Below are 246087 nucleotides of genomic sequence, written 5' to 3'. Positions count from 1 at the left end.
TTTATGAAATCACAAACAAATGCATCATAATGGTTTGAGGTCACAAAATAGTTACCTCCAAAGCATCCCGAATGTTGCTGGAGGACCAGGACACATAACTACAGCGCCACCTCTTGGTGATCCTTGTACATGAAGCGTTATAGGTGTCAATCAAATCATCATTGACTAGCTTTAATTGTTTTGTCTCTATACCAGTAAAGGACGTAAAATAAGGGCCCATCGTGGAATAATATTACCACAAGTGAGAGCATTTGGACAAGAAAGTAAAGAAAAAAAAAAGGCACAAGACTGCTTGAAAACACGACAAAGCAAAACAAAGAACAGCCTCGTGACCTGTCCTCCTCCACCATCCCTCCCTCGAACTGAGTGGAGAACAATCACTCTTGTGAAATCACAGCATGATAAAGTAAATGTTAAATAACACTGAATTGTGTGTGTGTGTGTGTGTGTGTGTGTGTGTGTTTTTTTTTGTGGTCATTCCGATCTTGTACGGTAAACTGCAAACACAGGGGTCGAGTTAGAGAGCAGGGGCAGGGGGGGTTGAATGAGTCAACATTTTTTTGTAGTCGACTATAATGTGATGAAATTTGAGTCGAAGGCGATTAATCTTTGATCTCATTGTTGTAATTAGTAGTAGTCCTGTAGCATGTTTCACTTCAACAAACTAGCTGGTCTCATCTTATGTTCCATTGCCTCGTGCGTTGCAAAATGGGACATTGTAGACAGGCTCTAAAAAAAATGGGCATTGCTGTTTCTATTTCACTTGTGCTTTTATTGTATTTGAGGACATACTTGCAATAGGACTCATTTTTGGTCAAATATATATACACACGCATGTAGCGTCCATACAGCCATACAGAATAACAGACATCTGTGTCCTAAACCATGTGTCGCAATGTTAGTGTGTGTTGTATCGTACAACTTGATGAATGATGATGAATAAAGTTCTCGTTAGCACAGAGTTGCTCTCTTATCAGACATAACATTTTTGATAACCAGATAGAGCTTCACTTTGCACCCCTGCCCTTGTTCTTCGCCACCAGTCCTGAGGTACTGGTGGTACTTGTTCTCACCACGGGCCACATCATTGTTATGGTTGCGAGGGGCGTAATAGTTCACCAAAAATTTCAGTTCGGTACGTACACTCAGGAGACAGCTAGCATAGCTAGGATAAAAAATGGGTGGATTGTGTCTGGAAGGGCATCCGGCGTAAAAACTGTGACAAACAAGTCACGGGAGTGACTTGCTGGGGCAACAAGACAAAAGTCAAAACAACAATAACAACGTACCTTGGTTTTAAGGTCGCGGTTCGGTTCACATCAGGTCCAGTAAGAAAACAACATTCAAAACAATCTTTTCATTTTTTGTTAACAAGGGAGCTTTCACGGACCACATAAAATCACTTCGAGGGCCAGATTTGGCGTGCGGACCTTTTGTTTGCACCCATGACCTACAAGTTTGTTGTCTTCCAAAATGTAGTTGCGTTATGGTAACAACTGTTAAAAAGGCACAGAAAATATTTGTGAGGGTGATTTCAATGTACAGTATATCACGGTTGGCGTGTGCGTGTGTTTGCATTTGCATGCATGTGCCGGTCTCCATCTTTGTTTTTGTCGTTACAGTTGCTCCGCCGAAACCATGTCGATCCTGCGTAAGGCATCCTAATGGGCCCAGGAAGAGCATCTGGTGCTTTGAGAAACCGAAATAAAAAGAAAAGATGGGAGAAAAAAAGGAACTCCCGCATTCGATATGCCACTCTTCCTCCTACTTGCTCTTCCCCCCCCCTACTAAGACCATTTTCACGTTTTTTTCTTCCCCAACGCCACGATCGACTGCGCAATCACAAAGGCCCAATTAGCCAAAGCAGGGAACGTGATTTCGGCTGGGAACGTCTGGCCAATGGCGTCGGGCGGCACAAGGCGAAGCCCCTGTGGCGTGGCGGCGTGGGTGGGTGGTACTGGGGCGAGCCGTTGTTTCTGGTCATTTGTGTCACCAAAGTTTTGATTGATGACTGTTGGGATGTTTTGGAGATTCACAGGTCTCTGAAGGAAAGGGGGGTCCACAGAGGGCCCTTGGCACGCCATCGTACAAACACGTCTACACACGCACATCTTTTGTTCAATTCGGATTCCCAGATGGCTGCTGCCCACACATCTGTATTGTGGGTCTCACACAGATGGTGTGTGCCTGTATATTTTACATGTTAACATGGACAAACGTAGCATTGCCCAGTGTCTAATACGATAGAGATCAAGACGAGAGGGGGGACTGGAGGAAATAAAACAGTTTCCAAAGGTAAATGCGTGAATGTGTGTGAGAAAAAAGCCCAAGGGACGCTAGGTGCGTGGGCGGCTAGAGAGACAAACAAAGGAGGCTGGGAAGAGAGACCGGGGACAGCGCATTGCCAGTGAGGAGCTGATTGGTTGGGTAGGAGTCGGTGGAGTACGGCTGCTGGTGGTGATGGTAGTGAGGGTGGGGGTGTTGTTGGGCGTTTGGAAAGGATCTTCCCTCAAAGCCTCCCTAAAATATTCCTGGAGTGATTTCAGCTTTCTCTTAGCTTGCAGTCCGACATGGGCTTCCATAACTGCAGGAGCTAAACATGTTTACAGCTTCATTCCCACCAAGCAGGACAGTATGTTTCACTTTGGAATGCTATACAATTTTAAAGGCAGGTGGTATGGAAATAGACAATCGCTACTTTACCGTGCCAATGCAGATAAAGATGGCAGCTCGACACACATTTGGTGGTTGATTAGTGGGAAGAGAATCATCATGTGCAATTTCGAAAAAGAAAATACTATAGAGAGGAATTTAAATATTTTTGCATTTGTTGTTAAAGTCAGCAGGCAGCACGGTGCCATATTGCGTTACTCTTTGTTGAAGTCACTGGCTGGTTTCACTTAGTACGTTTAGATCAGTTCAGTTTAGTCGAGCTAAGACATTAAATCAGATTATAGCACTTGAGTTGTCCCAAATAACAGTGAACCACTTTTCCATATGTGTTTGGGTGAATTTGTTGTGATCCAATTAAACCAATGTTGAACTTTATGGCCATAATTCCAAAAGGTGTGTTTGGCGAAAATACCACACTGCTCATCAACAAAAGAATGCCATAGCGACAGTGAACCATGGTGGTGGCAGCATCATGCTTTGGGATTGTTTTTCTTTAGCGTGTACTGGGGAATATAGAGGGAATTATGAATAGTTCCCAATATCAGTCATTGTTGGCACAAAACCTTCAGAAAGCAAAAAAAATAAAAATAAATAAAGAGGAAGAAAAAAAATTTCAGGAAAATCCTACTAGAACAATTGATCTTTATTCGGGGTTAGTCAGAGGCACTTTAAATGGTGACAGGTGTGTGTGACTGACTCCCATTTAATATGTGTTTGAATGTGATGGGTACATTTTGAACAAAACCACAGCCCAGATTTAAGAGGGTGTGCACACTTGTGCAAGCACATTATTTTAGTTATTTATTTTTGCTTTGCCTCTTGAAATTATTATTTTTAAAATTCAAATGAGTTGTTCTGGTAGTTCACATTAATGGTGGAAAAAGGTTTTTAAATAATTTTTTTTTCACAAAAACTGGCATTTGAAGAGGGGTGTGTAAACTTTTTATAGCCACTGTAAATGCATGGGAGGTTGGATGCACAGTTGTCACGACGGACACCCAACCTATCAGCCAATTATGTTCTACTAGCCACAGTGATACACCCCTTTGGCTTTGTTGATGATACAATCAGTGTCATGCAATAAGTGTCAGAGTGTCCAACAGTCATCTGTGCAAGACAATACAACGCTACCCCGTGAATCCACTCAGCTTTCCGTCTATGACCGGAAGCTCTGTCACATCAAGTTTGTGTGAGATTCCCTGTTCCTCCTCTTTTGAATCGTGCATGAAGACAATCGTGAAATCTGAGCATTTCCTGACCTGGTATCTTTGGATTACGAAACATTGCATCACTTTGGCCCGAGACAAATTCCCTCTCAAATCTTCCAAGCCTGACCCTCTCGAGAGTGACATGACTACTCTATATCCTGGCTTTGAACTGAACTATCGCTGAACTTGAATTGGTTATTCAAATCGTTTCCAACCTTTCTAGTAGTTCGGTGTTTTCACCACACCTGCCTGGTGTCAAGATTTGATAATCTGAGATCAAGTCAGTCTTTCATTTTGTGGAATGGTTAAAAACCAGGACAATTTGAAAAATGCGTTTATGTTTTTTGACAAAAAGTTGCATATTTTTGAGAAGAAAATTTCTTCGATTAATGTAGTCATTTTATGAGAACAGTCATAATTTTCAACAAAATAAGTCATATATTTGAGATGAATGTATATTTTCAAGGTAAAAAGTCATATATATTTTAGAAAAAATATATAGTACATTATTTCTGTGTGTGTGTGCGTGCATTTGTGTGTGCGTCTGTGTGCATGATTCCATAAACACGGAGTCAGAGTGAATAGATATTCTCTCCCATCTCCCTCCATCTGTTCAGCTGCCATTTCCGTCTTCCGAGGGAAACAACAGAGGGACAAAGCGCACAGTCAAGATAAACAGTCAAGTGAGGGGAAAACACTCTTAAGTCAAATGTGTAGATCTGTACATCTTAAGAACAAAAGTATGAGGACAGCTGGCATACCGGAAGTGAAAATTAAAGAAGATATGGAGTTGTTCCCTTTTTCAACTTCCACTCATCTGGAAGACTTTCAACATGATTTTGGAGTGTGCCTGTGTGACGTTTTGTCCATGTATGCAGACAAACATTTGTGAGGTCAGAGAGGTCACTGATGTTGGGCCACAATCTCTGGTTCAGGGTGTTGATCAAGTTCTTACATACAGTACCTAAGTAATTCAAGGATGCCTTCATGGACCTTGCTTTATACACTGAGGCACAGTTATGCTGGAACGAAAAAAGGCCTTCTCTAAATTGGAAACTAGACCACATTTTTCCTATTAAAGATGAAGAATTAGGACTAATTGACTGATCAGTGAAGTGTCCCTAGATTCAGTTAGGTTCACAACGGTCCTGTTTGGAACCATTAAGTTGGATCTGACTTGTTTCATTTTCACAATGTGGATGTTGACACGCAACTAATATGACATCCAAGGCAATTTTGCATATTGCAGTCCTCCAAAGAATTTAACCTAATACAAAAAAATCAATTACAGAACCTGCATGTTTTTTTTTTTTGTAGTAGTAGTTTGTTTTGGATTGTCGGAGGAAGCCGACCTGAAGCAGATATGGAGCATATATTGCCCATTAGTCAATAAATGCAAATGCCTCCGGGGGGTACCACTAAAATCAGGATTTAATTTTATTTATTTTTTTTACCTTCAATATACTATAAATATTTTAAACCCACTTAATACTAATAACTTTTAAAATGGAAAAGCTAACATAGATTTAAAGGTAAAGCGATGGCCAGTTAATAGAGGGAAAATCAACTCATTCAGTGTCCTCATTGGCCTAATTTATGCATTTATCATTATTTATTGTATGTATTGTATGCATATAAAAATAATTGTTATATTGTACGTGCATAGTAGACAACGTATTTATCTGTGTTTTCATTTTTATATTTTAAAAATTTTATTTTATATTTAAAATTCGGTGACATGTTATCATATAAATGAAAGATGATCGTAAAAACAAAGCTATTTGATATCTTTTCTAGGCATTGTAAATTGACAAATAATTTGATATAGACAATTATTATGAGGATATTTTTGGTCTGGGTCAAAATTGACCTGGAATATACTATGTGGGCATGAAAAATAAACAGTACATAAGGGTGAAGTTAGTCGACAGGAATAGACGGACTTCATTGGCATTCAGCGGAAGGAGCAAAAACCCACTTTGACTCAAAACAGCGATAAGTGAAAATTGATTTCTGTAGCTACACCTTTATCCAGATCCTCATCAAAATGGTATGGGTTACACACATATGGAAGCATACGCAACATATTGTAACTGTGCTGCTTATAGTGCAAACGGGCCTTTAGTGTATCTCTGAGACGATGTGTAAGAGTGGAGTTTGCGCTTGGCTTCCTGTGCTTCTGGGACTGTCTTTGCGGTGGTACAAGTGTGTGTGTATGTGTGTGTGTGTGTGAGGACTTTCATTGTTCCACTCCTCCTTATCTCGTGTCTTGGCGGAGAGCCTGGACCGTGTTCTCCCCTCAGCGATGTGACCCTGCTCCTCAGATAACAGACCACCCTAAAAATACCCCTCAGTGCTCCTCTCCATTGTTCCCCTCACCTCTCCTGGCATGAGGTACCCTCAGTAGTCTGCCAAGGTTTTACCAGATTAAAACACCTCAGGCCACCTTCTGATGTCACAGAATATACTGTACTGTATGCCCCTACACTAGAATTTTTCCTCTCTTCTCACTCTGTGTCTTGGCCTGGACAGCAGAGGTGCAACTCAGACCGTTACATCACAAGTTTTCTTATCATTTTTCCACAATAATTCCTCTTCACCCCCGCAGCTCCTGCACTCACCAACACTGTGGACACGCACTGCAGATGGGATGTAGGAGGAGATGGAGAGGACACAAGCTTCTGGGCTCACTAACAATCCCACATCAAGTTATTTACCATTACGCCCCCCCCCCCCCCCCACCCCTGAAAAGAACCCGCCAAAAGCAGTGAGGAGTACATTGTTTGGCTTGACGTACAGGTGTGACTGTCAGGAGGAATTTGCATAAATGGTTGATAGATGAAAAAGCATTTTTGAAAGCTTTGCAGCTTCTCTGTTGTGAAGCGCTACTACTATATACTGTATTTGTTGTAGTTTTCAGGATGTATCTTAGTGATTTTTTATGTTATAATTCCAAAATCTAAATCCACATTTCACATTTGTGGTTAGAGGGCTGTTGTTTTTCTTCTATTCGTGCGAGTTGTCATGCGGGTGTGCATGTCCACCCTTGCCTTTCTTTGGGCCCAAACCCACGCAGGTGACCAGAGGGGGCGTTATGTGGGTGGACAACTCAATGGTGATCCTTTCTCTTTTAACCTCACCCTCGCTCCCCCTAAAAAACAAAAAACAAAAAAAAAAAAAAAAAGAAAAAAAAAAACCAACCCCCACCCTGTGTTTGTCACCCACTGAGAAAAATAAATAACAAAATATAGGTCAGACTCACATTAAACAAGATTTCTCAAAAAGCTGCAGCTCAAGACCCAAATTAGAACCTAAACTTACAAAATATCATGTACCGGTATTGTAATTACTCAACTGTGTCTAAATTTTGAGTTAAGTTCATGTTTATCCAGTAAATAAGTAGCTGGAAATGCCAAAAGAAAGTGGCAAAAAACTGCATTGTTGTGACAAAAAGTTCCCATTATGTCCAAAATGTATTCATACTCACTCTCAGTACATGAACATCCAATGTTCTATACTATTCAATGTATACAGGAATTGATTAGACTCTAGTATGCTTATAGTTAGGAGGGTCCTTTGGAATGGAAATATCCCTAAAATATCATTAGCCTACCGGCATGATTGCCTAAGTCATTTTTTAAAGTGTTCGGAAAACAATTTATAAAAGAAACTAACAACAAAAACAAAAGTAATTAATTTGGTTTGATTCAACTTTGGATGATTAATAATCTAGACAGAAAAATATTTTTTTATTTAGCAAGCACATTGGTATTTGTTATTGATATTGCGAGAGTACGTTAAAAATGAATGAGGAAATGTTGCTATTAGGCTAACAATATACTTTTGTGATGTTCTTGTGTCATGTAAGCCATGCAAAGATACCCATTCAATTAATAAAAAGTCAATTTAACTTTGTCATGGATATACATTATTTTGTGCTTAATTCTATTGATAAAGGATAAAGAACTCAGCCATAAAAAAACAGACATTAATTTATAACAACAAAGTGTGCCTGCTTGATGATCAATAAAATACCTTACAGACGAATGTTGTGGTTGCCAACCCCATCACTGTTAATACATATGATTTGCAAAGTCAATAATTATTTGATCAACAATAAGCCCATTGGGATGGGAAGAGTCATTTTAAATAGAAACAGCAAGCAGGAAGATCACCTGAAGGTGTTTTTCTCAGGCGGACAAGCTGGTGAGAGGAGCTTGTGTTCAGAAAGCTTTGCGAGGATTAGGCTGTCAAAATCACATGTTGATCAAGTTACCTTTTCTTTTATCAGCAAACATGCATACACACATATATGCATACACAATAGCACAGGGGTGAAACTGAAGCCCCAAATTGCGCCGCATTTTGGAGAACACAACACGTGTGTGTGTGTGTGTGTGTGTGTGAGTGTGTGTGTGTATTTGTGTGTCAATTTATCTCATGGGCCCACCTCAGTGTTATGACACAGATGTTCATGTTTGCCATTTCCAACCTGGCTGGAGTGGATTGGCCCAGACAAGCAGCGCCCCCCATTGGGCAGAGGAGGCGAGCATCGTTGACGTCATCCGCAATGTGGCAGGAGATGGAGGAAGGTGCTAAATGTTGACGAGTGGGACTGTGGAAGGGCAGAGGAGGGCAGTAAGTCCGATGAGAACAACATGAGTCACCGCCTCTCATACAGTCATCAAGCCCGAAGTTAACTACATTCTTACTTGAACAGACTCGCTGAGTTCTAATGTCTATCACAGAAGATTAGTTTGGGATTTAAAAAATAATAATAAAAAACAACAACAACAACAATTTCTTTTCAATTTCTGGGAGCCTAAATTTTTAGATAATTTAGGGAATGTACACAATTTAAAATATACACTCACTGCCCATAATTGGTACACAATCGAGTGAGATTCATTATAATAGCTGTTTATTAATATTAACAATATTTTAAATGCCTTCTTGTATACTATTCAGTCTAATTGAAAAGAAAAAAATGTAATGCCACAATTTGGAATGCAAACAGATTTCAAGAAAAATACATTTCTAAACTGGTAAATAGATGTGATGTCAAGTAGGGATGAAACAATTAATTGAATAAGTCAATTACATAAAACGACAAAGCAAAATCTCTGCCTTAAAGCTTGGCAGTGATCATTTTTCCACACGGACTAATGTTACCACAGACTCACGCACCACTCCATGTAAAAATAAGTTGGCACAATGGCAGCATGCCAAGAGAAAAGAGTTTGTAAAAGACCGAAAATGTCCAAAGTTTGCGATCATTTCACACTTAAAAAAAGTAGATAACAAACATCAACTGCAATGCACAGCTAACACCGCACAAGCACATCCACGATCGCCAACCCACGGTATCGATGTTAGCATATTCAATAGGCGACCGCCGATAGTTAGAACTCATTGTTATGCCCCCTCAAGTGGTCAAGGTGCACTTCAATCATTTTATTGAACAAACGGTAACAAAATAAACGCATTCATACATGTGCTGCTACGACCGCAACTGATGCCTGGGGACTAAATGAGCAGACTGGCTAACAGTTAGCCAGTTAGCAGCCAGCCACTAAGCTGAGCTCACGACAGCCAACTCCACACTCGCTGACTCCCACGTCACTCACCAGGCCAGGCCCCACCTTTTACAGCCACACGCACTCAAAGTCACAGATATTACAGTGTGGAACGTGAGGATGGCGACCCCAAGTGGACGACAATAATACCTGCACCTTACATGCAGATTTTGTTATTTAATAATACAAACTCAATACAAAAATAACGAACGATAAATAAGATTGCTGATGAAGTAAAGCACCCAAACCTGCACTTCAACACACAGCATCAGATTGTGACAGTGGATATAAGTCTTGTCTTCCGCTGGGGAAAGTACGGGAAGACAAAGGCGATATTATGCGTAACAAATTACATTGCCGCAATTATGCAGGCATGTGATCTAAATATTCCATAAACTACAGTAGAGGAAGGGGAGGGGGAGGGTTCGGATACATTAAAAAACGAAGGGAGGAGCGCTGTGATGTAGCGCAGATGAAAATGTTCAGGGTGTGATTATGAACCCAGTAAGCATGCATAGCGATGAGAGCACTGGAAAATGAAATGAGCGGACCCAAAGCAACTCATCAGAGCGGACTCGTGCAAGCGATACTTTGAACGGCCCGCATGAACACACCTCACAGTTACACAATGGTCTAGCAGAGGCTAAATGTGTGAACTATGAATCTTTGGCTGTCATTGTGTGATCATTTCACTTCCTGAGTTCTGTATGCAGCTAAGTGTGAAAGTCCTTTGAATTCACATCATTTGTCAGTTGCACATGATAAAAATGTGTTACATTTTTTAACACATTATATATATATAGTATATTATCTGATTTTTTTTTCTTTTTTAGGAAAAAAGGGGAAAAATATGTCAGTTTACCACATTTTAATCATGTGCAACTGAAAATTAAGTACTGTACTGTATGAGTAAAATGGTTCTTAGGAGACTGTATTGTCAACATGGCTTTGAGAATTAAGATTTCAGCATTCAATGCAGGAAAATAACAGTACTATTTACAAACATAAAAAGTAATAAAAAATAATGTGTAATTATTGTACATGCTGTAGTATTCATTTATCGAACATATGGCTTTAAGAGGTGTGGCCTAGTGACATCAGGAGGTCGAGTCTGTGGCCGGTCAGTCTGCGCGGGAGCGTCTGGGCGTGAGTTGAGGCTTACAGCGGGTCCTTGCGAGTGTTTTCATTTTGCATTTACGTGTATGGCTGCTTGTCCCGTTCAACAAACGGCTGAAAGTGCTTCAGCGACTGTGGCTCTCCTTGCCCACATGTGATGGCATACATTGGCATTTTCTTTTCGCTTAACTTAATCGGCGGTATATCTGAAGCCTGATTGTAACAAATATTTCGACAACAAAGCAAAAAACCAAAAAATGGACCGAATGATGGCTCACAACTGAAAAACCTTGCACTTGTAACGATAAGTTAAGGTACCACTGCAACTAATTGGTATATCGAAGGAGCTTTGTCCTGAGCGCCACATAAACCTTTCAAAACAACACTCAAAGTTGTTATTAGCAACATTTGCGGTGCAATTAAAGAAATTGCCAGTTGGAGGTCATCAATCTGTTGCAATGCAATCATGCTAATAGTCACTCCCGTGGTCAATCCGTCAGCCTTAATGCTGAATAATTATGACTTTTAAGCTGAACATCTTTGCGATTAATGTAGATTGCATTCTCTAACACTGTGAACCTTTCTGCTGTTAAGTCTTGTCTACAAAGTGTGTGGCTCATCGCTCCGCAGAGTGACACCCGCCTGAAGTACAAAAAAAAGAAAATAAAAAAAAGATGCCACCTCATCTGGAGGGTGCCTTCAAATGTTAAATGAGGCGTCCTGCCTCCTCGCTCATGCAAATGCATGACGCGACTGTCAAGAAGGATGTCTGGTTCACTATTTCTGCCGCGGAAGCCACAGGCCTTGATGATGCTCCAGTCACGCAAGGTGACTTCGCCGCCAACGAGTCACTCGCTGCAGTAACTTCGACTCGCCACTAAGTGGCAAAAGAGATCCATACGCTAACCCTTGAACCTGTGACTCTCATAATAATACACCCAGCCAACCCTGCAGTGTTTTCCTCAGAAGGGTCGCGGGTGTGTTGGAGCTTTTCCCAGCTGACTTAACTCGCCAGTCGCAGGGCACAAAAAGAAATCATTGTGTGTCAACTTCCATGATTCCTCTTAAAATCTGTACCAAAATTTCAAATTGTCACATATCATAAATGATAACGCTGAGATAGTGCAAGCATTTTTGTGTTACCAAACATGAACAGTAGTTGAAAACCCATTGCCCTTGATTTCTGATTCCAAAACTAGTTCATAAATTTCGTGTGTAATAATATGATGAGGCGATGAAAGATTTGTATAGTTTCACAGTCATAACGGTCCTCCGAGGGAAACCATAACTACAATGTGGCCCGCAACAGAAAGGAGTTTGACAGCCCTGCGTCTAGGCAGCACAGTGACTTAGTGGTTAGCACGCCTGCCTCAGGTTTCCGAGCTTCGAATCTACAACAGGTTTAGGGCTTTGTGTGTGGAGATTGCATGTTTTCCCCACGCTTGTGTGGGTTTTGTGCAGGTACTCCAGTCTATTTCCACATCCCAAAAACATGCATGTTAGGTTCATTGAAGATTCAAAATTGCCCGCAGCTGTGAAAGTGAGTGTGAATGGTTGTTTGTCAATACATAATAAGTCAGCCTCCGTAGGCTTCAACTCACCTGCGAGTCTAATGAGGATAAGCACTGCAGAAAGTGGACCATGTCATTATTTTCCCTCCATCCATTTTCTTTCCCGCTTATCCTCACTAGCGTCGCAGGCATGCTATCCCAGCTATCTCCAGGCGGGAGGCGGGGTACACCCTGAACTGGTCGCCAGCCAATCGCAGGACATAAACAAACAACCATTCACACTTATGGGCAATTTAGAGTCTTCAATCAACCTAGCAAGCATGTTTTGGGGATGTGGGACGACACCGGAGTAAACCCACACAGCCACAGGGAGAACAAGCAAACACCACACAGGCTGGGCCGGGATTTGAACCCCAATCCTCAGAACTAACTGTGAGGTAGATGTGCTAACCATTCGGACACCGTCATTATTATTTCATCTCCAGACCAAAATTCTTTCTCGGCTGAGGCCTCACCCAAGAGTAAAATGTTGTTTTTTTGCCTAATCATGGCCAAAAATCAACATGATGGCGCTGCTTCTCTTTATTTAAAGACTCCATATACTGAATTCAAAGATTTGTTTCTGGAGACATTATACTTGTATGAAGAAAATTGCTGAAAACGTGCAAAGTGAGGTAAGAAAAAAAAAGAAAAAAATTCCAGTCCAATGTGACAGCCATCGTGTTGACAGGGGCTTCGCGCTGGTGGGATATATTGCAGCCAGTGAAGGCTTCAAGCGGAAATATTTTTTTAGAAATGTGCTAAATGAAGTAGCATTTACTTTTCAAGGTAATAGAAATGTGACTTGATTGACAGTTGAGCAGGGCGTGGGTTCAGTGCATTCAAAGGAAACGCCCACAGCCTTTCAAAGTTGAAACAAAGGCTTAATTTTTCACAAATTTGAAGCCTCATTTTAAATACTTGCTTTTCTTTAATCATTCAAATCTTACAACACTCTTCTCTGTGGTATGTCAAATTTACAAGACATCCAGGTACCTTGGTGGATGTAGTAATAACACGCACACACGAGGATTGTCACGAGGAAATGGTATTTTTATTCAGAGCAAACAACAGAACATTGGTGTCACCGTCACGTCTTCCATCGCTCCAATTAAAATATATTCATTCTGAACAGGATAAATATAAAGAATACAATAGGAGAAATGCATAAATAAAATGAGTGCCCATAAATATTAAATTAAAAACAGTGAGCATTTTAAATATTTGAAATTAATATATGGCAGTTGTGTTTGGCGCTGCGTGATGGTAAGAGGTTGTGTTCACTCTGGCTTTACGTGCTTCCCTGTAAAACACACAAACACACACTTAAGAGTTATGTGGCGTATATGAGAAATGTGCGAAAACACAGACTAATGGAAACAGTCAACAGAGTTTCAGAGGACAAAGGTCTACTCACTCGAGCTCCATGAGCTTCTTAATGGCCCACTCCTGTTTCCAGTGGCTGCACACTTCTCCATCAGCGGTCTCAAATCTAAGTGGCAGGTAAAACAAATCACTCAAAAATTGAATAAAGGATTTATCAGGTGTAAAGTTTGAAGGGTCGTGGTTTCTCACACGATAGCACGGATACAAGGAAGGTTCTTTCTCTGAATCCTGTAGCCAATGATAGGAGCGGTAATATGCCCCAAGGTGCTCTTAGTGCAGCATGTGGTAATCTTAATTCCTGTTCACGGGTTAAAAAACAACAACATATATTTCACTTTCAGAATCTTGGGAAGTATTGCAGGATCAGCAGAATTAGACGACTTACCAGGGCCTGCAGCAGCCAATGCCAGGTAGCCCATAAAAAGAGCCAAGCATGCCAGTCTTGCGGGGTACACTTGCATCATTGCTTCTTGAGGTGGTCCCAGATGGTCTTGGAGAAAGATGACTGTTTGATCTGGCGAGGAAAGAAGGATGATCCCTTCTGGTCAGACCGCTGGGTTTTATAGGAGAAAAAGAGGAACTCAACTGACCACAGGCAGCATCTTGTATCCTACAGCGTGTGTATGCTGGGAGGGGATGCAATTAGGTGACGCATTTCTTTCCCCAGATTTCATCATTGCAGTCAGACAGCTCAATCGAACATGTCCGCCCAGACTCGCGAAATGAGTTGAGTTCACTGCCACCATACAGCGCTCGTATCGGCAAAAAAGCGGCCGAATGACGGCTCGTATCTCGGAAAACTGAAGTCGTATCACACGTATCTCTAGGCACGACTGTATTGTCTTGTTGTACAATGTTGTTACAGTATTGACACGCCGACATGAAATGTTGTTATTACTGCTGTTGGCTGAATTCTCCTCAGTGCGCCAGAATGGAAACACACTTCATTCCATTATGCCTTCTTGCAAGTAACCTCATTTTAGCACAAATGGACAACAAACCTTGACATGATTATTTAATACATTTAAGTACAGCATTGTTCCATTTAAGATTGACATAAAAGTTTGCTTCACTTACAAAGAGTTGCATTTTGAATAAAGAACTGTTGTTATATGGTTTTCCTTGTCTTTTTTCTTCCCGATATGTCACTCATGGCACAATTGTTGCATTTCGGAAACTCCCTAAGATGCCACAAGATGGCAAGAGGAAAGTAGTAATTGGTGTCAAGGAAGTACTGTATGTTGAAATCATAGCTCTCGACTGTTCTAAGCTCTTTGTATGTCGCGGAGGAGGTAAGCTTACCTTAGTTGTAAACCGAAGTTAAAGAGTGCGCTACATGTGTATGTTTCTGCTCGGCTAAGTAGTTGTTAAAAAAAAGAGTAAGCATTTTTTTCTGAATCAAATGACCTCTAAGTCATTTATTGTTGTAAAATGAATTTGAAATTGTGTCAAATTGTTTGGGGATCATAGTTTGTGATATATTTAGAGTATAAACTATTACTATAGTTTTTTTTGTGTGATTAGGGGGGCATCAATAACTTATTTGTTGTTTTTTTACGCTATTCACGTTAGACCTATCCCCTGCGAATAGTGGGGGTGGTCACTGTATATTGTTGCAATGATTAGTTGGAAAAATATTGTGATTCAACCATCATAGTAAGTTACTCACCGTAGTATAGAGTAATATGTCATTCAGCTGAATAAGGTGACCGAAATAATAGAAACAGCTGTGAGAATGCAATGCAATTCTACACCACTGGAAACCAAAACCACAGTGGCGCCGTAAATTAGATGGTTTAAAAGAGTATACAATTTGGAATTCGCTTGTCATTTTTAACTTGACAATTTATTCAACGTGAATATAATTGTTGAATAGGGCAGGACAGTGTGGCATTAGAGGAATTTTCACCGTACAAATAAAGTGATCACGCTACAATCATGTCCTAACGTGTCTGGACAACAATCTCATTGTGAAATACAAATTGCACCCTTGAAGTAAAGTTAATATCCTGATGATTTCAGCAAAACCATACGTGCATGAGCTGATCACGTGTCAATGTGTCATACTTGATTTCTTTTGGAGCAAAAAGAAAAGGGGAAGGAAGGCGATCCTGAGGCTTCCACCACAAACATCCGCCTAACATTTGGTCATTGGTCAGACAAGCATTGTTACAAGTCTGAACTTGTTTGTGAAGCGCTTGTGGATTGGACCGAATACTCATCTATTCATTTTCTATATATCACCTGTCCTCATTGGGGTCGTGAGTGAGCTGGAGACTTTTGTAAAGAAGTGGAGTCGACCCTGGACTGGTCGCCACTCAATCACAGGGTACATACAGTTGAAACCAAAGGTTTACATACACGATATAAAAATACACTTTTATTTTCTCTCTCTGACATGAAAGACAATTTCCCCCCCCCCCCCCTGTTTTAGGATTATCTAAATAGTGTCTATTTGCTAAATGTGATAGATTGTCACATCATGAGAGATGGATTTAAATAATTTTTCATTACTTTCCTTAAAGTCAGAAATTTAAATACATTTCATTACTATTTGGTACCATTGCCTTTAAACTGTATGAGTTGGATCAGATGTTTTGGATGTCCTTACACAGGATTCTCACAGTATTTGTCAGAGATTTTGGCTCATTCTCCTGACAGTACTGGTGTAACTGAGCCAAATTTGTACGTCCGCCTTGCTCGCACGTACCTTTTCAGCTCTAGCCATGCATTTTCACTTGGACTGAGATCAGGGCTTTGTGATTAGGGCCACTCCAAAACCTTTATTTTGTTATCCTTAAGTCACTTTGTAACCAATTTGGCATTATACTATACTAAATACTATACATTTGGAAGACCCATTTGCGCCAACGGTTAAATTTCCTGGCTGAAATATTATTTCCACATAATGTTCCTGGCAGAGTGGCTTTTCACCCCATGTCGCTACAGTACTCGTTTCACTGTGGGTAATGACACTTACCAGCTTTAGCCAGCATCTTCACGGGGTCTTTTGGTTTTGTTCTTAGGTTCATAGACACATTTTGGACCAAAACACCTTCATCTCTGGGACACACAAGGAATTTGTCTCCGGTAGTTGGAGCCGCTCTAGTTCCTGAGCGGTATGACAGCTGGACATTTCCATGGTGTCAATACTTGCGTATCATTGTTTAAAGAGATGAATGTGCCAACTTCAGGCATCTGGAAATTGCACCCAAGGATGAAGCAGCCTTGTGCAAGACCACAATTACCTTCATGATATGTTGGCTGATTTCTATTGATTTTATTTTCATGATGTTACACAAAGAAGCAGTGTGTGCCTTCAAATACATCCACAGGTGTGTCTCTAATTAACTCAAATGTTTTCAATAAACCTATCAGAAGCTTCCAAAGACATTACATCATCATCTGGGCTTTCCCAAATTGTTTAAAGGCATAGTACTCGAACTGTATGTAAACCTTTGACTTTGAAAAAAGTAATGAAATATTTTCTAAAAAAAAATCCTTCTCTCAATATTCTGGCATTTAGCAAATATAAATCATTTTGGTAATCCTAATAGACCTAAAACAGGAAAGGTTTAGTCTGATTCATGTCAGACTGAGGGGGAAAAAAAGCACGTCTTTTTATATAGTGTATGTACAGTAAACTTCTTGTTTCAACTGTATAGACAGAGAACTATTCACACTCACACTACGCCAAACAATGTTATCAATTACGCAAATAAATGAAACAATGGAGACCGGATGACCTGATGAGGGCTCTATCATGTTTCCTGCCACAGTGACAAATGTCTACTATCATTTGTAGTCGCTGTGATCTAACATCAATCTTAAAGTTATGCCAAAGCGCGTCAATCCAGTACAATTGTGACTGTGAAAATGACACAGCCAACACTGTCCTGAAGTTTCTGAATGAACCACTGCAAATCCTTGCCAGTGAAAAGAAGAAGTGCGACCCGCATGGAGGAAGGAAGCGTTCACTAAAATCAAGGACACACTTCTGTGAATCACGTCATGTGATTTCAGAATTTTGAATGAATGAATAAAGACACTTTTCATTTTAAAGGGCCCTTAGAGACAGACAGACAGACAGACAGACTGTACATATAGATCTTGCCACAGAGACAAGATACGAGATCTGGTAAAAATTCATTAAATGACTCATGGGATTGCAGACTTCCGCAGAGCTAATGTAAACGGGAATATTACTGACTCATAATAATACAGTATCAGAATAGTCAATACCATTGTGGTCGCTACAGAGGTGGTCATATGGAAAAAGAGTCTGATGAGTTAGTATGGAAGAATCCCAAAACAAACTCTTTGTTAAAATCATTTTTGTTTTGTGTGCTTATTTTACTGTGTCATTTCTTCTCGTTCTTTTAAAAACAATAATAGATTGGAGACATTACAATACTGTATGTTAAACTGTGAAGCATTTTGGGACTTCTGATAAGTGGAAAAAGTATGGCTCACAGATGGGTTTTCTCAACAAATTATTATTTTTCTGGGGCAGCTACAGTCAGTGAATTGTAAAGTAGACGCCAGAGTTGAATCCAATTACTCGTCATGTTTTCCCAACACTGCGACTTTATTTGAATTTATATCTAACAAATGTGACATATGAGGGTCTGATGACCTCTGGAGAAGCCTTCAGAAAAACTGAAACTGTTTTCATTTTCTTTGTATTATTTGTTAATTATTATGCCCATGTATTTTTTATTGTTATATTATAGATCTAATTTTAATTTATTTCAAGTATTTAAGGGATAAAAGGTTGTCAAGCCTCTGAAATGCACAACTAGTAAGTCGTAGGGCTGCTCTAACTAATTATAATAAATTGGTTTTATATAGAGGTTTTCTAGATATGCAAAAAACAAAAAACTTTTTCCCTTATCAACTTTAACGGAAAGCTGTGAATTAGCTTTTTTAAATGACTATAATATATATATATAAACAAAAAACAAAACGATATACAAATAATTGCTTTCCGGTTTGCCTTTTAGCATGTTTGATTAATTAAAGGTGAAGAATGTCAAGGCGGCCTTTGGATCCCTCGATACTTCTATGTGCAGGCCTCGAAGGAAAAACCATGTGACTATATGTATTTCCTGTCATGAAGCAAAGACCAAGTGATGACAAGCTAGGGGACTTTCGGGGAACTTGTTTAGTACATCCGTTTACATACCACAAATAGTTCAGTGAACATCACTTTCTCTCTTCGAAAGAAAACCCACAGCCTATAGTTGATACTATATTTCACAACCTTTCAAGGACAGATAATTAAATACGCAGACGGCAATCATTTGCCCATAATAAAGTACTTGATTATCAATTAAAGGATTTCAAGAATTGGGGAAACGTGTTCCAATGCACTGAATGAACTGTAAGTGAAAAACGACATGAAATGCTTATCATGCTTCTCCAGCAAATCTTCATTCACATATTAGAAACACACCAATGAAGGGTATTCAAACAATACTTTCATCATGGAGGACAAGCAGTAGATGTGCTTGTGTGTCGTATTTCTTTACAAATTGACCTTACCGAACGACGAGCATGGCATTCATATTACTGTGTCCTTAAACTGTATTTGCAGCTGTATGCTTTGATAACATTGCCGTCTGAATGTGGAACTTTTAAAAACGCTCCCGATCTACTTGGTTGATTTCATGTAAACATCAGAGTGCTGAGTAAATAATAGATAATAAGGATCAAGTCTTAACATTCAAGTTTCATGTGTGTCCCAAGTTACTGTGGCAAAAATCAAGCTAGTCAAGTTGAATACCTACCAAATGTTAAGCAATTTAAGTCAAGTTATTACTTTGGTTAAGCAAGTTATAAGTCAAGTAATACAATCTTGCTCACTCACATGATTTGCAGTAAGTACCCGTGCTTGCATTTGTTTAGCTCTACTAAGACATTCACAATGACATCGTTTCTCAAGGCCCCCTGCACACCGAGTGATGCAGCTGAAAGCAACTGAAGTGGAAATTAAAAAAAAAAAAAAAAACGACTCTTCGATGCACATCAAGCGATTGAGCACCCCACATCTAAAACCGTGACCCTGTAAGGTTCAGAGGTTCCACATACAATATACTGTACAGTGCTGGATTGCTTTTTTTAAATCGAACCACAAAAACAATGGTGCGATTGTCAAGGAAGAAGCAGATTGCCGCAAAGAGAGGAAACAGGAAAGAATAAAGGGGAGAATGTGAAGTTGGCAATGATCGATGACCTCACTTTTTGACTGCACCCGTGCATTTCGGCGACACCATCCGCATTTTGTTTCCATGTTGCTCTGTGTGCGGCGGGCCTTAATTTCCTCTCTTTGTGGCAATCTGCTTCTTCCTTGACAATTGTGCCATGTTTTTGCGGTTCAATACAAAATAATATAGTACTGCATATTGTATGTTATTGTGGAGACTCAAAGCCTGATACAGGGTCGCAGTTTTTCCCATTGCAGCGTGCCGGTATGTGATGTGAGATGCGGTGCTCAATGGCTTGATGTGCGAAAAAGAGTCACCATTCGACAAGAATAATTTTCGATGTAAATCTGTGTACGCCACTCCTAATGGTCCCAAACCATAACCTACCTAATCTATTACTTTATCCATCTTCTCAATTAAACGCAAAACCAACATGAAGATTAGGTCATGTTTAACTTGCTTATACGGTAGGTTATGTTGCTTACCCGTCTGTGTATTTTTATTTTGGTAAGTTTGATGCCGTAGTTGTTGTGTCTCTTTTGTTTGAGTTCCATGTTGACCCCCCCACCCCCGGATTTTATCAAAAAATATAATCCTTGAATCCAAATGTAATAATCTTTGGAGCAACCTTTGTGGTGCTTGCTTCATGAAGTGGCCCCTGCACACCACGTCAGAGCCTAATGGTGGGCTGCAAACTTGCTACAGTCGGTTTATGCACACTACAAAAAAATATCCTTTCTTTCAAAAACAAAGGTGGTACACTATCTTGAAAATGCAGATTTTAAAATCTAAACAGGCACCCCATTTGTCAAGTCATGTCATTTCGTCAATGCCAACTCCAAGTCAAGTTGAGTCTTTCATGGGATTTGCTTGGCTAAATCCTAAGATTTTCGACCTAAGTCCGATTCAAGTCCAGCCATGTGTCGAGTCCATCAACTCTGGTATATGCACCCTAAAACACACAACTAAAAAGTGCATGTTATTCTCGTCATGTATGAAGTGTAGAAAATACATTGACCGTGAAGATCAAGATGACATATTGGCTATTTTAATAGGATGTATTGTGTTTGAAACACAATGAGCACTGACGTGCTAACCCTGCAACTGAAAAGTAGGCCACTGACACCCTCAGTCTTAAGTGAAAAGAGGCCAAAGGGCTGTGTCGGCTTTTTTTCTGTGGGAGGAAAAACTTTGATTATTTCCAGGTGTATGTGCAACTGTGGTTGCATCGTGTTTGACTTTCAAGTGACACAAATTCCCGCATTTGACGATGTTAGCAGGCTTTAAAAGGCCCGCAGGGCAAACATCCACTTCACAACTGATTACGTCCGACACGTGCGATGACAGCCCTTAACTTGGTCTCCATTTTTCTGGTTGCTGTCATGGTGCCCGCCACCTTAGCTCGAGGTAGGTGCTATGTCGAGTTTGTTATTTTATGTTATTTTATGATTTTTTTCTCCTGTGCCTTTTGTCAGGTGGATTAGCGAGTTGTTGTCGCAAAATTTCAGACACGCAAGTCCATCGAGACCTGCTGACCAAGTATTACACCCAACGACCTCCGTCTTGCCCTTTGCACGCTGTGGTGTAGGTTACATTTATTCTTTATTCAATGTTGCATCTGTGTGCATGCAGAACTTAAAATTATGTGAAAGGTGAGGCAAGATTTTACAGAGGTCTAAAAGCAGGGGTGTCCAAAGTCCAACCTCGGGGCCAATGTTTTATTGGTCTGCAGCATATTCTCAATATAAAATTTAAACAAAACTTGCATCAAAAAGTTAAAATGTTATAGATAGGAAAAAATAGGAAATGAAAGTAAAAAAGAGTGCACTTATATTGCGCTTTGTCTCCACCATGGGTAAAAAAAGCATGTTTCTCATGCATGCGAAAAACCATTTGGTACTCAAAAGAAAACTATTTGGTGCACACAAGAAATTATTTTTTTGCCCGTCCCTTTAGGGCAAGGGTGTCACTCATTTCTGTCACAGGCCACATTGGAGTTAGGACTTCCCTTGGAGAGCCGGTATGACTGTGAACACGTGCATGGTCCTGGTTCAGCCCCCGCAGAATCACCTAGTCACAGATGTTTTTGAAATATTTTCCCTTTTTTTTCCATTTAATAAAAAATAATTACAATTTATTTTTCCTTTTTTTTGTGATTTTTCTTTTTGCTTTTTCTTCTTTTGTGGGGAACCAATAATGATTGTTCGTGATTCATCCCCGTTTATTCTTTTTTTTTAAATTTTTTCATAATTTTTTTTTAAATGCAATTCTAACGGGCATCAACTTTACACGGATTTTTGCTGTTCATGGCCTGGCCCGACCCCCTGTGAATTATCGCCTCATATAATTATATATACACAACAAATTGATGGATAACTAATTTTGAAATCAGAAAACTATAAAAACCTGTTTTTTCACTATGATAACATTTCTTTCAAAAATATTTGATATTTTCACAAGCTTTCGCAGGCCACATAAAATCATGTGGCGGGCCGGATCTGGCCCCCGGGCCACGAGTTTGACACTGGTGCTTTAGGGGCCCCGTTGTTTGAAGAAAATGTATCACATGATGATTAAATTGTAAAAAAAAAAAGAAAAAAAAGTTCCGATATTTTGTATCACACCATTTTGAATTACAAATTTTGAATGTTTGAAGATGTCACACTATTTTGATTAGTTCAAAAGTCTTATAGCTTACCCTTGCTGTACAATATATTTACAATTTTTTTTTTTTTTGCCATTACATTTCTTTTCCAATATTTCTCAGTTTCATCACCTTACAAAGCAAGAGAATCTGCGCCGACCCTTACAAGTTGTGGACGCAGACAAGCATGGCGTACCTCGAGGGGAAGAACTGCCATCCCCGACAGCTTGGCAAACAAAGGAAGCAGACAATTTCTCATGAACGGCAGTAACATCTTCATATTTTCTCCATTAAAAACCTCCATAAACCCATTTGCATCCAAGCTGGAATGATATGGCCGACTGAGTTTGTATGAATCTCAATATGATGATATCTTTTCCAAAACAGTGGTTTTGCCATGCAGTGTTGTAGAAATCATCATTTGAAACACTTTCAGAGATTTACAGAAGGGCTGCATATTTATATTGATCAGTTTCTTACCTTGTTAAAACATTGTTGCTAATTAGTGTGAGAAATCATTCATGTCTTCATACAGATCACTGGTGTCAAACTGGTGGTTCGGGGCCCAGATCCGGCCCGCCACGTCATTTTTATGTGGCCCGCGAGAGTGTGCATCGACTTTGTGTTTCTTGCTAAAATACCAAAATTGCAAATTGGCTTCACTTTTAAAAATATTGAGATATTGCAAGCATTTTTCGTTACCAAAACCCCCTTTTTGAATTTGATTCATACTGTAGTTGAACAAACTGTTTTTACTGGCTTCTGATTTCAAAAGTAATTATCCATTAATTTGTGTATATGTAATAATATGAGGCAATCATATGGGATTGCAGCCATAACGGCCCTCCGAATGGAACCATAACTGACATGTGGCCCGCAACGAAAATTAGTTTGACACCCCTGATCCTAGATGAATATCATTCATTATTAATAATAACATATAATTCAAAATAATTTGATCTAATTGGTTATTTTGGAAGTGCGTATCCTTTAGCATTAATCAGTAGCCAAGAAGTAGCTCTCATTTTCTAAATGTGGTGACCATTAGAGAATAAAGAATAAGAATAATAATTTTGCTAAGTCAAAATGCAATTAAATAAATAACAAATAAATTGCAGCAATTAAAAAAAAAACGGTTTAGACTATAATTAAAAAATATACAATTTGAATTTGGAAATATGGCCAAAAAGAGAGCACTGGTATGCAAATTAAGAAATTGGGATTGGTTCTTTTACAAAGTGGGAAACATGCCAATGTCTGGAGGAGATCCTTAATTAAAGAAAGGATTTTGAAAGGCTTCTCTGGGAAGAAAATAAATAAAAGAGAGTCGACCAGCTGTCAAGTCTGAGATGCTGCCATTCTTTGAAGAGTTATTTAGACATGCAAGAACGTTACCTTCATCAGGCGGAATGATTGAAATACTCTCGGTCTTCGACCACAAATGACTCAGATGGTATTCAGATGTTTCCCACATCTCCCCATTTTTGGTATGTAGATGAGTTTGGGTGGGCTTCTGACTGCCCAGGTGGAAGTTTGGGGGGGCTTTCAAGTCCACTTTCCGTTACAATGATGACACAAGAAAAAGTTTGTTTACAATGCACAGGCAGAGAGGGAGGTTTAACCAGCGCTCTTTCTCAGTGGAGATTTGAGGAGGTGAGGAGATTATTTTTAGAGCGATGCATATGAGTCAATCACAATGATACAGAATACCCCCACCCACAATACACTGATTGTGAAACTATTCCATTAGATTTGTGGATGCAAAGTGTAATGTGTACGTAAAGTGTAATGAACAATAGATATGGATAGAATGACAATTTTCAGAGAAAGAAAAATAAATGTATTTTAAAGTATGCCATATTAAATTCACAGAACATTCCCCACTTTTGCTGAATTGAGAGCTAACTATTTATCATTAAAGGCCAACTTTTAAAAAGTAACAACAACTTTAAAACTCATGGAAGGGATTTGTGAAATTGGCTAAAAATCTGCTATCATTAACAAATCTTGTTTTCTTTAAAATTAAACATCTAGTGTGTTTAAAATGACTTTTTCTTTCTGTTGCACCTCCCTTGACATCCTGCATGCCAGACACTTTGAATACAACTAGTATAGTATAGTACAATATACTGCATAATAGTACAGCAGTCTTGTATAGTACACTGTAGTATAGCATAGAACAGCATAGTATATTACACTATAGTATCGTATGTATCATTACATTTTCTGGCAGTAGCTTTAACAGGGAAGCTCAGACTTCCCTCTCCCCAGCCACTTGCTCCAGCTCTTTCGAGGGGATCCCGAGGCGTTATCAGGCAAGCCGACAGATGTAGTCTCTCCAGCGTGTCCTGGGTCGTCCCCGGAACACCTCACCTCCCGGATGACCGAGCTTCTCCCCCTATCTCTAAGGGAGAGCTCGGAAACCCTGCAGTGGAAACTAATTTCAGCCGCTTGTATCCGGGATCTTGTTCTTCACCCACAGTTCGTGACCATAGGTAGCGTAGGAATGTAGATCGACTGGTACATAGAGAGCTTCGCCATTCCACTTAGCTCCTTCTTCACCACAACGGACCGATACAAAGTCTGCATCACTGCAGACGCTGCACCGATCCGCCTGTCAATTTCCCGTTCCATTCTTCCTTCACTCGTGAACAAGACCCCAAGATATTTGAACTCCTCCACTTAGGGCAGGATCTCATCCCCGACCTGGAGAGGGCACGCCACTCTTTTCCGACTGAGGACCATGGTCTCAGATTTGGAGGTGCTGATTCTAAATCCCAGCCGCTTCACACTTGGCTGCGAACCGCTCCAGTGAGAGTTGGAGATCACGGCTTGATGAAGCCAACAGAACCACATTATCTGCAAAAAGCAGAGATGCATTACTGAGGCCACCAAACAGGAGCCCATCTACACCTCTGCTGCACCTAGAAATTCTGTCCATAAAAGTTATGAACAGAATCGGTGACGAAGGGCAGCCTTGGCGTGGTCCAACCCTCATCGGAAAGTCCGACTTACTGCCAGGAATGCGGACCAAACTCTGACACTGGTCGTACAGGGAGCGAACAGCCCGTATCCACTCGCGAAGCACCCCCCACAGGACTCCCCGAGGGACATGGTCGAACACCTTCTCCAAAGTCCACAAAACTGGGCTGGTTGGGCGAACTCCCATGCACCCTTGAGGACCCTGCCGAGGGTGTAGAGCTGGTCCATTGTTCCACGGCCAGGACGAAAACCACACTGCTCCTCCTGAATCTGAGATTGGGCTTCCCGATGGACCCTCCTCTCCAGCACCCCTGAAAATACCTTACCAGGGCGGCTGAGGAGTGTGATCCCCCAGTAGTTGGAACACAATACGTTTGGGCCTGCCAGGTCGGACCGGCATCTTCCCCCACCATCGGAGCCAACTCACCACAAGGTGGTGATCAGTTGACAGCTCCAAGACATGCGGCCGCAAGTCCAATGACACGACCACAAAGTCGATCATCGAACTGGGACCTAGGGTGTCCTGGTGCCAAGTACACGTGTGGACACACTTATGCTTGAACATGGTGTTCGTTATGGACAATCCGTGGTGAGCACAGAAGTCCAATAACAGAACACCACTCGGTTTCTGATTGGGGGCCGTTCCGGCCAATCACGTGCTTCCAGGTCTCACTGTCATTGCCCACGTGAGTATTGAAGTCCCACATCAGAACGATGGAGTCCCCAGCGGGAGCGCTCTCTAGCACCTCCTCCAAGGACTCCAAAAAGGGTGGGTATTCTGAAATGCTGTTTGGTGCATAGGCACAAACCACAGTCAGGACCCATCCCCCCACCCGAAGGCGGAGGGAGGCTACCCTCCCAGGGGTGGGAAGCACCGGACAACTTAGCTCATACGATCATTGGGACACACAAACCCCTTCACCACGATAAGGTGACGGCTCAAGGAGGGGGGATTCGAATAGCTCAATAAATCTCGGTGGATGTGATACATATGAACTTTGAGTGCCACCCCCCACAAAATAAACAACACAAAACATTTTATTTTAATGTTACAAGAGCACCATAATCTTCAAATTTAGAATTATATAAAAATTAAAAACATAAACAAATAGAAATTGAATAGTCATTATTTATTTTCCAAAGTCACAGAGAGCCACAGCAGAAGGAAGAAAGAGCCACATGCGGCTCTGGAGCCGCAGTTTGCGGATCCCTGGTATAGAACAAAAATACACAGATCTTCTGTGACATCTTGCGCAACTCACAAAAATGACAAATTACAAAACATTGTTATCTCATTGTTATCAACATGAAGCAACTCTGACTTGTGTCTTTGTGTGTAATGTAAAAATATTGCCCCTCTTTATCCACTGATGTTTACGGTATTTACAAATTAATGTTCAATAGCCTTTACACATGAGGTACAATAAGTGGCAGCTTAGTTAATTATTGGGGAAAAAAAGTGTAACAAGTACATTTACATTTTTATTACATTGGATGATTAGTTCAATGTTTCTCAGTCCAGATATCGTGGAATATCAGACTTTTTATGCAAGACAGTTAAAGGCAAGCTCGTGGACACTTGGGCACATTTTATATTTAATTGGCTGTATAATTTAAAATTATAACACAAAAAGGCACAACAGAAACACACACAAAAATATCACAATAGAAATGTAACATACATTTTTTTATATACATACAGCAGTGAAATAATGGGTCATACATACAGATAAACCCATGTTACACCACATTTATTCAGGACATTTGTTTGAATTTGTCTACACCCTTTTCTTGCCTTTTTTGTTCCCTTGTGAATTTCTCAATGTGGCCACCGCCACGCCGCCACTTGCTGATTTGTCCTTACTTTGTTCCTTCTGCTGTGAAACTCCTCTATCCACTTTTAACATAGCTTTCTTTGTCCAAGGCATGTTGGGGTCGGCGCAAATCCTTTTGCGACCGTGAGTGTAAAACCTGCAATTGATGGTAAACTTTTAATGATTATACCGTGCAGTGTTTTTGTAACACAGTGCTGGGGAAATCATTAAGGTGTGTTTCATCCAAAATAACAGCTCAAAATGGATTCTAAATTTAGTTGTTTCATAAAATTTGACAAGAGCTGTCGCTGTCTGTTCCCTGAGCTACATAGTATATGAACATACACGACACACAAAATTTCACGGATATTTGGCTTTCAGGTATAATTCCACCTAAAATGCAAAAAGAAAACAAAAAACCTTTACAGGTTAACTTCAGTTCACTGTTTCATTATTTTTTTTGCACATCTTGCAGTTCTCTAACTAACAAGGAAATTGAACAGCATAATTCACAACAGATTTTTAATCCATGAATGGACCAATACAATTCCAGATTCGATTAGAACGTATATTCATACAGCCCTGACCCAAGAGAGACTAGAAGAGTCACAGAAAGGCCCAGACATGGAAATGTATGGGTTGATTCACCGATCAAACACCATGAAAGAGTCGGCATTTTATCCATTAATCGAACAATATATTTCCAAGGATGTCCACTCCTATGCCTTTCTGTGACTCTTCCAGTATCTCTGTTGCAACTGATTCTACTCATTCATCCATTATTACATTTCTGTATTTTACAGTTACCCAATATTTCCCGTTAATTCCCATCAATTCTTTTTAAATCCCGCGAAATGTGCTCAACTGAATATTTCAAGTTCTTTAACAGATTTTCCCATGGAAAGTTAACTTGAAATTGTCCTCTCCTTAGTTACTTTATTGATTACTTGAGTTTAAAAGTAACTTAGTTACTTTACTGATTACTTCAGTTCAAAAGTAATTAAGTTAGAAAAAAAGTAACGATTTAGTTACTTTCAGCAGCTGTCAAGTGGCAGGAATAACACTTATCCACAATACAAAAAAAGCATTAGGTTAACCATACCCGTGACTTGGTAATGTACGCCGCACAAGTTACAGTTACATCAACATGAACCAATAATTTAAATATTAGTGTAGTTTAAGCCACATTAAATCAGGAACTTAGTGCAGACTTGACATGCCAACACAATACTGTAACTACCTGAACGTAAAAACAAGAACGCCATTCTCAATACACTGCCGATGGTCTACGAAAGCAACTATGTGTGTGTGCGTGTATGTAAACGTGAAAGTAAGTGACACACACACACACACACACACACACAAACACACACACACCATTTGCTCCCACCACAGTAATTTTGATGCGAATAGCGAGAAAACCTTTTCTTACTACGTGACGTCAACCGTGCAACGCGTTCAACCAGCTCACAGACGATGTTGAGAGTTCTCACTTTTCATTGTAAATATTATTTAAGATAAGTATTGTAAGTCCTTCAGTGAGTCAGTGCTTACCCTCCATGACCAATTGATCGCGCACTCGCTATGAATAATTAACCCACAATGCATTGCGCCTTTAACACGCCAGTTAAACTGCATTCTTAATGTGTAAATAAAAAAGTAACAACAATGAAACTGCAAATAGTGTGGTACTACAGTCACTGTGCATTGTGTAATAAACAATCCCCTCCCAATCACTTTCTTTTATCTGTGGAAGAGAAAGGTGGTCTCAGTTAAATGTGGTTGCACAGCTGATTGATCTTTGTTTGAGTCACTAACTACAAATTAGTACTTAGTGAGAGACATTGATGATGCAAAAGTAACTACTGATGGTTTGAAGAAGTAACTGTAGTCTGGCTACTTTCTTGGGGAGCGTTACTTCGCTTGTTACTCAAAATGGTGGATTTTTGGAGCACTGGCCATCATACCTATACATAACCCTCTTTATAAACATTGAGTATGTATCTTTTATCTTGACAGTGATAGAATTACTTACACAATGGCTTTGAAGGAGCAGGCGCTCACAGTCTGTGTAACGTAACTTTTAATTTTTCGAAGTGCCACCCTGGTGTTGGACAAGCGAGGACAGCAGTTTGAACCGGGCCCGTGCGCTAAACAAGACAAATGCAAAAAGAACCATTATATGGACATACTTGGACACTCAGCTCAGATAATCCAATCAAATTGAAATTTATTACAGCACTCACTTGTGAGGACCAAGGTCATCCACAGGGTCAAGCAGAGAAGAATTAAGTTGAGTCTCATTTTTGGACCAGGAAGGACAGAGCTGCCGCCGATCTGAATTATGGCCTGGGTAGTTGTGAGCGCATTCAATTGATCAAGTTTAGGATAGCGGCTCTTATAGAATGTAGAACTCCCACCTCTTCCATGAAGTAGTTATGCTGTGTGGTTGTGCAGTACAGCAAATAGGGGGAGGGCGGATAGAAGTGAGAAGACCACTGACCACAGTTCTACCCACAATAGTTTTAACACACTCGCAGAACACTTCCCTTGGAAAAATCACACGTAGCTCTTCTGCCTTTTTAACCAAATATTTGCACTGTAGAGTATGTCAGTTTACGCTCTGTCGCATATTTCGCGTTACAATCAGAGAAGCGGACCACACACAGTCATGCAAAGAGCAATGGGACAATGATGCCACAAGTAAACAGTGCTGAGACCTTGAGCTGATCATTTGGTCACATATGGACATCTTTCGATAACAGCCACAATACAAATGTTTTTTTCCCTTTTTTTTGCCATCTATTCACCCCTAATTGTTGTTTATTTGCTCTACTTACTACAAGAACTAGTAGTACCATCGATGCGGTAATCATAAACATGGTCATTTGTATAATTTATTTATTTATTTATTTATTTTTGCCCTGCAAAGTGAATTAATAGATTTGTATCTAAATACATAATACATGTTTGAAGGTAATTCCTGGTATGAAACACTCAGTTGTGGAGATATAGCGTTATACTGTTTAATATTTTATATTTCTTTTCTTGATTTTTTTTGATACTGTATAAGAACTTGAGCGGCTTCATTCACATCAACATCAAGATGCAGTTAGATAGTTAGCTATGCCGACACTCCGAAAATGCATCTTCCCTTCGGCTAGTCCGCTGGCATGACTACTTGAGAGCGCCTCGGTGTCAGCCGTGAGTGAGCGCACATAGGCAGAGAGAAGGCAGAAGAATGAGAGAAAAAAAACAAAGTCCGATGTGGACCGGCTTTGGGCTGGCGTGGCCGAATTAGGACGCCTTGTTTACGCGGCGTGAAAAATATATATTCCGGCCACTGGAGGCTAGAAGTGGATATACTTTCAAACAAGTAGTCATATGTAGGCGTAAGAAAGAAACTTGACAAAGTAGCATCCATATTTTCAGTTCATAGCAGTGCTCTTTGATTGCCGTGAGTGGGGCGTGGTTTCAGTGCATTTAGCAGACACGCCCAGTGTCTAAAAGGAGAGAACGGCTTGATTTTTTACAATTTTGAAGCCTCATTTGGTGTACTTGTTTTTTTTAATCATTCAAATTTGTCAGGGTTTTTAACACTCTTCTCTGTTGTGTCTCAAAATTAGATTTTTTTGAAGCAAGCCTACACACTGACTAGACACAAGCACAAGGATAGAGCTGTCAGAGGTAAAGGGCTGAAATATCACTTTAAACCAGGGGCGTACAAACTTTTTTGTCCAAGGTCCGCATACAGAAAAATTGAAGGATGTAAACGGCACCTTGAAATTCTTAAATTTATTAAACAAGCTAAAATCAGTCTATGTCACAGCGTTCCGTTAAAGGTGATAAGGCTTTGAGTCTCATTTAGGATTTTATAAGATTTTGGGGTGGCCGGCGGCCCTGTATCCCCCTACTGTAGAATAGATCCGCCCCTGCACTGAGCAGCATCCGAATCCCATCTCCACATTAGGAACCAAAACAAGAGCAATCTGTATTAAGCTGACCATTGTTAAAGCAGTTTCATTTATGGGATGTGTTCAAATTGGACTTTGACATGGAGTAGCGAGTGGGGGGAAACCATTTTGCTTTGTTTGATTCACCAGTGCAATGAAGACAATTTTTGTGATTATCTGTGAAAAGTTTATCTACAAAAGCTTTACAGTACATCAAACCAATTTTCTTAGTACTCGTAGTAGTCCCAATCAACCAACCCAGCATGACACAGAGTGTGTCATGGGTGGGGGGGATGTGGTTGTGAGTGACACACGTTGATGTGGGTTGCAACACCCTCCGCATAAATGTTTTGTACACACACATTCTCACGCTGCGCACCTCCATTGTGGCCCCTTGTGTCAAATGTCGGTTTTGGTACATGCTGCGGGCCGCTGAAAAACGGATGGCGCGATACCCATGCTCTAAACCCAGCGTGCGTTGTAATTAATCGTAAAAGTCCATGTTTCCTAAATACCACTATCATTATGCCCACCTGAGCAGATTTCTGGTTGGAATCAGTGAAAAAAAAAAAAAAGAAAGTCATCATTTGGATTAGTGTCTTCACTCCTCCAAGAATCTCTGAGACCAAATGTTGAGATAGAGAGCACACACAGAGATTCCTGCCTTAAAGCCAACGACATTATGGGCTCAATTTGAAAGCTTAAAATAAGAATGAAAGTGGAGAAGGATTTAGTGAGAGAGCAGAAAAGAAATATTGAAAGAGATTAATAGGAACATGGTGGTGATTGAAAGGGAGGTATTAATAAAATATAAAGCAAGCTAGTGGAGCAGTGTGGTTCGACACTACTGCAAAGTACAACCACAATATTAATGTATTGTTGAAATAACTCTCCTTGGGTGATAGCTGAATTCATGGCATGGCAGCTCAGTGCGACAGTGGTTAACGTGTGCCTCATAGTCAAGAGATTTGGGTTTAAATTTCTGTTGGACATTTCTGTTGGACATTTCTGTGTGGAGTTTACATGTTCTCTTTGTACACCCTGAATGATTGTTTGCAAGGAGGGCAACATGATTGGTGTTCATCCAAGCACAAACACACACAATACAGTTTCAGTTTGTGGTACCTTTATATCAGGGATTCCCACGATTCCCACAGGGGGCCATTGAATTGCCGGTTATTATTGAGCTGTATGAACACCCTATGTGACATGAGAAGACAAAGCGTCCTTCCGTCAAGCTGTTTATTTGTCATTCGTAGTTGACGTTTACTGTAAAACTGTCACATAAACCAAAAGAGAATTAAACATGACAGTTTTCTTCTTCTTTTCCTTTCGGCTGGTCCCGTTAGGGGTCGCCACAGCGCGTCATCCTTTTCCATGTAAGCCAATCTCCTGCATCCTCCTCTCGAACACCAACTGCCCTCATGTCTTCCCTCACGACATCCATGAACCTTCTCTTTGGTCTTCCTCTAGCACTCTTGCCTGGCAGCTCCATCCTCATCTTCCTTCGACCAATATACTCACGATTTCTCCTCTGGACGTGTCCAAACCATTGAAGTCTGCTCTCTCTAACTTTGTCTCCAAAAAATCGAACCTCGGCTGTCCCTCTGATGAGCTCATTTCTAATTTTATCCAACCTGGTCACTCCGAGAGCGAACCTCAACATCTTCATTTCCGCCACCTCCAGCTCTGCTCTTCAGTGCCACTGTCTCTAATCCGTACATCATGGCTGGCCTCACCACTGTTTTATAAACTTTTCCCTTCATCCTAGCAGAGACTCTTCTGTCACATAACACACCTGACACCTTCCTCCACCCGTTCCAACCTGCTTGGACCCGTTTCTTCACTTCCTGACCACACTCACCATTGCTCTGGACGGTTGACCCCAAGTATTTAAAGTCCTCCACCCTTGCTATCTCTTCTCCCTGTAGTCTCACTCTTCCGCCACCACCCCTCTCATTCATGCACGTATATTCTGTCTAACTTCGGCTAATCTTCATTCCTCTTCTTTCCAGTGCATGCTTCCATCTTTCTAACTGTTCCTCCACCTGCTCCCTGCTTTCACTGCAGATCACAATGTCATCTGCAAACATCATGGTCCACGGGGATTCCAGTCTAACCTCATCTGTCAGCCTATCCATCACCACTGCAAAAAGGAAGGGGCTCAGGGCTGATCCCTGATGCAGTCCCACCTCCACCTTAAATTCGTCTGTCACACCTACAGCATACCTCACCAGTGTTCTGCTGCCCTCGTACATGTCCTGTATTATTCTAACATACTTCTCTGCCCCTCCTGACTTCCGCATGCAGTACCACAGTTCCTCTCTGGGTACTCTCGTCATAGGCTTTCTCTAGATCTACAAAGACACAATGTAGCTCCTTCTGATCTTCTCTGTACTTTCCCATCAATATCCTCAAGGCAAATAATGCATCTGTGGTACTCTTTCTAGGCATGAAACCAGACTGTTTCTCGCAAATACTCACTTCTGTCCTGAGTCTAGCCTCCACTACTCTTTCTACTACTTTATTGTGTGGCTCATCAACTTTATTCCTCTATAGTTCCCACAGCTCTGCACATCACTTTTGTTCTTAAAAATGGGCACCAGTACACTTTTCCTCCATTCCTCAAGCATCTTCTCACACACTAGAATTCTATTGAACAAGCTGGTCAAAAACTCCACAGCCACCTCTCCTAGATGCTTCCATACCTCCACAGGAATGTCATCAAGACCAACTGCCTTTCCATTTTTAATCCTCTTTAATGCCTTTCTCACTTCCCCCTTACTATTCATTGCCACTTCCTGGTCCACCACACTTGCCTCTTCTACTCTCCCATCTCTCTCATTTTCCTCATTCATCAACTCCTCTAAGTATTCTTTCCATCTAGCTAGCACACTGCTGGCACCAGTCAACATATTTCCATCTCTATCCTTAATCACCCTAACCTGCTGCACATCCTTCCATCTCTATCCCTCTGTCTGGCCAACCTGCACAGATCCTTTTCTCCTTCTTTAGTGTCCAACCTGGCATACATGTCATCATATGCCTCTTGTTTGGCCTTTGCCACCTCGACCTTTGCCCTGTGTCACATATCAATGTATTCCTTTCGCCTCTCCTCGGTCCTCTCAGTGTCCCACTTCTTCTTAGGTAACCTTTTTCCTTGTATGATTTCCTGTACTGTGAGGTTCCACCACCAAGTCTCCTTCTCTCCTTTCCTGCCAGAAGATACACCAAGTACTCTCCTGCCTGCCTCTCTGATCACCTTGGCTGCAGTGGTCCAGTCTTCTGGAAGCTCCTCCCGTCCACCGAGAGACTGTTTCACCTCTTCCCGAAAAGCTGCACAACACTCGTCCTGTCTCAGCTTCCACCACATGGTTCTCTTCTCTGCCTTTGTTTTCCTAATCTTCTTGAGTCATCTTACACACCACCATCCTATGCTGTCTAGGCACACTCTCCCCCTACCACTACCTTACAATCAGTAACCTCCTTCAGATTACATCATCTACACAAGATGTAATCCACCTGCGTGCTTCTACCTCCGCTCTTGTAGGTCACCCTATGTTCGGGCCTCTTCTGAAAAAAAGTGTTCACTACAGCCATGTGCATCCTTGTTGCAAAGTCTACCACCATCTGTCACTCCAAGTTCCTTTCCTGGATGCTGTACTTACCCATCACTTTTTCATCACCCCTATTACCTTCACCAACATGGCCATTACAATCTGCACCAATTACGACTCTCTCTCTGTCTGGGATGCTCAGAACTACTTCGCCTAGCTCCTTCCAGAATTTCTCTTTCACCTCTAGGTCACATCCTACCCGTGGGGCATAGCCACTAATCACATTACACATAACACCCTCAATTTCAAGTTTTAGCCTCGTCACTCGATCTGATAATCTTTTCACCTCCAAGACATTCTTAGCCATCTCTTCTTTTAAAATAACCCCGACTCCATTTCTCTTCCCATCTACACCATGGTAAAATAATTTAAACCCTGCCCCTAAACTTCTACCCTTACTGCCTTTCCACCTGGTCTCCTGGACACACAATATATTAACCTTTTTCCTAATCATCATGTCAACCAACTCCCGAGATTTTCCTGTCATAGTCCCAACATTCAAAGTCCCCACATTCAGTTCTAGGCTCTGTGCTTTCCTCTTCTCTTTCTGCCGAAGAACCCGCTTTCCACCTCTTCTTCTTCTTTGACTTCGACCCACAGTAGCTGCTTTTCCAACGGCGCCGTGCACGGTGACGGCGCCGGTGGCGGACGTTGTTAACCCGGGCCACGACCGATCCGGTATGGAATTCTTTGGATGAACGCTCATATTTGTTTGGCAAAGTTTTAAGCCGGATGCCCTTCCTGACGCAACCCTCTGCATTTATCCGGGCTTGGGACCGGCCTACAGTTTGCACTGAGTTGTGCCCCCCCATAGAGCTGCATTTAAACATGACAGTTTTAAACACCAAAATGTTGATCCAACCATGTAATTCTGTCGAACGACATTCCGGTAGCTTAATGCCAGCATCTAAGGACAAACACCTTTTTATTTGTTTTATTTTAAATTATGAACTTAAAAAAACAACTGCTACTTTAACACACATGGAGCAGCAATATACATACAAACAGATCATACAGCAATATTCACAAGCATATATTTTCTCTACTCTGTGGGAACAGGTAATTAATACGGCTAAACGTGGTACTGTTTTACACTAAAGAGGCATCTTCATCAACGGCATGGTGACAAAGTGGTTACGGGTTCGAATCCGAGCTCTGGCATTCCTTTGCATGTTCTCCCCATGCTTGTGAAGGTTTTCTGCAGGTACCCCGGATTTCTCCCACTTTCCAAAGCGTGTGAATGGTTTGTCTATCTCCAAATCCTCCACAACCACGAGGATAACAGGCAAAAAGAGAAGGAACTTTTTTTTGTTTTTTTAATTTTCATGGCAAAATACTCTTTACAGCAGTGTTTCCCAAACTAGACAGGAGACCCATACACAAGAATAATCACACGGCACACAACCAAACAAAAATACTGAACTAACAATGAAATCTAAATTTACTCTCAAATTGACGTACTCAGTATGAAATTTGGACCTGTTGAATTGAACACAAAGCTTATGTACTTGCAGGCACCCATGAACGGGTATTTATTGTACCCTCTACCATCTAATGGAAGAGCAATCACACTTCAAAGTATGTTTAACGTCTCTTTAAGTGAGAAAACTAACGCTTACTGTTGGCCGTAACCACAGCAAAATAACATCAAACGACGTCCGCTCAACCACACTTCCACGGCGGAAGGCAGAAGGGTGTTTTTGTATGAAGGCGAAAGTTTCCCCAACACACTCTCACTCTCTTAGTTAATCACAAGTCTACTGTATGTAATATAAGCTGTATTTTAAGGGTACAGCAATGTTTGAAGATTGTTTGTAAGTGTTTGAAATGCTATTGAATTTTTTGGGATCATCGTTTGTGGTATATATACGGTTTAAACTATTATAATACATTTTAGGGGACCGTCAATTAATCTCAGAAGTTCACTATTGGAGGTTGGGCTTGGTCAACTGTACACTTGAAGGTGTGCAACTCTATCTCTGGACTTGCCTGTATACTGTAAAAATGCATAAAAACAATTGCTTAAAATCTGCGATACATCGGAGACCACAAAAGATGGACCGCGATATAGCAGGTAGAACACTATTGTAGTTTTCCCGTTGGTTGGTCCCACTGTTCCCCCCCAAAAAATAGGGTAGGTTCACCTAATGCAATGCTATGTATGTGCTGCTGTGTTATACAGTATACATATACAGTATATAAGAAAGCACCAAGTTTTCCCACTGATCTACATAATTCTCCACTTGCAATATCCCATCTTTATCATTATCAGTGCCAGGCTGGATTATTCATTCCTCTCTAATTCATTAGCCTTCATCCCTGGCAGCAGCCGGGACTGTCGGCAGGACGACAGCATCGCCGATAGGAATTAGACTCTTGATAAAGCAAGCGAGTGGAATGTTGCATCGCAGGAAATTACAATCAATACTGACTCTCATATTCTCGCTGGATATCGACCGCCTGTAGGAACGAGAAGCACATTGTCAGGTATGGAGGCGAGGGGTACATCCTCACCTCGCGACGCATAGTAACCAGAACAAGGAAACCAGGAAGAACTTTTAAAAGGGCTTTTCATCACACACACTTACAGTGGACACAATTGTTGGGACACTTGGCCATGACACTTACAGTGACTTCAAATATGAAGCTTCTTCTTGTGAAAGCACTGAATCGTGCAAAAATTTTGATGAAAGATGAAAGATGAAAAAGGGAACTAAAGGCTTCTTTCCAACCTATGACTAAGTACCTACTTGACCTTAGAGAGATGGCAGTGAGACTGGTCCCAAGACGTTTATATTGTATACAGTGCCGCCCCTAAATTGAGGCACAATGCCGTTTTATTTTCACCTTTAAAACAACTGTAAAAATATGTCAAACACTGTTAAATCCCCACCACCCCCTGAAAAAAAAACATCACTTGAAATATTTGTTAAAATAGTCTTAACTTAATAGTAGTACATAACCATTATAATCTGTGGGGGGGGGGGGGGGGGGGGGGGGGAAATCTGCTGTCTTTGGTCCCATCTTGTGCCTCTAATTTGATGACTGAAACCATGCACAAGGAAAAACAACCAATCAGAGACAGAGGGCGTGATTTACGAGGTGTCGATCTTTTGTTAAACCTTGTTAAACCGGAAAAGAACCTTTTTCGTAATGGAGTGTTATTGTAACACGAAATGTTAATGGCTTGAAGTTTTATTTTTTGCAAGACCACGGGGGCGTTCCCGCGCTGACTGTGCCTGTAAGTGTATAAAAAAAGATTGACATGGTTTCTTGGACAGTGAAAATTGGCAAAAATTTTGATGCTCCGTTCAAATATATAACCAGATATTGGACTAGTTTTAAAGAACAGGACTGATGAACAAAATTAATAGCTTTTAATAGTATAATTTCCAGATATAAAACCTTGGGTTTCTTAGAGAAATACCAAACGCACCCATGAGTGCTGCAGAAATTACAAATGTTTGATGGCTAAATTTGGCTCTCTTTGTTGAATGAGGACTCCGCTGCAGACGTTTCAAGCTTTCATTTTATTCTTCTTGCTGCTATGAGAAAGTTTTTGATTCATCTAGGAAGATAAAGATGCGTAATTTTCTTCCTTTCCCTCACAATCAGACAGTCCTCCTACTTCTTCGTATCTTTTGTAAACACTCTGGGAAGTTCATCGGAAGTCATGAAAAATAATTGCCGGGAAACTTTTTTTTATCAAGGACGTTGCTGCTGTTGGAGGTTGAACTGTTTAAAGGCATGTGTCTTTCATGATGTTGTTCAGAAGAGCACAGATGAATTTGATATGTAAGAGTGGGCAGCAATCAATACACTGACCTTTATCAGCATGACCAGTGCGTCCGTTTGCAACAAAAGTCTATGCGCTAAACATGGACAGTGGCCAAATGATTCTGGCCGATGCAAATTGGGTTCCGGCGGCGCAAACATACTTTTATTAATATTTTTTATTGCCTCAAGGCACAAATTGTTGTTGTCGACCAATTTTTGTGGTCAACCTAGCCGAGTTAGCCGATTTTTTTTTCACAGCCTGAATCGTAACCCATTCCCAAAGGGCTTTTTGGATGTATATTCCTCCTACTCAATACCCCAGGATTAACACAAATCCCCGTTGAGAAATGTAATTTTCCTTCTAATTAATATTTCAATTAGTAAAGTCATTTCCTGAAGGCGGGAAGGTTGAAATGAAACTGACCTCCTGTCCCGGTATTCAGCTCATTGCTATTGACCCTTGCATACAAAGCTTCAAATGTGGCTCAAGCTGCCATTTAGGGCCGGCGTCAATGATTGACATTAAAGCAAGGCTTCAATTACCATAGGCATTAGCATAGACATTGCTCTCGTGGCTCGGAGGTGCTTTGGATGTCTTGTGAGAGTGACTGACCCACCCGGCGCCTCTGGCACACGGTCCAGAGGACACTAAAGTCTAATCAATATATACTTGAATTATAATGGTGCACAGCCTGCGGTTCTTCACGCTTGGGCGGTGTGCAATGCCACAGCTGATCCAGCGGGATCATTTCTGAGGCGCCGGCTTTTCACCGCCTCAGTAACTTGTCTCTTTTTTGCCAATGCCATTATAGACAGCAAATTGTCCTATCTTCTCCTTAGATTGGTAAAATGGGCCAATTAGTAGAGGTGGAGGGTACCTTTTTAATCTTTCTATAGCTTTTTTTGTGGTTCTGTCAGGGCACTGTGGCTCAAGTTGTCATTGTTTGCAGCATACTATAAGTGGAGGATAGCTGCTATAAAATGAATTCATAATCTAACTGATGCGTGGTAAAAATCTTAGAGGACTAGATTGTTTCATCAAGAAAAATAATCATAATGTGATGGGTGTCTAAGCTCATATTTAACGGTAGTAGGCTGACTTTACACTTCCTTGATTGAAAATGGGATAATTAAATAACTATTTAAAAAATATATTATTTTTAACGAGATGGGAGGCGCTCTCTGAATGAAGCACACCTTTCCATACCTGATGTCATCTCTTCTTTAGACCATAATTTAGTTGAGCGACAATCAACAATGCAAAATAATCCACTCGATTTTGCCTCAATTGCTACAAAAAACGATTAAGCAGCTTGAATTCTTAACGATCCATTTTTTAAATTATTTTGCCAATCCCTGCTACCCCATCTTTCCACACCAGGACAACCATAGGATTAGTGTCTGATGTGCCTGTTTAATTCCTTTCCCCCCAAATGAGAATGCTACAAATAACCCCCAAAAAACCATTCCATGTAAATGTGTTTGTGACACTGAACATCACTCCGTCCATTTGCACATCTGTCTAAGAAGAAAATTAATGTAGTCCATACCTCAGAGAATTCATAGCACAACTATCATGATGAACTCTTAAATGGATAGCGAGACACAAAGCCAGCATAGTGGTAAAGGATGGGGGAGGAAAGCAAATAATGCTAAGACTGACTATCGGACTCTTTAAAATTATGACAATTATAGGACTATTTCTTATTCTTATTTGTAAATTTGTAGAACAAAGAACAGTGGAATAAAAGTGTAAATACATAGAAGATTCTGCAAAGCAGATAATAATTTCTCAAATTCGGTCTCCTCATTGTGTCACACATTTTTGCTTGACTGCTTGTTGTGAGGCACAGAATCATTTATGCCCCATCGACCACTGAAAAAAACCTCATATGCCAGTCACGCCCACTTGGCAGTTTGAGTGGTGAACCGACAGGAACAGTAAGTGACACACACAAAGGAAATGACAGTACAGGACAGTCGTTCGTTGCCATATCGCGGTTCACTTTTTGCGGTCTCACTATATTGCGGATTAATTGTACATTAGAATCATCTTTATTTCGCCAAGTATGTCAAAAACACACAAGGAATTTGTCTCCGGTAGTTGGAGCCGCTCCAGTATGACAACAGACACTTAATTGACAGAGAATACGTTTGAGAAATAAAGACATTGAGAAAAACAGTCACTGAGCAATAAAAGGTTGCCAGTAATCTGGTAAAAATATTTTTTTTTAATGTTTTTTGACAATTGTGCAAAAAGATGCAGAGTTCTCTAGCAACGAGAGCAGTTTGAATGACGAATAGAGCAATAGTCCGGTGCAATGACCATTGTGCAAAGGGCGGCGAGACTTCAGAAATGTATGCAGTTTAAAGTGACTAGTAGTGCGATAATCTGGGACAATGTCGATTGTGCAAATGTTGCAGATACTACTCAGTCGATTGTGCAAATTGTGCAGCTGCTACTCAGGCACATGAGTGGCCAGTATTGACCGTGACCTATAGTAGATTTTTTGCTATAATCGTAGGATTTTGCTGTGATAATTTTTCCACACAGTGTTACTGCAGACACATGTAGCCATAAGTGTGAGTCGGGAGAGCACATGAAAAAGAAGAAGAAAAAAAACAGCACATAAAGAAACAGAGACTGTCCAAAGTTTGGGATCATTTCAAACTTAAAACAAAGATCTACTGCGATGTGTCTACCACAAAGCAGAACTAGGTTACACAACAGCACATCTACGCAAGAGTAAACATTGTTAGCTAATTTAATATAGCCTACCATCGCTAGTTAAAATGAAATGTAGTCCTTCCACAGGTGTTCAAGAATAGACCCAGCCGATGAGTCCCATGTCACTCATCAGGCCAGGTCCCACCTTTTACAGCCACATACATTCAAAGTCATAGATAGTACAGTGTGGAGCGTAAGGATGGCGACCCCAAGAGAAAAAAAATAATACCTGCACACCTCACATACAGATTTTATATCAGTATTATGAAGAAACTTCTAAAATATGTATAAATAATAAAATGACTTTTGGGTCCGTACTTCGCAGATTTTTGTCTATTGCGGAGGGTTCTGGAACGTAACCCTCACGATAAACGAGGGACTACTGTACTCTAAAAACAGCACTATAAGGATTATTTGAAAAGGTCACAACTGAATCAATGATCTGTATTAAAGCGTGACTGATGGTGTAACAGTCAGGTACACTTTGTTTGACTTTGCTGAAGGTGCTGTGGGACCAGTTCCCACTTGGTGACAGCGTGAAGGATCTTCTTTCTCTATACGCGCGCTGTGCTTGACTGGCGACCATTCCAGGATGTAGTCCACCTTTTGTCCAAAGTCAGCTGGGAAAGGCTCCTGGTCTCCATGACCCTCAACTGGACAACAACCCCAAATGGAGTTATTATTGCGTACAGCACATGTATTAGGATTTGGAAAATTTACGGACAGTAAGGTCGGCTGGAACCTGCATCATCACAACTTGTAGTGTGATCATTTTATGTCTTTACACTCATCAGAACTCCCTTTTCCACCAAATGTGTGAAAACACATTCTGTACAGACTTTCTTTTATTTGGCCACTAGATGGTGAGCTTCCCCTACTGTCCATGACAGAAAACCGGAGCTTGTCAGGCTCTGTGAGAGAGCGCCATCCAAATTTAGCCCAGTAGTTGACAGTGGTAAAAATCAAACCCTTAGAGCCTTGAGGCGATAGCTGAAATTATTCTGCTGTTCAGAGCACAAAAGTGAGTTGCAAGGCTAAAGAGAAAATGTCAGCTTGCCTTGAAGAATTTAGACTTCCTGCTCCTCGACACACAAATGCAGAGACGCCCTACTACTACTAGTATGATATTGTGCCTGAAGCGCTGAGAAAAATGTATTTCTGTAAGCAGGTAAGAAATCTGCCGATTGATGTTTTGTGTGGTCACTGGTCATTTATCTCCATTGTTTCTGTGAGGAGGCCTGAAAAGCAACATTAGAAGAGGATCAAAGCGCATGTGTCCCCTTTGAGAGCACCGCGCTCATTCATAATGACTCACTGCAGCAAGGTCTTATCATTGGTCTGCTTTGATCATATAGTCCATTTCGAAACCTCCAAATTCTTCTTTCTGCCGTTTTAGTAGGCAAGCAGGAGCTCTTTGTGGGTCAACCACATGCATGCTCCATGATCGGCCTTTTCATCCAAATACAGAGCACCACCACCGTCATTCCACACTGTCCTCTTCATTCCAATTTTCCTACAGCTCTTTTCCCCCCAGTGACACCCAGCTATTTGTTCCTCTCCTGGGTTAAACAGGGTCATATCAAAGCCTTAATCCCCAAGTGTGTGTGTGCTCCTGTTTGGGCTAGATTATTCTGAGTTCCTGACCCCTGGGTGATGAGTGGGGCCCATGTTTGGCAACACAGGCACTTGTCTTTGTCTCCCAGGCCCAGCAGGGGAGCTCGGCCGGGGGGCCTCTCTTGTCACACTAGTCCGCTAAAGCACACAGCCGGTTCGGGAGTACATCCTCTGATCCTTAGCACTATCTTAATATCAATATGGCGTGAACAGCAGCTGGTTGGGCACGACAACAGTCCCTAGTTGCGATGAGTTTGGCTTTAGAGCAAAAACATTGATCCTGAGTCCCCGCACGGAGAGTTCATCTGGCCCCGATAGTCATTCAAGTGTATCTGCTTTATCTGATGTTTGCCGATGAAAGCGATTCCTCTCAGGATGTGTGTACACATGTGCATAGGCGTGTTGTGGTATTGATTACTGAGCGACATGGAAGTATAGATCTGACGCAGCTGCTAAGATTTTAAATGAAGTGTGGAAATAGTATAATGTCCTGCAAATCAAACCAAATATTTATGCATTTTTCAGATTGTATTTTCACCCAAATGTCCCTCTATTACACTAAATGTACACTTTCAAGTAAAGAAATAACCACCTGAGATTGTATTTTCACTCAAATGTCCCTCTATTACAGAAAATCTACACTTTCAAGTAAAAAAAATAACCACTTGAAAATAAAAGTCTTACGATGCCCTACATTAGAGAATTACTGCAATCCAGTGAACCACCACCATAGTCTCGGCTCGGCCTTCGCAAGTTTACTTATTTGCAGATTTTTTGGGGAACCTATTCGCTGTTTTTGTGCTCAGGCCAAAACAGCAGTATTGTTTTTGCGTCATCGAGTGGCATCTTTGTGTCAAGAAGTATGTTGAAGTTAGTTGAGGAGTTTCTTTAACACATTTTTGCCACCATCTTGTGGCCTATAGGCAATTACAAACCTTTTTAGGGGCTGCGTCAGTTACTGGGAATTTGCGCTATTCGCTGTGAATAGCAGGGGCTCACTGTAATTAAATATTCTAAGTTACCATAACTGGCAAAGAGTAACTTCTCACCATCTTGAAAGACAAGACAGGTAGATAGAGTTATGGTACAGAAGCTATTGTTATCGGGTGCTGTCTAAAAACCATGGTAATCCATCACCTTCCAGATGTTTTCAAAAGAAGCACTCCTTTAATTGTGAAAATCTTCATAGAGAAAAAGGAAATAATCACTTTTCCCTCAGCATGTAGTCCCCCAAATGTTGCTAAAACTGCTTTCTTCCATCATGCATGATTTTGTGCCCTTCCTGGCTGTGCCCTAGCAAGTCAGAGCGGCACGTTCAGAGACCCAGAATGACAAAGTGTTTCTGATCTATCCCAGAAATATGGCCGCCACCGATCATAAAAAATCACCATGGGTGGGGCTTGTCAAGGAATTGTCCATAAATCAGGGAACGAAGGAGCAATCCTGATTAAATTCATTGGCGACATCTTGCACCATGTCTGGGCCATAAATGCCAAGCTTTGTGCACACATGCAAGGAATAGGAAATAAATAGTCGTACTTTCATCCAATGTCAACAATATTTATATTTATTAATTTGCTATATTAGCTTATCATTTATCATCTCAAAATCTGTAAGCTTGAAATTAATATTCATCCATCCATCCATGTTCAACACTGCTTATCCTGGTTAGGGTCGCGGGAGAAATTAATATGCATTTTCTTTTATTATGGACACATTTTTTGTTTGCTATATTTCAAACCGGCGGCACGGTGGTAGACTGGTTATCACATCTGCCTCACTGTTCTGAGGACTGGGGTTCAAATCAAGGCCCCAACTGTGTGGAGTTTACATGTTCTCCCCGTGTCCTCGTGTGTTTTCTCCGGGTGATCCGGTTTCCTCCCACATCCCAAAAACATGCATGGTAGGTTGATTGAAGGGTCTAAATTGCCCCTAGGTGTGAATGTGTGCGCGGATGGTTGTTTGTTTATATGTGCCCTGCGATTAGCTGGCGACCAGTTCCGGGTGTACCCTGCCTCTCGCCCGAAGAGAGCTGAGAGGTTTCAGCACGCCGCGACCCTAGTGAGGATAAGCGGTACAGAAAATGGATGGATGGATGGATGGATTTTTCAAACCACTTTATGATGCAAAACGATATAATGCTGGGCTAGTTTTAATAATAATATAATTACAATCACAAGATGTATATTTTTGTAATTGTACCTATTATACTCATTTACTAAGTGCATGCTGAACAGTAGTAGAAACCCAATTTCACTGCATGGATCAATAATATCTGATTTATAGAAGTGCAATAATAAATTGCCAGAGTGAGGCACTTTTCCATTAGACAAGTGTAATAAACGAAGTTTCGAATAATGATTAATATCCTTATTGCTACCTTTTTCACGGTTATTAATCATGACATTTATTTTCCAGTATGTCACAATGGATTAGATTCTATTCCGGTTCAATGGCAGGAGGGTACTGGATCAGAATATAAAGCTCGTACCTGTCATTTTCTTCATCGGATCGTCATAACACTGCAGATGTCTGTATTAAGAATTAATGTAACTGCTTGTGCTTATTAAAAAAATAAATAAAAAAATCTACAAAGAATTCTTGATTCCATTATAACCCAGACCTCGTTTTAAAATGTCAAGGTTTGCATCAAACTAAACAAGTCTGACTCCTTTAGAGTAGGGCGGCAGAGTGAAAAGAGAGGAGTTGGAAGACCCAATTAAAGGATGATCAGCGCGTGTGGGTATAAAAGTTGCAGATCTCAATGATTGCGCAACAAAATGAAGGAGTCCTCCAGAGGACATGACGACAAAGGTCATGTACACAAAATATGACACTGGTAGACACGTCAACTTCACTTAGAGAACTTGTCAGAATTATAACACAATTACAAAACTAACATATACGGCATAGTCAAATAAGATGAAGGGGACAGTTCAAAAACACATCCAGCTGTGTATACAGTATAAACTCGTCCGTGCTCATTGAAATTCAGTTGTCCCTGCGGGAATGGCTCGGGATGGTCCTCCATGTGGGACTAAACAATGAGCACAACTTTTCTTGGACTCCAGCCATTCCTTCCAAATTTAAAAAAAAAATTAGCCCCCCCCCATTTTTTTCCAATGTAAAATATGTACCTTGGCTCAATAAAGTTTGGGACAGAAAGTTGGCTTTCCTCTCAGCCCACTAGCAGAGATGAGAACAGGTAATGCATCCATGGCCCAGACAGACTGGTGAGTTTATATTATGGGATGGAGAGTAGCAGAAGGGGGAAAAACAAGAGGCGAGCGGGTGGGAGAAATGTATACAACAAGACGCCGCATCATGAGAAAGACGAAAAACGAGAATGATAAATGGTGGGAAAGAAAGAAGCAGACAAGACGAGGAGAGGGAGTTGGCCTGTCAATCCGATTATGAACCAATCATTTGCCAGAGAATTGCTTTGACCTGAAACCTGACGGATCACATTCTCTTCTAGACACGCACACACACACAATATCACACACATTCCCAGATGCACTCAGCATAACTTACACACAGTTGCCTCGAGATAAATGTGTCTCGCTTGCATCTAGTCTGGTGGTGTTAACTGTGTGTATGAGGGTGTATCAGCCTTGACGTGCGTGTGCGTGTGCGCGTGTGTAAGTAAGCGAATCAGTAATGAGTAAGAGATGGATGGATGATAATGCACATTTAGCCTCTCTCACAAGGGATTGGGTGTCTCGTCTGGCTGGCACACACTTACAAAACGGGGATTTAAAAAAAATGTTTCATATCGTAGTGGCGTGAAAAGGGTGGGGAGTGGGGGGTGGGGGTTGGGAGTGAGGGTGCAACTCTAACTTTTTCCACCACGAAATCCTATCGTCGCCCACACAAACTCATTATGGATGACCCCCCTCCACCACCACCACAATCTGGACATTTGAAGGCATAACATAATCTCCTCCCTGCTCATTTTCTCTACTTGTTTAGCTTTCGTTTAATCCATTTCCCGCTAGCACCCATATCTTAGACCTTTAAGTTGTCTCAATCCGTCTCTCTCACCCGTGCTGTCTGTCTCTTCGTAATGGAGCTAATTTGTTTAGCACACAAAGACTCTGTCCATTAGAGGAAGCATGTGTGTGCCTCGACAGATGGTGACGAATCACACCAACGTGTGTCTCTGTTGTACTGTATGTGTGGAGGAAAGTAGGCAGAGAAATGATGCAAATTCCTCAGCAGGCTTACTGTATTTGCAGTGAAGCTTTTTTATTATTGTGACAACTATGTGAAATAAAGGGCTTTTTTGGAGCATTGAGGCTCTTTAAAGATTCAAACAGGCAGAAAAGTGTTTACTGGCCTTCATCCTATTTCCAGTTCACTTTGTTCAATCATGCAGGTGCAGCTGCAAAGTCAGCTGCTCGTACATCTGAAAATGTAATTATTTTTCTGCGACCTTCTACTTTTTCAAGCTCCTGGCCTTCAGACAAAAGTGCAGTACACATAGTGGTCAAGCAAGAAGATTATTAATAAGTCTCAACGTTGGTTTCTTACGAAATCAGTCTTGTAACTTTGCTTGATTTTTTTCTCCAAGTCTCTAAACTTGTTGCATAGTCCATGGCAGCACTCCTTCCATTCACTGAAAGAAAACAAATGGAATCTCCTTTGATCAGATTGGTATGGACTGAGTAAACAAGACTAAACTTTATAAACACAAATCAATCTCAGTATCAGCAGAGGTTGAATTGAGGCAACTGGACAGTTGTTATTTGTTGAAGATGTTTCACCTTTGATTCAAAAGGCTTCTTCAGTTCTGAATTTTTGGGTGTGGAGTGTGTAGAGTGTGTCCCCTAGGGGTGGTCAACGATAGTTTAAAACTTTAGTTTAACTTTTAACCAAAATGCGGAATGCTAATCGGGTTTATCGGCTAGCGAAAGTTAGGGATATTATGACCAAAATTCTTCGCCTACGATGACAAAAACACTAAAAATAAAATCCACAGCAAATTAGCATAAGATTGCCAGCACTTACGATTTATTTACTACTCTGTATTTTATCACTGACTACTCGAGCTTTTACTAGCCTCCAAATGCAATCCAGCGAGATCTATGGAGCCGCAAAGTCGCTTAGCAGCAACAGGGGAGCTAGCGGAGGCGGTGTGAGCGTAGGCAGAAGCGTGGCTGCCTAAAATTTCATTCCTAATGTGTCTTTACCGTTATTGATCTAATCATATGAAAATGATCCTTATCTGTGTATTACAGTTTGATGTGATCCTGTTATTATTTTCCACTTTTGCCAACAAAAGTGGAAAATAATATATATTTTCCACTTATTATAATATATAATAATTTATTGATTTTTTTTTCAGTAAGTTATGCGTGCATCTTAGCTGCCAAAAATCAGATAGACATCCAGTTTGGTGCTGAACCAAATGAGAGCTAACTCCTGCACGGATAAAATAGATAAATGACGTGACAACAATTCTATGCAGTATGACAGTGAAGCTCATATTCCAGTTTATATTGTACAAATACAGTTCATCCATGCATGCTTCAGTTATTTTCTCTTTAATTCAAATTGATTGTTAAAATGTTGAATATCGGTTGAACTGTTTCCCTCATCTTCGGTGCTGACTGTACATGTTTTGTCTTGTTTGCTAATAAGTCAGCTCAGGAAGGAAAGTGATCCATGCAAGGTCGGTTCTTATTGATTGTTAAATAATATTTGAGGATGACACAAGTGAGAGACACAGAGCGCTCGACCCTTTCACACTTAACGGAAATTTCCTTTCTCTAGGCGGAAAGCAACTTTTGCCGGGCCAACCAATCGCGGTTCATGTGTCCGTCAGTGTGTGCACATGTAGCAAATGTTGGTGTCCAGCCTCCAGACTTTTTGGTGCTCTAAAAACAGTTCAAACGAAAATGAATCTTAAATTGTTACAAATTATTATGTCTGTATTGCTGGCCATTTTTAATGAGATACCTCTTCTTTCATGTGGGTGAAGCTGGCAGAAACAGACAAATTTTAACAGATTTTATTTTTTTGGTCTGAGTGGCTGTCGGTACTAGAGGTTTCTGGGGCTCCAGAGACGATGCTTGATCAATTTGGAGCACACTATCCATAAACTAACATTTTCTTCAATAATTCTGGTTGTGGCAGTTGCAACTTGAGCTTTGCCACTCTGGCGCAAGTGAAAATACTGTATGTGTAAGGCAATTTTGTATGATACATTTTCAGTTCTACTGTAGTCTTACACTGTACAGTCCATATACTGTATGAGTAACATGAACACTCTTAACTGTTACAAAAGTGTATAAATAAATTAACCACTGTTACTATTCTTAAAAAATAAGAACAATAATACACAATCTTAATTTGAAATTTTTAAAAAAATTTTTGAGGCAACGTTTTAATAAATAGAATAAATTGGTCCAACTCACAGGACCCGAGTGGGATTTAACTTAAGAGGGACCTCTGCACCTGCAAAGCCTTGTTTTCATTTTAGAACTGTTACAAACTGTTTGAGAAGGGTCGAAAAATAACATAACCATACTAGTGGCAGTTTTTGGTACCCTCTGCTGGTTTACTAACCACACTGGTAAGGTATAATGGTAGTCACTATCAATTGACATCTGAGGATGCTGACCATGATTTATTTAAGGTGCAGGTTTTATGTATTGTAGAAACCACTTTTTCTGGTTCTTGTTTTACCTAATGACTCGCGATGAATTGCCTCCCTCCCAACTTTTCCTTGATTAGGATTGTGCAAGGTGGGGGATGCTTCAAGTGTCAATGTGCCTGCAACCAAGACAGGAGGACAGACGGGGGCAGGGCGGGCTTTGTGCACCGGCCCTTTCCCACACTCCCTTTCACCTTTTGTTGTATGGGCACTCTGGGACTCTCTGACATGACGAATCGCTCTGCCTGCTTGCCTGAGACATGGTAGACGTAAAGTAAAAATGGAATGAAGTGATGAATGAAGGTGTGCATGCATGTCATGTGTGTGTGAAGCGCTTCAATCGCTGTACTTGAAAACGGTGCTGTTTCCCATCCAGCGCTCTGTGCCTGATGCTGGGAAATTAAAATCTCAAGGATTCAAGCTCTTGATGAGTCGGTCGACAAAAACCTGCATATGGACTCATGCCTCTGCCCAAATGCCAGCAGCAAGCTGTTGCCCATAAAGCATTTAGCCAGTCACAATGGAGACATTACCACATGAGTGAGTGGTTTTGAATGCCGCTAAGGGGTTGTGTGTATATAGAGTGTGGTGGATAACGGGGGAATGGGGGTAGTTCCTGACAAGGCAGACGACCCTATTATCACCTCCGACCCTTGTCAAACAAGCGCTCGCCGCCAATGGCGCATGCATGCGACACTCACACACACACACACAAACACACACACACACACACATACACACACACACGCACACACGCACACGAACTTCAGCGACGCTCCTGTGCTGTAGATTTAAATTTAAGATCTGTTCAAGGCACGTTTACATCAAGAGGTTCATTCAGTTTGGTTCGCCATGGTATGGTCTGGTATGGATATGATTGACTCAACAAAGAAGAGGAAGGCATATGGAGCGGTGTTGCATGTTGACATTATCACTACATGATGAGATGGTGAGATGAGTTTTCATAATTCACTGTATTCTTCAAAGTATACCTTTTTTTTTGACAACAGCATGTCTAGTTTCACCCAACACAAGCGGCCTACCCTGCACTACAACAGCTGGTAGCCCGAGGACAGGCGCTACAAAGTGGGATGAAATGCGTCAGACAATTTGAGATGTTTTGCAATGGAAATGCTGAAAGATTCATAACTGTATCGAGCTTTATTGCTCGGTGGAAATGAGTCTTAAGCATTACATAATTGTCACAATCAAAACAACAATGTCAGACCACAGCACATTGTAGCATTTACCGAAACATTGTTTTCGTACTTCAAACACAAAAGTAGCCGGCACAGTGAAAGACTGGTTAGCACATCTGCCTCACAGTTCTGGGGACCGGGGTTTAATTCCGGGCCCCGCCTGTGTGGAGTTTGCATGTTCTCCCTGTCCCTGGGTGGGTTTTCTCCAGGTTCCTCCCACATCCCAAAAACATGCGTGGTAGGTTGATTGAAGACTCTAAATTGCCCGTAGGTGTGAATGTGAGCGTGAATGGTTGTTTGTTTCTATGTGGCCTGCGATTGGCTGGCGACCGGTTCAGGGTGTACCCCGCCTCCTGCCTGAAGATAGCTGGGATAGTCTCCCTAGTGAGGATAAGCGGTTAAGAAAATGGATGGATGGGAAAAACAAAAGTATTGAAAATATACTGTACGTGAGGACAAACAGTCAATGACTACTCAGAAAAAGATACTAGGTTTTCAAATGAAATTTCAGCATGAACCTAAACCTTTAGATGGGCAATTAATTTGATCTCTAACCTTTTGATTGCACATTTCCACTTGTTCAATATTTGAATAATTTCTACTATAATTTCTAACTTTCTGCTCTCTAACAAGGAGCTGAATGGCAAAATTCACAACAAGTATTTTTTTTCAATGAATGGACCATTTATGGATGAGTAACCACTGATCTTAGAGTTTCATCTGCAGGTTGCAACAGAGAGACTGGAAGAGCATATGAGTGGACGTCCTTGGAAATGTATTGGCCGATTCATAGATAAAACACCTGTTGTGAATTTGCTGTTCAGCTACTTAGACAGGAAAACAGCAAGTTTTACAAAAACTACTGAAATATGTGCATTCAAAAGTCAAAACAAGGTCAAATTAAGTTCAGCTCAAAAGGTTATTGTGCATTTTAGGTTCATCCTGATATTTCACCCAGAAGTCGAATATCCCTAACTTTTTGTGAGGAGCATATGTGTAGTTTTCTATACAGTACAAAGTCAAGCACCGACTACTCACAGGGCATGCATATTACAGCATTTTTATTGTTTGTGCAGGTCTCTGTGAACAGAGGTCATTTATTTAATCTGAACGTGCCATTAATTTCCATTTTGTGTGCATCAGAGAGCAAATGAAAAAGATCAGCTGTGGACCAAATATTGAACGGCTGACCCAGTCAGGCCAAGCCGGTGAGGGGTGAGTCTGTCAAGGTTGACGGAGGAGGGATGAGATCACTTCCTTCCTTCCTAGAAATCATCCTCAGTCCAGACTGCGATTGTTTCCACAGGGAAATAAAGGACATACTTCAAATCTGTGACATAAGTGACGCTCACTCAACTATGACTGTGTTAATGTGTGTTGGCCTGAGGTGTTCATATGCACTAGTGGTGCTTTACACTACAAGATGACTCTGTACAAGCCATGTGAGTTAATATGTGTAGAGTGGAGGAACGTGTCACAGTGTTACTGCAGGGCTGTTAAGGCTTTTTTATACTTGCGCGGATAGCGACCGCGCTGACGTCACTGCGACTACCTGGCGCGTAGTTTACCTTTATACTCGGGCGCAACCCGCGTGCACAGTTTTGAAAACGTACTGCAGTTTACCTCCAAGTCGAGGGTGTCGCTACTGCTGGTATTGGGTAGCACACCACAGGGGGGAGTTTCCTCTGCATTTTTTTGGGCCATTTCCGGTAGCCGTTTTTACTTTCCTTTCAGTAACAAGGAACAAAGCAATAACAATGGCGACCGTGAAACAGTGTCTGCTAGAACAAATGGACCTAGATGACCAGATGATACGTTTAATGATGATACAAAAACGATCGAGAAGGCGACGGCGTAGATGGTATGTAGAACCAAGGGGCATGCTGAGTTCGTCATCACAGCATGTGACTAAAATGGACCAATCACGAGAGATGTTCGCCACCGCGTTTGACGCGCAGCAACTATTTTTGTCGTGTGTGCGGCAAGCTACGCAGAGGTGCTGCACGGGGCAATTCCTCGGTCACGTGACGCAATGTGTGTGCGACCCTGGGAGTATAAAGAGGCCTTAAGTAGGTGTCGTCACAACGACAAGGAATGCAGTGTCATGGCAGCAGAAGACGATGGAGGAGGGGGAAAAAGAGGACAGAAGCAGAGAGAGGAGAGAAGAGTAGGGAAAAAACACTTTTCTTTCACCCACACGCTCAATGGGAAATTAGGTCATCCTTGCAAAACCATTGTAGGTAACAAATCATCATCATCATAATTGGATCCTTAACCAATCTGAGGGTGCTTCAGACACACACAAACCACAAAAGCTGTCACACGTTTCTAGAGCCCCTCACACGACCACAGGAGGGAGTAAAACAGAATTCCAGCATAAATCTGAGCTTGTTTGACAGTTTTATACCTCATTCAGGAGCCTCGTTTGGAACAGGAGCATGATAGAGGAGCGTAATTTGTGCTATATGTAATTGTGGTCGCGATCTTTTCATAAATCACCATGTGCTTACAGCACACTCGCCTGATGCCTGTGAGGGAGGAAAAAAATAAAGAACTGAGTCGTCCATCAGATCATCCACAGGACCATTGTACTCAGCCATGATGGGCATTCTGAGCAAGAAAACGGCATTAGATTAAAAAAAGAAGAAAATAAAGTATTTCCATTAAATTAAGAAACATGAGTGATTTGATGTGCACTTGTAGAATTAATGATCTGAACCACATCATTGTGTATTAAAATATTTTCCCCCAGAAATGGATCACATACCTGAAATCAAACAATCAAACAATGAACAAATAAAAAAAAAAAAAACATCCAAAATCTTTTTTTTTTGACAGATTTGTTGCTGTCTTATTTAATTATTTTAACCTCACGCTTTAAATGATGAACATTATTTCATTTGCTATTTTTATCATCTTAATTCTTCGCAATTTCTATATAACTATGGTGAGTATCATCATACTCCGTTTTGCTTCACTGTGCAGTGATGATAAAGGAATTCAATTCAATGTCACGCTCTTAGCAGCCACAGCCGTAGCTGCACCTTTAATTGTCAATTTATTGAACTGATGAGAATCCCTTAAGGGGAAATTCAATTTACACTCCGCTGTATATTTTGTGTTGTACAGTAAACAGAAGCAGACCACACGCACGGAGGTATGCAAGAAGAGTGATGGGTAATGCAAACGGTGCTGCGAACCACAGGTGAGGTTGGGGGTGGTTTGGTGCCTTGCTCAAGTGTACCTCGACAGTAGTCAGGATGCAGAGTAGCATTCGTAATAACCATCCATCCATCCATTTTCTGAGCCGCTTCTCCTCACTAGGGTCACGGGCGTGCTGGAGCCTATCCCAGCTATCATCGGGCAGGAGGCGGGGTACACCCTGAACTGGTTGCCAGCCAATCGCAGGGCACATACAAACAAACAACCTTTCGCACCCACATTCACACCTACGGGCAATTTAGAGTCGTCAATTAACCTAGCATGCACGTTTTTGGGATGTGGGAGGAAACCGGAGTGCCCGGAGAAAATCCACGCAGGCACGGGGAGAACATGCAAACTCCACACAGATTAGATTGGGATTGAACCCCGGTCCTCAGAACTGTGAGGTAGACGCTCATAATAACTAGTTGCAATTTATTTATTTTATATTGTCTGCAGCAGGACTCGAAAACACTCTACCACCAGCACTGCTTTCAATCAATAATACTGTATGTTTACTATACTAGTTGAAGTATAGTATAGTGCCTTGGCTTATTTTTGAGATGCGAGCTGTTGCTTGGACAATTTTTTTTGTCTTGAGATAACGAGCAAAAATCGGACTTACACGTGCACTTCAGACCCTCACTAGATGGTGGGAGCAAACTTCACACCATCTGACCACCATCAATTCACATTGGTTTCGCAGCAGTGGAAGGACAATATCAGTTGGTGGCGGAAATGCGCCATTAAGATGGTTTTCCAACTGCAAATAAATCCCGCAGAAGAAGAACAAGGAAAGACAAAACATTAGGTACAGTCATGTTTTGTGCTTTCATTTCCATGATTGCAGGTTACATGTAGAGCAAATGTTATTGCTGTGTGTTTTGATATAGTACAATACTGTTGAGTACATCTTAATTACGAAAAAAAAAACTTAAAAAGAAATCATTTTTGTGTTTTGGGGGGCTGGAACAGATTAATTGCACCTCCATTCATTTCAATGGGGAAACATTATTTGAGATACGAGCGTGGTTATGGAAAAAATTCAACTCTCAAGACACAAGTGTATGAGAAACAATTTCCAGTATGATGCAATGCAATTCTATTATCAAATTACTATCTCTGACAATCAAACCCGTTTCCAGACCTCAGTCTTAAGGGGGGCACATGAAATGGATGGGAAGGCCTAACTATTATTAATATTAACCTACAAACAGTACTTACTTTGCTACCTATGAATGGCGCCTTGTGCGACCTGCAATATGACTGCACTGCACTGACAATATTTCCAGTATAAATGCTACAGACTCCGCCTTGAACACTGAATCATGCATAAGTAAATAACACTAGCTTTTCTTAACACAAAAATAGCTACTATGATAAAACCAAATAAAGATTTTAGAGATCCGTGCTGTAATTGGGGGGCGGGCACAAGCATCTTGGAAGGCAGGCAGGCACGGCCCCCTATGACCTGCCCATGGCGATGGGTGTGCTGACAATGTTGACCAAAAGTGAATGCTTTTGATTTTGTAAAGGTGGAATTTTTCTCGAGGTGTACCTAATGTTGGGGCCAGTGAGCGTGTGCAGAAGGAGTTGATAAGTTAAATCCTCTTAAACAGCATCTTCTTACATCTGGGCCAAAGGTTTAGCCACAGGAGACCTGTCAGCTGGCTATTGCATAAAGCGGTAAAAGACTGAGAGCTTGACCTCAGATCCTCGTCACACATTTTATATGAGGCTTCGCACATTATTTATTCATGTTTAAAGACAGTCGGTTGCTGGCATCCCAAGAGCTGCCAACACGCACACTCCCCCTGCATCTAAACTGGAATCAAAGATGTGTAATACGGGCTGAATACATTTTCATGTTTTACGAGAATACATTGCATGTGTCAGCCTCAGCTTATGTTTGTGACATTTGCAGGAACCCTGTCAACAACTGTGAGAATACATTGAGAGGAAACCCAGAGTTGACACTAATCCCCACAATAGCTTGTGCCCATGTTGCTTATCAAAATAATTGACAAGATTTTATACAGCAAGACACAAGCGTTTATCCTGTTCATACCCACACTGGCTATTGTGCATCTTAGCAACTGTGGCGCAGTAATGAGACGTCTGGAGTTGTTGCGGTGTCTTTGTGGTGGCGGTTACACGCATCCATTTACTTTACTCCATTGTAATATAACAATCTCACTGCATTTGGACACACTGTTAATGTTGGATGATGTTTACACTACTGTACGTCCGATAGCCCTGTTTGCCCGAAACGTAGTTTGACCATTTTTAAAAATTCATTTTCAAGTTTTCGCACAGTCTATCCGTGATGGGCCCTGGCGGCTGCTGAGTTGCATTAAAGCAACTTTCCAAACTTTCTGGTCTTTTTGTATCATTGTTTATTTCAGTTATGCAAGTATATACTGGCCAAGCGATCCTCTTCCTACCTTTTCAAACTTTTTAAACAAAAATAGATATGCTTTACTATATATCTTTTTTATACACTTGTGGTTTTAATTGCTAAATTTTTTACAATATAGAAGTTCGTCAACTTTTTTCTGGGAATCCCATTCAAGTCTTTCAAGAGGGTCTGGTCTCACAGGATTGGTCCCTTGTGCCCCCTAGTGGCCTGGCGCACTTCCAATTTGGCGGCTTGAACTTGAAGCATGTCTTGCAGTTGTCTTTGAGTTAGTGTGTTTTTGGTGTTCACGGCATTTTTCTTTTGCATTTGTTTTGTGATTTGTAAGTTTTTGCTTCTGCTTTGTTTCTGTGATTGCAGCATTTTTCTCTTGCAGCGTTTTTGTGTTGCATTTGTTTTATATTTTGTGTTTGCATCATTCCTGTGTTTGCAGCGTTTGGCCGTTTGCATGTCCATGTCGTCCATCGTACAATACTGTTGCATTTTATCTTTTCGAAATGTTTGTTTTCAAACATTTATATAGGTAAATTTGTTTGTGGTATTAGCTTTGCATATAGTGTAACATCACAATTACATTCTATCGCAAGTATTGCTATAAGTAACTTCCCATCCCAAGTCAGTAACATTTTTGCACCAGCCAAGACATCGTGCTAGAAGTGGAGGTGCATCTGGTACTGTTCAAAGTAATGTGTGCACTCCTCATACAAACGTTGCCACACACTAAATGGTTATTCCACAATGTCATAAAATTCCATAATGCATTTTTAGTTTTTTTTTTTACTGGGAATGTCTTTCCAGCTTCCTTTTGGCTGTGAGATGTCCAGTTGTGGGAGGTAACAAAGTCCTGGAATTTGTATTTTGTGAGTTTCCAACACTTTTTACTGGTGCTAAAGCGCTGGCTCCACCTGAAACAACGTGTTCCCTTAGCTTTGCTAATGTTGTAGAACTGAGTACCGTATTTTCACGACCATAAGGCGCACTTAAAAGTCGTAAATTTTCTCCAAAATCGACGGGGCGCCTTGTAATGCCTTATGTGTGCACCGAGTTCCAAGATCTATAAATGTTGCTGTGTGATGAGCGCTCCGCTTGACTGACTGGGAGCATTTCCTGCCGACACGCTGCTTATACAGAGGAAAAGCGGACATGACTGAGGACAGCATGCGGATGTAAAGGGGGAAGGGTGCGCGTGAAGGAGGACGCTAAAGGCACGCCCCCAGTAGGTATATTGCGTCGGTCAAGCCAGGCTCCACTCGTAAAGTAGCAATCAAGCCAGCCGCCCCTAATTTTGTTCATACTAGGCATTACCGTAACAAGTCGCCAACTCGCGGCGAAAGCCACCTTCAAAATAAAAGCTTCCCAATAATATGGACGTCAATGCTCTTCGGTTAAGGGATGCAATCAGAAAGGTTAATTTGAATCTTGAGATGCATTAAAACATTTTGCTTATTAGTTTTCGGAGACTTTTACTTTGAAATACAATATCAGATCTTCATCAAACCTCTTTTAGTGGAGTCCTTGGTGGTCTATCACAGAGATCTGGACTTGTCTTGCGATACCAATGGGATTATGTTGGGGTGGCTTTGGCTCAGTAGGTAGAACAGGTTCGAATCCCTGCTACGACTGTCCGAAGTGTCGAAGTGTCCTTGGGCAAGACACTGAACCCTAATTTGCTCCCAGTGGGCCTGGCAGCGCCTCGCATGGCAGCAGTCGCCCATTGGTTTATGAATGTGTGTGTGAAAGTGAGGCTTTGTAAAGCGCTTTGGGCACTGTGATGATGTAGATAAAGTGTACATGTATATAATATAAGTGCAAGAGACACGCTTACGAAGCACAGTTTAAACTGCAAGCTATCAGTTACGCGGAGGAACATGGGAATCGAGCAGCCGCGAGAGAATTCAAGAGCCTCGCGATTCAAGAGCAAACGAGCTTCGCCAAGTCAAGAAGATGAAGCTGAGTTTCCGTGGAAAAAAAAGAAAAACAAAACGCGGAAACAAGGCGAGGTGGCCCGAGTTGGAAGACCAACTCGAGCAATAGATTAATGAACTCCAACCGCTGGCGTTCTAAGTGATGTTGCGAGCGGCGTGGGAGCGATGGATGACAGATGGCGAACACAGCTTTACTAAGACATGGAGGCACCGCCGGGCAAGTTACGCCACAATTTGTGACTGGATTGTGGATGCTTGTGCTCACGCGTCTGCTTGCACTGTTGTTCGAGCCTTCGTGAAAGCCGGCATCATTGCTAAGGAGCCGCACGGCAACGAGACTGACTCGAACTTAGTGTGTTTGATGTAGAACTTGCCCAGCTGTTCATTTCGGATACAGAAGATAAGGACTTTGATGGATTTGTGGATGAGGATTGATCAAAAAATAACGTGAATACATTGTTAAATACTTCAATAAAGTACAACCGAACTCAGCTTTGGATGATGAATTGAAACTCCTGTTTTTTTTTTTAGCGTGCATGCATGCTACGGTATGTTTTAAGTTAGCGTATGTTTTACCATGCCTGCACCCAATAATATTTATGTATGTGTTAAATACAGAAATAGACCCCCATAACTGAGACTGCGGCTTTTAATACGGTGCACCCTATGGTTGTGAAAATACGGTAGCTAAAATGCTTTTACATAACAATCTGTACTTCTACTCTAAAAGACACGACTTCTGGACATTTCTCATTTGTCCTTACGTGTGCTTGAAACTGTTTCAATTCAAAGGAATAGGTTGGTGTTAATGTGGCACATTTGTTGTTCAACAGAGCAGAGACGATCCCTAGTGTCATAGTAAATAAGACTCGCTTTGCAGCAGTGTGCGTGAGAAATCACAGGCTCCCAAACAGCCAGGGGGCAGGCGGAAGATTGCAGAGGTGGAAAAAGTATGTACACTCTGTACTTAAGTTAGAAGCACAGATAATTGTGTAAAAAAAAAAAAAAAAAAAAAAGACTTTGGTAAAAGTAGAAGTATTGATTCAATTCAATTCAATTCAATTCAAAACAAAAAGTACAGATCCTGAATTGTGCTTAAGTACAAAAGTAAAAATGAATTTATACTGTCAATTATGTACAATACTAATTTGAACTTGTCACAAAGGGAAAAGAAACCATCTGCACACTAAATACTTTTTCTTTGATTAACTTGCATATATAGTTCTCATACTGAGAGGAGGGGGTAGGGCGGAATCACTGGACACTATCAAAACAATGCGTTCCCATAGCTTCGCTAACGTTGTGAACTTGACTGACAAGATATGCTAAATTAGCTGATGATTACAACAACAAAATACACCTTACTTGTAATTCCCAAACACCGTCTAACGTAAGTCCGCCAGCTTAATGCTAGCACACAATGAAAAATGCGGTAGATGGGCTAACAAAACTAGCATCGTTAGTTTTGCTGAGGATAACCCTTTAAGAACAGAAAATATAACAATACTCACAAACATATGTTCTTTATGTGATTGGATGTAAGAGTTGGCAGGTGGAGTCTGTGCAACCGGGGAAACTGAGTGAGTGAGTGAGTGAGTGAGTGAGTGAGCAAGCTTGTTTTTCCAAGTGCGCACAGTGAGTTGACGACTGATTGATTAGCTTACTGAGCAGTTGTGACCGTCTTCTCCATGTACTGTCGGTATGTTTGTATTATACTGCCCCCTGGTCGCCAAGGCATACACCAGAAGGAGCCGCACAATGAATGCATGAAATCATTATGCATAAATTGTTTAATTCTTGACATTCTATTTAACTATGTTGTTATTATATGTTTTATAAATATAAAGCACAATGCTGGTGTGTGCTTATTAAAAAAAAAAAATATATATATATATATATTTTTTTATGGGGGGACGGATTAAAGGCATTTCTGTTCATTTCAATGGGCAAAGATGATTTGAGACCTTTTGTTTTCAAATGTAACTAAGCCTACAGTAACTAAGTATTTGTATTTCGTTACTTCCCGTCACTGAAAATAAGCTTCACTACTTTGGAGCATTGCGCGCGGGCGTCCACAAGCTCCCAAACATCCAGGAGGCCAGGCGGATGATTGACAGGCTAGCGACCCTCCTTCCCGTGGTCCCCACCACCTCCTCCTCCTCCTCCTCCTCATCTCCCTCGCTCTCTCTCCCTTCAGCTCCCGGCTGCGCGCACACTCTCCACGCCGCCAACAGGGATGCATCGAGGGCGAAGCGCAGCCTGAAAAATGGCCCTGACTCCGCGCGTCTTGTGGATCTATCCTTCCCTTTTCCTGCTCACGTCCTCGGTGCTTTTTCACCTGTTGTCGCTGTGTGGAGCCTTAAGGAATTACCCAGACAATGAAGGTAAGTTGGAGTGGGGGCGGAGGGGGGAGGGTCACCGGAGATGTTGCAGAGGAAAGCCCCGTCTGGAGCGCCCGCTTGCCGGTGACGAGCGCCGGAGCTTCCCGATGAAGTGCTTCGTTCAGTTATGAATCATGCATAAAGAGCCACAAAAAGAGCAAGGGAGACGCAGGAGGGAAGTCACGTTTCTTCCCCCTTTTCTCGGGATTTTGGCATTAATTTTGCACGACGTGACGAAAGAAGGCTGATGCGGACGAAACACGTCAAAGTGGGAGAACTTATAACAATTGAGCCCCTCAAACAACACTAATCTCATCCAGTCACGTTCATTAAAACACGCTGAGGGATGATGTTTTTTTCCCCTTCTGTGGACTCAAGCCATCTGACTCAGTCTGCAAATGAGAGGGAGACTCTCTCTGTTATTATATTAACATCGATGTTGGCCAATACATTTAGTCGCTAACTACTCCTGACTGCTTCTCGGGCTGGAACATGTCAAATGGCTTGTTTACTGGCAAGTTGGAGGAAAGGAGAAAAAAAAAAAAAAAAAAAAAAAAGGACAACTAATCGCTCTGCATGGAGGCAGGCGGGGGGGGGGGGGGGATTCATGATGAGCACTTTATTAAGCAACTTATTGGCAAGGAGAAGCGATGATCCTGTCAGGCAGTGTCAGTGCTGCGTTTGTGCTTTGACTAACTCCAGAAGTTGACAAATGGTAGAAGAAGAAAAAAAGGCAGAAGAAGAAGAGCATGCCATAGCAATCCTGAGAAGCAGTATAGGAAAGGGGAATCAGAGCAATCTGATTTGATGCTCTTCTGGTGATGCCATGGCATCACTGTTTAATTGTGTGTCTGCTCTTATTATGGAAAACAAAGCCAATATTTTGGATTAGGGATAGGCAAGTTTCCTTGATTTGCTATGCAGAAAATCATCCATCCATCCATTTTCTTCACCGCTTCTCCTCACTAGAGTCGCGGGCTGCTGGAGCCTATCCCAGCTATCATCGGGCAGGAGGCGGGGTACACCCTCAATTGGTTGCCAGCCAATCGCAGGGCACATAAAGACAAACAACCATTCACACCTATGGGCAATTGAGAGTTGTCAATTAACCTACCATGCATGTTTTTGGGATGTGGGAGGAAACCGGAGTGCCCGTGGAAAACCCACGCAAGTACGGGGAGAACATGCAAACTCCACACAGGCAGGTGTATTGAACCCCGGTCCTCAGAACTGTGCAGTAAACTCTCTAACCAGTCGGCCACCCGGCCGCATGGAGAAAATCAATACATTGCTAGGTTAATATGAGTATGAATTTTTAGACCAAAAAATAATAATACTTAGCTCTTCAAGTACCACCATCATGACCAACCTTAAAATACACTAGCATGGTAGGCCTAGGTCCACACTAAAAACAAGATAGTGTTATTCCTAAAGTAAAGTATAATTAATTATTGTAAGACACTGTAACATGCACAGTATGAACAGCAACACCAGGCTTAACTATAGGGGGGGAAAACTATTTAAATAATGATTCAATAAAAATTTATTGCACAAAATATGTATCTAACAAACACTACAAAAAAAACAACAATAATAAAAATGTTTTTTTAAAAGACTATATGGCAATGTATTGCATTAGAAAGTTAAATACAACTGAATTGTATTCAGGCAGTGATTCCTTCATGTACCACTAGAGGCTGTCCGCATCCCACTAGTGGTACTAGTACCACACCATGAGAGTCACTGCTTTAGACTGCACAATAGACAAATTAATTCAACGGAATCAACAGTGTGTCTGCTGGTAGTGCACTCCATTTTGTCACCATTGCCTGAAGACTGATGATTAATCAACAATCAATTGAATACAATCAACAGAATGATTTACAATCATTCAAGTTATTCATGAAATTAAACACATTACACAGATAGAAATGGTAAAAAAGTGACATCTTATGTATTAGGTTATTTACTTTTTTACTACTTATATACTTTGGCAGTATTTCAAGGAGTGGCTTATAAACTGTTTAAAAAATATGAGGTGGAATAATAATAATAATTAAATGTGCTTGATGCTCAGGACTCACACAACAAATCAACTCAAACATGCACAACAAGCAGGCCACACCTCAGCCACCATGGACGGGACCTCCGATTTGAGTGTGTAAGTGCCATGCATAGGCACAATGCCGAATGTATGTCACAGCCCGGAGGAGTTCTTCTTGGCTTGGGAGGATAGACGGAAAAGAGGAGAGTCAGTCAGGGAGAAGTGTTTCAACAAGAGGAGACAATGCAGAATGCACGTGATGAAATATTCATAGAGGTGAATGCCGAATGAAGGATGATGAATTGAAACTCCTGTTGATTTAGATAAACGAGCTGCAGTGTTTGCGGCGTATACGGCCAGCTCCAGTCCATGCCCGCTTTAATTGATATGAATATGAACACTGACTGACTTTCCAAGATTTTGTTCTCTCACTGTGCGGCTCATCCTCTTGTGACCACGCTATCCTGCTGTTTCACACATACTCGCCTAATTTGCACCTCAAGTACCACTTCTGTGTGGTAAACACCTTCTCTTCATGGCCACATCATTAGGTACACCTGCTCAGGCAGTTCACTGTAAGATACTGAGAGGTGTTTCCAATATTTCGTCCCTCTCTAAGTTAAAAAACGAAAAACAATGCTAGAAATAGCTGTCAGTGTGATACAGTGCACCCCTATAGAACTGTAATCGAAATAAATATTGTTAAATTAATATCTTTTTGGCAGTGTCACTCCAAACTGAACATTAATATTTTTGTAATGCATATTTTTTGATCCACCTTTCGTGCTGGATTATTAGATTGTGTACTTCATGTTGTGGCTTATGCTTGTATAAAGTGACGCATGTGTGTGCTCTCATAAAACCATTCAGGTCATTTTGAGCAACTTTACCACTTTGCTTTTACCTTTCTAGCATCTAGTTTAGATATTGTTTGTCTTCAGTGTGTGTTTTTGTTTGTGTGTGAGATCGTGCACATTGTCGACCCACAGGACTCAGGGTGTCATAAAAACTGACGGTTCCCCGTTCAGCACCAATTAAAGACCAAAAGCCCTTGGATGGCGCTTTGATATTGTTAGCTAAAATCATGTTACAGTGTCAACAAGCTTTGTTTACTACGTGAGCTCATGCGGCATTTACAAGAAAAGCAGCTGCAAGAGTGGGCAAGCAGAAACAAAGTGCTAGAGGGGGAATTGATAAGATGGCTTGAAATTGGTGGTTACTGCAGGCAAGGCAACATGATCCATAGTGGAAATGACCTTTTTCACAAGTCGCTTTTTAAAGTCTTTGTCAGCAGCACTAAAGAGACGAAGAGGATTACCAGCAGAGGGAGCCCCACACACTCACTCAGCAAAGTGTGAACCCTGAGGGCAAACTGATGTAACATGAGGGTGGGTGCCCCCAGGTCTGCACATGTGTTTGCCTCCATCTTTACCATCTTTGCAGTTTAGAACCTCTTTTCCTCATTTCAGCATCTCTTACGTCTTTGTCTCCGCTGTTTTCTATTTTTGTGTTTTCAAATATGCAGGCCCCTCAATCCTAGAAAACAAACAACAAGGGCTTCCTTTTATGTTATGCTAATTAGAATATAGCATTTAAAGAATGATTCAACCAATACATTTGTGAGTTCAGGGCGTAATGAGACATTTTTGATAATTAAGAAGGGGGGAAGTATTCTGTATTCGATTGATAATTAAGAAGGGGGGAAGTATTCTGTATTCTATTCTACAGGTTTACGTTGGAGGTTTGGTAAGCACTTGGGCTAGGCAATTGGCCGACAATTCATGTCACGGTAACACTGTATATTGCAATATAAACGTGTACAAATTTTGTTTGTTACATACTCCTTTAGCAAAGCTAAAATGATAAATACAAGTTAAAAAAGATATAAACACATTTTGAGTGAAAGTATTGTGTAGATCTGGAAAGCCAAAACTCAGTACACTATGGTACAAAAATCGTGCAAACAAACACAAATAATGGCATTATAAATATTTCATATACTAAATATTAATATACTTTTAACCTTATGGGCTGCTCCTCCGTGCTGACGTACTGTATGTGGTCGTGTACTGACAGTGTTGTAGCTGAACAAGGTCAATGAACGAAAGTTCATGAACTAGTCCATATTCTTGGCGAACGAGAACTGAACTTAGTTCATTTCTGCCTCACGAACGTAATTGAGAAGGCACTCATTCTAGCGTGAAAGAACGTTTTCAAACGAAAGGTCATTTTCCTTCAAGAGTGCCAGTTTTTGTTAGGGACTTCCAAGACTAAACCTGTCTGAACACATTATATACGAGCCTTCATATGTCAGGGGATTAGCGCTGTATTTGGCAACCGATTCAGTGCGGCCGTCATTTATGTTTGCATGCGCAATGTGCGTTCAGGGACACGCATATGGGAGAGAATGTGTCCTTTTTTAGGAAAATTATTTTTGGTATCAGAATGCTTTAGTTAAAACACTGTATGATCACAGTGATTATATGGAATTATTTATTTTGTTTTGTAATATAAGAAGAGATACATTGTGTCCTTTTACTATCGTTCCTGTCATACAGTGTTGCGTGTTAGTGTTTGTACATTAAGGTCAAACGTGCTGTTTTTGTTTTAATTCCTCATTTAAAAAAAACACCATTCAAACAACATTTATTTTCCTCATTTTTGAGATTGTAGGGTGAAAGCTGCAGCTGACTACTAATGTGGACGGAATGGGTGGCAACAATGGGGAAAGGAAATGCCAGTATTTTAAGGGGAATAGCCCGTCAGCAACATCCATCCATCCATTTTCTGAGCCGCTTCTCACTAGGGTCACGGGCGTGCTGGAGCCTATCCCAGCTGTCATCGTGCAGGAGGCGGGGTACACCCTGAACTGGTTGCCAGCCAACATACAAACAAACAACCAGTCGCACTGACAGTCACACCTATGGGCAATTTAGAGTCTCCAATTGATGCATGTTTTTGGGATGTGGGAGGAAACCGGACTGCCCGGAGAAAACCCACGCAGGCACGGGGAGAACATGCAAACTCCACACAGGCGGGGCCGGGGATTGAACCCGGGTCCTCAGAACTGTGAGGCTGACCGTGCCGCCCGTCAGCAACATATTGAGAAAAACAAAAAAGAACTACGAACCAGTTCATTTTTGGAACTCAACACTGTGTACTGATTCATTCACGATTTCCAGATTTGTGTACGCTGTGTAGCTGTTGTATTATTTTCTCTCTAGACGTTAATAATTTGCCTGCTGATAGTTTGCTTTTCATAGTTAATACTCCCCCCCGTTGCAATGCGGTTTCAGCCAGACTTCTGTTAACACTTATTCTGGTGTTTCGCCCATCTACATCTCACGTTACGTTAGCTTAGCCATTAGCATGGCTTCTCCTCTTCTCCTGTTCCCTCATCTTGCTCGGTGTATCGCATGATTAGCTACTCCACCTCCTCTATTAGTGATACAAATACTTGTGAGAAGTGTATCTTATTTGCCACCATGGAGTGGCCTCGGACAATGTTTAGCCGCATTAGCAAGTTAGCTCAGTGCCTAGCATTCCCCCGTAGTTCCCGAGCAGCAAGGAAAGCACGTCGCGATTGGTCGGTAGAGTCCAAATCTCTGCCATTGGCCAAATTCATAGCATCTACTCCAGATACCGCGCACCCCTAGTAACCACAATTGACTTTGGTGGCGGAGCTGGAGGAAGGTGGTAGCACGTGTGGCTGTATTGCTTTGTAAGGTTAACAAGAGCAGTTATTGCAGAGACAAGCATATGTAAAACATGCCCTCTACTGACACACACGCGCCCACGCACGCACGCACCATCCTAATGATTCACACAAGATCCTGACTATATAATACAATGTAGGGTCAAAGAGCTCCTCTGCTTTAATTGCTTTAATCTATAAGGGTTGCTTGTAGTTATCGGCAGAGCCATAGCTCACAGTGAATGTGCCTTTGTGCGCTTGTGATGGCGGCGCCTCCGTGTAGAAACCATGACCTTGAACAGAAGAGGCTATAGATCGCTGTTGTCATAAGAGAGCAGTAAAAAAGAGAGGCACAAAAAGCACAACCATCCAGTTGTTTTGTTTTTTTGTCCTTTTCTACAAACTCCATTCCTCTTATGTGCCCTACTTTGCTTTATCTCTCTCTTGGATTGTTTTCCCTTCTGCTCTTAGTTCAGCTCTTTCTCATGCAATCCACCCGCCCCCTCCCTCAGTAACACTAATAGCACAGGAGCTCCCAGCACTTGGACTAAGGTGGAGCTACATATGTGTAATACATAGGCACATCGAGGTTAGTGCCCATGGATTGTGCACGCACGCCCACAGACACTCATTCCATCCTAATGTATGGTTAGGGGGCCGTTTGGTGGTCTTGGTCCAGCGAATAACGTCAGGTATTCCTGCGGCTGGCTGATAAATGAGGCTATAAATACAGCTCAGTGACAGGGAATGATTCTAGTGTGAAGGCTAGCTACATATACTGTGTGTGTGTGTGTGTGAGTTATTTTCAATAAAAAAAGCAAAAGAAAAAAAACTAATCCACACAAGTGAGGTGAAACAAAAGAAACAAAGAGGGACGTGTTGTGGCAACACACACTGATTGTAAAACCCAATGAGGCTTTGTCTTGTGTTAATAAATAAACCAAAGGAATCGGCTTTTATTTTTCGTTGTGTTTTTCATCTTCAGAAGGGAGCGGAACACTCATCGCATTGATCTTTGCTCTTTGTTGTATGTGTTTTATTTGATGAATGCATCGGCAGATTCTAGCCGAGAGTGAAATGAAAACACTCTTAGTATACGCGTATCCTAACCTCAATAGGAACGTAAACGAAACAGCTGAGTAGATTAGCTTGGCACAACGAGCGGCAGTGTCTTACTAGCACCATCTATCATCATTGACTAACACGTTATATGCACATTTATTTTTTATTCTTAGCTCCAACTATACTATCCCTTCACCATCCAATAAAAACGCTGACACATAAAGCATGCGTGCTGACAAAACTATATATTGACAAACTGAATATATTACCTACACTACACAGTTGTCTCAGGAGACACGTAGACGTAGACATGTTGTCAAGTTTACTGTAAAATAGCAACGGAATTTTCAGTTAGACACAATTTTTGGATGTTGGAAACTTTCCATGCATCCATGGAATGCAGTGGTACCTTGTCTAACAAGTGACCCGATTTGAGTTTATGGAGACATGAGCCGTTGCTTGGCAAATTTCTTTGACTTGCACACAAAAATTTGGGATACGAGCGCTACATGGTGGTAGTGAACTCAACTCAGCTCACTTGACAACAAGCAGCAGTTTGGCACATAGTGAAGTATTATCAATACGTATATATATAAATATTATATATATATATACATAATATTAAAAAAAAGTCTTCAAGCCTGTTTATTGCCACTCCCAGTTGAGGTTTACGGTCAAACTAAACATAAAATAAAGATAATTACACTTTCTGGGTTTAAAACAACCACAACACATTGAATGTCCGACAGCTTAATGGTAACACACAATGCAGAATGTCATAGAAAGGCTAACCAAGAGCATCTGTGTGGCGGTGTTATAACACATTAAGCAATGGGTATTTGAACACAAAAAGTGCAACAACACATTTAGACAGACAATGTAACAATACTCTCACGCAAGCTATCCTCAGGGGAAAATGACATATTGCTGCTGTTTACTGAGTCACTTAGTTGTAAAACGTTTCTTCCTTTGTGTCTGCATGACTGTATTATACTGCCCCTGGTGGCCAAGGCGTGACCACAAGCGGGAGCGTAAGGGGTATTTCCATTCATTTCAATAGGGAAAGATGATTTGTGATATGAGTTATTTTAGTTACAAGCGTGATCACAGAACAAATTCAACTTGGAAGTCAAGGCACTATATATGTGAATTAGGTGTACACTGTATTTGCAAACTTGCAGGTTAGGTGTTTCAAGATAAAAATAGTATAATCTTGGTTAAAACCACTTTTGTTTTGCAAGTTAAGTATAATTTCTGCTATGCACTTTGCCTCTCGGTCCCACGCACGCCAATAAAAAACAAACAACAACTTCCTGCTATTGAGGCTACTGAGCCCACACCCCCTGCATGCACTGTGAATTCTGCCCTCATTTGCATTAATCATTTCTAAAATCCTGCACGCTACAGCAAAGTATTGAGGCCACACTACTGCATCTGAATCACGAGGAACATGTTTTATTCAGTATTGATCTTTTTGCTATTCAATAAATGAACTTGTCCAGTTTGCAGGAAGTTTCTCTAAAGTGTATTGGAAACACTGCACCCGTTTGTAGCCAGAGTCATGAGGCTCTTCTGCAAGTTTCATATTTGATAGTTTGATCAGTTTCAATCTACATATGTGAGCCGAACCTACAGTTATTACATGTCATGCTTCGTGCTTTACAAGACAACTACACAGGTATTAAATCCATTCGATGGAACCAACTCTAACATAACAGTTCCAACACTAACTTGCATGTAAAAAGAAGAATAGCATCAAAAGTGTCTCTGTAATTTACAGTCTACATAATATAGGTAGACCAGCCGGGAAAAACGCTCCACTCATGTTGTATCACCACCGGCATCAGTGCAAATGTAAAAGACATAATGGTATAACAAAGTTTGGGTCACGAATACATTCAGTGGCTTGACTTCAATAGCTTTAAATGACGTTTTCTTTTTTTTTTTTGGTTCACAAATAAATGCTTACTCCTGTCAATTGTATTCACCTTGTCAGTTCGAGTGTGCATTTACGTTCCATTACTCTTGGGTGAGCCCTGGAGGGGAAATGTTATCAATTACTCCTTCTTGATTCGACATGAAGTCATTATTTGTGGCCAATCAAAAATTGAACTGCAGTGTTTTTTAGGCTTGAATGACTCATGTCAGGTGCAGAGGTCATTAAAGTCTTTCTGTTCTCATACGTGGTGTTTAGATAAGATGATCACTGGCCCTTCTCCTTTCTATAACCCCCACATTTATTCCCTCTCCTCAATATTCTTCCTCACTAACACCCATGTACAAGCCCCTACTCCCATTTTCCTGACCCCAAATGTGGCTTATTTTAATTAGTTTGCTTCCGGTCTCGCTGTAGTCCACTCTCTGTTTGCACTGCAGGCTTGACTCATGCGTGGTAGTGAAAGCGGGCATTAAGCATCTGGAAAAGCAAATACTCCAGGATTTACAGTGGGTCCAACATACAGTAGTTTTGGAATGTTTGCTGGCTGTTTTGTGTTCTGTAAGGATTAAGGTTCACAGCAGAATACCTGAGAGTTGAAGTTCCATAGCCAGTCGGTATAGTGGCCAGTGGTTCAATCCACAGGTAGACACCCAAGCATTGATTGTGTTGTCATAGAAAACTCTGATACACATAAATGCCAATCCTTAAAATTGTTTGGAATTGCCTATATTAATAGTTGAATCCATAAATATACCCCAAACTATGATCCCACAACAGTATATCTCTTCTTAAAACATTACTCTTAAAAATAGATGACTTAGATTATTTTGATTTAAAAAATAATGCACAGGAAACACGCTCGTATATGCACGTGACAAAAACTTTCCGAAGCTTCCACTAACAACCCAGGCTAAACTTAGCTCCTCCCTGACATACAAAGGATGCTAGTTCTCAGTTGAGATGTAGCATTTTGAAAATGCTTTATACCTTAACACCAATTATTACTTTCTTATTAGCAAGGGCTTTGGCACCACCTTGTGGCATATTTGGGCATTACAGAAGGAGCACAAAAATACGTTAATAGGTGAGTTTTTCAGCAAGTAACTGAGGAGAGTTTCAAAAAAACTGTGAATTTGTGAATCGCGACCTGCAAATAGGGGTTTCACTGTATGTCACATTTTCAAACATCATGCATGATCAGCAATTTTTTATTTTTTTGTTTAACAAAATTCCAAAATTTAAATTGTAGGAATATGCTGCAACAAGGCTTTTGGAGAGAAGTCCTTTGGATGTCTGGCAGTGACAGACATTGCCGTGTGTGTCTGTGTCTGTGTTTGCGCGCATCGGTAGTAACAACCTGTCTGCAATGTGATTTCCTCTCTGTGTCAGCTGCTAAGGCCCACTGCTCTAATTTCCCCTCCTGTGGCCAACAACTGTGTGACAGAAGTGTGAGTCCACAGGCTATCAGGACTGCTCTCATCAGGAGAAATGTCTAACACTGTAAAAGGTCAAGAAGAAATACACCAAAACAGCACCACAGACCTGAGCATGGCAATTTTAGTGGTGGAAACACATTGCATAGTCACAAAAGCTCATTTGGGAAAGTTCTCGTGATCAGTCATTCTTTTAATTACTTCATTTGATTCACCAAATGAATGCTGGGAGTGTTGTGTGTCATGATGATAGTTTGTACTCCAAGTTGTGAATCCTCAAGGTATCCTCTGCGTGTATGTGTGTATTGTGTGTATGTGACGGGATACATGCGTGTATGTGTCGCTCTTTGCCCTTGATGAGTTGTCGGCATCGCGTATTAAAGAAGAAACAAGTGTCTGACTCTGAGTAACAGTTCAACACAGCAAGCGCCCAACCAGCCGACAAACCCACGCGCACGCATGCACACATGTAAGCACACACTCTGGAGTGTCTTGCAGCAACAAACAAGGGCAACGCTCTTGTCATAGTATGTCAGAATGGCGGGTTTTTTTGTGCTACGTTAGTGCTGTCAGTGGACAGACAACATACTGTATGAAATAGCAGCTAATACATCTTCTGGAAGAAGGAAAGCAATATCGTCAGAATAATGTTATTGTTAGATGTGCTGATCACAGCCCATAAGGTGCCTCCGTGGGTTTTCTCCAGGCACTCCGGTTTCCTCCCACATCCCAAAAACATGCGTGGTAGGTTAATTGACAACTCTAAATTGCCCGTAGGTGTGAATGTGAGTCCGAATGGTTGTATGTTTGTATGTCCACTGCGATTGGCTGGCAACCAGTTCAGGGTGTACCCCGCCTCCTGCCCGATGATAGCTGGGATAGGCTCTAGCACGCCCGCGACCCTAGTGAGGAGAAACGGCTCAGAAAATGGATGGATGGACCCCGTAACTGAGACTGCCCCTTTTAATACGGTGCAGCTTAGGGTCATGAAAATACGGTAATCTTGTGGCAGTCTTTGCATCGTCGCATGAGGAAAACCAGTTTTGAAACAATCATGGAAAGTCACAAGGATACACACACACACACACACACGCACACACACACGCACACACACACACACACACACACACACAGCCTCCATTAAAGTGACATGACCGGAGGATGAGCGCGCAAAGAGATAACTAGGAGAAAAAGGAGTGCCAAGCCTGTGGTGGGTTCAGGATGAGTGGCGAGAGGACTGATGAAAAGACAGCAGTGAGTGGAGCGCTCCTGCTGCGAGGCTGCTTTATTCCTAAAGTTCATAGCTCAACTGTTTGCACTACTCAGTCCTGCTCTCCGTCGGCCCTTGTGTTGCCCTGACAACAACCTCGACCCTCAACTGTCAGGCGATAGGAAGCACAGTGAAGTATGTGAATGAAACGACCACAAGGACTCAGATATCACATGAACATGGCTATAAAAATACATTCAAAGTAGTGCCATAAAACAACAATGGGTACCACTCAACAATCATCTACAAAAATGATCACCCTCATGAAAGGTTTAAAATGTGTTATTTGTTTGTTAACACTTGACAGAAACTTAATTTATTTAATGATAACTGCGAGGGTTACCGGCTGCTTTCCAAATACGGTGGTACCTTGACGAGGTATCGCATTACGAGCTGTCACTTGGTACATTTATTTTTTTACCCTAACCATAACAATACAAAATGAGAAAACTTGCAAGGAGCTGCTTTAGGCTGCAACTCACCCCCAGAAGCTCACACTGAAATAATCAGTGTAGGAAAAAACCCACGCAAGTACAAATCTGTGCCATTGACACTAACATGATAAGAAAAACACACAAATAAATCAATTATCAATAATTTTGTTAAAAACAAACACACATTGGCACTACATGTAATTCACCGCTCATTTGCTTGTTACTCTAAGAGGATATTTGAGTTTTTTTGGTCTTATTTTTGTGTGTGTGTGTGGGGGGGGGCGAGGGGGGTTGTTTGTTGTGTGTGTGTTTTGAATTTCATTTTCTTACAGAAATACCTTGATTGGCAGGGAAGAAAAAAAACAAAACAAAAACAATCAGAGCTGCATGGACAAAGTAGTAACTTGTCCCCTGTAGCCATGTGTTTGTAATTCATTAAAAATAACCTAATTAACTATGTATGAAGTTATGTACTGTGCTTTGCATCTGTGGTGGGCTTATTTTCTTTTTGCATCATCTAACTATGTGCAGGCGTGTGTGTGTGTTTGTGTGCATGTGTATAAGCATCCTGGTTTCTTTGTGAGCCAGCCTGGCTGTTGGCATCGCTGCTTGAGTCTTGGCAGGTGCTGCCCAGCTCCACTAACGGATGCCCACAAGTGAGAGAGATAAACAGAGAGCGAGAGACATTATCAGACCGTGGAGCAAAGACAAAACATTTCTGCGGGGGACGCAAATGTGAGAGGAATCGTAGACAGACACAAAATAACAGACTGAAAAAATGTTATGTTACACAATAAAATGATATAAGTTAAGCATTTATTATATAGAACGGTACCACTGGAGGCAGCCCACTAGTGGTGCGCAAAAGAATCAATGCCTAAGTACAGTTCAGTTGTATTTAACTTTTTAGTACAGTACATTTAATCTTGAAAATGTGTTTGTTTTTTAAACTTTTATTCAGGTACAATTTCTTTTAAACTTTTACCTGCAATAGTCATATTTTAATTTCATTATTATTACAGTAGTTTGTATTCTGTTTCCTATATTTAGGCGCAGTGTTGAAGTTCAAAGTTTGTATAAATTTACAGTGGGTTACAATAATATTGCATAAAGCTTTCATGAATAAAACCTGTATGCTCCTGTATTTTCATATTGGTCATGATGGTTGTTCTTGGAGTATTCTTTAGGTGGCACATGGTGTAAAAAGTTTGAGAGCCTCCAGTAGAGAGGAATGTCTTATCTTCATTTAGACATGCTACCTTATCCCCATCTTCATTATCTTTCACGATACAAAATGTTAATTTTGTGGTAAATAGGTACTGCAATAATCAAGCTACATGCACTTGTGTCGGGATTAGTACTACAAAGCAAAACCTTTTAATCAAATCAATTGTAGCTCTTTTCATCATATACTGTAGTGCTAAAATATATTAATGACATGTTTAACAAGTCATTTGATCAATAGACTTCTTGAATAGTTCTCGCCTGCAAGCTGCAGACACACACAAGTCACAGAGAAACGTGTTATTGTAAAAGTACAGTACTGTGTTAGAGTTACTCAACGGGCTTGGACCCATAACGCAACGCTTATTAGCAGCAACTCGCATCCCCACTGCAGTTAAGAGCCTGGAATTCTGGCAAGTTGACATGTCAGTGGATGTAACTTTTCTAGAAAATATTTAGGGCTCGTGCAAGTAAGCGCATGAATGAAAAAGCAAGGCTGCAGAATTGTAAACAACCTATAGAAATATGTGCTCCAGTGGTTTTGCACTCAGCCTTCCTGTTGCATGCCACTTTATATGCTCGCCAGTTGTGTGGACAGTAAGTGTGTCAGGGAGATAAGGAGAAAAAAAACCAAGTACATTGGTTAATTTGCTTAAAAGGTAGCAAAAAACCCATATAATTTGTCAGTCAGGGCTCAATCAAAAGGCCATTGTGATGTGTTCATCGGTTGTTTTGTTGAAAAATAGAAAATGGCTGGAATGTGATGTCATATTTAGATTCTCATTAAAGCGGAAATGTTGTGTTTGTCAGAGGCCGAGACTGGTCATCAAACAATGTGAACCTGTCTTAGGCACACAGACACACGCACACTCCATTGAAGGTCCGAAGAGGCGGAGAGAGAATGGTAGAAATGGAGAGAATCGTGCCAAGGCAAATATAGACACGGATGCTTGCTGATTTTTGTTTAAGGAAGAGTTGCATTCCCTCTCTAATTCATTAGTTCTACCTCCAATCAACATAAGAGCTTGGCCATGAATTCTGTAGGCATGACGCTTGTGATTTTACAATGTTTGCTCAATGTAATAACTTTGCTTTGTTAAGGGTTCAAGAGCACATTTGATTGAAACGTTTCAACAAATGCTCCATGTTCATATTGAAGACTTGTACACAGAGAATTATAAGCGTTGACAAAATGCTTACTTTGGACTTTGGAAGTAATGCTACGTCAGCAGTCACGAAGGGAGCTACAGTAATACATAATTGACGAGTTCACCCGTTGATTATAAGTGATAAGTGGTATTGACAAGGTGTGTGAGGAGAAGCAGAAAAAGTGTTCATGTGCTGCTTAATGTGTGTCTCTGTTTTCCCAAAGGATTGTGAAATGGGTTCGGGAAATGTAAAACCTGTGTAGGTGATTGGGTGATCATTTGAGATACAAAGCAAGAACTGGTGCCTTTACAAACATAAATGTTCACATTTTTGATTGGCATTATGCTGTAAGGGGGGGCACTCCATTCCGAAAATATACATTACTACTTTTTGGGTCATTAAAAAAATTTGAATTCGACACAGGATGATGTTCATTTTGTAAACTGGACCCATTTATCTTAAATCGGATATAAAGCGCGTGGCTTACTTGTGAGTGGCAGCTTGCTTCCTCAACTTCATGTCAGCTTGGATAAAGGTGTGGAAAACAATTTCCTCATATAGTGGCTGGTGGGCATTTACTTACTCAACCGCAAAGACGATCAGGCACCAAATAGTATTATACATACCGAAGATTATTAATGGGATTAAATAAACTACATATATTACAATCAAGGTCAAGTGAAACTGGAGTACAATTCCGCCGCACACCGAGCAACGCGGCCAAACGCGACTGAAGTGGACAATCGTGATTGAGCGCCACATTCCGGACGCTGCCACAGAAAAACTCCAACCCTTTATTAGGTTTTGAGGTTACACATATACTGTAGTTTATTATTATAGTGTGTGGATATTTTGAGAGGCTGTTAGCATTGTCACATTCGCTGACTGCATTGGTGCATTTTGGCGATAGACTCTCTTCGAACTTTGCTTTCTAGCAAAGTTCGAAGAGAGTACATATGAAATTATAAATAGTTAAGTATAGTTAAGTATAGTTAAGTTAAGCATTATTGTAAAACACAATATATACAGTACATATATTTTATATACTGTCTACATGGCATTGGTGCGGCTTGGCAGCACGTTAGCGGTCGTTGGCTGGCTGGGAGTCGCTTAATGCTTCAAACCCGCAAACTTATTTTTTGGGGGTGAAAGCTCATGTGCATTTTTTTATTAGTTGTTACATCTGCGATGCTGCGACAACGTTCACTGGTGATTAAAATACTGAATCGCAGCAAAACCAGTGAACGATGGTCGGGCACTCGAGAAAACTAGATGCCAAAGCCCGCACACTGCGCGACAGTTCAGTCGGTTTTGGGCGTGTCGCTCGGTGAGCAGTTGGCCGAAAAGTACTGTAAATAAAAAAGCACTGTTATGGAGAAATGTTGAGAAATGGTAAGAACTGATGCAGACAGTATGAGGGCCAACTGATTCTGAAGGCACAACACTGTGGACGTTTGTTGGCTATTAGAAGTATGAAATACAGTACTCGAAATGCACGTGTTTGTTCCTATTTCTTCTATTTTATTTTGACAATTATTGGAGTAATTAACAATGGGTTTTTCACAAACCCTACTCATATGTAGATTTGATCTCTGCACTGAACTATGACTGTGTGTGATTCGATACAGGGCCTTGATCTCACATAATTATTTTATTAGCTTCTCATTCTCTTTATGGCACTTGACAGAGGGTGGCGGTTTAAATGGTCTTAATGTATGAGGCTGGAAGCTTCATGTGACCTTTTAACTGCTCAGCACCTCTCCTCCTCTGTTTTGTTGTCATTGCTCTCATTTCATCCAGCTTTCAAGCTACGTACACACACACACACACACACACATATACACACAAATATAGACACGATTACTGCATGGCATCTCTTTCTGGTGTCAGCGTGTGTTGAGCTGAGAAGTGCATGGATGTTAGGGAGATGTTGAAAAACGTGTATGATTGTCTCTTTGTTGCATAAATGAGCTTGTAAACAGGCTTATATGCCCTGTGTAGAAAATGTGACTACACAAGGTCTTTTTGGAACAGTTATGCAACAGAAGGATGCAATAGATGTAGTATAACATTCTGTAGTATAAGAAAATGCAAGGTAACAATGTGCCAAATCGCCAATTAGGTGATTTGCGTGCCACAACTGATCCCCCTGAAGTTTACAGCGTGCTACAGTATATAAAAGTTCCCCTAGGTACTAGCAGCCATACTGCAATCTGCATAACAGAGAACCTTGACATGATGGCTGTTGAGTGGCGAGAAGAAAGAGAGAAGCAGGCGTCTCTGCATATGGATGCCAATTAAATATTGATGATCAGCAGCACTGAAGGCTCGATGAGGACCTGACTGAAAGAAGTACAGCCATACACATTCAAATGCATCAACACCTGCACACATAGCTGAAGAAGCACGTTTTCATTATGCCTCCTGCTGGTCAAGCTGCCGTCTTCCTCTCATCACTTGTCATCGTCACCTTCTTCCATTCTCCCTACACTTTCTGCTATCACACCGAGATCTTAAACAGGATGCTTGCTGGCCTCTATGGACCCAAAACAGACTTCCATCATTTTCTATAGTACAGTGGTGCCTTTAGGTACGCGTGACCCAACCTAGGAATCTTTTAATACATGAGGCGTCATCGTATGGTGGCACTCAACTCACTTCACAACAAGCAGCAGCTGGGCAGATGTTGAACAATTCTTCAAGCTGTTTATTCCACTTCCAGGTGAAATGTACTGTCAAACTGAACATACAACAATGAGAATTACATGTTTTGTATTTAAAACAACCACTTTGCCTTTGGTAAATCCATTTAGCCTAATGCTAACAAACAATGGAAAACACCATCGACGGGCTAACAAAGAGCATCGGTGTAGCGGTGTTATAACCCTTTGAACAAACGGTACAGCAACACAGGCATATATTCTTTATCCTCTCCTACAACGACATAATTGCAACTTACCGATTGCTGTCTCCATGTTTATGTTTGTCTGTATTACCTCCCCCACATGGCCAAGGCACACACGCCAGAAGGAGCAGCACAGTGTCCATTGAGTTGAAGCAAGTTCTTTTTTTACTTCTTTACATTGTATTTAATTATGTCATTACTGTAATTTTTTAAAATAAAGTACAATATTATACAGTGCTATTGCAGTATATTACATAGGGCTGAAACGGATAAATGGTAGTTCAATTCTCTTTAATGGGAAAATATGATCTGCGATTCAAGTATTTTGAGTTATGAGCATGATGACGGAATGGATTAAACTTGTGTCTCAAGGCACTACTGTACGTGTAGCAATGGGAAGTATGAGTAGAGGACTGATTACACATACTCATGGATTGTTATATGTTTTTTATTATACTGTGTGCGTGACCAGTGTTACTTTAAAGGATGGTCGGAGGGTTGTGGGGGCGGGGGGTTCAGAAAACCAGTCAGTCTTGATCTGTATATATATATATATATATATATATATATATATATATATATATATATATATAAATCAGTGACCACATGTGCTTTTCTGGATGCATGGATAAAGAAAAATCCCACAGACACACTCCAACATCTTGTACAAAGTTTATAGAGCTTCACTCAAGTGTGAATTATGAAAAAAGCTTATACTCCATCTAAATTACAAAGTTGCTGCAGCCGTGTTCCACTGGTTGTGGTTGATATTGGAAAGAGCATCACTTCAGTGTTTAAACTCCAACTCTCGGCATCCTGAGCCACTTTCAGTCTCGCTGAGTGACTTTCTGTCCCCGTTAAAACCACCAGCAGCTGCAAGGCCCACCACACTGAACGCAACATTGAAATTCTACAAAAGCTCTACCTCAACTGTTTCCCAACACAACAAAAGCCTTCCAGACGCGTGAAAACCCGTCCATGAAACACTGAGCTGGTGCATCCAAGGATATGCAAACATCTTGAAAGAATGGCTTCACATGTTTGTTTTCTCTCTTGCAGTTACGTTGCTGGACTCCATGTCAGCCTTGGCCGACCTGGGCTGGGAGGCTTATCCTAATGAAGGGGTGAGTACGCACAGCACACATCACACACTCGCATATGCTCTCACAAACAAACATCACCCTTTCTTCATGCCTCCACCACATGTATAAGTTATGCACGTCATGTTTTATTTTAAGGGAATGAAGAAGACGGGACTTAGCAACCGCCGCAGTGCAGTGCGTGTTTGGAGAGAGCACTGAGTTCTTGAGCTCTCCTTGCTAAATCAGGAGTCTTCAGGGGGAATTTACAAATTATTTCCGCTGCGCTGAAAACTGTGCGCTGGAGCCACCATTCTTTTTTTTTTTAGGACAAGAGTAAAGAGATGGGTGGGAGGGGTAAATATTCTTATGTAAGCAAAAATGTAGATGTGTGTTGCTGTTTGCATGCATATATATGTGCGCACGAAAGGGTTGCATAATGCTCCTTTTGCAGGTAAAGGCAAAAGGCGAGTCCGGAGCGCCGTCACCTCACATCGGGGAGAAGTGAGAGGAAGCCTCGAGAGAACGAATGATGTCGTGGATTCTATATAGAAATAAGAACGAGTTTGTACTTCACGCAAGCAGAGAAGCCGTTGAATGGCACTGATTAGATTCTACTCGATTCCAACTTCCGCATCGCTATTCAGCACGGGCGGCTTGAATTGCAGGATGCCACACACGGTTTCATGGTTGCGAGCAGCAAAGAGGCAGCTGAAGTGAGCGGAGCTTAGAGAACTTGTTTTCTCAAGCAACCCGGGGTATCGGGTTCATGCGCTTGAAATGCATTGATTGTGTGGCCATATAGTTTATGTTTGTGTATGTTTTCTCTCAATGAGGTTCTCATAGAAGAAAGTAATGTGTTCCGTCTGTGACTCATTATGAACAAGTAAGAGCACACACTACACAGGTTATTTGTATTGACAATATGATTTGGTTTACATTGGCTTCCTGAAAGGCACCTTTGTTCTTACTTTACAATTACAAATTACTGACTGGAGAGTGAAATCCATCTTTTTTTAAAATCAACTATCTTTTAAGAAAGGATTAGGCATCACCCCCCTGAGTGGATATAGAGAGGAAATTACGTAAGTGGTTGAAACTGGTAGTCTGTTTTTCGAGATCTGTACCTTTACTCTTACATAAACAGAGTTGTTGCTTCTTATTTGTCTTGCCTTGGAACATTTTATAAAGCTACATTGTGTGGATGCCTCTATAATTTACTTGTCATTTATGTTTTGCCATACAATGCAAATCATGTTTTTTTTCCCCGGAAAGAGGATCAGCAGGTTTAAGGAAATAACAACAATATGTGTTCTTCATTTATGAATGCTATATAAATATGATGACCTAACAGCTTTGAAACTCTGATAAAATATAATAATATTCACTTAGTTAGTAGGACTGAGTCTAGTGAGGCAAGTGTGAGCTGGCGCTTCTTCCATGAATTTGGGCAAAAGGACGGGTCCACCCTGGACTGGTCCCCAGCCAATCAGAGAGCACATTTAGACAAACAACCGTTCATACTCACATTCACACCTTTGGACAATTTAGTGTCTTCTTCGATTGTTATTCCACTTAGGAAGGCCATTGCCGAGATTCAGTCAGAACGTCAAAACTGTGGGGCTGAAATGATAAATTTAATAATTCGTATACAAAAGAAAAGGTGAAGTATAATCTCTGCCTCAAAGCTTCACAGTGATCACTTTTCCACAACGGGCTAATGTCACTGTAGAATCACGCTCCATTCCATGTAGAAATAAGTTGCAACGAGGAAAGCGTACGCAACAATCAGAGAATGTCCAAAGTTTGGGATCATTTCGCACTTAAAGACTGCAAGGTGTCTACTGCAAAGCAGAACTAATGACCATACCGTGACAGCATGTCTCCGATTGGCTACACAAGGAATGTATGTTAGCTAATTTAATACAGCCTTGCACTGCTAATTAGAATGTATTGTCGTAGCCCCTCAAGGATAGACACAGCTACCAGTGCCACTTTCAATCACTAGATTCAGCAAACCGTAACAAAATAAACACGTAATATGCACATTCATGCATGACAGCCACAACTGACACCCAGGCATTTAAACCGCAGACTGGTTACGGTTAGCTAATTAACACCCAGTCGTTAACTTGAGTTCACATCAACCAACTCTACACTCTTATTCGTTGACTCCCATGTCACTCACCGGGCCTGGTCCCACCTCAAAGACACAGATACAGTACTTATAGTGTGGCCGTGAGGATGGTGACCCCAAGTGGACAGCAATCATAGCTGCACCACACACACACACACACAAAATCTATTTTTATGAATCAATGGGCGGGTGGTATTGGGTCCCTACGGACGGTTGTTGGGGCGCCTCGGTGGTGCCGGTGGACCGCCTTGGGTCCCTCGGTGTGGGACGTGTCCCGTTCGCCAAGGCTGTTCTTGGGTGGACTCCTGGGTGGGGTCCTGAGCCGCCGCGGTACAGGCACAGCAATTACAGGACACTTCTGTCAGTCATTGTGCATGCGAAACAGTGTCAATTCATTTGCATGTTTCCGCAGGCACACACCCCTGGGACTTTTTCGCTGGGTGTGGGGCCGCTCACTTATTGCGACAAATAACTAATGAATAAGCAAATTGTTTGGGTATGCCCTCACTCACACTCTCCGATAGACTTTTATAATTTACATAGCCACTCCCACCACACTTCAGTTGTACAGCCGGGTTCACGACCCTTGTCCTGCTTGATTCCTCTCCTGTCCTTGTCTTGTCCTATCTTGTCCTGTCCTTCCCTCACAGGGTTCAGCACTACTGCCTCATACAACACTCATATCTAATATGCCATTGTTCTAGATATATAATGATTTACTTTCCTCTTCTTGTTTACAGTTAGTGCTTTGTCTTTTCTTGTCTTCTTTTCTCACTCCCCTCTAGAAACATTGTTCTGTTCGACTCATTGATTCAATAAATATCCATTATAATACGAAGAAACCACAGTGGCAGCTTAAAAACTTCACTGTGACACAGTAAATTTGTTCCAGCATAAAAGGGACACAGATCCTACTTTCTGCTTGACCTAACAGCCGAATAGGACAAAAAAAATAAAAATAAAAAAATAAAAATCAATGGGCTAATTGGTAGAATTATCGATTCTAAAAATATTTGATAGCTGCACCCCTACAGATGTGCTAACCACAAGATCATCGTGCTGCCACAATCTCCTACTATTTCCATGATTTAATACAATCATGTTCCATATAATGATTGCACAGTTCCTCTCTCACCATGAAGTTGCAATTTTTTTCTTTCTTTCTTTCTTTCTTTTTTTTTACTTTGCTTATTGTACTCTATAAATCGACAGATTACAACACAAACCAATTCAGACTTCGGAAACAGGCCTGTGGTTTTGTAGTAATACATTATCTTGTCCTGTTTTGAAATCCATAAAAAAAATATATAAATATTTCCACTGATTACGGACGCATGTCCATCTGTATCTCTATTTACTGTATTAGTGGCTTGTTTGTGGAAACATTCAGTAAATGTCAAAATATAAGAAAGTGGCTGAGAACAGAGGGAAGACGGTGTGGTTGCACAAACGTCTTGTGTTTCATATAATGGGTATTATCAAGTTGACCTTCGACTCTTTAAAACCTCGAGATTGGTTTCAGCGAGAGCCAATCCCAACCAATCTGAGACCACTGTCTACCTGAATTAGTCCGAAAACCACACTTGGCCCCGCAGGTCAATTTTAATCCGAGCCGTGCGGGGCCGGACGTGGTCGAGACGGAGCGGAGCGACCCACTTCTGTCACCGTGCGGGTCGGCGGGGGTGCGCGTCGTAAGGGACACAAAACAGATATGTCATAATGATGTTTGAAAATGAGGGGCCCCATAACATCTCCCCACCGCCTGAGGCTCTTCACCCCGTTCTAATTTGGTATCCCTAAACTAAGCCAGAGCTTTTCCCAAACTTTGGGAACCAATTATGTGCTCGTAGGTGTACACATCAGATGATTGCAGCACCAGGGATATTATGGTAAGCCAGTGAATGGCTGAACTTCGACCCCGATCTGAGATCTCTGCTTGACTTCAAAGCAATCAAGAGAGCTCTGTGCTGATTGGCTGCGTTGGGTGAGGGCTCAGCAAGCTGGGAGAGTTATATTTTATTTATATTTTTTCTAAACGTCAATTAGCGTTCAGGCTGAACCCGCATTTCAACTCTGTGTGTGTGAGTTGGCGAGAACTCACAAACTATCCAAAATACAGTGGTGCCTTGAGATAGTGTACAAGTTTAATTTGTTCCGTGACCACGGTTGAATCTCAAATCATCTGTTGCCTCTGAAATGAATGGAAATGCCATGAATCCGTTCAAAAACAATCATTTTGGTGTTCATGTTTTTAATAAGGAAAAGTAGCACTTTACAATACTGCACTTTATAAAAACGTAGAGTATTAACATAATTGAAAAGAATGTGTGGAGTTTGTGCATTATGATTACATGCTACAATTCAATTCATTGTGCTGCTCCTTCTGTATGTTTGGCCTCCGGAAGGCAGTATAATAGAGTCATGCAGGCACAAACAAAGAAGAATAGTAGGCCTACTGCTAGTACTACTGTGACTCAGCAAGATACTTTAATATTTGTCATTTTCCATAGAGAATAAAGCATATATACCTTAGTATTATGATATTATCTGTCTACATTTGTTGCTCCACTGTTTGTGTTAAAATATGCGTTGCTTAAAGTGTCCTAAAACAGCGACTATCAATGCTGTTAGCATGTCAATGGCGTTTTCCATCATATGTTAGCATAAAGCTAAACGGACTCTCATAAGGCAAAGCTATAAGGTTGTTTTAAATACAAACCGGGGAATTCTCTTTTTATGTTTAGTTTGACAGTAAACTTCAACTGGCACTGGCATTAAACAGCTTGAAGACTCTTTTTTTGAGGAATTGTTCACTATTTGCTGAACTGCTGCTTATTGTGAAGTGAGGTGATTTGAGTTCATACTGTTATCTCAAGTTTACTTTGACAAGTCAAAGCAAAATCTTGACTGGACAGAGGCTCTTATCTTGAAAAAAAAAAGTTTAATCACTCTTATCTCAAGGCACCACTATTTTCCCAGTTGTACATTTTTTCCCCCCCCCTCTCTCTCTGAAGCGACAAGTGTATCATCAGCCATGCAATGAGAGGAGCGCAGGTTGCGTTCATGTTCGTAAATACACCTGTGCTCCGCAACTGGCAAAATAGTGATGATGAACAGACGTGCCAACTGGGGAAATAAGTTGCTCGTTTGGAAGTGGCAGTAATCCGGCCACTCCAAACTCTGCCTACAAAGAAATAAACACAGACATTATAAAGCCCTCTTTATCCCTCAATGGCTATTCCCATAAATGCTTTAATCACTACTCCCGGGGGAGTGTTGTGTGCATGTGTGTGTGTCCGTCCTGTGATGTCCGACTGGTCTCAGTGCTGCACAGATGGGTCTATTTAGCTGCCAAGCGCGCCCGTAATTTACCAACATTTATTCCCTGCTCGCTTTCCCCCCCGTCCCACCAGTCTTTAGTTTTGCACTTCTAATTGGATCGAGTGCATTTGATCAGAAGGGCTCGCAGACGTTTCGTAGCTACGTTGTCTGTCAGGAATCCGATGATGAACCCTTTGAGGGCAATGGGCTGAGCTTTTACTGGTTTTCAGTTGGCTGCAGTAGCTTCAACAATCTTTTTTTTCCTCTCTCACACACACGGTCTCCTCCCTTGCCTCTGTTTCTCTGGTTAAAGTTGGGAGAAGATCCAGAGAGAGCTGGTTGTGCTCCAATTCATACACACTAGACATCTCGGTGGTGATTAAAAGCAGCTGAGTGTGAGGAAGTCTGCGTGAGAATGCCTGTCTTTATCTGTTTTGGTGCTCAAAACCGAGGTGAATGGCGTCAAGGATTTTATTGCCGCATTGTCGGAACGTCACATCACATTAACTTCCAGAAGCAGAGAGTTCCGTTTTGTGTCTTTAAGGTTGTTACTAGAATGGCTTTTCTTTTATTTCCCCTCGCCTCGTTGTGTCTTTACCGAAAGCAGCAATCTACTTTCCCCTTGATTTCAGAGCAGTACGGCATGACAGGTGGACATTTGATCTGTCTGTGAGCATTTTATACAAAAAAAAGGAAGTTTTTAGTAAGTACTTAAGTCTGAAAAAGCTTGTATTTTAGTGTGTTCAGTTTGTTCATGATCTTTTTTTTCCCTTTATTTGTCACTATGCAGTAGTAGGTTTTCATTCACAAAATAATTTATTCTATGTAATTACTATAGTAGAAAGTAAATGTACAATTACATATGTTAATAGAATTTAATAGAATTCACACTAACAGTAACTTTTAAGTACCGTATACATCATTAGTATAAAAAGGGCACATTTTGGGGGAGATGCTTGAAAGGCTTCTTTTTTAGTATTTGTAATCAGTTTGTTTACTTTTTTTCCTTTCTTGACAATTTAGTAGGTTTTTATACTGTAAATCATTTATAGTAGGTAAATAGTCCAAAAATACCAGTTTACTGATGTAATACTTTCTTACAAAAAATAGCAGTATAATTATATAATACACTATACAATACTATTACGATGATTTTGTTTGACTTCACACGAAAGTACTGTGTTTTTTTGTATTTAAAAAAAATTAAAACAAGTCTTACTTTTTTTGCTTGTAATTAGCATGTGTTACACAACACGTTATCATCAGTACAAAGATACAACATTAATCAAAATCATTAGTAAAATATGCTTGTCATATTTGAGGTGCTTAAGGAGGCTATGTTATTTTTAATTATAATAAATACATTTTATGAAAATAATAATGCCAAACTTGAACCCACTAACTTCTGCTGTTTTAAAATTCAGGCAAAAATAAAATGTTTCCATGAAAAGAAATGTATCTAGAGGTGTGTGTCACGCCGGTGGAACAGCTGGACACTTAAGGATGTAATACAGTGTTAAAGATTCGTATGACTTTCTACTAAATTCATGTGATGTTGCACTGCACATTTCCATGGTTATTTGGTGATATATCATCATCATCATCATCATAACTGTGGAGCTAGAGGATCAGGATGATGACAGGAGTGCAGAACAAATATGGTGGTCTCCTCACGGCCCACAAACATTTCTTCCACCTCATGTGTATGTGTAAGTGTGTGTGTGTGTGTCCAGTTGGTTTCCCCTTCAATGGATCAGATATCCTTTAACACTGAAACCACATTGGTTTATTTTTCTTGTCTTTAAGGAATAGAAATGCTCTTTCTGTGCATGCCGACTGAACGTGTGTGTGCATGCGTGTGTTTGTGTGTGTGTAGATTGAAATGTTTTCCTGCTCATGCGAGAAGTGGTCTCAATTACTGCCTTCGTCACAAGTGGAAACAGATGGCAGAAAATGATGGGAGACAAAGTTGCTCTCTGTCTTACCTATACACACACACACACGCACTCCCATAATCCTTCGCCCGTAAGCACCTTCACTCGAGAACAATGCGCTTCCTACTTGCACATGTGCAGCACACACACAAGACAGTCCTTCAGTCATCCTGACACAGCTCATCACTCATAATCAGTCAGACTTCAAAACAGAACTTGTAGGTTGTGCTGCGCTGCACTTGATTGAACGTGAACCCAGTTCTCCAAAAAACAACTTTGAGGACTGATATCTCGTTTATCCATGGACTGAGCCATGAAATAAGACCATCTCGCAGCTGTGCGTTGATGCTGTCAAGTAAATGTGTGCTGCTTGCTATGTCTTTCAAAAAAGAGGCTTTCTTTCCTCCACTTACCTCAAGTATTTCCTGTTTCATTCCACTTCCCGTTTCTTTTTTACCTCTTCCTACCCTTTTCAACATCCATGCCATGATAGACAGCACTCATTTGGCCTCTTTCCATGCTTTTACTGTAAAATAATAAAAATGACATCAAGTTGTGCCCAAGCACAACACGGTAATCCGACTTTACAATGTCTCTTACGTTCAGTGGGAGGAGATCAGCGTGATGGATGAGCGGAACACCCCGATGAGGACGTACCAGGTTTGTAATGTCATGCAGGCTAATCAGAACAACTGGCTGCGGACGCGCCACATCAGCCGGGAAGGAGCGCAGCGCGTTTACATCGAGATCAAATTTACCCTGCGCGACTGCAACAGCCTGCCCGGCGTCCCCGGTACCTGCAAAGAGGTTTGTGTCAACTCACTTACACACACAAGCAACATACATGTGAACTTATCACTGGCTACAACAATTGCACAATCTAATGTGTTCCAATACAAGAGCTCCATCAAGTGTTTTGCATTTACAAATACCATAATGATAAGGTTTTGATCGGGGTGGGACAAAATATCAATACAGTCAAACCTCGGTTCACAAACAAATAATTTTTTTCCCATTTGAATTACTGGAAGTAGAATGAATCCGTACCAGAACCAAATTGTGTTGACCTTGTTTTATGGGTTTAGTTAACAACAAGTGCCCCAAATTACGTTTTACAAGTTAAGAGCCGTTGCTTGAGTGCAGTCGAAAAAAAAAAAGGAAAGTGATAGTTGCTGATGCACGTTCAATTGTTTCTATTTTAAAATGTTTTTATATTTACATATTATTCAGTTAAAAAAATGCATTGGGTGGTCTTTGGCGGTCTGGAATGTATTTGTGGCATTTAAATTATTTTCAATGAGGAAGATTCATTTGATATACAAGTAAATTGAGTTACAAGCTCTGTTACGGAACAAATTCAACTCGTAAGTCAAGGTACCACTGTAAAGAAAAAAATCACAACTCAGGAGAAATGACAAAAATAAGCACGTGAAAATTAGCCTTTTCCGATATTATAACCAGACAAACACCACCACCAACAATTTCTTTTTCCATTCATCCACACCAAAAATAAGTTTTCTACTTTTAGAATTTGAGGCTTTTTGTCACTCCTTTAGCCACATCAGCTACCTTCATTGCCTCTCTGTTCTTAAAAATAGTACAGATGATAGATTTCGCCAAACCAAACTGCGTAGTGAGATGAGAAACATGAACACCATTCTCATGCATAGCTATTATGTCCTTCAACAGTAATAATATTATTCAGTTTCCTAATAGCACCATCATTTGAACTAGGTGACGCATGGCGAACGATGTTTGCGGTCTGCGAGCGAAAGCACAGCTGAGCGTTCCACTTGGATGCTGTGACTGTTTGTGAACAGAGTCAAGTTTTAGTGGAAAATCTTGTTCCTCAACAGATTTGTTAATGAACAGGCTTGTTCCTGAACCTACACTAAACAAAAATATAAACGCAACACTTTTGGTTTTGATTTTTTTTAGTTAGGGTCATGAAAAATGGGAGCAAAACCAAAAACCTTTATATTTTTGCTCACTATAAGTTGGCAATATTAAATTAATAGGTTTATGACATTGTTAGTCGATTTTTGTCGCAGTGATATCTAACATTAGTGACCTTATTGAACTGCATTATAGGGGTAAAATTGTAAGCTAACATGCAGCACAATTTTCGAGCCAACTGCAACCACACGTCAACACGGCTAATTTGTTTAGATTTTTTTTCCTGGAGCTTCATGCATTTGATCATGCAGATGTACTTAATTTTGAGGATATTGAGTAGAGTAAATTAGTTCAGTGCTTACTGCAGCAGTAAAAAAAAAATTATTAAAAAAAACGTTTGAAAAAAAAAAAAGGCATTTTTCAATATTATTTCCCTCTTTATCTTTTCAATTCCAAAAACGTAAGAAACAATGTTCCAGAGACTCTTTCTGGAGCTCCTTGTATATTTTAATTCCTGATACCGGTATATATTTTTTCACAGGCCCCCATTCAGTTATATCTGTGATTTTACTGTTCATCTGTATTCACTTCACTCCAATTTGTATGTCTCCTGCACTCAGTCACTGACATAACATCTCTCGAATGAGTAGTGGAGAGATGATATGAGATTGCACAGAGCAGCCTTTTCAAAGAACTGCAGATAGTGTGTGACTGGTTATCGAGACAGATGGACTGACTTGAGAAGAGAGGGCGGCGAGCTTGTTAAAATTTCACATTGGGTGGACTGGTGTGTGCCCAAGTGTTCTCAAAATGTACAGTACTACATGTGTAGAAGTTGATGTAGGCGGTTTGTTTTGCAGACATTCAACATGTACTACTATGAGTCGAACAACGCCAACCTGTGGTTCATCAAGGAAAGTCAGTATGTCAAGATCGATACTATTGCTGCAGATGAAAGCTTCACGCAGGTATGGACATACATACGCGCACACAAACAAATAAATCAAAAATACAGCACTTGGGGAAAAACCCCACTAAAAAATATATTAATTCAGAAAGCAATTTACTGACCCTGTATTTAACAATACAGTGTTCCCTAGCTACATTGTGTTCCATTTTGGGTGAGGTCAAGTGTACACCCTGCAACTGGAGGGTCGTCGGTTCGTATCCCTGCCCGAGCGCATATCGATGCGTCCCTGGGCAAGACACTTAACACACATTGTCCATGTATGCATGCGGTTGGATGTTTGGTGGTGGTCGGAGGGGCCGTAGGCGCAGAATGGCAGCCACACTTCTGTCAGACTGCTCCAGGGCAGCTGTGGTTACACAATTAACTTACCACCATCAAGTGTGACTCTGGAGTGAAGGACGTTCTAGGAAAAGCGCTATATAAATCGAATGCATTATTATAATTATTGTTCACACCCCCGCTATAGCGCAGATTCTATCAGTCTGCCCAAGGAAATCCACGGTATTTCATGAAGGTATACAGTTTTTAGCCTTCACTTTTATGGGTGTTTACATAGACTTAGTTACTGTAATGCCCTCACATGTCAGAAAGTTGAAGATTGTTTTGAACTATGGGAAAACAGTAAAACACAGTGAGCACACTCATGCAGAAGCTGCTGTTGGCCACAGCTCACATCCAGATTTTTTTTTCAATACACTTCCATCCATCCATTTTCTGAACCGCTTATCCTCACTAGGGTCGCGGCGTGCTGGAGAATATCCCAGCTGACTTTTGGTGAGAGGCAGGGTACACCCTGAACTGGTCGCCAGCCAATCGCAGGGCACATATAGACAGACAACCACTCGTACTCACATTCACACCTATGGGCAATTTAGAGTTTTCAATTAACCTACCATGCATGTTTTTGGGATGTGGGAGGAAACCGAAGTACCTGGAGAAAACCCACACAGGCACGGGGATAAAATGCAAACTCCACACAGGTGAGGCCGGATTTGAACCCAGGTCCTCAGAACTGTGAGGCAGACGTGCTAACCAGTCATCCGACGTGCTAACCAGTCATCCACCGTGCTGCCTACAATACAATGAATGCTTTCTATTTTTAAAGTGCTCAAATACATTTACAATCAGTTTATATAAGTGTGTGTGTGTGTGTGTTTGTGTTTGTGTGTTTGTATACACTGAACTGGTTGCCAGCCAATCGCAGTATATATATAAGCGAAACGTAAGATAAATGAATGAATATATATCCATCCATCCATTGTCAACACAGCTTATCCTGGTTAGGGTCGCGGGGCGCTGGAGCCTATCCCAGCTGACTTCGGGCGAAAGGCGGACTACACCCTGAACTGGTCGCCAGTCAGTCACAGGGCACATATAGACACGGACAAACCATTCGCACTCACATTCACATTCACACCGTCACTGAGTGGGAACTGATCCCACGCTGCCCGCACCAAAGTCAGGCGAGTGCACCACTACACCATCAGTGACACCTGAATATATATACATATATATATATTTTGTGGATTGTTGCAAGAGTTTTATCAAGTCCAACTGTCTGTGAGACCATGAAGTGTCTGTGTGTTATTTGTGATTAGATAGGTTAATAGGTGGTCGGGGCGACTGGAAGGAGGAAGAAGAGCTTGCTGTGTGTTTGCGGGATGAAGGCTTGAGCTACATACGAGTTGTTGACGACATTAACCTTTCATTTTAACAATAAAGAGGTTATTGATCGACCACCGGTCGTTTGTTTTGTCATCTGATGCTACAGTATATTGTGTCATTTCACTACTACAAGAGGGTGTTTGGTGAATTTGCTTGATGGATGACATGAGGATTTAGGCCTTTTCGTCAGCTAGTGTTAGTGGATGCCTTTTTAGATGGCCGTTCATCATCGTACTTGTGCTTTTGTTACATTTAAGGATGGACTTGCCTATTTTGCAAGTGACCAAGCTATTTGTCTAATTTTTCAAATATTTCCACGCATGTGGCTCTACTTAGTATGCTGCACTGACTGACCACCTGTCGAATTCAGCGGGGCGTCCATGTTGTTAAAGCCAAAACACATGATTGGCAATTAATTTATTTCAAGATATAATTACCATTGCGAAGTGAAGTCAACGCCGCAACTAGTCATTTCAACCCCTACTGATGTCAAGATGTTCTTCTCTTGTATATTTGCTTGCGAAATGAGATGTACTGTATAGTAGTGTTTTTCTAATAATACAATATTTCCTTTCCATAGGTGGATGTTGGCGACCGTGTGATGAAGCTAAATACAGAAATGCGCGACATCAGCAACCTAAGTAAAAAAGGCTTCTACCTGGCCTTCCAGGACCTGGGCGCTTGCATCGCTCTGGTTTCGGTCAGGGTCTTCTACAAGAAGTGTCCACTCACTGTGCTTAATTTGGCCCAGTTCCCTGACACGATAACAGGGGGAGACACAGCCCTGGTCGAGGTGCACGGAGCATGTGTGAATGCCTCAGAGGAGTTTGAGGCTCCAAAAATGTACTGCAGCGCAGACGGAGGCTGGCTGGTTCCTATCGGGAGGTGTGTGTGTAAACCGGGCTTCGAGGAGAACAAGGACATCTGCCAATGTGAGTGGACTGTTTGTGTCTGAAATGTGTATGTGTTCTGGCTCTCTATTGTGACAGGATGGAATGGTGGTGCATTTTGGTAAGCAGTGCAATTTGTGTGCATATTTGTGCGATTTTGAGAGTGCGGTCCCTTCGAAAAGCCTCCCTCAACACAGACAGATCTTGCACAGAACTGTAAGAGTTGCTTTGAGGCATCTTCTCCTCTATTTAAGAGTTTCTGTTTGTCTTTGTCCCTCTTGAATATCTAATTTTCCCTGCTGAGCTGAGTAGAGCACAGTGAATGTGTTTGAGAAAGTGTTTATTGTTATGTATGTATGTGTGTCTGTGTTTGTGTTGAAAGAGGAAAAGGTATGCCTGAGGAAGACGGTTATTGAGTCGTAAAACTCCACAGATGGCATGTGCAATGTGCGCCGTGTTTGTGTGCCTGCTCTGCCTGCATGTATTTGGGAGAGCAAGCTCTATTAGATAGACGCCTTCTCACCGTGTCCCCACAGGCTCACTTTCCTCCAGGAAAGAAAAACAAAACCATCGATATTTATCCTCGCAAACTTGCAATCTGAGCACATAGTGCAATCTCAGTTGTTTTGGCGAAGCGGCCGCCAAGACACCTTGGCAGTGGGGCCTTAGAGACAAGCGAATAAGTACAAGCTGTACAATGCAGCCTGCACACTAGTAATGTGCACAGATTGTGTCGGAATGCTGGCTGGATCTCAATCGCAGTTGAGCTTCACGTCTGTCTGTTGCTTGTTTTTTGACGACCAAGTTGAGGGATTTAATTTCTTACTCTGTGCCGGACCCTTTCCCGATGTTACAATGTACACTCTACAGGCAGTCGTCTATTTATGACCTACGCAGCTTAGGTCTGTTCAACTTTACGACAGCGTTTACGGCTAGGCCGCCTCTCGCATACAGTCAGTTGCGCTACTTTTTTCCCCCTTTTAATGGCCACTATTTCACTAACCCAGTGATTCCAAACCATTGTGGCATTAGAGATCAACTCTCTCTCTCTCTCTCTCTCTCTCTCTCTCTCTCTCTCTCTCTCTCTCTCTCTCTCTCTCTCTCTCTCTCTCTCTCTCTATATATATATATATATATATATATATATATATAAAATAATATATAATAAATGCTCCAATACCACTTATGTAATTGGTCAGAGAAGGTTAACCCTTTGTCACCGACTCAGTTTATAACTTTTATGGACAGAATTTCGAGGCACAGCTGAGGCCTAGAGGGTGTCCAGTTTGGTGGCCTCAGTATTGCATCTCTGCTTCCTGGAGATGGTGTGGTTCTTTTGGCTTCATTGGGCCGTGATCTCCAACTCTCACTGAAGCGGTTCACACCCAAGTGTGAAGCGGCTGGGATGAGAATCAGCACCTCCAAATCTGAGACCATGATTCTCAGTCGGAAAAGGGCGGAGTGCCCTCTCCGGGTCGGGGATGAGATGCTGCCCCAAGTGGAGGAGTTCAAATATCTTGGGGTCTTGTTCACGAGTGAGGGAAGAATGGAATGGAAGATTGATAGGCGGATCCGTGCAGCGTCTGCAGTGTATCGGTCCGTTGTGGTGAAGAAGGAGCTAAGCCGAAAAGCGAAGCTCTCGATTTACCGGTCGATCTACGCTCCTACCCTCATATATGGTCATGAGCTGTGGGTCGTGACCGAAAGAACAGGATCCCGGATACAAGCGGCCGGAATGAGTTTCCTCCTCTCCCTTAGAGATAGGGTGAGAAGCTCCGCATTGAGAGGAGCGAGATGAGGTGGCTCGAGCATCTGATTAGGATGCCTCCCGGATGCCTCCCTGATGAGGTGTTCCGGGCACGTCCCACCGGGAGGAGACCCCGCGGAGACCCCGCGGACGACCCACGACACGCTGGAGAGACTACGTCTCTCGACTGGCCTGGGAACTCCTCGTGATCCCCTCAGAAGAGCTGGAGGAAGTGGCTGGGGAGAGGGACGTCTGGGCTTCCTTGCTGAGGCTGCTGCGCCCGCGACCTGACGTCGGGTAAGCGCAGGAAAATGGAAGGATGGAATTATTTATTTACTAAAAATAATGTGTATTGGGTCATCTATCTATGACAGCGACATACAGTCGCAGGCAAAACAATTCAAGGCTCTTCCATTAGTTGAGGATAAGAATAATAGAATAATAGTTTTGTGTTCAATTAAACAGGCCTGGATTTCACACTGAGTAAGTGAATTTGTCAGTAAATTGAGATATCATCATTATTTCATTATATAGTAGTACTTTACTGTTAGTACTATGACATTTGTGTTTGGTGGTGTGCTGGGTGATTTTTCTCAAGTAAAATATGGGCCTTGGCTCCAAAAAGGTTTTGAAACACTTCACTGACCTACAGTAAAGTGTGTCTGGCAAGAGACTGTCACTACTCTATCACTGAGTCCTGAAAAAGAAGGGAAAAAAGGCCATAGATCTCGACCAAGTTATTTGAAATGAGGCTCTCTGAAGGTAGGGAAGATGTCTTCCGACTGATGAATCCACAGGAAAATGGGGAAAAAATGTACCCCGTGCAGCAACAACAACTTCCACTCTTCTCGGAAGATGTTCTACAAGGTACAGTTATGCTCATAGGTTTACATGCCCTGGCAAAATTTGTCGGATGTGTGTACAATTATCCATCCATCCATCCATCCATCCATTTTCTCTTCCGCTTATCCTCACTACCGTCACGGGCTGCTGGAGCCTATCCCAGCTATCTTCGGGCGGGAGGCTGGGTACACCCTGAACCGGTCGGTAGCCAATCGCAGGGCACATAGAAACAAACAAACAAACAAACACTCACATTTACAACTAAGGGCAATTTAAGTCCACAATCAACCTACCACGCATGTTTTTGGGATGTGAGAGGAAACCGGAGTGCCCAGAGAAAACCCACCCAGGCATGGGGAGAACATGCAAACTCCACACAGGGGGGGGCGGGATTTGAACCCCGGTCTCCAGAACTGTGAGGGAGATGTGCTAACCAGTCTTTCACCGTGCCGAAGTGTGTACAAATATTTAAAGAAAATAATTTTATTTTTAATATTATTCAAATTAAATAAGTAAGTAAATGTAAGGCATTCCAGTACAGCACAATAATTAAGTAAAGCATAGCGATAAAGACAATAATAAGATGGTCCCTGTTCAGTCATCAGTCATATTTTGGCCAAACCTGCTAGTGTTTCACAAATTTTGCCAGGGTATTTAAACTTATGAGCAAAGATGTATGTGCATTTGTTGTTTATTCATCCAGAAAAACATTTGTGAGGTCTTAGGTAACTGATGTGGATGATGGAAGGGGAGTCGGTGCTGAGGTTTAGGTTCAGAGAGACTCCTCCAATTGCCTTTGTGCCCTGGTTAATACTGGAAAATGGTTAATACTTCCCGAAATTGTTTCCACAAAGTTGAAAACATAGAATAAGATTAGCTCTTGGAAAGAAGAAAAACTAATCGTGAAAAGTTCTAGTCCATCTAAGATTGAATGAAGTCCCAATCGTTTTGCCTTTGTGGTGTCTCTAACGGCGGAGCGATGTAGCAAAGCAGTTGACCTGTATGATCCCTATGACCTCATAGGCTTACTTGCCATGTTTTAGTAGACTGCAGAGAATATAACAAGCGACCTTCCACCTTTAACAAGCTGGCTTCAACTTAATAATAGTGCACTTGTGTATATGTGTGTGGGTGTGTATGTTGTTGTCACAACAATGAGGGAGTCTCATTGATAGACTAAGGTCATAGAGCAGGAATCATATGACCCTTGTGTTCTATAATAACTTATGGGGAGTGGATTATTGGTCAACAGGCTTTCGTTGTTGCCCATAAATGCTTTTTAGTTCGAGTTCAAGTGAAAGCATATTTGCTTATGTGGTGATTATTCTAGAAACAATCAACGGGTACTTGCCCAACAATTTCAGTTCCCTTGTGATGATTAGAAGTATATCGGCTGCAGGCTTTCCTTCACCACCTACTCAGTCTTAGCAAAGACTGAGTAGGTGTTTGGACATTGTATTTTGCACATGGAATCAACATCCAAAACATTATGACCACCTGCACAATCTAATGAGATCCAAATTGAAGAGATTGCAAAAAGCAAGAATAATAAGCCTCAGTTTTGATTGATTGTGTGTGTTAGCAGGATGGTGTCAAATCTTGTGAAATAAAATTTTTGGACGACTACAGCCTCCCGTAATTAATTTGGGTCAGCTAATTGTATGGGAGCACGACTAGGCAAATAATGGCACTTTTATTTTAACTTTGATCCAAATCAGTATTGTTTGACCTCAGTGGTGTGTGCCATTCGAATTGTATATGTAGTTCAGACTAATCAAAACATTATCATTACCCCTCTGACAGTGTCAATCAAAACATTACTTTCATGCATTACTCTCTTTGTGAAAGGGTCGATATCACTATAAAGTGCCGTTGGTGTCCTCATTAGAATCACTGAGTCATCATGGAAATGTAGCAGAATAAATTCTGAGGTCTAGTTCTAAGTGGTTCTAAGTTCTAAGATTTTCACACATACTATTAAAATGATAAGTCTCTTAAAATGTGCTTCCTTCATTTATAAAAAAAAATGTCCCCATAGGATGTACATGATTTCGGCACGTCCCATACATACTTGCATGATATTTACACTTAATTAATTTTCATCATATTATGTCTGTAGTTGGATGTTGCCAAGCTTAACATGTCCACACTGTCATAGTGAAATATCAAGTGATATAAAAAGCTTTCAGAAATTCAAATACATTTGTTAAACAGTACACAGTACATAGAAACAGAAACGTAACTTTTTGGGGGGTGTAATTGGGAAATCTCAAAGGCACCTTATGGTGATATTGACTCATAGGCATAATTTATCTGCACATATACATGTTTTCTCCCCTAAATTATAGCTAATTATAATACAGTTCTCAACATAATTGAGTGCACTTCAACAGATGTATTGGAAAACCTTGAGTTTCCTTTTTGTCTATATCACATAATAATACCAACTAATACCAACACAAATATTTGCTATCAATTGCAAATGGTATTTGCAAAGGTGCGCAGCCAAAAATGTCATTGTGATCACTGAGAAAGGGATAAATACATTATTTTTCAGAGGGGGTGCACTCATTGATGTTAAGCACTGTAGCTGCATCCATGCCCCATTTAAAAAAGACGTGAAAGGATGCATAGAAATGTGAGCTAGTGCGTTACGCTTTAATGCGTCCCACTGAGAGGCGGCCAGGCTCTGCCGCGTCCTCTCAGACCTCTGCGGTGGCTCTAAACAAAATGTTCCTGCCCTGACACATTCTGAAGGTACTCCACTGGGAACACACACACACTGCTAATGCATTTAAATCACCCTCTCGCGCTGGCTTTCACACAAAGAGTTGGGGGAGGAAATGGATGGGCATTTGTGACTCTCGTTGTGCAGGTGAACAAGTCTAGTAATGGCCACTTTGAGTTCCTTCTCTCTTGTTCCTTGTTGCCATTTAGCTGCTCTTACGCTCATTGTTTTTTTGTGCTAATGTTCTGTGTGGATCTCCTCCTTTTTGGCCCCTTGAGCGGCCTCATTTTGTCTCACTGTTTGTCTCTGACTCCCATCCGCTCTCCCCCATAGCTTCCCTCTTTGTGTCCCCATCTCTCTCTCTTTCTCTCTCAGTGTGGGGCGCTAATGGAACCATTACTAGCTTTTCTGCGTTAGACAAACAGCAGACACCTCCAATTACTGCCCCTTTTTTCCCTGCAACCCCCGTTTATTCTACATGTAACCTCGCTCTGGTGTCTCTCTGTAATAGGCCTAGTCTTCCCCTACAGTCCTCACCAGTTTCTTATTATATTGTCTTCTCTTTTCCACCTTGCTGTCTTTCACCCCTTTCGCTCTTTTTAAACATGTACAGATGTCTCCCGTGTCTTATTATCAAGTCTCATTCCTCACTAGTGAACCCGTAGCAAGGGTCATTATCCCCAGCTACATTAGACCTTTTGGTGCACTATACTCAATATAAATAAGTCATTTTTTTGCAAAGATATTGTAAAATTCATTCCATAGAGTGCACTGTTATATATAAGCTCCAGCCATTAAATACATTGAAAAAATATGAACTTTTTCCCTCCGAAGCCTCATCTCTAGACTATGATGAAATAAACAGTTGAAACAGCAGAAAACAACACAGAAGTAAAAATACTGCCAGTGTCACAGCAAAAACATGCACAACCAAAATAAGGTTAACAAACTTAAGATGCCATTTAGTCAACATCGTCCTGTTCACTGAATCCACTGAAATCTTCTTTGGTTACGTCGTAGGCATTACATCACGTTTTCGGCGTGATGAGCGTGTGCGCTTGAGTAGGCAGCTGTGAATACAGTTGAGCTGTGAAATACGAGTGACTCGACACTCACAATGAAGCTACACATAAAACAAAGAGAAATACATGTGTTTAAAACAACCACATAACTTTGCCTTCGTCTGTTAGCTTAGTGCAAACACAAAATGGGAAACGCCAAAGACAGGCTAACGCTGATCACCTACGTGTTCAGTGTTAGCCTGTTATAATCCTGTTAGCAACAGATATTTGAACACAAACGATGCAGAAAAACATATGACAGCAGAAAATATAACAATACTCCCAGGCATATATTCTGTATCTTCTGCAAAAATGTACTAATATTACAGCAGCTTATCGAGTCACTTACAGTAGTTGTTTATTGTACCTGCTCCTGGTGGCTTAAGGCCTTTTTATACTCGCGCGGGTGGCAACCACACTGCCGTCACTGCGGCTATCCCGCGCGCAGTTTGCCTTTATGCTTGAGCGCAACCCACGTTCACTGTTTTGAAAATGTTCTGTAGTTCTCCTCCAAGTCAGGGGTGTCGCTATGGGTGGTATTGGCTAGGACACCGCAGGGTGGAGTTTTCCTCTGGCCATTTCCGGTAGCCGTTTTTTCTTTCCTTTCTGGAACAAGGAACAAAGCAACAACAATGGCGACCGTGGAACAGTGTCTGCTAGAACAAATGGACCTAGATGACCAGATGATACGTTTAATTTTACTGCAAAAATAACCCTGAGTTCGTCATCACAGCATGTGACTAAAACGGACCAATCACGAGAGATACAGGGGCCGCACAGGGCCGCGTCGATCACGTGATGCAATGCGGGCGCTGTCGGCTGCGCGAGTGTGGGAGTATAAAGCCTTTAGTCGCACACACCACAAGGAGCCACAATGAATTAATCAATATGCACCAACTTTTAAATGCTTTACAATCTATTTTATGATGTTATTAGGATCAATTTTTATAAAGTACGATTTTACAGTGTGCCAGTTAGCTTTTTAAAAAAAAAAAAAAAACTACAAAAAAGTTTTTATTTTCAGCGGAGGATGGAATGCATTAATAACATTGCCATTCATTTCAATGGGGACAAAGGATTTGAGATAAGTGTTCTGAGATATGAATACAGTCAGAACTAATTACTCATCTCAAGTCACCACTGTATTGATCAAAATGCTTCTCTGTGTGCAGATTTCATTTTAAAACGTGAACAATTAATAGGCTATTTGAACATGGAGCTCAATGAGAAATTCATCAACAGTTAAATTGATTTTAGTGCATTAAAGAGAAGCTAAAAATAGACGAAAGTGTGGCGCTCCTGTGATCGGGGGAAAAAAAAAAAGATTGCAAATATACCGCATCTTTGTTCAAGCCGCAGGGGTTATAACTGGGAAAAATAGTTTATCGGTTTATAGTCTGAACTTTACTGGAGTATTATAGCTTAGACCTCAGCAACCTCATAGCTGGCTAGTATTAAACGACTTAAATAGGGCTGAGGGTGTATACTGTAAAGTGAGTAGAAGACAGTAAAGGAGGAAGAAAGGCACCCAACTGTGTCAAGTCGCCAGTTGCAAATCTGACTTTTAGAATTATGACCACGCATGACTGCTTCCACTATTACCTCCACATATGTTTTTACTTTTCAATGCTGCAACTTCACGTCGCCTCAGATGAAAGATCCTACTACATCAAAAGGTCGATAGATAGATAGATAGATAGATAGATAGATAGATAGATAGATAGATAGATAGATAGATAGATAGATAGATAGATAGATAGATAGATAGATAGAGCTTGTGTAATGCTGTTATGTCGGTGTTATATCACTCATGTGTGCCGTCCGTGAGCTGAGGCGTGTTAGCAAAACAACACTGTGGCTCTATCACATGAAATCATACTGATGCGCTTTGTCACTTCATGGGGACTTACACAATCTCTCGCTCACTCCCACTCAACCAACATTTGCACACTCCACGAGGTTATCACCGCTTTCAGACAAGCTTTTTTTGTTTTCTCTTACACGTTCTGTTCCCATCTGCCATTACTCCCTCCATTCTTGCTTTGCGCTCCTTCGCCGTCTCCTGCTTTCTCACAGCTGGAAGGAGGGATAGTAAAATCTCTTCTCAGACCTCTTTAAGTCCAAGAGATACATTTTGAAGGACAGGAGTGTGTGTATGTATGTGTGTTCTGTCCTTTTCTGTGTGTCTGACAGCACCAATTACTTCCTCAGATGGAGGAAAGAGGGGAGAGAAGGACTGACACCTGTCACCTCAACACAAGTCCTCACAAGACCTCCTCTAACTCTCTTTTCCTTAATATGCAGCAGTGCTAAAGCTCTGTGTGGCGCTCCTATTTGTTGCCTAGACCATTGTAGTTACCATCTTTTTCCTCATGCATTTGGCATCTGTTTGGTGCTAGAATAATGATATATAACAGCTAAATTTACAGGAGGAAAGTAAAAGACGCAATACACAGATTCTATTTCCCGTTCTGAAAAACTGAACTAAATGCAAACGTGAATGAGTGAGGAGTTCAAGGCTCGGGCACTGCTGATAAACTGAATATACAGTATGAATCTTAAAGATCTCCACTGAAATTATAAAATAGCACTCAGACCAAGAGCAGTGGACTTATGCCAATGCTTAATGTTTTTCATCTGAAAAACATCTAACATCTAAGAGCACAGAGGAGACAACGTTTCAACTGGATCCACAATTTCTTATGAATCAAGGGAATAAAGTGTTATATTATCCGATAAACGCACAGCAAATTACAATGTGATCTGATGAGGTTTGACAACAAATATACTGTATATTCAGGACCATAAGGGCCGCATTAAAAGGTGCAGTCTCAGTTACGGGGTCTATTTCTGTGTTTAACACATACGTAAGGCACAGCGTATTTTTGTGCGCAGGCATGGTAAAACATACGCTAGCTTAAAACATACGGTAGCATGCATGCACACTAAAACAATGTTTTTAAAAAGGCAGCAAGAGCAAAACTGAGTTCGGTTGTACTTTATTGAAGTATTTAACAATATATTCACGTTATTTTTTGATCAATCCTCATCCACAAATCTATCTGTATCCGAAATGAACAGCTGGGCAAGTTCTCAATCAAACACGCCAGGTTCCCACTCGTACTCGTCGGAGTCAGTCTCGTTGCCATGCGGCTCCTCAGAAATGATGGCGGCTTTTACGAAAGCTCGAACAACAGTGCAAGCATCCACAATCCATTCACAAATTGTGGCGTAACTCGCCCGGCGCTGCCTCCTAGTCTTAGTAAAGCTATGTTTGCCATCTGTCATCCATGGCTCCCACGCCGCTCACTTCACTTTGAATGCCCTGTTTACACGGATGTCCAGCGGTTCGTCAAGCCTCCCGGAATGATGGCGAACTTCCTCACTTGCTGCACATGGCAGAGTTATTGCACTCAGTCGAATGGTGACTTGAGACGCTTCTCCCGGCTGTTCTTTGCTCATGAATTCATTGCTCGAGTTGATCCAACTCGAGCCACCTCGCCTTGTTTCCGCGTTTTGTTTTTCTTTTTTTTCCGCGGAAACTCAGCTTCGTCTTCTTGACTTGGCGAAGCTCATTTTCCTGCATCCTCCACTTGCGAACCATGGATTCGTTGATCTTGAAATCTCTCCCGGGTGCTCGATTCCCATGTTCCTCTGCGTAGCTGATAGCTTGCAGTTTAAACTGTGCTTCGTAAGCGTGTCTCTTCTAGGTGCCATTTTCGGGGGTCCTTAGCCAAACTGATGTTGTTTTGCACAATTCACACCCTGGCGCTATACACCTACTGGGGGCGTGGCTTTAGCGTCCTCCTTCACACGCACCCTCCCCCCTTTACATCCGCATGCTGTCCTCCCGTAAGTAGCGGCCTCCATTCTGCTAGACTGCACTTTGGATTAGTTCCGTCCAGTCGAGGACTCTTGCTGTTTCTTATTTATATTATATTTATATTTGATTGAGAATAATTCCTTTTGCATTTATCAAAAGTGTTATATTGAAATGCATTCGTCAAAAAAAAGGTCTGCCCCCTAAAAATGTCTAACCCTTAAATGCTCCTATATAAGGATCATCTTTATCAGCCAAATATGTTAAAACACAAGGAATTTATCTCCAGCAGTTGGGGCCTCTCTAGTACTACAACAAACAAGACACAATCACAAAATATATAGTCATTAGGCAATCTAAAGTGTTCAGTAGTGCATTAATACCGATACCACAACAAATATGCAAATGATGCAGTCATGACGCAATATAACGTGTCCAGTAGTGCAGTAATACTGATCAGCAACAACTGAGAATGATACTAGATCGTGTAACAAAGCTACAAGGATGAATGAAGCAATATTGGCAATACAGATATATGCAAAATTGTCAGTCGCTATGAAATTATAAGTCAACCGTTTAAGAAGTTAATCGGAATGGGGAAAGAAACTATTGGAATGCCTGCTGGTTTTAGTGTAGACTGCTCGATAATATGTCTCTATATGAATAAATATTGGTTATAGGACAAAATACAAATGGCACAGTAAAATGTCACTAACAAATATAACTGTATGTTTATGGTAAAGTAACATTGTCACACTCAGGCTTAGGGTTGGACATCATTTGAATTTGACAGATTCCGGTCCCGATTTCGGTTCTTCATTTCGATTCCGGTTCCAAACGATGTCCAAATTTTAAACATCCATTTTCTTAGCAGCCCGCAGCATAAACTAAAATGAACATTTGACTCGGGGTTCTTTATAACCAGTATCAACATCAAACGTATGAACTAAAAGGCAATGTGTGTCGAACTAACCCAATTCACTTAATATTGATTAATTATTTTTCAACTAAAAATGAAATAAAGGCTTGTTAAAAGTTATTTGCAACTGTTTTATCACGTCAAATGGTTTATATGTGCAATTTTAAGGATTTGCCCTTTTGCTTTGAAGGATATGGAACTCAGCATTTTGGCACAAAAATAACACGACACCGGTAAAAACGAAAGTAAAACGAGACGCAAGAAAAAGAGTAATGAATGGAACCCACTGCTCTGTAAAATGACGTTTTTGTCAATTTTGTCCCAATTCATTGAGATGTAAAGTTGTTCGTTTGACCTTTGGTGAAGTTTTAGCTCAATGTTAAGCTTGTAATTCGATTGTCCATCCATCCATCCATTTTCTTCACCGCTTATAGGGTCGCGGGCTGCTGGAGCCAATCCCAGCTATCTTCGGGTGGGAGGCGGGGTACACCCTAAACCGGTCGCCAGCCAATCGCAGGCCACTTAGAAACAAACAACCATTTACACTCACATTCACACCTAAGGGCAATTTAGAGTCTTTAATCAACCTACCACGCATGTTTTTGGGATGTGGGAGGAAAACCGGAGTTCACGGAGAAAACCCACGCAGGCACAGGGAGAACATGCAAACTCCGCACAGGCGGGGCTGGGATTTGAAGCCCGGTCCTCAGAACTGTGGGGCAGATGTGCCAACCAGTCGGCAACCGTGCCGGCTAATTCGATTGTTTCTACTTTATTTCCAGTATGGTAAAGTAATTTTTATTTTATTTTGGTGTCTGCCGTCAGCTCTTACGTTGGTTTAAAGACTAGAATAAACGCTAAAAACGATCAGTACAAGACTGTAACCCATTGTTTAACTTGTTAGCTGCCTCAATGTTGGCATAGATGTATTTTATTGGTTCACTCACCCAAGTGACTTCACTGAATTTCCGTGCGGTGTAGGCTGAGGCTCGTAGCGAGAGGGAGCGCGTCAGACTTCTACACAGTGTAAGCCTCCTTTACACAATATAATCTTAATCCAAGTGTTGCAATGAGGTGACTGGTCATTTATTTAAACATTGTTAAGACACACTTTTGTTCGCCGCTGTTGGGCAGAACAATGTCTTCGTGCGCATTCGTTGGTTTTTACGACTTTCTTCTTTGGGGTAGGCATGGAAACTGAAAATGGAAATATTTTAATTTGAACGATTCCGGGAGAACCGGAGTGTTAGTCCCGGTTCCAATCAGTTCTCGATTCTCGATGCCCAACCCTAGTCAGGTGACCTTATATTACAGCATTATGGTTCAGATAAAACGCCACCTTGGTAGCCACACTGTTGAAGTAGGTGGACACAAGAACAGACCCCAGATGCTGCTCTAAATCATGCCCACTTGAGACATCACTATAAATTAACCATCTATAATTTATCGGTAATGTTTTTTGACTCTAAAACTTTCAAGGTTCCTCTTGGACACACACTTCACCCGTCCAACACACTTTCATTGAAAGTGACGGATAAACCAACTGCTGTGAAAACATATCCTCCTTGGCAGAGAACCCGTCTATTAAGGGCTGGCCATGTGCAAAAGTCAGGCAAACATCACTTTTACACACCATAAAGTCCACTTGGCTGCGGCTATGAGATCATAACTGCAGGGAGGCAACGCTAAAGTCTGCGCAATGTCATTTGCAGAAGAGTTTTGGAAAATGTTGCCCAAGCTGTGAGGGGACTTCGGCTTTCCGTTTGTTCAGTGACGGGCCGCGATCAAAGGGCTGCTTCTCAGCTGTTAGGACAATCAGACTTTGGTTATGACCGCAGACCCGAAGGAAAAGAAAACTGTTTATTCACAGTGAAAAAAGGCAACAAGCTAAGGGTTATAAGACATGGATTCAGGAAGGCTTTAATCAAGATATGCCCTTAGATGCACAAGATAAAAGATTTTGCACTTAAAAGGCCTGCGCGCACATGTACACACACGCACGCACGCACACCATCGTCATATGTCGTAAGAGGATTTCAGCCTCTGTTCACAATAAAAGGTTTTAGCAAAGAAAAGATGTAGACTAAGACTAATCTTTACACCTGTAAAAGAAATTGATCATTTTCAGGGAACTGCATGTATGTGTGTGTTTGTGTGTGTGTGGATGTAAAGCTCAGTGGGGAACCTGCTTCACTTCATTGCCTCTTCCACACAGAACCTGAACTCTGTCTCCATCCCACTCGCAGTGAGTGTGTGTTGTGTGCTCGGTAAAGTGAGCAATTTTGTGTTCACTGCGTACAGACGTTTGAAGGTCAATGCCCCTGCCCCGCACATCCAATTTTCCATGTTCAAACACATGCTGTTCTTTGGGTTCTGTGCTCCTCTCTTGGTGGCAGCTCAGGGGGCTTGAGAGAATAAAGGTGAGAGGAGGCGGGAGGGGGCGGCAACAAAAGGATTTAAACATCGAGTCAAGAAGCTCTTGTGAGTATGCACTAGATGTAATGTGACTAGATGTAAACTGACTGTGATATTTACTATAATTCCATATCGCTGGCAGAATCCTTGCATCTCCAAAACCGTCACTTTTAGGAAAACAAAAAAAGGCCATGTTTGTTGAGCCATTAACATTGCATCGTCAAAGAGAGCAAGCCATTTTCAACACTGGACTGGTCAGTAACTTGTAAAAATAAGATACACATGGGGATTGACCAATAGTGTAGATTTGTGGAAAAAAAATATGAAATTGACCAGAGGGTTCTGCCCAACATTGACGATATGTACCTGTGGCTAGAAAGCAAAGCGCGGAGAGTCTCTGCTTGCAAAATCCACAGATGCAGACAATGAATGGGGCAATCGATCATTGCCAGCAGCCTCTCAAAATATCCAAACTTCATTGTCACCCGTTCCCTCTCTTTGTGGCAATAGGCTTCTTCCTTGACAATCGCTCCATATGTTTGCAGTTCAATAAAAAAATAATACACTCAAGTATATTATATTTGGTGCCTTAAAACACAACGCAGGTCATAGTTTTTCTGTTGCACCTTGGCAAAGAGTTGGACTGTAAATTTTCCACAATGCTCCACTTTTGTTGGATGTGCGGTGGGACTAATGTCTGAAAGAGTCCATGGTTTAAAATCCCAGTAGTTCATCGCAAGATTTTAGCGGAACCTTTGATTGATTAATTAATTGATAAGCGGTATGCACCAAAACTGGAACAAGAAAAGGCTAGTTATCTCTACAGTATCATCTACCTGTCTATCCTCTCAACCCGCTTTATCTGTCTGGCAAGATTTTCCACAATACCGCACATAATTTTGCTTTTATCTCCTTTTTCTACGCGTCTAGCTGACCTCCACCCCCTTTTCATTCTCCCCTGTTCCCATTTCCCCTCCTTTGTGTTTGAAAAAATTACACACATCGTTACAAAAGCTTTTGCACTCACGGTATCCTCGCCACACAATAGTCGTCATCTACATATCCATGTGGCATTGATGCAGACAATGTCGAATTACACTGTGCCTAAAGGCTCACAGCCTCTTTTGGCACAGTGGATCACCTGCCACACTCAAGCGTGGTGTTGGTGGACTAAAAGCAGTGGTCATGGTGTAACCCAAAGGCATGAATGTGGCTCAGCTCATTCCGGAGCAGTGGGCTGATCTGTAAACGAACACAGTGAAAACGGAGAAAAGCGGGATAAGAACTGAGAAACCGTTAACACGTGTGTTTCCATCTCCTGGTGCCGTAATATAGCCCTATCCCCCACAGATAGGGGGGCTATGGAGGCACAGAGCGGAGAGTCCTCTGGGTACAGTCGCCATTAATTGGCTGTGATTCATATGCTGCTGAGTTCCATTTAGTTAAACAAGCGCACATTTCTGTAGTGTTGAGTCAGTTTTAGGTTTGCTCCATTTAAGATCTAAAGGCTTTTCAAGATGGCAGAGCTGGAGAGCCAGCAGGTCTGTCGAGCAGGAAGCACAGACACAGGAAGGCAGCCATTGACCCTTTACCCTTATTCCCCCTCCCTCTCTTTCTAGTTTATGGATGGTTTCCAGATGTACGATCAGTCTGTCAGAATGATAGGGCAAAACGTTAACCAGCAGCAAACATGACATGCAAATGTAGTAGAGGTCAAAGTCCAATTTGTTGAGGGTTTAGTTGGTTGAGTGGCTCACACCAACCAACTCTTTAGAACATGCTGATTGGTGGAATTTATTGATGAATGTGACGTTAAGTCAGCAGCCACCAAGACAACCGCAATGCATGGAATGACAGCACACAGTCAGCAGTGGAAGAAAAGGCTGAGAGCGCTGATAAGGGAACCACTACAGTCGACATATGAGGGTGAAGGTATCTTTTCTTGGCATGAGCGTTGTAGTATAGTTCCACAGCATTGAGACAAAGGGATTTTTGTGATGGAATTTTATTTTTCCTCAAATAATGAAAACACCTGCTGGCACAAGGTACACTTATAATAACTAATTGACTTTTGCGTTCCGAAATGCACTTTTCAGAAAAGCGAACAGGAAAGCCGTTGTTTGTTCTCTTTTCTAGCCGCTGATGAGAAAATCTCTCCAATTAGCTGCAATCGAAACGATTAAAAAAAAGGGGGAAAAAAAGAGCACAACTATTGTTGATGCACATCTGATTATTCCTGTATAAATACAGAACAAAAAGTTTGACTTCTTTCATAAATTGTGTCAATACTGAGAGAGAATTGAAAAGGTGATGAAAAAAAATGGAAACAACATTTGTAATGCGTCACAACATATTTATGAAATGACCATACATATTTCCCCAACTTTCCCCCATGAACAGTAATGACCAAATCATGTCACGAAGGATGTTGTGGAACAGCAACAACCCAAACTGTACATTGTGAACACTCCATCGCAGGTGATTACCTGAAAAACAGTGCTAAAGATCCCACAGTGTATCCCCCAACTAGTTTTTTTTAAATTAATTATTAAATCCTGTTCATCTTATCTTTCAAGTTCTTGCACAAAACGTTCAATATTTTAGAACGCATAAGGTTGAGAAAAGTAAAAATGTATCCATCCATCCATTTACTGGCGCTTATCCAAGGTCAGGTTGCGGGGACGGTAGCTGAAGCAGGGAAGCCCAGACTTTCCTCTCCCCAGCCACTTCGTCCAGCTCTTCAGGGGGGGATCTCGAGGCCTTCTCGAACCAGCCGGGAGACATAGTCGCTCCAGCATGTCCTGGGTTGGTCCCAGGGCCTCCTTCCGGTGGGACGTGCCCAGAATACCTCACCAAGGAGGCACCTTATCTGGCTCCTCTAAATGCAGAGGAGCAGCGGCTCATGTCTGAGCCCCTCCCAGATGTCCGAGCTTCTCACCCTCTCTCTAAAGGGGAGCCCAGACACCCTGCGGAGGAAACTAATTTTGACCACTTGTATCTGCAGTCTTGTTCTTTCGATCGTGATCCACAGCTCGTGACCATAGGTGACGGTAGGAACACAGATCGACCGGTAAATTGAGACCTTTACCTTTCAGCTCAGCTCCTTCTTTACCACAACATACCGATACAGAGTTCGAATCACTGTAGACGCTGCACTGAGCCGCCTGTCGATCTCTTGCTCCATTCTCCCCTAACTCGTGAACAAGACCCTGAGATACTTGAACTCCTCCACTTGGGGCAGGATCTCATCCCCGACCCGGAGAGGACATTTTTTCTGACTGAGTACCATGGTCTCAGATTTGCAGGTGGTGATTTTCATGACGTAGGAACAGTGACCGAATGGGGAGCACATCTGTCTCACAGTTCGAGGACCCGGGTTCAAATCCGGCCTCGCGTGTGTGGAGTTTGCATGTTCTCCCCTTGCCTGTGTGGTTTTGCTCTGGGTATTCCAGTGTCCTCCCACATCCCAAAAACATGCATGGTAGGTTAATTGAAGACTCCAAATTGGTTGTAGGTGTGAATGGTTGTGTTTTTTAAATTTTTTTATTTGTGCCCTGGGATTGGCTGACGACCAGTTCAGGCTGTAACCCCCCCCCCCTCTCGCCCAGAGTCAGCGGGAATAGGCTCCAGCATGTCTGTGACCCCAGTGAGGATAAGCGGTACAGAAAATGGATGGATGAATGAATGGATTTTCATCCAACCCTCTTCACACTCTGCTGCGAACCACTTCGGTGAGAGATGAAGATCGCGGCTTGATGCAGCCACAACAAATCATCTGCAAAACGTAGAGAAGTAATACTGACATTGCCAAACCGGACCACCTCAACGCCTCGGCTGCACCTGGAATTTCTGTCCATAACGGTAATGAACAGAATCGGAGACAAAGTGCAGCCTTGACAGAGTCCAAGCCTCACTGGAAATGTATTCAACTTACTCCTGACAATGTGGACCAAACTCTGGCACCGGTCATATAAGGACCGAACTGCCCGTATCAGGGGATCTGGTACCCCATACTCTTGGATCACCCTCCACAGGACTCCACGAGGGACATGGTCAAACGCATTCTCCAAGTCTACAAAACACATGTAGAACACATGTTGGGGGAACTCCCATGCACCCTCGAGGACACTGCTGTGTAGAGCTGGTCCATTGTTTCATGAACAGGACGAAAACCGCCCTCCTCTCCAGAACCCCTGAATAGACCTTACCAGGGAGGGTGAGGAGTGTGAGCCCCCTATAGTTTGAGCACACCCTCCGGTCACCCTTCTTCAAAGGGGGGACCACCACCCCAATCTGCCAATCCAGAGACACTCGCTCGAAAGTCCATGGGATGTTGCAGAGGCGAGTCAACCAGGACAGCCCTACAACATCCAGAGCCTTCAGGAACTTTGGGTCGATCTCATCCCCCCCTGGGGCCTTGCCACTTTTTGATTACCTCAGTGACTTCAACCCTACAGATAGGGAAACCCGCCTCAGAGTCCCCAGACTCTGCTTCCTCCTGTCGGTAGAATTGAGGACGTCTTCGAAGTATTCGGCCCCCCGACTCACAACGTCCCGAGTTGCGGTCAGCAGCTCCCCATCCCCACTAAACACACTGCTTCCCCCTCCTGAGATGCCAGATCTTGGACCAGAATTCCCTCAAAACCGTTCGGAATTCGTTTTCGATGGCCTCACCAAACTCCTCCCAGGCCTGGGTTTTTGCCTCAGCAACAACCAAAGCTGCGTTCCGCTTAGGCAGCCAGTACCCATCAGCTACCTCCGGAGTCCCACAGGCCTAAAAGGCCCGACAGGACTCCTTCTTAAGCTTGATGGCATCCCTTACCGCTGGTGTCCACCAACGGGTATGGTGATTGCCGCCACGACAGGCACCTACTACACTATGGTCACAGCTCCAGTCAGCCGCCTCAACAATGGCACGGAACATTGTCCACCCGGACTCAATGTCCCCCGCCTCCCCTGGGACGTGTGCAAAGTTCTGCCGGAGGTGGGAGTTGAAACTCCTTCTGATAGGAGACGTGCCCAACAGACCCTCACAATACGTTTGGGTCTGCCAGGTTGGAGTGGCGTCTTCCCCCGCCATCGGAGCCTATTCTCCACCAGGTGGTGATCGGTTGACAGCTCCACCCCTCTCTTCACCCAAGTCTCCAAGCCGTAAGTCCGATGACACGACCTTAGAAATCCTCCTTAGCTGAATGCTCGCACATGATGCAAAATGCCATACATGGGTTAACTAAAGTAGCATCAATGTCACAGTGGTATAACCCTTTAATCAACAGATATTTGAAAACAATCGGTGAAGCAACACATGTAGACAGACAATAACAAAAGTCCCATATTTGTATTATGTATTTTTACATACATATTACACGTTACATGATTTTGTGCAAAAAATGACCAATATTACTATTTTACAATTTAATGATTTAGCTGTAAATGTATTCTTCATGTGTGTCTCTGTTTCTATTATACTGCTCCTTAGTGGCCAAGGCACATACATCAGAAGGAACACATGAACTGGAACGGATGAATGGCATTTGCATTCATTTAAATGGGGACAGATGATTTGAGATGCAAGTGTTTTGAGTGGTCACAGAACAAATTAAATTCAAATTTAAATAAGACAAGGCACCACTGTAAAAGAAAAAAAATAAAATAATAAAAGTTAGATTTTGTTGCACAATAACATTTACCTGAATGCTCAGTGAGCTGTTTATGTTGTAATCCTTCAAGGCTGTAAACAGGGCTGATAGAAATTTAAATTGTTTGTATACGCTTACAGTATTTGTCGGTTGTGAAGCTCCCGTGGTCCTTGGTACCAAAATGGACACAAAGGAGCCACTCTCCACTTCCGGCGTGGTGCTAAATGAAAGCTTTGGTCGCAAAACCATTTCAACCATTTCCCTGTTGCTGCCATCAATATTACGTGCTCACCCACAGAGGAAAGCCAGCAAGAAGTTGGCCTTCCACTTGACAGGTGTGCACTTGTGGGTGTGTTTGCCATGTATGCGTGTTTCCGAGAATCAGACACGGGGCTGACGTTTAAACCTCTGCCTGAGAGAATGAATTATTGAGAGTGATGAACTGAAAATAACCACGGAAAAGAGAGCATGTGCACAGCTCCTCCCAGTTTCACTCAGCTGGTATGGATGACGTGGGCACTTTGCGAGGATGTATCATGGGAGTTTGTGCTCTCTGTGGGTTGAATTAAATGGAATATGTTTAAGCTACATGTGCGCCACGATGACGTGACTAAATAGGAAAAGGTATAGATGGGAGAATAAGCTATTCAGACTGTGAACCAAACTCCCACTAGACTCCTGTGGGCCTGTCAGGTTCTCTCTCTCGCTCTCCCTCTCTTTCGTTCTTTCTTTGGGCATCGCTCGCCCATGACCCCTCACACACGGACACGCACACACATGCATACACACCTGGCATGTATTTAATCTTTTTTTAGACTCCGGGATAATCACCTCGACTTGAAATTAGTGAGCCATCCGCTTGGATTACTGCCAGAAAGGCAAAAGTGTGTATGTATTGGTGTGTGTGTTTGCTATAATTGCACTGAAATTGAGCTTTCTGTGCGCGTGCGCGGGTGTGTGTGTCCCTGTCAGTGAGAGGGTAAATATTTGTGCAGGAGCTCTGGAGAAGGTCAGGGTCAACGTATGACAGACAATCCACTGGGAAATAAAAAACACACAAACACACGCACGACCCCACACACACACACGCACAAACAATGAAATGGGTGTCCAAAAAAAAGAACATGAAAAATAGACAGGAGGGCGAACAGAGACCTGCAGAGGGGAAAACACAGTAGCAGCATCATAGATGAAAGACAGCGATGGACAGAACAAGGAGGGAGACGACAAGCTTCATCCAGTGGTTCCCCTCCACCGCGCTCGGTAATTGGCCGGCTACACAGAGGACACACACGGCGTAATCCTGTGCTTCATGTGCTTGGACATCATGAACCGTTTCATATCCGGTCCTGAGTGTGCCAGTCTGAGAAGTCATATGAAGCCATAAACACTTGAGAGGGTGTGTGTGAGGAGGTGTCAGTCATAACGTTCTTTCCGGACACCACGCACACACACAAACCTCTTGCGGGTGTACCTAATTGATGCCATACATGCATCTCTGCGTTACACAATACCCCAATGGCCTACTTGGAGCACCTTTTTATGTGAATGAAATACAAAATTGGAGACTACAAAGGATACAGTTACAATATACAGACTTGAATACAGATGACATAATTATGTGTATTTTTGCCTCCCACATCTGGGATAATATTCTTTTACCCACATCAAACTTCGCAAACGCACATGCCCGTTGAAGTCTAAACATACCATCGGAACCGACGTTCATTTTCTCCATTTGCCATGTATTAATTTACTGTAGCTGTGCCACAAAAGTATATTTTCTTGCAACGCGGTAGGCACTATATCAATGTAAAGTCTTTTAGGGATAGTTTTCCTGCCGAGATCCACTTATTGATGGGGAATAATTAAAATAATTGATTCTAAAATGACTTCAACATAATATCAATGATTACAGTATTATGCAATATATTGTCTATATTTATATATACAGTATGTATCTGCTTCCCAGTCACAAATTCCCATGAAATAAATTCAATGATCCAACAATACATTATTCCCTTAATATCCTCATCATTAGGGACATCCGTACAATCATGATAGAATAGTTACTTCACTAAATGTACAGACATTATAATATATACACATTCCTCTGTCTTGCATGAGTAAAAAATAAAACAAAATAAATAAATAAATTAGCAGCTGTCTTTAGTAAAACAATCTATTTTGGATTCACCCTCAACTTTGAACTTACCCCTTCGGAGGCAAGTCATTGACTTTTTGACTTGATTGTCATACAAGAGTAAAAAGTTGTCCGCTGCCATTAATAACACTTTAAAATAATAGAACTCATCTTTAGCGGCGAGGTGACAAACTCTATTGCGCTAAGGCATCTATTTTACATGAAGAAAAATCTCTCAATTTACTCACTAATTGACTTGGTGTGAAATTTGGGTGTGTTTAATTGGACGCAAAGCTGATCAAACTCACAAGAAGCCACGATTTCTTCTGTTTTATGAATGGCAACAGGTGGATATGCAAGATTAATGAACCTTTTGCCATCTAATGGAAGTGCCTTTAATTGTTCTGCCTTTCACTATACGTCATTAGGATAAATTGATGAACATTATTTGTAGTAAATCATTTTCAGATTCAAATTAAGTGAAAATTGGATAATAATAACGTGCCTCAATTCTGAATTGTACGACCTCAAAAGAACCTACCCCACTGTCGACGATGCAACTTATGGAAAACTATCCCAAGAGAAGTTTAAAAACAACACTATTCCTTTAGGAAGAGAAATCTAATTGGTCCAAGGGAGCCAGCATTTTACAAGGCATTAGGGTGTTAAAAATAGGTATGAGCACTGGTCTCAGCAGAGCACTTGACATCGCTATTCCCCACACAAAGACGCTGTCATACACACGTCCGAACAGAGTCACCTCGCATATTCCTCTGTAACTTTTCACGAGCTAACAGGATTCCATGTTTTAATATCTGCAAATTGCTTCAAACCCTTTGTAATGATTACTCGTGAACACTACGCCATTCTGGAGTCAGTGTTAGGTGTTGTTAATGTGGGCCCTATGTTTGTTGAGCATGAGGACATGTCAATTCGAGTGTAAACATGTTTCACAGCTATATGCACTTGAGCACAAACACGCACAGAGATGCGACCCTAGTGGCAGCAACGGATGTCACATTTAATCTCATCACATTTCTCCACTGACGCTTGACATATCAATTTTTAAGTAGCTGGCCTCTGCTAACGCCTGGATCGCCTACACACACACACAAACACACACACCTACACACACTTTGGCTCAGGAGCTGTGACACTCAAGGGGTACTAGGGGGGTTCCAGCTTGAAAACCCGTTGCCATGGTGACCATTATGGAGCTCATCTCCTGGGGGCCACCGGGCTTTACACAACTTTCCTATCAAAAGAATACACGCACACACATACCCACATTTGCTCGCACACTCAAACCACCTCCCGCCCACCCAGAAACACACACACACTTTTCTCCCTTTTCAGTGCTTTGTGCCAAACCTGATGGCAAGCCAATGTTTGCCTTGAACCGATTGTCTCAGAGGGCCAGGAAAGGAGCAATTAACGGTCTAACTAGTGCAAGAGTCTGGAAGAAGACGAGAGCACACAGTCTCAGCAACCACCTGTTTAAATGTAATTATAAAGTATTGACTGGGAGATATTGGCTTTGTGATTGTGTGCATGTCTGCATTTGCTTATAAATATTCAGACAACCTTTAAAAAAACATGTCCTGGTTCGCAGAATGCGTACAACCCTAGTCATTTACTCAATCATTACGCTACCACTGTGTAAACATCCACATACATAAGCTTGAGTACCCCTTATTGTGGCCTATCACAGTAAAAGGACAATACATTAAGTACAGTGGTGCCTTGACTTTTGAGAGATACGAGCTGTCACTTGGCCAATTTTTTTACCGATAGTTGCAAGGAAAAATTTGCGTTATGAAAAACAACAAGCAGCGAATGATTCTCTGAAAGAGTGCAAGTGCTTGTTTCAAGCTATTAAGCGTGTTACTATACTGTAAGATAATATCAACATTTCCATCCATCCATCCATTTTCTGAGCCGCTTCTCCTCACAAGGGTCGCGGGCGTACTGGAGCCTATCCCAGCTATCGTCGGGCAGGAGGCGGGGTACACCCTGAACTGGTTGCCAGCCAATCGCAGGGCACATACAAACAAACATTCGCAGTCACATTCACACCGACGGGCAATTTAGTTGTCAATTAACCTACCATCCATGCTTTTGGGATGTTGGAGGAAACCGGAGTGCCCGGAGAAAACCCACGCAGGCACGGGGAGAACATGCAAACTCCACACAGGCTGGGCCGGGGATTGAACCCCGGTCCTCAGAACTGTGAGGCAGACGCTCTAACCAGTCTAACCAGATAGTGCCGCACTATCAACATTTCCATTAAACGTAATTAGAAATGTGCTGCCAACTCGTTTTTTTGATTTTGTTTGTCTGTTTATATTATGCTTATCCAAATTGCCATTTTGGAGGATTGAACATACTTTAGAATAAAGTCACGACATTTAGCAGGATGTTTATTAGTGTGGAAAATTTGTGAGGATCATGGACATAAACCCCCCAAATTAGCAAGGTAGCACCCTACAAAAAAATAAAATAAATCGGGAATAATTACTGCTTGTAAATTTAATGTGATAATGATCTTTTTTTGAGGTAGCAACAGTTTGTGTTTGAATAAATGGGAACAATGCTTTGCTATCCTGTTCATTTGTTATTCATTTTCAGGCACTAAATTGTTAATGTGTGCTCCCAAATAAACTGTTGTAATTATAAACACATTCATTTAATGTTGGGCTTGTGGTTTTCATTAAACCAAGAATAAATATGAATAACCGTGAACGATATTGAAAAGAAAATAATTAAAACGATCCAGTTTCCCATCCACATTCAAGTCAAACTCATAAACTTGACTCTGAAGTGACTTGCAGGGAGAGCACATGATAGGAAGTTAATAACCTTTAGAGTCATTTATCAAGCAAAAGCAATATTAACTTGAGAGCAGCGGAACAAGCAAAAACTGACATTTCATCGCCTTTTCCCAGCTAATATGGCTTCAGCGTTAACACCATTCTGTTGGTTTTAAGCACCTCCAGATGTCCCCTGACACAGAGCAGCTTTATAGTTTCAAGGAAATTGTGTTTCTGGAGGTTTGACAAATGCACTCACTCTGGTTTAATCTTAGTTCAAGTCTCAATTTAAAACTGGAAAAAATGTCTCATTTGCTGCTTAATGTTCCACAGCCTAGCTAGTTGCTTCCTGTGTCTGCCTGTTATTTGGTATAGTAGCAACCCATCCGTAAATCAATTTTCTATACCGCTTGTCCTCATTATGGTTGCGGCTGAGCTCGAGCCTACTGCGGCTTACTTTGAGTAGGATGCCGGGGCATGGGGAGAACGGCTTGGTCGCCAGGAAATGGCAGGGCACAAAGAAAGAACCATTCACACTCACATTCACACCTACGGGCAATTTAGAGTCTTCATGTATGTTGTACCTCAAGTGCATGTTTTTGGAATGTGGGAGGAAGCTGGAGTACCTGAAGAAAACGTACACAAGCACCGGAAGAACATGGAAGCTGCACATAGGAAGGCCGGAGACTTGATTTGAAATAAAAATATTTGGAAATAATATGTATATCCATTTTTATCTGAGCAGGATCAATAGTATACAGTTAAGGAAAGTAAAGTTGTTTCGTTTATCTCGGTTGTCTGATCATGTGATGTATTTCTGGTCTGGGACGCACAAATGTTTACCCATTGACTCTTTGCAGTGGCTCCTCTTCAATTACCAAGGTGGGGCGCTACATACCAACGGCTCGGTCTCTGTGAGGCGGCTGTGCTTACGGTTCTGCTGCCGGGCTATGATTTCTGTAGGGAGAATCCTAGAGCAAATAAACTGAATTCTTATTTTTCCAATATGTTGCAATTGACTCACACTCCAGTGTGGATCCAGAGGAGACAGACGGGCTGTTCCCTCCTCAATCAGAGCGTGTGTGTCCTGAGTAGCTCTACTACATCATATCTAAGAGCTATCGATTGGCATAAATACAGAGAGTCTCTCTGGTGACCAGATAAATATTTAATAAGACACTGGATCTGAGGCCATTCTTTGTCGTTAGAAGAAACATACTCACGCCGCCGCATCCGCACACAGCCCCCTCACAAAAAGAAAATCATTGGGCATTTACTGGCACAATAGCTCGCCACATGGGTGATACCCTCATTAGCCACGAAGCTGAATTCAGCTTGTCATGGCAACATTTGTGAGCGTCAACTCTGATCTGGCTAGAATGCTATTGGATGTCTCAATAGCACGTAAATAGTGGACGTGATTTATGTTGCACATAAATAGTGTGACATCACAGCAGGGTACCACGCATACAGTATGGCTACTTGTCTCTCTGATTTGTGTTCATATTTTCTCATTAAGCGCAGGATAGCTGTTCTTCTTGCCGAACATCTGCTTCAATGTTAGGTTCTTGACCTGCTGTCTCAGTTGGCAAATTTCCTTTGGGGGAGTTGCGTTTCGGTCTAGTGCCAAGTGGACAACAGTCGGATCACGACCCAAGCCCTAGTCATGGTCCATGAAGACAACTGGTTAAAACACAGAGCGACGCAGGTTGTGCGCCAACCTTAAGAGAGACGGAACGTAACAGAAGCTAACTACACAAGTTAACATGCAAAAAACAGACGACGACGACAACACAAGCTAATTACACAAATTGGCAACACAAGAAATAAGAAAACAGAAGGCTACCTACACACGTCTCCGAAACTAGGAAGGGTAATACCGGAATATAACTACGATGAGAAAACAGGCATGAGGCAATTGGTGATGAAAAGCATAATTGTCCGGCGACTGTCCCCTGTTACTCCTGTGCTAAAAAGCCACGATGATTGTGGACAGGAGGCTCCGCCCCTCCATGACAGCAACTGTAAACAACCAAAACACAGACCAGGCAGGATGACAGGCTCACGTTCCAATAAACATTAATAAAAATGAAAATAAAATAATAACACTATCATACTTTCTACAAGCCTGACACAAAAGCACACGTCCATGCTCGGCAGTAGTGTCTCGAGTTCACTGAAATGTAAACTCTTTCATTTTCCTTCTGGAGTGTTGCGTCAACTAGCAGCAGGTAGCATTGCGAAAAAAATAACAAAATGCTGAAGAGTGGTGACTACCGGAAATAGGAAATAGTTGGGCTTGCTGAGATTTAATGTGGAAGCGCCGAGGTCCAGCGCTGGGACAGTCGATTGTACTGTTTCCCATCTAGCACAACATCATTTAATTGCTCTGTCCTTCACCATATGTTCCTGGCATAAAAGATAAATGAACAACGACACATTATTTGTATTGTAACCCCTAAATGATACTTTTCGGACCAATTACAACCAACCAGGGTTCTAATAGTTTTGAATTTTCCATTATACAGTAGTTAATTTTTATTTCATTTTGACTTTTCTTTTTCAAATTCAGTTTTAATTAGTTTTATTAGTTTCAGTTTTGGCTATAGTTTTTTTTTTATTCAGGGTATTTGTCAAGTGTGAGATAAAAAAAGATCACAGTGAGTATTATGTAATAAAACCAACAAAAAATCTTAGTGGCGGCACGGTGAGGGACTGGTTAGCATGTCTGCCTCACAGTTCTGAGGACCCGGGTCCAAATCCGGCCTCACCTGTGTGGAGTTTGTATATTCTCCCCGTGCCACCGAGTACTCTAGTCTCCTCCCACATCCCAAAAATATGCATGGTAGGTTCATTGAAAAACTAAATTTCTCGTAGGTGTGAATGTGAGTGCGAATGGTTGTGTGTTTATATGTGCCCTGTGATTGGCTGGCGACCTGTTCAGGGTGTACCCCCCTCTCGCCCGAAGATAGCTGGGATAGCCTCCAGCTCGCCCGCGACCCTAGTGAGGAGAAGCGGTACGGAAGATGAATGAATGAATGAATGAATGAATATTAACTTACTAACAGATGAACAACCATCCACAAATCAAATACAGGTACTTTATAACAGTCCGCCGAATTTGAAGTGCACTACGTGTAGTGCATAATACTGCTTCTAATGTTTGATCAGATGCATCACAACGTACAGTGAAACCACTCATGAGACACGTGCTGTAGTATGGCCTTTTTTAAAAATGTGTTTATGTTTAAGTTACAAAAGAAAATCAAGTTCTATTTGCATGTTTCCCTTGTTGCTAAATTGCAAACTTCTCAAGTGGACTTTCAGACTTGTGATTGTTAGAAAGAGAGAAAGTAAGCTTGATTTTACCTCCTGTATTTCCAGTGAAAGTGCATCCAGTCTGTTTTCTTGTTGACTCCAAGATTATTGTGACAAAGCCTTTCAAGTTTTCCTGCTGTTGCTTAAGTAGTCCTGTGAAAATGCCCTGTTGTTGTCGTAGTTCAATCACCTGCTGTGTCAAAGAGACAAACTCCTTGTCTGCCTTTCGTGGCAGGAAACCACAGCATTTTGAGACTCTCTGCAGATGTCAGTTTCTCTGGGTTTTCCCCCAAATATGTATAACTGATGTGAATGATCCGTGAAGGCACTAGCTAGTGGGTAACAGTCTCAGCCATTTCAGTTAGCAACACATAGCAACAAAAACAGCTTGGACGTAAAAGTTAGCTTTCGGGCAAAACTAGTAGTAATAGTAACTTATAACTAGAAGTAAGTGAACTACAATTCCCAAAGGACTGTTCAACCTTCCTTTCGTATCTGTTCTGTATCTCTGTAATTATCCGAAATAAATTCTCAATGCTGAAAGCTCATGTATGAAATTAATCGACAAAGATGAAAACAAAGGACATTTTTGCTATAATTATAGCTTTAGTTAGTTAAGTTTTTTTTAATTCTCGTTTTTATTTTAGTTTGTTGACGAAAATGTTTTAGTTATTTTGTTTACTATAATAAGTCTGCAACCAACATTGGATAATCTCCATGGCACACAAATTTGCCATGACACAGTGGTTAAGAATCACTGCTCTACAATATTAACCAAACAACAGACTGCAGTGTGTCTAGCTCCACCTTTTAAGTACCTTACCACTAATATTAGTAACTGTTTCACCTATCCCAGGTGCAAACAGTTTCCTTGAAGTAAAATAATTTGTCATATAATGTGCCCCATTAGTGTAGATTTCACCATGATCCTGTTATAGTATAATCCAAATTTGGAGTTTTCGTCATTCCAGAGCATAGTTTTAGAAGCTGAACTTCTAGTCTCTAGTGTGACTGCTTCGTGTGCAAGGTTGTGCTTGTGCGTCTGTCTTTTCTTATCTGTGACAAGGCATTAATCATAATGGAACCCCGTTAGGTAGCGAATATCTCATGGGGGAAAAGAGGGCAGAAGAAAAAAGAAGAGTGACTGTGTGAGAGACATAAAGCGGGATGAGGTACAGCAGCGAGACAAAAAAAAATTGGGAGAGCAAAGATCTACTCAAAGACGCCAAGTTCTTGCACGCACTTTGATCAGGCAGTTGCTGGGACACCAGGCCTGGCAAGAGCCAGGATGCTCCGGATGAGACGCCCCTGGAGAATAGCTGCTGGCCCACCCTATACAGCTCAGTCAAAGGACACGCACGCACGCACACACACACACACACACACACAGAGGACTTGGGCACCCATTATCTTGCAAGATGACGGCAAGGAGGAAAGAGGCCAGAACGTCCTTCCTTTGAGAATATTCACTTCCTGTCCTTCCCTCGCCTCAACTTTTGTTTTCCTTCTTTTTTACCGGCACGTCTCCTGTTCCAGCACTCTCAGGTCTTTGGGGGATTGCGCTGGTGGACCTTGCTCCCAATATGATGAATGTTTTGCCTAAAAATATATTCTGTTCGCAAGCGAGCGAGCGCCGCATCCAGGTGGAAGAACTTACTTCCACTTTGAGAAATCACACTGCTTTTAGGCCACATTTCCATTCCTCTCTCTGCAGGTGAAATCCTACTGCCTTGCATATATGTAGGGTGCATGTGTAAGTGTGTGTGAGTATGCGTATTAGTGTGATAATTTACAGCTTTCCTGGGATGAGTGGATTGTACCATGATTAAATCCGTGACCTTCACCACTGGCACAAGCAATCAGTAGGCGCACAGACTCGCTTACACACGCACACACACATACATATTAACCGCATACTTAACACACAAGTGTCGGGAACACCAACATACAATTAGTGCCAGGTGGATTCTTTTGCATCAGAGGCCAAAGTTATTCTGCTATTTCGCAGACAAATATGCATAAGCGCACTCGCAAGGGCGGGGGTCGGAGGAGGGTGGGAGGAGGTAGGGGGGTTGGTTGTTTGACTCAGACACCCTTATTTTCATTACATGGAATTTTGTGGACTGTAATACTATTACGAGAGAGGAAGTGTGTAATTGTGAGGATCTGAATACTACGTCTACATATGTACAGCGGCTGAAATAAGTATTTATAACGTCACCATTTTTCTCACTAAATATACTTCCAACGGTCTTGGCTTTCCATGCCTTCTTGCACCTCCCTTTCTTCATATGTTCAATACTTTTTCCCCTGTGTCATTTCACATTATTACACACAACTTAATTTCTCATCTTATTTGTTCGACTTTCTTTGTATGTATGGATTACTTGGGTTGTTCCCAACATCTGGTGAAATTTTCAGGTCAATAGCACCTTTGTAAAAATATTTAATGAGAAAATGGCTACGTGTTAAATACTTATTTCAGCCGCTGTATAACAATCCATCCATCCATTTTCTGTACTGCTTATCCTCACTAGGGTCGCAGGCGTGCTGGAGCCTATCCCAGCTGACTTCGGGCGAGAGGCGGGGTACACACTGAACACATATAAACAAACAACCATTCACACTTACATTTACACCTACGGGCAATTTAGAGTCTTCAATTAACCTACTATGCATGTTTTCGGGATGCGGGAAGAAACCGGAGTACCCGGAGAACACCCACACAGGCATGGGGAGAACAAATATGTGGCCAGGACCAAGCAACAGTCATGTCATGTTACTGCCAGAGTCGCTGTGGCTGCGTATTTGTGCCTCCCCAGTAGCCTGAAGAGCTAATGCTCATCCAAGAGGAGTGACAGTCGGGATGCTGTTGGGCTGTGTTTAGTACATTACGACCCCGCGGTTCTCCCGCCTGATGTAAAAAGATCTCACGTAGACCAAATGCCACAATGCATTAAATCAGACACTTGTTTTCGTGTCCGTTCCCATGGGTGCTGCACGACACATCGTATGATCTGTCAGTTTCTCTCGTGCCTCTGCCGCACCACGACTCCTCTAGTTTTTGTGCCCTTGGTTACTTTTTCTAGACAGTTTCAGTCTTCTTTCAGTATGTATATCTCCTTGTATTTATTTAAATTTTTTTGTTATTGCAAGGACTAAACAATATAGTCATGGTATTTGGTAACTAAAGTGGGTTCTCCCTGCCAACCAACAGAGAAAAATAATGACTGTAATTATTAAAATGCATATTAAATTATATCAGAATGAATTTAATTGAGATCATTTAGTATTTTGATGGCAAATCGTATTATGTAATTACATATAATTCAAACCTGATGACATTATATTACATTTAACAGCTGTCATATAATTATGAATTGCGTAATTAACATGACATTTATAAATCACCCTCTATAGATCCTTTCCACAAAGATAGAACTGTATTATATATATTACGATGTAATATTTTGGTGATGTTCTATAGCTACATGGAAGGGGGAAAATGTTCTCACAGTATGATGCACAACACAGCCACACAACCAAAATAATAAACAAATTGTCAAAGGAATATCTCTTTGTATCCGTGTCTGTCTATTCTGAACTGAGCTTTATCATCACTGTAGAATGATCCTAATACTTCATAATATTGTACTTTATACAGAAAATGGATGGATGGATTGATTAAAAAAATATACAGTAATGGGCGGCACGGTGGGCGACTGGTTAGAGCGTCAGCCTCACAGTTCTGAGGTGCGGGGTTCAATCCCCGGCCCCGCCTGTGTGGAGTTTGCATGTTCTCCCCGTGCCTGCGTGGGTTTTCTCAGGACACTCCGGTTTCCTCCCACATCCCAAAAACATGCATACATTGGAGACTCTAAATTGCCCCTAGGTGTGAATGTGAGTGTGAATGGCTGTTTGTTTGTATGTGCCCTGCGATTGGCTGGCAACCAGTTCAGGGTGTACCCCGCCTCCTGCCCGATGATAGCTGGGATAGGCTCCAGCACGCCGCGACCCTAGTGAGGAGAAGCGGCTCAGAAAAGGGATGGATGGATATACAGTAATGACATGAATAGAATTCCAAAGAATTAAACAGTTTACGTAACACTGCATTACTTGAATAGCCATTGTGCTTCTCTCTAGTGTGCCCACCTTGGCCATATGGGGACAGTGTAAGACAGTACGGTACTAATATTAGTCATTATTTTCAGAGGGTCAACAATATATGACTGTGGGTGGACTACTGTTATATTGTCCGACTACATGTGATGCTGCACGACGTGTGTTTAATCCATTGCTTCAAAGGTTATAGTACCGCAACATAGATGCTATTTAGCCTTGAGTTCACTGCCACCCGAAAGCGCTCGTCTCTCAAATCTGCACTCACAAGTCAAAGCAAAAATCACCTGACAAGTTATCAAGGAATCTCTGTAATGGTATCAACAACATTTAGCAGCCATCAGTTATTGCAACATTTGTGGCATTTAAAACTGAATTTCTTTGTCTTTATGTTTGATGTTTCGTGAATGTCATCTGGACCTTTAGTGGCTGCATTGACTCCTCTATTTGTGTTTGCATCTTTCTCCTTGACCCAGCATGCCGACCTGGAACCTACAAGGCCTCGGCCACAGACGCCTACTGCAACAAATGTCCTCCTCACAGCTCGTCTCCTCATGAGCAAGCCACGGAGTGCATTTGCGAGAAAGGCTTTTACCGGGCCGACAGCGATCCACGCTCGATGGCGTGCACACGTGAGTGAGCCCTATGCAGAAAAGTTAACAAATAAATACACACTCACACACATACACACATGGAGATGAAAGTTAATTTCATAGCATGCTGCACCAAACTACGGCTTTAAGTTAGAACTATTGGATTACATTAAATTTAATTAGTTGGTAATGTGTTCTTGTAAGGATTTACAGTGCATGACAGCTTTCCAATTTTATGTTTCGAAATAACCCAAGCGTGCTGTTTCCCTTTTCCTTCGGCTTTGCCTGCTCTACACACCTGAAACACATGAAACACACGCATCCATGCGTGTTAGCTAAGTGTTTGTAGGTCACTGTGTTGTGAGAACATATGAGGCTGATACTCTTATCACAAGCACGTAGGAGATTTCTTGACCTTTCCATCTCACGCACACATACGCGTGCACGCGCACACACATACTGCCAAAGGGTTTAACTTTGTCCGATGAGCAGGGAGGAGAGGACACTACACGCAAAGAGATGGCTTGATAGAAGCATGTGTGAAGAGGAGAGGCGGAAAAGGACAGTGACACAATGACAAAGACTTGGAGAGAAGACGAGCGCGCACCTTCCACACGGAAACACCCCAGAGCGCACACTCACAAGCGCAGACCCATTATCAGGTTATGGTAGATTACACTCATTAATCGTTGTAGCAGGTGAGATGTGACAGGCGTTATCTGCTGGAAATGACTAATGCCTCGTTCAAATATGTATGCTCCCCTAAATGGGAACGAGGAAGGAGCAGGAGAGAGAGGGGAAATTGATCAAATAAGGAGAAAAGGTGACATATAAGTCATGAGGAGACATGTGGAATGACACTTAAGACAGGAGAAAGGAATAGAACAGTCGGGCATTTTAGTGGACGAGCACAGGCACATGATCTCAAATGATTATGACGGACTGTTATGCGTGGCCGACGGAAGTGGGGGATGCGGAAAAGAAAATGACAGAATTAGCAGGATAAATCAGCTTGATCTTCTGACAGATTTATTACAGACAGCTTCAATTATCCCCATCACGGCCTCCTATCGCAGTCGCCGAGCTTTCCGACACTCACTCCCTGCGTCCCTGAGATTCTCACCACTGGGAAGGCTAATCAGGAAAGGCCCAGGCTGCGCCAAGGTTCCCCAGGGCTCAGCTATGACCTGATGACATGTCATCAGACTGTACAGTCATCCACGCTTTAATTTCTATATGCTTGAATTAACGGCTGCACGTTGTGCTGTGAGTAGCCATAATCACTGGACTTCTGCATGAGTCGTTTCCTAATAGAAACGGTCAATATTCAGTTTGAAATGTGATTTCTCCTTGCTGACATTACAAGGTGTGTCAGAAAGGTTCCAGGACTGGTGTCACCAAAGATACTGTATATTTCAAACACAAGCTTTGAGTTTTCTTCCTCAATACGGGCCAGACGATCAACCAGCATGTCGACAAAGACATCCTGTGGTGTTTTCTTCATTCATTGCACGAGAAGAGGCGAATGTTATGGCAGGACAACGCACAAGCTCACAATGCCCTGACCATTTGACAGTCCCGAGCCGAAAAGAACTTTTCCATGCTGGAACAACCTCCTAAATTACCCGACCTGGCTCCCTATTACAAAACAGCAAACAGATTCTTCATGAAGTCATTTAAGCGAATAAAGCAAATAATGTTTCTGTAGGGCCCAATGTATGTGTTGTTGGTTTTTGGGCAGTTTAAAATTGAAATGGTGACAGGTGTGTGTCGACTCCCATATATTATTATTATTTTTATTTGATGTTCATGTACTGATTTAAAAAAAAATCAGGTTACTCACAAGTTACTCTTTACTTTTGAGTAGTTTTTTCATTGAGTACTTTCTTACTCAAGTAAATATTTGGATGACAACTTTTGACAATCATTTCAAAATAAATAAACATAATGAGCCGTATCAACACTAATCCAAAATATATGATACAGGATCTCATTAGTGGCGGCACGATGGATGACTGGTTAGAGCGTCAGCCTCACAGTTCTGAGGACCCGGGTTCAATCCCCGGCCCCGCCTGTGTGGAGTTTGCATGTTCTCCCCGTGCCTGCGTGGGTTTTCTCCGGGCACTCCGGTTTCCTCCCACATCACAAAAATGGATGGAAGGATCTCATTAGTGTACCTAATGTTGTGTCCATTGAGTGATAAACTGCCGTGCTTGCGTTGTAGCGCTCAATACATTTTCAAAGTGCACTGGACTTGTAGGATCATACATCAAGATATGTATTGTTGGTACCTGCAGCTACATGCTCTCAACAGCAGCTTGCTTTCTTATTTGTTTTCTGCCAGAGGTTAAGCACAGAATGTTTTGATATGATCACAAATTTTGCTTCAAGGCGCTTCAGAAATATATATATTTGTTTTGAAACCTAAACTGCTCATGCATTCATGGTCCAGCTCTCATCTGTGATTCACACATACCTGCTTGTCACTAAAGATTGTGGCATCACATTTTGGGTGACTATTAGCATACAACGAAATTACTAGTGCCTCTATCTATGTAAGGAATGTGACAGTGAGCCACAAAACAGCTCAAATGTGAAAATATAACTCAATGAAATGAAGTGTCAACCTTTTAGAATGATTGCAGTCCCACTTTCCAGACTTTGACAAGTGTCATAAATTCACATTTTAAACTGTTGAGACTGAGATTAATATGAAGTCTTCTAAATCAAAAGATATACCTGACTCATAAGAAATTGACTCTCCTGGTGCTTTCTATGGATGAAATGGTCATCAGTGGATTATTTATTCTCCCACGAATCAGCAAGAGCCAACTGAATTGTGGCTTTCAACTATTGTAAGAGTTCACTATAGTATTTCATGCTTAGACTCTTTTTATTATAACCAGCCATCGTCTTTTCAAAGATATTAATGAATAAAATCCCAAATCTCTACCCTCTGGCTGTAGCTACTCAAAAGATTCATTTTTAGTTTATATAATTGACTAATTATAAAAGATTTGGTGTGATCAGTTATAAGCACGAAGATGATAATTGGAGGTACATTTGCAAAGTAAATATCCCATGTGAGTCTGTTTTCACACAAAACAATCTGCAGAAAGTAACTTTAATTACTAGAAAACTCTCAGCATTATTGGGATTAATTGCTGCTGCCTATTTTCTTTACGTTTGTGAAAAGTCCTCATGTTTCTGGAAAATAGTCCAATTTATTTATTTTTATACTCCATATTATATATGATATATTCCATACAATAGGCTCCAGCGCTCCCATGACCCTTGTGAGGTTAAGCGGCTCAGAGAATGGGTGGATGGATGGATATTCCATACATCCGTAAATTTTATAGTTGTTGCATTTTGTGCAGATGGCAGTCCTGAACTACAGTGGTGCCTTGAAATACAAGTGACCTGACGTTGGAGTTTTTCCAGATATGAGGCGTCCATCTGCCTTTTTTTTTTTTTTTTTTTTTTTTTTGCTGTGTTTTATAGATATGAAGGCTGTATGGTGGCAGTGAAGTCCAGTCAGCACAATCTATGACTAGTAGCAGTTTGGCAAATATTAAAGAATTCATCAAAAATGAGGCTTCAAGCTGTTTAATGCCACTCCAAGATGAAGTTTACTGTCAAACTAAACATAAAACAAAGACAATTACAGGTTCTGTATATAAGACAACCAAACAACGTTGCCTTAAGAAAGACCTGTTTAGCTTAATTCTAACAAACAATCCAAAACACCTTTGACATGCTAATGGTTAGCATTGATCATTGCGTTTTTTTTTTTTTTTTTTTTTTTTTTTTTTAAAGTAATGGATATTTGAACACAAATGGATGAAACGCACATGCAGACAGATAATACAACAAGACTCAGAGTCATATACAGCATTATTTATCCTCTATGAAAAATGACTAAGACTACAGCATCTTACTGAGTCACTTATAGGAGTAATAGAAGTACTCTTCTTCTTTGTTTGTGTCTATATGACTGTATTATACTGCCCTGTGGTGGCCAAAGTGGGCACACCATAAGGAGCAGCGTGATGAATTAAATTGCAGCATTAAATCATGTTGCACAAACTTTTTTATTATTTACGTTCTGTTTCATTATTTTATCACTATGATTTTTTAAATTACAATATTATAGAGTGCTGCATTTTCTTCATGAAAGCCCATTCCGGGGGGGTGAGGGATTAATGGCATTTCTATTCATTTAAATGGGGAGATATGATTTGAGTGTTTTGAGTTAGAAACGTCACAGAACACAAACTCATAAATTCAAGGCACCACTTTATTAGTATGATTTCTTACAAAATTCCTTTACTGTTGTCCTTTTACTGCATGTCAACTTTCTATAATTCTTTACTCAGGTCCCCCATCTGGTCCAGAAAACCCAATCTCCACAGTGAACGAGACCTGCGTCACCCTGGAGTGGTCATCCCCTCGAGACACAGGAGGACGCGGGGACATCACTTACAGCCTTCATTGCAGGAAGTGCTCTGGCGAGGGCAAACAGTGTGTACCCTGTGGAAGCAGTGTCCACTTTGTGCCCCGACAATTTGGCCTCTCATCAGCCACTGTCATCGTCACTGACCTGCAGCCAGACTCCAACTACAGTTTCATCATCGAGAGCCAGAACGGCGTGTCAGACTTGAGTCCAGTGCCGAAAGGAAGAGCAGTGATTAATATTACCACATCGCAGACTGGTGAGAGTGTCTTCGTGGTTCACGTGCTACCCTTTTGTATTCGCTTGTTGCGCTGTGGTTCACATTGCTGACTTTTGTTCTGTTTGCTCATACGCATTTCTCCAACAACCAATCCTAATTTCTGTATTTATGTCCACTTCGTGATTCAGAACATTCAAAACAGACCTACCAAAGTCCTTCAGGGCTGAGCCAGTACCACTTACTATTTTTGGCATTTTGTAACAGAATATAGATTTTGCAGTTTGAATTCATTAAGGATATACAACAGAGTGACTTACACCATATGTTCCTAACATTCAAAGGACAATGGGATTGCGTTCCTGCTGCACCTTGGGTCAAACAAACCGCTAGATTTTCGGGGCACTTCCAAGACTTTCCATTTCTTTTCAGACTGGTGTCAGGGTGCATTCACACTGGCATACTTGAGTCCATTTTAAACAATTCCAGTTCATTTTCTGCTTTGATGCTGTTGACTTGGTACGATGTGTGTGAACACGTCATGCCTGTAAATATTCTCATTCATGCAGGTCATTTCATTCTCCAGGCATTGAATCGATTGCAACCGGACTGTTGTGGTTGTCTTAGGTTTCGTCAGTTCATGCTCAAGGCTAGGTAGCACAACACTAGCCTGATCCGACCTTTCCTCAACTTCTAAAACAAACACAACAGTCCCGTTTGCGATCAATTTAATGCCCTGAGAACTCAATGAGCAAGATCGTGTGGAGACGAAGCCGTCTTGTTCTATACAAACTTAGCACTTTGGTTGTGCTGTAGTGATAAATTGATCTATCTCGATCGTCTTCAAAAGGCAAATGAAAAGGCTTTTACTCAGTTCATCAGGTTTGACCCTAAATGGCTTAATTGTGACGGATCTACAGCTAGCAAGTGGTGAAACCGGTGACTTAGCAAACATTGGGTCATCATATGATTGGATTGGTTATGTTATTGTTTATCAAGACGTGAATGCAATCGACCATTTGCTGGTGTACTTTAGTCTCCTGGACTGTCCAAAAAACCCGCACGAAAACTTTGTGGGTTCCGTCAAAGAAAGAAATCCATACAATGGTCGCAGGACTAACTGATGAAACAGGAATTCATCAGGTGCATGTTTAAATAAAGCATGCAAAGAAAAGAGCACTATAAAGATTATTAAAAACATGGAGGCCAAACATTGTCATGTTCTCTTGCTGCTTTGCTACATGTCTTGAATTTGTGCAAGGTAAAATGAAATTCTGCAGTGAAATGTGCCGCCCAGTCTTAGAAAGCGTTGTCTGTACCACACGTCAATAGGTCTTCCGACAGGATAATGTTCTAACTAAGCAACAGCAGAAAAAGTCTCACGAAAAGTAACAGAAAGTGTTCAAGTACAGTGATTGTCACAATGGGTTGTACAAAAATCTTCCTTGTGTCTGTAAGTGCTAAAGAAATTTCAGTTTTGCTCTATGGATAATTTCTTAATCACCTTTTTTCCCTGGTTACTTCCTTGCAACCCAGGAATTTAATCTGTCACTCATCTTTGTAATTGCATGTACTGTACATCTTACTCATTGTGGTGGTGTTGAAAATGTGTGCAACAGAAGGGGATATGACAGGGTGGTTATAACGAATAGACACGTAGGAGGTTGTAACCCTCATTAAGAACCCGACACATGCCACTCTCAGCGTCATGCGCATTCACACCCGCACTCATATCTACTGTACATATATGGCACATATGGCATGTGCCCCAAAGTGGGAAGGGAGTCTAGAAAATGAAAGGGTTTGAGATTTGTATTAATAACTAGTAGATCGTCATCACACACATACTGTATGCTGTTATGGCAAATACATAAAACACCTTGTAAATACTACCATTTGGCATCATTTTATAAGGTGCATGTTTTTTTGTAATGGCACAGTTGGTATCCATGGAATATATCCCTCCTCCCCCACAAACAAATGTTCACCCTTCTTTACCTTCAGTGTGACTCAAGGCTCCTGCCTCACCATCTTATTCTATCTGTCCTTCCCTGCAGTGAGTGTTGTGTTGAAGGAGAGGCGCAGCAAGGACAGCGTGACCTTGGCCTGGCAAGGCCCAGAGAGACCCAAAGGTGCGATAGTGGAGTACGAGGTCATCTACTATGAGAAGGTGAGAGAAAACTTATTTTTAAAGGTGCCCTACCAGTGTATGTTTGCCTGGCATTACTACATACTGTATCACGTTCAATTGTAAAACCTTAGTTTATTAGATTAACCTTGCCACAATATGGAGAACCTTTGGTAAAATGCTTCGAAAATAGTTCTCCTTGGAGGACTGAGTAGGAAAACGATTCAGACTAGAGGGGATGTGAACTCATCTATTTCTTGCCAATGTGTTATTTTTACACCTTTAAACAACGGGTGCTATAATGTGCTGTCAGTCAACAAATGTGGTGACATTTTAATTGTTTACTGGCACTTACTGTATATTCTAGTTGTCCACTTGAACACTATTGGACGGGGCGAGGAAATTTCTGAAACAAAACGTTTCTCTCCTCTTGACTTATTGGTTGTGTGTTTTAGCTTGCGGGCTTGCTCCTCTCCTACAGCTCACAGCATGTCAATTACTCACACATCTGTTGGACAAACCTTGTAAAACATCGTCAAGGTGATGACATTAAGCCTCAGTGCTTGTACGAGTGTGTATGTGCGATGGCATGCATGAGCAATGAAATAGTCTTAATTCATGCTGGAGAGTGTCTTCCATTAGGGAATGAGCTGCCTCTCTGCAGGGCTCCAGCTAACTGACACACTTATACTTTATTCATCCTCCTAGACACGTACACACTTGAACACGCACACACAGACATCTAATGTAGTCATGGACCGAAGAATGGCAAAACTTGATTGCATACTGTCCACAAGTGTAGGCATGATATTTTGCCTTTGTGTCCGAATAGACATGATGAACACATTTCATATCAACAGAGTGCATTGTGTTTCGCCCCAAATTTTAGGTAACATACCACTGTGGTTCATAACCTAAAGAAGGGAGTTAAAATGTCCAAAAGACAAGGTACACTTCAGAACTTTTGACAGTGAAGGACAAAAAAAAACACAATCATCACAACAAACTGAACAGTATTGCTTGATAGAAAAGGGACTTAATGTGGCCCCTGGCAATATTTGAGAGGAGCTTATAAGTTTTTTTTATTTGTTGGTTGGTTAGTAAGTTTTTTAGTTAGCAGGATTGCACAAAACCGACAATATACACCATCAGATTTTGCAGTTACATTTATACCAGACTGCTGATTCTTGATAATGGCATTACGAGAGGGGCAGCAAGGGCAATTGTCATGAAAAGGTTTTATTTTTAACAAATATTGTTAAGACATTTTTCTTGAACATGGCACGTTTTGCTCAAATATAACACTTTTTAGAGTACAAACTTGTCATTACAGTGTGATTACATTAACAAAATAAATCCCATACTACAAAAAAAAAAATAAGAATCATTATTACTGTGATTATATAGTGTGCGTTAGCTAAAGTATTTTAATATAAATCTGTAATCTGTAACAATACAGATGGATATTTTTTTCTCGAAATCATATGAATGTATTTGTCAATGGACGGGAGGGTTGTCCCTTGATTGAGAGTGTCATGTTTTTACCCTGCGTTCGGCGCCCCTGTACAGAAGTACTGTATTGGCACCGATACCCGATACGGGTATCCCAAAAATTGATTGAAGACTCTAAATTGCCCTTAGGTGTGAATGTGAGTGCACATGGTTCTTTGTTTGTGTCTGCCCTGCGATTGGCTGGCAACCAGTTCGGGGTGTACCCCGCGTCACGCCCGAGGATGGCTGGGATGGGCGCCAGCACACCCGCGAATGAGGATAAGCGGGTACAGAAAAATGGATGGATGGATAGTCTTGAAGGAGGTCTTCACTCTACTGAGTGCATTATATCTGCTCCGGATAATATTTATTAATTGCCTCCACTTTCTATTATCTCTACTTCAGAACCAGCGGGAGCAGAACTACACTGTTTTAAAAACTCGATCCAACATGATGACAGTGGACGGGCTTAAACCAGGCACCACCTACGTGTTCCGGGTCAGGGCTCGAACTGACGGTGGATACGGCAGCTATGGTGGAGAAATTGAACTGGAAACGAGCCATGAAGGTACACATTTTGAATTAATTATCTCTGTGCCGCAACCAGTATGACTATTTCACAGTCATGTGTAACGCAAACATGTTCAACCAGAACCAAATTCAAAGAGCAGGTGAGCAAGAAGGACAAAGATGAAGTGCAAATAGTGTGGCTCAATTATATCTCCATGTGGTGATTTGTTCCTGCTGGAGTTTAAAATCAATCCAGTGGATGGATATTAAATAGTTCACTTTTCATCTAAATGGCTTCCTCAGTTCTCTTGTCATCTGGGTTTGCAAGAAGATTTATTCAATAAAAAAGTGAGCTTGTAAGTTCAGAACTATCACGCTTGGAAGTGCTCTCTTAAGAAGCAAACCTGATGACTTCCTAAACTGCTTGTAAACTGCAATCCACGTCACATAAATACATATTTTAAAAACATTTTTAGTACCCTTACGTCAAAAAAGAAAAACCCACAATAGTCACTGAGATAACTTGAAACTGATGAGACTGGAATTTAGACGTGCAACATTTAATTGATTAATTGACAACTAATTGATTACACTGGGGAACAATTAAGAAACAAAATCTGTTGAGTTAGATTTTTATGCTGATTAAAATAAAAATTTTCATTCTGATTCCAAAATTGCAGTCAGTTTTTTTCTAGCACATCAAGTTTACCCTCTAGATACTCTCCAGATAAGCAAAATTCCACTGATTAGCTGTAGTAAGACTTTCCAGTTGATTGTGATTAGACTACAGCTACGTGGCAACTTGTTTGTGCAGTCACAATTGAGACAGTGCGGTGAGAGATGTGTGCAGCTCACAATAAGTCAGTCAGTACTTTCAATATCTGCATACAGAAAGCTATCATAGTAGTAATTAAGAGGATTTGTGCTGGCTTTTCGCTTAACCTTGTAACCATGGGCATACCATTGTAACTTCTATTTCATTTTATGCAGTTTTTTTTTAGTTTTCATAGCATTATTTACATAGATACATACATTTTTTCTATTTTTTAAGAAAATGAGGATCCCATAGTTCAAAAACTTGACGTGATAGAGAAAAACTGAGATCAGTTTTGGATTCCGCACCCAAAAATTTGTGAAAAACAAATGTCAGACCTAACTCAACAAAAATTATGTTCCCCAGTGTTATCAAATTAATTATTATTACTATTATTGTTATTATTACTATTTGCAAAAGTAAAATATTCTCAGATTTCAGAATCTTCTCATATTACTGACAAAACCTGCAACTGAATAAAAATACATTTATTTTGTGCATTTTCTGCACTGTCAATTTAAAATAATGTCGTATTCTTTAAGAAAGGGATGGAAATTTTTTTTTTTTTTTTCTGTCCGACTCATTGAAAAAATAATGGGCTGATTAACTGATAATTAAAATAATCGTTAGTCGCAGCCCTACTGGAATTGGCCAAAATACGACAAGCCACAAAACGTCTGCGAGATTAGACAAAATTGGAGCGTCTCTGAAGGTCATATCAGCGTTATGTTTTCAGAAATAAAAATTAAGTATACAAAGACAAAAACCCTGTAGCTACTGTAAAACATGGAGGCTTAGTTATGTTCTGTTAGGTTCACGTGGTAGTGTGATTGTCTCACAACCCGGAGGTTGTTGGTTTGATCCTGAGCCCCCCGTGACCATGTCGAAGTGTCCTTGAGCAAGATACTGAACCTCCAGTTGATCCTGGTGCTTGCATCATCAGTCGGTGAATAAGGACAATGTTAAAGCTCTTTGAGTACCTTGAAGGTAGAAAAGCACACAATCTTGGTATACTGGAGGGAAATTTGCTGCCAAGTGTTAGCGAGTTGACCTTTGTCACAGGTCAGGGGTACTCCAACAGGATAAAGGCAAAATAACAACAACAAAAATAACGCTAACGAGGTAGGAAGAAGAGAGGAGAATTGGCAGTAAAACAGGCTAAAATCCAAATGTCAGTGGGTAAAATGCAGGGCAAGTGGCTTTTTGCATTTTAGGAGTGAAAAAATAAGTTGAGTCGAGATTGAAACATTTCTACAGGTAGCTACTCTAATTTCTAAGGGTCGGGCATAAGTCTTATTGAGAGTTACTGAAATATTTGGATTTTAGTGACTGCCTCAAAAGGTTATGCAATAAAATATTTAGTTAAGGGTACCATCATTTTTGTCCAGGACAGTTTCATTAGTTTTTCTTTATAAAAAAAAAATATATATATATATATATTGGACAACAAAAAAAGAATGCCAGGTTTTCATTAGTGATTGTTGATTTTTTTTTTTTTTTTTTTTAAATGTGAATTCAATATTACTTTTGTCAGCTTCAAACTATTTTAAAATTGTGATTCCCCCCCCCATTCTTTAACAGAAGGCTACCAACAATTTAGTCCACTTGTAATATCCCTGCCACCGTGTTGTCAAACTCACTTTCCCTCACTTTCCCTTTTGCGAGCTGTCATTTTCTTGTATTGTCACTTCATCATGGGAAAACGATTTCCTTTCAATAATCTGCTCTTCAAAGTGCACATCGATTCTCAGATGGCCGGGCATGGAGGGCTATAAATCTCAATGTATAGCAGTGTGGATATAGCTCGTGCGACATACAGTGGGAACACATTAGCCTACTAATCCCTGAATAATCAATAAATATGCTTCAAAGAAGGCTTTCTGCTACAGCCCTGCAACATGCTGTATATCTGGAAAGCAAACAACAAGAAAATGTTGTTAACATTGTGATTGTGATTTTTGTTTGTTAACATTTCACTGTAAAATTCACACACAAGTTCATTTCAATGCTGTATTACACACACTGGACACTTGATCGTGTACATTTGGGGAGGAAAAAAAAACCTAATGAGGTCAAGATCTTACGTATTATACAACCATTTGTGGTCTTGTGATATAACTTGGTGTGCAGTGGTTCTAACATATTGGAAACACCTCCATGCAGCACAGTGTTAATATTATATCGTGTTTGTTTCCCTAATATAGTGTCAGATGAGTACACATGAGGCCAGTTACACTTCAGTCATACCAATGTCATCAAATCAGATCAGTGGTATTGGTTATTAAAGAATATGTGTGCCAGTAAATGTAAGCGATCGGTAATTGTGCTTACTTGAGGGAATTAATTTGCCAACAGACACATACACACGAAGATACGCCAGATAAACAGGGGTATTTGTTTTAATTAATTGCTCGATCGGTGTGGTGTAGGGGGAAAAAAATTAAATGAAAAAATCGATATGTCCAGAAAGTTCTGGGGAGTAGTCTTGTTATATGCAACACTGGACAGCACCGGGCCGAGTGGGAATTGCTTTCACTTCTTCTCCCTGAGCCTCACAGGCAGGCAATGCAGGAAGTGCTTTTCATCAGGAACATTGCTTACTATTCCATCTCGCTCCCTCGCTCACTTTTATCACTTTGCTGCTGTCTTTTTTTATTTATTCATTCGCAATTGCTCCTACTGGTTTTATTAAATCTGCCATCCTGTCTCTGTTCACTCCCTACAGACGTCTTTGCTATTGGAGACCCGAACCAGACCACCATCCTGGCCATATCCATCTCAGGTGGCGTCGTTCTCCTCATCTTCCTGGTGACATGCTTCGTCGTTAGCGGAAGGTGAGGTCAAACATGCAAGATCATAATGCGATAGAACACAATGTTGCCCTTTCCAACCGAGAGATAAGATTGAAAATAAATTGATCGTCTTGATGTGTAAGAGGTGAGGTGCGTTTCACACTGTCGAGGTTTGCCATGGTCCAATCACATGAAGAGGTACTAACTGCACACGGCCCCCTCGCTCTTTTTTATATTTTGGTCCACAGAAATGGCTCCAACTTTGACATTTAAGACCAACTAAAGGCTGTGTTAGTCTTTCCGTGAAGAACATAGACCCGCTAAGAGTGCCTCTTTTCAGGGTTGATCCCGTGTCTCAAGGAAGGCCACACAGGGGAAGGAGGAGTAAACAAAATAAAAAGAATGCAGACTGGAGAGAGTGGAGAAGATGAAAGGAACTGAATTACAATAGGTTCTTTGGAGTAAGAGGGGGAGGAGTGTTTGGAAAGAAGAGAAAATGATTCGATCAATGATCAATTTACAAAAGAAAATTAACAAAAAGACATTGCTACAACATTTAACATGACAACAAAACTCAGCCAAAAATAGCACTGGACTTCAGGAGAGTTAAATTAAATCCCTTCATGTCCCCAGATCTCCCCAATAAATATATATAAGTCCCCTCTCGTCCTGTAGAAGCAGAATTCCAGTTTCAACCTCACCTTCAGGTTACACTTACTCAAGGCCACAGCAGTCAAGTTAGGGCCAAAGTGCAATTTGTCTCTTTGACTTATATACAATAAATAGCCAACTTGGCTTCCCCAGTTAAAAAAGAGCTACAAATCAAATTCTTCTTCTTTCCTTTGTTCTTGTATTTGGCCCCAACAATAAACATTTAAATGTTAAAAACATTCATAAGAAGTGTAAAGAAAGCTTTTAGTCTCCTAAACTCAACAAAAACATGTTTATCCAAATCACAGAATGGACACTTGTTTACACCTGTCTGACTTTATAGAGATATGAGAAGATGAGGAGCAAATTAAAGGATATAACACAAATTAAAAGGAAAAGGGAGAGAAAGATAATTACTGCAGTTACTCTTTCCAATTCCAATCTTTACAAGAATATGAGGAGATGAGTGTGAGATGTAAGGAAATGTTAAAGTAAGGAACACGAAGAAGAGCATGAGATGAGGAGGAAAAAAAAGAAAGCCAAAGAAGAGCAGATGAGGAGTATGAGGGAAGGAGAGAGCAAGAGATGCAAGGAGAAGGCAGGATGAGGATGAAGGAAAGTAGGAGGAGTTAATCAGAGGCGAGGAAGGAAAAGGAAGACAAGATGAGTGGCTAAGGAGGAAAGGAATACTGTACAGGTAAACCAAAGCAAGTGGAGATGAGGTTAGAAGAGGATGAACGCATCGGGATGAGACAATGATGAAGAGAAGAAAGGAGAGAAAAAGAGGAAGAATAGGTGATGAGAGGCGCAGAAGGAAATCAAAGAAAGGAAGAGATTAAGGAGAAGATGAACGGGTAAAAGAAGGATGAAAACAGGGATGACATTTGTGCCTTACAGTGGTGGTTAAGTAAAAGTTTAACCGATCAGCTCCAACTAGATTAACAACAGGTTAAGAACAACATACACCTGTGCACGCGCACACATGGACACACACTAACGAACACACACTAAAAACATGAGTATTGATTGAGGTGATTGCTTATCAGACGGAGTGGTCTATTCACCATTGAGTCGGAGCGACGTAATCAGGCCAAGACCACACGCACAAACAAGCACACACACACGCACACATTTCACAGATACAGAGCACGTCAACCTTTCTTTTAACCAAAGTGGGAATTATGAGCTTGCGTGCGTGAGACGTAAAAAGCAAGCCGTTAAATGTACCATGTTTTATACACACGTGATGTCACACGCACTCAGAGTCACACTCACACCCGGCTAATAAGCTCTCACAAGTCAGCAGTTGTTAACTGAGTTTTATAGGAGGGTCGATGCACTGACATCAATTTTAGGTCGCTTCCTTTGTCGCTGTCTCCCTCCATCTTCCCGCTGTTTAAACACGGGGGCGCACCGGGGAGGAAGCGGTGTTGATTACTGCTCTCGATTAAACAGCATCTGTGCAGCTGTCAAAGGTTGTGCGCCCGCGTGCATTAGGCGGGGATCGGAGTTGTGTGTTTTATGTCGGGGGAAGGAGGCGGGGATCAAAGCCGCGTCGCTGGGGGGCAAAGAGAAGCGGCAGAGTAGCTTGAATACTGCGATAGACAGAAAGGAAGGAAAGGAGAAGCAGAAGCGGAGGATGAATTCCAATCTGAACTGTATGTGCCAACGGAGAGGTAATCTTGAAGAGGAGCCTGGGGAGGAATGGGAACAAAATGACATGAGAGGGAAACAGGAAGAAGGAATGCGAGATGACAAGTGTGGCTGAGAGATGGGAGAAGAGCGAGAGTTATTCAGATTTTAAGACACCGGATAAGAACTATACGGCAGACATGCTAACCGCACGACCGACGTGCTGCTCGATATGTATTGAACCCACCATAAATCCATGAGCTTATGTGAATATGATTATACAGTGGAACCTGGGTTTTCGTCCGTTCCAAAATGTCTGACTAAAACCGAATCATACAAAAGCTGAAGTAGTATTTCCCATGAGAATGAATAAAAATAATCAACTTAACTCTTTATCTTCAGTGCTGTGCATACTGTACATTGCTGATTGCTCTTTTCTCCCTCTGAATGTGCACATTTCTACAGCAAGGAACAGCAGACTTTCAATGCGTCTGAGTGGGTTGGACTGGACGAGCTGCAATTTGCTGCAAATTGCTGGTTTGAGCATTACGTTTTGAAAACGCAGACCAGGACAGACTCTTGTGTGTTTCTCAAGTGCCAAGTGAAGTTCTTGTAGGCTGAAATGCTGACATTATTAGGCAGACACATGACCGCACATGACATAGCGATTCTTTTTTTGTAGTCCATCCATTTATCTCTAAGGTAAATATAGATTTCTGCCACATAAATGAGTCACTGCGTGGGTCTGGGACCATGGTGACTGTGTGCGGTCATGTGATTGTTCGGCTTTGTTTGATTGGTGAAATGGAGTCAAATGTCACAAGTACTTATGTTGGATTGGTGAAACATAGTCATGTGACACAAATCTCTCGAACAAACTAAAATGGAACGCCCAAGCAAGAATAAACCTCATTCATCCATCCATTTTCTGAGCCGCTTCTCCTCACTAGGGTCGCGGGCGTGCTGGAGTCTATCCCAGCTATCGTCGGGCAGGAGGCGGGGAACACCCCAAACTGGTTGCCAGCCAATCGCAGGGCACATACAAACAAACAACCATTCGCACTCACATTCACACTTATGGGTAATTTAGAGTCTCCAATTCATGCATGTTTTTGGGATGTGGGAGGAAACCTGAGTGCCCGGAGAAAACCCACACAGGCACAGGGAGAACATGCAAACTCCACACAGGCGGGGCCGGGGATTGAACCCCGGTCCTCAGAACTGTGAGGCTGACGCTCTAACCAGTATTGTAAAAATTTGTAAATTAAAATACAAGTAGCAAGTGGATAGTAGCTCAATGGAATGGATTCAAAGTACCGTTTGTTCTTGACAAAAAATATTACATTAAATAACTAAAACTAAAAAGTTTACGGAATAAGAAATAACGGAATAAATGTAGCTCGTTACTACCCACCTCCATTTTTAGGTTATTGTTCCAGCATGAGGGGAAATATTAAAAACTGTCAAAAGCTCTTCAGATGCTGTGCGGCTCTGACAAATCACACCAGTTACACTTGTGTGGGTGCCATTATTGCTCTGCAAGCGCAGGCGTGGAAGTATGTGTTTGTGTGAGAAGTTGCCACTTTTGTCGTCCTGAGGGGGGCTTTGGCAAGCTGGCAGGTGTGATTGGTGGGTGGCGAGCGAGCGACTGCCATAACCATGAATTCACCAGATGGCCTTTGACTCTGTGTGTGCTACCCCGCACCCTCTAGGTCCTCACTTTATTTCGCTCCTCGTTAAACATGTTACAGCTTCTGCCTGGCAACATCTGTGTGTGCCTCCCGTCTAGTGTGCCGTCTAATGACTCGACAGTCGTCTTTGTCTTTAAATGTCGGGATGGTTTGTTTTCCTGACACACTGCTTTGTGTTAACTATGGCCAAATGTGTTGATTACATTTGTTGGTAGGATTGGCAGAGGTGAGAAGTAATCACACTCTGTACTTAAGCAGAAGTACAAATTATTGTGTAAAAAAATACGGGTGCTAGTCTTCACAAATTAAACTCCTGTACCTGTACTAAAAGTCAAAAAGTACAGACTCTGAAATGTACTTAAGTAAAAAAAAGTATTTTTTTTTTTTTTTTGCATTCAACTATACATGACAGTAGTTCTCAAACATTTGACTCCAAGTACCACCTAAAATATACTTAGCTTTACAAGTACCACCATAATGACCAACATTGAAATACAGTTGCGTAAATGTATTTTACTTAAAGGTTAAAAACAAATGAACTGTAACTGTAATTTATCTTCCTTCATTTTCTTGCCATCATTGATAAGATATTTTCATTCTTTGTAATTTGTTGAGATTTATTTTATGTTTTAAATGTATTTTATTTTATTTGTATTTAATTCAAGGATTTTTACGCGTATGACCGGTGGTACCTGTACCACACTTCGAGAATGACTGACATATAATATTTGTTAATAATGCAAAATCAGCTAATGATCAACTGAAAAAAAGAATATACATACATATATCTGTTTTCAAATATAGGGAGTAAGAGTAACAAGGTGTTACTAAAATACACATAGTACAGATATCTGAAAAATCTACTTAGGTGCAGGATTTGCTTTTCGTATTTCCCACCACTGAGGATTGAAAGAAAAAGTCAAAGAAATACACAATATGGATGTAGGTTTATTGTAGGAACATGTCCTTTGCACCTAAAGGAAGTGGAAAAGGGAAAAAAACATGCGGTTGGTCCTTGTGATTCCTTGTGATCACAAATAGTGTGGTAATATCGCTATGTTTTAGCACAGTTTTAGCACATTGTGTCAATGCCGATGTTTGCGCGGGTAAGATCTTTTACCTCCACAGCATCTGTTGTTCAGCCTAAGGTTGTTCTTAAAAATTTAATGACGCAGAAGTGATGAAAAAGAAAGGGAGCCTTTGAGAGAAGTGGAAGTGGAGTATGCCTTGAAATAGACATTCTGAGAAATGGAATTTACAAAGACAATCGTCATTGCTGACGATGTTTTGTGACTTTGATGATGGAAACAGAAGTGTTTTTCTGTGAATTATAATTTTAAATTATACTTAAAGCAGTATATACTGGAGGTAGAAATTTGCCAGCGAAATCAACAAAGCCTCATGTGGGTGTTGCTATGTTTTTTCAATAATAGCGTAAATAAAGTTTTGGCATCCAAGGCATTGTGCGCAGGAGACACTCGAAAAAATAACATGCAAGTGCATTGTGTATATGTGGGATGTGATGATATTGGTGTGATGTTATTAGACACATTCGGATGTTTTGCTTGGACGCTTTCAATTAAACTGGAGGGTGTAGCCCGACCTATCTTTGTGTGCAGAGCGCCTGCAAAGTACTGCAGTCCTAGAATCTTGTTGCCTCTGGTGCAAAACAATTTCACACAGGCTTTATGTAAATGAGCAGATGTTGCAATGGGATTGATCAAACAGCCAATAAACAAATTTAACCTGTTGGGTTTTTTGTTCCAATTTGAAAGTGCATAGTCTATTGAGATGTATTTATTAGGGATTTTACAATCATAACCTCATCAAGTAAGTGACATCATTAGTGGTATTACACTGATCTACATACTAATCTATTTGCATACTGTATATAAAAATACACTTCACTTGATGATTCTCTTTTTCCTTTGACCATAAAAATCCCGCTATGTTCCCGTATTCCAGCTCCTTCCCGCCCCCTTCTTCGTTTTATCCATTTCCATTCTCCTTAATGAGAAGGAGCTAATTGAAATGTTTCCAAACAGGGTGCTAATGAAACATAGACAGATTTATTAGTAATAACTCTTCCACTAATCATTTCCCCGTCTTCATAATTAGACTGCGCTGAGTAAATCTTTTTACACTGTGGTCAGAGATCGTTGAGCCGGTGCCAGACAGATAAGATGAAGATTGGCTCAGAATGGACTTTATGTTAGAACACCCAGACTTACTGTTTATCGTTATTTTGTTGTTGTTATTGTTAGTTCAAGTTCCATGCTATTGAGACGCTAAATTCATTGCGGTGGTATCTGGACAAAGAATGTGTTTGGTCATTTAGGTGGCGCGCCCAGACACATTTTCGCTGTGAAATAACAAGATGGTAAATTTAATCCATTGATTTCATTCTCAGTAATTATTTTAAATTTAATAGTTTGATATTAAATGGAATCGCCATTAGTAATTACCGCAAGTAATGAAAACAGCAGTGTGTGTGTGTGTGTGCATGGTTGTCAGAGGAGGTGGTGAGGAAAGCAGGATAGCTGTGTCATGCTGGAGGGGTGACTAACGATGTACTGATTTCATTTTTCTCGTCGTTCTGATTAGCAGAGGGAAAATAATGTGACGAGACAGGAAATGAAAGCGGGAAGGCGACGGGAGTAAAGCGATGTGAAAGACTTTGTTCATATAGGGGTGCATCCAAGCCCTCCCGACTCTTCCCTTGTTCCAGACGACATCAATTTATCCTATCATATCCCGGCTAGCAGCCTGACTCTAATCCTATCAAATGCGGCCAGTCATATAAAGCAAAGCAGGTGATGTGACACCGCGCTGAACTACAAACACTTTATTAGCTGCAAGTGTCTCAGGCTAACATCAGTCCAAGGTTATTCATTAGCATGAAGCCACGCACACAATGCCTATCTACTCGGCCTATCTCCACACACACAGTGGATACAAAACGTATAAACACCCCTGTTCAAACGCTAGGATTTTGTGATATAAGAAAAATTAGCCCAAGATAAATCATTTCAAAACCTTTCCCAGCATTTATGTGACCTATAACCTGAACAGCTAAATTAAAACGATCTTTGAGAGGGGAAGTAAAAATAATCAACTGAAATATGGTTGCAAAAGTGTGCACACCTACGTACAACTGAACTCATTTAGTGCCAGAGACGTATTAATACGTTTTCACAAATCCATCTATTTAGTGCCAAACACGTATTAATACGTTTTCCCTATTTTGTTTTGATTTTTTAAATTTAAATTGTAATGCCAAAGCCTCGGCGGAGCCCCACAATATGTATCAAAGCCTTGGGAAGGATTTTAGTATGATCAATCAACAGTAGATGGCAGCAGTGACTTCGATCAGAGCTTTGTCAGCTTGATCAGAGGTGAATCCAAATGTGTCCTAAGATTCACTTGCATGTGTCTGCAGACACACCCCTGGAACTTATTCGCTGGGTGTGGGGCCACTCACTCTTTGCGACAAATAATTTATAACTATGCGAATTTCTTGGGTATCCTCTCACTTACTCTCTGGGCCTTCAGATGTTTATAATTTACATAGCCACTCCCACCTCACTTCAGTTGTACAGCTGGGTCCACGACTCCTGTCTTGCATGCTTCCCCTCCCTGTCCTATATTGTCCTCCTGGCACGACTGACCCATACAACACTAGTTATATAATGATATACTTTCCTCATCTGGTTTATAGCTAGTGCTTTGTGTTTTGTTGTCTTTATTTCTTATATTATTTAGTTATCTTTTCACTCCCTCTCCTTTGTTTTTTCTGTCGCTCCCCTTTAAAAACTTTGTTCTGTTTGACTGAACGACTGTAATTCTCAATAAATATCGATCAGAATACAAAGAGACCAGAGTGGCAGCTGAAAAAGTCCACTGTGACAAAACTGTTCTGGCATAAAAGGGATACATATCTTCCTTTCTGCTTGACCTAACAGCCGAAAAGGAAAAAAAGAAAAAAAAAAAAGAAGAAAGCACGATTACAGGAAGACGACATCTGAAGACCGTTCATGTAGGGAGGGTGGAGTGTTGTAGCAGCGTGGTTGAGAAAGCGAGAGATGGTGATCGTCAAGTTAGAGCGAAAATACATGGATAAATACAGACAGCTTACCCTTAAACTGAGTTTTGCGGACGCCAAAAAGTATAACGACTTCTCCATGGTTAACTGTCGGTATTGTGTTCTATTGGTGATAAGCAGTGTTGTGTTTGCGCCCAACGTACCTTTTGGAATTACGGCCAATACATTTTATTTTTGAATGTGATTGGTTAATTCTGAACATAACCACAACCACATTACTGCAAGTGCTTATTTGTACTTCATTGCTCATAAAAAAAACTGGCGACCAGTTCAAGGTGTACCCCGCCTCTCGCCCGAGCTGGGATAGGCTCCAGCACGCCTGCAACCCTAGTGAGGATAAGCGGTACGGGAAATGGATGGATGGATGAAATTGTAAGCAATGCCAATTCTTTAGAAGCAGTGGTAGTCTCCTAAAAATTTACACTTTGATGGATAACTGACTGTGATGTGTGTGCAAAAATCCGCCAGTAATTGATACACCACCTAAAAAGGTTTATAATTGTCTACAGATGTCACAATATGGCACCACTTTTATATTAAACAGGGCGATCACTTGTCTAAATGAAGCTCTTCCCCTTATCTAAACAGAGTTTCTTGGTGCGAAGATGGTCCAAAGCAACACTTTTATATTAGACAAGTCTTTGGCCTCAGCCAAAAACAGAGAATAGTTTTTTTTTCAGCAAATAAGAGAATAGGACCCCACAAAAAATAATAATAATCTGTGACTATGTGAATTTTTTTTCCGTTTTAAGTTTCCGTTTTCAGTTAACAACTGTTTTGTGAAAATGACCCCTTACACTCGCAGGGGTGTCAAACTCATTTTTGTCACGAGGCACACTGTAGTTACTGTTTTGCTTTGAGGGCAGTTATGACTGTGAAAACATTAAATAAATGTTTCATCTCTTCATTGTGGTATTACATATATAAAAGTTTTACATATACACAACAAATTGATGGATACATAGATTTGAAATCAGAAGTCAAGGATAATAGTTTGTTCAACTACTATTCAAGTTACAGTAAAGGGGAGTTTGGTAACCCAAAAAAATGCTTGCAATATCTCAGTGTATATTTAGTTATTTCTTACATATGACGATTTGAAATTGAGCAAGAATCATGAAAGTTGATGCAAATTATTTTCTTTCGCGGGCCACATAAAATGGTTTGGCGGGCCGGATGTGGCCCTCGGGCCTAGTGTTTGACACTTGCTGTCTAAGGGCTGTTTTTCTTTTCTTTTTATATTTATGAGCAAAAGTAATAATATGTCTCCCAAAATGAAGGTGAGAGAATCTCATAATTTCAACCAGGCAGGCCTGCAATCACAAATATACATAAAAGCAACATCCAACATCTCCATTCCACTTTACTATAGCATATTTATTCTAAAAACATTCTCCTAGTTGTAATAGTTGTTCTCATGCCGGCCACGTTACTGCGGCACAAGTACTGCCTCACCCTTCTGTCTTTCCACATCCCTTATGTCACTCCTTTGCCATTTTTTTTTTCCTATGGCTGCCTCCCTGCGCTCTTCACTCCCCCCTATGTGATTGCTTGTTAGTTGGTATGCAGGCATGGAACCCCATTGTGCTTTCTTGCCTGTCAGCACTCCTTCGTATCTCACTCCTTTGCTTCCTTTCTTTCGCTTTCTTTTTTCTGTTCCAGTTCCTTTTGTCCACTCTTTCTTTCAAAAACACAGCACAACCTCTGAGGAGCAGAAAGCACAGGAAAGGACCAGAGTGGACAAATGGATGGATGCCTGAGGAAGAAAGCTGTGATATATGTTGTATTGGACAAGGGAATGTTTTCAGTAAAAGACGGAATTACGAAAATACCCCGCGAGAGATAAAGGCCGTAAGAGTGAGAATGACAGGACGACAGGGGGTTGGGGGGGTTGGGGGGTGCTACAGCAATAATATTATGTGAATCGAGTTCTGTGAGGGAAGCTTGCTAGCAGAATGACAAATGGGTCTCAACTGACAGAGTATTATATTAAAAAAGTAAATTGATATGCAAATGTGGAGTGTGTAGCATTGGAGTACAGGGATAGCCTGTTGTCATCACTGAAGTGGAACGGAGAGAAAGGTGATGGCTCGGCTGGGACTATTAGTGTGTGTGTGCGAGTTTGTGTGTGGCGTGCGCAGAATGCAACAACAACATATAGTGCACTTGCGCGTCAGCAAAGTGGCAGACAAGAATACATCCCACGATGGCAAAACTCTACCAACTAACTGCAGGGCATCGGCATAAAGAATCAGCTGTTGGGAATGCAGACATCCTCATTATAAACTAACTCACGACTGTAAATGTCAGGAAAAATAAATACCTGTGGAATCTTAATCTATACAGGACATTTGCATTTTTTGGGGCAAATTTATTGGCCAAATTTGACAATCTGTTAAAGCAAAAAAATAATAATAATAATAACCTCCCCTGGCGAACTATGGTAAGCAAACGCTGCTTTGCATAAATGATGTGCCATGTACGTTTCCTGCGGTCTTGTAAATGTGACATCCTTGCATGACTGACATGTAAGAGCAGAGGACTTTGTGTCTGCGGCCCGCATGATTCTGCCTTTAGTTTATTGTCACAAACTAGCCAGACAAAGCGACAAACATGAATGAGGATTTAAGCATTTGGAACTCGAGCTGACGTTATTTAAATATCTAGGTTAGGAAAACCTGGTCATGGATGCGATGTACCACAGAGGAGCTTGTTTGGTACAGGTAAATGCTTGAAGACACAAAACTGAGTTTTGTTTTTACGACACCTAGACATTGTCTGCTTCAAAACGTCAAATAGTCTGCTGTGAAAATGAATACATAATTGGCCATTGAACTGAGACATTACATCATAGAGACAAATAGGGCTTGTAACATAACGTAACAAGTTCTCCACATAAAGTTAGATCAAAAACATTCTTGGAGTGGTTGAAAAAAGCATTTATATTCCTGAAAATATCAATATGCTCTCACAATAGTTGAGTACACTAATGGACTATTTTCCATCTAAATGCACTAACACAGAACCCTAAAAGAGCACAACCCTGACAAATAGTGAGTCCTAATGCAAAATACCCCCCCAAACATGACACGCAGGTTAACATTATTTTCATGAAATTCCTGAGTTAAAATAGTAGCCAAAAAAATGTGTAATAGAAAAGGTCTTTGTAGATTCTCAGTCATCCATTTCATGTTAATCCACAACAGTTGAATCGAACTGAAGCTTTTTGGATGAAAGGTGAAACTTCTTCAACAAACAGGGAAAATCCAGTTGCCTCGATTCTGCTTTTTCAGCTTTGTATTGTAATTTTTTGTCTCACTATTATTCACCGGAGACGTGCAAACATGAATACAAATCTGCAAAAATAAGCTTGTTTAGTCAGGACGACTATGATATGCGGCAGATGATGTCAGAATAAACATTACAGAAATTGCAAATACATTGGTAATTAATTTGACATTTTCTTTAAATTCTATTAAGATTTTTTTTTACTGTTTAATAGTACTGTATAAAATAACAGTGGTGCCTTGACTTACACGTTTTTCGTTCTGTGACCACACTCATAATGCAAAAAAAAAGAAATCATGTTTCCCCTTTGAAATTATTGGAAATGCCATTAATCTGTTGAAGCCCCACATTATGCTCTTTCTAATGTACACATATTGGGCACCAGGGGGCACTATAATACAGCCACACAGACACACAGAGAAGAGTTTCACAACTGACTCAGTAAGTTCCAGTAATATTAGGCTCTTTTTTGCAGGATACAAATATTGTATATGCTTGTGAGGATTGTTATATTGTCAGTCTACATGTGCTGGTGCACAATTTGTGTTCAAATATTTGTTGCTTAAACTGGTCATAACACTGCGGCATTGATGCTATTTGTTAGCCAGTCTGTGGTGTTTTGCATCTTTTGTTTGCATGAAGCTCAGTGACTTTCCCAAATGTATGAGGTTGTATTAACTACGCAATGTTTAATTCTCTTTGTTTTATGTTTAGTTTGACAGTAAACTTCAACTGGGAGGAGCAAGAAATAGTTTGAAGCCTCTTTTTGGCAGAACCTTCATTCTTCCAAATTGCTGCTTGGTATGACGTGAGTTGAGTTGAGCTCCCTGACACAATCTACTGCTTTCTCAAATCATTGCTTGGTAGTAAAATAATAATTGAAAAAAACGGCCAAGCTTCTTTTACAGATCAGCTGCTTATAGCATCTATCAGAATCAGAATCAGAATCATCTTTATCTCACAAGGAATTTGTCTCCGGTAGTTGGAGCCGCTCTAGTACGACAACAGACAGTCAATTGACAGAGAACACTTTTGAGACATAAAAACATTGACAAAAAAAACAGTCACTGAGCAATAAAGGGTTAATAGTTATCTGGTAATGCCGGTACATTATTTATTTTTATTTTTTGACAATTCTGCAAAAGATGCAGAGTCCATTAGCACTTAGAGCAGTTCGAATGACTAATATAGCAATAGTCCGGTGCTATTTACTGTATACAGTTAGTTGCTAGTAATTATGATACGTTACTTTATATACACACGGTGTGAACTGTACTGATACGGCTTGGCGGCAGCAGGCTGGATCTCGTTTACCCTTTTTGTGAAAGCTCATGTGCATCATATCTGTTATGTTGTAACTCCGTTTATCTGTGATAAAAATTTTGAATCACAGAAAAACTAGTCGCTGACAGGCAGCCACTTACGCAAACTCGTTGCAGCACAAGCATACTGCGGAGAGTTCAGTTGCGTTATGCCATATCGCCCGGCTTAAAACTGAGCCCAGATAAATGTCGCAGATTCTCCCCACTTTATTACCATTTGTCAACCCTTAAAGCAGGTACCAGTCTTTGAAGCATTTTGAGATTAAAGAGAAAAGAGAACAATGGGAAACCATATTATTATCTATGTTTACGCTATTATTTTACATGAACTCCCCAAATATGTCAACTAATATGAATAAATTACGTTTTGTGTAAAATTCTTCTAAATTATTTTAAGAATGGGCTCAAGGTTGAGAGATGCAGAATTGGGCAAGAGGTGCTGCTTTTAAATTCTCTGCCATTTGGTGTTTAATCCATGTGTTGATTTCACACAGCTGACTGCATGTGTACGCGTTTGGGGAATACACACACACGAACAGACACGCACAAACAAACAAGCCGGTCGAGATTTGTATTTGGGGCAGTTAAAGCAAGGTGGGGGTGTGTCACCTGGATATCAGCTGGGCACAATCCCGTCGATCACCATGAGACGATCATTACCCCCTTGACACACACACATACCGCTTCAGGACGTGTTTAGAACATATGGGTAATGGGGGACACTGAGTCACACCTCTGTGATTGTCCCATGGGGGCACGGTGCACCGCATGTTCAGAACATACATGTTCTGTGAAACCAAAAGCACGCCTCCACTGCTTCGTTTTAATTGCAGTGTGTGTACGTGTGTGTGAGCATGCAGCGGATGGTTACAGATGTGAGTGTGTCTGATGGGAAATGAACACATTTCCATAGTAATTACAGAGAGACTCATTTCTCCTCTCCAGTTAAAAGTGTCATGAATCATTAGCGTTACAGTCTGAAACATGGCGTGAAACCTAACACGACTCCGTCTTTTGTTTTCCCCTGTCCTCTGTGCTGGGGCGCCAAAAACTGTTAGCAACATGACCTGATAGCCACACGCTACCCAGTCAACTATTAAAGGTTCGGCCGCTGGAGTCCATTTTCAAATGATGGACATCTTGTTAAAAGACCTTGTTAAGTATGGAGACTTCACTGCACCATATGGCATGATCATTAACATATGTAGTAGCTTCAAAAGTTACATAAATCAGAACATATTTTTTCAGCCTGTTCTCACGTGACAAGTAGCTGTAGTTTTTTTTACGATAATATTTAACTGTAGTATATGTATAATATCATTTACCTGTGGCTAAAAAGTGAAAAAAAGAGAGTCTGACACCGAAATGTAAAAATACAGTCAGTAAATGTATAATATAACATATAATATACCTACACTGGCCAGGGTAATCCGCTTGTTTCTCGACAACTGTGCCATGTTGTTTGTGTTTCAATTAAAAAACAAAACAAAACCAAAACAAAAAAACACAGTATATGCGGAGCCTCACACCAGGACTCGCAGTTTTTCGTTGCAGCGAAGTTGCTTGCGATTGTCCAGTTCAGTCGTGTTCAGCCATGTTACTCGGTGTTGGCCTTAAGGTAAGTATAGACAAGCAAAATACAATGCAATCGAGACAGAATAAAGGAAAACTCAATTCCCTCAACCAACAGATGGAAGAGGCCATGTTGTATTTAAATCATTTTTAGTCCATCATTAAGTGAAATTGCTTTTTTATTTTATGGGTTTGGGCCTGAAATATTTGTGCTGAATCTAAAAGAGGAGCAAGGCTCACATGCTTATGGGTGATGGGGCCATTAAACCAGTATCTGGATAAACGGAGAGACGCATACAAACACAAACACACACATACACACACACACACACACGTATGTATCACCCCCTGCAAGGTCGGCATAACACAATCAGTTAAACACTTCCTCGCAGCTGGACAACAGGCTGGTTGATCAATTGATCAATATTTTGGTCGTTGCACAGAGACCACGCTGCAGGGTGTGCGCACAGATGGGTAGGGGGTCAGAATAGGGGCTTGGAGTGTGTGTGTGTCATAGTGAGAGTGTGACCCGTAGTAAATCTGGAGGCAGTCATGGCCAGAGGCGCTGTAGAGCGTTAATGCAGTCAATGTGTGTGTCTCTATAGGAACATCTGTGACTCACACATGCTGAATATTTGGTAAAAAGCAATTTTGAGAGTGCAACTGACAAGGAGAATGGGAGGAAATGAAACAATCCAAAGGTTTGCTGTACTTTTAGAGGCTAGTCTTTTTAAATAAATTTATTTAATACAGACAAAATAATGGTTATTTAAAAAAGAATACATTTAAAACAATGTTTTGAATACATTTGTATATGGTTTACACATTGTAACCTTATTAAAAAGTATGTTGCACTGTCAGTTCTCAAATAATAGAACAGTTTAACACCAAAATGTTCAACCAAACCATATACTGTTTCATCTAAGCAAAGTCTACTAGCTTAATACTAACACTGAATGCAAAACACCATAGGTGGGCTAACGGAAATGAGCTCAACTGAAACCTTCAAACAACTGTTACTTTTACTGTGAAAATATTAAAAAAACAATCTCTTACAAATCTGCAAGTGTGGGTTTAATGTAATATAAATATAATAATATTAATATTTAATGTAAATTTGTACAATGTATGCATGTCATCATTAAAAAGGATTGCGATTAATTGTTAATTCTCTACGTTCATGTACACGGTAAGTAAGTGTGTCAAACAAGAACATGTTGGCTAAGAATGAAGAGAAAGATGACTTTAGAGAATGAGGATTTTCTCTGTCATGAGTTTTATTCTGCTGGAGAAAGTGTGTGTGCGTGGGAGAAAGTGTGTGTGCGTGTGTGTGTGTATGTGTGTGTGTGTGCATGTGCGTGGAAGCATGCGTGTGTACAGCAGGATTGTAACCCAGCTGGGTATTTGTTTTGCAGGCACTGTGGATATATCAAAGCCAAGCAAGACCCTGACGAAGAGAAGATGCAGTTCCAGCATGGTCGGGGTAATAATGTCACGTTAATAGACTTCACCGTACAAACACTAAAGAATACATAATACACAGACGCATGCGCTTGTTTTTTAAAAAATGTTTTGCACTGCTTCCGCTATAACTACGTTGCATATTAGCATAGATATTAATGCAGTACATTTCGGTTAAAAAAAAAAAAAAAAAAAAAAAAAAAAAAAGGCTTAAATTTCCATACAATGTTTAGTTATGTAAGCCTCCCATATGTCTTTCCCAACTAAAATGGTAAAGAACGACATTGGTGACATTTATGTTGGCTTAAACACGTTTTGCGCAAATGTTTTCTTGTAGGATGAGGCTCCTTATGGGTTCCTGTTAAAATTATGAGTCATTTCATCACCACAACTAACAAAGTAGTTATGTGTCTTAATTATATGTAACCATTTTAACACCATCTGAGCACAGTACTCACATTTCACCATGGACAGTCTTACTGCAGGGACTTTTATTCAATCCCATAAACCCAATATGCTAATCTTCCTGTAACATTTATGAGATGTGGAAGTACAATTGACTTTTGCTCCCTCTCCTTTTCTTCCACATTTGCATGTGCATAGTCAAGCTTCCTGGCAGTAGAACTTACATCCATCCTCACACCTATGAAGACCCCAACCAGGCTGTCAGAGACTTCGCCAAAGAGATCGATGCTACCAATATTCGCATCGAGAGAGTTATTGGAGCTGGTATGATCACATCTTGAAAACATATTCATGTATTTCACTTTGCTCTTGGGTATTATAAAACGAATACAGTGAATCCCTGTTTATCGCTGGAGATGTGTTCCAGAACCACCTACAATAGGTGAAATCTGTGATATAGAGAGACCATATAAAAATTTTTTTTTTATATTTGTACCCCTCCCTTAAGCTTTAAATGAATATAAACACACTTAAACTTATAGAAACACGTAGTTCGAAGTATTCCTTAGCACCTGTTCTCACTCTCTTACTGTAAAGAAATGGGAAACTATCGTAAAACAGACTATTGATTCTTTGAATCTCTCATGAAGAAGTAAAGAGTTAGAGGTAAAAGACACTTGCGTAAAAATGTTTATTTGTCACTCCCAGTTGACGTTTACTGTAAAACTGCTACACCATGGATGGGCTAACATAAATTAGCTTAGATGTTACAGTAATTAGAAACCTTCAAACAATTGCTGATTTAAAGGCCTTTTCACACTGCACTTGCTCAGTGAGAAAGGCCCCTGCATCAAAACGCAACGACAACGGGAACAGGATTCTGGCTATCCCATATTTAGAAGTGGTGACGTAACAGCCTAGAAGGGGAGTTGGGAGGCTTTCCCCGCTCAGTGGACCGCAACTCAGCAATATGTATTTGTCATTGTTGGAAAAGAAGGCTGCAACTTTGTTTATTTTAAGGAGGAGGAGGTGACACAGTAGCAAAAAATAAAAGGAAACCTGAATATCCCATACTAATTTCACAGAAGCTGGAGAGACTATGTCTCCCGGCTGGCCTTGGAATGCCTCGGGATCCCCCCGGAAGAGCTGGATGAAGTGACTGGGGAGAGGGAAGTGTGGGCGTCCCTGCTAAAGCTACTGCCCCCGTGACCCGACCTCGGATAAGCGGAAGAAAAAAAAAATAATAATAATTTCACAGTAGGATCTCTGAGTTTAAACTCTTTCGTGAACTTTCTAGTTCCAGGAAGAGTGCTTCGAGATGTATTTCTGGCGGGGCAGGGAGCTTTGAAAGGGAGTTTGAAAGCCATCACTCCGCCAGCCCCTCTCCAATTGGAGGAGCTTTTGACATCACCACGTCAATGCTCCAGAATAGGAAATTGTTCTATCCAGATGCCTTGCCAAATAGTGAGAAGGCCTTTTCACACATGTAGCCGCAACATACAAACAGCATACAACAGTACTTCCAGACATTTATCGCGTCTATGCCACTTCTTCTTGCTCTTATTACGATGTATCTATATTCAGTAGAGCCCAGTGTTGCCTGGCATGTTGCGACACATGTGGTACTACACTGAAGGCATAAAACCCTAAATTCAGACTTGCCTTTATAATGTAAAAGACTGGAAAAAAACAATTGCTTGAAGATATGTGCAATAGAGTGGGCTATTGTGTTATATAGCAGGAGTTCACTGTAGTCTGATTTAACTTTAAAGTTAATATTTTGTGTGCGCGTGCATGCGTCCGTATAGGAGAGTTTGGAGAAGTGTGCAGCGGGCGGCTACGAGTGCAAGGAAAGCGAGAGATCTACGTGGCCATCAAGAGTCTGAAGGCAGGCTACTCCGACAAACAGAGGCGGGACTTCCTGTCAGAGGCATCCATCATGGGACAGTTTGACCACCCGAACATCATCAGGCTGGAGGGAGTCGTCACGAAATGTGAGTCAAGTTTAGCAGTCTTTTAACTACAATGGAACCTCAGATCACTGACTTAATGAGTTCAACGAATATTTAGTGGTAATAGGAGGCTGCAAATGTAGGGCTGCAACGATTAGTCGAATAATTCGACTACAAAAAGGGTAGAAGCAAAATCCCGGCCTCAAAGCTTTACAGTGATCATTTTTCCACGCGCAGCAGAAATAACTCATGTACCAAAACAGCACGTCTACTATTGGCGCCAAAAGGTAATGAAAACATCTAATTTAATTTTGCCTACCACTGCTATTTGGAAGGTATTTTAATACCCCCACAGGTGGTCAATGATAGACCCAGCCAGCGGGGCATTTTCAATCGCTGTACTGAACTAATGGTAACAAAATAAACACTTAATAAGCACATTCCTCCATGAGCTGCTACGGCCACAACAGACACTCAATGCACGGACTGGCTAACAGTTAACAGCTAGCAGCTAATCTGAGCCCACAACAGCCAACTTTACACTCTCATTCGCTGACTCCCATGTCACTCACTAGTGCAGGTCCCACCTTTTAAAGCCAAACACATTCAAAGTCACAGATACTACACTGCTGAACGTGAGGATGGTGAATCCAAGTGGACAAAAAATATTTGCACCTCACATGCATATTTTGCATTGGTATTGTTGTTTAATAATGCAAAATAACTAAAATCTAAAAAATATTTGATCGCTGGAGCCCGAGTGACAACAATGGCTTCGTTTATTTCTATATTTCGTTGTATGTACATCGCAAAAGAACAAGATAAACATAAGTTGGTTCTGGGGTTGGAAAAATTGCTTCAGTTCGCGAACATTTCAGTTCACGAACAGCGTCTTTGAATGAATTAAGTTTATGAACAGAGGTACCAATTTCTCTGAAATATGTGACGCATGAAGCGAATTATGTTTATGCTGTGTGAGAAAAAAATGTGCAACTGAGCCTTCCACATGGACAACATTAACTTTTCATAAACTGAAACATATTTGGTGATCTGAAGCAAAATTTGTCTGAAAATTTTGTTCATAAACCGATTGTAAACCAAGTTTCCACTGCACTCATCCAAATGGTGTACTGTAGCAGGTGTAAATAGGAGCTGACCCTCGATCTGATAAAGCTCCATTACCATGGTTACACCTTCATGACGCATGCCAACTGCGACTGTCCGCGCCCCCCAAACAGCCACTAGTTTACTTCACATGATTGTGTTAGAGCCACTGTGCGTGTGTGTGTGTGTGTGTGTGTCTGTGTGAGAGAGACAGGCCAGGTTCAACAACAGAGCTGATTGGTTATCTCTGGCACCCGCTCTCACAATCACTCTCTCCCTTTCCATCTTCTTGTCTCATATGTCCATCTCACACTGCAGCTTTCTCCCTCAGTGTTCATCTTATCTTCTCATTTAGTCACTCCTCTCTCTCTCTCTCTGTCTTTCAGTCAATCTCTTCATCTTCGTATCTCACTCCCTACCTTTTCACCAGCAGATGACATGCCCTGATGTTGTGCTAATGAAAGCAGGAACAAGTAAAACGCTATTTGTTGCAGTAGAGACCGCCTCATATCGATCATAATTTAGTATGTATTGCGTAAGAAAACAAAATAACTGTTTAGGTATTATATAAAATGTTTTTAATCACTAAATATTAGGACAGCAACGTGCTACAACCCTTAAACTACTTTAATGTTATGCATATTATAGCCTTTTCGTGGCTAAATTATTTCAGCATGACATGTTCCCTCTATTGGTGGAGTATTTGAAAATGAGCATAAACTGCTGTGAATATAAAAAACATCGTAATTGAGTCCCCCTTAAAATGTCTTAAACTAAATTTAAACTGTGGCACGGTGGGTGGCCAACTGGTTAGAGCGTTAGCCTCACAGTTCTGAGGAGGGGGGTTCAATCCCTGGCCCCGCCTGTGTGGAGTTTGCATGTTCTCCCCGTGCCTGCGTGGGTTTTCTCCGGGCACTCCGGTTTCCTCCCACATCCCAAAAACATGCATGCTAGAATAATTGACGACTCTAAATTGCCCGTAGGTGTGAATGTGAGTGTGAATGGTTGTTTGTTTGTATGTGCCCTGCGATTGGCTGGGATAGGCTCCAGCACGCCCGCGACCCTAGTGAGGAGAAGCGGCTCAGAAAATGGATGGATAAATTACTTTTATTTTGTTGGTAAAATGACTCGAAAGGAGTCGAAACTCAAAGTGTTGGACTTGACACAGGACTTGTATATCTCGACTTGAGACTTGACTCTGGACTTGAGGGCAAAGCCTTGAGACTTGTGATTTGCAAAGCAATGACTTCTCCCACCTCTGCCTAAATGACAGCGGAAACCCTGTTTCTTTTGATATGAAGTTGAGTTTGTGAGATATATGGTCAAAAAAATACGCAGCCTACATGTTAATTAGGCTGAGGTGCTGTTAAGTTCGCAAGTCATGACAATAATGAATGGAGTTACAGCTGTTATGCCACTTAGACCTTGCACAAAGCCTCCCATTCATAGAGTTGGCGCTGTGGAATGATGGTGTTGATGCTGTGTGCCAGTAGTAGAATCAAAGGAGCCAACATGCAACACTTGATGGGTCAGTGTTATTTAGAAACCGAAAGGTGAGTGTAAATGTCCAAAGTGTAAGAGTTGGCAACAAGAGACACTCCCCGGCCAAATAATGAGCTCTTGTTTTGCAACAAGAATAGTGAGATCTGGAAAACAATGACATGTACCCAGTGAAGAACTGGTGGCCTTTAATGTTAAGAGGCTGTATCGCTTACAAATAGAATCATGTTCTTTAGACTATTCTGCACTCCATAGAATGTTTTACTCGAGCTGGATATTGAAATCTGGAGAGAGGGAGACGCATAATTAACGTAAGCAGACTGGAAAATATTCATCACATTGAAACGTGACCAAACAGCATATGAGCTTTGTTATTTTGGCAAAGATAAAAATGAACACGAGCGCCTAATTTTTTTAACTACACTGCATTTTCTAAATTATCTGCTTTGGGTGGATGTTTGCTGCATATGCTCATCGCTCTTGGTGCTTTCTTCCTCTTAAAAGTAGCACAATAAGAAGGCACCTGTCCAAGTAAAGAGTTCAGCCCAGCAAGCACGAAAGCTCTGCGGTACTCCGGTCAGTAAAGAAAGAGAAAATGCATATGCATGACTGTCAATGATTCATAACATTAATTGGATGTTTTTTTTAACCTAATGAATATTCACCAGTGTGCATATAATTGATTAAAAACAGTTATTAATGTTAAATGTGACCTTTGGTGTGCAGGATGGAGGCAGGTTGTAGACTACCTAAATAGTTTTGTTATGTAATTGTGGCTATTTATTGTCATTTGGAAATAATTCAAGAATTCTGATTAAATTAATGTGAAGAGTACTGATGGACTAGCCAGGACACCTCCCATGTTGTGTTCGTGCTAACGTTGTGTGCGTTACAATACAACCATTTGTGTTAGCGTTCATTGGTTTGTCATTTGTAGTCATTACAGTTTCTGCAGTCAGGAGTACCCACCCCGACAAGAACGAGGCAATATGACTTAACAATGTAAGTAGTTTATTGTGAAGCCACACAAAAACATAACTCGTTAACTCTTATAGTGGCCAACCTCTACAATCTGTATTCTGCAACTGCATTGTAACTCAAACAATAGAATAAAATTTTTGCGTGGGCATGTTTGTGTGCATCATTACTTCATAAGACCACACTGCATAACTGCAGTGTGGTCTACTAATTGTCCTGACTTTGTGGCGTCGTTCTACTCATTTCTATTTTGGCTGTTATCATTAATACCCGGTGGAAGTAAATGCATTGATGATACAACACTTCCAGTTCGGGTAGCCATGGTGCAAAAGCAAGTTTGCCAGGCCCAAGACAATCTCTGGTACTGGGGCCACAAAAGTGTGAGCGCTCTAACTAGTTAGACAAACTGGACTTCATGCGATAAGCGCACCCTATCATAATAGGAACTGCCATGTGTATGTGTGTGTCAGTGTGCCGTAACCGCAAAACATGTAACTTTCACACTCATGCTTTCATAGACAGTGACGCCCCACTAGGTGAAATTTAGGGATATAGCGACACTGTATCCAAAAAAATAAAATACAATTTTTGTTTTGTTTTTTAAAACCTTGAAACCCCTATCCCCATGCTTTAAACACATTAAAACATGTCTGGACTTATTAAAACACATTTTTTAAAGTATTCCTTAGCACTGGTTCTCACTCTCTCGCTGTAAAGAAATGGGAGACTATCATATAACATCTCTTTCAGGAATCGAAAAGAAGAGTCTCCTGCTTGCACAGTTCTCCAAATAAGATACAAAGTGTGTTTACTTCAAGCTATTTATTTGTCACTTTCAGTTGAAGTTTACCGTTAAACTGACACAGAAAAGAATTAAGCATTGTATATTTAAACATCAAAACATTCACCCAAACCAAGTCATTTCGTCTAGCGAGTGTATGCTAACGCGCTAATGGAAATTAGCATAGATCTTACATAGTTATAAACGTTCAGCAACACATACCAACTGAGCTTACAACAATACTCACAGGCATTTAGTCTCTCTTCTATATGGGAACAATCAACATTAAAACAGGACAACATGATACTGTAATATATGGAAGGGGCGTCGTATTTTTCTTGCTGTTAATTACATTGCGTCTCTTTCAATAGAACTCGGTGCTGCTTGGCATGTTGCAGCACAACCTGGTACTACACTGAAGGCACGCAACTCTAAATTCGGACTTGCCTGCATACTGTAAAAACCCATAGAAAATGATCGTTTAAAAATCTGTGAAATAGAACGGGTGCACTGTTACTTTACTGTTACTATATAGCCGGTGAGAAAAAATTATTTCGATGCGTGTGCGCATTTAATTGTTTTCTTTTTTTTCATTTTAACATTGGTTTATTCAGTTCAGCCGCCGTCACGGCACATTGAGAGGGTGATAGAGCTCCTCCCAAGCAAATCTCACTAGCTGGATATCATTTCACAGGTCACAGCCTAAGGTGTGCGTATGTGGGCTGGGTGGGTGGATGATGGCCCAGTTCAGATGGGTCAATAATTCCTTCAGGCTCTTTTCTCTGGCACCAGCTGGTCCCTTTACACCAAATTCAGTATGTAATCACGCCGGCTGACCCAGCATGCACTGGGCTCAGGTGGGTTCAAGAGGGCTGAGTAGCTAACTAGACTTCAATGTGGGAAGGAGTCATTGCAGTCACAATTCTGCAGTAACACAGAAAGTCTTGGAGGAAATTTGACTAAATTGTGGTATAAAGGCAACACAAAATGTTATTTTATATGTGAACCATTTATTTGTATGGTGCAAAGAAATGTATGTGCACAAGAACACATAGCAATTTACTGCATATGTCAGCACAAAACCTGTGTGGTGCATTCTTAAAATATGTGATATCTTGGCAAAGGCTTACCAATATTTACATAATTTTAAAGTCTCCTTGGCTCAATGACCGCTGGTATTCATTGCATTGCACCTCATACCACTATGCAGATGGCAGGTGACGAATAAACATGGTTAATGTAATTCATTTGCAGTTTACTAACTCACTGATTAATTCTTTAATGTATCCAATACATTTAGTAGAGGTCTCCATAGTCCCATTTACTAGTCCATAAATCGTTGACCGCTTCTAGGGGTGCAAATGAATGAACAAATGTCAAATATATCAATTATACAAATTACAAATACTGTGGTGCCTTGAGATACAAGTGTAATTAATTCTGTGACTACGCTCGTAATTCCAAACACTTATTTTTTATATCCTCAATCCCTATTGAAATCAATTGAATTCAATAAATTGCATTTCAATTCATCTGTTCCAGCCTCCCAAAAAAAGTGTAATTTTCACTCTGTAATAGCACTCTGTAATACTATACTTTATAAAAACATACAGTAATGACATAAATAGGATTAAACAGAATGTCTCTTATTCATTTCAATGCACATTATGCTGCTTATTCTGGTGTGTGCGTCTTGGCCACCTGAGAGCAGTATAATCAGAATCAGAATCATCTTTATTTGCCAAGTATGTCCAAAAAACACACAAGGGATTTGTCTCCGTAAAACAGACATGGACATACATGGAGACAGGAGACGTCAATCTTCAGCAGTAAGAGCAGTCGTTCTTTACAGGGGATAAGGAATATATGATTGAAAGTACTATTATATTGTCTGTCTACCTGTGTTGCTGCACAGTTTGTGTTCAAATATCTGTTTCTTCAAGGGTTGTAACACCACCATATAGATGCTAATCGTTGCCTATGGCATTTCCCATTATGCTTTAGCAGTAGCATACCACTAGCAGACTAATGTTTAGAATACACAACATGTAATTCTTTTTCTGTTTAGTTTGATAGTACAATTCAACAGAGAGTGGCAATAAACAGCCTGAATCCTCATTTTTTATTAATATTTACTAATTTTATCTGACAAACTGCTACTTGTTGTGAAGCAAATTGAGTCACTGGTACCATACACTGCTCGTATCTCAAGTTTGCGATCGCGAGTCAAAGTAAAAAAAGGTGGCTGTACGATGTCAGATCTCGAAAAACTCAGGTAAGTCGGGTTACTCATATATCAAGGCACCAATGTACTAAGAAATGTAGCTCACAAATTTGCTATGTGTTGTTAAAAAATAAAATTCATTTTGCACAAAGATTCTAAACTTTAAAACCATTCTCAGTTATTGTTCTCGATGACACGAAAAGAGAGAAAAGTCTTTGCTATTTGTTGTAATTTTGCAAAGCAGTATTTTGTGTCACGTGTGTGCTCAAGTGCGTTTTGGTGCAATCTTTTCAATTCCTGCGTTTGTCATCCTTTATGCGTGCGTTCTGTCGGCTTACAAGCACATAAGCCTTCAGCTCCTGTCGTGCTCCACCCTAATAAGCATCTCTGCTGTCTGTCATCTGATTGTTGCTATTGTCTTACTTATTGGTGGGCCACATGTGGGAAAAGCGAGAGAGAAAAAAAGACACCCTTTCTCTCTATCTGCAAATCAGGAAAAAAACATCACAATCTGCTCCCCTCCTACCATCATCCCTTCATTTCATTCCCCACTTCTCTCTAATTTGATCCACCGCCGCTCATGCGTTTTTTAAAAATGCTGCGACAATCAGCTCATTGGAAAGAGCCCTCAATTATGCCACTCCATCACGTCTGCAGATTTTAAATACATATGCATCATCAAGCTGTTCCACAAAGGTGCAGTCAAAGCAGCAAAACCTTATTCCACTTGTCCTGTGTCTGTACAAACTAGTGATTAGCTCTACATGTGCATCTTTGCTTGTAGAACAATACGTCAAAAATGGTTGCAATTGTTCATATGCAGATCTGTGGAGATGTGACTGCAGAGGCGAATGAGGGGGAGTTAAGATGGAAGGAGGAAAAGGTGATGATGGTTGCAGGATGGAGGGAAGATGGGGGGTGGATGAGATGAGATGGAATACAAGAGTGAGGAAATTAGACAAGATAGGACTTGAGAACAAATGAGGGCGACAGGGAAGATGTGCACAGAGATTTGAGCACAAGAAGGGCGGGCAGGCGAGAGGACGGATGGTGAGGAGATGAACGTAAGGGAAATGAGAGGAGAGGTAGGTGGAGGGGAGGTGAAGAGTGGCCAGGAGATAAGCTTATTGAGTTTCTGTCTACCTGTTTTGGCCCCTCCCCCCCCAATGCGGCCTCGCATGGCGCTTCCCAGAACACAGATCTTTCCTGTTTTAAAGCTGTATATCACTTAGTTCAGAGCCTTAACATTAATCAATAGGGCAATTATTCAATTTTCTCTTTTATACTTTGGACCTCATTCAATAACGCCACAATACAGGCCACTGGCACACACATACACATCCACTCATAATGTAATTACCGGTAAACTCATGTATGCGCACACTCTTCACTTTTATTTACACTCCCAACACTTGCTTGTGCACAGAAACAGGCACTCATAATGAGATTTACCAGACATATGTGTTGTTTAATCACTTCTATTGCTGCCTTTTCCACAGGACAGTTACAGGTCGACTCAACTAAGTTTGGTGTTTTCCGCTTCAAAATAGTAGCGCAGTTTTCCAAGCTGTTTATTGGTCACTCCCAGTTGGACTTAACTGTAAAACTGACACATAAAACAAAAGAGAATTAACCATTATCTATTTAAACACCACAAAGTTCAACCAAACAATACACAATGGACTCCCGCTATTCACGGGGGATAATAGGGACCAGGCACGACCGTGAAAAGCGAATATCCGTGGATTATAATTGTTATATTATAATTGCTTTGATTTTTAATTGTTTTTTAAATTCTCAAATAAGCAGGAATAAAGTGCCAATAAGAGTTCAGGGGGGTGGTTTCCCCCAAAAAATAATTTTTTTTTTCTTTTTTTAATCCACAACTTGGTGAATCCACAGGTGCCAAATCCAGAGAATGTGAGAATCCACTGTAATTGCATCTAACAAAAGTCAGATGGCATAATGCTAACATATAATTGAAACACCATTGATGGGCTAACAGAAATGAGCATAGATGATAAAGTAATTATAAACATTCAAGCAACTGCTCCTTAAACACATGGAGGAGTAAACCAGACTGAACAATACTCACAGAAATACTGTTGCCTGTTGAAACTACTATTACTGGAGCTTTGGATAAATACACTAGTATCTCAAATCAACTATCCTCATTAAAAATGAATAAATTGCCATTAAACCATTCCAGCCTCTCCCAAAAATGTTTAAAATTTTTTGGGGAATTAAAAAAAATATCACTCTATAATATTGTACTTTTCAGAAACAAAGTAATGACATTATTAAAAAGAATAAAAAGAAATTAAACAGTTATTCCAAATTGTTTGCTTTAATTCACATTGTGCTACTCCTTCTGGTGTGCATGCTTTGGCCACCTGGGGGAAGTATAATACAGACATAACCATATATGGAGACAATATTAGCCTCTTAGTAAGCTGCTGTCATATTAGTCATTTTGTGCAGAAGAAAAGCAATATTTGCCTGCGAGTATTGTTATCTGTCTATATTTGTTGCTCCACCATTTGTGTTCAAATATCCGTTGTTTAAAGGGTTATAACACGGCAGCACCGATGCTCTTCATTTGCCCGTCTATGGCCAGTATGTGTTAGCATTAAGCTAGCGGACTTTAATACAAAATGATGTTGCTATTTTGAATTCACAAAATGTGTAACTCTCTTTATATTTCTGTATATAGTCTCTATGAATGAGAATGCAGGAGTGGTTTCAACTCACACACAAACAAACTCAAAGCATCACACAAGGTTATGATGATTATCGCTTTATGGCCAGGAAAGGTTAGACAAGACTTACTTCCATTTAATGCAGCACTGTAAAGACGAGGAAAGTTGTCTCTGATCCATTCCATGACACACTTCACCTGGCAGAATGTCAATAGCTAATCTGCACATGGAGGCACAAGCACACACACCCCTTTCAGCTCTTTGACTTATTTCTCAGCGTAATGAAAGGCATTGAATAGGAGTCAATAGGAACGTGATTAGTTCATTATGTGCTTTCAGGAGTATTTGGCAAAGTGGGTCTTCGTGACATGTTCAAACCTGCAAGTGTTTGCTATTTTTGTGTGAAAAGTGGATGAAGTCGCTTTGGGAAATGAAAAGGATTCATCGTGTTGAAGTGTGGGTGTGTGTGAGTGTGTGTGTGTGCGTGCGCACCTGAGTCAACGAGAAGGACCATGCAAAAGTGCTGAGCTGGAGTGTGTTTGGTCGACTTTATTGGTAACCTCTGTTATCTGTCACTTGCAAGGATAATTTAGTATGGCAGGTGTCCAGATGATGGCTGGTGATGGTGTGTGTCACTGTGTGTGTGGCGCACGCATACGTGCGTTCATGTTGATCGTCCCGGCCGAGACAACAGGATGAATGTATTTCATTGTGCCTCCCTCCCGGCACAGCTAATACTGTCAGCCTACAGGTAATATTGTAGACTTCACCGGCAATATATGACTCATATAGCATATGGGTTTACACGCACACACACACACTCAAGGTGTGTTCTGTTCTTCAATTTTTTGCTGTCAGTGTTGGAAGGAATGATATTGGGAGGTATGATTTGTTATGGATGTTGTATCAGTAAAATACCCATTTGTGCACCTCAATTATCCTCAGTGGTAGAAGGTAACAAGTACAAATACTGTGTTACTGTACTTCATTAGGTTTTACATGCATCTGTACTTTACTTGAATATTTATTTTTAATTTAATCCCTAGATTTGAAAACATCTGTTCTTTGTACTCCTTTGTCAAAAAAGGCTTGTGATTCGCGAATGATGACACAATGTAAAAAAAAAAAAGACAAATGGCTCGTGCTTTGCGGATGACAACAATGTATAAAAAGAGAAATAGAGAGAAGTCAGTCACGGTTGAGAATTTGATTGATTGATTGGCAGATTGAGTTCTTGGACTTGAAAGTGAACCAGGGAGCATTAATATCGATCCAACAGATTTGGAGAAGAAAAATATTCCCCATTCATGGCCTTACTTAAGAGAATTGTTTGATGTTGTCGGTCCCAAAAATGATTTGTTACAAATGTGTTGTGTCTTGTCTAAAAACTACTAGCTTCTGGTGTTCAAAATTATCTCTCTAATCTAAAAAAAAACAAACAAAAAAAAAACATAGGCATTCACTAATTTAGCATTTTTGTTAGACGGTTCACAATAGGAACATGTTTTGATAGCGTGTTGAGTGAAGTATTTTTTTTTGTTCTCATCAATAGTATAAAGTTAATAAAAGAGGGAAACTTTGTGCTCTTAAATATTTTCGGTGTGTTCGCTGAAGGCATGAAACCCAGCCCTGCTGAAAAATTTATGCTACTTGGTCTAGGAATTTCCAGGGTGTAGGCTTAGCTAACTAGCTAATTGTACCCTGTAGTGGCAGAAAAAAAAGAGATAAAAGTATAAAGTTAATAAAAGAGGGAAACTTTTTGCCCGGCCGGGGAGCCATGGGTGCAGGCCCGGCCACCAGGCGCTCGCCTTCGAGCCCCACCTCCAGGCCCGGCTCCAGAGGGGGGCCCTGGTGACCCGCGTCCGGGCAAGGGAAACCTCAATCCACTTATATTTTTCATCATAGCCATGCTTTGTCTGGTCCCTCACCTAAGATCTGTTTACCATGGGTGACCCTACCAAGGTCGTGAATCCCCAGATAACTTAGCTCCTAGGATCATTGGGACACACAAACCCCTCCACCACGATAAGGTGACGACTTACAGGAGGGGTCGTTTGAAGATAAATAATGTTAAGACTGAGAACTAAGTAGTACTGAAATATTTAAGAGCACAAAATTTCCCTCTTTTATTAACTTTATACTATTGATAATAACAAAAAAAAAATACTTTTGGGTGTGTTCGCTGAAGGCATGAAACCCAGCCCCGCTGAAAAATGTATGCTACTTGGTCTAGCAATTTTCAGGGTGTAGGCTTACCTAACTAGCTAATTGTACCCTGTAGTGGCAGAAATTGGCCTAGTATTAATAACAAAGTAACTCGCAATTGTGCCCGATAACCACTGATGTGAACGAAGGGGCTTGAGTTCTTATATAGTGGGGAGGTACGACTCATTATGGACGCCCAACGGCGTCATCAGGCGCCATTTTGGCCACTCCCAAAAATTCAGGAAAACTGAAATGGTGAAAAACAGTTTAACACTCTATCGCCACAATTCAGTACTACTTAGTTCTCAGTCTTAACATTATTTATGTTCAAACGACCCCTCCTGTAAGTCGTCACCTTATCGTGGTGGAGGGGTTTGTGTGTCCCAATGATCCTAGGAGCTAAGTTATCTGGGGCTTCACGACCCTGGTAAGGTCACCCATGGTAAACAGATCTTAGGTGAGGGACCAGACAAAGCATGGCTAAAAGACTCCTATGATGAAAAATATAAGTGGATTGAGGTTTCCCTTGCCCGGACGCGGGTCACCAGGGCCCCCCTCTGGAGCCGGGCCTGGAGGTGGGGCTCGAAGGCGAGCGCCTAGTGGCCGGGCCTGCACCCATGGCTCCCGCCCGGGCAAAGCCTGAAAGGGTAACGGGGGACCTCCTTCCCATGGTCTCACTACCTGTGAGAGGGGCCATAGGGGTCGGGTGCAGTGCCAAAGGCAGGGACCTTGGCGATCCGATCCCCGGCTACAGAAATTGGCTCTAGGGACGTGGAATGTCACCTCACTGGCAGGGAAGGAGCCCGAGCTGGTGTGAGGTCGGGCCCGCCTCCACACACGGTTTGGGCTCTGTTACCAGTCCTCTCGAGAGGGGTTGGACTCTCTTCTATTCTGGAGTTGCCCACGGTGGAGGCACCGAGCAAGTGTGGGTATACTTATTGACCCCCGGCTCGGCGCCTGTTCGTTGGGGTTCACCCCGGTAGACGAGAGGGTAGCCTCCCTCCGCCTTCGGGTGGGGGGACGGGTCCTGACTGTTGTTTGTACCTATGCACAAAACAGAAGTTCGGAATACTCACCCTTTTTGGAGTCCTTAGAGGGGTGCTGGAGAGTGCTCCCGCTGGGGACTCCATCGTTCTGCTGGGGGACTTCAATGCTCACGTGGGCAATGACAGTGAGACCTGGAACGGCGTGATTGTGAGGAACGGCCCCCGATCAGAACCTGAGCGGTGTTCTGCTATTGGACTTTTGTGCTCATCACAGATTCTCCATAACGAACACCCTCACCTATGAGGACCCACAGCTCGTGACCGAAAGAACAAGATCCCGGATACAAGCGGCCGAAATGAGTTTCCTCCGCAGGGTGTCCAGGCTCTCCCTTAGAGATAGGGTGAGAAGCTCATCCGGGAGAGGCTGAGAGTAGAGCTGCTGCTCCTGCACATTGAGAGGAGCCAGATGAGCTGGCTCGGGCATCTGTTTAGGATGCTTCCTGGATGCCTCCCTGGTGAGGTGTTCCGGGCACGTCTCACCGGCAGGAGACCCCAGGGACGACTGAGGACACGCTGGAGAGTCTACGTCTCTCGGCTGGGATCTTTTTGCCAACATATATCGTGACTTATGGGCTGCAAAGCGTCAAGTCCCTTTCCATCACTGTAAATCCCACCAACTGTTGTTCGAACACTTTTGTTGTCTCAATTTCCACTTGCCATGCCCTGAAACCAGTTCTCAGACACAATATATAGGGAAGAACACAGGAACATAGAGTAATAAACACTACATAAATAAATACAAAGCAACACACAATCCAGGCCCCGTGTGGAGATAAATGTGACCAGCAGTGCTCACCCCCAGCAGAAGGAAATCCAATTCTCTTTCACTTTTATCCCTGAGACTAATGTTACTGTCAAAGAAGACACCACCACCAGAGAACCACGGCTCTCTGTGTGTGTCCTAATGTGTGTGTCTTTGCACCAATAGTGAATTCATTTAAGGTGATGCATTGCTGCCTTTACCTACAATCTAACTTGAGGCCTCTGTGGTGTTGTTCTGCCTTCCTGTGACAGGATTTTGACCCCAACTCCCTCACATCTGCTCTTTATATAGATGTCATCCCCTTTCACCTCTCATCTCCTTTCTTTACAATTTCTTATAATTCTCATTTCCTTTCTGTATCTGCTCATCTTTCATCTTTCTTATCTGCTCTCTTGCCTGTTCTAGGGGTTGAACGCATCGACTTTACTAATATGCAATGACAGCTATAGCTTGAGATTGATTAATCAGCAATGATGTGTTTTGAAGCAACATTGACACCTCGCTGAAATCAATGGATGGGGGGGGGGGGGGGGGGGGTTCGCACAGCAGCATTGCCTCAAGCGTGTGGCAATATTGCACTAATCATGAGAAGTTCTATCCTCAAATATATCAAAAGCACAGGTGCTATGCACGCCCATCTGAAGAGGCACCTGCTCATGCTAGCTGACAAGTAACCTTAAATCCTCACGTCAGCCCTCAGCAAAATTACCAAATGCCCTCCTGTAACTGAAAAGAGAATATACTGGAGTATCTGCTTCGATGATGAAACAATGACAAGCCGTGGTCGACCATTAATCTCTTTATTAAACTACGAGTTAATGTTACCAAAGAAAAACAGAAATGCAACTAGTGTCCCGCTCAACTGTCAACCTTTATATCACAGACGCACGCAATCTTCTTACTCTCAGTGTTGCCAACTCCTCAGTAAGGAAAGAGGCTATTAGCTGTCCTAAAAGTCATTAGATGATGTCACAACCTCATTTACATAATTAATTGCAATGGACACTGTAAAACCCCTACTTTCATCCACTTGCTATTTATCCCATCTGATCTTTTTTCCCATTCTTATTCCCTTTAATCTCATTTGCATTGGTTCTACTTCTAATTTAATCTCATCCTGTTTGACTTCTCATCTGTTATTTTTTTCCCCTGTCCCTTTTCACCGCAACGGTTTCCTTCCAAAACTCATTTGATCTCATTCTCAGTCCTTCTCATCTCCCATCTCCCTCGTTCTCCTCTCATTTCTTCTTCTCATGTGTTCACCTCTTCTCTGTCCATTCTCATCTCTTTTCCATCTTATTTCTTTAGTTTTTGCTCCACCGTATGACTCTTTCCTGTGTTGAGGTCTCCCATCCTATACCCTCATTTCCTCCCTTCATCCACTTTGCTTCCCACGGTGTATTGAGAATCTTGCCTTATCTCTTCACTTACATCTCCATATTTTCTGTAATTGACAACAAATTACAATAACAACCACAACATGTTGGCAATTAAAGTTAATTAAATCATTAATTTAGTGTACATAAAGATTTGACAAGGAAAGGCTGCTTGCATGAAGCTCCTGAAAATAGAAAGGTAGAAATATCACAGTCTTTCCATTAAAAGACACACAAAATGGTTTGTACATGTTTGTTTGTGATTGGCAAAGCAGGGCCGTAGGAGGCCGAGCCTTTGGAGACCCCCGCCGAAAAGGAACGCCTGCTGTTTTAATGTGTGTGTTTGTGTGTGTGTGCCTGCGTTTGTATACATGTGATTGCATCTACTTTGTTAGTCATTTGTAAGCCTGACCAGATGCCAAGCAGAGGCGCATAGTGCACATGGCCTGTCAGTCAACCTTACAGACACACATGCAAACATACATGTGTGCAGGTGCACAGTGATTAAACCGCAACACCCCCACCCACATCTCCTCTCCCTTGAGGCTGATTAGTATTCATGAGATCTCAGGAGGACCCCTTAAAACACCCTCTCTATCTCTCTCTCTTTCTCACACATACACACACACACACACACACACGCACACACACACTCACACACAAATATTCTGGTGGATCAGTCCATTCTAATTATCTCCTGGCGTTCATGGAGAGGCTTGATTAGAAGCTGTCAGTATGACTGATGATGACACGCCGCGTTATCCCCCAGAGAGATGAGCCAGGGCCAGAGAAGAAGGCCGGTCACAGCTGTGGGCTGCACCGCTTCTCTGTCCTTGTTTCTTTATAGTCAGCGTCTTTGTTCCACATAATTGTGCTTCATTACAGCTGCCTTGTTATGTCTTCTTCTAGGTAAGCCGGTGATGATCATAACAGAGTTCATGGAGAATGGATCACTGGACACCTTCCTCAAGGTGAGTCAGCAACAAGCAGAAGCACTCTCAGACTTTCAAGGTCAAGGATGTCAACTCCAGGTAGAAGATGATGTCCCTGCTGTAAAGTCGTCCAAATTGTAGTTTGCCCACAAAAGTTCTATCAAAACTGGCTTTCAACTCATAAAGGAAGAGAATTTAACAGGTGGAGGTCCACCAAAGACTTGTTGGGCATTCACAACTCAACACTATTTCAGTCACTTATGAAACTTATGTTAATGCGATCACCACAAAAAAACACTTGTTTAATTAACCCTCCATCAGCATTAAGTTGTATTTAAGTGGAAACTATTTTAAAATAAACTACACAGTGATGATCAACAAAATGTTGGTCCTGTGAAATCATCAACATTGAGTACATGTCCACAATAAAATACAGTGAATACTGTAACAAACAGGTAATAATGAAATTGCGCTTTCTGCACAAAATCTTAGGATACAATAACGGATAGTTAATATAGTATGAATATAAATGTAATTTTATTGTTAAGCTTTTCAAAATTTGGGCAAAATGCATGACTGAAAAGGGAGCTATTTATTCATATAGTGTTAACACACTTTCAGAAGTAAGCTGCCACTCCCTAAAGATTTGATTTAATTAATGCCTTAAAATGTATTCATTGCATGTCATTCATGTGAGCCTTTGAAACAAGGGATGTCATTTTATTTGTTTTTTTTGTTTGTTTTTTTTTAATGATTTGTACCTGAATGATTGAAAGTCCGTTGCATAAATCCATAATAAATTGAGTTTTGCGGCTCTGGTTGACTTCATGCTCCTAAAAATCACTGCCATGCACCAGAGACTGCGATGATCAGCCCAGAGCAAAATACAGTAGATGGCCATCTCATCAGCACTACTGAGGCAAAATACATGGGAACTGATATCCTAAAACAAGCAAAAAAAAACACACAGTCACAAAATCACACACTGATTAAAAAAAAAAAAAGTTGTGTATAGCAGTTTGTATTATAACAAGGGTCGTAAAGAGTGTCCACTGTGCCTCAATATAATAATGGAACATGTTTTATGTTTTTTACAGCTGATCTGTGCTCCAGGCCACCATATGTGTCTTTAATTATGCTGACCATTTATTAAACAACTGTCCCTGAGAAAATACAAAACCACTGATCTGTCAGGGAAGGTCTCACTCGCTCATTAACATCCTAGTATCCTCCTGAATTTAATTTTGCCCAAAAAGCCACACAAATGTGCTCAATTATAACCCTATACAGTATATACCCTGTCCTACTATGCACAATTGATCGTTTGAGCATCGTCATTGCAATGTACATGTGCGCAGTAGTTGCATCGCAGGGTCCTGTGGGACCTGGTTGGACAAGGTAATAAGATTAGCAGTGTTGTTACAATAAATTATAACCCATCAACTAACACACAAAGCAGCCCAGAGTGTTATGTACTTTTTATTTTATATAACAATTAATGAGGACACGGGAAACAATTACATGCCTGCATTTAATCTCTCGCTCTCTTCAGAATGTGACGAACAAATGTATGTCACAACAGATTATACTTGAGGGGATGGGGGAAAGCCACGGAATTATTTAAGGGAGAAACTTCAGGTGTACACAATGTGTTTTGCTTAAACTAATGCTCTTAAATGAAGAAATAATAATGCATATGTCCCACGACCCTAGTGAGGATAAGTGGAACGGAAGATGAATGAATGAATGAATAATCTATTCATGCGTTTATATATATATATATATATATATATATATATATATATATATATATATATATATATATATATATACATACACACACACACATACATACATACATATATATATATATATATATATATATATATACGCAAACACACACACAGTGTGTGTGTGTATGCATACATATATAATTCTGTTGTTCCTCATTAATCTCCTTCCCGACCAGCCGAGCAATACAATGTAGTGGGCAGATTGATAGAGGAAGTCAGTAGGTTTGTTAGACACATCAATCAATCAGCATCTCACAAAACCACCAGCTAATTAACTTACTCCACAGCTGCTGAGGGGGGAGACAGGCAAAGAACCATAGTTGTTGGTAGAGGGCAGTGTGCAGATTCAGGAAGATGATGGCTACAAGATAAATGGATATGTGGAGACTGAATCCACCTAATAGAGAGTTCTCTCTGTCTCTGAGACAAGAAGCCATGAATAGATATGGATGGAGGGAACATTGAAACAGAGGGGAGGAGAGATTAAATGAAGGAAAAAGGGTGACCAATAACATGGATGGGTTTTTAATGGGTACCACTGGCAGAAATAATTTGCAGAGGAAGGTAAGGTGGACTGTCATCAATCAACAGGCTCTTCTTCCCTGACTAAGACACAAAAACTGGACTCGGGTGAGCACGAATTCCGGATCCTCCATGGGTCTGTGACCGAAAAAGAAAATCATCTTTCATTGACACCCATCAGATGGAGGCCAAAGTTCATAGTTAGCAAGAGGTAGCATGAATTTGAAATGCTGCTCTGGGACACTTCAGAAGAGTTGTTTTGTTTTGGTTTTGTTTTTTTGCCAGAAGCTTGAAATTCTAGTTGAAGGAGGCAGCATCCATTACATCATCCTGCTGCTGCTCAGTGAGAGCTTTTACACTGTATTGCTGTGTATTAATTCATCTTTCACCTTGTCTCTCCCCACAGAAACACGACGGCCAGTTCACAGTAATCCAGCTGGTCGGCATGCTGCGTGGCATTGCCTCAGGCATGAAGTACCTGTCAGACATGAGCTATGTTCATCGGGATCTCGCTGCACGAAATATCCTGGTCAACAGCAACCTTGTGTGTAAGGTGTCTGACTTTGGCCTGAGTCGGGTTCTGGAGGACGACCCAGAGGCTGCATACACCACTAGGGTAAGACAGATGCATTCATTAAAAAAAAACAATATATGACTTAAGTACATGACCTATATTCTACTGCCCACACTACTCTTCTCACGAACAATGTTCCTTTTGCGCTATTTACATCTGTTTTTTTGGGCAAGTGACGGCATTTGAAATTTCACGTTGCGTCAACTTGGAGAACCTCTCAGAATTTCGGCCTGTAGGAGCTTGTTGATGGATGTTTTTAACTGAAACCTGTCAGCCAATTGGAGCTGCAGTCCTCCGAGTAGCTGATCCATCCATCCATCCATTTTCTGCGCCGCTTATCCTCACTAGGGTCGCGGGAGTGCTGGAGCCTATCCCAGCTATCAACGGGCAGGAGTCGGGGTACACCCTGAACTGGTTGCCACCCAATCGCAGGGCACATTTAAACAAACAACCATTCACACTCACATTCACACCTACGGGCAATTTAGAGTCTTCAATCAACCTACCACGCATGTTTTTGGGATGTGGGATGAATCCGGAGTGCCCGGAGAAAACCCACGCAGACACGGGGAGAACATGCAAACTCCACACAGGTTGGGCCGGGGATTGAACCGTGATCCTCGGAACTGTGAGGCAGATGCTCTAACCAGTCGTCCACCGTGCCGCTCCGAGTAGCTGATAAAATGAAAATGTTGGAGATATGTTAAGAAATAATAACATTATCCTGTTTTAATCTAATTCGAAGGCATTTATTGACCAGATTTTATATGTGATATGCCAAAAACGTTCCCCCAAAAGGTCCTTATCTCAGATGCAACAAAAATACATTAATTCGGAACTTTCTAAATTCTTGGTGTGTTGTACTTAGGTTGATGTGGCCATTCCAACCAGACTTGGTTAGACAGACTTTGAAATTTTGACAACCATTGTCATTTTAGTGAAATCTTCTCATATTGCTACTTAACTGTATATTACAAGAAAATAGTAGTAAGTATTCAAAAAAGATTGGCAACACATTTGCCGCATAGCCAAGGGTTTCAAATCTCCGCTTTAACTTTTCTGTGTGGCGTTAGCATGTTTTCCCAATGCTTGCACAGGTTTCTGCAGGTACTCTGGTTTCTCCCATATTCTAAAAGCAAGTATGCAAGTTAATTGAAAACTCTAAGTTGCCCATAGGTATGAATGTGAGTGTAAATTGTTGTCTATGTCTGCCCTGTGATTGACTGGTGACCAGTCCAGAGTGTAACCCTCTTGCCCAAAGTGAGTTGGGAAAGCCTCCAGCTCACCCGTGACTCTGAAAAGGATAAGTGGTAGAAAATTGATGAATGGATGAATCAACCAAGGGAGGGAGAAGACCCCCTATTTGCCCTGAATTCCTAATTCTCATTGAGTCAGTTTGCAACGTTGTGGAACGTGAGGAATGTCCTTTTCCGTTCCAGCATGACTTTACCCCAGTGCCCAAAGCAAAGTCTCTTGAGGGATGGTTGAATGGTCCAGTACCTTTGTCCGTATAATGTGTTTATCAGAACCAAAAACAAACTTTTGCTGTCAGAAACGACTTGTACATCACCAATCCTTAGGTAGAGATAGCAGATTACCCATGAACACAAGACAGAGCCTAAGGCCCAAAAAAATACAGGAAAAGAACAGGATCCCGATAAGACCAAATGTTTTACATAAATGACCTATGATAAGGACCTGGTCACAAGACACCTGGTGGTTTAAGACGTTACACGTCAGCTAGTTTGTTTAAAAAAAATAAAAAAAATAAAAAATCACATCCCTGAAATCCTTTGAGTCTCTTAAAGATACAGTATTTGGCACAATAGATCAACAGTGTTGAGAATGCTGGACAATGGCAAATATATTCATAGTTGCATTTAAATAAACTCCATGTTTTTGCGGACTTATTGTCAAACTTGAGACATTTTTGGTCGCACAACCATCCTCGCACAGAGCCGTCGTCAGTGAGTTAAGCCATGGCGGAGTAGCTCATCTAAAATGCCCACAAGGAGATGGCATTATTCATATGCATAGGAAGAACTGTCGAGGATGTTATTTTTAATATGGCATTAGCATTGCCCTGGGAGGGGTGCATCAGCCGCAGACTGCTCCGCTGCAATCAGACACACACCCACTTAATGTCAGGAGACATCGATGGAGAGCTGGAGGCGATGGGAGGGGGCGGGGCAAGAGGCAGAGGTGGAGATATGGAAGACATCGAGAGAGGAGCAGGAATCAAATAAGGCTGAGAGGGAACAAGGGAGGGATCCAGTGAGAGCAGTGAAGAGATAAGAGAGGATGTTTAGGGACAGACAAGGGGGCGATGGAAACTAAAGTACAGTGCAGAGTGACTTGGCAGCTTTGTCTTTTATTTGACTTTGACCAAGCAGAGCAGAGATGGGGAATGCTTGGCAGTGCAGAGGCAGCTGCTGCATGTTAAAAGGACGAGCCTTGGTAGTTATTGTGCGTGTGTGTGCTCGTTGGAGCGAGACGGCGCGGGTCCCCAATTGTGTCGATACAGTGGCTCTTTATAGAACATATTTGATCTGTGCAAGCTCAACAAAGGCACAACAAGTAGGATGAAAGCAGAAAAAGGAAATTTGACAGAACGACTTGCTGGAGTAAACATGGCGAAGTCAGTGCTGATTTCCCCACCTCGATCCTTGATGTCAACATAGTTCAGAGCTTTTTATTATTGCTTTTCATTTATTATGCTACTGAGGCAAATCCCCATGATAGCGTTTCAATATTTAAAGACTTAACGTTCAGTGTGACATAGTATTCAGCGTGAAGGTGTTGCTAAGAATACAGTATATCGATTCTGTTAACCCTTTACTGCTCAGTGACTGTTTTTTTTTTTTTTTGTCAATGTCTTTCTGTCTCCAAAGTGTTCTGTAAATTGACTGTCTGTTGTCGTACTAGAGCGGCTCCAACTACCGGAGACAAATTCCTTGTGTGTTTTTTGGACATACTTTGGCAAATAAAGATGATTCTGATTCTGATTTGCAGGGAGGGAAGATCCCCATCAGGTGGACCGCTCCCGAGGCCATTGCCTACAGGAAGTTCACCTCAGCCAGTGATGTGTGGAGTTATGGTATCGTCATGTGGGAGGTGATTTCATATGGCGAGAGACCCTACTGGGAGATGTCCAACCAGGATGTGAGTCACAAACACAACAACATACTCAACCCCAAAGTTGTAATCATTAGAGTAGGCATCCAACCCCTAAAGTTCAATTTTCATCAGACTTGATTTCTTGGCCTCTTTTCTTTTTGTAGGTAATAAAAGCAATAGATGAAGGCTACCGTCTTCCTGCACCAATGGACTGTCCAGTGGTTCTGCACCAGCTCATGTTGGACTGCTGGGAGAAGGGACGAAGTGAGCGACCCAAGTTTGGACAGATCGTCACAATACTGGACAAGCTCATCAGAAACCCTGCCAGCCTAAGAGAGCTGGCTAACAGCCCAGCAGGGTCAGTGAGAGAGAGCTGAATAAATACATCGTCACTGCTTTAGATTTAATTTGGTGCCTGTTCAAGGGTCAGATTTTCTTTTCAGATACATCATTAGTTGCTGCAAAGAAGCAACAAGTCTAAAACCATAAGGCATCCAGCTGTACATATGTTTTTTTCTCATGCAGTTAAATACAAGAGTGGATAAAAGCACAATTAGTGTATTTGCTCTACCGAGTGGGGAAGTTACAAAAGTGCATCAACCAAAAATATCATACATGTATCAAAATGGAAGAAATACAATTTTGAGTCCATGTTAAGATCTCAAGTACTGCTGAAAATGCACGTGAGCAACTGCCAAACTACTCATTTGTATCCCAACAGCGAGGAGCTGACCACTCCAGAATTCAGTGTGAGCACTGTGGATGAGTGGTTGGAGGCCATCAAGATGGGCCACTATAAGGATAACTTTTCCAGCGCTGGATACATCAGCTTGGACTCAATACTCTACATCAGTGTCAGGTAAAAAATGGATTGTTCCTCTGTATCTTAATGACACTGTCTGTAAAAGATGTCGCCCATTTCAGAATGAGTGTTATGTGAAATGCACTAAGCTACAGTCGACAGCCTCATTTTGGCATCGGCATGGGCTTGTTACCCGTTTCAAGGTATACCACAGTTTTAAAAGTCACGGTTTCAAAACCATCCATCCATCCATTTTCTGATCCGCTTATCCTCACAAGGGTCGCAGGAGCTGGAGCATATCCCAGCTATCATCGGGCAGGAGGCGGGGTACACCCTGAACTGGTTGCCAGCCAATCGCAGGGCACACATAAACAAACAACCATTCACACTAACATTCACACCTAGTGGCAATTTAGATACTTCAATTAACCTACCATGGATGTTCTTGGGATGTGGGAGGAAACCGGAGTGCCCGGAGAAAACCCACACAGGCACGGGGAGGACATGCAAACTCCACACAGGCGGGGACGGGGATTGAACCCCGGTCCTCAGAACTGTAAGGGAGACGCTCTAACCAGTCGTCCACCGTGCTGCCGGTTTCAAAACCACTCCCGATGTTGGTGCAAGCAATCAGTGAGCCCAACAGATTTTTCCATCCATCCATTTTCTCCCGCTTATCCGAGGTCGGGTCGCGGGGGCAGTAGCTTGAGCAGGGACGCCCAGACTTCCTTCTCCCCAGCCACTTCATCCAGCTTTTCCGGGGGAATCCCGAGGCGTTCCCAGGCCAGCCGAAGGATGTAGTCTCTCCAGCGTGTCCTGGGTCGTCCCCGGGGTCTCCTCCCGGTGGGACGTGCCCGGAACACCCCACCAGGGACGCGTCCGGGAACTCCTCCACTTGGGGCAGGATCTCATCCCCGACCTGGAGAGGGCACGCCACCCTTTTCCGACTGAGGATCATGGTCTCCGATTTGGAGGTGCTGATTTTCATCCAAGCCGCTTCACACTCTGCTGCGAACCGCTCCAGTGAGAGTTCGAGATCATAGCTCAGAACCACATCATCTGCAAAAAGCAGAGATGCAATACTGAGGCCACCAAACCGGAACCCCTCTACGCCTCGGCTGTGCCTAGAAATTCTGTCCATAAAAGTTATGAACAGAATTGGTGACAAAGGGCAGCCTTGGCAGAGTCCAACGCTCACCGGAAACGAGTCCGATTTACTGCCGGATACGCGGACCAAACTCTGACTCCGGTCGTACAGGGACCGAACAGATTTTTCCTTTCTCGAAAAAGTCGTCTCTTTGGGGATTTTTGAGGGGACACCGTGCCTTGGTAGAGGAAGTTTATTCAAAACATGCTTACAAAGATCGGATGCACATATTGGAGGCAATACTTCCAAAACGATATATCACATTTACAAGAGTGATCACGGTCACTCTTCAACAAATTCAAGGTAACAATAATATACTGTATAACTGTAACATTGTCTTGAAATTAACATATGCAACCAGCTACGATAGCGTGCCTATAATTGATGAAGTAAATACTACGCTACTGAGGCAGATAACATGGCTAACTAGCATCGCTAACAGCAATTCATCTCCGCTCTGACGTTACTTCACAAAGCGGAGAAGAGCAGAGAGACATATTTTCTGAGAAATAAGTAATTTTACTGTCCTACTACATTGTGATTTATTTTAGAAAAATTCAATTGTAGTCGCTGATGGTGTAGTGCTACATTTGCCTGACTTCAGTGCAGGCAGCGTGGGTTCAGTTCCCACTCAGTGACGTCACTGCAAATGGTTGTCTGTGTGTATACAGTATGTACCCTGCGACTGACTGGCGACCAGCTCAGGGTGTAGTCTGCCTTACGCCACAAGTAAACTGGGATAGGCTCCAGTGCCCTGTGACCTTAAATAGGATAAGTGGTAGAGAGAATGGATCGTACGTTTACTGATGTATCTACAAACAACTCACACTACAGGACCATTTGGGCAGATAATCCCCTAAAAATCAGCCCAGTTGTTTAAATTTAGGGAATGGAGAGTTGAACTGAAGTATTATTACTATATTATTATTACTGTACTATTTACAGCCTTTCAAAAACAGAATCAACGGCTAATAATTCAGAACACAGATAACATACAGAGTCAAAGCCCAAGAAACTTTGATTTATTTATCACTGCCAAACCCTTACACTGTATATCAAAAATAATATAATCTGACAGTATGAGCACATTCTACTCATACTAAATTTATAATTTCATAGATTTGGCGGAGTGCGCTTGAATGGTGGCCTTTTGGATGCCTTATTTTGCTCTTGGTCTTTTTGTTGCCCTATAGAGGCTATTATAAAGAGTAAAGTATATGTACAGGAAGTATTTGTATAGTGGTCTTCAATGGGGTGAAAAAAGTCATTTACTCAAATATTTCAAAATAATACATTTTAGAGCTGTAATTGAAATACCAAGATATCGTGAATATTTTTGCTTACAGGTATAATACTGTCTGAATCTGATATGCTTATTTTGGCATTCAGTGGACTGTTATTATTGTATTTTCTTACAGAGTTTTACACCTGTAGTATTTTTGTCTCTTGCAGTGAATTGGCTAAAATGGGTGTGACTCTAGCCGGTCACCAGAAGAAGATTTTATCCAGTGTGCAGAGCCTGCAGACCCAGGGGACACATGTGCAAGTATAACACTCTTCACATTAACACACATTGAGTGAGCACCAAGGGTTTGGATGCCCATGTTAAGATTTTCCCCACTAAAATGGAGACTGGATATGCCATTTTTTTATTTACGCCGTTTTAACAGTCACTGAGTTGGAGGACAACATGGACGATTGCCTCGTTTACATTCTTACACCATTCTTCCCCTCCTCAATGGACAATACCAGCTTTGGAGTCCCCAGCAGCAACACAACCACCAATACAGACCAACATCTACAGCATCATTCACATTGCAACAGCTTAAAAAAAAAAAAAAAAAACTCAGAAAGGAAGGACAAGAAAATAGAATCTAATTCTCATGTGATGTTTGCTGTTGGTTTTGTTGTATTCTTGTTTCTGCTTTCACCTTGAAGAATTGAAGAGATGCCACGAGTACATGTAATTTACAGCATATGTGTAGATGTATGTTTATAGGTGGCGGTGAATCCCACAGCCGTATAGATGGACCTAACGTTTGTTTTGGTTTCGAGATTTGTATGCTAGTTTCTACCTAGTATGTGTGCAGCCTCCTCCATTCCTCAGTCATAGACAATGAGGAATGACCTGAATATTTGGGTGTGAGGGGAACTGGACCTAAAGAGTAAGTATTGCAACTGGTAACATTTGTGTACAAGGACGAGTGCTTCCCTCGAGACAGATTGGATATTGGCCATTCATGATGTCCAAAGAACCTCCTGAATGTTCATGTGGTGCCATTTTTCTTCCATTACATTGTTTCCAGCAATATTCAGAACAATGCTGGTCAGTTGAGGCATTTTATTTCACACGATTTAAGGAGAAGTTTGCAATTTTAAAACTGGTAGCAAGATTTGAACGTAGCCTCACTTCACAAAAAATTAAAAGAGAGGTGATAAGCTTACCTGTTGAGCAGAAATGTTGCTAATTCCGCGTCGCTCCTGAATCCTCTCAGCTGCCTGAGGTCCCTCCGCTCTGCTTCTGTATGCTAGTCTTATGTCCAGTTGTTAGCAAATGAGGGATGGACCTTTTTTATGGAGGTAGATATTCCAGCAGTGTTTCATCAAAGCTCCTGAACCCCAAGCTCAAGCCAATGTGAGCGCAAATGGTTGTTTGTTTGTAAGTGCCCTGCGATTGGCTGGCAACCAGTTCAGGGTGTACCCCACCTCCTGCCCGATGATAGCTGGGATAGGCTCCAGCACGCCCGCGACCCTGGTGAGGAGAAGCGGCTCAGAAAATGGATGGATGGATGGACTGTCGTCTCCTGTCTCTGATTAGCTGCACTTTCCCGGGCACTGTGGCTTCTTAAGAATCAAAGTAGAGGTAAAAGATGGGAACAGAGAGGGATTTTTTTTTTCTTTTTACAGATCATATTACTAACTGTCAGGTTTATACTGACAGTTTTAAAAAATGTGACAGTGTTTTGTTTTGTTTTTTGTGGAAAACTGCAAACTTCCCCTTTTTTAATGAAGGTAAAAGTGTTGAGGTGTATAGCTAAAGTCAAAATCAAGTTGACACTTGGGCTTTGTTGCTGAAGGGTCCAACAATGGCTGGTATACTTTAATTTCCGCTCGTATGGCTGGATGGTTACACAAGGCTTGTCACCATAATTGCAGTGCTTCCTCTCCCCCCAAATTGCACAGTTATTTAAAACCAACGTATTTCAAATAAACACACAATGTAAGTTTGACAGAGCAAAAGGCTGATTGTCTGTGAGAAAATGCCAATCGTTTGCGCAGCAGTTAGTTATCAGGTGAAGAGAAACAGGACCTTTTTAATGGCACTCAATCTGATTTTCAGTGTTTTATTGTGTAGAACTCTAAAAGACAGAGTGACATAACACACCATATATATGATTGTACCATACTGTAAAATATGTACAGCGTTGCTTACCAATATTAGAATGTTTGTAATGATAATGACTATGATGTACTTTTGTTATGAAAAAGAGATTTGTGAGTGCTTGTTCAGGGGAAGGGCAGACTGGACAAAAGTGTGAGGCGCTTTATTTGTTTGAACGAACGAATGTAGCATGGGTAAGAAGATTCATCTTTGACTGACAGGCAACAGTGACCGCAGTTTCTACATTAACTTGGAATAAGTAGAATGGACTGCATCCGATTTAAATCCAGGAATTTCGTTGGCTTCTTAAGTGTAATTACACAGGCTCCTGCTGTACACAGTGATTCCATTATTGTGGTTGAGCATGCAGGAGTTAAATGTGAAGTTTGACTGTTGGGGTGTGTATATATATATATATATATATATATATATATATATATATATATATAGCACAGTGGACGACTGGTTAGCACATCTTCCTCACAGTTCTGAGGACCGGGGTTCAAATCCCGGCCCCGCCTGTGTGGAGTTTGCATGTTCTCCCCGTGCCTGCGTGGGTTTTCTCCAGGTACACCGGTTTCCTCCCACATCCCAAAAACATGCATGGTAGGTTAATTGAAGACTCTAATTACACACACACACCCACACATACAAGTCACACTACAGGACCATTTGGGCAGATAATCCCCTAAAAGACAGCCCAGTTGTTTAAATTTAGGGAATGGAGAGTTGAAGTGAAGTATTATTACTATATTATTATTACTGTAGTATTTACAGCCTTTCAAAAACAGAATCAACGGCTAATAATTCAGAACACAGATAACATACAGAGTCACAGCCCAATAAACTTTGATTTATTTATCACTGCCAAACCCTTACACTGTATATCAAAAATAATATAATCTGAGAGTATGAGCACATTCTACTCATACTAAATTTATAATTTCATGGATTTGGCGGAGTGCGCTTGAATGGTGGCCTTTTGGATGCCTTATTTTGCTCTTGGTCTTTTTGTTGCCCTATAGAGGCTATTATAAAGAGTAAAGTATATGTACAGGAAGTATTTATCTGGTCTTCAAATGTCCACGCATCACACACACTTTCATTCTAACCAATGATTTTGTTATCTCAAGTGGGGAAAACAACTGCAGAGAAACAACGTTTTTTGCAGAAATGGACAGTATTGTTATTTATTTGAGTGGTAATGTTCTGTGATCTAAACAAATAAGAATGTGATTGACTGACGCACCCTTGGTCTATTTGGTTACATATTGTATTTTAATCAATTACAAGGTTGAAACATGATTAATTATCTCCCCAACAGATACGGTTGGAACAGATGCAACCCTCCAATGAACTCATTCACTGCCAGCCGTTTTAATGCATTATGATTGATCTTTCAAAACGTACCGAATATAATGTTGTTATAACATAATCCCTGAACCTACCAAAGAAAGAATAGACTTTCTTCTTTCAACAGAAAAAAAAGTTTGTTTCTAACTTTAGTAATTTGCAGAAGAACATGGGTTGGTTTCATCAAAAATATTGGTTTTCACACCAAAAAGCATGGTAAACAAGCTTTTTGTAAAAAGAAATATGTCAAGCAGAACAATACCTTTTGGTTATGTGACACCTCAAGTTATAAAACAACAAAACAAGACAGAGAAAAGACTTTTGATGGCAAAATAATTTATTTCCAGATCTGCAACTAAGAAACAAGCCGTGAGTGACTGTGAGTCACTGCATTGATCGACTGTGGCTTTTTTACATGGCGTTTGCCATTCACTCCATGAGCTGCGTCATCTTTTCATGTGATCGCGACACACAATTTCTACTACATATCGCGACACATAACTCTGTTCAAGTGTGAGTCACCTAAACTCGTCCGTCTTTCAACATGTTGGCATTTCTGTCTCATAATCGACGTGAAAAGATGAGATTCACCCCATAATCTTAATCTTCAACTCAAAGGCTGTGCAGATCTCAAATCTAAAAGCGATGGAACACCTCCATCTACAGGCACGTTAGTCATTAGAGTGGTTTACAAACCTGAATTTAACAGACAAGCTTTGCAAGACCCTCTTCCATGCCTTCCTTTTGAAAAACTTAAATTATGAATATATTCAACAGTGGCAGTAAAAAGTTGGATTCTAGTAGACAAATATATATATATATATATATATATATATATATATATATATATATATCCGTGGCAGTGAATGAGTTATGATGCCTACACACTAATTTTCAAGCCTCAAATCCCATCTTTTTCCTAAAATTTACTTGGTGAAGTATGTGGCTTGGTGTGTGAATGTTCATGAGTGACTCTCAGTTGAACTTCTCACTTTTCCTTTCTTTGCCCACCAAACAATGTTTATTGACCACAAAGCCAGTTTCTTCTGCCATGCTTGTTGTAAAGGGTGTAGGCATTCTCATGTCTTTCATGTTGCTGTAATAAATATGCTAATATTTCTAATTTCTCAGCTGTAGCCTCTATTGTCTCTTTCTTTCATTTCACCACAAACAAAAACACACACACACACACAGCAATTCACATGCATAATTCCAGAGATACCGTACACAATTCAAAGTGCCTTTACAGGAAGGTAATACGAGAACCTCGCTTAATTATTTTCGCTGCTAAAAAGCCTGCAAGTATCAAATGATTTGTTGAGTGCTGACCAGTCAGCATAAAAGGTTGCTTAGTTAACCGATCCAACCACCCACCCCCCACCCCCACAACTGCCCTTCACTCCCCAGCTAGGCTGCAATGCTGATAGTGGGGTAAAATTATGCCATAATATTAGTGCATGGCAAACAGTGTCCCGCCTGTGACCACATCTTCATTCAAAGACTGTGCATTGTGTTCCATAAGGAGAGATCATTTTGTCTCTTGAGAGGAGGAAGGTCAGTGACTCCTGGCCTTAGTTAACCCCTTAATGCAGTGGCCCAGTTGCTGTCGCTCTATGTTACCGCCATTACACCTCATTTATTCCATCATATTAGAGTTCATATTCCCATATCAGTCACTCCCCCACCACTCTCAATACACACACACACACACACACACACACACACACAAACACGGCAAGACATTCAAAACTCCTTGCATGGGTGTCTCTCCGTTTACTCTATATCTCTCTCGTCCGGCTACTGCAATCTTTCCACTGGCCTTGTGCGCTCCCATCCTGCCTGTTTCTATTCATCCGGTGCAAACAGAGAGAAATGTAGCAGTTCGTCTTCAGACGTAGACTTAGCTGTTATCTTCGCCTCATTTTCAAATGTTTCCCCGCCACCATCCATCCATCAATCAATCCATCCATTCTGCTAAAAGGTTTTCCTATCAAGCAACACAGGGGTCCTTGGATAGGATCTTGTCCTATAACACCAATGTTACCCAAATCTGAATGTAGGTCGCACAGGTAGTGTTCCCCTGCAATATTGCAGTTTATCATTAGCAACCCCAGTATATCATGCATTTTTAAGCAATCATTTTTAATGGGTTTTTACAGCATATTTACTCACAGCAACAAGTCATGACTTCGTTGTACGATGCGCCGCGCCTGTCACTATATGTCATTGGCATAGTTAGATGAACAAAAATAGTCTTAATTAATCAACAACTTTCAAACTAATTAAGTTAAATTGGGTAATTTTCCGAAGCACCCCCAATGATCTCTGATGGCACACTGCTCTATTCCTAACCTATACTAATGCAGTAGTGAAGTCATAATTATGATATGTAAATGTACAGGTATACAGGTATTTGTATGGAAATCACTTTTAGGCCACAAATAACAAATCAAATGGAAAACATTTGATTATGGCAACAAACAAACCAAAGTTTTTAAATGCACAATGGAAGGTGCGCCAATTCATTCATTGCTAGCCGTTCGTAAAAACTAAACGTTCAGGGGCGGAGTCACAGAGTGAAATCAGGGGAAATTATTTTGGTCAAATTTGTACTTTTGAGGGGCAAAAAGTTCAATCAGCAATTACTACTTGTTCCCTGCATATTTCACAATCACATCTCGATAGACCTACCAGTATGAGGCGCACAGCAGAGATCCCATAAAATAGCTGCATCAGAGAATTAAAAGAAGTTAGTCATGAAGCCGCTTTTGCTTTTTACACAGAATGCAGTGAAAGTAGTATATTATTGCAACTGTGTGCCGCCATTCCTTTTACACAGGCGTCGTCTCCCACGTTATGGTTTGCACACTACCTGATATACCTTCTGACACTAGCTAGTGAAAGGTACACGTCTTTTGATAGTAGGGGCGTTATGTGTCCAAGGTGACAACGAGGCAGCGTCTATTAGAGGGGAGGCATTATTAGGCGAGATGAAAGCCAAACAATAAGCTAGCTGCTTTCATCTTGACATGGGGAAAATGTCATTTCGTGTGTTTAGTCAGGATAACACAGAGGTTGGTGCGAGCTCGTCGCAGGCAATTGATTCATCCCACAGCTGCTATTGGCATCAAGTTAAAAGGTCACGTGTCCCTATGGAGAACACTTTAAAAGGCCATAGATGACTGATGAGCCCGTCATGTTTCTATCATATACATGTACAAGTGTCCAGTCTCTGGCTCTCGCAGGCAAAATCCCAAAGGAATGGTAATTGGTGCGCTCATTCATGCTGTCATGGGTGGATATGACTGTCCCCTCTGCAGCATCAGAACGCATTTAGTCGGAAACATAAGAGACCCAAAGATCATAGCTCTATTAGGACCTCTGCAGGGTGGAGGGGAAAAAAAACTGAAGAAATCACATCTAAACCTTAATAAATGTTCCATGAGAGGCGTTGAGTCATTTGTGTTTGCTTTACCTGTGTCCACTCTCTAATCAAATAAGGCTCAGTGTGTGTCGTTCCACACTCACACGCACACTCCTGCGCTCTGCTGTCTCACCGGATTTTTGTTTGCCATCAAGGCGATTTCCTGTCTCAAATTTTCAACAGTAATCAAAGTTCCTGATTGAATTTGAAAACTGAGCTTGGCTCTGTCAATCATATTACAAGCCTCACTCTCACCACGCCGGACCACAGGAATGAGAAGTCACTCTATGTCAGTATCATGAGTTGCGTGTGTTTGTGTCTGCGTGTGTGTGTGTGTGTGTGTGTGTGTGTGTGTGCGTGCATGCTTGTGACTGCACTGGAAAATGGATGTTGACAGAACACTGTGATCTGATCCATGCATATGGTAAATGGAGGACAGAAAAGATAACACACCTGGGTTTAGTTGTCTGCGGCACCGCTTCTTGGCGCTTGTTTTAACCTCCAGTGGGTGACACCTGGGTGGAGTTCAGCGAGAATGGCAAATGGCAAATCGAGTAAAGAGAATTTAGTAGAAAAAAATAAATACATTTGGGAAGCTTGTCAAGTTGGAACCAAAATCTTCTTAAAATAAAACAAGAGAAAGGCACAAGAATTCCTCAACCCACTTGTATCCAAATCAAATGAAAAAGGGTGTACAAAGGAGTCAATTTCTGTCACTCAAAGTACAATCTACACTCTTCTTCTTTTCCTTTCGGCTTGTCTATTTAGGGGTCGCCACAGCACAACACACCAACTGCCCTCATGCCTTCCCTCACGACATCCATGAACCTTCTCTTTGGTCTTCCTCAAGCTTTCTTGCCTGGCAGCTCCATCCTCATCATCCTTCTACCAATATACTCACTATTTCTCCTCTGGACGTGACCAAACCATCAAAGTCTGCTCTCTTTAACATTGTCTCCAAAACATCGAACCTCGGCTGTCCCTCTGATGAGCTCATTTCTCATTTTATCCAACCTGGTCACTCCGAGAGCAAACCTCAACATCGTCATTTCCGCCACCTCCAGCTCTGCTTCCTGTTGTCTCTTCAGTGCCACTGTCTCTAATCTGTGCATCACGGCTGGCCTCATCACTGTTTTATAAACTACGCCCTTCATCCTAGCAGAGACTATTCTGTCACATAACACACCTGACACCTTCCTCCACCCATTCCAACCTGCTTGGACCCGTTTCTTCACTTCCTGACCACACTCACCATTGCTCTGGACGGTTGACCCCAAGTATTTAAAGTCCTCCACGTTGCTATCTCTTCTCCCTGAAGCCTCACTCTTCCCCCACCACCCCTCTCATTCATGCACATATATTCTGTTTTACTTTTTTGCTAATCTTCATTCCTCTGCTTTCCAGTGCATACCTCCACCTTTCTAACTGTTCCTCCACCTGCTCCCTGCTTTCACTGCAGATCACAATGTCATCTGCAAACATCATGGTCCACGGGGATTCCAGTCTAACCTCATCTGTCAGCCTATCCATCACCACTGCAAAAAGGAAGGGGCTCAGGGCTGATCCCTGATGCAGTCCCACCTCCACCTTAAATTCGTCTGTCACACCTACAGCACACCTCACTGCTGTTCTGCTCCCCTCGTACGGGTCTTGTATTATTCTAACATACTTCTCTGCCACTCCAGACTTCCGGATGCAGTACCACAGTTCCTCTCTGGGTACTCTGTCATAGGCTTTCTCTAGATCTACAAAGACACAATGTAGCTCCTTCTGACCTTCTCTATACTTTTCCATCTCATCCTCAAGGCAAATAATGCATCTGTGGTACTCTTTCTAGGCATGAAACCATAGTGTTGCTCGCAAATAGTCACTTCTGTCCTGAGTCTAGCCTCCACTACTCTTTCCCACAACTTCATTGTGTGGCTCATCAACTTTATTCCTCTATAGTTCCCACAGCTTTGCACATCACCCTTGTTCTTAAAAATGGGCACCAGCACACCTCCATTCCGCAGGCATCTTCTCACGTGCTAGAATTCTATGGAACAAGCTGGTCAAAAACTCCACAGGCACCTCTCCTAGATGCTTCCATGCCTCCACAGGAATGTCATCAGGACCAACTGCCTTTCCATTTTTCATCCTCTTTAATGCCTTTCTAACTTCCCCCTTACTAATCATTGCCACTTCCTGGTCCACCACACTTGCCTCGTTTACTCTCCCTTCTATCTAATTTTCCTCATTCATCAACTCCTCGAAGTATTCTTTCCATTTACCAAGCACACTACTTGCACCAGTCAACATATTTCCATCTCTATCCTTAATCACCCTAACCTGCTGCAAATCCTTCCCATCTCTATCCCTCTGTCTGGCCAGCCTGTATAGATCCTTTTCTCCTTCTTTAGTGTCCAACCTGCCATACATGCCATCATATGCCTCTTGTTTGGCCTTTGCCACCTCTACCTTTGCCCTGTGTCGCATCTTAATGTATTCCTTTCGTCTCTCCTTGGTCCTCTCAGTGTCCCACTTCTTAGCTAACCTTTTTCCTTGTATGATTTCCTGTACTGTATGGTTCCACCACCAAGTCTCCTTCTCTCCTTTCCTGCCAGAAGATACACCAAGTACTCTTCTGCCTGCCTCTCTGATCCCCTTGGCTGCAGTGGTCCAGTCTTCTGGAAGCTCCTCCCTTCCTGTCTCACCTCTTCCCGAGAAGCAAGCACAACACTCGTCCTGTCTCAGCTTCCACCACATGGTTCTCTGCTCTGCCTTTGTCTTCCTAATTTTCCTCCCCACCACCAGAGTAATTTTACACACCACCATCCTATGCTGTCTAACCACACTGTCCCCTACCACTACCTTACAGTCAGTAACCTCCTTCAGATTACATCATCTGCACAAGATGTAATCCACCTGCATGCTTCTACCTCCGCTCTTGTAGGTCACCCTATGTTCCTACCTCTTCTGGAAAAAAAGTGTTCACTACAGCCATTTGCATCCTTGTTGCAAAGTCTACCACCATCTGTCCCTCCAAGTTCCTTTCCTGGATGTCGTACTTACCTATCACTTCTTCATCACCCCTATTTCCTTCACCAACATGTCCATTATAATCTGCACCAATTACGACTCTCTCTCTGTCTGGGACGCTCAGAACAACTTCGTCTAGCTCCTTCCAGAATTTCTCTTTCACCTCTAGGTCACATCCTACATAGCCACTAATCACATTACACATTACACCCTCAATTTCAAGTTTCAGCCTCATCACTCAATCTGATACTCTTTTCACCTCCAAGACATTCTGAGCCAACTCTTCTTTTAAAATAACCCCGACTCCATTTCTCTTCCCATATACACCATGGTAAAATAATTTAAACCCTGCCCCTAAACTTCTAGCCTTCCTGCCTTTCCACCTGGTCTCCTGGACAGATAATATATCAACCTTTCTCCTAATCATCATGTCAACCAACTCCCGAGATTTTCCTGTCATAGTCCCAACATTCAAAGTCCCCACATTCAGTTCTTGTCTCTGTGCTTTCCTCTACTCTTTCTGCCGAAGAACCCGCTTTCCACCTCTTCTTCTTCGACTTCGACCCACAGTAGCTGAATTTCCAACGCCGCCCTGCAGATTGACTGCGCTGGTGGCGGATATTGTTAACCTGGGCCACGACCGATCCGGTATGGAATTCTTTGGATGAACGCTCATATTTGTTTGGCAAAGTTTTAAGCCGGATGCCCTTCCTGACGCAACCCTCTGCATTTATCCGGGCTTGGGACTGGCCTACAATTTGCACTGGCTTGTGCCCCCATAGGGCTGCATTAAAGTACAATCTACACTAATGTGTTATTATTCCTATAATAGAGCTAATAATAACTGCATTCTAAAGTACCTTTTGGAACCTTTTCCACAGCTCGATATCTTCCATTGTGTGAAATACAACTGACAAAAGCTGAACCCTTGAAGTCACCCCACCAAGTCACAAGTCACTTAAAAGCCCTAAAGTTACAATGATATATATTTCTACTGAGTGCACTCACACACAAAAAAAACCAGCAGGAATAATACCTGACTTGGACAACTGTCACCACCTAAAATCGGAAGCAGATTTAGAGACGAAGCAGCAGCAGATGAACAGACTAAAAGGGATAAAAGACCAAGCTGTGTGATCTGAAAAAAAAAGTGGGAAAAGCAAGATGCGAGTGGAGGGACTGAGATAATTTTGACCACATAATCCCTCACAGATGTGGAAATCCTTCTTCAATGTGGCATATCATGCTGAACTGCTGTTGGATGACTTCTACCAAAGAAAAATCAATCATCCCTTGCTCAAATCTTGTGCTTCATCTGCACGTTTATTGATATTGTGCATTTGGAGCACTTCATGAGCACTACTGTAGGTCAGAGGTATTTTCCTCTTCACGCTGCCATGAATGATTTTGGAATTGTGCCACATTGTAACATTTTGGAATTGTGTCTCTGAATCTTGTGCAAATCCTGGGTGGATAGATGGACGGACGGATAGAGACAGAAACACGGACAGATGAGGATGATGAGGAGGAAAGTTAAATAAATGGTACAAAGGTTCAAATAGAACACGTAATACTTTCTTTTTTTATTGACTTGGCTCTTATTTTGAAATTCACCTACTTTTATTTAGTAAATTAGAAAACACACAGTTGTGCTCATATATTTGATTACCCAGGCAGAATTTGTAAGATGGGTACAATTCTTTATAGAATATATGAAGGGCCAGGCGAAACACATTTTATTTTATTTTAATGGGATTCAAATTAAACAGTCAAGCATTTCAGAAAAGCATTATCATTAAACAAAACATAAACATAAATAAATTAATGATGGTTGTTGTTCAGTCCATCCATCCATCCATCCATTTTCTGAGCCGCTCCTCCTCACTAGGGTTGCGGGCATGCTGGAGCCTATCCCAGCTATCATCGGGCAGGAGCGGGGTACACCCTGAACTGGTTGCCAGCCAATCGCAGGGCACATACAAACAAACGCAACTTAGAGTTGTCAATTAACCTACCACGCATTTTTTTGGGATGTGGGAGGAAACCGGAGTGCCTGGAGAAAACCCACGCAGGCACGGGGAGAACACGCAAACGCCACAAAGGCGGGGCCAGGGATTGAACCCTGGTCCTCAGAACTGTGAGGCAGAGGCTCTAACCAGTCGTCCACCGTGCCGCCGTTGTTCAGTCATCTTTTTAAAAAAAAACTTTCACAAATTCTGCCAGGCTATGTAAATTTATGAGCACAACTGTACATATATGCAGTCATACGTACTCCTGTCATATTGGAATGAAAGGGTAGGGTACACCTTTTTTATAACCACTAGGTGGCGGTGGCATTTTGGAATGAAAGTGTGCAGCTTTATCATAACAAGTAGATGGCATTTATAAAATGTGAAAGTTTTTTTTTCCATTTGCCTACCTATGTAAAGGTATAGGGGCAATTTTTTTTTGGGGGGGGGGGGAAATGCGCATTATACACGAGAAATTACGGTATGTTTATTGTCGCATTAACAAATGTGAAGTTATTGCCCTTCTGTTTTTATAGTATGCACAGCATTGTCTTAAAATGTATTAAAATTAAATACTTTAGGGGCAGCCCAAGAGCAAAAACACTGAAAACTATCCCTCGCTTAATTTAATTGTACACGTGCAACTGAACTGATATAATTTCTCAAAGGTTTTGTTTCGCTCAGAATCCAGTGGGGAATGTTTATGGCAACTAATTTAAAGATGTGAACTTTTTTAGTTGGTGTATATAGGTTGTGCTCTTTTCCAATATGGGTGTTTTCTATCAAGTAAAATCCAGCAAAGCTTTTCTAAAATCATCCAAGTTTTCATGACAAAATGGGCAGCCTTAAACCCACAGATCCACCCTCTATGGGCTATGAGTCGGCGCCAGGAAAGACTGTTGCAATGTTCATGGACTCATAGGTAATGTTTTCTAAAATCAAACAGAGGTGTAAATCCTCACAGGCCTGCATTAAAAAAAAATATTCAGCATACTACTGACAGACACTGAAGCATCAAAAGCAATGGTGGACCACTGATCTTCACTCTCCATATTCATACGACTTTCATCATCTCCTCCCCTGCATTATTGGCTACTTTGTTTCTCCTCTGAAAAATATGAAGCTATGCAACCATTCAAAGCAGAACAAACTTAACTGAAGTGCGGGGCACTCCACAACTGCACAATGTTCTAGCGCTAAATATACAAGATACATACTCTCCAGGGACCTGACTTAGCAAGGTTGCATACACACAAAACAGGGACTGAATGATGCAAATGCAACTTCCCGTGCAAAGTATGTCCATCCATCCATCCATTTTCCATACCACTTAACCTCGCTAGGGTCGCGGGGGTGCTGGGGCCTATCCCAGCTGACACGGGTACTCTCTGAACTGGTGACAAGCAAATCTCAGGGCAAATACAGTGCCCTCCAAAAGTATCAATTCCTTTGTTTTTGTTGTATACTGAAGATATTTGGGTTTCAGATTGGAAGATGAATATGAGACAAAAGGAAAGAGCACCTTTTGTTTGAAGCCACCCACTTTTCAAGTGAGCAAAAGTATTGGAACAGACAGATCAACTTAAAGTGAATAACATTTCATATTTGGTGGCATAACCCTTACTTGCAATAACTTCATCAAGCCTGCGACCCATTGACTTCACCAGAATGTTGCATTCTTCATTTGAAATGCTTTTCCAGGACTTTACTGCAGCCTCTTTCAGTTGTTTCTGGGGGTTTCTCCTTTCAGTCTCCTCTTCACAAGGTAAAATGCATGCTCAATTGGGTTAAGGTCCGGTGACTGACTTGGCCAGTCTAAGACCTTCACCCTTTTCCCCCTGATGAAGTCCTCTGTTGTGGTGGCAGTGTGTTTTAGGTCATTGTCTTGTTGAATGATGACGTTTCTCCCGATTAGTTTGGATGCATTTTTCTGGAAATTGCCAGACAAAATTGTTTTGTAAACTTCAGAATTCATTCTGCTGCTGCCATCATGACTTACATCATCAATAAAGACTAGTGACTTCCAGAAGCAGCCATGCAAGCCCAAGCCATGACATTACCTCCACCATGCTTCACAGATGAACTTGTGTGTTCTGGATCCAAAGCAGATCCTTTATTTCTCCATGCATTGGTCTTTCTATCACTTTGGTCGAGGTTAATCTTGGTTTCATCAGTCCATAAAAATTGTATGGCTTTTATTTCTTTGCAAAATCAAATCTGGCCTTTGTAAGGAAAAGGCAAATATTTCAGCAAAATAAATACTTCCAGTTAATCAAATAACCATAACAAAATTGCAAAAAATAATAGCTAACATTGTGTGCAAGAAGGGGAAGTACTGTCATATGATTTTGGCCATAAACAGACGTATTGGCGATATGCTGGCAAGTGTATTTTTTATATCGTTGTCAAAGAAGGGCGGAAGTCGCAGGAGGTCTCAGATGTTAAAAGAAGTGGACCTGGATGACAGCTGACGAACTGAAAAGAAGTCAGGCGCTTGACAACACAAGCAAGAGTACCTGCATCACCCGCTCTTGGCCCATGCTTATCACAAACAGCCAGATGGGGCGTGGGCACAGCAAGAACATCTAGAAGTGTCTAAGCATGAACTATAAATGTAAGGGCTATGAGGGAGAGTGACGGGACTTTTGGACAAGGAAAAATGGCCCCGGAATTCCGTGTGTGTGTCTGTGACGTAATCATACTGACCTCTGTGACATAAATACGGATCAAATTGCAACGAGTCTGAGTTCATTCTTTGGTTATTTTTCATTGGAAAAGCAATGAACACGCAGCGGGAAGTTGTGGTGAATGTTGTTCAATAAGGGTAAGGAATAGACAAACACTTTCAACACCTTCCGATTCTGTTTGCTGATGAGTGTTTTGCATCTTGTGGTTTGGCCTGTATATTTCTTTTCTCGAAGTCTTCTTCGAACAGTGGATTGTTATACCTTCACTCCTGTCTTGTGGTGGTTGGCAGGGATGTCACTGACTTTGGGTGATTCTTTACAGCACTCACATTTTTGTCATCAACTGCTGTTGATACACTTGGCCGACCTGTTCGATGTCTGTTGCTCAATACACCAGTAGTTTCTTTCTTTTTCAAGACATTCCAAATTGTTGTATTGGTTCTGCCCAATGTTTGTGCAATCGTTCTTTTTTTCCCTCCTCTCAGCTTCAAAATGGTTTGCTTTTCTCTCATAGACAGCTCTCTGGTCTTCATGTTTGCTAAACAGCAAATGCAGTTTTCACAGGTCAAACCCAAAGCCAAAAACAATCAACCTAAAAGGCAAAACCTGAGCAACTAGAAACAATCATCAGTCACATTCTAATACTTTTGCTCACTTGAAAAGTGGGTGGGTTCAAACAAAAGGTGCTCTGTCCTGAGTTGTTTAACACATCTCGATGTAAATACCATGAAATTAAAGCTGGAATTCTGAACTTTTGTCTCATAGTCATCTTTTGATCTGAAACCCAAATGTCTTAAGTATACAACAAAAACAAAGAAATTGACCTTTCCGTTCCAATACGTTTGGAGGGGACTTGTATAAACAAATAACCATTCGACTCACATTCACACCTACAGACAATTTGGAGTCTTCAATTAACCTACCGTGCATGTTTTTGGGATGTGAGAGGAAACCAAAGTACATGGAGAAAACCCACAAAGGCACGGGGAGACCATGCAAATGCCACACAGGGGAGGCCGAATTTGAACCCGGGTCCTCAGAACTGTGAGGCAGATGTGCTAACCAGTCGCTGTCGGCACAAAGTATGTGACAAAGTATGTGGGGTGCAACTAATAATCGATTAAGCCCCATTTCCAGCCCTTTATTTAAAAATATTTGACATTATTTTAAATTGGCAGTGCAGAAAGGTGCACAAACAGGTTGCTGAATGAACATCCCAGAGCTCTTAAAGTAAAAAAATGTGATTTAAAGAAACAACAGCTAAATGTTGAGCTCAAATAGCTTTACAATAGGCCATGGACTAACACACAAAAACATAAAAATATATGCTAAACGATATCTGCTCAAAATATTCTTTTATCAGCCTCTGTTACTACAACCTTCTGTCTCCTCGGTCTCAACTGCCACATCAAGATTTTCATGCATGCCTATCACATCACCAGTTTCTCTGTGAATCTAGTAACAAAACAGTCCCATTATCACTCTTGAACTCTTATGCATTCCATTTAGATCTTACAGAATATATTAAATTGATGAAAGCAAACCAAGAAGTAAAAACACGATTTCAAAACGTACCTCTTATCTCATTTTGCTCCTCATTTTCTGAATTCAAGGATTCAGTCAAGTTCGGATAATTATCCATTTACCAAACGTTCAAAGAAGTCTTCAACTTTACACACTACAAGAACAATATGTACAAATTATATAAATAAAAATTATAATCATTAATAAATAAACGGTGACACCATACTTTACCTATGAAAAATTTACATATATTTTGTTTATTTATATACTGCACAGCGCTACACTGTGTTTCCACAGATGCCCACTGGGTAGCACACAGACTTTGAAAAGGAAATCCACATCATACTTAAAATTATACTGAGGGCAAGTTCATTTGGCTAGCATACCATTAATGTGTATTTTTTATCAAAAATTAGGACTTATCTTTGCCTGGTGTATGAGCAGCCATTAAATCTCAGGCATCAGGAATTTATTGTGATTGGTTAATCAGGATTCATCATTAACCAGCAGTGCTAATCATCCAAATCATCCAAATTCAGCGTATTGATTGGTTTAAAGATGCAAATATGTTATGCCCATGAGAGAAGCCTCTGGGTCCACCACTGTGTACAATGCATCGGGTTACTGACGTAATAATCACAACACAACAAATCGATCATGAAATTCATTGCCAGCACTTCGATTTTTATCAATTTTATTGATTCGCTGTTGCAGCTGTGGTACGCACATTTAGGAGACTGGGAAATTTAGTGAGGCAGTTGTTGAGTTTGTGAAATGAAGCCAGATTGTGTATTGATGCCTCACACACATCCAGTTTCACTTAATATTAAACGTTAATCATGTATACAGATTTTTACACCATGTGTACACTTTTATGTTATCTTGTTCAAGCTTTCTTTAAATTGCGCCGCTACAATTAATAAATGATTGATTGATTGAATGATTAAATGACTGATTGGTAGATGGATTGATCGGATTGATATGGACATGCATGCCGCAATCATAATGCCAAGATGTGAACAAATCAGTCTAACTGGCGTAGGCATATACAGTAAATACCGCGTTGACATTCATGCATAATGTCGCATGATGGCGCTTCTGGCACCGATTAAAAGATGTTGTAGATGAAAGAGTTGCAAGAATTAGGAGGGAGCGAGCATTCAGGGACCGCAAAGTAGCAACAACACTAAATGGGGTGCAATTATTTTTTTGCATCCACATATTTTTTTTACATTTCTTCTGTGGTTTTCCCTGGCAAAACCATCGTATCCACCGCAGCAGTGACCACCAGCCACTTAATGTATTTATGGTTTGTTTGTTTGTTATGCCGTTGCCAAGTCCGCCCAACACTATTCCCCTCATCGCCACCACCTTGCAGATAAGCACCTTAATTTTGGTCTCTGAGAAATTACGTTTCTTTGCCGTTTTGCTCATCGCCACCGTTCACAGATAGCATTGCTCAGCATGGTTCATTTATAATCATGTGGTGCTTTGCATTGAGCTTATATGGTTGAATTTGGGCGACATTTGGATATTCCCTCTGTCCGCCCTCTTTGCCTTTTTCGGAGAGGAAATTAGTCCATCGGCGCATTTTTAAAGGGATTGCTGCTATCATATTGGAGGTGTTTCTCAATGCAAATGGGTCTAAACGTGTGCAAGAAGTGGCAGTTTAGAACAGGTGGGAATTAACAACACCCACCCCACCCATTTTCTGAGCCACTTATCCTCACTAGGGTCGCGGGAGTGCTCGGCTCGAGCCTATCCCAGCCATCATCGGGCAGGAGGCGGGGTACACCCTGAACTGGTTGCCAGCCAATCGCAGGGCACACATAAACAAACAACCATTCGCACTCACATTCACACCTACGGGCAATTTAGAGTCTTCAATCAACCTACCATGCATGTTTTTGGGATGTGGGAGGAAATCGGAGAGCCCGGAGAAAACCCACGCAGGCGCGGGGAGAACATGCAAACTCCACACAGGCGGGGCCGGGGATTGAACCCCAGTCCTCAGAACTGTGAGGCAGACGCTCTAACCAGTCATCCACTGTGCCGCGATTTAACAACACACATTACTGTATTACACGACATGTCCGCATGTTTGATAAACACGGATGTCTTTTTACTTCCACACATTCAAAATTTTAGTCATATGAACGAATTTAGAACCAGTTCTACACTCTCTTTGATAAATGAGTACCCAGGTCTTTGTTGACATTTTCTTCAAGGCGGTGACTCTCTCCATCATTTCTATGACAGGCGCAACTAACAAGCGGGCAAGTCTTTTTAAAATTGATCGGTAAAGACCTCATGGGGATGTGATTAGAGACAAATGTGTTTTTGTGAATTTTTTTTTACTGTGAAGTGGGGACACAGCATAAAAATAACATAATCATGTATTAAAAGCAAGTATAGGTGACTTTCTTTAACAGACCACATTCAGAATTGAACAGCTAGTGCACTTGCCAGGCTGCTTAATGCGCTGAAGCAGATGACGAGGACAATTGGTCGTGTTGCGTCAATAACCAATCGACTACATTATACTCCTCATGCACCTTCTATTTATGGTACTTAAGTAATCCAGCTGACAAAATCAAAGATCCAAAAATTAATTACACTGCAATCATTAAGTAAGTGTGTTCAGTTGTTTTGATCTCCATTTTTAAAAATGACACATTTCCATTTTGAAAAATGCCCTAGCTTCGAGCATCATATTGAATTAGGTAATGCACTGGTTGAATATTTTAGCAGATTGAAAAAAAATCCTAACGGCGTATAACATTTTTAAACTTCATCATCAAGAATTACTGTGTCTTCTGTATGTTTTTTGTATTTGAAAGTTGCACAGATGGTTGCCATTTGGTTAATGTCAAATAATCTGTTTAAGACATATGCTGATTCATTTTAATGGTCATTAATGTGTCACTCTTCTGTGCTGGTTATACGAAAGAGTCTTTCTGAAACTGGGGATGACACCTACAAGTAAGGATATAGTCTACAACAGCTGCACCAGCCGTATATTTTCTTAATATAATTAAATGTCTCGTGATTGCAAAATCACAGTCTTGCATTTGAACTCTCAGGGGGTGGGGGTCAAATTACAAGTTAAAACAGTTTTGGTAGCGTAAAACCACAACCACATGGCTGGTAAAATGTCATGGGAATTTAAGGGCAACTTTGTGATGCACATCAACACACGCACCACAATCCATAACCACTAGCCATGCAGTTAACACACACAAGATGAACAGAGGGAGCGCCGACACAGCGAACGGTCCGTTTCACTAAATACACAAATGCCCTTCTCTTTTTTAGCCGTCACCATAGTCACATTCTGCATTGAGTGAAGAACGAATGCGTTTGCGTACATTTGTGCGCACACATGTCTGAGGCACAAACACAGCGGTTAGTGTAGGCAGTTGAGGCTCTAAATCATCCCCGCGCTTCCTAACAGAGGTTTGACCCAAATAACATTGTAATTTATGAAGGCTTTTAGGCTTTCAGGCAGCCATGGAAATAGAATAGAGAATAATGAGAGTCACACCCAAGCTATATTGCTTTAGTTTATGTCCCAGTCTTTTACAAGGACACACGTCTGCTGTTCTAAATGATAGAGACACAGTAAACACTGAGTCTAATAATGGACACTGAGTCTACAAAGATGTGCTATCTGCAAACATGTTGCCATGTGCACATTTAGATATACAAACACAGCATTGACCTGGTAGTGACAGACTACAAACAGAGACAATAAATGTTATGTGACAAATTATAAGAAAAAGAGGACATTATCAAGCCTAAACGAGCTGCCTGGAAGGGTTGATGCATCTTGATGCATACCACACGATATCGATATCAAGAGATATTCTTGATATCGATAGCTACAGTAATAAATGTGATTGTTGTGATGTTGTGATTCTGTGTGACATGCAGTTAAGATGTAATCCCTGGTCAATTGGCATTATCTTCACTCACACAGACAAATTCACTGGTCTGTGTTTATCCATAAAACACTCTCCGGTAAGACCTGACCCTATCTTCGCTCCCTGCTCACCATGCATTCCACCAACCCCACTCTCCGTTTCAGCAGTTTTGTTAATTTAAAAGTTAGCGAGGGATATTGTCCATGATCACTGCAACGGTTTTTAGCCTGTTTGTAACCTTTTCTTCATATTGTGGAATGATATCATATATTATGTAACAATCTCCCATTGTACAGTTTGTTGTATTTGTATTTTCTTTTATTTAAATACATAAATGAATAAGAGAGAAATCCATCCATCCATCCATTTTATGTACCGGTTATCCTCACTAGGGTCGCGGCCGTGCTGGAGCCTATCCCAGCTATCTTTGGGCAAGAGGCGGGGCACACCCTGAACTGGTCAGCAGCCAATCGCAGTAAAAGACAAATTACTTTTCAAAACATGAAAAATAAACAAATAGATGTACCTGTTTTTTTTCTTTAATCTTTTTCTACACTTGATTTTCGTATGTTTATTGACGAAAGCAAAATTGTCCACACCACCCACACAGGGACTGCAGTCCTGTGTCAAGCTGCTCTGTATATGCAGTAACATACAGTACAGAAGGTTATTTCACGTAACACTGTTTTATTGATCCTACTTACATATTTTTTCAGTGGAACCTATCCCTATTCATAATTTTTGTGCTATTTCTGAAATCCCCTAAAATGCCACTAAAGTGCATGCGGTCTAGATACGAATGTAATACAGTAACTGATGTCAAGGAAGTATATTAAAGTGATACATCTTGACTGAGAGATTTGCATATTTTTATGTTGGGGAGGAGATCATTTTAGCCTGGATTTTTAGTGAAGGTTTTCATCGCATGAACATGCGCACTTAGGGTGTATTCAAAATCAAATCGTCGATATGGAATTCAATATTTCTAAAATCATATCATGTATGCTAAACTTAACATCAACTATTCTGTAGTTGTACAATTGTGTTGAGATCTGGGGGCAGTAAAGATCAAAGCATATGACCCCCTATGATTCTCAAAGTCTTCAAATCATCCAGTGACAGTCATGTCCCCTACATGAAGGCGCAGTCGGCATGTTCTACACCCATTTAGTCAGGTTTTCCTATCACCCTTGTGTAGGCCTTGAGGCACTGATGAACCACTGAGATTGTGACATACTGAACCAGCAAGATCATTAGTGTTCCACTGTCAGCTCTTATCCTCAGGCAGGGTTAGAGGTCTGAATGAACTGTTGGCAGCAACTAGAAAAGGAGACATCTCAAGCAGGCCCAGAAGATGAGCCAAAGAAATCCATGTGCTTGTGTGTTCTTGTGCGTGGGCCTGTATGCATGTGCAAGCCTCCTGCACTCCAACGGGTCATTTGAGTTAGTGTTTGAAGTGGAGATGCAACTCCATGGATCAGGCCTCTGTCACAGTTCTACAGATCTGAAAGACAAGCCAAGCTGTCATGAAAGAGGAGGTCGTCCAAAGGCACGCAAATGAGATGACTTAAGTTCCCACATGAGATCTGCATTCACATTTGAGACTGTGACAGTGACATCATTACTGAAAAAAGGCTAAACCTCCTCCTCTTGTTCTGCAATCTTTATCAGAATCAGAATCAGCATCAGTTGTGATTGAAATGTTGACATTTTGTTCCCCTGCCATCAGCTGGAAGGTACCCAATTACAATCCTCCAATCCGGTCGTATAGGTGGTGGCAATGGGTATTTATTGCAATGGGTATTACAGCATTAAGTAGAACATAAAGTAGAAGAAGCCATGTCTAATGTCCAACTGGAACTAATGACTGATTCGATAATTAAACAATGACTGAAAAGACAGCCATGCTGCATATGGGCAACTAGCTTTCATGAGTAGCTGACCATTGGCCACTACTTTTGCTGCAATTAATACACAACGTTGCAAATGTAACAGCCAATAAAAAAAATTATGAGCTTTCACAAAAAAAAAATAATAATAATAATGCCGCGAAGATGCCAAACGTTTACACTAATACTTAACTATATTTCTAATTTCATAGAGTCGGTACGGAAAGTATTCAGAGCGCCTTAAATTTTTCACTCTTTGTCAAATTGCAGCCATTTGCTAAAGTCATTTAAGTTCATTTATGGAATTGTTGAAATTTTTGCAGATTTATTAAATAGGAAACACTGAAATATCACACAGCCATAAGTATTCAGACCCTTTGCTGAGTATTTAGTAGAATCACCCTTTGAGCTAATACAGCCATGAGTCTTTTTGGGAATGGATGCAACAAGTTTTTCACACCTGGATTTGGGGATCATCTGCCATTCCTCCTTTCAGATCCTGAGGAGAGGCTTCCGTCGGGCCACTCTGCCATAAAGCCCCGACTGGTAGAGGGCTGCAGTGATGGTTGACTTTCTAGAACTTTCTCCCATCTCCCACCTGCATCTCTGCAGCTCAGCTACAGTGATCTTTGGGTTCTTCTTTACCTCTTTAACCAAGGCTCTTCTCCCCTGATTGCTCAGTTTGGCTGGAAGGCCAGCTCTTGGAAGGGTTCTGGTTGTCCCAAACATCTTCCATTTAAGTATTATGGAGGCCACTGTGCTCTTGGGAACCTTTAGTCCAGCAGAAATATTTTTGTAACCTTGGCCAGATCTGTGCCTTGCCACAATTCTGTCTCTGAGCTCTTCAGGCAGTTCCTTTGACCTCATGATTCTCATTTGCTCTGGTATGCACTGTGAGCTGTAAGGTCTTGTATAGACAGGTGTGTGGCTTTCCTAATCCAGTCCAATCAATATAATCAAACACAGCTGGACTCCAATGAAGGTGTAGACCCATCTCAAGGATGAGCAGAAGAAATGGACAGCACCCGAATTAAAAACGAGTGTCATAACAAAGGGCCTGAATACTTATGGCTGTGTGATATTTCAGTGTTTCTTTTTTAATAAATTTGCAAAAATTTCAATATGGGGTGCTGTGTGTACATTAATGAGAAAAAATGAACTTCAATGATTTTAGCAAATAGCTGCAATGTAACAAAGCGTGAAACATTTTAAGGGTGTCTGAATACTTTCCGTACCCATTGTATGTACCTGTGGCTTGAAAGCAAAGCATGGACAATGTCACAAGAATGCACAGGTGCCGTCTGTGAATGGGGCGATCTAAGATTGCCAACAGCCTCTCAAAATATCCACACATTCTCCTTTATTCTCATCCGTTTCCGTAAAATTTTCTGGCACCATGTAACAGTCATTTTTTTAAATTGAATTGAATTTACAAAGAATAACAGTGGCAGTACAAAATAAACTACACTGTTGCACAGTACAACTGTTCCAGAATATAAGGGATGCAGATCCTGCATTTTGCATCACCTAGCAGCCGAACAGGACAGGCAAAAAAAAAAAAAAAAAAAAAAACTGAATTGAATTCTTTGTGGCAAACTGCTTCTTCCTTGACAATCACCCCATGGTTTTGTGGGTCAAATAAAAAATGATTACTAGATTTTATCTGATCAAGCCAATAATTACCATTTTATGCTGTTCGGCCGATCGCCTTTAATCTCATAATTCGCCAATCTAATCAATGACGGCATCGGTCGGCTCCGCAAAAGACATTTACTCCGCGTCGCTCTCATGTATGAATCCAAAAGCTAGTTTATTTGTAGCCTTGTCACGTGTATTGTGTACTGTAAATATCTGACAGCCAATAAGGTTTTGGGTTGTTTTTCAGTATTGTTGGTCAAAAAACATGTCGGCGGTGTGGGACTTTTTTGCGGCGTCTCGGACGGAAAAAAAAAAACATAGAAGTCATTTGCAAATTTGCATTTTGCAACCTGTGCAAAACTGAAGTACCTCATGTCGTCATGTAAATGCTTCAACACAACAAATTTTGTTCAGGCAATGTACACGAGGAGGAGTATGCCGCGTTGCAATGCAGCATAGAAAAGGAAACGCTAACAACCAAATGGATGCTGACGCAAACTCTGGATAACACCCGTCCATATAGCCAGGACAGTGACAAAGTTAGAGTTAGCATGTCATTAACAGTATTTGTTAAAGTAATTTAATTACAATAAAGTAATTTAATTAGAGTAAGTTAGCACCCATTGTTTCTGTCTCAAGTAATGTTGGTTTGACCTGACTGAACTTTAAACTTGTGTCAGTGGCCAATTCTTGAATGCCGCCTCGAGGTCATTGATGTTTTACCTTTTGTCTAAAATGCTAGAAAATACTTCTGAAGATACTCAGTATACAGTACCCAAGTATATATAGTAAATGAACAAGTCATTTAAATAGACACATTGCTCCATCTTGTGATCGGATCGGTGATCGGTTATAATTTTTTTTAAACTCTCTGACCGGTGATCGGCCCCAAAAACCCTGATCGAGTAAAGCCTAATGAATACAGTACAGTATGCTGTATGTGGAGCGTCAAAGTCCAATAAAGGATCACAGTTTTTCCGTTGCAGCGCGTTGGTAGCTGTGTGGTACTCAATCGCTAGTTGTGCAGGTGGAAGTTGCCAACTGTAATTTTTTTATCAACGGTCCACTTCAGTCATGTTCAGCCGTGTTGCTCGGCATGCAGCGTGCTAAGACAAGCAAAAACCCAAGTACAGCTAAACGAAACGTGTGCTGACTGAGATTTTAAAATCCCAGTGCCACTTTTTGCAGGTCTGTCTGGTTACCACAAGGTGACCAGACAGACCTATTTCTGTAATTTGTGCTAAAGGGATTGTAAATTATAATAGGGGGGGTTAGGGGGAGAAACTGTGTGTTTTCACATTTTGCTCCGAGTTAACGGAAAACAAATTATAATCTGCTTTCTGATGATAAGGTTGTCTGTCAGTCAAGCCTGATTTAAAAGCCGTTATTTTTTTTCAACTGATTCTGCTTGATTAAGACACTTGGAATACACAGTCATTTGGGAGTGATCCATGACAATACTTCTGAGAAAGCCCTCCATACATGTATTGTCATTCTTTGGAATGTTCCAAACATGTATATTCCTTAATTGATGAGTCATAACCATTATTTCAATTTCACAGCGTAATCCAAGCATATGGATTACCACGTCAATTGTCTCCCTGAAGAGAAATGTTCCCGTAAACACGCGGTCATTCTGACATATTCATATTAAGACGATGGCAAAAAAAAGTTGCACATAAAAGGTTTGTCCAAAAGCAGAGTGTTTGTTGAATGAAGATGAATTTGTCGGTTTGTACTGAAGGTGATATTCTAATGCAGCCCTATGGGTGGCACAAGTCAGTGCAAACTGTAGGCCGGTCCCAAGCCCGGGTAAATGCAGAGGGTTGCGTCAGGAAGGGCATCCGGCTTAAAACCTTGCCAAACAAATATGAGCGTTCATCCAAAGAATTCCATACCGGATCGGTCGTGGCCCGGGTTAACAACGTCCGCCACCGGCGCCGTCAACCTGCGGGGCGCCGTTGGAAATTCAGCTACTGTGGGTCGAAGTCAAAGAAGAAGAAGAGGAGGTGGAAAGCGGGTTCTTCGGCAGAAAGAGAAGAGGAAAACACAGAGCCTAGAACTGAATGTGGGGACTTTGAATGTTGGGACTATGACAGGAAAATCTCGGGAGTTGGTTGACATGATGATGAGGAGAAGGGTTGATATATTGTGTGTCCAGGAGACCAGGTGGAAAGGCAGTAAAGCTAGAAGTTTAGGGGCAGGGTTTAAATTATTTTACCATGGTGTCGATGGGAAGAGAAATGGAGTCGGGGTTATTTTAAAAGAAGAGTTGGCTAAGAATGTCTTGGAGGTGAAAAGAGTATCAGATCGAGTGATGAGGCTGAAATTTGAAATTGAGGGTGTTATGTGTAATGTGATTAGTGGCTATGCCCCACAGGTAGGATGTGACCTAGAGGTGAAAGAGAAATTCTGGAAGGAGCTAGATGATGTAGTTCTTAGCATCCCAGACAGAGAGAGAGTCGTAATTGGTGCAGATTGTAATGGACATGTTGGTGAAGGTAATAGGGGTGATGAAGAAGTGATGGGTAAGTACGGCATCCAGGAAAGGAACTTGGAGGGACAGATGGTGGTAGACTTTGCAACAAGGATGCAAATGGCTGTAGTGAACACTTTTTTCCAGAAGAGGCACGAACATAGGGTGACCTGCAAGAGCGGAGGTAGAAGCACACAGGTGGATTACATCTTGTGCAGACAATGTAATCTGAAGGAGGTTACCAACTGTAAGGTAGTGGTAGGGGAGAGTGTGGCTAGACAGCATAGGATGGTGGTGTGTAAGATGACTCTGGTGGTGGGGAGGAAAATTAGGAAGACAAAGGCAGAGAAGAGAACCATGTGGTGGAAGCTGAGACAGGACAAGTGTTGTGCAGCTTTTCGGGAAGAGGTGATACAGGCTCTCGGTGGACGGCAGGAGCTTCCAGAAGACTGGACCACTGCAGCCAAGGTGATCAGAGAAGCAGGCAGGAGAGTACTTGGTGTATCTTCTGGCAGGAAAGGAGAGAAGGAGACTTGGTGGTGGAACCTCACAGTACAGGAAATCATACAAGGAAAGAGGTTAGCTAAGAAGAAGCGGGACACTGAGAGGACCGAGGAGAGGCGAAAGGAATACATTGAGATGTGACACAGGGCAAAGGTAGAGGTGGCAAAGGCAAAACAAGAGGCATATGATGACATGTATGGCAGGTTGGACACTAAAGAAGGAGAAAAGGATCTATACAGGCTGGCCAGACAGAGGGATAGAGATGGGAAGGATGTGCAGTAGGTTAGGGTGATTAAGGATAGAGATGGAAATAGGTTGACTGGTGCCAGCAGTGTGCTTGCTAGATGGAAAGAATACTTCGAGGAGTTGATGAATGAGGAAAATGATAGAGAAGGGAGAGTAGAAGAGGTAAGTGTGGTGGACCAGGAAGTGGCAATGATTAGTAAGGGGGAAGTTAGAAAGGCATTAAAGAGGATGAAAAATGGAAAGGCAGTTGGTCCTGATGACATTCCTGTGGAGGTATGGAAGCATCTAGGAGAGGTGGCTGTGAAGTTTTTGACCAGCTTGTTCAATAGAATTCTAGTGCGTGAGAAGATGCCTGAGGAATGGAGGAAAAGTGTACTGGTGCCCATTTTTAAGAACAAAGGTGATGTGCAGAGCTGTGGCAACTATAGAGGAATAAAGTTGATGAGCCACACAATGAAGTTATGGGAAAGAGTAGTGGAGGATAGACTCAGGACAGAAGTGAGTATTTGCGAGCAACAGTATGGTTTCATGCCTAGAAAGAGTACCACAGATGCATTATTTGCCTTGAGGATGTTGATGGAAAAGTACAGAGAAGGTCAGAAGGAGCTACATTGTGTCTTTGTAGATCTAGAGAAAGCCTATGACAGAGTACCCAGAGAAGAACTGTGGTACTGCATGTGGAAGTCTGGAGTGGCAGAGAAGTATGTTAGAATAATACAGGACATGTACGAGGGCAGCAGAACAGCGGTGAGGTGTGCTGTAGGTGTGACAGAAGAATTTAAGGTGGACGTGGGACTGCATCAGGGATCAGCCCTGAGCCCCTTCCTTTTTGCAGTGGTGATGGATAGGCTGACAGATGAGGTTAGATTGGAATCCCCGTGGACCATGATGTTTGCAGATGACATTGTGATCTGCAGTGAAAGCAGGGAGCAGCTGGAGGAACAGTTAGAAAGATGGAGGCATGCACTGGAAAGAAGAGGAATGAAGATTAGCCGAAGTAAAACAGAATATATGTGCATGAATGAGAGGGCTGGTGGGGGAAGAATGAGGCTACAGGGAGAAGCGATAGCAAGGGTGGAGGACTTTAAATACTTGGGGTCAACCGTCCAGAGCAATGGTGAGTGTGGTCAGGAAGTGAAGAAACGGGTCAAAGCAGGTTGGAACGGGTGGAGGAAGGTGTCAGGTGTGTTATGTGACAGAAGAGTCTCTGCTAGGATGAAGGGCAAACAGTAGTGAGGCCAGCCATGATGTACGGATTAGAGACAGTGGCACTGAAGAGACAACAGGAAGCAGAGCTGGAGGTAGCGGAAATGAAGATGTTGAGGTTCGCTCTTGGAGTGACCAGGTTGGATAAAATTAGAAATGAGCTCATCAGAGGGACAGCCAAGGTTCGATGTTTTGGAGACAAAGTTAGAGAGCGCAGACTTCAATGGTTTGGACACGTCCAGAGGAGAAATAGTGAGTATATTGGAAGAAGGATGATGAGGATGGAGCTGCCAGGCAAGAGAGCTCGAGGAAGACCAAAGAGAAGGTTGATGGATGTCGTGAGGGAAGACATGATGGCAGTTGGTGTTCGAGAGGAGGATGCAGGAGATAGGCTTACATGGAAAAGGATGACGCGCTGTGGCGACCCCTAACGGGACAAGCCGAAAGGAAAAGAAGTACTGAAGGTGATATTCTATTTAGGATCAGACGCTTTCTGTTTGGTAATGTACCAGAGACTCTCACAACAACATGACAGCCCTGGGAAATGGATATTGATTAGAAAGGCTGATGCAACACCCCAACACCCATCCAACACACACACATTCACAGTCCCACGGCACCCTGTGTTCTTTCCTGCTTATATTCACCCCCTCCTCCCTCCTTTCTATTTTATACTTTTTAATATGCCTCCTCCCTTCTCCTCTATACTGAGGGGCTGCACTGTGTGACGAGCTATAAAGCAAGATTGATGCCAGGGGCTGATTTTAAGGCCCCGAGCGCTTTAGGGCTCCCGACCAAATTCCCGACATGTACAATATGTGTTATTTTGCGTGCGCATGAGCGTGCACTAGATCTATATTCATGATGGATAGAGAGAGCAGAATAGAGCGAGGCTTGTCTGTGCACGCAGAGGAGAAGTGAGGAATTTGCAACACCAAAAGCATGAAGATGTAGCCCACCCTTGGAATGATTTATTATATTTTCCTTGTTTTGTTACATTGAAACCAAGATAAAAGACTCCACCAAATCAATGACTTGTGGTTTAGCAATACTAGTATCTAACCATCTACTGTATCTAAATACCTTAAAATTGTAGGATTTTTTTCAGGAGGCAGCTTTTTTCTTTATGTTAGTAACAATCCATGACGTACAAATGGGCGCTAGTGTAAGAGTATTGCCTTGCATGGCATGATTTTTCGATCAAACAAGACAGACAGACATGTTCAGGATTGTTCAGCCTTCTAGACATTTACTATGCGCTATACCAGTTTTAATGTTTTGATTTTTAAACTGTCCATCTAAAATAATTTGATTGCAACTTGCAAATGGTTAGAGGAATAGGAAGGAATTTGAATTCAATTCCAATTATAAAAGGCATATACACAACCTGACATGATACTGAAGTTGTATATAAAAAAGATATGCCCATTACCTAAAACTGTTCCATTTCGATTGACAATGTCAGTACGTGCATATTAACAATGTGTTTTCAACTGCAGTAATATTAACTTTGTAAAGGCATCTACCTTTTTTGAGTACACTAGGCAAGTGTGCCTAATGTTATGGTCAGCCTATTACACGTTGTCATTTCCTTTGAACATACACACAGTATTTTTTTTCCACAAAAGAATCAATAGATTCAAAATCAATTACTCACCTATTTGTTCAAATGAAAACTGAAATGAAACTGTCATGTGACTCATTCCCAAGAATACAAACACTGATTATGACTACTTTGCACCAACAAAGGGCGATACTAGCCACGTGAATAGTCAGTCGGTGGTGATATTAAACCCATTTTTTATAAATGCACACACATACCTTTGTGGCATAATTTCTCATCCTTACGCCTTGATTACTATTCGTTGATGATAACCTCTCCTGAGCAGACGCTATCAAATGGTCAGAAGGATTATTGTTTCTGACAGGTCCAATTAATAGAGACCTAACTATAGTAATCAATAGCATTGATTGCACATGGCAGGAAAATTCATAAATGCATGGAGAAAGGTCAAATGGCTTTAATAAATCTTAATATAACATTAAAGACCCCTCATGGTCAATCATTTGATGGTCTTTCTATTATGATAATTGCTTGAGTCTTTCTGACTGTCCTTTTTGCGTCCAATGTTTGGAGCAAGTGGTTGAAAATAATTGATTTATTTTTGCCAAAACCTTTCCGATTTGATGCGGGCAGGTATTAATATTTATGTCAAATGCATTATCATTATTTTTAGCATTTCATTTGCTAGGTATCATTAAAAGTTGAAAAAAATTGGAAGCAAAAAAAACGTGTTAAAAGTCCCTGTAAATTGAAAATATCTGGAAAAATAGTGCTACTTCGCCTTTAATCTTTCTAATGCCTACACATAACTACGTTTGGGCCACAAAAATACAGTACATCCACTTAAAGCCTCCGTTGGTTGGAAAATATATCCACTCTTACGCCTTTCTCTGGGTGACGCCAACAGACTATCCGAAGGGAAACTGCCTTTTAACTGCACACTGCAATTGCGCCAGATAATCGCTGATGTGTAAGAAGTCGCTAACGCCCTTATATAGTGGAGGAGGGGGATTCATGCTGGACTCCAAAGTGTGTCATGTCATTTTAGCTGGACCCTCCCAAAGAAAAATCTGGAAAACAGAAATTATGAAAAGCAGTTTAATTTCTATATCTCCACAATTGAGTAGTACATCGTTTTTAGCCTTTGCACATTTTCAGCAATTACATGTATAACGTATTTAGAAAAAAATTTCTGAATTCACTTAACAGGGTCGTTACACATAGAATATAGAGTGTATTTTTGTTTACTTATTGGCAAACAAAACTGTTTGCAATCTTGATGAAAAATAAATATGTCTAAAAAAATCATTGTGATATTTTCGCGACTGTTGGAAAAATACATGACAACACAGAAAACATATATCACAAGTTACTACTCTGTGATTCCCACCCCTACTGCCTATTAGGCAGGATGTACTGTAGAATTTAAAAATGAAGTTTTTTTAATCAATACATTTATAGCAATTCTAATGCATTACTTTTTTGTATGACATTCTCCAAAATTCTCATGACAACAGGTTGAAGGGAGATACAATAATTGACTAAATTAAAACACACTCAATACATTTTGGATAATGTATGCACAAAGTAGGAAATGTATCGTTTCAGTTTACCAAACAGTAAAAGCCTCTCAATCACACCTGAGAATAATAATAGCCAGATTTATTCCCTTGAGGGAAAATACTCTTTACCTCGTCAACAACTGATATCTAAATCTTGAATCCAGTTGAACCACACACCACAGCAACTACACAGAACACCCAGTCATGTGCAGCTCTTCATCAACCGCTTCAACGCAGACGCCACCTTCAATACCGAGTCACGTTGGCCAGCAGAAAGACTTTGATTGCTTGCTTGAGTCAAATACACTTAACTGCCTTTTTGGCAGCCAGCAGTAGGGTCATCACGATCTGTTTTCTTTCGACTTGCTCACAGCAGATAAAAGGCTACTGCACTGTGAGCGATGCTCATAGGAAACCAGTATAAATAGTTTAAAATCTTCACAGTCGCTCCACAAAATAATCAATTCTGGAGCTTCCATAATAAGCGTGGAGTGGAGCTGATTATTCATGTAGCTATTTTTGCAATTACATTATTTGACATCCACTTTAAAACTTGCAACACAGACATTTCTCAAAGCGATTTTTGCGCGTCTGTGAGGGTATGGATTTTTGTGTCATGCTAATGATGAATAGTCTTAAGATACGAATAGTGCTTTTTCCAGTACCCCTTCACATGATAATTGTGCTGGATGTCATATTCTGAACAAGGCCTGTGACTGTTATCATCAAGATGAGTGAAAAGAATAATAATAAACTTGAAGCTGGACATTTATCAAAATGCATAGCCGCATTAGGATGAGGGGGATTCTCAGATTCTTACTTTAGTGTCAAGTTGATGATCAGTGTTTAGGCACATCATCAAGAAAAGCCGTTTAATTTGATTGTGCAAATGTTTTTGTCTGCTCCTGATAAAGAACTATACACACTGAAATCACCTATTTACTGAGTTTCTCTCCAAATGCGAGAAAGCAGCTTCTGGTCTCAGGCTGCAAATTTGACATCTACTTTTATGAATTAATTAGGATTATAACTTTTTTCCATTCCTTTTTCATTTACACAAGCTGTTTGAGAATGTTATAAAACCAGTTAAGTGACGGTCAGCATTTGACAAGACTGCCAATTCATATCAGTACAATTGAAAAATGTGTTTTCTGAAAGAATACTGCTTTGAAGATGATGTAATTTGGGTGCTTCTTGCAAATCTTGGTCTCATTCGATGAATTCATTTGAACTTTTTTTTTTAGACAGAAAGCCTGCTCTTACAGTATTTCTACAGTCAAGCATTACAATGACAGCCATGACAATGGCTTATGCTTGCTACTGTGTTTGAGAGTTTCTTAAAATGAAAAAAATGCAAGCGGCCCTTACTCAGTACTTCAGTAAAAACATCTTGCTTTATCCTTGCATAAGTAAAATATGGTGACGTACATCGTGCAAATAAAGGCAATAAGGGAGGCAAGTCTAATTAATATGCTACTAATATTGTAGATATTGCCGATGAAGCTTTTGTTCAGCTCTTCAATGTAACTGTAAGGCTGAGAAGTGACATTTTTCTGAATAGCATCAAAGTTTCATATGGAACCTTGCCGTTTTTAAGATCAGTGTCAATAGGCAAATGGTTTAACGATTGTGTGTTTCTTGACAGAGAAAGGGCAGGGAGGGTTGCAGACCTGCTTATCCTCACAAGGGTCGCGGGAGTGCTGGAGCCTATCCCAGCTATCATCGGGCAGGAGGCGGTGTACACCCTGAACTGGTTGCCAGCCAATCGCAGGGCACATAGAAACAAACAATCATTCGCACTCACATTCACACATACGGGCAATTTAGGGTCTTCAATTAACCTACCATGTATGTTTTTGGGATGTGGGAGGAAACCGGAGTGCCTGGAGAAAACCCACGGATGCACGGGGAGAACATGCAAACTCCACACAGGCGGAGCCGGGGATTGCACCTCAGTCCTCAGAACTGTGAGGCAGACGCTCTAACCAGTCACCCACCGTTCCACTGTGCCAAACATACCTTTTGGAATTATGGCCAAAAAGTTCAACCTTGGTTTCATCGGACCATAACACATTTGAAAAACTTGGACATAGGACATTTAGAGAAGGTCAACTTAAGGTGAATTTAACACCTGTAAAGGTTGTAATTTATTATGCCCAAGGGCACCACAGGTGGTGTTGAGAACCACTCGGCCACAGCTGCCCACGAGCAAAACACAATGTTGCAAGAGAATCTGGATTAATACAACTATATCTATACAGATGCACACATTCATATTGTTGATACACATCTTCAAAAAATAAAAAATAAATAAAAGAAATCATTGGTCTGACCTGAGCTTTCCCTTGGCTTAACTTACATTCTGGTCAAAGAGTGCTCTAATGTAGCCTCCTCTTTATATTGACATAGAGCAAGCCAGAGGCTGCTGTGAAGCAGTGGAGCCCAGCATCGCTCTGCATCTCAATAACAGATGTCCATGGGCTGGCAATGACTCAAACAGACTGGTCAGGAATTAATGGAAAGCCTGCATCTGTGTGTGTTAATGTGAATTAATTAGCTGTGTGTGCACAAATGTACCATTAAGTATCAAGATAATCAAACTCAGCCGACATCATATCATTGACTGTCATTTGTGCTTGTGTTAATAATTTGATTGGAGAAATCTACAAGTCTCATGTGGTGTTTCTATGTAGGGTGGCATTTTCCTAAGGTCATTTCGAAAGCAGACCATGTCGCTGCAATAGTGATATCTTGGCCAAACAATATTCTGTTGTAAACCAAGAAATTATGTGTAACACTCCCATGCCTGTACCTTGGACTCGGCTCAACTGGCTTGTGTGATACATAGAAAATGTGCATGAGGCGCACTTTGTTGAAAGAGATCAAGTCTTGTTGTGGATGGATATAATCTATGTATAATCAGAATGGTAATAAATGGAAATATATGTATGCATCAATAAAACTGTTTATAATGGATGAATGATTGCTAGAAGATATAAAGTATACACATATACAGTATATACATATACACACACATACAGTACATACATTCAGTACATGCATACACTGCCGCACTGTATTTATGGCATTAAAATACAAAATATTAGACTATGTTTAGCCTATGTTTACAGCCAACACCATTTTGACTTATTGCGCATAGTTTCTGCACATGTACACTGTTGTAGCTCCACCTAAATCGCTGCATAAAGGTCGTTTTAATTTTTTTTTTAACAATAAATAAATAATAATAAATTTGCTCTCTGCTGAAGGAGAGCTTTCGCCACAACCGGAAAGGAGTCATCGCTGGAGGGGCGACCGCACGGCAGAATGGATGGGAGAAAGTTTATCGAACACAGTGTGAAAAAAAGACAAGCCCTGGCAAGGCCTGTTGGCGAGGGGTTCCGGGGTTCCCACTGTTCTTAACCACTCGGGCACAGCTGCCCTCACAGAGGCCTCATATACATGGGCTTCAACCTATGCTGGAGGCGGTGTTTTGGTAGATTATTTTATATTTTATTTTTTGCTTTGGCAGCTAAAAGGGCCTCGTTTATGTGGTTGTTGAGGCATCCACGGAGTGCAGACATAACCAGAGGTACAGGAGTGCAAAACCAATCAAACTAGAAATGCAGACAGGACCACACAAGAGGAGCCATGGGCTACAGCCTGGACAGCACTCAGGCCAGAGAGGAGAGCTTTGTATCGATCTGTACAGTTTGAGTTTCTTTGTGAAACGGGATCTAAGGACATAAGCAAAGACCTTATTTAAAAGTCTCCCTACTCACATCCATATCTATTGATACATGCACATTTTGATCCAGCCTTTAAGCAACTATGGTCCATTTTTTTCTTTTTATACACATCTATTATTTATATGCTCATCTTGCTTTTGTGCCCATCAAGTTTCAGTGCCCTTTTAGTTTTTTCCTCATACTCTCACGTTTCACTCTTTATCTGTCTCTGCTTGCCATGCATTGCCAATAAAAGTCAATTATTCTTTGCAAAGAGTCCTTTATCTTTGACAGCAATAAATTGAGTGGATCAACTCAATGTAGTACAATCACATTTAGTGATGACATCAAAAACACACTCACGAAAGAGAGAGAGAGAGAGAGAAAGAGAGAGAGAGAGAGAGAGAGAGAGAGCGAGAGCGAGAGCAAGAGAGAGAGAGAGTGAGAGAGAGAATGAGAGAGAGAGAGAGAGAGAAAGAGAGAGAGAGAGATGACACTGTGGCCGATTTGATTGTGTGTGGATACTGTCTTGTCCAACTACCGGAATGAAAGATGGCTGTCGTTATTGTTTGCTGTCATAACTTGGCCTGTAAATCTCTCTCTGAGTGGAAATGGAGAGGACGGAGGGGAGAATTGATTCTCTTGTTGTACTTCATCTTTTCTTCTTGGTGCAGAGCCATAGGCCTTGGAAGCCATCTTCATTACGTGTCAGTCTACAGGAGGAGGCAACGTTTGTGGCCATTGCATATGATATCAAATACATTGATTCCATTTGTTTTGTTTTCTAGCTGACCGTCTTTATGTTTTTAACCTTGAAACATTTCATCTATCACATCATCTGTCAGTTTACTCCATCCTCTCCCTTTATCTCTGTTCCTGTCTGACTCCAACCCAGACACAGCTCCAAAAAGAGCGCCTGCCCACGTAAAGCGGGGTACAGCAGATTAAGTCGAGCCTGCTGTCTGTGATTGACAGTTGGATAAAATGGCTGTGGCAGCATGTAGAGGCGTGCCCAATCCATTTTCAACCTGCACCAGAGTCAGTCCTCATGCCCATCTGTTTGTTGGAAAACAGGAGCATGCATCAGTCACAGCTGACCCCCGGTCAGTCACACAGGTCGCTTGTTTGGGGAGGCAACGCAAATAAGCATAAAGAGCAACAGACGCTTCACAATCATATTCCTGCTACACTGCTGTCTCGTCGACCCTGAGTGTTATTATGCTTTTAAAAGCACAATTCCAGCAGACAGTTGAGTTCAATTTAAGGATGGGCATAGTAATTAATAACTAAGTGATTATCAAGAAGTTTGCTCAATTGTATATTTATTAAAATTGAGGCAAAACAACTGGCAACTTGGCTACAATCAGCAGAGGAGCTATTGACTAAGTCTCAACTATTTGTTCTGATGTCGGTTAAGGGGAATTATTATTAATCATTACGATTATCCTTATTAATCATCATTATTAATTAATTAACTTGATAGTCAATCAAGAAAGTTAAGTCAAATTCCCACCCCTAGTTCAGCAGACGGGTTATGACGTACAATACACATTAGTGATCTTGCGTTGTCCATACACACCTGGGCTTCTTACCCTCGCCACAACCATGTCAACGGTTGGAAGTCGAGTGTACTGACTACTAAGTTAAAAGCCTGAGACAGTAATTCAGCAGACAGCTTTAATAATTCTGAGGAGTGAGGTTTGACAAACGTCATTTGCACAGCCCAGCTGGTATCTGATACATTTGGAAAAATCTAATCTGATCACTTGCAAATGACAGTGCAGATTGTAGAGCTTCAGAATTTAAGTAACAAATCAGATTTTCCTGCACTGTAAACATAAACGTGTATTGTATTCAACTGAACATAAGACAGTGGTTCCTGGAATTAAGAGTTTATAATTTTTTCCGTGGGAGTCTTTGTTGGGATGATTGATTTGGAAATGTAGTTGGTTACAAGTACAAATTACCCTGTTAAAAATGTAATAGTAGTGTAACGATTTCAATTACTTTCTTGTCGTAGTATAACTAATTACATTTGATTACATTTAGATGACTCTTTATAATATAGAGTGAATGCATCGAAAGGACCCTTGGATGTTTCCTCTAAAAAAGTGGATTAAAACCATTGATAATTTTAGAATTAACAAAATAATTGTTCTTTAAACTAATAATAAACCGATAACAAAACATGATGAAATGTAAATAAATAATAATAAAATGTGTTTGTTGCATTATGTGTACAGCATATGGAAAACCACCATACCATACCATGATGACCTAATGACAAATGTGCACAATTAAGACAATAGCTCTTCATATGACAACCCAGATAAGTGAATGTTCCATAAAAAACTCCATAACTATAAAGATGAAACTGTTCAAAAGTTATTTTATGTGTTAAAAAGTGTGACTGAGTCTAACCCTTTCAAATCTCAGACAATCTACTGTAATAGATTGCACCACACGGTGGCGCTTCAAGGTGATATTTGGAAAAATATGTCATGTTTGAGACAATGGCAGAATGGCACATGACCAGAGCCAATCACATGAGTCGGCTTTAGAAGGAGGAAGTGAATAGGATGCCCCTCCTCTTCTCACACTACTTAGCTACAGTAGCTGTCATTACACAGTTTCTCTCCCATTGTACGTAATTAGAAGTGCTGTCAATGAAAGTGGGGTACTTAATTTCAGACTTAGATGTTGATAGGCAGGCGGTTTGTGTGTGTGCATGCAGGTGTGTGCATGGATGTGTGGAACCCGCTAAGCATCAAGCAAATTAATTTAAATGGCCCTCCCAGCTTGTCCCATGATATGTCTTCATGTTCCTTATTTCTATAGCTACTACTACTACTACTATACACAAAGTACAATGTTTAACACCGTGTTAATCTTCTACAAGATGAATTCTGAAGACATGACTAACTGCAGGACACACTTTACACTTGCAGATATATCAATCAATGCGCAAAGCTGCCGTTGTGTAGAAAAATACTTTAAGTGGGGAAGAGAAAAAAAATCAATGTGGTAATTTAATCTTGTGTAAAGTGAACACTTTTTCCCGTCCACAATGCTGTACAATATGTAAATGAAATGCCATCTCCTGAATAATCACCCATCTAAAAAGGGAATTACACTTCTCTGGTCATTAAACAACTCTTGTTCTCCACCTCATTCCATCTCACTGTGAAAAACTCATCTTTTCCTCAAACAAGTTTCCATAAATGTCATTATATTCATTTAAAGATTCATTCATTTAAAGAAACACAAACATGGCACTTGGGTTATATAAGATCCATCCATCCATCCATCGATTTTCTGAGCCGCTTCTCCTCACTAGGGTCGCGGGTGTGCTGGAGCCTATCCCAGCTATCCCGAACAACCATTCGCAGTCACATTCACACCTACGGGCAATTTAGAGTTGTCAACGTACCATGCATGTGTTTGGGATGTGGGAGGAAACCGGAGTGCCCGGAGAAAACCCATGCAGGCACAGGGAGAACATGCAAACTCCACACAGGCGGGGCCTAGTAGGAGTACAGTTGATTTCGGAACACAGAGGTCTTCATCTTCTGCATCCCTTCATCACTTGACAACATGAACAGGTGTGGTTCTGCTGTATTAGACAAACTCACTAAAGGGGGAAAGGTTTTCATTCTCTTAAAAGCTGCTCTCGTTGAGTATTTATCTTGAATTAAATGTTTCTCCTTTCTCCGCTGTTTTGCAATAGGGTGATTCACCACCTAAGGTAAATGGAGATGAAAGAATATCCTAAATAGCAGCTTTACTCATTCATGGAGGATGTTTATTTTCCAAAACTCATTATACTACTTGTCAGGAGAAGGTCAGCTCCCTGACACAGAGCTCCAAGCCGCCGGGAGGAATTTAGTATGGATCACCTTCTGCAACACAGGGAGCTCAATTCCAGCTGTCATCAAGCTGGAGGAGGCAAAAATACATTACCAACCTGGATAATGTGCTTTATTATGTAGGTTATATGCCACCTCATGCCGTCCTTGGGGCATTGAGAAGAGCAATTACAAGGACGTGGGCGTGGAGTGTGTCTGCTTGTATGTGGTGTGTGTGCGCGCACAACAGCACACCTGCCAGCATTTACCTCTCAAAGTCAATACACCCCGAATGTGGTACTTTCAAAGTCGCATCAATGTTTAAAATCTTATCAGCATGCAGACATGCATCGCCGCTTGCCGATGATCTCCAGGACAAGGACACCATCCTTGTCCGCGCAAGCTAATCCAGACACTCTAACAACATGAGCGCACGCTAACCGTGTTATCCAAGAAGCACAGTAGACAGGTTATCTTTAGAATTTAGAACGCGGCCCCATGTGATTTGCCAGCGTGAAGCTCCAACAACAATCTGAAGCTCACAGGCTGAAGGAAACTCTATTCCCATACAAACAGCTACAAAAGGCCAAGCTCAAATCTTTTAGCTGACATGCAATTTCAGCATAATGCCATTGATATATGCTCCTTTATCACGCAGTCATGCTGAGAATTGACAGCGTTCTCTTCCATCTAACAATACAGTAGTCGTCTGCATTGAGCCTGAACCCTGCATGCCCTCAAGAAAGACCAAAATATCAGCATTTTGTGTTTTTTAGATAAGAAAACCTCACAAAAGACGTTGATCAGTAATCTCAAGTTTTCATTTTGCTGTTGCCGCTTTCCGCCTCTCCTATTCCACTGCTCTCTTGCTCCCCGGTTTCATCTGCACGCTCCCTCTGAAGTAATCTCTTTGCAGGTATGGAACAGCGGAGAAATAAAAATGATACATAAACAAGGACATGCTATTCGCTCGACTGCTGTGGTTACTGATGATGTTCATCTTGCCGGTGAATGTGTGCGCGTTTCCCCGGCAAGGAGCGTCGTCCCCTTGCAAGAATCAATTCTGTCCTTTATCTATTAGATTTGAATCATCTCACATATGAATGTTGTGCTCCAGGATGAAAACGCCTCGCCTCTCCGCAGACAAAAGAAATAACAACAAGCTTGAATGATTTCATGATTTCCCGAAAGCTGCGGCATCACCGGGAGCTCGCTGTGGCCTTGCACTTGTTAGCATCAATATCGTTGATGTATGTGGATTTGTGTCTGGCCTCTGCTCTCCAGCAGTTTGTCTGCTGCTGACTGGATCACCACACAAACACACAGTGGAGGTGAATGAGGCAGAATGCTATCTGTGGATTGCAAACTTGTAGGGCCAATACAGAAGATGGACGTCTTTCTTATAACACATTACATACATTTGATTATTACACTAATGGATATCGATGGTCTTTGTACGTGTTTCTATATCAAATAATCAATACAGGCATGGGGTTTAAGAATGGGCATTTGAGTAAATAACTTTGTGGAAAATTTACTACCAATAAGTGGTGAGAATCTCTCGCAACCTCACAATTCAATTCGATTATAATTCAGAGGGCGACACTTCGATTTGATTACCGATCCATTCTGAAACAATGCATCAGAACTACAAGAGAACATTGGTCAACAAATTTTTCACAGCAGTGCAAAAAGCCAACATTTACATTTCAATTGTGCATTGACATTATGTTGGCAACAGTGTTCATAACTAAACTTAGTGATGAATATTTGAATTAGACATAGTGCTAAGATCACAGTCTTATCACACACAAATCAATTAAAATATCACTCACATAAAAAAAATAAAAATAAAAAGGATTGCATGCAAATGTTTCACGTGCATGTATTCACGTCACAGAAATGTGCCCTGCGATTGGCTGGCGACCAGTTCAGGGTGTACCCCGCCTCTCGCCCGAAGATAGCTGCGATAGGCTCCAGCACACCCATGACCCTAGTGAGGATAAGCAGTACGGAAAATGAATTAATGAATAAACCATGTTAGAATGTTGGAACAAACATTACCAGTGTTAGCCAAAATGTGAGCTCCTGCTAAATTAGCTAAGTTTAATGTAAAAGTGCAGCAGCGAGGTTCAGTGCTCATACAAGCTTCACATAGGGAACCGTCTACCGTTGTTATTTTATGTTTTATGACGTCTTTCTGGTTTATCTGAGAGAAATATATACGTTTAAGCAGCAGCTTCTCCCGTTCCCTGTAGGCTACTGTCTACTTGGCCTGGATGAGATCTCTGGACAACAGTGCGTCAGATTCAAGGGCTGAATATTACGTCCAGTCAATGACACAAAGATATATGTTTAAAAACATCAATGACTTTAAATTCACGGGAATGTTACCAAAATGTTTATAAGTTTTTAAATTGTTCTTACTAATGTCAACTTCGCTCCTTACATCCAAGTCCGCAATGCTTGCACAAATCACATTAAAGAAAGTCCTTTGGTCAAAATGAAATATTTCAGTTCAGTGCCAAGCTGTGAATTTAAATTACTGTTAAAAAATAAATAAATCACAAACGAAAAATTTTCAACAATTTCTATTATAAAAATAAACGAGTGATAGCTTTGTTATCCTTTTTTTAGTCTGATATGTACAATATGTGCATGGCAAAGTCTGTGCAAGCACTTTACACAACTCTGAAGTCACTGGTGCTAGAGCTAACTCATCATGAAGCGTCCATGCTGGCTAGCATTATTATACACTTTAAAAATAGGTGATATGGAATGTTAATTTCCCGATAACAAGTCAGTGTTCCATCATCAGGATTTTGTAGCCATTATTAAAAGGTACAGTCACTGCATACTTTTATTTTCAAACTGCTTCCTGTTCTTGCCATAACTAACCAAGAGCAACATTTTTAACCAGGATTCACTCGTGTTGATCAGCTCGTCAATTGGAATTCAAAAGAACTAAAACAATGTTTCCATTAGAACTCTAGTGTGTGCACATATTATTTCAATCTCTTTGTCATTTTCTTTTTCACTTTCCATCCATAACCATAACCACTCTCTCTCTCTTTCTCTGCTTCTCACTCATCATTGTAAGAGGTCCCACAGGTAATTACAAGGAGTTTCAGACAGTGATTTCAGAGACCTGAGACTCTCCACCAACCATTGTTCTCTAGCTCAATTGCTGTGGACTGAGCAGAACACACACTCTCAGAAGCACAGAACAATTAGGAGTCAACACAGGGGAACCACACTCGAATGGAATGTATGCATGCACACACATAGTATATACACACATTAGAATATGTATCAGGTAAGTCAAACTAAAAATTTTTTTAAGAAATGCAAATATACGCAAGTACCTATAATACAGGGGATGTTTAAGGAAACGGACGGAGTGCACATTCCCACTTTACCTGCTGAACATTTTCACATAATGACCCAAATTAAAGGCAATCTGGTCCTACAGAAAAATAGATGAGGGATCTTGTTTGATGAATGGCTTCAAAATAGGCTGCCTGTACGAGTGTCCCGTAGGGGCCAGTGGAGCGACAGAGACAAACAAACCTTTGCTCCAAGCACAACAAATATGTTCATGTATTCTCTTCAAAAGGATCGCACCATGATACACGCCGCAGTCTGCTTTACCAGTGCGTTCAAATTGTGTGGGTATGCATATGCATGACTCAGTGAGTAGATGTGTGTGGCCCTTAGTTAAATGTGTTTCAGTCCCTTGAGCTCTATATAATCATGTATACACACTTACGCATGCACAAACAGTCAAGAACATTAAGCGCACTCAATAGCACAGTTGCTAAAAGACTTGTAAACAGAAAATAAAAAGTTGATGTTCCTAAAGTGTTTCAAAACATAAGAGGTACATTCAAATAACAATTAAAAATATAACAGCTAAATTGTTTCTGTTGTTTTTCAAACAACATTTGTCAAACTGATTCTTAAGAATATCTGCAACAAAATGCTTGTCGAACTACTTGTCATCATAATAATAACATGCTACAGAAAATACAAACAGCACTTCAAGCATCATGGCTTTCAAATAAATGATACAGATTTTATAGGAGCAAAGGAATTTCCCAATGGATGGACACAATAATTTATCAAATAATGGCTGAAAATTCAAGTCATGTAGATAAGATATTTTAACAGGCAATATGGAGTACACTTATTGGCTGAAACTAGCAGAGGCACTGTTGAGCTTCAACAAGGTTGTTCAAAACCACCTAGTGGACTATACACTACATCATGTGAAGTTGAGCTATAGAGGACACACGGCAAAATGAAAATGAGCTTATATTTTGAAGCATTCGCTCAAATTTGAAGAAAGAAGTGCTACTGTGAAAAACTTGACCCAGCAGGTATATGTGATCCAAACACATTGCCAGGTCATCTTTTTTGTAGCGTTGGCGAGCTTCCCAACCTGTATTACTTCGACCAATCTCATACGTTCAACCTCGAAGTGTATTCATGAGGAGTACAAGGACTCGTATAAATATTTTCTGGACACATGCGTTGGTTTGGCGTATGAGAAATTTCCGGTCAAGACTGATTTCTCATCATGTCAAAGGTAAGAAACTTAGAAGAGCTATGCCAACCTCTGCAATGAAACCCCTCCTGGCTGAATTCTTCTTCTTATATAACACTGACATGACAACAGGAGTTCAGACCATTTAGAGAGCATTTCTATTATTAAATAGGACCATAGGGGTTCAATCCCCAGCCCCGCCTGTGTGGAGTTTGCATGTTCTCCCCGTGCCTGCGTGGGTTTTTTCCGGGCACTCCGCTTTCCTCCCACATCCCAAAAACATGCATGGTAGGTTAATTGAAGACTCTAAGTTGCCCCTAGGTGTGAATGTGAGTGCGAATAGTTGTTTATTTATATGTGCCCTGCGATTGGCTGGCAACCAGTTTAGGGTGTACCTCACCTCCTGCCCGATGATAGCCGGGATAGGCTCCAGCACTCCCGCGACCCTTGTGAGGATAAGCGGCTCAGAAAATGGATGGATGGATAGTTGGATTGTTAAAATTCCCTAGTCGATGAACGATGGAACAAGAGTAATATGCCTGCCCCTATTTATGAAATATAATAGTTCATGTGTGTGTACTGTATGTCTCCTGAGATTGCTGGTAAATTAGGACAGACTGGAGGGAAGTAGGCCAACAGTAGAGGCGTCAAGCGAGCCACATTAGATTGTCAATAATAGATCAACATGTTGCTATCAGACAGGATCGTAGAAGGTTTGGAGACAGAGAGAAGGAAAAGAGAGAAGGACAGTTAACCGTGAGCTCATGGGGAGTCGAGGGAGTTTGATTTTAAAGGATCAATGCCTCAAATTAGGAAAACACTCATGCATTTAGCTCTTTTTAACTCGAGTCTAGTTACGGCAAGGATGGATGGATGAATGATATACAGGTAGTATGACTGCTCAATAATACATAAAGGTGAATGGTGTCTACTTTTTGTTACACTGAAAAGCTTGCCAGCAATGTGTCCTTGCATAGAATGTTATGTAATAAAAGCAAAATCTCATCACACACAGTGAGTGAACACAGACATCCGAAAAAAGCAGCTTCAATGAAAACGTGTGAAAATGAAGTGAATCCTAACAGAGTGGACTGTTGAAGTTATGTCCCTTTAAATGCCAAAAATGAATTCACTATCTGGAAAGCAATGAGAATAAGTGATAAGATTTATACCAAATTAATGAATGGTTGATGGCAAAATGTGTTTTCGGGTGGAAAAAAATCCCAAGCCCTGACATGAAAAAACATGAAAGTAGATGTTTGAATGGAGACATAGAGGGAGCACAGGAAAATAATCAGAAAATATAAGGCGGAGTTTGAACTCAACCATTTTTCACATGTAAGTAGGCAAACCAGTGTGAGAGGTGAGCTACCCAGCAGTGTTTCAAATCCATTTAGCCTCAGGTAAATGACGAAAATGGGATTCACAGTGCTCCACTCAAAATCATATGCGTGTATTGTGTCAGTGTGGACAGTATTGTTTTACTTTTCCCAAAAAAGAATACAATTGAAATCAGGGCATGCAGAGGTGTTGATCTGGCAATTTTACCGGCTAAAACCACGGTGCGTGTGTGTGTATTTACGTACGTTTGTCTGTAAGTGTTCAACATATCTAAGAGCAGAACAACACTAGCATGTCAAATGGACATAATGATTACAAAAAAAGGCCATACCTGCATTGCTGAACTGCGTGAATAAGAAATTGAGATGATAGAGACGTCAATTAAATCACACTCTTAACTCTTCTCGTTAGCACAATCCTGACATGCTTAAACCTGTCTACTGCAAAAAAAAAATAATAATAATAAAAAACAAATTTTAAAAAAAAGCCAAACAAGAAAATATGACAGTTACCTCAAGCTTTGTCACATTGGCAAAATAGTTTTGTCATGTCAGTGACTCAACATCACGGACTGAGACTTTGGTGCGTCATCCCTTTGTTATTTATGCGAACGGCGTTTGAAATGACTTACGTGTCATCCAATTGTAATATAAGATTCACTACGAACACTGGACTTAGGGATGCACCAACACACAGGGGAAGAGTCAGCAATCTTTAATTGGGGTGGCCAGATAATTTTGTGGGTTTTTTGTGGGGAAAATTTGGGGGTTTTGAGGGGGGGTAGCTATAGAACTTCAACTGGAATTTTTTTTTTTACCATTTTTTTTTTCAGACACACGTGGAGTGTGGCCTTCAGGTGCCAGAGCAAGGGGGTGGCCAGGAGTGGCCGCGGCCACCCTAGACTGATGGGTGACCACCCCGCTGGCCACCACCCTTGCTCCGCCCCTGCCTACACTTCTGAGTACAAGTACTGAAATTTTGAAAATGTGAAATATTGTTCAAAAACAAAAAACGCAAAATAACTAAATAACACATTAACATGACATTAAACATTTTATTATTATTTTTGTATTATTGTGTTTGATCTTTGCTATGTACTTACTATGTACAGGGCTTTGTTACGGCTGCAGTTCTTTAAAGTGATTTACAAATAAAGTTAGGTCAAGTTGAGTTGAGTTACATTGTGACAAATAAGAGACAACGTTAATATATGGTGGATATAAACATAGGATGCTATTTTACCTCCGTTTATTGACTACAAAATTGAGTAAAAATAGAGGGCAGCCGTGGCTACACAAGTAGCTTACCACCATTTGTGTGCATGTGTGTGTGTGTAAGTGCTTACACAAGATTGCAGGATTTTATAATTTTACTAGCTAACTTCAAGAAGCAAATTTGAAAAAAATATGTTTGTATGAGTTAAGATTAGTTAAGATGCCTTGATTTGTTGCTTAGAATGAGTGTTTAAGTTTATTTTAAGATTGTATTTCCTTGATTTGATGCTTAGAATAAGGGGGTCTAACTCATTTTAAGCTTTATGTAGATCTAAATGTTTCTTATTTCAAGAAATCAAAGTAAGTAAAATTCACATACTGCACGGGCAGATAATTTCACTTGTTTCTATTGAATTTACACTAAAACAACTAATATTAAGGCGATGTATTTTTGCAGTGTTGGAGGAGCTTTTCTGGACCTTCGCATGACAAAACCTAAATGTTTTTTTAAATGAAATTAACACTTTTATACTAAATCCATGTTGGAGAGGCACTCTATGGAGGTCTAAATAGCCAAAATATGGGACCGTTAAGGGGAAGTGTGTCAGAAATCTGCATAATTTAAGAAAGGATATTGTTAAAAAAAACTATCTGCAATTTTTTGAAAAAAATAAAGTATCAAATGATCAAATTTGAGATACATAGACTAAATAAGAACAAAAAGTGATATTTAATTGAAATACAGGTAAGTGTAAAAACCTTACACAGTAATATGTTTACTAGTATTTAACACTCAAAACAAGATGGAGAAGATAATCTGACTTGATTTAAGACTAAATCGTCTTTACCTGTAATAAATTTGCAGTGTGGGCTTGTTACTCATGGCATCCTTGCTTTGTCCACTTTGCTCCTTGAAAAATGAAAAAGACACACACAAAGAGCGGGAGAAAGGGTGTACTGTGTTGACAGTAAGGTATTGATTCAACACTATTAATCAGGTAAACAAATTAGCCTGCTCTTTTAAGGACAGTGTGTGTACAAACACATTGACAGGTTGCCTCAGACAGTATCCCTGTGTACAATTTTCTCCATTATCCCTTCCTTAATGACACTAATTGGACTGTTCCTTTTAATTAATGTGCCCTTGATGGAAGACGTGTTTGTCTGCGCACAAGTGAACGCTTGTATCTGAGTCTTTGTGCACGTCGCTGCCAATGGGACATGTTAATCAGACTCCTAATCCCAGCGATCCTTATGCTCAACGAGTGAGTCAACAGAATGTCAGGTCGGGTTTGATGCCGCACTCCACTGCTCTTTGAATTAGCTCCATCACAAACACACCATCACGAAACAGAAGGGCAAACACACAACATTAATCAAAGTGGAGAAAGTAAGAATCGGAATTTATTACACTCTCCTTATTATTTGCAAAGGTTGCCATTAGCGATGAGAAGAAGAGCATCCGAACAAGGAAATGAGAGTGAAAATAATAAACATTTAGAGGTGCTATTTCTCTGATAAATATGATCACTCTCCTTCTTTCTTCTCCCTTGACGCTTTCTTATTTTGGTTGGCCTGCGGCACAGGGCAGCCCACCTCGACAAGAGAAAATGAGACAATGTTTCTGCCTATTGACTTTCTGTTTTCATTCTATAATTGTTGCCATAAAGCATAATTAAAGTTCATTATTCATTCCTACAGCTTCTCCGTCTTTTCGTCTCTTTCTCTCTGTGCTCTTCGCGTTCCAAAGTAATTATATCTGTGTGTGCCCGTGAGACCGCACACCCCTGATCTACTGATGAGAGGAGGCTTGGAGGGTGGATATAATGAAATGGAATATATTACAGCATGCTGTGCGCCACGGGCCTGGCCTTCCAACAATAACACACCTTGAGTTTCATGTTTTAAAATGCAGTCGCAGTAACATGAAAGACATTTCTTCTTTTATTCTTTCATTGAGGTCGAAGTAACAAGTTAATGTGACTGCACGGTGTTCACCTCGAGCTTTAGGGAAATCAAATCTTGCACTCTTTGTGTATGTTGACAGCAAAATCTGATCCAAGACCAGCACAAGAAACTTTCTAATGATCAGAACTGGATGTAACATGTAATTTTCATTCATCCTGTCATGTTAATAAAGTAAATAAGGTAGGATCTTGTTAAAAAATAACAGTAAAACAGTAAACAGTAAAATAACATCATCCCACTGCAGAAATCTCCAGAGAGAGTGCTTATGAGTTGTTTACCTTTTTTCTTTGACAAATATGCACCAGTCCCTTTGGTATTTTTTTATGGATAAACAAAAGTTGAATTTATACACAGTGCAAAGAAAACTGAATAGAAGAAAAACTTGTCTCGTAGTTTACAATGTTGAAGATGGATCGCAATGTTGGCATCCTTAAACCCACGTGTTTTATCGCACATGCTTTTGCTGTATTTTAATTCAATTACGGACATCTTTTAATTTGTTGGGCTTCTCGTTACTCATTACCATAAAGGCCTTTTTGAGTGATTGGGGTTTTTTTTTCCCAGGGTGTGCCCCGCCCATCTGCCTAAATCAGCAGACAACACAGACACAGATTTCATAGGATAAATGCATCAAATAATTCTGTTCATTTACCAATAAGATTTAACATAATTTTTTGTACGTAGAAATTGCTAGTGTTTTGACACAACCCGAGCGAGCGGTGAGATATTTATTGTCAAAATAAGGCACCAACCTGTCCACAATATGGTCTTAAATCATCTATCCAACCATCATCTAAACTCCCCTACAAAGACAGTGAGGCCGATTCTTCTGACCAAATCCATATTCAGATTTAAACCCGAAAAAACATGCATTTTACCTGTACTTAGGAGATGTCAATGGGTTACACCCTTGAGGCAGTGATTCCAGGAAAATCGTTTACAATTAAATATTAAGAATTATTCATATCTATTTTAAGTCTGTAAATTTAGTGTTTGGTTAATAATGATGCTATCTTGTAAGTTGTGTATCGGATGCAGCCGCAAAGACCTATAATTAAATGTTGAAATATTGATCACCAAATGTCAGTCTACATTAAAAATTAATAAAGTTACCACACTGTTCCGATACTTTTAAAGGGGAGTGTATATTAAGGCTGGCGAGATGATGTAACTTATTCACTGCCATTGACGGCTATAGAAGTCAAATATCTATTTTAAATGGGAGAGAGCTGGCAGTTAAGAAGTTTCAAGAACATAACACGGTCGGATTGATGGCTAATTTTGACAATAAATATTACCAGCACTGCTTAGGTTGTGTGGAAACAGTTTGGCAGTTTATACAGTAGAAGTGCTGTTGAATCTTAAGGGCGTATAAACACAATTATTTGATGCAGAGCATGAAATGACAAAAATGTAAATGATACTTCCAATTAGAAAAAGGAAATGACAAAAGAAAGTGAAAGGGATTGAATTAATCATGCAACTAGCATTAATCATTAATTATTATTCAAACATGAAAAAGCATTTGTCACGCTTCATACAGTGAAAAATGAAGAAAATGCTCATGCTATCGTAAAGACTAGTCGAATATGAATAGACAAACGATAACATTTATCGATCATTGAAAATGTCAAATTGATTGTTGATTGATCGGATCTGGAAGAAATTTAGGCAACATGTTGTTAAGTATTTTGCTGCAACCACCAGAGGCACTGTTAATTCAGTCTCACACTTGAATTGCAGCCTGAAGAAGAACAAATAAATGAAGTTAATTTGGCAGTTGTTGTCCCAATTTTGTCCCTTCTCAACAAAAGACAACAAACGGCAGACTATTTTATTTATATTATTATATTATTTATTTTATGTCTTATAAGATTATCCTATGAAATTATCCCGTGGTCTCTGGGGTGTGTTAACAGGTCGGGCCGACAATCTTAAATATTAAATGTGTTCAATATTTATGACAAAAAATGTTTTTAAGGAACGATGTCTATTCCTCAACCTGGGAAATGTGAGTGCAACGTATTGAGAAGTGTGTGTTCTTCTTGGTTTTTGTTAAATCACGTGTGGTCATGCAAGATTTCTCCCTTGGAGGACATGTTCTTTAGATCGGCGGCAGAACAGAATCTTTGTGTGTGCTGTGTTCTGTGTTGAAATTTATCGTCGCATCGTAGTGGGGATTGTAACAGATAGAAAAGCAGATAAAAATTATTTAAATATTTAAAAAGTCCTTATGTATGTACCCGGCCTAAGACTCACATCCAACCAGACTCCATTATTGTTACTATTCCTTCAACTGCATCTTAACAGAATGATGGAAAGTGAATACATTGATTATACCTAAGCTAGTGAAGTTGGTATCTCAGCTTCAACTGTTTTTCTGGTGTCTGGAAGGGCTTTCTATTCTTTCCTATTTTTATCTTTGATAAATAGCATTGAAATAATAATTAGCATAAAAGTAGTATTAAGCGTTAAAAAGTATTTGACCTATTATTGATTGTTAATTTTTAGGGGTCAATGAAATTGCCCTACCTGATTGGGCTGCCTCATCTGAAAGTTGGACTTTACCCAGGTCAAGTGAATGAGCGACAAAGTTTATGCCAAAAAGTTAAATTTCATGTATTATTAAACTAGCTGGCTGTGCCTTTTTAACAACGGCAAGCGTTACATTTATGTCTTAAGGCTTTGCGATCAATGGATGTACTACTCATTTACATACTGTAAATGCAGCTAGGAAAGGATACGCTGGTGGTTGCGCCTTTAAAATTTGCACAAGAAGAGTGGGGGAGAAGGCTTTAAAGAGAAAATGAATAAGGAAGTATGAGATAGCTCGGGGAGGTGCCATCTCTGCAGCCACAATTCGGTCAGAGCGAAGGAGCGGGAATCACAGCATCAGCATACAAACATCTCAGTAATGAAGCGCCAGCAGTCCCGGGCTTTAACCAAGCAAACCTATCCATCTCCCACATGCATTATTCACCGCGCACAGACATTTTACCGCCCAGCGCACCCGACAAAGATTGGTTCCACTTTTTATTTATCTGTTTTTCATCCGTTCCCTCCTGTCCCTCCTCCTTCCTCTCTGCATCTTTTCAATTAAATTAAGGCAAGCCCAACACTAAATCCACGCAGAGGATGCCGCACAACAATTAGACTGCCAGTCGGACAGAGAAAAACGGGAAGACAGGAAACACAGTCCACGATGCAGATTTAGCCAAACTAGCAGACGCCAGCTCAATATTCTAGTATTAAAAGTCAAGTTCAAGGTCATGAAACTAATTAATGTGTCAAGAGTAAAAGTGTATTGCATTCATTTGAGCCAGGACTCATTTGTATGTCATTTGTTTTTTGGCTGAATCTCACATTTGTGATTAATGCTGATGATCAGCAACATCCCACCTAAACTCGACATGAGCATTGCTAATAGGACGTCAGCATGAGTGCCAGCAGTGAGCAGCATGCAACAGGTATAACCTAATGGGGTTAATATAGATTTAGCAGATTAGCGATTGGGCTTCTGGGTTGGCAATTTTGGGGAAGGACTGGTTCATGATCACATAGTGAGGAGGAGGAAGGATTTCTTCCTTGAACTGGAACTCCAGACTGGTGGGAACCAAGCACTGTGGCCAAGCTGCATAACAATCATGAAGGAGGGGTGGAAAAGAATGACAAAGTATTTCATTATTCTCAACAATTAGTGTCTTTTTATAGCTAATTTAACTGACCGCATTACATGCACCATATTGCATGACTGTGTATGTCTCACAGTCGGTCACGAAATTAAATCTCCTTGCATTTTTGACTACTAGTCAGCTTCTTTGCTTTTGGAACACAGATTTTTAATTCCATGGAAAAATTGCTGCTGATTGGGAAATTATTGGTTTTCTAATTCACACTATTACAAAATATTTTCCTAATTGCCTTCCACAAGAGCGGGAGAGAGGGAGAGAGAGAGAGAAAGAGAGAGAGCGAAGGAGAGAGAGCGAGAGAGAGAGGGAGAGATAGAGACACAGATTTTGAAATCAACTTTATTAGGCATTTCAATGCCTAATAAATTATCTTAAAGACAAAACAAAAATTAATAAATTTAAAAAACATTTTACAAAAGTACATCTCCATACATTAACTGTGACACAACACAAAATGTTCTGGTACCACCATTGGTTTTTGAACGAGTCCAGCTCACTTGCTGCTTTACAATAACTAAAATCAACCAGTAATCTGGATTTTACCACATTTTTACATACCAGAACTGACTCAACATCGAGGTTTTCCCTTCATTTTTCTCTTACTAGTAATGTACACGGCCATTTTTGCCTGTCCTAAAACCAAATTTAAAAGCTGACACTTCTTTTGTTAGCATGTGTATTTAAAACCACAAACAAAGACCTCCTTACTAAAACTGTCATTACAAATTTTCTCAATTGCTAAAACCCATTTCTTGAGACCTCCACCCATTTTCTCAACACCTTAAACACTAAAATTCAAGCTACATTCACAAAAGACGACTCTTCCTGCAAAACTAAACTATTGCCTAAAAACAGCTTCTGAGTCAGTTAAAATGATAAATACCACAACAGACATTACACACTACATAGAAAAAAGGAAAACACAATGATCAGGTCAAAGGTGCAGAAATAATCTTTACTCTTCACAATGGAAATGCATTTTTCAAAACAAAACGTCATGTTTATATATTTTTTTTAAAGTACAAAAGTACTTGGCCAACAAGTAAAATGGCAAATTGATGTATTGAAACACTTTTTAGTGTACAGCATTATAGAGTCATACTGTACACAGGTATCAGGGGTGTCAAACTCATTTTTGTCGTGGGCCACAATGAAGTTACGGTTTCCCTCAGAGGGCTGTTATGAACATGAAACCATAAATAAGTTTGATCGCCTCATTACAGTATTACATATACACAACAAATTGATGAATAACTAGTTTTGAAATCAGAAGTCAAGAATGATATTTTGTTCAACTATTAAAAAGGGGTTTGGTAACAAAAATACGCTTGGAATATCTAAAAGTTATTTATTACATCTGACATTTTTTAATTTTGTACAGATTTCAAAGCTGTTTAGACTGCACAGACTGGAGTGTCTTTTGAAAATTCAGCTGGCAGCCTGGATGAATATACGGACACTGTCACATCCTATATCAGTTTCTGTGAAGAGGTTTGTGTACCAACAAAATCATTTTGGACATTCAACAACAACAAGCCGTGGTTCACTGCTAAACTTAAGCAGCTTCGCCAAGCTAAGGAAGACGCATATCAGAGTGGGGACAGGGCCCTGTATAATCGAGCTAGAAACCAGCTTACTAAAGAAATTAACATTGCAAAGAGGATCTATGCAGCAAAGTTGGAAAAACAGTTTAGCGCGAACGACTCAAAATCAGTCTGGCGTGCATTCCAATCGCTGACTAATTACAAGCGACGATCCCCCCAAGCTGAGAACAATAGCACACTAGCCAACGACTTGAATACCTTCTATTGCAGATTTGAAAAGGACAGTTTCACTCCACACACCCACCCGGCCGCACCCGCGACCACAACCACACCTCTGACTTCTGCGTTAACCATCCATGAACAGGATGTGAGACGCATCTTCAAACAACAGAAGATTAACAAAGCGACAGGACCGGACCATGTGTCCCCATCCTGCCTCAAAGTCTGCGCGGACCAGCTCGCTCCAGTCTTCACTCAGGTCTTTAACAGATCTTTGGAAATGTGCGAAGTTCCATCCTGCTTCAAACGCTCCACCATCATTCCAGTCCCCAAGAAACCTGCAATCTCTGGTCTGAATGACTACAGGCCTGTCGCTTTGACATCTGTGGTCATGAAGTCCTTTGAACGTCTCGTGCTGGACCACCTCAAGAGTGTCACAGGTCCCCTGCTGGACCCCCTGCAGTTTGCCTACCAAGCGAACAGGTCTGCGGATGATGCAGTCAACATGGGACTGCACTTCATCCTAGAACACCTCGACAGTGCAGGGACCTATGCGAGGATCCTGTTCGTGGACTTCAGCTCAGCGTTCAACACCATCATCCCTGAACTCCTTTCAACCAAGCTTCTCCAGCTCAGCGTCTCACCTGCCATCTGCCAGTGGATTTACAGCTTTCTGACGGGCAGGACACAGCAGGTCAGGCTGGGGAAGGCCACCTCATCCACACGCAGCATCAGCACTGGGGCGCCCCAAGGTTGTGTCCTCTCTCCGCTGCTCTTCTCTCTCTACACGAACGACTGCACCTCAGCGAACCCGACTGTCAAGCTCCTGAAGTTTGCAGATGACACCACTGTCATCGGCCTCATCAAGGACGGTGACGAGTCTGCATATCGACAGGAAGCGTTGCGGCTGGAGCTGTGGTGCGGCCGACACAACCTGGAGCTGAACACGCTCAAGACGGTAGAGATGATCGTGCACTTCAGGAGGCATCCTTCGCCACAGCTGCCCCTCACGTTGTCCAGCTGCCTTGTGTCAACCGTCGAGACCTTCAAGTTCCTGGGAATTACAATCTCTCAGGACCTGAAGTGGGCGAACAACATCAACTCCGTCCTCAAAAAGGCCCAGCAGAGGATGTACTTCCTGCAGCTTCTGAGAAAGCACGGCCTGCCATCGGAGCTGCTGAGACAGTTCTACACAGCGGTCATCGAATCAGTCCTGTGTTCTTCCATCACAGTCTGGTTTGGTGCTGCTACAAAAAAGGACAAACTCCGACTGCAACGGACAATCAAAACTGCTGAGAGGATTGTCGGTACCCCCCTACCCACCATTGAGGACTTGCACGCTGCCAGAACTAAGACAAGGGCGTGCAAAATCCTCTCGGACCGTCTGCACCCCGGTCACCAGCTCCTTCCCTCAGGTAGGCGCTACCGATCAACGCAAACTAGAACTAGTAGACATTCCAACAGCTTCTTCCCTCTTGCGATCAACTTCTTAAACACCTAACCTATAATTCCATTACAACAAGCTGGCAATTTTTTGACTTAAGTTCGTTGTCACATTTCTGTGGGGCCAATTATGTATTACTCGTGCACTCACTGTAGTTGTCTCGCCATGCTGCACTATTTGCATATACTGGCCACTCATGCCAGAGTAATATCTGCTCCATTTGCACACTGATTGAGGAGTATCTGTAACATTTGCACAACCAACATTGTCCCAGATGATCGCACTACTCGTCACTTTAAACCACATACACTCCTTGAAGTCTCAGCGCCCTTTGCACAATGGTCATTGCACCGGACTATTGCAATATTAGTCATTCGAACTGCTCTAAGTGCTAGAGGACTCTGCATCTTTTTGCACAATTGTTTTTTGTCAATGTCTTTATGTCCCCAAAGTGTTCTGTAAATTGACTGTCTGTTGTACTAGAGCGGCTCCAACTACCGGAGACAAATTCCTTGTGTGTTTTGGACATACTTGGCAAATAAAGATGATTCTGATTCTGATTTTAGCAAGAATCATTGAAATTGGTACACGATTTTATTTTGTGGCCTACATAAAACGATGTGGCAGGTTGGACCTGGCTCCTGGGCCTTGAGTTTGACACCTGTGATGTAGGTAATGAAAAAAAGCAATTACCTGTTCACGTCTCCGTATCTTCGTACTACAGTATAGTGGAAACAATGAATCTGCCTAGGTTGGGCTGCACTCGCTGCATTCCCACTTCCCTCATCGTCAAACAGAGGAAAAGCACGTAGTCTACAAAAGTTAACAATGAATTTCATCTGAAATACCCAACTGCTTTTTGTCTTGGGGCGGCTGTGGCTCAGTAGGTTGAGCGGGTCGTCCAGTGACCGACTGTCTGCATTTCCTTGGGCAAGACACCGAACCCTAATTTGCTCCCATGGGCCTGGTAGCGCCTTGCATGGCAGCAATCGTTCATTGGTGTATGAATGGGTGAATGTGAGGCTTTGTAAAGACCGGGTTTTGTAAAGCGCTTGGGGGCTGTGATAGTGTAGCTAAAGCGCTATATAAGTGCAGTCAATTTACCATTTACACAGTACCTCATCGACCACCTCTTACTCTGCCTCTTTCTCTCTTATTGTCTCTATTCATAGTGAAACCTCAACCAGTGCTCCCTGAAATGGCTTACATTGGTTTCTTCTTTTGAGTTGCTGTGTTTATGTTGAGACAGCTGTGCTTCATTTGAGTTTCACTTTTGCTACATGTGCTTACCTTTGTGCAACACAAGTGCATCGGAGTGCAAAATGTGTTTTAATTGGTGAAAATATGGTGGCAAGTTGTGTCTAACTAGGTGAAAAATGCTTAAGATACTACCAAAAGAGTGATTGATTCAATAAGTGGGTTCAGGGCACAGAGGATTTGGTTCAGACAATAGGGTTTTGTGTTTTAATAATTGAAAAATACTGTAAAACTAGTAAAAACAAATAGGAAAAACACAAACACACCTGACAGACGTTGACACTCACAAAAACTAAAAAAAATGGTCTCTTAAGAATGAGATATTTAAGGTGTCAAAAATTTTGATATGAGAAAGATGTATTCCCCAGTGTTTCATTGTCCTTTCAAGTGGTTTTACATTCTGCTGTGTTTGGGGTGTGTTTTGTGACATTTTGGATTTCATAGCAAGCTAGAGTATATGGTAGCAGTTTCATCGCATCCTATCATAGCGTGTCCCAGCGTGAGACAGTTTACAGGCGTGGCACGAGACTGCGTGACAGAGTGAGAGAGAGAGAGAGAGAGAGAGAAAGAGAGAGAGAGAGAGAGAGAGAGATTTAGCAGTTCAACGGATTGGCTGATGGAAAATCGCCTGGACAGAAGGACACAATCTGGCAAGGAAAAATTCCAAGAAAACCCAGTTATACAGGCCAAAATACAGATGTCAGTTTCGACCAATGACACGTGGATAGCACTGGAGACAGCTCCAGCTAGCTCTTTCTGTCTTCTAGAGAACGTCACCACCATCTCCTTGGTCTTGCTGACATTCAGTTCCAGCCGGGAAGTGTCACACCACTCAACAAACTGCTACAGAGCAGGTTAATCGTACCGACTGGAGACAGAAAGGAGGGACAGGAGAACTGTGTCATCGGCAAACAAAACAAAAGAAATACCCTTGTGGGGACCCTGCAAAGATTGTGATGAGGTTAGACAGGTTTTTCTTGACCTGGACACTTTATTGTTCTGTGAGTGATGAAGTCCAGGATTCAGACAAAGAACTGGTCATCAAGGTTGAAGTTCTGGTGGAACCACTCTGCCCGGATTTGGGGTATGCTGTAGGGTGTTAAATGCAGAGAAATCTGCAAACAGAAGCCTGGCCAAGGTGGTGAGAAGCTCCAGGGTTTTTTGGATGGTGTCAATGATGAATAATTTGCGGTGATGGGTTTTATTCCACTGCGATTGGCTGGCAAGCAGTCCAGGGTGTACCCCGCCTCCTGCCCGATGATAGCTGGGATAGGCTCCAGCACTCCCGCGACCCTGGTGAGGATAAGCGGCTCAGAAAATGAATGGATGGATGGTTTTATTCCAAACAGGTGTTGCATTTAATGTTGGGAGTTAAAAGGTTGTATCCTCTGTGTGTTACGCAGAAAGGGGTAATAAAAGTTAAATTAACGGAAGGCAGGTATCATGTCTCTCTAAGAAGTACTGCCACCTGTGTCCTTTGCTAACAGATAAAAAGAAATACTGAACTAATGACGACATTAAAAACATGATTCAAGAGAGACATTCAGATGCAATCAAGGCTTTTTGGCCTGATTTAATGCAATACCCTGGTGACTCTTGAACAAAAAGTCTTCAAATATTGATTCAGTAATGTTGATTGTTGAGGTAGAAAACAGTGTTATATCACCCTAACCCTAACCCTGACACCTACCACAAAGACAAACTGGGGAAAAGATGCCGCTTAAAGCAATATTGTATCGGCAACCTTGGGTGAGTGATCATTTCAACAGGCTACATTTTATGGTAGCCAGCTAAGTAATTTAAGATATTGGCTGAGTGTGTAGTAGTGTAGCTTTAGCTCTCTGCGTGCAGGAATGTACCTTATGACACCTGTGAATTTGGCAAGTGAAACAAAGCAGTCGTTTCAGTTATACATGCTAAATGTGATGTTCCTAATATTTCTCTTCTGCATATTCAGGCTATATCTTTAAATTTCCCGCACATTAATATTATTTGTCTCAATATCTTTTGCCTATCATGACGACTTGAGTCCAAACATGTCCAAGCATATAAAGCTGAGTTGATTGCAGGTCTAAGTGCCCAATTCAGATTTAGTGCTTGAATCCAATTTCTTGACTTTCCATTTGCTCATATCTTTGATTGATCAATATTTGATTTCAATGTGTTTACATTTACTGAGCAGTGGAACCGTGCACATGCAAATTATGTGCACGCTCCCAAAATGCAGGTTAATAACTACAAAAGGGTTAATATTTGACAACGCACTAATAAACAATAATAAATCAGATATTTTAAATGTTAAACAATAAAATACTTGACCTCGACTGACTCTTTCAGCATTGGTTTGAATGCAGGAAACTTCAACAATATGTCACTGTTCACCATCGGCGCTCTATTGCACCATGTTTACTATATGGTCTATGTAGTTTTGATTGACTACCTCTTGAATCATGTAGTGTAAATCCATCCTAATGTGGTGTATACACAGCTATTGTATTTTTAAAACCTTAATTGTTTTCCGAAAATGAGTGACCCCCACATGAATGTCATTGTCTGTCCACAGATAATCGAGATTCTTATTCCTTAAACCATACGTCTTACATGATCAAATGTGACCTGATGTAGTACCCGGACCTGGAGAGGTGGCAATAATGATCATAAATATTGAATATATTTAAAATTTACTATTGTTGCCTCCCACAACATGATAATATTTCAAAGCCATCAGATAATCGGATCGTCGCTTTGGTCGGAAACGAGTCGCGTAATCAGACTCATAATCGATCAGATTATCTTTATGTGCATACTCCGCTTTAGAGTGTAAAGCACTAACTCTTTTAAAAAAAATGCCACTGACTGGGTAAGAGTTGGTAACCCAACTGAAAATTCAACTCCACATCTTAAATACACCTTACCTGCAATGCAAAGCTGACAAAATATTCCAATTCACGTATACATTAGTCACAGTGCAGATATGATCAAATGGAGGTTATGTTGCCATAAACACAATGGATTTATGCCCCGTTCTGCTTTTGCCAACCTACTCAGGCACATTTTCCCTAAACGGACTGCTCCCAAAACAAGTATGGTCCATTAACCTTCTACCTGTATGGGAAAGGAGGACAATGGATCAGTGATACCAGGTTGTGAAATTATGGCCAATGGAATTGCACGTTGTAGGTCAGAGGGGAAGGAAGGGGTGAGTGATGTATACGGAGGAAATGTAGTTTTATATACATCACAGCAAATCACCAGAAGGACAGAGAAGAGACATAAATCTCCTCCACCCCAACATGTACGGAGCCCTTTCATATGACCTTGACTCCCGAATTGCCTTACATACCTGATGGGTGTTTTTTGCATCTCTGATTAAATCTCCGTGAGTCACAGGGATGTCAGCAGTGACTAGTAAAGTGAGGTTTGGCCAGAGACAATTGGGAGTCAGCAGTCATTTCAGTGAGAGTGCTGTTCCTGAAATGAGCAGAGACTGAACCTGAACCAAGCAATTAAGGAAAAGGTCAGCCTGGCTAGATAGTCTCCCATTCCGTGAAAGAGTGGGAATACACACACTACACAAGTGCTCTTACAGTCATTGTGAGGACTCAGTGAAGACATCAATTATTGAACACGACAGGAAAAGCCTCCACGGCATGTTTAACTATAATATAACCTTCAGCAATGTTTCTTGGAGGTAACAATGTCTGGCTATTGCTGTATTGCTATAATGTAATGCTAGTCAGAAGATAATGGCTTCCTTTGTAAACGTACCAAGGGTGGATATTTGATTTCTTACTAGGTGGGTATGACAAACAGTACAATATGACCAGAGAAATAGTCCAGATTTAAAAAGTTTGTTATATGTACCTCTGAGCCTCTAAATTGGATTGTTTCCCTGGTCTAACAATTTCAACCAAACACTTTGAGAAACGTAGCACTCTCAAGTTGTACAAAGAGCCAGAGCCCAGATCGTTCTTCATCCAGCTCATCTCATGAAACTTCAGCATACAGTGAGGGGAAGGAATTAGCTACACACGTTTAGCTTTTTCCTTTACTGTCTTATGAGGATCATTTCTGGATACCTACTCCAAACGCCACAATTCAAGAGTACCTCGGATGTAAAGAGGAAAATGTGAGCTGGAGTATTAAGTTATGACTAAGTGTAAAAGCAAGACTTGTTTCTCTATTAATTTAATGTTTTTCTATTAACATTAGAATGTGAGATGCATGAAGGCGACTGACCTTCCAAACAATAATCGTACTTTACAAAAAGCGTTACTAGTCAAAATTATGGCCTTTTATTGAATTTACATTTTACTATTAACAGCAGTTGACTTTAAACTTTTAAGACATTTAGAGATGTCAAAATGTTACTTGAAACATAACGCCCCTACAGCAGATAATGGTTTTATGACTGTAGATAGATGACTTCCTTTTCCAATAAGTGAATTATAACAAAAGGACTGATGAACCAAATTATGCATTTTGTATAAAAGGGAGCTGAATCAAGCCAATATGAGCATAATATAATTGTTATCTACATTTATTGGTGATGTAAACATTTCTAAACACATTGTTCTAAACAACATCATTTGTATCTTATGTCACAAATAAGTGAAACTATAAATGTGTACTCTATCATGTCAAGATAACAGAGAACCACCAACCACAGAAAAATATTCTCGCTTTGTTTTTGTTATCAGTGGAAGTCAGGTCTCCATGAAGCCCTTTATGTTACGGTTTATGTTCTTCCCCAAAATTTAGGGCTGATCCTACTGAATTAGGGCTCTAACTAAAAAAAAAAAAGTATACTTCAACTCAAGTGTTCAAGCACAAAAGGCAGTTTATTAAAGTGATATTTCACTAGAGGGTTTAATAATGAACAATGTCAGAGGACGTTGTCAGCTAGTAAGCACAAGGCCAAAAATGCAACTAGAAAGAAGGTACACTACTGTATACCCGATGATAAGGCAAGGGTCGAGTGCGGAGAGAAAAGAGTGGATAGGCGAGGGATGATGAGGGTAGGGAGGGGCTGAGAGGGAGAGAAAGAAACTCAGCTGAGCAAGATCACAGAAAAGTCATAACCCACATTCAATTAACGCCTGATTGCTGTTCTATTGATGTAATTTCATACAGCTACGAGTGGTTTCATATTTCAAACAGAGGCCAAGCATTGGCCTCATTAATGCTGTCTCACACATGCACATGTTGAGAGATTCTGAATAATGGAAATAAAAGAGAGCATGGACTCAACTACACTATTTGGCCAAAAGATATAGTCAAAGAGAGAGACAGTACTTGGTCGAAAGAAGCTTGGGTGATCTGAGTGATGGCATATTTGTCTGAAGGGCTTCAGTCAATCATTCGAAGGGGTTTTACTGTAGAACAATCTGGCATCTACATCAGCAGTTAGAGGACTCTGGCTTCCCAGGGAATGTATGTGGCTCCTTCATATAAATTGTTTCTCCATGTGGTTGTGCTTTTTGAGCAAGGTCTTCCCTGATAGAACTATTTAGGTGGAATTTTTTAGATTGGTCCTGATGTCGACTTTGAAGTGGGCTTTTAGAATGCCAGCTGCTCATTTGCAAACGTTCACAATTTTCAGTAAATGTTTTTTTTTGTTTGTTTTTTATGTGTGCCTTTAAAATAATGGTGTGTTAAATCCAGCTGGTGAAGAAAGATATGACGGTTCAGTTTAGATCTGTATTTGTTGCAAGCCCTAAGCAATGGTAATTAATCTTTGCACTGAAGATTCAATAATTAACAAAGTAGACCAGTCCCCAATGGAAGGTTTATGCCATAGCTGCCCTAAATTAATAGCAGTATTAGCATGTATTATAGTTTAGCTTTCTGCAATGGGGAGTAAACCAGTAGGTGCAACGATATGCGACTGGTCCAACCCCAAAACAGACACAGAGCGTAGAATGTGTAACTCAGTCTTTTTCCCAAAAAAACAAATAAAAGGTTCTACTGACGAGTGGGAATAATAGTAATATAATAGTCATGTACAAAGTACCAAAAAAATTATAAATATAGCGCTGCTCACAAGTAGGGAGAATAGCAATCAACAAAGTAAAAACAAAGAACTTTAAGAGCAAGGTGGATCACCACGAAAACGGCAGAACTCACGGGGAAACGAGCACATAAAAAAAAAACTAAGAGCAGTAAACGGCGAAGACAAAGTAATGATCTGGCATCTTCATGGTGTGGCTGCAGATCTTGAGACTGGGAGCTGATTACCAATAGCTGGGTAAATGAGTCTGGGGGAGTTTGGCATCTCGTCAAAGGGCACCTATATATATTTTTTTTATTTCAATTTTTTTTGCCGGAAACCAAGCAAGCCCACTCTTGGGGCGCCATTACCATCATATCACCTCTGGGATAAATTATTCAAACCAAACGCCTGCACGCATGAACCTCAACATTACCGCGACTGCCAGAAAGTAGCAGGCTGAATGTTGTCCCAGCATTGTAAAGAAAAAAAAAAGGAGGCAATATAATATGTCACATTTCACACATCCATCAACCTTGTAATAGCAGGAAATAAAGTGGAAACCATAATGTCACAGCGGGCTATAAAACAGACACTCAAGGGGCAACAATTCGGAATGCCACATCACCAGAGACTTGGCATGTATCTTAAATACACACTTGCATATGTGAGAACACCTATAACAGTATTATACAATAAATCCACAGACCAATTATCTCTGCAGTGTCATAACTTGTAGCACGTAGGCTAAGTAGCTTTTGGGGAGACTAAAGGTAGAACATTGAAGTCTTTCTTGTCCCTGACACACACATTTAGCGGCGGCGGAGAGACTGAACTCTGGTTGAACTCAGGGTAAAACAGAGGTGAGAGTCACATGTAAACCTGCAAACACACGGAGATACACACAAACCACTTTTAAACTCAACAATGTGTGGTCTAATGCACAAAGTGTATACAAATGCAATCATCAATACGCTTGGAACCAAAGCTGACCCCTTTGTGTAACATGACTTCAAAGCTAACAGAATTCTATTAACCTTTTTCCAGACCGATCACCCATCTTAAATAGGATTTGACTGTTTCGGAAATACACTATTAATTATTTAACAAAAAGGTGCTTCTGTTTTACACAACAGGCATAACAGAAACTGAATTCACTTGCAAATCTCAGCTGGAATTACCATCAATATTATTTCTAACAGGGAAAAAAAAGTATCATAAAACAAAACTTGAGGTCATTGTGACGTTAAAACAGATTATATTGGGATTTTCTGGTGCTCCATTTCCTAGTGCAATGTGGTGAAATAGGTGACCGTTGTGGCAGAGTTCCCAATAAATGATTTATGTGTAACTTTGTTTGACCCCGGTTCACTGCCTCAGCAAGTCTCATTGGCAAACTTGCCCTTGAGTGTTCAGCGAAAGTTATTAGCCATGGCTCATCTCACACGCATGCACATGGGTGAAGCCACAAAAAGAGTCCGCATGGGAACATGGGCCAATATGCTTCTCATAACCATACAAATTCCACAGCTAAGTGTGTACAGTACAAACTAACACACAAGCATAGAAACACACTGACAACACATATTGGGCAACTGGTTGATCAAGCCAGTCTAAATGCTAAGCAAGAATCTGTCTCAGGAGCAAACGATAGCTGGCTGCACACCATAGCCTCTCAAGAGGGACTCAACAAGTGCTAGAAAATTGTGAGTGTGATTGTGATTTTGCGTGTGTGTGCGTGTGTGTGTGTGTGTGTGTGTGTGTGTGCGTGTGCGTGCATGCGTGTGTCCGTTATGTGTGTGTGTGTGGAGTTCATTTATTTCCAAACCCACGTGTCCTTGGTCATATTGAGAAGAGTGAGTTTTTTTTCTTCTTCAGCAAGGGGAACAACATTTACAAAAGACAAATAAAAGAGTAGCACTGACATTTAACATTGGTCACAACATTGGGTGTTTACCTGCTCACACTCTTGTGAGTTGTATCAAACAATTATTTACAGATAGCATTGTTCAATTCTGATTGACAAGGTCAAAGAGGTATGATTTATTTTTTAACAATATTTATTGTTGTTTGTTGATCTGCACTGCACCATCCTAAGACCTGTTTCTAATGTTTTGATTGCCTTGTTATGAGAGTACCCAGGCACCTAATCACCTCCCAGTTGTAATGCACAATTTACCACAGCAAATTACAACTACCATTATAAATCCATTGTGTCATTGAAAATTGTGTCATTATCCCTCACTTTTTGCACTAGATTGTACAGATGTAGATTGTACAGATGTACAATCTGTATCTCTATTGTTACAAGTATACGGACAGAGATAAAGCTTCAAAAGATCTACAACCCCAATTCCAATGAAGTTGGGATATTGTATTAAACATAAAAAAAGAATACAATGATTTGCAAATCATATTCAACCTATATTTAATTGAATACACTATAAAGACAATATATTTAATGTTGAAACAGATAAACTTTATTGTTTTTAGCAAAGAATCATGAACTGAGAATTTTATGGCCGCAATACGTTCCAAAAAAGCTGGGACAGGTGGCAAAAAAGACTGAGAAAGTTGAGGAATGCTCATCAAACACCTGTTTGGAACATCCCACAGGTGAACAGGCTAATTGGGAACAGGTGGGGGCCATGATTGGGTATAAAAGGAGCTTCCCTGAATTGCTCAGTCATTCACAAGCAAAGCTGGGGCGAAGATCACCTCTTTGTGAGCAAGTGCGTGAGAAAATAGTTGAACAGTTTAAGGACAATGTTCCTCAACGTACAATTGCAAGGAATTTAGGGATTTCATCATCTACGGTCCATATCATCATCAAAAGGTTCAGAGAATCTGGAGAAAATCACTGCATGTAAGCGGCAAGGCCGAAAACCAAAATTGAATGCCCGTGACCTTCGATCCTTCAGGCGGCACTGCATCAAAAACCAACATCAATGTGTAAAGGATATCACCACATTGGCTCAGGAACACTTCAGAAAACCAATGTCAGTAAGTACAGTTCGGCGCTACATCGGTAAGTGCAACTTTAAACTCTCCTATGCAAAGCAAAAGCCATTTATCAACAACACCCAGAAACGCCGCCGGCTTCTCTGGGCCCGAGCTCATCTAAGATGGACTGATGCAAAGCAGAAAAGTGTTCTGTGGTCCAACGAGTCCACATTTCAAATTCCATCCATCCATCCATTTTCTGAGCCGCTTCTCCTCACTAGGGTTGCGGGAGTGCTGGAGCCTATCCAAGCTATCATCGGGCAGGAGGCGGGGTACACCCTGAACTGGTTGCCAGCCAATCGCAGGCCACATACAAACAAACAACCATTCGTACTCACAGTCACACCTACGGACAATTTAGAGTCTCCAATTAATGCATGTTTTTGGGATGTGGGAGGAAACCAGAGTGCCCGGAGAAAAACCACGCAGGCACGGGGAGAACATGCAAACTCCACACAGGCAAGGCCGGGGATTGAACCCGGGTCCTCAGAACTGTGAGGCTGACGCTCTAACCAGTCGTCCACCGTGCCGCCACATTTCAAATTGTTTTTGGAAATTGTGGAGGTCGTTTCCTCCGGGCCAAAGAGGAAAAGAACCATCCGGAATGTTATGGACGCAAAGTTCAAAAGCCAGCATCTGTGATGGTTTGGGGGTGTGTTGGTGCCAATGGCATTGGTAACTTACACATCTGTGAAGGCACCATTAATGCTGAAAGGTACATACAGGTTTTGGAGAAACATGCTGCCATCCAAGCAACATCTTTTTCATGGACACCCCCGCTTATTTCAGCAAGACAATGCAAAATATGACAACGGAGACCCCGGACTGTTGAACAGCTGAAGCTGTACATCAAGCAAGAATGGGAAAGAATTCCACCTACAAAGCTTCAACAATTAGTGTCGTCAGTTCCCAAACGTTTATTGAATGTTGTTAAAAGAAAAGGTGATATAACACAGTGGTAAACATGAACCTGTCCCAGCTTTTTTGGAACGTGTTGCAGCCATAAAATTCTAAGTTAATGATTATTTGCTAAAAACAATAAAGTTTATCAGTTTCAACATTAAATATCTTGTCTTTGTAGTGTATTCAATTAAATATAGGTTGAACATGATTTGCAAATCATTGTATTCTGTTTTTATTTATGTTTAACAACGTCCCAACTTAATTGGAATTGGGGTTATCAACCATGTAACTCTGCCAGTGGGAGGCAGCAATGCACTTAGGCCCACCCACTGTTGAGCTTTTATTTACTATAAGGAATAGAAAATTGTTTTAACATGGATAAAATAGGACATGCAATATGATGAAATCTGCAATTAAACTAGGAACATAACTCAATCGCCCTACATGCATGCCTTTTCCCTCTGTGTGTGGTGTGGCGAGCTTTTGAGCCAATGAGAGCACAGAGGGTACCATGATGAAGATTGACTTGTTGAGTAATGAAAACCCAGCGCAGCCATCCTCGGAGAGAAAGCATGCAGGAGAGGAATGAAGAGGCTAAAGTAATGAGGTAATGAAGGAGCAAACAGCTCGACAGGATTCCACTTTGGATGAAGAAAAGGGCGCGTGTCTCTGGGGGACAGAAAGACCGGTGCCACACAACGGTTGGAGAGCAATGGGAATTGGGAGGGGACACGTCTCGTATCCATGCAGCAATCAGAACATTCCGTTTTGGAGCAACCTGTTTGATAGTTATTTCTGCTGGCTCCAAAATGGAAACCAGGGCTCCAAAATGGAAACCAGGGCTCCAAAATGGAAACCAGGGCTCAGGTGCTTGACTGGCAGACTCTTTCGCCTTTATCATAAATCCCATGGTGCCCCCTGATCTATAATTCATAGCAACAAATGGAGGCCAAACTGAAGGGACACAGGATCACGCCTCCATGCACACATACACACACACACACACACATACACGCGCACACATAGTTTGAAAGTCTCAAGAATCCGCAGAACACACCATCTCCTACCGCTAAGGCAAGTCTCTTGGGTTGAGGATAAGCATCCATTGCTATGGTGATGG

The 246087-nt window shown here is 41.2% G+C and overlaps 2 protein-coding genes across 2 annotated transcripts; both read left to right on the top strand.

Annotated features, from left to right (window-relative positions):
• Window positions 1-21047: 21047 nt before the first annotated feature.
• Window positions 21048-22630, top strand: LOC133411731 (monocyte chemotactic protein 1B-like). Its single transcript, XM_061694393.1, has 3 exons — window positions 21048-21122; window positions 21191-21299; window positions 22483-22630. Exons 1-3 carry the CDS (start codon window positions 21056-21058, stop codon window positions 22628-22630), a joined length of 324 nt encoding a protein of 107 aa, XP_061550377.1. The 5' UTR covers window positions 21048-21055.
• A 37829-nt stretch (window positions 22631-60459) lies between these two features.
• Window positions 60460-183737, top strand: epha4b (eph receptor A4b). Its single transcript, XM_061695319.1, has 19 exons — window positions 60460-60627; window positions 78838-78902; window positions 86856-87056; window positions 89006-89113; window positions 91361-91712; window positions 123709-123864; window positions 128205-128540; window positions 130556-130668; window positions 132523-132685; window positions 136167-136275; window positions 151907-151974; window positions 152556-152681; window positions 154166-154351; window positions 169895-169956; window positions 172639-172848; window positions 175819-175968; window positions 176088-176281; window positions 176645-176782; window positions 179325-183737. Exons 1-19 carry the CDS (start codon window positions 60510-60512, stop codon window positions 179422-179424), a joined length of 2955 nt encoding a protein of 984 aa, XP_061551303.1. The 5' UTR covers window positions 60460-60509; the 3' UTR covers window positions 179425-183737.
• The last annotated feature ends 62350 nt before the right edge of the window (window positions 183738-246087 follow it).

Source organism: Phycodurus eques, chromosome 13 (assembly GCF_024500275.1).
Source record: "Phycodurus eques isolate BA_2022a chromosome 13, UOR_Pequ_1.1, whole genome shotgun sequence".
Taxonomy (NCBI): domain Eukaryota; kingdom Metazoa; phylum Chordata; class Actinopteri; order Syngnathiformes; family Syngnathidae; genus Phycodurus; species Phycodurus eques.
This window is presented reverse-complemented; position numbering and strand designations above follow the sequence as displayed.

Excerpts from the sequence above, each read along its gene's own strand:
- LOC133411731 (XM_061694393.1), top strand. The coding sequence starts at position 21,056 with ATGACAGCCCTTAACTTGGTCTCCATTTTTCTGGTTGCTGTCATGGTG. Across the intron at positions 21,123-21,190 it reads GCCCGCCACCTTAGCTCGAG|GTGGATTAGCGAGTTGTTGT; the intron begins GTAGGTGCTATG and ends GCCTTTTGTCAG. Across the intron at positions 21,300-22,482 it reads TGCCCTTTGCACGCTGTGGT|TTTCATCACCTTACAAAGCA; the intron begins GTAGGTTACATT and ends AATATTTCTCAG.
- epha4b (XM_061695319.1), top strand. The coding sequence starts at position 60,510 with ATGGCCCTGACTCCGCGCGTCTTGTGGATCTATCCTTCCCTTTTCCTG. Across the intron at positions 172,849-175,818 it reads AGGCTGCATACACCACTAGG|GGAGGGAAGATCCCCATCAG; the intron begins GTAAGACAGATG and ends TCTGATTTGCAG. Across the intron at positions 175,969-176,087 it reads GGGAGATGTCCAACCAGGAT|GTAATAAAAGCAATAGATGA; the intron begins GTGAGTCACAAA and ends TTCTTTTTGTAG.